Raw genomic sequence first — 288,358 nt, 5'->3', positions numbered from 1 at the left:
AAGAATTTTTCCACACAGTGGCAGTGCTTTTGTCAACCAGTCAACTAATTAGCAAAACAGCCTGGGGAGGGATGGCAAAACTGAATCGTTTTGCTTCACATTTGTATTTATATTGGTGACGGTCTAAAGTTTGCTTATATTATTGTATACTGAATTATGCCATGTAAATCCTGTCAGCGCAGAAGAACTTTATCGCATCAGACTGATTAGGTTTGATGCCGCACAAAGCCACAAACTTGAGGAAGGTGATATTCACCACAAAGTCCTTCTAGTTTGTCGACTTGTGAACATTTCCAGTGTTTATTTCAGGAACTGCAATGTTTTATAGTGTAGGAAATGTTTATCGGTATGCATCAATTTACGAACAAGGCTCTATCTCGGAACGAAAGACGTTTTATAGCGTTTTTTAAAGCTAGAATTCGATTGAACCATTGGCTTTTGTTTATTTGAAATCCGCTGGGGAAGGTGAAAGTCCCTATTATTTCCAGTATATTCTACAATTAAAAACCCCATCATGCACAGACGAAATTAAAACTGTCTGTCTTATTCATCATCGTCATGATTTCAGCGAGTTTTATAAGTTTTAATCCACGATTTTCTTCCTAAAAACTTTGATCCTTCCGAACAATGGAAAGAAAATTTCATTTCCTAAACAACCTGTTAAGTTACAGGTCAACTTGTGAGAAACTCATTGTTCAGTTTATTGCAATTCTTACTTGTACTGCCTGTAAACATTATACGCGATATTATATAGTAGCGGCGATCGAAAGCCGTAAAAAATTACATCGGTTCTTTAAAATACTGCAGCAGTTACGAAAGAACACATTAAAATGGTTTTGTGATTCGTTTGATGTGGGTTTTTTTTACTGGAGCATGCGATGAGCGATGTGGAATAAATCTGTCCTGAGTGAATTTATACGAGTTCTTGCTGGTCCCTGGTTTGACAATTGTAAGTGTTGTGCCTGTACGTTAAATTAATATTAGACACGGATCACACGATGCGGGAAGAGTTGATATTTATACGGTTTGGGGACTTCGAACACACGATGCTGCTGATGAATGTTAAAATGTGGCTGACTGTCAGAGTTGAAAGAGAAGTAAGATTTTGAAACCGTGACGCAATATCCAATCTCTCCCGGCCGACTGTGGGAACAGGCATATCAGCCGTAAAGGCCGATATGCAATCCGAAGGGCGATATTTTCCGCGATTTTATGAGCGACTTTCTTCATTCGATGGATGTGATCCAGCGGATAAGTTACGGATATTCAAATATAGACACTTATACAAAGAGAAATCATATTACGAAGAGAAACTATTCGCTCGTTTGCATCTGCCATTATCAAAATTAACCAGACGAAAATCGCACTGAAAATCATTGAAACCCATAACAATCTGTTCAACTTGATAACAACCAAGTTCATTAGGTGCATGCACAGCAAACATTGTTCAGTCCTGTTTTCATCAAACGTATGAAACTTGAGCATTTTTAACTGGGTCTCTGGGCGTTTAATCAAGGGGAATTACACTAGTGTGCATATTCATCGATTTGTCGTATGCTCGTATTTCTTTTGAAAGCGATTGTTTTTACAACAGTGAATAGATTTATTTACGATGGTATACAGTCGTTGTTTCATTGTTTTCGTCAGGTCATTATATTCACAACTTTGCCGTATACTGTTCAAGGTTGGTAGATTAGCAGAATAATTGTACGTCAAGTTCTCACTGGAAAACAAAAGGAAACAAAAAGCCAAGAAAACAAAAGCAGTTTGACCTAATTATTCAGTAAATCAACCAACCCTGACATGGCTGACAACGAAGACCGGTGTTTGCACGAGCCATTTACGCAGTTTGGTCGCCTTGCCTTTAAGCTTCAATTTCTGGCGAACTGTGTAGTTATTTAGTCGTATTTAACTCGTAAACATAACAGCGACACAGACGATAGCGATCTAGAGATCTTCATTGCTCGACATGTATATTTTTTATACACAGAATGATTCAAAATGGCCGAACGCGTTGAGGTTTCTTGTTAGTCTGTTGTATCAATGCAGAGCTGTTGTGTGGCATTTCCTCTACTATTACTAGTGGCTACAACGTGGGCAGGAGGTAAGCACTTGTCATTTTACTATTGTGCAGAACTTGTTAGATTTTAGCTTAGTTGCCTCTCGAGGCGAATTCCTCACGAAAACTATCCGCACACGAGAGAGACTTACTGAGCTGACAGCCTTGCGAGGTCTTTAGCTCAGCCAATAGCCCTCGTGGCCGTTAACTACCTCGGTCATGATGAGATTATAAAGTGCTTAATTAATAGACCCTTTCGATAATTACGTCACAACATTATCGTTATAAATTTCGAACCACCTTAAAATGAGATGGATTTCAAGTTTTACTCTCACAAGCTATGTTGAAAGATGCAAAGCATCCTTCTTCAACACATGCATGAAAAAATTTTTTAAATTTGACCAATAAATGTGGAAATAAGTCGTAACACTAAAACGAGAAAGAAGGATGTTTTGCATTTTTCCAAATAGCTTGTGAGAGCAAAACTTGAGATCCCTCTCAGTTGGTTCAAGGAAGGTGGTTCTAAATTAAAAACGATAATGTTGTGATGTAATTTTAGAAAGGGTCTATTGACCAGATTGTAAAAAACTTGGTATGTCACATGGTTACTTTGGATGACTGGCCTGCGTTAAAATGAAATAAGCTGACTAAACTACACTGAACTGAACTGAATTGAGATTAATGGAGCTGATATGAACTGCGCTGAGTTGAGTTGAGTTGAGTTGTGTTGAGTTGAGTTGAATTGAACTGAACTGAACTGAACTGAACCGAACCGAACCGAACCGAACCGAACCGAACCGAACCAAACCAAACCAAACGAACCGAAGCGAACTGAACTCAAACTGAACTGAAAACTGAGCTGGATAGGACAGTGCTAGGCGTGGTTCTATAGACGTTCACTCAGGTTCTGTGTTTAACTCAAGCCGAACCTATAATTTAAACCTCTAGAACTACGATGTCTACGACCTGGAGCTCCAGTGATAAGTTTATACAAAGACGGTCGTTATTTTCCTGGTAATTTGGATGGCCTCGGGGAGAGTATCGACGTCACTTTTCAAAATGGCCAACAGCAATCGTACAGTTCCTTTACGAATGATGTCATCGTTGACGATGTGCCGGATCCCAAGGAACTTGAAGGCGGATCGCGCGTTTTAGCAAGACGGCCGAGTTCGATCTCGTTTGAACCAGGTTTTGTCAACGGCAGTATTAAAGGGTTGCCGCTTAATGATACGTATCTGGTTAATTTTGATAATGGCGACAGTATCGCAAGGAATATACAAGATATAAGACTCGCTGTGAAACCACGATCGTGCAGTAAGTGAAATATATACAGCAATTAACTATTTGACCATATGATTTGACCATAGTCGAGTATATCAGCCATGGTTGGAATATGGTATACTCGTCCGTGGTGGAATATATCGAAATATGGTAAACTCGACCATGGTCGAATATACCGGAATATATTAGACTCGACCATGGTCGAGTATACCAAAATATGGTAAACTCAACCATGGTCGAATAGACCGGAATATGGTAAACTCGAGCAGTGAATCTTAGAAATAAAAATGATATTGAAAATCGAGTGTGCCGATTGTATATGGTATACTCGACCTTGGTAATAAGAATTAGTGATGGTGGAATTTACCGGAATATTGTATACTCGACCTTGGTAACACCTATCTTTGTTTTCTTTTGGCATAGTTGTTTTAACCGGCATTAATTCTGTAATTTGTTATCATCTAGTGAACGAAAAAGGCATTTACATCGGTTGCTTTGAAAACGTTGTCAATAATTTTTTGACTAACTACTACCCAGTGAATCCTACGGACGTTGCCACGTGCAACTGGGCATGCTTTACGCGTGGTTTTCGCTTTGCCGGATTACAAAATGGCACGTGGTGCTTTTGTGGCAACCACGTGAACGATACATTGAAGGTCGACGATAACGAGTGCAATATTGCTTGCCGGGATAGTCGCGAAGATGTCTGTGGTGGATACCATAGGATGACTGTGTATTGGACAGGTTGGAAGTGCATCCCTTTTAAGGCGGTTTTCTTCTTTTGGTAGATGTGAACGAGGAGTTAATTACGAATGTTCTGATGTGTGTGTGTGTCAGTGTGTGCTCCTATTTGAACATCCGTAACTAATTCACTAGTTCTTATCTATCAAAAGCAAAGATTGATCGAAGCAAAGATTGCAAGTGTAAACGGGCCTAGTTCATGCGTAGCATTTTGGTCGAGTCGAATGCAATTGAAACAAAGGATAATGAGATGATAATGAGACGATAATGAGATGATAATGAGATGATGATGAGATGATGATGAGATGATGATGAGATGATGAGATGATAATGAGATGATAATGTGACGTAAAAACCCAAAATGCGACGTATGAACTGTGCTGTCTAGGCCTTATAAAGTCAATTGTTCTATCATTCTTTTTTCATGATTTTAGGTGCGGAATATGAAAACAACACAGATGATTTTGGTGATTTTCCAGGTGACAAACTCTCAATAACTAAAAACTGTTAGTTCAACTTTCAGTTTTTACATCTGACTAAATTATAATCAATATCTCCACGATACTCGGTTCTGCAGATAGTAAAAGCCCTCTGACTTCTGAAGATGATCTGTTGAAGGCGGAATCCCCCACTGAGAGCGCATGTGCAGATCTTTACGACAGCACGCAATGCAATACTTGGGCTGTTCAATCAAGATGCATCGAGAATCCTGATTGGATGATTGCAAACTGCAAGAAGAGTTGTTATGCCTGCGGATACAATGATCACAGAGAAGGTACACCACTAAATATTCTTACGAAATTTAAAACTTTGAAGTTATAGAGTTGATTTCCTAAAAACGGGTACGTTTTTAAACCCTAGTATGAACACTCATAATTCTCATTTCATAGAAAAAGCCCCTTGAAGTAGAAACAAAAAACCAAGGAAGAAGTCTACGAAAACTTATATGAACTATTCTAAAATAGGACCGTTACTCATCAATCACACACCAGGGATAAGCCGCGTTTTCATAGCGCTGACATACATTAAACCTTGTTACCTTTTAGATAAATCTGATTCTGCTCCTCCGACATACACTTCAGACGCATCCAGTCATACTCCGACTCAAGACAACGCGTATCAATCCTCGGCACCAAGCAGTTCGGCGAAAGATTCCGATCATCCAGTATTGGACAGTAAGTTGTCCGGCCTGTTTCACTACCTATCAAACATTCCCAACTGTATTGTGACCTGCAAGCTTTTCAAGTAATGAAACAGGAATTCCTCAATTGTTGATAACACCATAACAAAGCTCATTTTCACTCACAAGTATCCATTTCTTGCAAGCATCTTGCTTAAAGATAGAAGGGCTTACGATTGTAGTGCATTTAAGCAACACGAAAGGCATAGGAGAGAAATAGAAAGTATCAGAAAATAGTGCAAACAATACTGTAGAGGCACCAAAGTATGTCGGGGAAATAGTGTAGTCAGTAGTTATTTACTGAATAAGCATCATAATTTCTTTCCAGATAAGAGTAATACACCTGGCTATCTCGGCTGTTTTCGGGACTCTGCAAGTTCTCACGATCTCGAGTACTTGGCCGACATCAGACCACTGTCGATTCGCGCATGCGTGACTAAATGTAAATCGCTGAGATTCCCCTACGCTGGTGCCCAGTCTTCTTCGTCTTGTTACTGTGGCCTGCACTACGGTAAATATGGTCAGTTGGAACACGAGGACTGTAATACGCCATGTGAAGGTGATTCATCAGAGATGTGTGGTGGTATTTATAAGAATTCCTTGTATAACACAGGTAAAACTCTATAGGTAACCTACAGTGAAGAGTCTGCAGACTGATTTTAGTTAATCTAGGGAAAAAATGCAATTAAACCTGCTACAATAGCTAGTATACTAAAGTTGAAAAACTTTCTTTCTTTACCAGGTTTTCCAACGAAATTTAAATTAGAAAAAGATGCCGCAAGTAATCTACCAAGTAAGTTGTTAAAAGTTTGCATCTTATCTACAATATTTCGAAGCGGATCCATCTCACCACTAATGAAAAAAATCTAAACGTTTCATAGCAAAGAATCCCCCTACGTCACCATATTCTGGAAGCAATACGGCCAACACCAGACCTTACCAGGCCAATCCTTCCTCGTACTACGCCCCTCAATACCAGCAACCCGCATACCCGCAACAAAGAGCCGCTTATACGCCACCCGTTTACCGTCCGCCTGCATCGCCTTACACTCAGGCAACAATGCCCGGGCAACCAGGATACCCGCAAACCTCAAACACCCCATCAAACGTTAACGGGTACCAGCCTGCGTACGCTTACAATACTCAGGCAAGCACGGGGTACAGTAATCAGGCGAGTAACTCGGGTTTGCCTGGAGCTACAAATGCCTATACCAGGGATTATTCCCCGGCTGACTCAAGTTCATATAGGTGGAGAGAGACCTATGTCAAACTTCGACAGCAGGAACAAGCTCGCTATTCTAAACCAAATTTAAAAAATCTCAGAAGGCTTCAGAAATCGGAAAACAGTCAGCGAAAAAATCACGGAATTTCTGATCACGAAAAACACAAAAAAGGTTCATCAAATTTTAAAGCTTTCGAGAATAACGAAAGGGCCAGCAGTGTATCTCAAGCACTATACGTACAACTGATGTCCCAAATGAAGAAGAAGTCTCACGGGAGAAACTCTGGTGGAAATTCAAATATTCTTGGAAAGGGTGCTAAACCACAGCACCATAAATTTGAAAAACCAGGTGTTTTCCTGAGAAAGAAGGCTTCCAAGAAGAACAGTTTTCTGGCGTTTCTGCCTCACGAAGTCACCGAAAACGAATCGCTTTTGCAGAATGTTTATAACATGCTTTCGGTGATGCTGAAGAATCTCAGAAAACACAAAAAAAGTTCCTTGAAGAATCTTAAGAAGTACTTGAATTTCTCGAAGAGCAACGCGCAAAATTCCGAATTTTCCAAAAAAGTATCGTTACACACTGGGGAACATAAGAAATCGTTGGATCGTGCAAAAAATCCAGCCGCTGAACAGAAAGTTGAGGACTCGACCCAATCGCAAACATCGAAGACTCGTGAACTGAGTATGCGCGGCAAGGCACAGGAGACTATTTCGTCACATATCAAGAACATGGCAAAAAACAATCCTTTAAAAGGACAAAAGCAACTAAGCAAACTAGAGAAGGGCATTCCGAATTCGGGTGGGCAGATGCCGACCGGTCAAACGATGAGGTCTAGATCACGTGACCCCCAGGTGAAGACGTACGCATCACGTGTTAATACTAGCCAATCAATGAGACCCAGTAAGAATTATGCATCGATCGTAAACACGGCTCAGCCACATCGTAAAGATGGTAACAAATTGAATCAACCGAGCGAGAACGTATCGAGAACACCATCTCAAGTGGAGAGCAAACCGCCGCCGTCGTCATGGCAAACCCAGAATCACGCCATGCCATCGGGTGTCAATCGTAATGTGTCGGAGGTGATTTCAAGAAATGAGAGCCAAGCAAAGTCAGGGGTAAGTAATAGAAAACTAAAAACTGCTGGTGTACAAACCATCTTTCATCACCTCATGCAAAAATGTTGAACTGATTGGTTGATTTCAGGTCGGTGCTGAAGGTAAATTGGAAGATCAAAAAGTGTCAAAGCATGTTTCGGGAGTTCAAGAAATTACAAACTCGTACAACTTTCCGAAAGTTGGAAGTAATTTCCAACATGTTTCTAAACAAGGTGGCAGCTTCGAGAAGGATTCGTCAACGGAGAATGCTGGCCAGGAAAAAAAGTTGGTGAAAGATGTTTCACCGAAATATACAAAAAATGTGAAAGAAACTTCGAAGAAAGAAAAATCAAAGACCTCTAAGGTAGGATTAGGAAATTTAGTTTTGTTGCGCAGTGAAGTTTGCGAACGCGCTGTGAATCCATGCAACTCTCGCCCGGAGAACTTCGAACAGCTGGAGTAACTTTCTCCAAAAAACCTACTCCTTGTAGGTTTTGCACTCCGTGTCCTAAGAGCAACTTGTTCGCGGTTATAGAGCAATGATTCCTGGCTGAAGACAGTTACTTCATATTTGGAAAAATATATGTTTTAGGAAACTTTCCTTCGTGAAACCATGATATCCGCCTCGAATAGAATGAGTATAGAAAAATATGGTAGTTTTTGTAATCTTTCCTTTCTTTGCAGACGAAAAGCAAAACAAAACTTAAAGCGAACTCGACCATAACAAGCAGTCACACGGCTAACGACACCATGGAAGGGAAAAGTGACGAATTTATAATTTCAACAATTGTTAATATGATTGAAAAGGAAAAGGCAGCGAGAAATCACTCCAGTGAAAGAGAGAAGAACGATGGTAAAACAGGACATGGAAACACGGGCGGGAAACGAAAGCACAAAAGGCAGAGCAAGTCGATAAAACATGAGAAGGTCAAGAAGAAAAAGCGTAATAAATTGAAGCATTCCAAGCACAAAAATGTAAGTGACACGAAACGAATTTATAAAAAAGACCATGTAGAACGAGCTATGGATGAACAAAAAGAAAATGATGATGATGATAATTTAATGGTGGAAGATGAAGATTTTCATAAGGAAAATAAAATAGATGAGTAAGTTGAACAAATGAATATACAAGTGAATAAATGAACGCGAACAGACGCAAGGATTTGAAGTCGTATGTTCTTGAATGTTAGCTCTAACGAGATGATCAACGATTGTTGTATCATGGTAAAAGATTTTATAACATAGCGCCTGGTTTGTTGCTTTTAATCTAATGTATTTATATCTGAGAATATATTTATTATAAAGTTTATTATACAAGCGTTTAACTAACAAAGTATGATGAAAATAAAGCAGGAACATCGCTCGGTTCTGAAAGGATGTTTTAAATGTGGGAATCTCATATGAACAATAGTGATTCTAGTTTAATCAAATACATCAGGGTATAACTACCTCTGAGAAAAATAACAACGAAATTGGCATGGAAATGACTTAGTTTCATGGTTGGTTTTATTTCTTCGGGAGAGAACGAGCATGATTCTTTCAGTCTGTCCATATTAACGAAGATAGTTATTGTTCCAAGAAGGGTGAGAAAAGGAAGAAGAATGAGATAATAATGATGGATATTTCATAGTGATTTATTTACAATAGCTTTTTTTCTAGAATTTGAGTCTAGGAGTATAATGGTCGAGTACGCAAATATACGCGCCTCGAAAAATAAACTTATTCCACTCTTTAATAATAGTAACGAGAGGTTATTATGTACGAGCTTCTAAGTCATTTACGCCGGAGCACCGCTGGACTCCGAATCGAAGTCCTCTTCCCAGAATTCTTTGTAACGCTTCGAGTAAGCATTTTTGAAGTTTTGGTCAAACATGTCCAGATCTTGGCTGTCACGTAGCACACCCTAAACACGACAAAAGTTAGCTTAGTTGATGATTTGACGAGGTTCCACTGTTCCAGATACATTCACTAAATACGCTAAGGCTGTTCCTCAACTAGCCCTTTATTAAGGGATTCACTAAATACGCTACGGCTGTTCCTCAACTAGCCGTTTATTAAGAGTGAATGCAGCTAGTTTAAAATTTCTACCAACCTTAGGCAAATACCCAAGCAGCTTTGTGGCATGCTCTTGCAAAAGACGCTGTCTTTCCTCCTCAATAATTTGCCTGCGATATTCTTGCATTCTCTCCTCTTCTCGGCGAGCCTCGAGTTCAGCTTCCTAAACGACAAGATTGATGAGAATGACATTATCTCCTGGTCTTCCAAAACAGATTCTGAAATATTAGTTAGGTTTCTTTGCGATATTCTTACTCTTTCAAGTCGAAACTGTTCCCTCCTTTCTTCGATCAATTTCTCGACCGCTCTCTTGTGCTCAAGTTGACGCATGCGTCGTTTCTGGGCGTTCATCTGTTCTATGCGATCATCTTCAGCAAACTTGGCAAGCATCTAAAAAGAAAAAAAGGAGGTGTTCAGGTTTTGTGATGACTGCTTGAAGAGTGCATTGATTTCCCATGAATGAAACAAACCTGTCGTCTAAATTCTTCCTCTTCTTCGAGCTCAGCTTGTCGTTTGAGTTCTTTATAATGGAGCTGTTGACGTCGCGTCTCTTGTAGATCAACACGTTGACGTATCTTGTTCTCAATGTCCGCCTGCAGAAATAAAAAATAGCAATGTTGCGGAACCATTGTTAAAAGCAGTGATTGTAGGGTGCTGTACAGCAGTCTGGTAAACTTTGCACAAACACGATATTATTTGGAGATCCAATGTTGGAAATATAATAAACCGACCTTTTCTCTCTGTCTGGCTTTCTCTTCCTGTTCTTCCATATGCAACTCGACTCGTATCCTGGTAAGAAATATCAATGTGGTCAGAAGCGATAAAACTGATGGGAGACATTGTGATGAGTGTTTAGTCACCTTTCCATTTCTTCCCTTTCTGCTTTTTCTGAGGCGATCTTTTCTGCCAACTACAAAACAAGAAGATAAGAAGATCACTCTCAGAAACGTAGGGGCAACACAGCACCATTCATAGTTATCATTTACATCAAACGTGCTTTGTTGCATTACAACAACGAGGGCCGCAGAGTTACCATCACCACCACATTCAAGCGTATCCCATGATAACCACCAGGCACCATCATTACCACTAAATAACCATACTTACCCTTTCCTGTACTTTAGTCATGGCTTCCTCGGCTTGCTTTCTCTTTTCCATTCTCTCCTCTTCTCTGTTCTGTTGTTCTTTGGCAAACTCCAAGATTCGCCTATTCTCTTCTTCCATCAATTCCTGTTCATGCCTTTTCCACTAAACAAGTCAAACATTAGTTTCTCGTAAATGTATGCATTAGAGTTTAGAGGTTACCATTTAAAAAAGGTTGTGACACGTTAACCTTATCAATTTTTAACAGAAGTATTCGTTTCTTTCTCAGGCTACAAAAGTCACAGATAGAATCACTAAACTATTTTGAAAATGTTTTTCCTTGGGCCGTTTGAACAGTCGAGCGTAAAGCGTTTTTGCAAAGCACATGAAGACGACCGACGCCCTTGTGAAGATTTATTGTTCAGTTTTCTCATGCAATCAACAGATCAGTGGCACAATTTGATGAAAGACCGTTAAAGCCTGGGGCGACAAGTTTTGGCGGGAAAATTTTGTCAACGGTCGGCACGAAGAGCAAAGAAAGTTTGAATGTTTTATTTGCTTTGAATGGCAAATTTGGAGCTCGAAATTGCACTCCATGTCAAAAAACAAAACAAAAATAGTCGACTGTTGATACGAAACACAGTTCTTGTAGTTGAAACTCCGCATTAACGCAATATTTGACGATTTTAAAGCAGATAAAGGTAAGGAATTGTAATACAACACCTGGTCCTGGATTTTTATGGATTTTACGCTATTATGTATTTAAATTTTGACACTGTGCGTTTTATATGTCGCTTTAACTTGCAAAAATAAAAATTTTGAGGCAAATATCTCCACAGTTCTCTCCAATATGATTCTCTCGGTTCTTGGGTCCCAAATTTGAACAAATCTAAATTGCTAAATTGCAACAAATTCGGTAGTTCTAATTCAATGTCTTTTAATAGTTAGTTACAAATATAAATTATATACCAGAATTTTTTTGGCATATAGAGATTTGACAGACAAATTTTGTGGCGAACATTAATTTGTTTAAAATTTAACAAAAATAATTGGCAAAATTGAATGAACAATGGTCTTACTTCTTCCCTCTTTTTCTTGAACTCTGTAATGTATCTCTGTGTGGCTTGTTGTTTTTGAAACTTTCTCTCAAGCTCTCTGGTTTAAAATAATTAAAAACATAGAAAGTGATGGCCAATCAGCAATAGGGCATTGGGAGGCCATAGAAAGAAAAAAATTCACCAAAGAACAAATACTTCTTCAATGATTATATAGCTCACCTTTGATCTTCCTCGTAAATTTTTCTAACAATTTCATCAATCATCAATTTTTCTTTCAAAAATTCCTCATATGCCTCTTGTTTCTGTTTTTCTTGTTCCAGAAGTTGTTTCTCAAGCTGCTCTTGATGACGGACACTTTCGTCGTATCTCTTCTGCTCCTTTGCAGTCTCTGCTTGCAACGCTCTCTGGTGCTGTTCTCTCATCGTCTTTGCAATGTCTGCTTCACGGTTCTGTGAAAATAAAACAGACATACAATTATGCAATTAAACAAGTGTCGGAATATGAATTTACTTTCAATGCAAAACAGAAGTTATAATTTTTATAATTTCATTCTCACTGACCTGCTCATCAATTTCCAAGACTCGCTTCTCAGCCAGTTGTGCCGCCCTTTCCCGGTTCATGTAGCCAGCTTTCAATTTTGCCTCCAACTCCCGAAGTTCTACACTGTTTCCCATAACAAAAGGAAATAGTTGCAATAATGAATGCAATAATATCAGTCCAAATTTTCATAAGAGAATATTCCCAAAGAAAAATCTATTCTGGTATACAGCTTTGGTACCAACACTGTAATAATAGCCACTGTCAACATATATAATCACCTATTTTCTCTAATCTGTTGTCGAAATTTTTCATCTCTTATCTTTTCCATCTTCATTCTTTGTAATTCCTAAAAGATTTTTACAGAATTTTGTGAACAGGCTGCTTTTAAGCTAAAGGTACAGAGAAAATGAAAAAAGCAAATTGGCTAACTGACCTTGGCAAGTCTCTCTTCTTGTTCAAGTTGCTGTTCTTTCAACAACCTAGCTTCATTTTCCTATATGTTGCATTTGAAAGAGTGGTTCAGAGGTAGAGTAATGGAAACGTTTTTACAAACTAATTATAATGTAGAAAATTGAGAAAGACAAAACCATCTTTTATTTCCTTGTAATTGGTGAAGTAAATTGCTTAATCACCTGAAACAAAGCTTGCTCCATTTCCCTCTCTCTTGCTTCATGTTGAAGTCTGCAAAGAAATCTCTTATTTTCCACTCTTTCTTCGCTTGCCATGTTAGCGTCAAGTAATTTCTCAGCTGCGAGTCTTTTCATATTCTCTTCTCGAAGGATTTCTCTCCTTCTGTCTTCAGCTCTGAGCTTTGATTGTTGAGCATGGCTCAAGTTTGCTCTCCTCGTTGATGCCTGCTGTCGATGCCAATGCAATGTGTAAGTGTGTCATTGTATCAAGATTACTATGTATTCAGTTTTTGTTTTTTGGGCAGTGGGGGTTAATTTGAGTCTCAGATAAAGGTGGACAATTCTCTGACACTATCAATACCATGTTTGTTTTAAAAGGCTAATTATCAAAATATATCAAAGCGAGGTTTCTTCAGTATGGATAGGCTACAATTACAAAATGGATTTTACAGTACAATATTTTAGAGAGTGTATTTATACTGTACAGCATGCGATTTTTCTGAACCTTGTGCTCATGCTTAAAACTGCAGTTCTGCCGTATTTGTTAACTGCACACTGCCAATGACACGAAATTTGCTTGTATATTCTTCAGTCTGTTTGCCCAGTGCAGAGTGAACAAGAACAGATACTGAGATACACCATGACCGATCATCTTGATACAATATTTCATACATAATCGTTTCAAAATGAATCTACAAATAGGTCTTACCATTTTAAAGTACAATAATATTCGAGAAACCTTGAACCAATTTATTTGTCACCAGAAAACACCATGAATCGTTGGAAACAATCGTGAAATTTTCGTTGTTTATATGCTTGTTGCCAACGAATTTACCGCTTGTGACGTCACCGCTATTCAATATTCAACCGCTGACTTGCTCTTCACATGAGCCTGCGATGAGGTAGATGGGGGCGGATATACAGTATATGTCCCCTCATTGATCCCCAGGGGCCGGTTGTTCAAAAGCCGGTTAGCCAGTAAGATTTTTAATCGCTTGTTTACAAAGTTGAATATATTTTCTCATAAATATTTTCTAGACCAATAGAAGTGATATTTTCTAAAGTTTTAAAACGAACAGTGGTTCAGAGGCACTTAAACTAAAACACTGGATTAAAACTTAATTACTTAAACCAGGTTTAGCGCTATAAACCCAGCTTTAAACAACTGTCCCCAGGTCTGATTTGCAGTGAAAACTGTGGCGTGGCTACACGAATGACCAAAAGAGGACCGATCCATTAAATGCATTCACACCAAGCCTGTTGAACTTCGTCTGGATTGTAAGTTTAACGGTTAGCCTAAACAATTGTTGGCCCATTGCTGGCCAGCAACTTGGGCAGCACCGACTTAGAAATACAGACTTCAGAGTAGCATACACACAATCATTTTGAGAAAATATAATTTAATAAACGTCTGTTAAACTAACACAGAGGGCGAACGACTCGGAAAAAAATGAGAAGAAACAAACTCTTTACAGATGCAATATAAGGCTAATCAAGCAAGTACAAATAACTTGAAATAAAATAAAATAACGTAAAATAACTTTTCCCGATTCGAACATAAAAATCTCAATATGTTTGACAGATACCATGTTAATAATGTCTGAACTAAGTTCTGCCGTCTTTAGTTGTGCATATTTAAGTAGGAAAGTCAGTATCTAGGGCCGGCTGTGCATAGCCATAGCCATAGGCTTAGCGAACGAGATCGTTTGAAAACTGGCACCAAGATATTGTAAGACTGATTCGCTATCACCTGGCTGAAGGCTTTGCAACAGCTGGCCCAAAAAAATCAAATCAGATTTTAATTTATATCATTCATTTGAATTTTCTTAATTGCTAGAATATAGAATAACGGAAAATGTTCTACATCTAGAATCTAGTGAACTAATTGTTGCATGGTGAATGTTTACCTCTACTGATGACCTACGTTACCCCAGCCTCTAAAATTTGCGTGTAGTCAGCCTCTGCTTTGCAACCGTTAATATTCAAGGCGGCAAAACGTAGGTCTGTATGTTAGTCTTGCCAATACCAGGCAATACGATTGTCACCATGTAAATTCCCCGCTTGTGTACTCCAAAACAAATGTATAATTTAATCCTAACTAACCCCCAAGCCAATTAGATTTATGTAGAGATTACATGAAGACCATCGTAATTTCAGATTTAAGTAAGTTTTTTTTATAAATTGTGAATAATTTACTAGCTTAAAATATTATATATATATATATATATATATATATATATATATATATATATATATATATATATATATATATATATATATATATATATATCTACTTCGCGCTCTGGTTTAGTGAGTTTAAGATGCACGAAATATACGACGCGGACGTGAGATATTAATTTCATCGTTTCACAACGAATTTTAAGTCAAAGATAAAAATCATGAACATGGAATTCTTTTGGTAAGCAATGTCGATGTCAGAGCCGTACTGTTAAACAGTTAAAATCTGGGTTCCTAACACAAGCGGCTGTTTTTATGTCACGATCGTGTCGTAGATTTGGGGCAACAAGATTCGTCTGCATTTCATAAGAATTTGTCTACTTTCACGAAATAGAACTATTCATTCTCTCTCTATACAGCGATTCGAAGAGCCTTAAAATGGCTATTTTAAAATTTTTATGTTTCACTTTCGGGGGTATTTTCTGTTTGTCGTTGCCTTAAGTGTAAATCTTGAACGTAGCCATTTCTGGTTGTTTGACTGCCTTTCGCCGAGCCGTTTTTGATTGTATGGGTTGTTCCGTTCATTCCTAACAACGAAAAAGATACTGAGATACATTTTGGTACACCTTAACATGACTTGCATCTTTTGTATTTATCATTATAGACTATCTCAAACATGCATTTAATGAGGCATATTCTGATGTAATTCATTGTCGTGCTCTTGTTGTAATGCCGCCAAAGTGACGACACTAAATATATATAAGCGCCCTGCTGGATATTGATTTATCTTGCGCACTTTATTTTTTTTCCGTAGTCTCCCCCAAGGCCCCAAACGCTGCTTTGCAAATTTATTATAAAAAGATAGAGTATTTTTACCATTGCCATTTGTTCTGTGTGAATTGACATCATGGTCAACTTGCTCTTCCTACAAAATAAAGTTATTGTCTAATGACCTGCAACAATAAAGAAAAAGGCCAAAAAAATGCCTTGTACGGAGGAGCATATTGACAATTGTCAATAACATCACAATTTGTCTGTCACCAGAGTTTATGAGGCATTGGAGCAGTTTCGAAACTTTTTCTTCGAATTACCTCGAATTCGAATTACGCTTTCATCTGCTTTTTAGTAAAATTACGAAAGAACAAGTACCTTTTAAGGCGGAATGGTTGGGTAGTTTCAAACAAAGATTTTTTAAAATAAATTAATGAAATCTTGTCATTTTTTATTAAATCCAAATAGATAAATAAACAGAGTTTTACAGGTTCTGAATTTTTTGCACGCGTTGGCGTCGACTTATAGTTATATGTAAAATATCACCAACTTTGCTGACATAAGTTCAAACATCTCTACCTCTGGTGTTCCGACTTCTCTAGTGTCTTCTATTTCAGTACTCCGTCCTGTCGCCACTCGCCAGATAAGTAGGATTATAAAGTGAAACCACCAAACATTCATTGCGAAGAGGAAAAACAGTAAGCCGTTAAAGAAGTAATAGAATGGTGCATGAGGCAACACTTTCACTGCGTAATATCCAGAGGGATATAGAACTTTGTAAGGAAAGACGTACAGCCGAAAATAAAACCTTTAAAACAAAAAAATAAATAAAACTGTTAATTTATATAATTATCGGATCATTAAGAAAAACGTTTACATTTTTTACCATAATAGCAATACTAATGTTATAAAAATACAATGATAAAAAAATAAAAACACAAAAATATTAAAAAGAAAAAAAATACAATCAAAAATTTTCTTAATAAATCTGATATGACAATATAATAAAAAAGGTTTTTTAATGCTATCTCTTAAATTAGATACTAGCAACCTTTTTATGAGGAAAAGTTATTTGTTAAATCAAAACTACAAAGGTGATCTTAACAAACACATATAAAAAACACAACAGTGAAAAGCAGTAATATAATTCCATTTCACATACCATGAAAGTGAAAATGCCAAAAAGCAAATGTTTATTAAAACCTCTGGCCAAAAATGTTTCTTATTGTTTCTGGTTTTCCAACAAACACATAACTTTGTGAACTCCAGTAACACATCGCAAAGATCATGGAGAAATAGTACCAATACACCAACTTTGTAATACCTATTGATGTTGGTATACAGAAACTATTATAAGACTTATGCAGTTTTCCTATTACTATTTATTTTATGTGCTTTCTAGAACTGGCATGGATTTTTTATCAAAACGCTTGAACTCACCTGACAGCAAATGAAAAGCACAGTAAGAACACAGTGAGTACATGATGTATGATCATTGCTATATAATCCTTTCTCCACATGTCCATAAACACAGTACCATAAATAGAGTGTATATAGAAGCTTGTTTGTATACAGTACAAAAAATAGATATCAGCTGGAACTGCCATACCAACTGACCATACTGAAAAAGAATGAAATAAAAAGCTTGTTTTCCACAAATGACAAACCTTATATATATGTGGAATTATCTATTTGATGTCGATGTTTCATACAGATGTTGAATCACGTAAATTACATGCACACTTGTTGAAGTATGTCCTTGCACCATAATACTACGGTATAGTCTCATACAATTTATAATTATACTCTTGTGGCATTACAAATTAAATGCTTTACCTGACCAGCATGTTCTAGGGTCTTTATACAATTCACTATGTCTCCCAAACAACACAAAGCAAGTGTATATATACATGATAAAGTAGTACAGGAATTTCCACATGCTTTCTGGGAATTTCTTTCTATTCTTTGGTGTGAAGTTCATGTGCATAGCAAAAGGCTGCAAGTAATGAAATATAGTTACAATCGCAAAGTTAAGGATGTTAATTATTAGCAGAATCAACTGGGGGCTGATAATGAAGAATTGAAGTACTTGGTAATTCTAACATTTTTACTTTAATTCTATATTTACTGAAACTATCAGCTAGTAAAAGATTGCTGCTAATAAGCTAAACTTGTTATTGGTTTAAAACTTGTTAGTTCATTAATATACAGGCTTCAAGGTAATGTTCATAAATTATGATACACATGTCATGTTGATAGCTAAATTAATTTCTGACTTGGCAACTTAACTACATGGCTGTCAACAACAAATTTCCCTCCTAGGATGAAAGGCAGAACAGCTGGTTGCGAAGGCAATTTTTGAATACGTGCATGCACTATTTGCATGTGCATGACATTTTATTTCAAATATGACAATTTATCAGGATAGACAATTCTTCATGTTATATTTTAAGATTGAATGCCCATGGATGATGCAAACTTCACTGAATAGGGTGATACTTCTTTGTTGATTAGGGCAATGACATGCAAATATATATGAGACCAACATTAAAAAATTTGATATCAGCCACAATGTTGATGATGGGTCACATGCAACTCAGATGTCCAATTAATATATATCTGATGATCATATACGTTTTTCATAATGACTCCCCTCGACGTGCTCCACTTTAAAATAAAATCCACAATTTCACAAATCATTTCCATAGAACTGTGTGAATTACACAGGATAATTACAAAAAAATCGATACATTTTATATTGTTTATATCGTAAAGGCATCATATATCAAATCAATGTTGTGGTTGTACTAAATTGTATAGATTATAACAGGACAAATATTTCATTCTCCACTTAAGCTTTTCTGTTTCTAACTGTGTAATCCATAGAAGATAACGGTTCTTTTATACTTCAAACATACCTTGAACACAAAGGATGTGAGAAACGCGCGAAGCAGTGTAAAAACAACTGCAATTGTACCCACGATAGCGATGTCAGACCATGAAATTCTTCCATAATGACCCATGTCGTTTACAAAATCTGCTAAAAAAGTCCACCTTATCCGTCTTTGAGGCCATACTTCAACGGCAGATTGAAAGATCGAACGAAATATCCCGAAATACGTAGTCATTCCACTTGTTTTGCTCAATTTATGTAAACAAAGATCATAAAACGTGTCGTCCCATTTATACCCGGAGAAATTATATAATCACCTTTGCACCGGAAGTAAGGAGAGAAATAAATGAATGGAATATCAGTGTGATTTCTTTTTTATACTACAATTTGTTGTTGGAAAAAACACTACATAAAAAAGGGATGTTTTTCCATAACAGGCAAATTGAAATGACAACAGGTGCCTTATATGTAAAAAACACATTAAGCAATTGATATTGCTCTGGTAAATCCTTCGTGTGTCAAAATTCGTCTAGAAATGTAGGAATGTGAAACATTTTGGTGAATATTGTAACACCTTTCTGCGACACCGTAAAACTCTATTATCACCGCACTCCTTTCAAATAAAGCCTCTCTCCAATGCACCGGGTAATTGCAGCTTTTTTGAATATCTAATGAAAAAAGAAAGTTGATCAAATTCACCGGGTAATCGCAGCTTTTTTGTGTATCCAATGACAGAAAGTTGATCTCAAAAATTGCATTATGTAAATTGCTTAAAATGAAATATATATTTCACGACGTTTCGGCATGTGATGGCTTTTCATATACTCGTGTGTTTTGCACCCATAAAAACATTGCTCTTGCATATTTTTACACACTATATTTACGCCTTCTCTAATACCATATCGAAGTATGCAAAACACTGCAGTCATTTATTCATGTTATGTACGATTACGAATTCCCGTGTGAAGTCTCATCATATTTTTTGAAGCAATATCTGCCTGATATATAGATATCTTTTAGTACACGTGTACAATGCCTGATTACGTATGTCTCATTGACCATCATAAATTAGGGGGTGTAGCAAAAATGTAACATTGGCAGGGGGGAAATCTCGGAAATTGCATGGTCTGATTTGATCGCACCATTGTATGGTTTCAAAAGTTTTTCTGGTTAGATATTTAAAAAGAGACATGCATGCTTCTCGAAGTGTTTCGGTGTTTCGACGGTGTTTCTCGACTGGCCTTTCTGTCCACAATTCATATAAATTTGTCGTTGCTGGGGGAGGTGCAGGAGGAATAGGGGCAGCCGCTGCTTTGAAACGAATTTACGGCAAAGACGCAACCGTAGGGATTATAGAAACATCGCAGGTACACTGAGCCTTTCTTTCAATTCTTTGTCCATATTACTGATGTGGTTTGTTACGGATGTTTTCGTTTGCCTAATTGTTCGTGCTCTTTGTTTGTTTAATAATTGTAAAATTGGTTTTAATTGCCGATCGGCCCATCCTGGGCGTTTGAGTCAATATATCCTTAATTAATATGGTTAAACATTTGTGACTCAGTGGTTTATAATTGGTACTAATCATATAATACAACCTACAAATAATTTTGTTTGCACAAATATATAGGCGACATTCACACTGTAACGTTTTCAAGTGTTTTTGTTTTCACACATATCACCTCATTTAATACCTTAAATATAACTCAGAATTAATCATTTAACAAGGCTTTGCAAAGTTGATTTGTTGTGCACATAGTTGACCAATTTGAAATATGTTTGCATAGTTGCAGAGAATTTAACCATTTTGGTGCCCAAAAGTTTTGCATGGTGACAAAAATAATAGCTTAAACATGACAGTTAGCATGCACTATGGCTAAAGCATATAGACAAGCTAGTCTTCTTTATCTTCCTAAATATTTTTCTGCATGTTTAAATCATATGATTTTTCCAAATGATAGGCAATGGTAAAACAACATGGTGATAGAATCAGGGCTAAGCAAATTAATTGTCATTTGCCTATATAATTTATATTTAGTCCATAGGATCATAGAATCTTACATACTAGCTGACTGATAATTGATTTGAAAGTATTGTAATGGTGTGAATGGGGAGTTAAGCACCTTGATCATTATGATGCTCAGACTACATTTTGGAACTGTTGGTTTTAATTCTTCATATTTCACTAGACCCAGTATTATCAACCATTATGGACTTTGGTTGGAGCTGGTGCAGTGGATTTTGATACATCATGGCAACCAATGGAAAACGTAATTCCAAAAGGATGTGATTGGTTGCAAACAAAAGTTGAAACTTTTCATCCAGAGAGTAACACTGTGGTGACATCTGATGGTGACAAGGTGTGCTTATACACAATTTTTTTACAGTTTTAGCACTTGAATAACCAAAACTGTTTCAGTTCCGTATTTTGTTGAAATCTCCCCTGGCCTCTGTTTTTCGTAACTCCCTAGATGACAGGCTTTAAATTCTCTTCACTGGACTAAATCAAATTTAGCATTGCAGCACAAATCGCAACTAAAGATTATTGAGGATGAACCAATGATATCAATTTCAATTTAGATCAATTATGAACATCTCATTGTGGCCTTGGGTCTTGAATTGAGATTTGATATGGTATGTGAACTAACATGTTGTTAACTTATTTATCATCTAGCTTAATTGTGTTGTTTGAAAATAGAAAGGCTATTTTAGGATTGTGTGTCTACTAAGCTGTGTTCCTTCGGCCAAACTTTTAGAAATGTCTACCATGTTTGACATTCAAACAGTTATAAATTTTCTCATCCGCTTATTAAATTGTCTTGATTACTATGTCCAGACAGTTTTATTTCTTTTTAAATTCTTATCTACTCTGCTGAAGACTACTTCATTAATATTTTATTAGTGTCTTTTCATTATGTGATTTTGATCTGACCACAGGATATAGATAAAACTCTATTATTCTGTCGTTTTCCAAAACAGGGGTATAAAAAAGACTCGTCTTCGACTTCGTGAAATAAAATTAAGTGACCTATTATACTAACGTGGCAGCCCATTCATTGAAGAAAATTGGCGTCACAGCAGCAGCGACGTGGTGCAATATAAAGATTAAAACTAATTTGAATGACAAAACCTAATCGTCTAAGGCTAACCACTTTTTTATAAACACCATAGAACAGACACTATACTTTTACTGCTGCATAGGTCGAAGGTTTGCCAGAGGCACTGCATAGTGACGGTGTTTGCTCGAACTATTCCGCTCAGACTGTGAAGGACACATGGAAAACTTTGCAAAGTTTTGAAGGTGGAGATGCTCTTTTCACATTACCTATCACGCCTATTAAATGCCTTGGCGCCCCACAAAAGATCATGTACCTGTCTGACGATTATTTTAGAAAGGTAATTATATAAATTTGAATGCCTAAGCCTTTAAACCTAATGCAGGCAATGGTAAAACTCTTTTTTTTATTAATTTCCCCGCCATTCTAATAATAGAAAGCGGCGCTTTTCTCGTTTAAAAATCATTGGTTTTGATAGTTTATGAATGTGTGTGGTTTATGAATGGGTGTTTAAATAATGTTCACTTATTTTCAAAACACAGAGCGGAGTTCGAGACAAGGCTTCAATTCAGTTTTGTTCGGCTTTGGGTGCAATATTTGGTGTACAGAAATACGCCAAGGAACTGATGCAGATTTGCCAGAAACGAGATCTAAACCTCAATTTTCGACATAACCTCGTGAAGTTGAACGCTGGGGAGAAGACGGCAACTTTTGATATTCTCGATGAAAACGGAATCAGTACCGGTGAAACAAGAACTTTGAAGGTATACAATCCCATGGCCTTTTCATACTCATGCAGAGTGAGACTCGCTGCCCAGCTGCCGCACGTGGGCACTGAGCCTGAGCCTGAGGACACCTCTATGTTCACCTCCTTTATTCTGTGTAAAGGTTAGCACCCACAACGTGGTTCCACCCTTGATTAACAATCACATGCATGATCACCGGATCTCTAACAATACAACAAGCACAACTATTACAAATATTACTGTATTCTCCTATATTCTACAGTATGATATGATTCATGTGACTCCTCCAATGAGCGCACCTCTGGCCTTACGCAAATCATCATCTCTGGCAGATTCCAAAGGTTTTCTAGATGTCCATCAGTACACCTTACAACATAAACGTTTTCCGAATGTTTTTGGTTTGGGTGACTGTGTTAATACTCCAAATGGGAAGACTGCGGCTGCAGTTGCTGGCCAGCTGGGTGTGGTCATGAATAATCTGTATGCTTATATTTTTGGAAACAGCATGAATGCCAGTGTAAGTAGATATTGTATATATGGTATGGTAATGCAATTGTTTGAATGTTGTTTGTGGGAAGGAATGGCATAGTTTTGGTTGGTTGCTATAGTTTATTAACATGATTTTCAGGGAGATTACAGATTCAATTGTGGTATTTACATATGATCTCAATGTTCTAAGAGTTTAGCAATTTTTATTAATTAGTATGACGGCTATACCTCCTGTCCTTTGGTCACATCTTATGGAAAGTGTATATTGGCAGAATTTGATTACAATGCTCAACCACTTGAGACCATGCCACTCAACCAAGGAAAGGTAATTTATAAGGCTGTGGTGTGCGTTTGTATTATTTTTAAAGAATAAGTGTAATACATGTAGATAGAGATTACTTTAGAAATTTTCACACAAAACTGCAGAGTTTAAGCATTAGAAATTATATAGTCCGAAAAGATAATGCGCAGTCAGCAATCAGTATGTGTTCAACCAACCATTTCCTTTTCAGGAAAGGTATTTCTCATATCTTGTCAAGAAAGATATATTACCGGAAATTTACTGGACTGGTTTGATGAAGTAAGTTTTGTTGCACAATGACTGTTAAACAACAACTGCCTGAACAATGATCATATTGGCTGTTTTTTTCCTATGCCCATTAGGGGAACCTGGTATGGACCTGGAACAATTCGTAAGATTCTTCACCTTGGTATGTCGAAATAAATCAATTTGTTAGGAGTTTGTATCCTTGGAAATTGGTACACCATCTAGTGTAAGTACAATTTGTAGGCTGTTATGAAAAGTTAACTTTAAGGGCACAGTTTAAGGATATGAACTGGGATAGTGGCCCCTATATATTTTTACACTTAAACTGCGATAAGGGTCTAAACGACACAGCATTCTGTGACCCCTTATCCTAAATTTTAGTGCAATAATGAAATTATACTTGAGCTGAAACATAGTTTGATAACAGTCATTATTTTTTGGTCAAGAATTTTTAGTTTGCTTGTTCATTGAACTAAAAAATTAATGGCCTCTCTTTATATTAATTTTAATTTAATTCTTAACCACCTGGGCTTCTTACAGCTGACCCTATAGGAAACAGGGGCTTGCTCTCCCATTATCATTCTTTAGAACTTAGGACAAATGTCTCAGGCTAATTTAGGCAAGGTAAAATATGAAAATGATTGGTTAGTTGGAAATAAAAATAGTGATCATATTTGTTGTGAATTGAAGAAAAATTAATATTTTAATCAATACCAGGTTAAAAAACCCCTTAGGCTATAGGTTGATAAAATATTTGTTAAAAATGTTTGTTAGTACTATGGCATAGTCATGCATATATAGTATGTGTCTAGATCATGCATCATATACATTAAAAACTCTTGTTGTTTGAATATCTGAATTAACAGTAAAAGGCAACTGTAAAAATTAATTTTCAATTTTATGTATTTTTGTGCACTGAATACCATGAACTTGTGGAATAGAATGGTGTATAGTACTTGCATGAGTTGTTAATTGATTTTTTAAATCACTAATTAAACAAGATTAGAAATAAAAAAGACCTGCTGTCGAGGTTTCCCCTATTTTTCTACAACTACAACATTGATTTTTGAAAGCCTGATGTTTGAGAGGATCCATCTTGTGATGTTTTTAGTTGCTACAATATTTGTTGGTGGAATTTAGTGGTAAGTTGTTTATATTTAAACAATTTACAAATATTTGAATCAAACACAACAAACAATATAGTAAATTCTTAAATAATTTATTTGCATTACCTATTTAAATACATGAATTTCATTTCTACATTGTATTTCTACATTCCATGTGTAATAATTTAGCCCTGAAAACACGAATGCTTTATTATGAAATTTAAAAGCTAAACAAAATAAAAACACACTTCAACTAAGTTTCAATTAACAAACTTACATCCAGTGTTAATCATCTACAGAAAATATACAAATTCATATATGGGATCATTTGTTATACTACTATTTATGTGTGTTTTAGTTGGTCTTTCAGGTTTACATGAATTTTGGAAAGATGCAAATTAGAACATCTATCAATATATACATGAAAAAAGACACTAATTGCGTATCAACAGTAAATATAGCCAATATTAAGATATATTTATGGAGATATCTAGTCAAATGATATTATTTGGATATGCAGTTAGAGTGATGCATATAAATAATTCCAGGCTATTGACATTGGCTAGTGCGAAAAATCTTTATTTGTGGTTTATTATTAACATGGACAACTTGACTCTTCATTTGCCTCATCAACTTCCCTAAGTCTGGTTGAATGACGATTGTTATTTATAAAACTGCTGGGCAATAGATCTGCGTCAACGCAAGTTTCCATACGTCTCATGACCTGGCATAAAAAAAATACAAAGAAACTTGTTAATAAACAAAAAATGACAAAATTAGTAATCATCCACATGGATACATTCCACTATGTGTTTATACATCACCTGGTCAAGTAGTGATTCCACAGCTTCATTTACATTCTGTCCAGTTGCAGCACTTGTTTCAAAGTATTTTAGTCCTAAATTTTCTGCAACATTTCTTGCTTCATTGCTATCTACTACTCTAGACTCCTGAAGATCAGCCTTGTTGCCCAATAATACTATATGAAAACATTTTTGAGAATGCAAACGGATATCTTGCATGAAGCACGGGTTCATACATATTTTTCCTTACTGTTTTTAACATGACATTGTGCAATAATTACCAGGTTATAAAAGATGAACAACCTTACCTATGTCAGGGTTTTCACAATATGCATGTGTTTGTAATTGACTAAGCCAGTTTCTAATGTTTACAAATGACTGCTCGTGGGTGAGATCAAATACTAGCAGGAAGCCCATCGCATCACGAAAAAATGCTGTTGTTAAACTACGAAACCTATAGAGAATAGCACAGAATTTCGTCAAACTTTTGTCAGAAATGGTTGTTGCCATTTTAGTTCTTGGGTTGCTGATGCACACAAATTCATTTTTAGCATCAATTGAGCGTCATTACAATGGAACCTGTAATTATTGGTATACTTTTATTATACACTACCTCTCCTGTCCTGCAGTGTCCCACAGTTGTAGGTGTATTCTTTGTCCTTTTGTTGCTTTTGTTCCATCAGGAGCTCGGGGGTGATGGACCTAAATGAACAAATATATTTAATATGGGTAAATACAACAATGGATTGTGAAAAAGGTTTCCAATGTGATAAAAATTATGTGACAGTGCCTCCTTAATGAAACCCATCAAATTTTGTACAAATATATTGTTGTGTAGAAATTTCAGATTGCCTTAAAAGAGACCAGTTGAGGCCTGCATGATGGGTGTAAGTTATTTCTTATTCCAATTTTTTTGCAGGATTTGGGGCCCAAGCCACGGAATGTGTAAGATTAAATAAAATATCCTTGCCAAAATGTGTAAGCAAAGCAAATGATAAAAATTTCAATAAACACGACTCAAGACATAAGAAATCACAGGAAAGCAGCAGGCGTTCTGCCAATTTGATCACAGGATAAAAACGGAAACTTGTTTAATTTATTAATAATGCTGAATAATATGTTTATATTGTTTTTATACTGTGTATGTATACACAATATGTCGACCAATTTCGAATGCAGCTATAGATTGTGCATGGTTGGTTGACTTGCTTCAGTTTAGATTTCGTCTAGCACAGCATCGCATCAAAAAAAATATTCCAATATTCATGAATGTACAAAAATGGCAGCTTAATAAATTCGGAATCGACTGCATTTGCAACATAAACAAACTCAGAAATGTAGATAATTTAAGTATATCTTAAAACTAAATTTGCACTAAAGGAGGTGAATAAAATGAAACAAATAAACAATACAATTCAAAGCAATGCTATAGTATTTAGACAGCTGAAATTAAATATTCACATATAATAGATTTCCACTCGTATGCTTACCACCCGTTTTTCACGAAAATCAATGCCAACCGTGGATATAAATTTTGGATTAAATTTACCATCCGTATAACGATATAGCAAGCTCGTTTTTCCGACGCCCGAGTCGCCTAAAGCTAGAAATTTTATCAAATAATCGTAGTCTGTACCGCTATGACTGGACTCCGCCATATTGTTCTAAAAAGCACTTTAAACTTCGGCATGAATAATAATGATCATGGAAAATCGACGTTTATTGGATAACACAAATGATCGAGCGAGAAGTTTGATATAAGGCGGACTCTGATTGGTTGGGGGTCAATTAGAATCAGCAAGAGAGGGGACAGAATAATTAATTGCGACAACTTGGAAAACTGATAAAACGCAGTTAACTGTATGTAAGCTAGTAAGTAGGTCAGTTGTTTGTTTTGTAGGATTGTTTTGGTAGTTTACACCTCATACAATTCAGAATAACTTTATGTACAATCTAAGAAGAACAGGTACGTTAAGCGTACATGAGTAGATCTACCATTGAGCTATATATTTTTATTTGTTACGAGGATGTTTCTTGTATGTGGTTTTCAGATGTTTTTGAAAAAAAGTTATTACATTTGTAAACCGTTTTCTTCACGAAGATATCAAGCAAGTAACCGATCCGTAGTCAAATATAATAAATATGATATTGATAATCTACAAGATATTTGACGTTACAATCATAGTAATTATAAGGGGTTTTTTAAATCAAAGCATATGGAATTTTTTTTATTCGGCTAAAATAGGGTCTAAAATTCTGTATCATAAGTTGTTATCATAAACTAGAGCGTTAGGAAAAGCTTAGTGTATAAAAAGCAGGAACCCCGATATGATCAAATTTATGTATATTGCCAATCGTGCACATTTTGTGAGAGTGACTGAAGTTTTTTCCAAGTGTCATAAATGCGAACCGACAGTACTTATAGTTTGACAGTTAGACAGTAATATTACAGTCAACGGATGAGGCAAAATATAGTTTTATATTTAGTACTGGAAGTAAAAACATTGCTGTATATTATAATGACATGTAAATGACTAGAGGCATACAAGAAAAAACTCTAAAAAACCCGCCGCAAACGAGAGCTGAGCTAAAGACCTCGCATGGCTTTTAGCTCAGCAAGTTACTCTCGTATGCGGATAGTTTTCGCGAGGAATTCGCCTCGAGAGGTAAGTTTCTCACGTGTGTGGATGGTTTTCGGGCTGAGCTAACTGCCTTGCGAGGTCATTAGCTCAGCTGTTAGCTCCCGTGTGCGGTGGGTTTCAGACGGACACTATGCCAGGGCACGTTTTGTACAAGCGTTGGAGAGGTCAAACTTCTAGGAAGTATTATAAAGCTCACGATTTAGACTTCTTTTCCAAATCAGATGGGAAATAGATTCTGGTGCAAATTTCTGTCACTATATAGCTGCCACCTGTCAATCACCTGTAACATAAATACATCGTCCTTTTATACTCACCAAATACTTTTCCCTGTAATCCATACCGATAGTCGATACAAATTTTTTCAAGAAATATCCGTGGACGTATTGATGAACGTAGCTGGTTTTTCCAACACCTGAGTCTCCCAGCAAAAGAACCTTGCACACGCATTCTATGCCACAAGTTGCATTATCCAGCCATGACTCGGTTATACCTGACATTTTGATCAACTGAAGGCTTCTACGTGGTATTTATATACCTCTTCAAATGCCACAGTTTGAGTCCATTTCTCCGGGCAGCCTTTGCACGTTGTGGAATTTGTTCCGACAATAGTGACTGTCGATTCGGGCTCCGCTTGAGTTATTGCGTTTTTTCTCTAATTATATTTACCCGCTGACCCAAAACTTTGTTGCTTTTATAATTTTGGCTGGTTGTGGTTGTAACTTATTATCCATCTACTTGTGATAGACGCAACTCATGGATAATGGATTAAGCCTGGTTTTCATTTAGTGGTAAGAAGTCGTTTAAATTGGTGATTGTTTACGGCAAGCACTTAACATCCTGTCACCACTTCTTTGCAAGTGGAGTGTTGCAAACTTGACGCTAATCGCGTGAGCTATATACGGCAAGATTTGGACTTCTGGACAGGAACGCCACAACTTGTGGGGGCAGCAATTAACCCTTTAGGACAAAGAAGTGTCCTTCGCCATAAGCTGCTTTTAAATCATTAAGGCGTCGTCGCAACCAAGGCAACCTCGTTTCCAGGGGTCGAGATTGGCGCCCAGGAAAAATTATAAATAGGCGGTTTGAGAAAAAAAATCAGGTAACAAGTGTTACAAACTGAAGATAATTTTCGTTATATATTTATTCCTGCATATACAAAAGCCCGATTACAATAATGTTTAAATAAATAGATTTTAATATGTTACAATAATAATAGAATCTGTCGTCGGTGAAATCTTTGCTCAACCATATGCGATTATCACTATTTCTGTGATTAAACAGAATAATTCTTTCATCTCGACTGACCAGTGTTCCGTAAAAGATTGTTCATGCGTGTGCCTCGGGTACCAGGGCCATACAACGTCAGGCACCAACCAACTGAAATGGACTTCTTTACCTTACACGCGCTTTCTATAAATGTTCACCGCTCAAAATATATTACAACACACGTCATAAGTCCCTGAACTGATATAAAGATATACACGTGTTCTTACAATAAGTTACAGTGTACAAACTTTAAAACTGACTATATCTTGTCATAATTTATAAAATTAAAAACGTTGAAAACGGCGAGCGGATAGAATATGGGAAGGAAAGAGAGTTCTTAAGAGATAGTTCAGCCTGGAAATCCAGGGCTGTCTGAGGCCGGCGATGATCCATTTGCTGAAAGAAGACAAAAATAAATGGTTCGGTATTAGGAAAGATTCAGACTTGTTTGTCGACTGTCGTAGGTTTTTCTACACACCAACTTGTGGTTTGATAAAGTTATAAATCGTGGTTCAATACCTGAAGAAGAGACGAGGAAATAGGATTTTAACTTGCGATACAGTTGACCTGCCCGTTCCACAACATCTTCACTGCCCGTGTACTTTCTAATCTGAAGGTTTTCATAAGATATTTTAAATTTTGAATCAAAACAAAACAAAAACTTTTAGCCAAGGAGACGCAACATATACATAAGTGTCATCATACTAACTCTTTTTAAGGTTAAAACTAAGTCTGGTGCGTTTTTGATCATCTCTGGAGTGAGATCCAGATTTTGAATTTGTCCGATTATTCTAATACACCTTGCAACATCCTACACAAGAGAACGAGAGGTAATTGCAACACGTTTGTATCAAGTTTGTACAATTTGTAACAATGATGTCAATTTATTAATCATTGAATTGTTGATCACGAGTCTATTCATAGCAGGTTTGTAACTTGTTGGAACTTGTGCAATTTTTGGCCTGTTCTTTGTACTAAAGCCTGTTTTCTACAAAGCGAATTTGATCGCGCGAATTAGAAATTCGGTGACTTGATTGAGAATGCTTTTTGCATCGAGTATTTTGCATTGTTAAATTTTGATTGTGATTAATCACATTTTCTCTCTTGGTGAAGCGACACGAACAGGTTCGTCTAGTTGTAAAAAAACGGGCTTTGCAATGAAAACCAGGGTCCTTCGTTTAAACTTACTGGAGACTCGACTCTAAGCGAGACCTTTAAGTCGTATAAAAATCTTTCAAGGATTTGTTCATTTGTTGGTACTGAAAGAAATTCAAAAACAGTTCGTTTGAAAATTAATTTCATCTTGTGCATTAATTAAATTATAGACGATTCTGGAGGCGCAGGAAACTTAGGAAACTAGAAAACAACATGTTTCCAACATTACATTTATTTAGCAATTCTTTTTCTCGCTCTGCGGTCAACTGCTCCGCTGCGAGCTTCTCTGCCTTCTTCTGCAGTAATTTTTCTTGCCTTTTCTTTTCTTTCAACATTTCTCTACAAAAAGCAATTCCTCTTAGTATAAACACTATTTAAACCAATCTTACTGTTGAGCAACTTTAGCTCATCATTTACAATGTCAACAATGACGCTGTTGTATTCCTTTGAGGTATTTTAATTTTCAATACAAATCTTACTTCTTTCTTTCAATCCGTTCCGTTCGTTTCCTTTGAAATTCTTCTTTTGTCATGATGTCGTCTTCACTCTCTTTTTTATTTGTCTCGGTTTCATTCTCCTCATTTTGCTTTGTCCGACTACGTTTCCTGGGAGACTACATACACACACGCAGACAAGGTAAGTATAATGAAAATTTGTATTTTTATAAAGATCTTAAATCATTGACCAAAATTTGTTTCTGTTGGGCATAGTGGCTCAGCATTTCCAGAATGGAATCAGGTGAAAAAGTGGCTGAATGGAAAGGATTGCACACCAAATTAAGATAGAGTACAGTTAATAGTGTCCTGACTCTATTTTACATACCTCCGCTTCTTTTGCATCTTCTTTCTTTGACACTTTTTGTTTCTTAGTTGGAGGTGTTTCCTAAGATTATAATTCTTTAATAAATACATGTTATTTAGTCTAATTAACAGTACAGAAATAAACCAATGGACATACTGTTCCACTATCTTCATTGCTTTCTTTTATCGTTGTCTTTTCTTTCTGAGGCTTTTTGTTTGGGCTGCTCTCCTTAGGAAAACAAAAAGCATTCATGTCCTGAAATCTATTACACAATCAAACCATAATTTTTGCAGCCTTGGATTCAATTATACCAAGTGTGATGTATCATTACAGCTTTCTTACACATTGACATTTACTGGTCAATTCATAAACATTACCTCTTTTATTTCCTTTTTAACCTCTGCTTTGCTCTCCTAAGAGATCAGAAAAGAATGGGTTAACACATTGTAGGTGTTGAGCTGAGATTTTATCCAAAATTCTACCTTCTTAACATTTTTACTATCATCTTTTTTGTTTGATTTTTCCTTATTTCCTGGGCCAAATTTAATCAATGGCATCTTTTCTATTTCATCCAGTCCTTCTTGAAATCCTTTAATCTTCTTTGGAAGATAATACTTAGGTTTGTTTTCTTCATAAGGGCACAGATCTTTTGCTTGCATAAATGCACTGAAAAATTAGAAAATACCAAGATGCACATGTTCTTTTTTAGGTTCAATATTAACATTTTTCACTCTTAATGACTACAGCTGCTCCTACTTGGTCTAATTGATTTGAGGTACAATGCAAGTAAACATGCTTCATAAAGTATTTTTACTTTAATGCATGCATGATGCGTGAAGTGCAAGAGCACAATATATACTTGTGATTAACATTCATTTTAAAAAAGGACTTCAATATTGATCACCAATGACAGTTGATTGTACAATCACAAAATTTAGCTAAAAGACCAAAATCTCAAAGTTTTACACAAGGTTTCATTGGCTTTGCAAAACTAACAAGTCTATGAAATTTCATGTATCGTCAGCCATGCCATGTTTGACATTACTGGAAAGCATCGTTGGAGCAATTGGAGACACTTAACCCTAAGTAACAGTTACTATCACATGATTAAATTACATACGTTTCATGTGTACCATAAAAGAAGATTGGTAGTTTATTGTTGGGGATCTTAGTTCCATCTTCAACCATGTCAATCTAAAAAGAAGGATTCTTTCTCATTCACAAAATGTCCTCATCTAGCTATCTCCCAGATTGCAAAGTGTATACCAACCACTTGTAGAAAGGTGTCAAGTGGAATATATTTTTGAAATTCTGTTTCTCTTGATCATCAAAATTTCAAACTTGCAAAACTTACAAAAATGCACACCTTTTATCAGTAATTGCACACTAGCACACCTCAAATTTTGCCTGGTGCACTAAATGAAGTCAGATTGGGATACTCTGCAGTCTGGGCATCTCATATGTGCTTTCATGATAAATATTTTAACTTGTCAAGCTTGTTATGATATAGAATACATTTTCTGAAACAGATTTACAACTCTATTTGGGAACTGTATTGTTTGTCCCCTGCGGATCCTATGTATCTACATCTAATGACCTCTACATGTGCTGCGTAAAACGTAGCATTTTCCTACTATCAAAGACGTAAAATGAAAAATTTCCAGTTTGATGGTACATATATGGTACCATTATGAGAATACAAAAAAATTCATCTGCTTAGCTGAGATAACTCATTTTCAAATCCCTCCTGGAACACCGTTAATTCCCAGTAAATATACTTTTACCAATATGTATACATTTTTACAAATGTTTGTCAACAAATGCCCTTACTCTGGCCGGCCAATGTGGGTAACCCTTCATTTTCGCCCAAATTTTATCACCAACATTGTATTTGACGCTTTTCGGCATTTTCAACAGGCTTAGTGCTTGTCTTTCTTAAAAAGCTTCCAGGTTGATCGGGGATTCTTTCAATAGTATCTTACAAATCCTTTTCGGGTCTTTCAAAATTGGCACAAATCCACCATGACAGTTTTGAATAACCAACGTTCTTTGCGCGCGTGAATGGATGTGCATACGTGATATATATGGATAGCAAGTGGATAAAATAACCTGGTATGGTGGTAAATGGGGATATAGTATAACGTGTGATGATTTTTCAAAAGAATGCATAAATGAAGTACTGTAGGTTTTGTCCGGAGCTAATAGCGGGCTCGTGTTGATTTGCTGAAAAACCCGGGATGAAATCCCCGAGAATTGCTGGGTTCCTGTAAAATTTATAGTCGGAGTGTCGAACACAAGTCAAGCAGGCAAAAGCGAAGCCGATTAGTGGCTTGATCAAGTATGAGAACTATTTTTTGCTGTGGAACTATGCTGTCACATTGCTATATGCTTTGAGAATGCTTTGAAAGTATGGCGTGAGGTTATGCTGAATAATCTTCGCGTGTACGGTAAGCGAATTAAAGCCATTTAAAAGGGCAAAATTGTGACATGATTGTTTACATTTTGTCAGAAGTTAGACTACTCGTATACTTTAATACATGACTGGCTACCATCAGTGATTTGTCACTGTTGAAAAGATTTCGTAATTAGCGGAAATCAGAAACAGGATTTTTTAATAGGCGACATTTCGTCAGCCTATCATTCATTGTACAAGTCTTGTACAGTAAAATTTTGTCTTTTTGGAAGTGGTTATTTTATAATGATATACAATAATATTGATCAATTTTGCATGCCCGTGTATTGCTCACAATAAATGATATTTGTGTACTTAATTTACCGTATTGCTCACACGAAATGATAATAGTGTACTGAATATTAATTTCAAAAATCTAGTCGGGAAAATGTAATACTTGGCAGCAAGGATGATTAGTGTTTTAAAATTAGTTTGTACTTATAATTGCCACATATGACTTTTTTCGATTTTTGACTTTTAATATTGGTACATAGTTGGGGATTTTAATTTCAGTTAATATTTGTAAAAAATTGTTTAGAATAGTTATTAGGAGTATATATGAGCACGCACGTGCAGATATGAAGTTGAGAAATTCATTGATTAATGTGAACAAATGCATAATATATCATAATTGATGAGCATCAAAAAGTCCTTTGTATTTCCTGAAAAAGAAAGTAAAAGAAAGAGTTACTTGTTTTGCTTGTATATGTGGCAACATGTTTGGAATGTTGCCAGTTCCACATATCCACGAGGAAAATGCTTAAGGGATCAGGAGTTGAATAAGATTATGGCAGTGCCTTGTTTCATTGTTTGCAAAGGTGTTGTGGACATGCATCTTAACTCAAAACATGGATTAAGGTTGCCAACATAATATATATGACTTCTTTTTAGCGAAGCATTATTTTTGTGTTACTGATATTGAAGGTTTACAATGATCTCTGTAGAAAATCTTTTTTAGTTTTAGTCAAAAAGCCAAATGATCCCTAATCAATATTGCATTAAAAATTCAAAATAAGTATACATCTCTCACATTAGATTATCATAGACATGCACATGGTACTATCATGTAAGTTTCATTTCACACGGTAGCAAACAGAGTTATTGTATTTTTGTGCAGATCTTATAAAAACTTATAAAATAAATCAATCTGCTATAGAGAATATATTTTATGCTATTGCATTAGAACAATTACATCATGTATAATTTTATTGGCTTTAATTGGCTTGGATAAACTCTATTTCAAAGGAGACGATAAACCAAGTAATCATGGTTATAGAAATTGAAGATTTCGATATTGCATTTAAAGTTTGAAACTGGTGAATTTGGGATTATTTTTTCAGAATTTGCAAATGAAAGTTGTTAAAACAATATATAAAATTTAAGATTCACATATTTCCCATCAATATTTGTTAGAATCAACAAATCACACTCGAATATTTTTTGTTGATTTGAATCCATGTTCATTTACTTCATGTAGAAGTATGGGCGACCTTCAGGCAACCATTGAATTCTTGGTAGAATTGTATAAATTTTATAATGTGGACCTTTTTATCAGAGGGTAAGAGTAAATCAAAGTGGATAAATGTGGTTTTGTTGTACAACAGTCGTACAACAATCACTCTGAGATGTATTAAGAAATATAATTGCATTAGAATGGATTAATGTGATAAAATGTGTCTTTTTGCTTTAGTTTTTATCAATTCCGTCTTACCATTAAACCACCAAAATCAAGCCATGCAATGCAAGTAGAAATCTGCGAAGGCCATGGTATTGTTTTTAATTTCTTTTTCTTTCATGTAGAATGTAATAAGATAGTTTTCATCCAACTAAGTATCCCAAATTGAAAAAGTATAACTTTGAATAATTAGACATTTGAGGTTTTAAAGTAATTTGGCCATGATCTAATTAATTTTGTTTTTAGGAGAAAGGGGGACATTCAATCTGTTTCCAGCATTTGTCACAGAAGATGGTCAAACTGCTGTATCAAGGACTTTCAATATTTATTACAAAGATGAAGAAGTGCTTCTGAAAGATGTATTTCTTTTCAGAGTCCACTTGCTGGTTGATAGTACAAAGGTACATCCTGAATATATGCAAGCTGCACATATTTAAATCTAATGTTTTCTTGGCAAAAATTTTCAGTAGGTGTTAGACTGTTTTAATTTGCATTGTATATGTAATTTCTCAAATTATTATTTTCTAAAATTTCTCATAGGCAGCGGACTGTATTGACAAATCAGCTTTGGAAATGACAGTTGATGTCCATTTTACAGACCAGGTAGTTAGGTAAGTTCAGTTGAGATGATTTTTTCACATATATGCCTTTTTTGGGCGGTAAGCTAGAGCATTCCCTCTTTTCTTTCAGGGAGAACAACTATCGTCTACTACCTCAATTTGTTACATCAAGGACACTCAAATTTCACTTCTCTTGTTTTAATGGTTTACACCATCAGGTATTAAAACATTAGTGTTTGTGCTTACAGGAAATTGTAAATACAGAAAATTAAATGGCTACCTGCTTGGAAAAATTAAAAACTATAGATTGTATTTTAAATAAAAAATAAGTTTAGAAGCGCTGTGAATTATATAGATTTATCATCTTCAACATTAACAAAGATGAATCCAAATCTGTCAGATTAAGAGACTGCAGAGAACTATATCAGTATATGTCTTTTCATCAAATGTGGTATTACAACTGCCTAGCTGCTAAAAGTGAATTAATAATGGTAATAGAACGAATAGGAGTGCAATTAATGCCAAAATCATACGAGTGATTACAAAATCAACCGACCGCGCAGCGGGAGGTTGATTTGTTAAGCACGAGTATGATTTGGCATTAATTGCACGACTTAATTCGTTCTATTACTTATTAATTATCCATCTTCTGTAATAAAAAATTCTGGTCATTTTCTTCAGCAAATATATCATTTAAAAGGTCAAAATTTTCAAAATCATTGTCAAATTCCTCCATTTTTAAAAATTTTGCGCCCCAAAAGAAAACAAATTCTTATTTTGTATCCTGAATGCTGATTGGCTACTTGTAAAGCTATGCTGAATTTCATTGGCTGTGAACAAGAGTGCGATTACAGCTCACCAAGAGTGCGATTAATGATTAATCGCACTCCTGTAAACCAATCAAATTGAAGTATTTGACAGTGATTACAGAAGATGGATAATTAAAGGTTTAACTAAGGCTAAGCCTAAGGGCCTTTGTCATAAATTTTAGTTACAACTTACATGTTTTACGTCTGCTCCGTTTTTTCTTTTCTTCAGGTGCCATTGTTGTTTGACTATTATTACTTCTCTGTTCTTGATATGGTTGTTCATGCTAATGTTGTGTCTCTTAGTCTTCCAAACTGGAGGTTGGCAAATTTATTTTATGTAGTCTGTAGATTATATCTACAGTAAGTAGTGTTTTTCCTGGACCTTGCTCGGTACCATTCATCCACCCAACGTTTATCACTTATTCCCTATTATGAAAACCCCCCCTAAAATCGACCGTGTTTATTATCTAGTATTTTGAAACAAATAAAGACTGGATGGTTTGGAAAATCTAATACGGCTCAACGTTCATCCACGCCTCTCTTCTACTCTACTCTTTTTGGCAATCGTTTGCAACTTGGTTCTCAGGTGAGATAGACGTTTGCCGATTAATCAGGGAAGCATTCTTAAATTAAAGAGATATTAGATGTATTTCTAATAATCTTACGAACAAATAGATTTGGTATGTTTTTTGTTGTCATTTTTTGTTTGTTTTAAATAAACCTGGATCTCGCATTGCTGCATGATTGTCCAGCAGTCTAATTTTGGAAACATTGCTGTCATCTTGCTATTCCTCATTAAGGGCTCTGATTGGCTACGTGTGTCACTAAAAACAAAACTAGCCGCCAAAATCTCTATTCGAAAGGTGCACGACCCAGGTTTATTTAAATCTATAGTTCTCAGTTACTGCAGGGTTACGCTAATATGAATTCAATCGCAATAGGCGAGTTTAACTACATGTATCATGCAGCAAATGGTTGGAAGTTTATAATGGTGGAGGACGTTACTTTTATTATACGTAGTAATTTGCGGAAAATATTACACACAAAATTTTGAAACTTCCCTATCAACTAACATTGCGCAGTCATAACAACAGGATGTGAACCGGCATTTTCGCCATTTGCTGCCCCATACCACTTAGTGAGAACTCGCAAATGATATTCCTATTTCATTCTTATATTAAGTTTTCTTGTGTTTAGTTAAACACTGACGTGACACTTAGGTGTATTTGTATTCAGTTTTACAGCGATGTGTCACTAAGGTACGCTGTGACAAATTCCAGTTCCATCTCTAGAGAACATTTCGAAAGAGCATCTGCTATTCACAGGTTTGTTCACTAATATTAACCTGTATAAACCGGTAGATATACCATAACATTGATAATAGGTTGTATTTCACCTAAAATTTGTCACCTTTGTTGTCGACATCTTTATAGTATAGTATATATATATATATATATATATATATATATATATATATATATATATATACGCGTCTGATTACGAAAAAGCGCTCAACAGTCAACACCCCTTATGAACAACAATTCCGCCTAATCTTTGTTTTTTTTCTTAAGGAATCTTTGTGCTATTTTGGCTATGGCTCACTCGAAACTTCTGATGTATTTCGAAGAAATGATGCACTATCTTGACGAAAAGCAAAAAATTAAACTAGGTATACTTGATAAAAACAAGGATCGTACTAAGAATTGAATTTAGATATAGCCGCGAAAGCCTTCAAAGGCCTAAGGGTGTTTAAATTATCCTTTCTTCCATTCCATTTGTGAAATCAATAGATGACCTAAAAAGTCTCTTTCTCAATAGACAGGTAAACATACCAGTTTAAAAAATTTTTGATCTCCCAATTTTCAGGTGAAAAACTTGACCCTGCCGATTTGGTCGAAGGATTATGCAAGAAACTCGAGGTTTGTTTTTGCTATGAATGCGTTTTCGCTATATCTCTAATTGATATCTCGATATTTAACTTCCTTTCAAGACGTTACAATCTTGTGAAGAAGTGTTCGATGAAATGTGCAGTGACATGTCACTTCTTAACAATGAGGTATATAATAAAGTACACATGTAATCAACACTGTAATCGTGAGAAACTCTAATCTTTGCTAATATGCTAAATATCGTATCACGGCATGCAACCAGTTCAATTACTACTGGGGTGTAGGATAAGGCTGAAAATGCTTCATCTCTCCTGCGTTTTTAGTTAGCGTTGTTATGGTTGCAATTCCAAGAGTCATTCATATTAAACGATCAAATACGACCAGTGTTGAGGGAGCAGCATCACAACGAAAGGGTATGTGTAAAACATCATCTGCGAGCACATTCTGGTATGCAAAGGGTGGCGTGCATTTTTTTTCCGCTGGGTGAGGTGAAATAGAATTTCAGAGTATAATTTCAAAGATAGGATACCTTACTTCTCCTATCCAATTAACTTGACCAGGGTACTCCGTGTTCGAAATTCAATTTTTCAAAGATAATCCACTTTAGAAAAGCACTTGTTGTTCACAAACTGCGCTTGAAATTATTCTTTATTAGTACTCCGTGTTTGAAATTCCTTTTTTTTTAAGATGATGCACTTTAGTGAAGCATTTTTTGTTCACAAACTGCCTTGGAAAACATTGCTCAATGTCACTGACAGCAGGTATAATTTTAGTTTTTTTTCAAAGTTTTGTCATTCGTGAAATCTCTCAACAGTGCTCGCATATTCTCTTTCAGTTTTCAAAAGCATGTTAGCATGGGTCAGTGCGTGAAATCTTCTAAATATCTATCTATGATCCCTCCTGTGACAATCGAATGTGCCGAAGTAGATGGGGATCCTGCTAGTACGCCGATTTTCTTCGAAGATTGTTACGTCTACAAGACAGGTAAATTTGTTATTTCAGACTTAAAAAATGTGCAACCTTATAAGGATTTGTGCATAGTGAAGCTGTCTCAGCATCAAAATTTATCTTGCTATATCCGCTTCTTCACGAACTGGGCGCTGAAAGATTGAGTTGATTGATTTAATGATGAATTTAGGCGATGATGAATTGAACCCTGATAAATTGCGAATAATGAAATGACCAGTAACAAATTGATCGCTAATGATTAGATCACTTATTAATTAACCACTAAAGCTTCGAGTACCGCTTATACATAAATTAAGAACTAATGATCACTAAGAAATTAACCGCGAATTTAGCACTAATGAATTTAGCACTAATGAATTTAGCACTAATGAATATAGCACTAATGAATTAAGCACTAATTTTAATATGCTCATTCCATATCTAATCTTGTATAGATTTAGCACTAATGACTTTAGCACTAATTTTAATATGCTCTTTTCATATATATCTGGTATTTTATAATTTTGCCCCAATGTAATGATTTACCTCACTTTTACTCACTATTCTCTTACGGCAATATACCGAATCGTGGTGTAGCATACTGTACTGTACAGTACCGAATGCTGTATTGCACTAAAATGTACTGTACTTCAATGCATTGTTCTGTGCCATATTGTTGTTCCCCACAGTGGTACTCTGTACAACATTGTACTACACTGCACTGTATTACATTGCACTGCATTGTTCCGTGCTATTGTTCTCGACGGTATTACACTGTATAACATTGCACTGCACTGCACTGCGCTGTAATGTTCTGCGCTGTACAGTACGGTCACAGCAAAATTTGGCATGATTATATATTTAGGAAGTGCTGAAAATTTGTATGCTGCTCATGTTAATAGAGGTCAGTGTCTTTACTTGCTAGCTTACAACAATCACTCTTCGCATTCTCATCGTTGCATGCCAGTTTTTTTAACGTAGTGCTTGCCAAATTATGCCATACTGTTTGAAGTTGATTTGGTTTTATCTAAGTGGTATGCTTGCATCCATGGCCATGCAAAACAGTCCCTACCATTCTCGTCCTCCCATTACATTGGTCAAATAGAATCCACGTTTTGTGTATGGATCTCATGGCTCCTTTAGTTTCTGGTGATTATCTGTTTTTTTTGCTGACTTCTGCATTCCCTGAAACATTGTTTATTTTCAGAGGACGATGTACTCGAACATAAACCGTTGTCTTTTGGTATCCTAAACCAAGCTTTCAATGACCATTCACCGCAACTCGCTGAGAGTGTAAGCGATGCTGACCTTGATTCTAAAGATGTATGGGTGGATGTTAAAATGTCCAGTGAAAATAATGCTCCCACTGCAGGCGTAACCCACACGGATCAAGACTCTGCTACGGGTGAATGTAAGGTTGTTGAGAAGAACGATGAAGCCAATGAAGAGAACCAAACTGACGAATGCGTTCTTGAAGCTGACAAAACTATTTCTTCAAGCTCAGGGGAAGCGCTTGACACTAGTACTTTACAAACAAGTACAAGCCAAAATGATAATGGCACCATAAACTTAGAGGAAGGGATGATGCATAGCGAGAATACTGCATACTCCGAGGAAACAAGTAATACTAACAGTCCAAAAACGTTGTTGCAACATAGCATTAAACATTTTGAAGACAATATGGAGGAAACACAACAAGGGACGGCTAATTCACAGGATACATGTACCTCTTGTGATACCACATTGGAGAGCGAGATTAGGGATGTTGGGGATATTGTTGCAGTCATCGATACAACGGCTGAGAATCAAGCTTCGATGTCGAATATTCAAGCCTCTGGCGTTCCCACTGAGGAGGCATTGAAAGAAAGCGATGGTAAATCTTATCTTTTCAGTTTGAATGAGGAAGTTAAAAAGAAAGATATTTCTGTAGTTAACGAGAGAAATAAAATGAATGACAATTTTTGTGATTACGAAGGCTTATCTCTATATCCCGCCACAAATGACTCAACGAACAAGAGTGATATCTCTGAAACAGAGAGGTCTAGTTGTTCATTACCAAATGACAATACTACAGCGAATGGTGGACATTTAAACACGGTTGAAGATAGTCGTTCTCTGAAAAAGGAGGGACTCGTTGCAGGTATTGAAGAACCAACTATAAATTCTAACCTTGCTGATGAGGCAAACCATGTCGTTGATCGACCGTCTACTGTAGAAAAGACTAGCAAAGTCCAGTATATCGGATCAAGCGATTCTTCTATGGAGAAGTGTAATAAGATAGTTTCAGGTATCAGAGACGGATCCAATTCAGGAGCTAGTTTTGAAATGGAAAAACCTGGAAGCTCTAACTTGAAGCAATTAACCCCTGTAACCGAACAGGACGCAGGCGTTAAACTTGCCCAACCACGGTCTGTTACTGGACAAGAAATTAGATCGAAATTAGGACAGCAAGTTCCTGGAGAAGACATTGGTTCTAATTCTGAATTATCCGAGAAAGTACCAGATGCTTCTGCAGAAAATGACAATGAAAGTGTTAATAATAGGCTATGCAATACTCCTGATGAAACGACCTCTCTTATTCAAAGCCAAGAAGGATTTCATTCTGAAGGGGCTGTCGAAAAACCTGAATTTTACGACGCAAACAGATCACCCTTTGAAATATCCTCGGGTTCAAGTGTCACTAAAACCTGTAGCGATAGCACAGATGGCAGTGCTGAGAAGAACGCTTCTGCTCGTAATACTGCGGCAGTGAATTCAAAAAAATTAAGCAATTCTGTATTCTACGATGATTGTAACAAACGAGACAGTTGCAGCAATGAAGCGTTAGGTAACGAGCTAGTCTCGAATTCTCAGTTAAATACAGTCAGGTTATCCTCTAATACATCGGCTAACAGCATCAGTTGTTTTTGTGGCGGAAATATCAAGAAGACGTCATCTCCATACAAACCGGCCAGTGAAAGTGACTCATCAAATCTCTTGTAAGTACTCAACGAATATTTCTGAGTCAGTGAACTCTAAGGAAACTGGAATGAGAACTTGGCTCTCCCCTATCATTGCCTGAAACCACTGCCTGAAACTGACTTACAATGCCAGTGTCTTTTTATTGTTTTCAGCTAGTCTACTGTTTTCCATTTTCTTTTTACGTTTTAATTCGACGTAATTCCATCTTCTTTTTACTTTCTGACTTGAACAATAGCATGATTATTCTTGCCATGATACCTTGCCAGAGCAAATAATGAAAAATAATTAATGCCAGGTTTCATTCCAAGCCAGGACAAAAATTAAGACGTCTAAAACCCACCAATTGCCTCATCGTTTAGGTTGCAGAAGGCCAGACAGGATGTTATGTCGCGAATGAATTATTGCGGAACAGTGTACAGGTAAACATAACAGCAAACTTTCAGACCTACTGGTTAACATCCAATGTCTTCATTGAAGAAAATTTTGTATTGTTTCAGCGATTCTACCACGAATTTCTTTGTGAACCCGTACTTTATAAATCCCAAACCAGACTTATCCATGGAACCTGTGCACTTCGTTGTATGTGTACATGGTTTAGACGGTAAGTTTACTAATCGTTGCTAATGAATGTTTACACCTAGGTCTATCAGCTTCACTTTGTTGTTTGAACAAGCCTTGTACTGAAACTAGGATTTTCCTCTAAGATTTCTTGTGTTTTTATTCCAGGTAACAGCGGCGACCTACGTTTGCTAAGATGCTTTCTTGAGATGGCTTTACCTTCGACAAAGTTCGAGTTCCTCATGTCTGAAGTCAACCAAGTACGTCTGGCAAAATTGTGGTGTTCAATTAGAATTTCGAGAGACAGTGTACATAGTTTACTAAATTTATTTTCACTAACAGGAGAATACATTTGGAACGTTTGAAAAGCTCACTGATAAACTGGTTTCTGAGATCTTGCATCATATGGAGGCCTACCGAATCAGCCCATCACGATTGAGGTTAGTTTCTCAGCAAATCTAATCCCTGTGACGTTTAGCACACACCCAAAAGAATTCAGAGTTTAAACTTAACATGGTAGATATCCAATCCTATTGAAAAATCACCCTCTTTTTATCCTTATTTTTCTTGTAGTTTCATTGGTCATTCTATGGGTAATATAATAATCAGAGCAGCGTTGAATCATCCTCAGATGGAACCTTACATTGAACTCTTTCATACTTTTCTCTCCTTATCTGGTCCTCATCTTGGCATGGTCCACCATACTAGTTCTCTGGTTAGCACTGGTAAGCTAAGCCAAATTTATGCAATTTATAAGACGATTATTTATAAAATGATTTTACCATTACAGGAATGTGGTTGTTGCAAAAGTGGAAAAAATCTGAGTCCTTACTGCAGCTTTCTTTGAACGACTCCACAGATATGAGGGATACGTATATTTATAAGCTGAGCAAAAAGAAAGGTAGTCCGAAGTCCCAAACCAGCAGACAATTTTTAAGTATACAAACAAAAATTTTACAATTCGTACAGTGTCCTGTAGAATTAACATATATTTTCATCAGGTTTAGAATATTTCACCAATGTTCTGCTCGTGAGCTCTGTACAAGATCACTACGTGCCATTTCATTCCTCCAGAATCGAATTGCCCAAATCATTGCGTACCAATTCGCAAGAATGTAGGTGGACGTTCGTTTGACTAGGTTTTGATATAAACGTGGGTTTTCCTTCTTCACTTTTCTATAGGAGAACGTAATTCAGGTAATCTTGTATTTTTCTGCACTTTTTCTTTCCAGACACCGTTTATCGTGAAATGATGGAAAATCTGCTAACACCATTACTAAATCAGCCTAACCGAAGCCTTGTTCGTTACAGTGTGTATCACTGTCTACCTTCATCGACTAACACCTTCATTGGTCGTGCAGCACACATCGCAATGTTGGACTCCGAGTTGTTCATAGAAAAACTCATCTGTACATCTGCGGCCAAGTACTTCCAATGATTTATGCTATAATTTAAAAATGGTTTCCAAAACCTCAACAATAGACGCAATCACAAAATAAATATTTTAACTTTTTCTTTCTGCTTTGACAAAATTCGAACACGCATAAAATTGAGATGCTTTCTATACTACCAGTACGTATTTATGACATTTGTTCAATTGTACAATAGAAATATCGTATGCTATTAATAACTTGCTCTGAAATACATCCCAGTGCATTAAAATGCGAGACAAGGGAAACATTGATTTCTTAGCCTTAAGGCTCATATATCGGGGACGCTTGAATGATGCTGGGGCTAAGGGGGGGATTGATCGTCGACAATGGACTTTTGCATAATAGACAAACTTACAATGTAGGTGACAAGGAGGAAATAAATCACCACAGCTAAAAAGAGCATACCAAAATTAGTATAATTGCCAAGTTTGGCTGCAAAATGAGAAGTAGTACCGAAAATATGGCCATGCGAAGTTGGCAAATTTGTATACTTTTTTACTACGAGCGTAGTAAAAAAGTATACAAAATTGCAAAATACGCATGGCTATATTCTCTGCACTTTACAATATTTTGCACCCAACTGACTTGGCAATTTGACTAATTTTGTTGCCTAAATCAAAAGTTGGACTAACTCCCCTGACGAAGGCTCTCAGGTCGAAACGTCAAGAAGTGTTTTGTCTATTTTAGGCAGTTGTTATGTGTCATTTGATGCTAAGTTATTATGCGAAAGGTCCATTGATGGTAGAATATCGCAACTGTTAGGCTCTAGAATTTCTGAGCATGTACTTTGAACTTTATCTAGATTTTGGGAGTAGCATACTAAGAGTATTACTTTTTTGTCATTTGATGCTAAGTTATTATGCAAAAGTCCATTGATGGTAGAATATCGCAACTGTTTGGCTCTAGAATTTCTGAGCATGTACTTTGAACTTTATCTAGATTTTGGGAGTAGCATACTAAGAGTATTACTTTTTTTGTACTTAGATATATAGTTTATTTATATATTGGCAATAAAATGATTCAGCGATGGTTGATCATAGTTCTATATAGACTACAGTGAAATTTTTGTAGTTCTTGTTGCATGCGGCGGCGGTGAGAACACAATAATTATATAAAATATTAATTCGCGGATATCAGGTGATGATAAATAATTTCAAAAATAAATTTACGTGGTCTATCCTTAAATTGATGTTGATTTTACAAAATACTTTTTCTCGCGTCGTCTTGCATATACTGTCACTGAAGTTGTGCTTGTTGTTGATGTAACATTATAGTTTTGGTTGATGGGCCATGTTCTCTAAAGCCTTGCGTTGTGCCCTCATGCAGAATCGAGTATTAGAAGTCAACAAAAGTACGCCCTCTAACATCCTACGCTCCTATAAAATGATCGCGATCACCTGTCTTATAATAATAAAAAACTCGCATGCCTTTTTTCTCCTATTTTTTTCCCTGCAATCACCAGAAAGGGTATGCGTGTAATGATATTAAGAATCTCTCGTTCTACCACATAAATATTTAAGTTCAACTTGTTGACTATCTCTCGATCTAAACTATTCTTTTTGTCTGGAAACAAATTTAGTTGACGACACAAATATTTAAATCTGTGATTTAAACTTATCCCTCCTCAATTTGCATAGTACGCCTCCAAAGTCGCATTTGAATTATAACAGCATCTAAAACGCATTTTAGATTGTTTAGAAAACGATATTTTCATCGCTTTCGCTTTTCATGATCAAACCTGATCGAAATTTCGCAAAAAGCTGACGCATTTTAGCAAAATCGTTTGAAAAGTTAAAAAAATTTAAATTCATACATTTTATGCAAATTTGGTTGTTCGCAAGAACCCCGGCAGCTGTCATTCGGTCCACTGATTGGCTAAAGCTTTGCTACTTTCTAGTCCCAAAGGAAAGACAACACAAATATTGAAAGCTGGATTCAGCGCTGTTATGGCCATGTTTGGGTGAAAAAATAACGGGGAAATGTCATTAGCAGTTGTCCTTAGAAGTTGTGTTAACCTAAGGGGGAAATGCGACCGCTTGGCACGGATAACGTTTCGGGGTAAGTGGTATTTTAGAGCTATAAATGTTGATCCGACTGATCGGACGAAGAATTTGCGACATCAAATGTCGCAATTTTCAACTCGAAATTTTCGCGCTTCTTTTCTGCGATATTCGCGAATCTCCGGAAGTTTTAGGTTACCCTTAGACTATACTTAACCGATATTAACTGGCTGACAAATATTAAGTATTCGTCTTCGAAATTTTCCTTTGAATTCGAGCTTTCTGCTTCATTTGTTATGTTTTATGGCTGAATATTTTATACTAATATGCTGACAACTTTTGTTGCAATTAGAACATATTATGTCACAATATTTTAAGGCTATTCGAAGGCTCTAGGATTGCCTAAAGCATTTTCCAAACCTTCTACTCTGGGAAACGATAAAGAGGAATTTCATACAGCAAGTCAGCAACTAGATGTCCCGATGGATAATGTAATTAAATTTTGATAAATCTTTTGAGAACTAAATATACAAACCCCTTTTGCGTCATGGCAAGAACGACGATATGAAAAATCGTGCAAATAAAGCAATCAAGGTATAAATAGTGTACTACAGTACCACACTTGCAAACAAGGTTGATTTGACTGACGAAGGTTTCATACAAATGTATTAAATTTAAAGTTTACTAAATTGTTGATTTGACGTTGATAGATGCAAACATGTCTACATGAATCCCTATTCAAATAATAAGAGTATTTCAATTCATACGTCAATGACCTATAAAGCCAGGCCACTTATGATTCTCTCTATCTATTTCTTTATTTGTACTTCATCTTGCCTGAATTTTGGCAATGACAAATCAACAACCTGAACATGTTTCATCCCATTATATTGTGTATATCCGGCTAATTTTACAGTAATAAAAATGCAGTAAAATATTGATCAAGCAAAAATAACATTATCCATTTTACTGCACTATTTCAAATTTTGCTAAGATCCAACTTTATTGTTTATTGTCTTCCTCGGACAATTGTACCTCATTAAATGTTGTAATATTTGTTAAGCAGGAAAAAATGTAACCACCCGTGAGTGCTTTTTAGTAGTATTAGCCTATAATAAATTTAAATGTTTCAATATAACCAAGTGACAATTGTCTTCAAATAATTTTGCATCAAATGTATGCTATATTGACAATTGCCTAAAATATTAAAAAATAACTTCTTGTTGTTTCGACCAAATTAAGGACCTTCAGGTCAAAGCATCAAGAAGCTTTTTCTATTTTAGGCAGTTTTTTACCACAAATTGATTTGGGTATAAAGTAATTTTTCTGCTTTTTAGGAGTAACATATCAATCCAGTATATATGAAAATTGTTCAGAAGCTGAGTGGGATGAGGTAATGCATGAAGTACCTTACCTTGCCAAATGACATCACAAGTTGTTGATGTAGATTTATTGCTTCTTAATTTTGTTTTCCAGGAATATGAATGGCCCCTTGCTAGTCCTTTGGACCCAAGTGAATTTATCGAGGTTGAAGTATTTAACTTCAACAAAATCTTTAATAACAGGTAATGTATAAATTCCTATAAAAATGTTTTTAATTCCATATTATTTTATATTGTGTTCATATTTATGTTTCATACCTTTGTTCCAGATTGGTTGGTGTGTTTCGCATGGTGTTGCAAAAATTGATACAGGATGGCAGTTTGGAAATACAAGAAAGCTTAGTTGACTCCAATAACACTGTTTTGAAGGTAGAGTGAAAGCACTTATGTGCTTAATAAGTACTTGCACTGAACAAGCGATAATACATTAGCAATAAACAATTTGTGTTTACAAAGAACTATATGGTGTTTTCAGGCTCAAGTAATATTAGAACTCCAGTACCACCCACCAGATGGTAATGCAGACACAGGGTGGGACAGTGGAATACTACCAGCACCTGTACCTATATCTGGGGAACCCATTGAACAACCATATCAGCCATTGATCATAGATCATGCTGATGGGACTATGTCTGAAAGAAGCTTTAGCACAACAAGAGGGGGATCCATGACTGATGCAGAGCGTAGACAGTCACACATGTACATGGAGATGTCAAACCGTCCAGCTGGTCGACCCCCAAGCATGCCCAACATACCAATGCATTTCAAAAATGGTGGTATCACCCAGGATGCTGACTCCAGGTGAGCTAAAAATTACTCCAGTTACAGTGCAGTTGCAGCCAGTGGCAGATTCGGGATAAGTCAAAATAAATTACTACAGCTCCAATTTACAATCATATTGGTAGATTTTTATATAAAAAAGAAATTCTAGAAATAAAAAACCCAATAGCGTTGTTATTATAAAGGTATTTTGACGTTGAAATTTAGCCATGTAACTCATTCTGACTTACCCTGAATCCACCAATGCCAATGGTTGCATAGGAATTGTTATTATTCATAACGTAAATGTTGTCCGTTTGCAATTAAAAATTGTTAGAAAGAAGGCAGGAACAATTTACGTTAGCGAGATGTGGCTTATATTAAAGATAAACACGTCCCAGGACTCGATTGGGACTCGAGTCGTACGTCCATGTTTAACATTATTATAAGCTACAATTCACCGATTTCAAATATTCTTGCTTTCTTTATAACGATTTTCATTACAAATTGGCAATGTTTACTTTATAATAACAATTGTTATAATATTAGAAGAAGAGTTCACAACATTTAATCGGCCGCCTATGATTGTTGAAGCAGCAACTGACAAAAGATATTTATGTATGTCTTATTGAAAATAGTGTACAGAGTACTACAGTGAACAAAAATATATTTGAAAAGAAATTTTAAAATAAATACAGTACATAATCCAGTTATAATAAGAATAATGTTTAAAAGAGGAAAAAAAAGCGAAAGCTAACAAAAAAAGCTTTAAATAATAACCAAAATATACTGACCTTTTCATAGATATGAATTTCAAAGGATATGTTTTCGACTTTCTTGCGCTTTTCATCGGTATTTTTTCCTCGATTCTTTCAATGATTATGGTTTGAAGGAGTGAATTTAATCGTTCAAATTCTCGTTACCACTTTATACTGCATTGCCGTATCGTTTGTTTTGTATTAAGTGAACAAAACCAGCACAAAAAGTCAGTTGAAACGGTTAAATACGAACGGCCGAAAAGCCCAAACACAGCCCAAACGTCCATCGCCATGTGACTAAAGAGCGCGAACACTGAGCTCTATATAAGACGAAACACTGAAACTGAAACAAACTTACCAGGTTCCAGGGCATGCTGGGCATGCTCGGAAACCAAACACTGTTTGAAATGAAGCCTAAGTTTACCAAAAGAGGCCAAGCTACAACTTTTTTTCGGAATACTTCAAAGTCAAGCCGAATTAATATTTTTTAGAAAACGTCAAAATGATTGTAGTTTTTGGAACAGAAATTTTCAGTAACATTTGACTATAGCCAATATTGTCTCGAGAAATAATGAAAGTGTAAACATATCTTTAAAAAGCACTTACTACGTTATAACTTGTCGACAAGCGGTGTTGGCAAAGGTGTGCGAATGTTTCTGAGAATCTGAGGCATGACCAGTAGAGTTCGTATCGATTTTTTGACATGACGCGTAAACCTAGCGTTAACGGCCGAGTAATGTAAAGTGTTGTCCGTCTTTATATAGCAATTTAGGGAGCAGAAAGGAGTCGCTACCAAGCATTAATCAAAACTTGAGCGTCGGTAACACGGAAATTTCTGTCGTGGGACCGTTTGATAAAATGTGGAAGCAAGAAGCTGGAAGTCGTCGAGAATCCTTCAATGTTAGCGAAGTCAAAGGGTAAGAAGTGTCCGTATACATGTAGTCATGCGAATATAAAGTTATCAAAGAGAGTTGGTATATAGGGCCCTGCGCGAGGTATACAAACCATTATACAGGTTATTATAACCCTACAATGAAGGATAAATTCGCAGATAAATTTACTGAAGAGAAATGTAAACTGGGTATGTTAATATTTCAAAGTGTGGAAACGAAAATCTTTACTTTTTGATTTGGAAGATACTAGGCTAGGAAACTATAGAGAAGATTTTTCAGGAGCTTGAGGTCTGCGTTGTCATTGCGCCATGCTCCAGTATATATAAATTGTATACCGCATATATCGTACTTAAGCTCAAAGAATACCAGATAACAGTTTAGTAATCTTTCCCTTTAACATTCTCATCTTATATTTAGTCACAGTCATCCTCGAGTGAGGGAGAGAAAGAAGGAGTCTGTGAAAGAACAGGATTATCAGGTTCAAGTGCGCGTGTTGGAGTGCCGTCAGCTTGCTGGAACACAACTGGATCCGGTGTGCACGGTGACCGTGGGAAACCAGAAAAAACACACTCCTGTGAAAGAACAGACAAATTGCCCATATTGGGATGAGGTACGTACCCTGACGAGTAATTCCCGGCACATTCATGTAACACTTAGTTAGCATTACATATATTAAAACCGTTTGTATGCGAGCTAATTCTGAGCTAATTCTTTGTCTTTCTAGTTCTTCGTGTTTGATTTTAAAATGCCATCGTCCGTATTGTTTGACAAGATTATCAACCTACAGGTATAGTACACCGTAGTTAATAATAGCCGCGTTTTTAAAATATTTAAATAGATAAGTGGCAACGAAAAAAAAGGATACCTTTATTCTACATACGCAAGCTTAAATCCCGATTGAGACAACGGATTTTCGTTAGTTTTTGTCACTGTCGGATTGATTTGTATTTGAAGTATGTGGGTTGTGTTATGCAGTGTTAACGCACCATTTAAATTGTATATTTAGGTCTTTACAGGACGAAATCTTGTGTCTCAAGGATCGTTGATCGGATCATTCAAGGTACTACACATTCAAATTTCTTTTTTAACCATTTCTTGGCCATTTTTTATACTCAAAAGGCTAAAAGCATGTAATATTAGCATGCAATGAGAGGTCGTGAAGTGGAAGAAATGCTTTGTTGAACGTCGCATGCCAGATTCATCGGGAAGGTATTTTCTCCGCATGCAAAATTCAATAGTTTTCTGTCCGTTTTTAGTTGGATGTGGGAACAGTCTACGCGCAGGTGGATCATAGATTTTGTCGTCGTTGGGCCGTGTTGACAGACCCCGAGGAAACTCTGGGCGCATCCGGGGCTGGAGTGAAGGTACTGCACCATAACTAATATAATTAACTGATCTATTATAAAACGAGGGATATGCTGGATGTGAATGGATCATTCTCTCTCATTAAATTGAAACAAATTAATAAAATGTATGTAAACAACGTAGGATCATCTCATACGGAAAGACTGTGATGCTAAGAATGTTATGTCATTTTTATAGGGTTATCTTAAAGTTGATATAACAGTACTTGGTAAAGGCGATCCTATCAAGGTAATCCCAGTCCACAGATGCCTCATATACGAAGGTGTAGAAAATCTTTGGATGTATATCTTAGAATTCTCCGCGAGTTTAAACTTCCGTCGTTCCTGTTTTTTAGGAAGCGCCTGCGATTAAGGATAATTGATGAGATATTGAAGGGTTAGTTTTCTTTCTTTCAAAGAAAATACCAACAGAGTAGTTTTATGAAAGAATAATTTTACTCTTTACTGTCTTCACACGCCACAGAGCAACTGTGCTTTTTAAACGTATCACTATATCACCCTCACTATAAACGGAAACTGCCTTTATTTAGAAACTTGTTGCTGCCTGAAGGCGTTCCTGCTGAAAGACCCAAAGCTCAAATTGTTGTCAAGATCTACAGGGCGGAAGGATTACCAAAAAGTATGACTACTCTTTGTATTATGAATCAGTCGCAGATAAACATTCTTAGATCACTGTATATAGTCAGTCAAAGGTTTTTTACAGTTGCACTGTTCGGTTACACTTGCCAACTGTTTCCCTCTAAAGCTTGATCCGCTATATTCCTGTTTTCATTTATAGTGAATTCGGGCTTGATGGCGAACGTTAAGAAAGCTTTCACAGGCGAGGTAGGTTGGACAGGATTATATCGAGTATAGGCGTACGAGGTAAGGTTTGAGAGGGACCCCCAGACTGAGCAGAATTTGTGATAAGTAAGGTAATTAGTACTAAAAATTTCGGTATTTTTTGCTGAGATAATTTTAGGCCTGTACGCATATGAGGGGTGATGTTATTGTATGATTGACTCGCTCACTCGCCTGTTAGTTGAGATTTAAAAAAATTTCCCCTATTTATATCCGTTAAGCTTTAAACGCCTGCCCCACCATCCGTATTGATCAGTATAAATTTGTTTCATTTCTGACAATTCGATAATCGTCTTCTGTGTCAACCACATTAACTTTTCATTTTATATAAACAAACACCTCATCATATGACACAATGATTCAATTTCCCATCGACTATATGTATATAACCGTAACTAAATTTAAACAACTAATATTTCTAAATTTTAAAATTATTATAATCATAACCGCCATCATTTAAGCGCTAATCTAAATATTTTGTTTTATGCTCCGTTGAATTGAAATCGGGATGTCTTTAAACAATAGATGGTAATGTGTAACTAAAATTTAAATTATCGTATTAAAAAGCCAATATCTAAACGTTATCGATTAAATGCAGTTTAAACTTAAAAAAATTAAATAAATATATAAAATAAATTAAAATAAACATAAAAAGTATGCACTAAAAAGATATATTATAACTGTTATATTATAAACTGTTAAAATTATTAACTTTACCTAATTATTCTTTATATTTAACGGTCCAATTTAATTCTCACCATGCACGTGATGTGCTTTCCGTGGTCATTTGTATCTTCACACAGAAACAGATGAGAAAATACAGCACTCTGCACTTGCATCGTTTCTATTATTCTAAATAATCGAAACAACGTAATGTTTTTTATGAATGTAGGTGCGAGATCTGGCCGACCCATACGTTGAAGTTTCTTTTGCTGGTCACAAAGTGAGTTGGATACACGTTTGTGTTGTTTTATTAAAATATGCTTTTTTCCATCCAGGAAACAGGAAACTTAGGCACTACTTCGTAAAATATAACCTGGTGATTTTGTCAAACTTTGCAATTTACCTCGATGATATTTTGATTTAGCAAAGGACGTCGGTGAAGAAGCACACATATGAGCCGGCCTGGAACGAACAAGTTGTGTTTGCAGAATTGGTGAGTTGCCATAAATTTGGCTTCGATTGGATGTCTTAATTGGTTACAATAGTAGAATTTAAAATATTTTGCGTTTTTTTTGTTTAGTTTCCACCTCTTTGTCGACGGATAAGAGTTCAACTAAAAGACAGGTAAAGTGTGTAGAATATAGAAAGTAATCAATACAGTCATGAATTGATCGTGGTTTAAAAGGTCATTCACACTAAATCTACCTTTGTGACTGAACAAGACCATCAGGCATCAGCTTCCTGTTGAAATCTCTCCCAAATGCATCCGCAATTTATGCTAATATCTTATAGTGATTCAGTGTCCGATGAGGTAATCGGAACACACTTCATCGATCTTTCTGCCATATCAAATGATGGTGCAAACGGTAAGCTTTGCTCAACCTGTTATTTATTCAACCTCAACGAATGTCATATTACGTATATCCCTTACGGTACTGCACAGTAAAAGCCCCACGAAATTTGGGACACGAGAGAAGTTGAAACGCCCAAAATACAATATCAAATGCACGAAAGACAATTTCAAACACATTCTGTGCAGTACTGTACTTACCATACAAATGTTCAGTATAAAACAACGCCAGTTGCCATGAAAACTTGTACGGGAGAATTACTCACCATCACAAAAATTTTTTAACCATTCATCACAAAACCCTACAAATAAAGTGTGAAACACGTTAAATTGACGATAACTCGATCGAAATCATTAAAATTACCTTGTTTGAAACGAGACCACTGATACATCTCTTTAAAACAGTAACATTTCAAACATTAACAATATTCAATAACTATTACTAACGTGAATTCGTGAAACTAAACAAACGTAAAGATTTTGATATCAACAAAAACTAACTTGCACCCAATCGTTATTCATAAACTTGCACATGACTATAACTTCAAGATAAACGTTACTTACTGTAACTTACATGATGCGACACTGGTCAAGACAACGTTATTTTGTGTCGTAATTGTCAACCAAGGTTAAACCACGTGAATCATTTCAACTCGAAACTATTAACTATGTTGATGTTGCTATAAAAATCAGACGTTGATGTGTACTCAATTCACAGGGAACCATAGGTTTCCACTTACGACTGCTGTTTGTTTCAACAACGATCTCTGCTAAACCTCTAACGATGCTCAATAGCCTGATCTGTTCTTGTTGCGTGTCAACTTTCTCCGTCTTTCACTCCATTTCTTTATTCTTTATAAATCGTTTTCTTTACTTGGTTTTTTTCATAAAAATCCATCTCCTTTGCAACTCCCCACTTCATTATTCGTTTATATACAGAACTTTGGATCGAAGATATTGATTTTTCTCTCTCTGAATATGGCCATACATTTTGTCATGAGGGTTCTTGATCCGAGACTGAATCGCAGAATCGAATCTAGATCGAAACAACTTTCGAAGATCTTCCATCATGCATACATGCATGGGCTTGCATAGAATCTGGATGCAAATGTTTCAGAGATCACTACTTTCTTCTTTAGTCTTCTCGGTCTCAAAATCCTTAATGAACCCTTGCTTCTTTGCCAGGAAGAATTTTATTCCAGGTTTCGTCTTCTTCCTAACACATAATTGCCTGCACCTTTGCACCATAATATTGTACAGATAGATATATAGGGCTATTGTAATCCGCACTGTTATTTTGCACATTTCAGCACTGTCAATAATTTGCACCATTAACCAAACTAGGACTATCAGGATGTATCAACGGAGGGGTTTATAAGTGTTTTCGTAACTTATAATAGGCCAGATGAAGCTAATTGCTTCTTTCAATACGCCTATCAATCTATCACTGAATGCTTTAATTTATTTTTGCTTCGTAGTTTATATCTGGGAGTTTAGGATGTATATATTTATATATGTATTGCGGATATTTTCTCGAGTAGGATGGAATGGCGACCTTTATCGTACTGGGTCTACAGCAAAATCAAACAAGAAGAGGAAGGGTTTGTAATTTGCACCTTGCACTTATATTGTGAGAGATATTAATTTACGTACATTCTCTTTTAACCATCATTTTCTTAATGCACTTACTCTAAGATATGCGACATTCAGTTTCTCTGTTCTTTCTCCGGATTGGTACATTTAACATCTTTGCTGGAAACTTTTACCTTGATCAAACGATAATACCTAGTTAACGCTCGTTAAAATAGCCTATATCTCTTAACTCATAATCATAAATGCACATAAGACCGCTGGTGGATAGAAAGGCCTGGGTCAACCGCAGCCAGATTATTTACCATAATATAACTTAATATTTTTTTGTAAGAGCATGCATTTTAACCGATGCCAAAGATTCTAAGTCGCATGCGTATACAACAGTCGAGGTTGCACTGTTAAAATATATTAACATAAGTATTTAAATTACTAATCACCTCAACTTTAAAATAGAAGTTTTCTTTGACATTTCTTAAATCACCGTCTTAAAGCAATAACCTTCATCTCATTGGTAACTTTGGCTTAGCAAATTAACCATCAAACACTCTGATGCATTCGCAAACACCTTCGTTGGATTTTGATTGCACACTCCGTTTGTTGTTTTATATTTTTGTTCTGTGTACTGATTGTGATTTTCTATTTTCTCTTATTTCTGCTCACGCAACATTACTGGATACTGTGTTATATACATCACGTGTACATCACATGCATAACTTACAGCTGATCGCTCATCATCAGCTGATGTTGGTAATTATCATGTATACTATATATTTGTATTATGACTAACTATATGTTAACTAACGTACTGTCACTAACGTTGGCAAGAAAAGCAAAACAATTGTTAAAGTAATCATCACCATCATAACAATCGTCATTTAACGATCTCCTATAACCATCATCGATCACAATCGTGATCATCCGCAAATCGTCAGTACCATTATCATCACCATTATCCCGTCCGAAGTCGATTAGAAACTGTGAATTTGTGCTAGCCAGGATTTCAGGTGGTGAAGACTTTAATTTATATTTGATTTTGCCAGATTTATTTAGATACACATTGAATTGTAAATTTCTGAAATTGGGAGATTATTTTAGTGCATGAGAATTAAGGATCAACGTTCGCTTTTTCACAACACTCCGCTAATCGACTTCGGCCATGCAATCGTAGTGTAGATGACAATATTATTCATGTTTATGCTTGATTTAATGCTCTGTTGGTTACTGATGCTCCTTGGCAATGTGTGGGTATGAAATATGAGCAGTTTTCCGTTTTGCCTACGAAACCGGTAAATATTTAATCTTTTAATCATTATAAAGCTAAACGATAAATCTATAGCTAACTATAATAATATAAAAATATATGATTAAATAGTTATATATGAGATAAAGTAACTAAATAGTTAATAATCAACTACATTAGTCTATAGACTATATAGAGTCTATTAGTCTATAGACTATATATAGAAAAAACTTAAAATAAAATAACATAAAATGAAATAACATTAAATTGGGATTAGTATAGTATATATACTAACTTATCAAAAAACAACATCAGTTAAGATTAAATTAGAAGTCTGTTTACAGCTAAATTTGAAAACAATAATATTTTTATAATAACAAAAATTTTACAACAGTGTAGTGATAAAAAACTCAACTATATAGGAATTATAAATTTTATCTTAATCAATCATATATATATTCTAGTACCTAAAACGCCTTTTCGGCGTTGTTAAACGATGCATGATTAGTACAAATTAAAATATACCCTAATTAAAAACTTTAAAGAACATAAATTAAAGTATTCAATGAAATTGAACCAAAGGCAAATTCAATTGGAAAACTACCTCGTGGAAATCTTCATACAGAGATCTCTATTTCATCATCACCATTTCGTTCGGAAGCCAGATATACCCTCCCATATTTGTGACCATGTATTTCTCATACGCGATAATATCGTTGTTTAGGTTTTATGCCCACGTTCGGCCCTTGCTGGGTGAATCTTTACGGCTCGACAAGAGATTACTCTCTCTTCGATGAACATAACGATTTGAACAACGGCTTGGTAAGTGATGCATTTTCTTATGCTACACAGAAGAAAGGTGATGGCATGCCGAAATTATGTATTGAACGTTTCTCATATCGAAAATACGTGCTGTTGTATTTATCCAGGGTGAAGGCGTCTCCTACCGAGGTCGCCTTCTTATGGCCGTCCAAGCGGAAACTGGTGAATCCGCGTCGGACTCGGGAATAAAACAAGTTGAGGTGGAAGCTGCCGCACCCATCTCAGAGGTTAGCATACAAAGAATCACGATTCTATTATCTACATGCATGCAGCCATGATAATTACTGTAAATAACTTATCATCTTGCGTGATAAGTTATTATCTTCTCTTTCGCTGCATATCGTACGAGGCTATAAATCTTCTCTACTTGCATCTATATATATATAGGTTACCGTATTCATTTCGGCTGTTCTGATCTTATGCGAATTGTATGCATTTATAGACTGCCGCAGGAAAAGAGGAACAATTTCAATTGTTCGCTTGCCTCTACGAGGCCTCGATGATTGATCGTAAAGTTGGCGACAAAAACATTCAATTTGAGATGACGATTGGTGAGTCTGAAAACCATGCAGGAATGATGCCTTGCCTTTGTATATAGGAAGAGCTGTGCAAAGACGTGCTTTAAAATCGCTGTATCGTCACCTATGTTTTGACATTTATATTTACCGTTTTCATCTCAGGTAACAACGGTAATCAGTTGGACAGAACGGATGAGAAGGTTGCCAAAGAATTGGAAGAAAATCCATTTCTTAATTCCCTCACGCCTCCCGTGCGTCCTGTCACGAACAATCGCCAATACTATCACATTCCCTGGGACGATTTCAAACCCTGTCTTCATATCAAATTTCCATGGCAGGACCACAGACGTCGCTTGTACAATGCTAACATCATCTACAAAATTTGTGAACGATTTGTAAGTATCGCATGCAACACTCAGAAGCAGGATTTCCTGACTGACGTAGTAATGTGCACGTAATCACATGTGAATTTTATGACTATAGGAAGATGGCTTGGTTGACATCTTGGAAAGAGTTAAAATGGATCTTCCTGATACCTACAAATGGCTGAACAGGGTTCTTGGAGAACTTGTAAATGGCTGCACGTAAGTTGAGACTAATATTTTAAGCGATGCTGGCTAGAGTAATGGCGCAGTCGTATAGATTTCATGTACTTGAGTCAGTCAAGATATGTGTCGTTTTGTTGTATGTAGAAATTACCTCAACTTGATGAAGTCAGTCCCTGCAGCTGCTCACATTGGACGAACGAAGCTCGATCAAGAGAGATTAAAACTCTGCAACTATGAAATTGTAAGTTCGAATGCATAACAAGTCGTAACAGAAAATTTACACGCTTTTACAGAGCTTTATAGCACTGTCTATAATTACGAGGTCTGTCTATGATTATGACTGCGAGGCAACCACAGAAAGTTAGGGGACTATACCACAAGCCTTTCTTTGCCCGCGAAACTTTTTGTTAAGTACTTGCCGAGTGCCTTGTCACCAGAAGAGCTAGAGCGATGGCAATGGTATAGATTATCGTTTCGTCCTCTTAAGATACAAAAGAATATTTATGATGATAACGTCCTTTGCAGGAAGCAGTCATGCAGGCGGCATCTGATCTGAAATTAATTTGCAACGACGACGTGCATGCAAAAGAACATATGAAGACCGCGAACGGATTACTCCAAAGATTGCTTAATATTGCAACGGAGGTAAATAGGGATCGATGCATGCACGTACGGCTTTTATTCTAAGACCGTACACCCACTCCCATGCACGAAGTCATTGACACAGAGATTCCTATTGAATAAGAGCGTTTCTCAATTCCCCAGCCCAGTGGGAATAACCTCGTGGAATAGTTACTAATGTGATGGGAATTAACCGCTCATGAGTTCTAGTGTGAGTTTTTAGAATACAGATGTGGTGCCGATGATTATTGTTGCGAAGTAAACCTTATTAACTGTTAAATAAAAACAGTTGTCGTTTCAAAATTTTGAAGATCGATACGAAATAGATATGAAATAGAATCCATTGTCCATACGAAACGCTAAATCATCACAAAAAATTGATCCTTTACACATTTGACATTACTCTATATTTTCAGCCCCAGGACAGTCTTCCCGATATCTTCGTCTGGATGTTGTGTGGTAACAAACGCGTGGCGTACACGCGGATACCAGCGCAACACGTGTTGTACTCGCTCGTGGAAGAAGAGCGCGGGAAGGACTCGGGACGAATGCAAACACTTTTCCTCAGGGTGAGTTTTTGAAAAGAGACACAGTGATATGTTAGAGAAAGCTTCTTTCCGACATTATTTTTATTCGTGATTAGTGTAGAAGAGGTTGGTGACGTTGAATCATCCCCTAAACGTGTTACTTATTCTTTTTTTTAGTTACCAGGCAAGCGCGGTGAGGGTCCCAAGGGTTGGGCGATCCAATCAAAACTGAACATCATGATTTGGTTAGGACTGCATAAACACAAGAAAGACTATCTAAAAGATGCCCCGAAAGGTTATGACATGGTAAAGTGGCGATTTCCTTTACGTTATAGGTTCAGCCTTTAAATATTTTCAATATATTATCGGCCATCTGTCAGGCAACTGGGGGCGGACTTCCGGGTACGCAGGCTTAATCAGCAATGGAGCACGTAATCCCCTACCCTTGCTCTGTAACTGACCAAAATTTTTTTTTAATTTCCAGCCACGAAATGCTCACAAACTCATGGCTCCACCTCCAAATGACCTGGTTTACAAAGGTTAGTCGGTTGAATTTGTTCATAGATTAATTAACGTTTTATCACCTCGCCTATGCACGAAACCAGTATTTATCTTACTCACACCACTTCTAAAGTTCAAGGGCATTTGAAAAACCCTTCAAATACAAGTGCAAAGTCTTGAAATTCCACTTAAAACATCTATTTTGCTTCTTGAGAACTCCTTAATTAATGCCAAGCATTAAGATGGCTTGAACATGTTTTTCACTTGAATTGTATTTTTTCTTTTCTCAGTGAAACAGAAGTTTGTGCTGAGGTCTCATTTGTATCAGGCTCGAAGTTTAATTGGCAGTGACGCTTCAGGTTTATCAGGTAAAGCAAAGAGATAACTGTCAGTTGTTTGTCTATGAATCTAAAACGTATTCTTTGCCAGCGACGTTTAATATTTACTCTTTAAATGGGTTAAAAGAAGTTAGTGATTTCTTCCAAACTTTGAGATCATTATAAACCCTGGCATGCTCCAACGTTTTTAAGAAATCCTTTTATCTTTCTTACTAGATGCATTTGCCAAAGTCATTTTCACCCATTTCATTGCCGAGACTCGAGTAATCTGGGAGACTAGAAGCCCGACGTGGGACCAGACCATAATCTTTGAGGATATTTTCCTCTGGGGAGATGTCAACGAGATTGCCGTGAACCCACCGACGATCGTGGTCGAGATTTTTGATAAAGACATCGGAGTATGTATCGTTGGATCGTTTTTATTTTTACATTAAACAACATGTACAAATTAACTAAAATTGAACCCTGCAATTTTACTCATTCTAAGATGTTCTTCAAGCAGTTATGTTAGGATCATTTCCCACGAAAGTGAAATTATATCGAACAATTGAAATTGTCGTTTCTCATTTCTACGATCAATTTTTCCTTTAGGGCGATTCAGAGTTCATCGGTCGCGCTCTAGCTCGACCTATTGTGAAAATGGCGTGTGAACCTTACGAGAAACCTTTCTTTCCACCCGCCTTGGAATGGTTCCAGATATTCCGCGGTGAAGAGAAGGCCGGTGAACTCCTGGCGGCCTTTGAACTTCTTCAGGTTTGTTGACTAGACGTTTCTTCGCTGTTCAATTATTATCAATGTTATCGTTTCTCTTTTGTGGATGATAACTTTTGTTCCACTGGATATGACAAACATATTTTCATTTTGTATCACGGTCTGGTTTTCGTAGGTCACCGACGGTGCAACACACATGCCCCCAGAGGTTGAACCGGTCAATACTTCCGATGGTCCGATATGTCCGGTACCTGAAGGAATTCGACCAGTGATGAAGAAACACAAAATTGAGGTGTGACACCCGCATTTATTACTGCATATGTTAATTCCTAGTATGTTCAATTGTTTCAGCGCCTTTTTCTGTAAAAACCATCACCAACTATTTATAAACAGAAATTAAAACTGTGTAATCTTTTCAATCAATCATCTCCACTTCCGTGGCAAGGGTTCCATTCACTTTAATTTAGCTATCTTTCCATCGTCCTGAAATGTGTACAATCCAATTGACCATCATTAATTGTCGTATGTCACTAAACTTTTTTATATTCCCAGGTGCTGTTCTGGGGTGTTCGTGAAATGAAACGTTTGAATCTTCAAACTGTTGATCGTCCTCAAGTGGATATCGAGTGTGCTGGTCGTGTTATCCAATCAACGGTCATCGCGAACGCTCGACGTAATCCGAACTTCCTAAATCCTGTTGACTTCTTTGACGTGGTAAGTAACGCCTTTCAGCTGACACTGAAATGTGTGTTCACATTGCGCGTTTTCATTTATCCAATCTTTGAACAACTCGTTTGAGGCAATTTTGTTGCATCTTCATAAATGACATCTTGATAATTTTCTCACGAATGTTTGTATAATTGCAGGAGCTGCCTGAAAATGAACGGTACTGTCCTCCGCTGACCGTACGCGTTCGCGATTGCCGGACATTTGGCCGGTTCTCATTGGTCGGCACTCATGTGCTGAACTCATTACATCGCTATCGATATCCCAAGGAAGGAGATCTCATTGAAAGAGCATCGATCAAAGACGTCACAGGTAATGTATGCTTTATTCCCAATTTGTCGAACAACTTGGTGCAAGATTCTTCACTCAATAGACTCGTAACAAATTAATGGCCAATCAACGGAGTTATGCATTTGCACTACAGTTAATAAACATCTTAGTAGAACTTTCTTCTACCAAAGAGTAGAATAACTCAATCTTTGCTTGGTATTCAGTGAAGTCTAATGAATGTGTGTACTTTTCTCTTCAATCTAGAAGAGCCTCAAACAGACCCGAACGCTCCAGCGCAGACCGGAGATGTCGTGGTGAATATCGATGATGCAGCTATCGGCGAGGACGCTCCTGAGGAACCCGCAGCTGCTCAGGTACGTCCGAGTTCTTGGTAGATCAAATATTTGATGTTTCATCCTTTTCTTACAGATCATATTCTAGAAAAGCGACATTTGGAGCCGTGTTTGCGCGGTTGTACTGCACGAGCTTTGTCAAAGGACTGCTAAGCATGTTGTATAAACTTTGACACTGATTTATGGTTGTACTCTCTGTGTAGGAACCAGCGGATAAGGGCAAGAAAAAAGGAGAAAAAGAAGAGGAAGATGATGATAGCGAGGATACTCTGGACTGGTGGTCAAGATATTATGAAACTATGAAGTTTATCGATGCTGAAGCGGAAGATAAGAAAAAGGTAATAAAGTATCATTTAATGAAGCTCCGTGTATAGTTTAAAACCAAAACTTGTAAAAATCGAAACTTGTAAAAAGCTCACGATTTTGTGTCCATCCAGGAGGAGAAACGGAAGAAAGAGAAGAAGGAACAAGAGAAAGAAGGGAAGGATGATAAGAAAGATAAGAAAGATAAAAAGAAAGAAAAGAATGTTCAACCTGAAGTCTCAAAGAGACCGGAACGAAAGAAGAATATTCCTTTGATTAAGGTAGTATTTTTCGTATCTTATATCCTCTGCATTTTAGAACTCCATTGTTTAACCGTGGTCTTTCTGATCGCTTTTTATCACACATCGGTACAATTTCAATCTTTTGTCTTCCTCTTTTGTTTGATGTTTCCCCAACTAGGATCTTATGTCTTCACAATTTCTTCAACTCTCTTCTGCATGTTCATGCCATCCTAGTTTTTTCTTAACCGCTCTGTAAAATCCTCATCGAATTTTTCTCAGTATGTATGTATATGTATTCTTGTCTGACATTAGCCTTGTTTTTCAGATTTATCGCACAGAGTTGGAAAATGTTGTGGAATTCAACAACTTTAACGATTGGCTTCATTCCTTCTCGTTATATCGAGGCAAGAAAACCAGCGAGGAGGATGATGATGAACACAGAGTCGTTGGAAAGTTCAAGGTATTTTTGCTTTCAAATAACAACTCCCTCGAGTCCTAACCAAAATTTGGTCCTGAGTTTGCAAGTTGTATGAAGCCTTCTCTGTTCATCTTTGTAGTATAAAAAATCATAATATGTTAATACATTTGCCTTAGGGATCGCTGAAAGTATGGCAGTATCCATTACCTGAGAATATTGAGACTGATCCTGTTATTGGTACTTTCCGCAAGTTACCCAGCAACGAACCAGTCAATGTCTTGGTTCGTGTTTACGTCGTAAAGGTATATCGTGCAAATTTGATGTTTGTACTACTTTCTATTTTTGGTTGGGTTTAGTGATCAAAAGTTTAATCGGACTAGTGGTTTCCGTACCATTCCCAGCTATATTCGGTATGGTTGTGTAGGGTAGAATACTGATGGACTGGTACGCTGATGGTATGTGGTGGTAATATGGTTTGGTGGGGCAATATGGGTTTTGATGGCTGGTATTTGTGTGGCATGGTACTATACAATAATATGGTGTTGGGTGAATGGTATCGTATCATGTGCTTTTGTATGAAATCGGATTTTGATATGGTGCAGTGTATTATTAAATTCTTGAATTTGATTTGAGACTTTGCCGTCATGGATTGGTGGATTAACAATGAGATTAATAAGATTGAGATTAATAACAATGTGATCTAATCCTTAATTCAGACACTCTTTGGAGTAATGGAGAAAAGTTAACGGATTGATATATTTAACAGATTTTAATCAAAATCATATAAATTTTTGTTTACTGATTTTGAAATAAGCCAAGAAATAAAAAATAACTTCTAGACCAAATCCAAACGTTATTTTATCACCCGAAAAATTTTGGGTGTTTCTCTCTGTTTTGGAAATAAAAATTTCAATTTAAAAGTATTAAACTATTTTCCACGATTATAGAACAAACTTTTTTATAGAACAACTCTTTTAATTTTATACGACGAATGTCTTAAAGCACTAAGTACTTCACTCAGTTAGCTTGCTTGGATACTTCGTAAACACAATATGCCATGCATGGGTATTTAATATTCTCAAACATTTCAAAATGTGTTATGTTAATTGTAAAATCACATTACGTCATACCCAAACGTTTTAACACGTGTTCTAAAATGATGGCTTCGTGAATTGTAAAAAATACGTCATATTGGTTACTTAAAACTTCAATATTTAACAAATGATGTTTGTCGCATCGTAAATTTTATACATCGGCATAACGTATAGCGTAATATTAACACTTTGTCTAATAATAAAAATCTAAACGAAGTTTTAAACAATTAAACATTATCTTTCAGGCATTAAACCTCCATCCGTCTGATCCGAACGGCAAGGTAGGTTCCATTCCCCAATAAACTCCTATTTGTTCATGCGCATTCGCTGTTATTCTAGGCGTATGATCTACACCCAAGCGATCCACTCGGGAAGGTATGCAAGCTAACGACGCATGGGAAGTGTTATCGATCTAAAAAACCTATAGTCACGGGCAGAAAATTTGGACAGTTGTACATTTTGCTTAATATCAATCTTTTGATCTGAAGCTATTTTAGATTCTGCCACCGCTGCTATAGTTGGTTTTTTAAGTATTCTTTGCTAGACGAATGGTATACTGTTTCTAACATAAAGGACCATGCAATTACATGTTCTTCCATTTCATTTTAAAACACTAGTACTGTTGTTTTTGCAATGTTTTTTTTCTAATCAGTGATTTTCATTGTTCTAGGCTGATCCATATCCTGTGGTAACTCTGGGAAAACAAAAGGTGAAGGATCGTGATAATTACATCTCAAAACAGTTGAATCCAATTTTTGGAAGGTGAGAGACTAGACATTTACGAAAATAAAATAGGGACAAATTGACAAGGATTAAGAATCTGAAACAATATTATTATGTATTTACATATTCACTGTCCGATAAAAGTAATTTACCTGAAAAAGGAGGCTTTAAGAAGAACCTCTCTTGCCTTGAGGTGCCGTTAACACAATCGTTTAGGGTTAGTGTAGTGACTGTGTAACTGTACTGTTTCATGTCACTTCTCAGAGCAAATCTATATATTGTTTTCCCAGTGTTCTGGCCCGAGAATTCCTATGCTATGTCACGATGTTAAGGGCAAACCAGAACGTATAATGTGTTTTGTTTGACCTTTGACTTTTTCCAACCATTCAATGATTCAATTATATTCTGTATTCTGTTTAGAACATTCGAGTTCGAGGCTCTGATTCCCATGGACTCGATTCTTACCGTTGGTGTGTATGACTGGGATCTAGTCGGCAGCGATGATTTGATTGGAGAAACGAAGATCGATTTGGAAAACCGCTTCTACAGCAAACACAGAGCCACATGTGGATTACAAGAACAGTTTTCAACGTATGTGTCTTTTAGTTACAAAATAATGATTATTACTTTTTGTGATGGTATCAGTATTAGGAATTCGGCTTGATATGAGGCAAAGAAAATATTCTCCGGTCGGGTTAGCGTCACTGTAGCTAGGGAGGGGGGCTTTCGGAAATATCGAAAATTGTCCATTGAGAAAAAACGGTCCGCATTGTTTCAGGCCAGACACGTGCATAGCTTTAGTCGTTAAAATACTATCCATGCACTGAATTGATCGAGATCTGCCATGATTTATTTAAACTATTCCATATCATGGTAGATTCGGCTTCAACAAATGGCGTGATCCGCAGCGACCTACTCATATTTTGGCCAAACTTTGTAAAGACGAAGGCTTAGACGGACCTCATTACAACAATGGCAAATGTCAAGTTGACGGAATCACGTTCCGAGCTCCTGGACAGATCCAAGATGAATCCGGTAGGAAAAGACAAATACAGTATCAAAATAACAATGTAGCATACCTTCCCTTCCACTAAACATAAGCATTAGATTCAAAGCTTCTAACTTGAATATGTGGAAGACGCTTTATTTAAAGCGGTGGAAATTTTCTTCCGCTTTTTGATTGAGCCAAAACTTCAACCCTGCTTCAACCCTTCCCTATCTACCGTCCAAGGCCTGTTGCCAACGTAACAAGGAAAAAGAAAGGTCTTTCGTGTTTTATTGACATGTATTGATGTGTAGAAACATTTTGTAGGTAACTGGAAGCAATCGGACGAACCATCAGCGCTGATGGTTTTACGAAACATGCACAAAGTAATGAAAGAACATCATCTTGTTCCTGAGCATGTTGAAACGAGATCTCTATATTGCCCCGATAAACCTGGAGTGGAACAGGTATAGCAAGATATATATCTATTTGAACACCGAGTACATTACCTACTTGCCAGACGATTTAACATGGTGAATCGTCTATTTGTATGTTTCCATTTGTTTCTATACTATTACTTACGGAGGTGTGACTTACTCTTTTCTTGCAGGGCCAGATTGAGATGTGGGTGGATATGTTTCCTAGAGACATGCAATCCCCTGGCGCTCCAGTTGATATTACACCAAGGAAACCAACCAGGTGCTTGTTACGATCAGAAATTATTGTGTATTTTAAGCGCATGCGTATAGTTGTTAATGCAATCCTTCCAAGAATAACGCCATGATACCGAACCCATTCCTTAGTCCGAATTGTTCAAAGTGAAAACAGGGGGTTTAAACACATATACAGTTGGTATACATGCGTTGCCAGAATTTGTTAACGGACAATCCTTTCCCCTCCTATAGTTACGAACTTCGAATCATAGTTTGGAATACAGATGAAGTTGTTATGGATGATACAAATGTCATCACAGGGGAGAAATGTAGCGATATCTTTGTCAAAGGGTAAGTATGCACCAGTATTCAAATTCACCGGTTCAAATTTAACTTTTACGTTGGAGGATATCTATTTCCCATGCAACAAAAATAACTATTAGGAACTGAGTAAGAGCAATTCTCTCAATTCTCAATAATCTTTTGTAGTTGGATCGAAGGAATGAAAGATGAGAAGCAAGAGACAGATGTTCATTATAAGTACGTTTGTGTTCGTGATATGAATGCATGTAATGAGTTGTAATATTTTATGTATTCTGGCTGAAGACTAGATGTTTGTATTCAGGTCTATGACTGGCGAAGGAAACTTCAACTGGAGATTGATTTTCCCCTTCAATTATCAACGAGCAGAAGAACGAATCATTATTACGAGAAAGGTAAAACACATCAAGTACTACTGTTTCACTGCCAGTTTTGAAATCCTGTCCTTATCTTTTGTTACTGGGGCCGTGAAAAACTCGTACAGCAGAGCTTGAGTCACCATTTTGTATCTTTAGGCTTCCTTCTTCTCCTGGGATGAATCTGAAGAGAAAGTTCCACCTCGTGTTGTTTTACAAGTTTGGGATGCAGACGCTTTTTCAGCAGACGATTTTATTGGTAAGAATTTCCGGCAAAGTGAAAAGCAAAACTTTGCGTTGTCATCACTCCTCGTTCAGCACATATACAATATATTGAACGATATTTCCCTTCCAAGGCGACCTTGCGTTGGATTTGAATCGAATGCCAAGAGGAGCGAAATCGGTGAAGACGTGTAACCTTGACATGGCGAAGAAAGACGGAACCATTCCACATATATCTTTGTTTAAACTGAAACACATGAGAGGATGGTGGCCCTTTACTGTTAACACGGATCTTGAAGAGATTGAACTTGCTGTGAGTGTTGCAAACAATCTTTTTCACAACATATATCAATGAATAATGTATTTATAAGAATGTTTCGTCGGCATGCTTAACAACAACAACGGCTACCGTAGTTCTTCATGTTTGTTTCTACCGAATCTAGGGTAAATTGGAGGCAGAGTTTGAATTATTGACAGAAGAAGAAGCTGAGAAGAAACCCGCTGGTAAAGGACGAGAGGAGCCTGAACCTCTTCCAAAACCAAAGTAAATCATTTTGATTTCATATTATTTTACAATTGTTAAACTTATTTTGCTGCGTGTTGTCATAGTGTTTTAAACATTTTTCAACATCTTATTGTTACAGTCGCCCTGACACTTCGTTTGTTTGGTTCATGAACCCACTTAAATCACTTCGTTACATGTTGTGGAATAATTATAAAATGTGCATCGTTAAATTCCTTGTCATCTTCCTCCTGCTGGCTCTTATGGGATTATTTTTCTATTCTATGCCGGTAAGTTTGCAAGGTTACTGATTACCAGGAATTGACCGTAACAAAAGAGACGGTATCCTGCACATTTTACCTCAATATATTACAGCCAGCATTAATGATTCATAACTGATAGGTGTCACAACAAAGAAAATAACCTCACTTTAATCTCATCAATTTTCGTGCAACTTTCTTTTCTTACCATTCGTATAGGGTTATACGGTCAAGAAGATCTTCAATGCCTAATCTCGACTGTACTGTCATGACAAAACCACCAATTATACTTTTAATTTATTTCAAGAGAACTTGCCATCGATAAATAATGTAATGCGTAAGAATACAATTTCTCATACGAAGCGCGGCACGTAATACAGCTGTAAGTAATTATGACATGCATATGATAAATCCTGCGTGTTTGTAGGTATTTCACGTCTCTTAATTGATATATCGACGAGAAAATTAGCATGCATGACAAGGTTTAAAGTGAGATCTCTATATTTCAGGAGGCAACTGGAATGCAAACATATTCTTAGCCTTAGCTTTCGGGAAGTTACCAACTGTTGCTACTTACTATAACCATAAACAATTTTGCAGATCAAAATTGGACGTTCGGATTAATCATATGCACGCCTATTACGTGTCAATAGCGTATGTATAATAATTAAAAATATATAGTATAATATATATAATATTTTAAGATAAAAAATATAATTATATATGTCAAGTTACTGGACTATTACAAAGTCTAAATTGCATAATAAAGCTTGCTGGAAAAGCTTCAAATTTAGTTTTGATGTCGTGTCTTTTCTGTGGGACCACGAATAGAGTATTGCAAATTTAGCTGCGATCGGTGTAAACATTTATATCATAAACTCCAACTATCATTAAGACAAGAAGAAAGCTTCTGAGCAGTTTGCAGTGTCATTTCCTCAGGCCGGCTTAACTGGTAGTAATTATTCGTTAGAAATGGTATGGTACAAATTAGTGCATTTCATAACACAATGGCAGTACAGGAAGAAATCTATATCATCGTTATTTATCGTAAGTTACGTAGGAAAAAAAACTTGGATTGAACCCGACGAATACGCGGGTAAATAAATTGCGCCGATTATCTCCTTACGGGCAACTCGCGACAGTAGAGAGCTTAGGCAAACAGGACGGCACCTTCGTAATGGCGTGTAAGAGATGACGTTGCTTCCGCTTTTGCTAACCATATAATATATGGTAACATGGATAACACGGAGTTCCGGAGCCGGAGTCTCGGAGTTGGAGTCCCGGAGTCAAAATTACGGAGTCTGACGTAATAATAGTGAGCTTAAGCAAGTGACGTTTTTGACAACACGTACGTTGACCGGAAGTAAAGTTTTTATTTTTCACCAATCACAATTCTTGACCCAGTCTTTTGGCGTTACTCATGCCGTTTGTGATGTCAAAAACGTCACTTGCTTAAGCTCACTAATATTGGAAAACACGGAGTCACAAATTATGGAAAACACGGAGTCTTTTAAAAATATGGAAAACACGGAGTCTGTTAAAAATATGGAAAACGCAGAGTATAGATGTTTGGAAGTCTGTCAAGCTCAGTGGTCAATGACTCCACGTGAATTATGCAAATTTGATAGCGTGTTTTAAACAACATGGCGTCAAATTCGCGTAACGTTTTCGGCTTTTTGCTATTCCGCAAATTCCGCAAAACGAACGAAAAACTTATCCTTAAACATAAAGAATATTCCTCAATTTAAATGGGAGGATATTCGGTAGACAAAGAGGAAATTGGATGTGGCAGTTTTGGTGTGATTTAAGGTGATATAAGGACACGTAATGTAGTTAGCTACAACAATAATTCTAGGACTTTGAGCAAGAGGCATTATAGCTGTAATCTTTTGTTATTGTGTATTCTTTCTTTTATACTATTACTGTGGTATAAAAAATTAGTATAGACTTATGAGCGATCCTTCATTTATGAATATATGTATAATTTACGTTGACTCCGTGTTTTCCAAACATTTATACTCCGTGTTTTCCATGTTTTTGGCAGACTACGTGTTTTCCATAATTTTTGACTCCGTGTTTTCCAATATTATTACGTCAGACTCCGTAATTTTGACTCCGGCTCCGAAACTCCGGCTCCGAAACTCCGGCTCCGGAATTCCGACTCCGTGTTATCCATGTTGTGATGTGGCAACGTTCGGAATCAAAGCTAGATATTTATTTCACCCGCTCCTCGTGTTGCAAAATAAAGTCATCCTATTGGCTGAACACTCCCGGCCTGACAGCTCAACATTGCTTCTGATTGGACGAGCATAGTAATTTGAATAATATGATTAATTCTTTCCTTTCATTTCTGATGTTCAGGCTCAGGAGAAGAGAATTAATCATATTATTTAAATTACTATGAACGTCCAATCAGAAGCGTTGTTGAGCTGTCAGGTCGGGAGTGTTCATCCAATAGGATGACTTTATTTTGCAGACACGAGGAGCGGGTGAAATGAATATGTGCTTTTGATTCCAGTTTGAGACATCACTTCAGCGCTGGTCTTCGAAGAATAAAGATGAGTCTCCTCCATGCCAAGAAAATTTCAACAGAAATTGCTATCAGATTGCTATCGTCTTCAGCAGAAGAGAAGTTTAATAGAAGTTTACTATCTCTGACAGACTGTCGTTGGTGTAATACCAGGTAATATGCCTTTCCCTTTGCGTGTTTTATCAGCTTGTTTCATCGTGAGCTTTTGGGCTGAGGTTCCACGTGTCTTTAGTTCACGTCTTGTAATGCCTCTCTCGTGTTGTGTTCAGCTTCAAATACAAACTTGTATAGCACTAACGTAGCTTTTATTCTTTTCATGCAGAATTTTGACGTATTAAAGCGAAGTTAAACGATGAAATTTGTGAACAAGAGATTGACGACCGATGAATTGTGGCTGAACTGGCTCAAGATAACTCGCCTTTGAAGAGAAAGCAAGTCTAGGCTTTTTCTGGGGAATATTGATGATATGAGAAAGGTAATATACGTCAAATCTTACCGTTGGCCGCTAACCTTCCCTCTAACCACACGCAAATTACGTTTGAATTGAGTTCTAAAGACCTAAGCAGTGAACTAATGGTGCCTTTTATTCTTCCAGGTGGAGTTTGAGAGCTTAAAACCAAACTGAATGAAGTGAAGTGGGCAAAAAGTCCGTTACCGTAGCTGAAATTGCCCGAGACGACTCGCCTTTGAAGAGAAAGCACGTCTACGCATTTTCTTGGGACTTGTTGATGATATGAGAAAGGTAATATACGCTAAATCGTATGTGAGCCGCTAACCTTTGCTCCAATCGCAAGCAATTACCTTTGAATTGAGTTATAAAGACCAAACCAGTAAACTAACATTGCCTTTTGTTCTTCCAGGTGGAGTTTAAAAGCTAAAACCAAACCGAATATAGAAATGAGCTGGGAAAGAAAACCCATAGCTGAAATTCCCCGAGATGACTCGCATTTCAAGAGACGGCAAGTCCAAAGCTGCTCTTCAACACTTGTTGCTGAAATGAACAGGTAATTTTGGGTCTATTTTATTCAAAATAGAATGATAAACTTGAAACACTTGATCAGGCATCATGCGTCCTCTCAACTGAGTAATCACCGCAAGTTTTCTCCCGATATTTAAGCTCCCTTCATCGAAGGTAAATCCATGAAATCGCTGTCTATAACAAGCATTCTTTTGGTTTTATTGCAGGTAGCGATTTAGCGGGTCAAGCCATTTGAAACAACGACAAAACCTGTTCATAATAAAACGTGAGTATTAAGCAATTGAACATTTTTAGATAAACCGAACAATGCTGGGAAGTTTATGCATGATTCAGGTCAAGAACGACAACGGCCGCATGATAATTTGATATGAATAATGGCAAGGAAATTCTTGAAATCCCAGAGGGTTTTATAGATGTTGTTTTTTAATTCAATCCCGATCTTACGCGTGTTTCTTCTCAATAAAAAATGTAGTTTGCTTATTTCTTTAATCTTATTTCAGGTTGATGGGCTCTGTTGAGCTATTACCGACAAGCCAAATCGACGGCAAATCTACGTCTAAAGTAGGCAATCTCGACGGCAAATCTACGCCTAATGTAGGCAACCTCGACGGCAAATCTACGCCTAATGTAGGCAACTCGACGGCAAATCTACGCCTAATGTAGGCAACTTCGACGGCAAATCTACGCCTAATGTAGGCAACCTGGACGGCAAATCTACGCCTAATGTAGGCAACCTCGACGGCAAATCTACGCCTAATGTAGGCAACTTCGACGGCACTCTACGCCTAATGTAGGCAACCTCGACGGCACTCTACGCCTAATGTAGGCAACCTCGACGGCACTCTACGCCTAATGTAGGCAACTCGACGGCACTCTACGCCTAATGTAGGCAACTCGACGGCACTCTACGCCTAATGTAGGCAACCTCGACGGCACTCTACGCCTAATGTAGGCAACCTCGACGGCAAATCTACGCCTAATGTAGGCAACCTCGACGGCAAACTCGACGCCTAATATACGCCAAAACTACGCCAAATCGACGCCAAAACACAACGTTCAGCGATGCCCGGGCATCGTTACAGGTTAGAGTAGCCTGGTGGTCAAAAAATGTGCATGCAGGGTTAGTCTGTGCATGATTAACTTAACGAAGTTAACTAATTTAGTTAACGAACTTAAGTTAAATAAAGTTTTAATTCAGTTAACTAAGTTCTGGCCACCAGGAACATAGCTAATGCATGATGCATGTGAGCAAACGTTTCTTAAATTCGGTTAAATATTTAATCGGTTTTGCGCTTAGGACTGCTCGCTTGTGCTTAGGGCTGCGCTAAGGTTTAGGTTGATAATTTGCTGTTAAAACTGAAAACATATCACAACTGTTATATATACCCATATTTCACTAAGAAATGGCTAAAAAGCCATGCACATGCACTAACACAAACCAGCCACAAATGGCAGACATAATCCCATAGGTTCTTTCCTCTTTCTCTATCTTGTCCTGATTGAAATCATCTTCGGCTCTTGAAATCCGGTCAATTGCGGCTTTCGGAATTAACATTAAAATGATAACTATAGGGTCACTATTCGGTCTGGTTGTAAAATTATTTGTATGTAAATACGTTTTTGATTTCTCAGCAAACATTGTAAATATAGATTATATCTTGCCTTACTATATTTTGTAATTGAACATATAATATTGTGTATGTATTTATGAAAAAACATGATTTATATCAAAATATGTACAGATACAAAACATCATGCACTATACCTCATGATCTTGTAGCTGCACATAAAATAGACACGCACACGAGTAAATACATTCATGCAAACCATGGCCTATATAATGGCTTCTAGTTTATATCTCTCTTATCTCTTGCATTCACTTAAGGCTACAGTTAATATTTAAGCCAGAAACATTGATTTTACGGCATGTCTTATACTGTCTTGCTATTCTGAAATACATTAATTTATGCAATCAAAGTTAACACACACATGCTCTCAATTAATGAATTTGAATTTACTTGAAGAAAATAAGGAATGGGTGGGGGGTGCATGCTGTTATCTTGAAACGATATATGCCTTATTTCTACTATAGTTAGAACTTAGAAACCAATTACGAGACAAACATTGGCAGTGGCATTGTAACTTTATTATTTTTCCAAGGTCTCTGTGAGATTTCCAATCATTTAGCTTCGTCGAGCAGTGCTTATGAAAAGTAAGGCGCCACTTTTTGTCTGTACTGTTTGACTTTGCTATGTGGTTCGAAGTGTTAGCAGGTGTCTTGGGATATCTAATAACGTTGCAGTGTTATATTTTCATTGCTGTTTCTATAAGAGCAGCTTGCTTTGGCTATATGCCTTAGCTCTAAAAGTTTTTAAACGAGATTTTCAAAAAAAAAATGTACTCCTCTGGCTGTTTCTATAAGAGCAGCTTGCTTTGGCTGTATGCCTTGGCTTTGAAAGTATTAGTCCAGTTTCTCTGAAAAAAGTTGTACTCTTGGTGCTGTTTCTATAAGGGCAGCTTGCTTTGGGAATATCTCTTGCATGGTTCAAAAAATGTTGACTAAATTTTTTGAAAAAAAATATTTACACTTGATGCTGCACTTGGTTTCGACAGTTTGTTGCTTTGGCTATATGCCTCAGCCTCAAAAATATGAAGTCAATTTCTTGTATTTTTTTCCAAACCTTGTTTCTACAAGGGCAGCATGCTCTGGCTATATGCCTCAGCTCTGAAATGTGCAATGAAGTTTTAAAGGACAATTGTGTATGCCTTCATGCTGTTTCTTTAAGGGCTCATGAAATATCTTCAAGTTAACTCGATCCTTGAAATATGTGTGCTCAGTTCGACAGCTTAAAACGAAACTATTGGGAACACTGCCTATGATTTGTCAGCAGAATAATTTTAGTTTTTGGCGGACGAGCGTAACTTGAATCTAAGCGCTCGGAACTCAGGCATTTTTATGTGTTACTATATTAGTTCGTCGACCTCATAAGCTTTATTCAGCTCTTTACCAGAGTTAGTGGGTTAATTAAGTCTATAATAGAACAAAAAAAATACACAATAACTTAGAAACACTTACTCACATTAATGCATGTTTTACTGATCAGTCTTAAGCATTACTCAAACGCAATAGCACACTGTAAAAAGACATGAACAATTTATACTAAAGTATGCCAAATTAACATTTACCTGCATTGTTCTATAAATTTAAATGACAAGATCTTAAACACACCTACTTTGTAACGGGTTTTAGATATAATAATTTTATGTCTTCGCGTATATTAATGATGTACTATGTAAAGAAAACACACACGCTTTGTAATACATGTTTAGTGAAGTATTAATAAAAATAGGACCAAAATTGTCCGTCTCCTCTCTCTTGATTTCAATATCTTTAACACACGCACACACGCTTTGTTGTAATACATGACTTTGTTTTAATAAAATCTCAAACTTGTGTACTTTGTGTTTAATTCCGGCTTTCGGTGAGGGTTTTTCTCCAGGTACTCTGGTTTCCCTCGTAAAAAAACAGTGTCCGTGTGTTCGGAACCGTGTTTACGGTTGGTTTTCCATACGAAAATTGAACTTTTCACGAGTAAAATTGCATGAAAGCTAAACATTTCTGTTGACAATTTATATCCGCATAATTAGTATATCTCGTTATACTCGATAAAAAGTTTAGAATATTTTCGCAATCCAGTAGACATTAATGTCTGACGGATAAGCCCTCAGAATAGAAAACATAATGGTCTAATGTAAGCTGACTTGTACACACGGTTACTGGGTTCAATTCCCGGAACACTGTTCTTTGTCGCGATAAACTTCATGTTCTTCAATTAAAGCATGCAAAGCTTCGTCTTTAGACTATAATTTCACTTGACGAGTTGTTGATGAGCACTTAACTGATTTTGAAAGACGTGATACAGCCAAATTGAAATGCAATACTCCCTCATCCTGGTGCTTATAAAGGAACGACCACATTCGCCAGATGTGACTTTAAACGTGAAATATGTGTTCTTCAAGATGTTCTCATTTGGCTAATTCTCAAGATTAAGACGAGATAGTTGAATATCAATGAGAACGAAGAGACAATCCGATTGGCTATAAAGTGATGCTGAAGATTTCTTAGCGACAAAATGATGCGAGCTTGTTAAATCCTTACCTTACCTCTTACACCTAACTGTGAAGGGGCCTCCTTCTAGAACCAGCGCATGATGCACTGAAATTACATTTTAACTTTATTAAATAATTGAATTTTTAGTCCGTTTTGTCAGATCAAATTTTATCTTTATTTATGTTGTCAACTATGACCGCAGGAAAACTGGACGGTAATTGTGATTATTTAAACTGATGATATTTGTACTGGTATATGGCATCTTATTTTCTTATGTTCAGGATCTCTGTTGCTGCCATGCTAGTCTTCCTGGACGAAATCTGTCATGCAGCCCAAGTTAATTCTGAAGAAGATATTATATGAATGTAATGACAAATGTCATTGTTTCAGCAGTGATGTGCTGTAAGGGAACCGTGTGTTTAATGTTTTTGTGCATGAGAAGGTTAACGGGTACTCCGTACTCCGGTTCCTCTTGACTCAAAATTTTCAAATAATCACTCTGCAGTTGACTGTATTGTTTAATAAAAATAGACAAATAAGCCAAATTTTAAAAAAGCTTGAGGCGAATATTTGTTATCAACTACTTGTAAACTATTTCAAAGGCTTTGCTTTGTAGTTTTTTTAAAAAACATTTTAATGCTGTTGTGTTTTCTTTGATTTGGTGCCCTGAGGGAATGTTCTTGCTGCCGGGGTAGATTTAAAAATGCTGTCGATAAAAGGTAAAAGAAAATCGTAATTTGGCAAGGTGAGCATATTACTGTTGAAAAAGAATAGTTTGATAAAGATGTAAGTGTTCATGTACTGACATTACAAATACATGGAAATACCTGCCAGATTTTTTCAGTATCAATGGACACTTTGGTTTCATTTTGTTAGTTATTCTATCTAGTTTAAAGAATATAAAAAGGCAACTGAATTCTTTCTTTCGTCTGGCCTGAGACATAGACTTTTCCCTAGCTTTATTCTCAGTGAATAACGCTTGGTCGTGTATTCTCGTACAAGTTTAAACGGTTTAATCTTTAAGATCAAATCATCAACATTCAAAATCTCGCTGTTTTAATAAATATATACCTTCTGGAAACCTCGTTAGTCGTTACCACGCGTTAGCTTTCTCCCCCGTAGTAACACTGCATGATGATCCATAGTAGATGATCCATAAATGCTTTGACCTGCAGTTCAACAATGCTTCTGAATAAACGATCAGAATTCCAAGAATACGACAATTTCTTTCAAGCCGGGAAAGGTTTTTATCAGAAATGAAACCATTTGAAATTTTAAAGGCTTTCGCATATGAGCATGTTAGTAAAAATTTTTTTGAACAAAATAACCTATAATAATGCAATGGTTATTATATAGCCATTCGACCGAGAATACTTCGCGCAAAGATTAAAAATATGCCTGTTATTTCTGGTTTCAAATGTACTTTCACATAAACACAGTTTACAGAAATACATAAATTCCACACAAGATTTTTAGACTTGTTCATGTCGTAGAGCAACAGAAATTCTTCGTCGTTTTACTATGCCCTGGTCGTTGGCAAGATAAAGGGCCTCTCGTGTTTCACGAAACGTACACATAGCTAAAATCAATCTGAAGTCATTTTTTTTGCGTAATGTTTTGTGTATATAGAACGGCGACGCAATTGCTGACGAATTGCTCGCATCAATTTGCAACAATTGCGTCAGTGATTGCGTGACCATTAGCCGGCGCCGTCCTATTTGCGTAAGCTCTCTATTATTACGTCAGACTTCGTAATTTTGACTCCGGAACTCCGACTCCGGAACTCCGACTCCGTGTTATCCATGTTCTGACTCTTCCACAGTCCCTAACAAAGCGATGAAAATTGATGACGCAAAGAATCATGGGAATACCCCGAGGCTATTTGTTGGGCGCGCCCCATCATCAACCGCGCAATAGGTAAGCGACTGGGGACGAGTCAGATTCATGTTACAATTTTTGAATTCCCATTTTCCAGTAAAATGTAAATTCCGTTATCCGATTTGTCGATGTTTACGATAATTTAGTAATTTGATACTTCAAATATCACGTGTGGTACTCGAAACTCGAGGAGCCGTTAAGTGTAAGCATACTAATTAAGACTTCCTGGTGATTTTAATAAATAAATTTAATTGATGTTTTGTTTGCTTCATAATTACTTGCTTGATTATTTCCATTCTTTTTAATATAGTACCAAGTACTCTGAAATGGTCGCATGGTGTTTTGAGAACAAGAAATGTAAATTAAGGTAAGGGGAGTCGTTAAGACAACATGATTCGAAATAAGACTGAAATCATCAAAAGTACAAAGTGTTAAATAAGAATAAACTCAAACAATGGTCAATGCTGATAAGACTCCAATTAAAATCATTGACGGATTTTAAGAATTCATAAGTGTGCATTATGTCATATTTCAGTGTTTTAGTATGAACTACATTAAAGTAGTTAAAAATTCCCCTTACTTCTGTAGGGGTAATTGTAGATAGAGTTGTAGATACACCTGAGTCCCTTGTGCAACTTACTTTGGAGCAGTATGCACTATATGCTGCTTGCCTCAATTTTTGCCTGATTTTTGGTGCATGCTATTCTAGGGCATGGATGCAGTATTGTAACTGCCGATATATAATGGCAGAAATTATAATGTTTGCTATTTATCAATTACTACCCAAATCTTGCATAATGCAACTTGGGCGTAATTGCTTTGCGATTCCTGGGGCTGGTTGTATAAAGCTCTTGTCCTGACCTTAACTACAGTTAAATGTTAAATAGTCTTTTATACAACCGACCCCTGGTGTTAATATCCGAGCTAAATTAGCACCACTTGGGTCATCATAAATCTCCAGCAAAAGAAATTGATTTATAATCAAAGTTTAATAATAATTTTTCTTAATATTGTACCTACAATTTTGCTTAACATTTTCAATTGGTGTTTAATTGCTGTATTAAAGTTTATATTTTTATCATTATTACTCTTCAAACATAAGTTATTGTTGTAATTGTTAATTATTAATCTACTTTTCAAAGTACCATACTTCAATCATAATTTCATGCATTAATTAGTCCATAATTGTTTTGTAATCATCATGCTGCTAGTTCTGAAAAGGCTTAATTCAATACTCTTGCATTATATATGTTGCACAATTGTTCAAGACATTTTACATTTAATGGCAAACTAAATGACTGACTACCCTAATCGAATATTTTCCACAATCGATTATGCTTAGCAGGTCAGATTAGGAGTGCAAATGTGAAGGGTCATCTTCGAAACACCATTGTCTTTTCATGCACGTCTCTTGGAGTTCAAAGTTTTTTGTTGGCAAGTTTGCTGCCTGTAAATAGTTCCCAAGGTCTTTCCATTTAAGATGGCTAATGAGAGTATGACACTTCGGTGATTATATATATCATCAATATATGATTGGATGTTGGCCGTTGCTTTTGATCGAGGTTCTTAGGAATTAGTTAATATGTCTTTTGGTATTGATCAGATGCTGTTGAATTCATATATTGTTCAGTATTGATCAAATTTTTTATGTGCATTTCCTTTGGTATTTGTCAGATAACAGTATTGTTTATTTAGATGTCTATAATTCTTGATTGATCACATGCTGATTGATCATTTCTTGTTTACGGTATTAACATACCTGACCATGTTATGTATGTAGTTGTACCAGGTCAGTGTTGAAATGTTTTTTTGCTTTATATCTGTAATTTATTGTGCGTAATTTTCATTCACTTTGCTATCAAGAATTGTCCAAGATTATAATGGTATCTTTCCTTATGCTCTTTTTTGTTGCAAAAGTGCAACCCGTTGTTTGTACAATGATCGCATATAGTTTGTACAACTGGATCGTTCCTCCATGTGTGGGCAAATGTACAAGATTTGGAAAATGTTTCTTTGGAAGATGACTTGTGTTTCAAACATTCAACCGATTTTGGAGCTCCTTGAACTTGGGCTCCATGATGTACTCTTCCAGTTTTCGGATCAATGTATTTGGGAGGGAAGTCTTTTTCACCTTCTTTGGTTTTTACAGTTCTTTTTCTGAAATTTGTATTTTTTTTCCACGCTTCTTCCATGCTGCTGGTGTTTTGTTGAGGGTCTCTTGACGACATAGCGGCACCAGTCATTAGGGATTTTTCAAACGTTTTGTGATTTTCACCCTTTTGTTGTAATGCTTGGCTTCCAGTAGCAGCAGTCCTGTGTATTTCCTTCCGACCATTGTTACCTGGATTTGGCGTTGCAATTTGTTTCCGGATGGCTGTTTTAGCTTTCGATGCTAAAACTGATTTCTTGTGCGAGTCTCCGAACTGCCATGCATGGCTTGGGCCCTTCGAGCTTCCGTTTTTTTGAGGTAACCCCCTGGCATCATCATTTTTGAACTTCTCTCGAATTTCATTGTAGGTATCCTTGTCGATAGGGTCGTACGCGTAGGGCCCAGTGATTGTGAATCCAAGACAAAACCACAGTTCATCTCGACTTTCATGCGGATATCTGTCATTATCGAATGGGATTTCAATTCCTCTGTAATCTAACACGCCCCTTTTCTGAAGATTCTTTTTCCCGCTTAAACGTTCGAGTTTTTCGTAGACGATTTTGCTACGCCAAAATTCTGTTTCAAGCTTTACATATCTGCTACGAGAAATCGCTATTTTCGGTTCATCCGCGTCTTGGCTGACGACGTGATGTGGAGGGATGATCGATTTCAAACCGATGCCTTTTCCCAGAAGGTATTCAGCCCCAGATCGACGATATCCAGGATTTGATCCCTGGAATCGTTTTCGACATACCGCAACTGAACTTTTAACGACTGCTACATCTGTCTTGAGCGAACCGTTTGGCACTGGAAAGTGAAGCATGTAGCTAAACATGTGAGCCCATTCTGAATCTGGGTACTTTTTGCACCACTCTTTAACTAGTTGGGATAAACTATCGAAGGTGTTATATTGTTGCAAGGCTGCTTTAGCACATGTTAGCATTGCATTGTGGCTGCTTGTTTCATTCGGAATGGCGTTGCTCAATAATTGATATATATTTTCAATTATGTCCGGAGTAAGTCTCATCCACGAACTGAAAGGCGATTCGTGGTTCTTGTACAAAAGGTCGTTAACAATTTCTTCATTCAATACGACTCCCTGGTCGAAATTTGTTCTATCCAGATTTGTCACTTCATAAAACCTTGTGCGTAGCTTCATTGCCCTAATTTTCGCATTTTCTAATTTCTTTCTTTCATGTGCTTTATAAGAAAGCTTACGACGGATCTGTATTTCTCCGAGGAAGTCGTTTAGAAGCTGAACGGCAGTGTTTAATAGGGAAATAAAGTAATCATTGTTTTCCTCAGTTATTACTGTTCCCAGTTCATCCGGATTTTTTTTAAAGGTGACATATCGTTTGAAGCTTTCATCTTGCCCGTTCGGATGCTGAGCAAAAAATGGCAGCTTTTTGAACATCATTACAAGAACAACAATTGTTTGGATTTTTCCAATAATACCATAAAGATAACTGTCACGGTTCTTATCCTTTAATGCATTTTCATACAGATCAATACCTTTCTTTGTAGTATTTATCGCTTCTTCGATGACCAGTTTTAGCTCATTTATGTCGTGACCATTATTGTGATACAGGTATTTAAGCTTCAGCCTATAGAATGTCGCTTTGGTTACGAGGTGATGGATATAAGATTGTTGCAGTTTGGTTGCTTCATCTATTACTCTGTGGGCAATATCGAATCCAATTTCTGGCGAAACAATGGAGCTATTATCTCGATTGATAATTACATTCACTCTTTCGACGAGAGGAAAAATTTCTTTAGGAATACAGTTCATTCCTATTTCGTATGCAAACATCCTGGCAATTTGTTGTAACGTATGTGCTTTATGATGAATGGTTGTGACTTCTTCACTTAATGTGATTAAAAGGTCGAGTGCATTTTTCACATGTTGGTCTTCTTGGTTTGGTAAGATATCTAAAATTAATTGCGAATATTTTGTTCTTACTTCCGGTATTTCAAGGAATTCGTCTTCAATTCCCTCATTTTCAATATCGGACGGATTTTCAGCTATCATATCACGTTGTAGTAAAACAGAAACAGTGTCGTCGATTAAAAATTTCCACACATATGCTCTTCCTAGGCCTGTATTCATTTCTTCCACCATTTTTTTCGCAGTTTTGAAAAGATCAATTTCTTCTCTTACAACTTCCCCGACAAGAGAGTGGGCTGGTCTCCATCCATGATATCCCACTGACTCATTGCGTTCGTCAAGGAGTATACCCCCAAATTTGTCATGAATTTTGTCAATCTTTCTCTCTTCATTAGTCTTTAGACCTCCCCGGTAGTACAGGATTTCTTCGACGCAAGGTTGTGGGTAGATAGCTCGCCTTTTGCTGTAATAGTATAGCAAACAGCAGAACTGAAGAATCATCTCGTAGGCATCGTTTAACTGGTCATTTAGACTTCGGGATAGTACCTGTAAAATGTGTTTCGAGAGGCGAGGTTTAATTTCAGCATATTTGCGACCAAAAAGTTCCAGTCCAAGCCATACAAATCTTCTCTCACGATCCAGCACTTTAACTGCCTCTTTTGCTCGCTCGCTTTCCAAGGTACTGAGAACTCCTCGAACTCTGTCTATTTCGGTGTTATCTAACTTTCCAAGAGTGAAATCGTTAGCCTGATTTCCCGTCGACTTATCGAGTGGTGTGGTAGTCAACAGTACGCATTTGGTTTTATTCTTTGATAACAGGTCGCTTAGGTGATGCACTTGCTTCTCTGGAAAATTATCGACCAGTATTAAAACTGGAGGTATGTGCGCAGGGTTTGTGTCCAGTGTTTCGTACAAAAATTTTTGCAATTGGCTGATCTGGTATTCTGTTTTCTCGCTGATCTTTTTTACAACTGCGCATCTGTACTCCTCTTTCTTCTTCCATAGTATCTGCCTGCCAAGTGTCGTTGCACCTGAACCAGATTCATAATTCAGGGTGACCGTTTCTGTATATTGCTCCACTGTTTCCATGTCTGACGAAAAATTTTGTAATTCTTGTAGATGCTCGTCAATGCAGCGTATCAGCTTCGTTTCCAACGTTCGTTCAATGGCGTCCTTGTGAAAGAGATTCATTTGACTGATGGCATTCCCCATATAGAAGCTTTCCTTGGCTTTCTTTATGTCCTCTAATTCACTACTTAGATCTGGATGCGGGATATAAACCTCAAGGTCCGTCAACGATTTGATTCTCTTGCTAAGTACAGGACGCAGTCTTCTAGCTAAGTAAGGTAGTTCTGTTGTTGCATCTGGATCGTCCAACCCAATTGGTCCAAGTAGTCCTTTTATGATATCTTTCAACAAATTAAATTGTATACCAAAGATAGAACAAGGAGGTTTCACGTTCTTACTTATATCATGTTTTAAGGATTTGACCATTTGAGTTCCCAGTTCTTTTCTTTCAGTTATTATACTAATATGCTTGTTAGCATCACTTCCAATAATACTAAATGAGGAATCGACGATATCAGCCATTTCTTGCAAATTGTCATTACTCAATACGAGAAATACACAGTGGACTCGGCCAGTAGGGGTTTCACTATAGGCCGACAACGCTTTGTACAGAGAATTTTTAGAGAACATGGTCCAGCTGCTTTCATGCATCTCCTTTGTCCGAACTATCCACGTGGTGTCAACTTTCAAGATTGATTCATTGACCTTCGGATCTTTAAAATCGTCCAGATACTTCATGCTTGGCCTTAAACAATCATTTGTTTCATTAAGAATATAATACAGGCCATCCTTTTCTGTTTGTAAATCGAAAAGGTCAAACACTGCAATCCAAGGGATTTTCTTAAGAAACGAGATTGTATTTGATCCTCTGTATTCTGGAGTAACCCTGTTGGCTATCAGAATATAGCTATTTTCTTTGTAATTAAGTTCTCTCAAACTCTTTCTGACATTAACGCTGAGCGTTTGAATGTTCAAATCTTCTAAAGAAATTCAATATAAAATGAGTTGTTGTGTGAATTATTGTTACTATATTGGCTGTTTTCACTATATCTTATATATTCATTAAGGCGTAAATTTTTTTTACTTTCAATATCTTACCTCTTGTATTGAGTGCTTCCTTCTGTTGTTTGGCTTTCGTATTTTCTATAAAGTTTACATATTTTCAAAATTGAGTGAACATAAACGTGGCGATGGATTTAAAAATACAAACATTTGATTTGCTTTTCGGCCATAAAATGGCAAATTATAGGAATTATTCTTAAAGTTTTTTTAAAGTATTTTCCAAGTTCAAGTTTACTATACCTTGCCATTCTCTGTACTTCTGCGAAAGTGGTTCTTTCACTTGCTTTACCGTATCAATTGCTTTAACAGACTCTGATGATCCACAAGTCCTAATTGCAGGATCTTCCCACTTGTCTTTCTCCACCTTGTACAAATCGTGCAGTCCACTTTTCTCACTATTTCGTCCTTCTGAGAGTTAAGATAAATTAAATTTTGAACGACGTTCTAATGAGCCGCATGCGTTTGAAAAACTACATGCTAAGCTGATGGGCTCTTGATTTTTATAAGTCGCGCGAATTAAAGGCTGCATGATCGAGGACGAGAATGACGCGATTTGATAATAATAAGGTATTATTAATTTTTTTCTCAATGAACATAGTAATGAATACACGAACTAGTAATTGTGATGTTTATGAGTGCATAACAAACTTTATTTCCACAATTTATCTGATCAACTATCGTATATGGCATATATATAGAGGCATGCATGGGGATAGCGAGTTCGGACTGGTGAATGCATGTGAATGTGACTTTTTCCTTAAAAAGATCATCACAAACAACACATGAAATTTAGATATTCTGAACAGCTGAAATCAGCGAAGAAAAATGTATGCACCTCTTTTTTCAGTCCATTTCTGAAAGTAGTATACAAAATCTTTACAGAACATCCATTCTCGCTTCACTTCAATCTCAATAACATAGCGTGCTGTTCGTTTTCCTGATTCCCATACCGGAACAAAATGTATATTAATACAATTCATGTCACCACCTGTCGTCATCTTACCATTATCACTCTTGATGTGATCGCCCAATGTTCTTTGGTATGCTTGGGTTATTTCGTCCCTAAAGCCTTTGACTTCCAAACCAATGATCTCGCCGCGTTTATAATTGGTTGTTTTATCATATGAATCTCCAATTCCAAAGTATATTATTCCCCGCTCACCACCATTTAGAATGCCACAGATGAACTTTTTTGCTCTTTCCATAATTTTCCATGGTAGTTTTAGTGCAGTTTCTCCTGTCAATGCCTTGTATTCGAATGTTTTGTCTTCCGTGTTTGGAAGTACATTTCCCTTGGTGTAGTGATAGTTTTCTCCAGGCTTGCTGAATGGTCTACGGTCATCTGTTGGCATAAACAACTCGTGATACAAAATGCCATTGGCGGATCAAGGGATTACTGCAGGTTTAATTTGCCATCGCATTAGGTCGTGTTTGAGTTAGGTTTATTAGGTCGTGTAGTATATTTTCCCTAGCCCTAAATCTGCTGTTGCAAAAGGTAAACATGATACAAACAAGGAATAATAAAATCAGGAAATCTGTCATATAAACATTGTACTGACATACCAATCTTTCCTTCAAATTGGCTAGGAGAACTTTTTTCATTCTCAGACAATGTTTTTCTATCTTTGGATTCTGAGGTACTGGCTACACCTGCGTTGATAGCTGGTTCTTTGCTTTGATCACTTGAAACATTTCGATCTATTCCATATGGGCAGCAGTGAAATAATTGATTTATTAAACTATATCAAGATTTTAAGAACTGCATGTGGAGTTGTTTGGTAAGCCTATAATAAATACTAAAGCAAAGCTCAAGAAATGACTTTCATCCAAGACATTTATTCGTGGCGTTTCGTTGTTCAAATATATGGCGAGTTTAAAAAAAATCAAAGTTCGACAGAAATACTCGCATCTCTGCAGTGTGCATTCACTGGGTAAAAATTATGGGATAACATCTACAGCAATACAAAATACCACAAATATATATGCATATATAAATATATAATAGCTGTTTTCACGTTAGAATACGGACAAATCGTCTGGACTAATAAATCGTCCTGCAATTTGTTCGTCTAATATGAATTCTAGACAGACAGAAACACGCCTTTGTGTCTGGGACAAGTCTAAATAAAACAATATGGCTGCCGTACGAAAATATCTCTGGGAAATACCCAGTGAACTGTAATAAAACCTGGAACGCTAACTCCTACAGAATAATTGTATTTTGCATAGTTCTAGACATTCCTATAGACAATTATTTTCTACGCCTGTCTCAAACGTTAAAAAACTCAGAAAAACCACCCTCAAATTTGGCGGCCAGGTTTTATTACAGTTCACTGGAAATACCTATTGGTTTGCCTCCTCCGCAGGTATCTCTAATGCATTAAATTGTGTAGTAAGGTAATAATGTATTAATTTAGTTTGTTCGTGTACTTTGTTCATGCAACATGTATGAATTGAAGACATTTTTGATCATGCAGTGACTTGTTTATCAAGACGATTGAATCGTGCCGAAAACTCGTCTTAACAGACGGAAAAGGGGTCGGACAAATTTAGACGTTTTGTTCGTGTGAAATGTTGTCCGACTCGCTTTCACATCATCAAACGATTTGTCCGTCTTCTAATGTGAAAACGGCTAATATACCTGATATTTTTCGGGAAAACCATTTTTTACTGAATTTTATTGCAGCACCACATGAAATTTCCACAGACTGTAATTGAGAGTTAAAATTAGAAACTTATGTATGTCCTATCATTAAAACTTTAAGTCATGCATATGGGGATATCAAAGGAACTAGATTTAATCACGAAATATCATACTGACATTCCATATGTATTTTTGTGCGCCTTATTTGTGCTCCTTATTTGTGCTCCTTCAGGTGAACTAGTCTACGAATACGCATATTTGCCCAATCATTATATTGTTCGGTTAAGAAACTTACCCTTAATTCATTGCGCATATCAGGCTCCGTGAGTAGATAGTCAAGAGCGTGATCCTGTTGATAACAAAAAAGTAACTAAACCGTATTCAATCTGTCCAGTCGTAATAGATGTTGGAAGGCTCTGAAACTAAGAATTTGATTTCTTATCACAGAACAAAGACTTTAACTTCACATCTAATTTGCGTTTACCGTAAGTTCATTTTCTTTGAAAATGTGCAGCAAGTCAGTTCTTCCAATTTCCTTCAATATAGAAATGATTTGTAGAAATTCTTTTTCTTCTTCAGGTAAACTCATCCCTTTTTCGGTGTTAAATTTCACTACGCCCAATAAGCCTTTAGGTAAACGTTAAATTCTGTATCTATACATCACTTTGATACTCTGCATGGAAATAAGAAATATCACAGAAAATTAGGAGATGCGTGAAATTGAACCATGTGAATTTGCATATGTATGCTATTTGTTGCATTTATACATTACAATACGAAATACTTACATTTCAAGAAGGAATCGCTACTAGCCCGGGAAAGGACAAGATCAAGGCTCTATTTGATTTTACAATCGTACCTATTGTCACCTCTAACTTGTAACAAGCATTGTTCACTATATAGTATTCCTGAAGACTGGAGAAACGGCCGGGCATTAAGATATCCTAAACGTCTCGCTGCTTGAAAACTTCACATTTCAAAGAAAAATGTCGTATAAAATTATGTTAATAATGATATTTATCATATGATATGCAGTGTTTTATTGGCAAATCCGCCGTGAGCAGCGATAGTAACACATTTTGCGATTATCGTTTTTGATCCACCAATCAGGAAGCAGGTATATGTGCAGCCTGCGAGTAAAAAATTTTTTAATAAAAAACAGATTTAATATCATTGTAGCACTGGAAATAAATTCCATATTCCCGCGCATCCATGCATTATTCTCTATACTAGGATACCTGCAAGGTAGGGGTAGCTTCGACATTATAAGCCAATAAAACTACATGTATGCTACAATTCACAGCAATACCACATGTAGTGAAGTTAAACGAATTTACGGACGATGCGCACAGAACTGCGCCCAACCACCTAAAAATGCTTTTTTTTCTGCCTACTGCACAAATTAGAATGCTGCTACGCTCGCTCGCTCGCTCCGCAGCAATAGTTTTTAATATCAATATATGATATGAAAATGTGTGCTTTGCGATGCATGTTGGTAACGATTTCTATTTTAGTAGAATGCATTGGACATACTCGACTGTAAATATGGGCGAAAACACCATGCATAAAGCCTGGTTGAATCTGGTTTTCATTTAGTCCTAATTGTCATGAATATTGCATACCTGAGCTAGTTTGATTAAGGATTAATGCACTCCGTGAGTGCATTATCGAGTTTTACATGCATGAGTTCACGAACAAGGAACGAGAAGTTCAATAAATCCAATAACGGTACTGCCGTGGCGTTGTTGCTATATAACATTCACTCACGTGGTACAAATCATTGACCAATCAGAACGTAAGTTTACAAAAAATGAATATTAATACAGAATATAAAAGACAAATATACACTTTAAGTTTGGCCACAGTTAATATTCTGTATATATTCTGCTGATAAACTTTGTCTTTTAACTCCACTATCCTAAAGTTAAGTGTGCGGCAATTTCGCGAAATTACAAACGTTCTACATCAAACTCGTAATATGTTCGGCAGTAATGTAAGAAAGCAAAAGACTATTTCTGAATTATTTGGAAAAGCAGCAAATTCAGCTTTGCCGTATGTGTTTCACGTTCGATCGCCGTATAAAATTTATTTGGGAGCTTTAGCAGTGACTACGAGTACGACCACGAGTACGAGATTCGTCATTCTCGCGCGTTGTTTGCTTACGCCATCAGCCAAAACTCGTAGTCGATAAATTTGATAAATTTCGTACTCGAAAGCCCAACGACTACGAGTTTTGGCTGATGGCGTATAAGCAAACAACGCGCGAGAATGACGAATCTCGTACTCGTAGTCACTTCTAAAGCTCCCTATTAGGAAGCTTTAGATTTGACTACGGCTCCCGCTACCGCTACGAAATTCATCACATTGACGTGATATTCGTGATACTTTGTAATGACGCCATAGACTCGTAGCCGTCGCTTATATGACTACGGCATTTTAAGAAAACTTCGTAGTCCTCACTACGTTATTTAAAAAGCAATATAAGACTAAGTTGACATTTTTTCGTTTTTTCCAGAAAATAATTTGAGAGAACTGTTTTTCATAACCGTGGCCTTTGATTATGTGTATTTTTGAAATAGTAGACGTAAAATTTCCGAAATATTTGACAGGATAAACATGCATTTTTTATTGTGTTTGCCGTGGTTTATCATGCCAGCACGAGGTGGCGTATGCATACAACGTTTGTTTCGCGCCACACTGACGAATTTCGTAGCCGTAGCGGGAGCCGTAGTCAAATCTAAGCTCTCTATTGTTTGAACGGCTGCGGGTGTATGCAGTTCAAAGTTTATTAGGAGTTTGGCGTTTGCTGTAATAGGATTCCTAACGAATTTCTGGCGGTTTAATACAACATATTTATGCCAATTGTTACATACATGAACTCAAAGTGAAAACAAAATATACTTGCCTTTACCTTTGCTAATGTTCCATGATATTGGCTATAGTTTTGTTGAAACAACCCTACCGAACTTTTGAGAATCAATATTAGCCGTACTCCCACGTTTTTCGACGTGTCCGATCAGAGCAGGGAAGATCGTTTGTATGCAAGAATTTAAGTGTGTTTATTTGCAGATGCCTGCACGTTACCATGGCTTAGCTCGAATGTTTAATCACCTTGAGCATCTGCAGGTGCATGTGACCAAGTTACGAATGGCAATAAATCACCACATAATTTACCGGAATTGAAAAATTCTTTGATTCTGCGATTGCCAATTGAGTGTGAAATGGCAAGTTTGTTCGCCACAGTTTAAGTATGTAGAATGAGATGCGGTTCGTAGTTTTCCAGTCTGAAAACAGTGTTAGTGACGTCATCTAATAATGTTACTAGGTGACGCTCATCAAGTTGTCTACATAGATATAATCCAGGCCTCCACGCGGAAATTTCGTAGGTAAAATGGCGGTAATTATGATTTTCCCATTGATTGATTTTCCTTTGAAATGTCCGCGCCAAAGGCCTGGATCATATCTACAAGAAAGGCTTCATGTTCCGCCATCTTGGCTTCACTCATGAATGAGGGAAAGTCAGAGAGCTAGCGCTCTAGTCTTTCAGTCATTGAGTTCACTGAGTTGTCTACTCAAATGTCTAATTCGTGAGTAACGAGTATAAATAGATTACATTAGAAATAGCGGCTATTTTATTTTGTTTTTGTTAAATGATTAAGTCAATCGAGATGGAGAATATATAGCTACGAGAAGAGGGAGAACATTCATGAGTGGTAAATGTTTTATGACAGTTATTTTTTATAACTCATTTCCAATGAGATGAATAAGTACAATTACAACGATTTTTCCAAAGCACAATTAACGATTTTTCCAAAATAAACAAAATGGCGGAAAGTTATTTGCATACAAACTAAACAGCTCAGGAAGAACTAAAAAAGGCCAGAAGTGAACGAAATTACTGTCAAAAGTACAAAATAATGGATAAAAATCTGTCAGGACTGTATTTTACAAGAAAATATGCATGCTTTGTCCTAAAAAATGATGTCCTAAAAGAACTCGACGAAGCGCTTTAAAAATTTTAATTGTGCTTGTATTGCTAGTATTATATGTGAGATTACATAAACGTCAGTGGACAATAGGGTAAGATAAATCGCGAGATGGAATAGACTACCCAATTGAGGTTTCATTTGGCTAGAATAACTGTCTTTTCATTAATGTTTGAAACGTCAATGTTCTCGAAAAATTTATCACGTATTCTTTCCAATAATTAATTTCTATGGTGTGAACTCTAGTGCCTAGTGCCACTATACATCATCAGTTTCGGAAAAAAATTCGTGTCGTGGAAAGGGGCCTTTTATATCGGATGAAATCTCGTAGGAATGACAAGTATTTCAAAACTGCGACCAAAAAGCTTTCGAAATATCCGGGATTAAGTAGCCATTCTTCAAATATATCAAACACTCTTTGAAAATGCAATGTTTATAATATACGTCATAACTTCGTGACAAGCTCCTTGTGTAAACTGGGATTGGAATAGGCATGTTGATGAGCCGTTTCCGAATCGGATTCTGAAATGAGATTATGCATATCTTCTGTCTTGGGCTTCATTTTTCCTTTCGATATCACAGGATTACCCGTCGTTATTTGCACCTCTTCCGTATTCTGTTGAATGTTTGCGTTTGGGTCACGAGGGGTCCGCGAGAGACTCAACCGTTTCTGTTCCACTGCTTCGGGCGAATTGACGATCGAAAATGGCGTAGGGATCCACGAAAGTCGTACACCGCTGGCGTTTATTTGCGACGCATTGTTCATCGCGATTTGCCAACGCGTCTGCTCTTTGACATTTTCGTATGTAAACAAATGAGTTCCTTTCTTCGTTTTGAGTCTAAGTGAGTATTTACTGAGCTTGGAATAATCTCGCCGAAATCGCTCGGCAATTTCCCCTGTAGACTGTCCCTTATCGCATGTGCTTCCAGGCTGGATTTCAATCCGACCTACGACGCTGATTTTCTCGCTGCTCTCGTAGAAGGTCAATTGGCGGCCGTACAACACGCACCAGTAAGGAGTCCATTTGTAATTTCTCTCGCGTTTCAACACTTGTCCCTCGTACTGCCCGGCTGTAAGGTCAGAATAATCCGAGATTTCCTCGCTTTCCATCGGGAGTTCAATATCTTTATCGCATAGAATTTGAAAGAGATTTATTTATAGCCTTTAGCGAGTGCCACAGCGTTGAAGCCGTCAAACACGAGCGTGGACGGCGCTGATTTAGAGCTTATACGATACCAACTTGTGTTGTCAGGAGAAAAACGTCGTTGGTTGTGTAATATGATACTTTTAATCGCACGGTAGGAACTGTAGGAAGTCGGCCAGCACAACCACCCTGATGGACACGCTATCAGATGTGTTTATCGTGTCTAGTCCTTGTGAGATATTGAATTTCACTGTGAGAACCTTTTGCCAGATGTATATTGTTTGGATAAGTTCGCGCGTTTGAAGAGTTGAATCGTAATATCGCAAAACCGATCACTTTCACCGCATCCAGAGTCGTTTGAATTTGTTTTTCGGTACGAGTTTCAATATTCACGGCTTCTCTTGATCTATGATCTATCCACAAAAATTGTGAAGTTGAATGAAGCTTTGTTTAAAAGCCCCAAACAAATTTGAATAGAGGACGCGATGTCTCGCCAAATGATTGACTCTTGAATCCGATATCTCAAGTGCAAATGTCCTGGCAAAGATCAGTCTTTTTCAAAACTGAATAACAGTAGAGTGTTTGAATCGATTTTTCTAAGCAAAAGAACAGCAAGTTTCTCTTAAAATTATAACTTCCCTTTTCATTCAAAGCTCTACGAACGAGTAACAACTCTGTAAGTCTTTGCAAGCTTTTATCTGCATTCCCACGACGCTTGTTAAGGACGATGACAGCATTCGTATGCTCTTTTGCTTCGGTCCTACACGCTTGGCAGATCAGGTTTCCTATCAAAGCTTGTTTATTTGATCACAAGAGCCTGCCTTTCACGGTGTGGACAGATGAATTGACTTCAGAAAAGTGAAACAACGTTTAAGGAAGACAACAATAGTCACTACGCATTCTGCTGTCGTGTCGCCTAAGGTTTTCTGTTTTGAATTATTCATTCTTGTTGACCCACAATGTGCAGTGGAAAAACCACAAGATGCCATCAAGATTTGCCTTGTCGTAGTTGTCGATCGACATGCATTAGAATATTCATAATAAAACACCACATAATATTCAACATTTTTTACATGCTTTATTTTAATTCCTCTTGTACAAATCTGAAAAGTTTTTTTTAATCCTAATCGTTTTTTTATTTACGGCCTGTTGCGAGCATTAGAACAGCTTTAGATGGATTGGATATATATAAAGGTTTCCGTGTATGTGATTCGATAACTTTTAGTTAAATCGCAATCTATAACACGCTCTTGATAAATTATTTAAATATTTTTAAACGATTAGGGGACATTGAAATCTAAACTGATTGGGCATTCTGTACAGAAAACCTTTTAAGCTGATTTCCACTTAGGAAATGTTTTCGCAGGATCAGATGGAAAGGATGAAAAGGTTTCTCTGAAAGTGCGAAAGAACAATTAACTTAGTTCAGCATACACAGACCTGACAGACAGAAAGAAATACAATTTCCTTTCCGCGATGCTGTCATGATCTGTCATGATGAAATTGCATTGATATTGACAGTAAGGACTTTTTTTAGTGGTCTATTTTTGTTTTCTGGCAAAATTCGCTTAATTTAACCTGTATATATGCGTAGTTGAAATATTTCGGGTCATACAAGCCGTGTGATTTTGAAAACGGCTGTTACTTCATCTAAAGGCATCGTTAAAGATTTAATACTACATGCTTGTGGATGGTTTTCCCATTATAACTATGACGTGTTGCCATTGGTTTCTCCTGCGTTTGAACTCTTTATGAGATCCTTATGTGCACTCATATCGTAGTCCAAATATAGCTAATCAGTATTTACTGATATATACCGTTTATTTATTTACCGTTGTAAAAGCAATTATATTCTTTCTTGTTAGTTTTCAATTACTGGCTTAAAACTGGTATATATAAACAACAGCTGGTTAAACAAACAAGCCAGTTTAGTGGATCCTTTGAAAAGTACAGAAAACTGTTGATGTAAAACACTTATATAGCTATATTTATGATCCAATAAATGTAGTAACATAAGCATTTCCTGAAATCAAATTACAGCAAATATAGGATTTTGATGTCGACAAACAGGATAATGTATACGTGTTCCAACATGTGATGGCAATCATGATTGCTTACCTTTGGAAGAATATATCCGTATATGCTCTTATTTCCTAATAGTCTATTTGAAATTCGATTCATATGATATCCAAGTCAAATTTTCATGAAAAACCTCCATGATATTGTACACTGACTATTTTGCATGGCCACATTCTAATTAAGCTTATATTTTCAGTAAGCTAATGACTTTTTTCCAGGAATAATTTTTTTTTACCATTTTATTTTTCCGATTAACGATGCGTCTGTCCTCGTAAGGATTAGAATATTGAGTGATAAAGACATATTTACGATTTCAATTTATCGGTTATTTATTGCTTTGTATCCCTATCATAAGTATTTAATACATTTATTTTATATTCTACCTACATGTATTTATAATATTTAACATGTTAATCCAGTTAATTAATATCCTAGTATATATTATACTTTTATACATTATTTTATATTAATACTTTCTCTGTGAAGGAATCTCTATATAGGCATGTTCAGACTTCAGATATATCAGATATATGAATGCGTGCACCCTTATTATTCTCCTACATACATTGATCTGAATCTACCATCAAATATATAGGCTGGTTCACAATTTCAAAGTTCATGAGGTCGCAAGTGAAAAATTTGCAAAAGCTTTAATAAAAGTTTTAGGTATTTGTTGCGGGAATTCTGGTGAAATATACCCGTGTTGAACACTGTCTTAGTTCCCACGAATAATTCCTGCAAATCTGTCATGAAAACTTTACCATTTGAATTAATATTCTAACTGTAATCACAGAAACTTTGACAGTCATAAACCAGACCTGGGGGCCCCACTTGCAATTTTTCATTTCGAATTTCTTTTCATAAATGCGAAAGAGGGAATGATTAGAAATACTCTGATATTTATCAGTGCCTTTATCTCACCGTTTGTAACTTATTCACTCGTTCACATCTATTCAAAGAAAAAATTGGCGTCTAAAATCGTAGTAAAACAAGCAATAGGCAATATATCAGTGGCAGATTTACACCAATGCCCTAGCCTCTGTTTTGTTACCCTCCCCACCGTTGCTGTTTCGCTTGCCAGATCTCCTCGACAGATCCATATTACCAGTGCGTTGGCTTGAGCCAGTCGGAGACTCGTCGCCGGATCCTCGGCGTAGTCGATACCATGACGAGATTCGCACGAAGACAAACCGAAAGCCAGTTCGGAACTCGAACGACATAAAACTGAAGAGGAATGGGTTCACTGTGGTGCTCAGAATTGTCGCTAACACGGCGTAGTTTTTCACTGTTGGAAGAATCTATAAGAGAACATTTTTATTTCAGCAATGTTGTTGCAAAGTTGTCTTTGCCTGATTAATTGAGTAGCTTTTTCAGAGGTTCAGTGTTGGACATTTGGGCTTCCAGTAGAATTTCGAGTTTCAACTCAAATATTGCTTGTTGGAAAACGATGTGGCGAATAAAGGGACTTTCACGCGCGTATGAAACGCACGCCGGTAAGTGGAAAGTAGCCCTTAATTCGCAGGAAATGATCGCTGTAAAAAACCGTACCTTTGGATTTTTCCAAGGTGTGTCTCGAGCGTGTTCCACGAACTCAATGATATTCCAAGGCGACCAGCACACGAAGAACGCGACCACGATAACGATAACGAGAAGGGACATTCGTTTGCGTGCTTTGAACTGCTTGCGTTGCGTGTCGTTCTTGTCCGCGAGGAATACGAGCGGCTGTTTGCGTAAGGTCATCGAGATGAGAGCGTACATGAAGGCCATCAGAGCCAACGGGATGAAATACAGTATTACGTACACGAACGTGTAGTACGCGCGGGACTCGAGTTTGCCTGGCCATTCTTGAAAGCAGATACTGTATTCCGGACTTAACTCCTTGTACGTCATCACGGAAAGGAATGGTGACGAGAATACGAAACTTAGTACCCAGGTTCCTAAGATCAACGCCAAGGTGCGCTTCGGTTTGCCGCGAAACGATAACGGATAGCGCGTTGCTAGGAAACGCTCGACCGTAATCAGAATCAGGTTCATGATGGAAAACGCGTAGAACGAACGAAAGACGAAATAATATACGCGACAAAATACAGCGCCGTATTTCCAGTTGTAGCGATCTAGTATCATGGACATGTGGAAAGGCGCTAAGATGGCGAACAGCAAGTCGGAAAAGGCGAGGTTGGCGAGCAGGTAGTAGATGGTCGATCGCATGTTCGGGTTTAAAAATATCGTGAATATGACGAGGATATTTCCAATGATTCCAAGGGCGTCGAACAAGGCGAAAAGAACTTTGTACAAGCCAATGGTGCCGGAGAAGTGATCAAAGTCTTTTCCCTGATGCGATCTTGTAAAATTAGTGTGACTGAGTAGGAGCGATACATTTGTAAAGTTAGACATCGTAAATCTCAGTTGAGATCTTTAGGTCAATGGTGCAAGGGTTTTTCTCAAATCAGGTGGATTGTCGGTAGATAAGAGATATCTTATCGTGTCTTCTGCACTGAAACTTTCTTCCGACTTTCAACAGAAAGGATTGCTTCAAATTCTAGGCAGTGTTCAGAGGAACAGAAAAATCTGCCGTGTTGCAACAGAAGCAAGTGCTGTTCCCTTCGAAGAGAAAAAGTTCTTAGTATAGATTCGAGATTGTCGAAAGGTAAAGTTTTCAGAATATGAAGCAATGAAACATACCTCCTTACCTCCTTTAGAAAGCGAAATATTTTACAGGAGCCACTGCGAGTTTTTTTCTTGGCTAGAACACTCCAATAATGCGCGAGGAATGTCGTACTATAAGGACGTCTTAAAATAGTTCGCACAATATACTCTCCAGTGATGTCAATAGCTCAATCTGGTTATCGTCCTAAATCGGTCAAAAAAAAAAACAGTGTCACCGTTCGCTGTTTTCAATGATCCTCTCGTGGAGTACCACGTCTCCTGAGACGTCAGAACTGACTCGGGAATTTCTTTAAATGAAGAAAAGACATAGAGATGCTTTAGTTGAAGACGTGACCCTTTACACTGATTCTACAAGTTTCTTTTCATAGCTATAGCGATCAGTGACATGAGAATAACTGAGGTTAATGCAGAGACGTAATTTAATAAACTCATTGCGGATAATATTGAAATAAGACGGGTATACATTCTGCTCATAGCATTTCTTCACGACGAATCAGAAATGCAAGCATCGATGATCAAACAAAGTGTTGGATAATTTTTGCAACTACCCCTGATTGGCCTTTGCATGGCATACAGCTTACTCTATAGAACGCAGACGTTTTGGAAATCGTAATTGGACTGATATTTACTCCGCTAGCTACATTTTACTCTGCTGACATTTACAACCAAGCAAGCTCCTATAGTGCTACATCGGCTTGGCGGGAACTTAGCAAACATCTGCTCAGTAAAGTCAACATGACGAAGGAAGGCGAAAACGAGATGCACAAATATGTTGCGTGAAATTGTTACAGTTTAATTCATAAGCTATTTTGAATAGTGCATCGTAACTTCCGTATTCTGATAAGAGATATGATTGCCAATAGTTAAACCGAAATTCGAATTCTTGGGTGTGGAAATCCGGATTGCTGCAAAAGGTGCATACGTTTGATAAGCATATTGGTCTATATATATTTGAACTGAACTTTATGAGTAAGTTTATAGTATGGACTTACTGTATTTGGAATGTACAAATGACCTGTACGCGCAATGCAACCAAATCTCTGTCAAGTTTCGTGTCGTCTTCCGAATTTCCAAGCAACTTTGGTGTCCAATGTTCAGCTCTGAACTTCTGACGCAGTAAAACTTAGGAATTTTTCGTTAAAACGTTCGAATCGGAGTCAACTGTGGCGCATATGGAGTTCACCAGGAAAATGCCAAAACGGCGCTACGAAGCGCAGTTATAAAAGATGATACGGTATTAAATAATTCAGAGGAACATTGATTCTGATTGGTTTACAATAAGTAGTTTACAAGGTGAATTTCGTAATAGGAATATGCACAGCTGACATACGAACATTTTATTGCGCTATTCTTCAGCTCGTTTTTCTCACATTGTTCGTAAATCGTATTAGATTTCCTAATCAGCCATCGTGTTTGTTCTAATTTGTCTACCTGTTTTTCCACTGGCCGTAATTTGCCAAGGATAACATTGTTATTAATATTGAATATAACATTGCCAAGTAGTTCTCGAGTATTTGGCCGGAAGCACGCATTTGTGATTTGAGTGGCCAAAATTTGATTGCGGTTCATATCGACATTAGGGAATAATCCATGACGGTATATTATAGCGTTGCACGATAAGAACGTTCCCAAATACTTACACCAATTTCGACGTATCATCGATTCAACGGCAAATAAATCAAATTTGACTGTATTTGAAAGCTCTTTTTTTATTTTGCTCGATGCATATAGTTGAGAACTCTATATAGGCTATAAGACTGTCTGTTCATTTGATCTATACAGCTAAATCCTGATATACATCTACATAATATAAAAGTTACTTACTTCGGTCGCGTTCAAAGCGAACGAGATATAGGTTTAGAAGTGCCATGGATATTCGCATAATCGGATCATTTTTTATAGTTTGTTTTATTCGTTTTCTCAACAAGCTTACGTGCGCTGTTCAGCGTTTTTTTTTTAAATTGCCAGGCGATTAATATGGTTGATAAAGAGCCGAGATTAGCCTCTATTATATACTCGATCGATCTGCCTGGTCGAGCCAAAATGATTTCTCAGCCCGTTATTGAGCGACTCGATCGAATCTGTCCCCAAATTCGTCAACACGATTGATAGGTGAAATTTTCGGCGCGAAGCCACTTTTGCGCTAACCGATTGCGGAAAAAAATTTTCACCTTGCGTGCCTAGCGCAAACAAACTCGGAAAAAAAGTTTTCGCAATCGGCAGTTTAGCATGAAACAGCTGCTACGTCATATCACTCGGTTGCTAAGAAGATAGAAATTGATATTTTAGGCTAGTCTATCGTCTGCGTTTTATTAAATTTCGTGTTTGCGAAAGAGCTCATGTCATGATGTGTGCGCAAATGAATTAATATCTAATGAGCACAGTTTTGAAAATATCTTGTCTTGGCTATCGAGAGACTATCGGTCTCAGGGATTTTGCTCGAAATGTCATATTTTAGATTAGGTTTTCTTCGCGAGTGCAGTCAATTTATTGCTTTGCGAATATAAAGCGATCCTAAATGTATTCGTAAGGCCAGATGATATATAATAGCCTAATGATCGATTTAGATTTGTTGCATGACCATTACAAGCTAATTACTAAATTAGGATTCCTATAAGGCTGTAACTTCCCGCGGCTGGAATTAATTTTTGGGCTTTGACAACAGATGCGGGACCACATAATCTGTAAAACGTCCTTTTTAACGACCTATATTCCCATTAACGGGCCGGTCTTTCCCGTAATATAAATTAGCAGATAAGATCGGTATATATGTTTGCAACGGGATATTGTGCATGACAGGCGCAGTCTTTAATGTTTTTATGAATTTACGAGCAATTTTTTTGCGACTGTTTGCGGCTTGGATCGACGCAGTTTTGGTTAGAATATAATTGTATACGAGAGCTATCATGAGAGCTGTGCGTAACAACTGTTGTTTATTTCAGCACCTATTTGAATATTGTATGTTCCTACTCTTGTTATCTCATCATAATACGAGCACGCTCTTGTTCGATAGCTCTGATATGCTTCAAGCAGATCGTTGATCGAGAATATTCGAGGCATAAGCGCGTACATGCAAACTTTTTGACCTTGCCAGCGCTTAACGCGAGAAACTCCGTGGGTGTTCACAGCATGCAATGTTTCCCAGAATGACCAATTTTGGTCACGGGTTATTTCGAAGAATTCCTTTCGGCGCGAAGCTGAAAGTTTGAAAGTTCACCGAAAGCAACTTCAATTTTCCGGCACAAGGGTTATGTTGACTGTATGTAAGATAAGTAGATCTTCGTGGCAAGATAAACCCATCTATATTGGGCAAGCACGTAATATACGAGTAAGCTTGGCATTTGATTTATCGCTCCTTTTATGGGAAGCGCGAAATAATACATTGTGGCAAACCACTGATGCTTATTAATTTGTAATCGCTGCATGGCCGAAGAAAAAATAGAAAGAGCACTTGGAGGTTTCGAGAGGAGATGCAACTAAAGAGTTCTACAGCTTACAAAAATGATCGATATTCGTCCATGTGTTGACTTATTTGGCGAGATTAAACCCAGAAAGACGTTTCCCACGCATCTCGAAATTGACTTAGATGTCCTTTCGGGGCGTCTCGTATTTGACAGTATAGGCGTCTTTGACTTTGTCATCCGCGAGAGATATATGTTTTAGAACACAGAAGCCTATCGAAATTTTTATTCCATGCATAGAATAATATATCTGAAGAATTAGGCTTGAAACTTTTTGGAGCATAAAATGTTTCAACTTTGCGAACCATGCATGGTCTTGACTTATTAAAATATTACTAAAATATTAACTGTACATATGAGACTACGGGGTTAGTTCAGTTGGAAAACGTGGTCGCAGGATGGTGTATAGGCGTGTAAATGTATCCTAAAACTATTTTATAAACACGCTTTCGCCTGTAATATAACTGAAACCAATTTCACCGGCAGCGATTAATGATAACTATAAGGAGCAGCAGCGTGGCGCAGTGCCTTCAAATAACTTCTCATCAAATGTGGCATAACAACTGCCCAAAGATGGATATTCAAAGTATTAAAACGTCTCGACGTTTCGACCTGAGGGCTTTCGTCAGGACAGCACAGTTTGCCGTTTCAATAGCTAACTGTTTTGACGAAGGCCCTTCGGGCAAAAATTCGAGACGTTTTCACGTCTATTTTAAGCAGTTTTTATACATCCGGCGTGTAGATGATTACTTTTTACACTAATACTTTCACTTTTCGTCATGTAAAGATTTGTGAAAGTTTCCATGGAGAATGGATAAAAAAGCAGCCAAACGCTACATTCATGCGTGGCTTTGTTTTTCTTGTTTTCATCTTTTGTTTCCTTGAGGGCATTCATGGAAGTGCTCGAGTAATTGATTTAGCTAATCTGGCAACCCGGATACAGTGTTAATTAATGACCGATGTTCATATGGGAACTGGGAAGGGCTATTAAATGGCTTGCAAATATATCGCACCCTGCGCCCACACCAAAATTGCGTTCACAGGTGTTAAATGACATCTCTTTTACACTCTCCTAATGTCACAGTTTCAATCAATTTGATCGGTTGATTTTTTGATAAGTGTTTTCCAAGATGTTTCAGAAGCTATCTTTTAACGATGCATGAAATTGATTTGAACACCATTGATTATTACACTTTGAAATTTTTTGCGTTCATAATCGTGATAAAATCGTACTTTGGAAGTTGAGATAAAGCTAGCATTTACATTCATTCATGCATTCATGCATGCATAGAGAACTACTCGCTCCACGGTTACGAAAATGTTGGCGGCTCAAGTGCAGTTCCAAATAACAAATCGTTTTTTACGTCTGACCTTCGAAGTGCTTCAATTCGCTACTTCCGACCACAAGCATTTTATTAAAATGTCGCGTATTTTGCCCCTCATCGACAATTGTATAAAAAAGTGCAGAAAATACGGCCTACAGCGATCACTATATATATGTAAATATATAGCTTTATGAAAAATGCTCACGAAACAAGTGTGCATGTAGTATAGAAAATCTTCTTGTACTTCGTTTAAGGGGCTGTTTGCATGAACCCGGTTACCCGAGATTCAAGGAAGCGTGAGAGGACTTTGAGATAGTGAAATAAGTCTTTATGACACCAAACAAGCACATGCTATTGTTGTGGTGATTATACGACTGCCAGGATCATGTTATCTGCTCATTTCAATACCTCAAAATCATCTAACGCTTCGTTGAATCTCGGGTAACCGGGCTCATGTAAACAGCCCCTAAATAGTTTGCAATAATTAAGGAGGGGTTAAAGTGCGTTCTGCGCATCGGTTCTGCTCATAACATTGGCTAGGCTTTACTTGATCTAAATTTGCTGAACTTTACTATGTTTCTTATTTTTGTGGACTTAAACTCTCTCTAGCTCATATTCATGCATTTGTTTACATCACGAACCGAACTGTACTTCACCTGTGAAAAGTTCATGATTGAAAAGATGTATAGCCGATACGCATGATGAAAGGTAATTTCAAATGCAAGGTCAAAGATGGCGGCTTACGCTTTTTTTTCTATTTCTTCCCAGAGTCTTCTCTTTTCCCCGAAGAATGCTATAAATTTAATATTCGAGATCATATTATACTCTAAAACACACTTTATCTGACAAGCATATCTCAGTCGTACTCTTATAATCGTTTAGTGGTGAAACTAAAGGCCATGTTACACGGTGCAATTTTTCTTGCAACTTGTAATGCAATTCTATTTTTACGAGATGTAAATTAGTGAAGTGTCTTCAAAATGTAAGTGTAAGAAACGTCATGGAGTGTAATAAAGACAAAAGTTTGGTAGTTGCCAAATTTACATTTCTCGAAAGAAGAATTGCATTGCAAGTTGCAGGAAAAATTGCACCGTGTAACAGGGCCTTAAGGCCTGGTTCACATTAGCTCCTAAGAAACGAGGATCCATTGTATTATTTTCTCACAGACAAAGGAATTTGCGAAATCAGACCAGATCCTTAGGACAAGTATGAACCAGACTTAGCATAATATTTCAGTATTGAATATATTTTCCCTAAAACTTTGTTTATATAATGTCATGTTTATCAAGATGAATACTCTCATGTTCCCACAAACTTGCACATGCATCTTCTCTGAAGTATTTTTGTGAAAATCATAGCTGCTGCATGAGTATATATTTCGTGTGCGAATGAAGAAAATTCCTCTCAATCACGAACAATTTCAGCGTATTTTTTTTGCATCCTGTCGGTTTTTGTGTGGCATTAATAAAATCGAGATAAGATCTTTCGCAGGGGGAGATAAAATAAATACGCATACAAAAAGTGTCAACTTTCTTATCAAAATTGGCGATCGAAATTAGCTGCCAATTAAGCATCTCCCTTCTCAACAATCAATTAAGTTTTATCGCATTTAATCATAAAATAAGACAGGCATTACGGTGACATTTATACCAGCTTGGAAAAAATTGCAGCGAGAACATGATTTTTAAGGTATTCCGGCATCTTGAATATGCATTTGTGGAACTTGTACTTATTAATTATCGTACTTTACACCTCCCAAACGACCATGTGACCTTTTTCGAAATTTTGCTACAAAACTCTGAACCTATATCACGCCAGAGAGAAGAATTTTAATGTGTTCGTGCAAAGACTCATGCAAAGACTCTATAAAAGCATTATTTACTATATTTATACCCGACAGTAAAAAAGCTTGCCTGTTAAAACCGTGATGACTAAAACTGCAATCATTTGCCTTGGGTATCAGTTGCATGTACGTTACCAGTAAACCAGGAGTATAATGAATGATTACTGTCTGAACAGGCAGTTATATGCAATATTGAACTTACAGTGTATACTGACAATATATATAAAATATTGAACTGACATGCAGTGAGAGATTGACTGTGAACTTGAAAGTCAATTATAAGCCTATGCATACGGAGTTAAATCAGATTCACTTGGGTCTGCAAGTATTCCTGTTTGTGGAGTGGTTTTTTGATCAACCATTACGCGATGAATAAATTAAATGCAGACACCTTATAAGTGGGCAGTAAACTCTTGCCTCGAGGTCAGACTCCATTTTATATCATGGATGTCACATGATATATGTGGATCAAAACATCCTATATTCAAATCAACAAATGAATTCAGTAACCCGGAAGCCCGGATATTTTAATTGAGGTTGATTTTGAACTAGACTAGTTTTAATTTGTAGGCTATAAAGGAAATTTATTCTCCTATGTACCTTATAGAATACAGTTTCCAATATTTCATAATGTTAATTTTAGTATGTTTTAAACAATGCATATATAATGACTTATGGCGGCCATTTTGAATTAGTTTTCATCTCTAAATTTAGGCTATATAAAAATGAATATTATCAGTGAAATATATCTGGTATTATATTGTATTTCGTAGAATTTGATCACCTTACATACATATAGATAAATTAACATCATTTAGCATTGAACGGAACATTAAAAGACAGAAAAGTCACATCGAATAACACGTGTGAATATAGTATTATATACAATACATGAATCGAACGCAGTGTGCACTATATTGTCCACTACCAATCATAGGAGACACATTGCCAACTATCGGAAGGGGGTGTGAAGTGTTTCAACACCAACTTTACGACGCAGAATAAGAGACGGTGAGAGGGACAGTAACGTGAAACTCTGAAACAAGATATTACGCGAAGTTTGATTGGCTCGGCAATGTTGCAAATTGTTGGCGAACCAATCAAATTCCATGCGGTAATCAAATTTGAATTGTCGGCAAGTTGAAACAATTCAATTTGCTATAGAGCTTTCTCATAATGACGTCAAACGCGTAAAGTCTGATTGGCCCCACAAAACTATCGAGCCAATCAAACTTCGTAAAGCAGAGCCAATCAGATTTTTCTTCCGCGTTTGACGTCATTATGAAAAAGGTCTATTCTATTAAATGGCAACAACTACGTGTACTCCGAGGTTTTATACAAGATACATATAAAATTATTAAATATTTATGTTGATATCTTATTCATATGTTGCATAAGCTTAGCGTTTCAAACTACAGTCATATATTCTTGTAAACAACGCTTTAAAATCATTTTACGGGTAATGTCTATGACGTGATTTGATATGCAGTAATCTCAACTTTAGTGCCGTGCGTTTCTGGGAAAATACTTCTGTTCCCACAGGCTTCTTTTGTGGCTCCAAAATAGACTGGCATAGGGCAGTTTTCAAGTCTTTCTTTACGCAGTCGATATACTTTTCTATGTACTTTCGTAAGAACGACAACGGACCGTTTCCTTGCGACAAAACTTGATAGTGAAAGTCTTTCAGGCTGAATTTCTCGCCCAGTTCCCTCTTGGTTTTCTCGCGAAGTTCCATTATCGTCAGTCGGCCAATCATGTAGGCCGTAGCCTGCCCAGGACAGCTCTGATATCGCGTAAGCTCTTTTACTGCAAAGTCGGTGCTATCCCATGCAAATTGGTCGAAGAGTTGCAACGCTTCGTCCCTAGCGAAAGGGAAATACAAAGATCGTAAAATGCTCTTTATAGAGAATCCCGACGCATGGGTTTATACTACTTATCTATATAAACTAGTTGGACTGAGTGATCGAGGTGAAAGGTGTGCTCATGACAAAATGACGGTATACCATTGAATCCATGTTTTTTCAACCCTTCTAACATGAATTCCTTTGAGAAGTTCCCATTGAGAACACTGGTAATTTTTCCCTCAAAAGTTTTGTCAATTGTGTTGCAATTGTGAAACTTGTTAAAGCTGGTCGTCCAGCAAAGAGTAGCGTACACAATTTAAACTAATCTAAAATATCCACTCACCTCTTCATTCCTCTGTCATGCAACCCAGTATCAATTATCAATCTTAATGCTCGCCAAACCTAGAAAAGGTAAAGTTCATTATTCATCGCACCATGTCTGCGGAAATTAGAAAGCTATAGAGCGATGCCACCTCTAAAGTTTAAATAGCTAATTATAAATTAAAAATGTACACTTGAATGATTTTTAAACCTAGTAAGTACTTGAAAGGGGTACGAGAATACGGTATAGCCTAGCTACCTCCATGGTTGTGGAATCACATTTGTATACACGTGAGTCCTCTGTGGGATGGTAACCCAAAATAGTCGATATGCCCATGCAGACTACTGACCTGCCACTTCAACATGCCATATTTTTGAAATGGATTATCGTTGTACAATTCTGTGTCATCCGACATAATCGGATTTTCGCTGTACAATGCCCAGCCTTCTGTAAACGCTGAAAAGGACTCGCTCGTCCTGTCATCTAACCAAGACATCAGTCCTCTACAACCACTCTGAAAATACTCCCTCATGCCTAGAAAAATATGACACGATAGTTGGACTTCGAATGCTGTATGCATTAGCATTCTGATGACGTTTCTTCACGCCCTGTTGTAGTGAGTTGTACAGTCCCATAGTATATAAGTAGAGCAACCGAGAAAACTTGTCGACTACATAATGACGTTTATCAGATGACACGTTGTTACAAAATTGCAACATAGGGCAAGAAAAATATGATAGAAAGAAGACTGACTGTTTGACCAAAGAGCTGGATAACCTCGGCTTTCATCACCCCATTTTCATTACCTTGTGCTTGTAAATGATGTCCCGGCCTGGTCTCGTGTGCAACCACAGACCATTCTTGGAATTTTGGTCCATAACGTTCCAAGAAAAACGGTAATCTGAACTCGGTCGGCGAGCTGCACGTTTCATCACTTTCTACGAATTGCATGGTGCCTTTTGATGGATTGAAGTGAGGGTAGATTTCAATCGGACAGTTCGGCAATGTCATACGCTTTCCTTTAAAGTAAAATTGTTATGAACTTGCTGTAAATTTGATCGCTATTGTTAGCTTGAATATGACATCATAGTCAGTCATTAAGCGCCATCTTGGTTCACTCATGGGTTCAGTATTTTTGCTTTTTAAGAGATCAAGCTTGATCAAGTTGTTTTTATTTCAGTTTCTTGTTTAAACTGTAACTGCTTACTATCTCTATTTTACTATTAGGTCGCTATCAAAATACAGCAACGAATAAAACATGATTTGTGGACACGTTTTGAAAGGTCAACCAAGATGGCGGCCAATGAATTGCAAACCACCTATTGGCTTTTTTTAGCATAGCAAATGCATGCGCAATCCAGTGGGTATTTTAAGTCAGCAGGGAATGCCAATTATAATGTGAAAGCTCTCTAGTCTAAAAGAGTTTATACTTTGCAAATACCTGTCACGTGAAATGCGTAAATGAACTGTGGATGAATGAGAGCCATGATCTCACGACACGCTGCAATCCATTTCTTCAATGCGGCGTACCTCACTGGGCAGAATTTCTTAGCGGATTCTTTATCAACGCATGTTTTGAAAGCCTTGGCGTTTGACTCGTTCTCTGGAAACTTTCTTTCGTTGTGCCATTGTGTGTCTGCGCTTAGAAACTTCCTCAGTTTGTTCACCGCTTTCGATGTGTTTGTAGAGTTCATGATTGATCTGGTAATCTTGAGGATCTAAAGAGATGACGAGCAAGATATTTGACTGTGACTTTTCATTTACATTTGTTGAATCCCTACTATCACTACTATAATTTTACAAGTTTCTCAAAACATATGTTGCTTCATAATACGGTCACTGAACTTCGAGTGCATCCAGACTATATTTTTAGCTCAGTGGATTTGTCCTGACCACTATGAATTCCATGAATTCCATCCTAATTTCATTTCTTGCAAAAAAACTCTTCACATTACCTCTTTGTAAAACACTTCATTTTGTTTCTTTCCCTTTTCCAAGATCTCGTCAGTAGTGATGTCGGCTGTAGTGAAGTAAGACACGGTACTTTTGTAGCTTTTTCGGCCATCCAACTGCTCCCCCGTCGGTAGTTTCCTTGTCGTTCTTTTTGCCGTTGGCTTACCATCTTTGTATACGTATTTAAGGGGCAGGTTTACCAAGCCGCTGGACACGTGACTGGGGATGCAGTGACGTATGTGTTCGTGTTCGAGGTAATTTATTAGATCCAACATTGGCTTACCGAATCCTTAAGTGTAAGTGGTGAAAAATACATTTGATATTCTAGTAAACATTTTGTCTGTGCCCCAGGGGCTGTTTTCGTGTCAGGACAATACTCCAGATTATGGCCCCAGTTACATGATACCGGACTAGTTTTCGTACCGGATTATCTACGTTGATTCGATACACATATGGTATCGGATTTGTCTTGCTTACACGATGCCGGATTGATTCAGAAATTTTTTTGGCGGACAACGAAGTGCGAGCAAAAGTCCAAAAGAAATATTCTCGTGGAATCAGTTAAATCTAACTTCTTTTGGAAACGGTAACCAGTGCAATTGTTTTATGTCCATTTATTTTCCCGCCAATCATAAATGGTACCGGATCATTTTTCATGCCACCTCCAGAGTGGAGTGATTTTCATTCCGCGGAGCGTACCGGATTACTACATCCTCGTGGAACTGCAACGCCGACGGTACGCTACTGATCCGTTATCGTGTGACTGAGGCGCATATGTGATACTCTATAGTAATTTTTGTTTGTGAAAATGTCCTTACCTTCAGTCAATGCCTCTTTGATGGACGACGAAGCTGTCTTCTTATTATTCTTAATCCACAACTGCAAATCGCTCTCCGGAACATAATCAAGAAAATCTTTAGCTTGAAAAGGTGCCGTGTATTCTTCATCAAGTACACTTTCCGATCTATTCGTCTTTGTTAAATATTTGGATTTCTCTTTTAGAGCATCAACCCCAGATATACAGTCTTCTACCGATCTCACCATGCCTGCTTTCACGCCAAGATCGATATTCGATCTAAAATAGCGAAGTCGAACAACTTAATACAGTATTTATTACTTTGGATTCAAACTATATCCAACAAGAAACAGTTAATAATGTTGATGTTAATATTTAAACAAATTATTTATTGCCTAATAATTTAATTATGCCAATTATGCGATTTACATTCTGTCGTTACCATGACGACTGGGTGATTAGTCAAGGCGGCTATTTTGCAAAAGGATATATCCGCGCAAAGGATCTCGGTTAAATAATCAATGCACTCTCAGTTTTAAGGCAATGCGTTCTACGCATGCGCGATATATCGCTTCGCCCACAATCATTGTTCAACAAATATTGTATAAATACGAAATATTCGCCGTATTTGGTTAACGTCCTTATCGGGGGTAGAGCATCAGTTCCGTGATCGTCAAGTGAGAACTGCTTTGCTGACACCCTGACTACAGCACTTATTCACCAACAATATTCATTTGTTCGGTGAAATTTTTGGAATATTCCGAACTTCCACACAAGGAAGTTTTGCAAAGAAAATTTTCATTTTAAGCTGTTGAATAGTGATCTTTTGACTTACAATTATAGCATACAATTATGGTTCTAGATTACTAGATATGGCAAATTTTCATTTTGAGCTAGTGATCTTTTGACTTACAATTATAGCATACAATTATGGTTCTAGATATGGTAAATTTTCATTTTGAGCTAGTGATCTTTTGACTTACAATTATAGCATACAATTATGGATCTAGATATGGCAGTAAGTTTTTTAATCGTGAAGCAATTTAGAAATCACACAGTCAATAGCTCAATGGTAGCTATTGCTGGTTATTAAAGTCTGTGGCTGGTTGTACGAAAGCTTGATAGAGTTATTCACCGAATCACTGTATAACTTTGGTTAGAGCTTAGAGTATTTTTAAATTGTGTTTTCTTTAATTATCGTCATTTCCAAAGACGTAATTTTATTGATTTTTAGCATTTCTACAGCGGTTGAAAAAATTAAGAATACCTGTATCTCTCGATTGCTGTTTTGTGTTTCATTATCATAGCAATAGTATCTTCCACGTCCTTGTACGAGGTTGGTACTTTAAAATAGCCGTAAGACATCAGTTGAGAATGTATTATGCAGAATGGTTGCCAACAGAAGAAATTTGGTCCCATCATCCAGTCTCCATTGTAATAGTTCTCGTCGTAAGGATTCCCAAAACTGTGCTGGAGATAGTGTTTCAACTGAGAATCGAGATAGATGAAAATATTAGTAACAGTCAACTAAATGTACATTTTACAACAATGTGATAACCATTGTTCTTTTTTTACTTTTCCACAATTCTTGCGAGCTCAATAGGAGAATGGTTTAACGCTTAATGACGGATTCAACGTGAAATTAAATCATTTATAAATGGATGTTGGCTATATTATTATATTATTATTATATTAAAACGCCTTTAAAACAAGTATATTGGTATAGATTTAGGTTCTGAAAGATTTTTTTAAAATTCTTAACCAAACGTCAGGTACGCTGCAGTGATTTACTGATAGCAACAGTAGTCTGTTGTTTTACTTGAATCATAACATCTTTATTCTGTCATATAATCCTGTCTACGTAATTTCGAGTAGAGATTAAGACTGTGAATGATCCCCTTCACCTGTTTTCAACCTTCACGCCTGTGATTTAAAAGCCTACTCACATTCTCACTTATTGAAACTGTGTGACATAGAACTTGCGTTTTTGCTGATCAAAAAACGGAGTGCTTCGTTATTGAATGGCCAAATTTTAAGATTCTAATCGAGTAGGGAAATATCTTCTTAGAGCAGTTACGAAGTGATTAAAGCCATGCTCTCGAAATGCTCTCAAAAAGTGTGAGTGTAGGTATGCTCTTAGAATACAGGCTTAGGCATAACACCGCAGAAATTGGTATCTCTGATCACAGTATGGTTCACAATTGTGCATTTCTGTATCGCTATCAAAGAGAAAACTATTCAATAAATTTGAAGATTTCAAATTTTCTTCTGAATACGCATTGTGCAATCTTTTGACAGCTCATCATACACATCTGACAGCTGTGAAATGGCTATCTTGAGGCTTAAAGTATACACAAGATTATTAATTCAGACGATTTGTTTTTGCCGTGTGCAATCTTTTGTGCAAGACATATTTTGTTGAGTACTTATGAACGGATCTTTTTTCTCGCCAAGTTTGAAGCCTAAGTAGCGAGAATTGCGGGACATGTCGCAGCTCTCGGAAGCTTACGTCCAATTGGATAATGCTTTTCTATGCTTTCTAAAGAAGGAAGCTATGCTATTGGTTGAAACAGAAATGTATTGTAAAGTTCAGCCAATGAAAATCATTCTTGCGAGGAGCTGCGACACTACCCATTGCGGCTAAGTCTTCTTCGATTTTACCAATTCCTCCGGTGACCTTCAGGATAATACATGTAAATATTTGTTGTACCATAAGTTAAAAATGGCAATCAGTCAAGCAAGCTTACCTGTTCAAGTGTCTTCAGTTCCCGGGGAGTTAATTCATCGATGTTGATAACCTTGCTCTTAATTTCAGTGAGAAGTGCCATGGACTGATCTGTTTTCTCCTTCAATTTCAACGGATTTGGATCGTACGGAAGGTACCTGAATAAATTTATATGTATACGCTTTAAAACAGGGCCAAGTTTACCAGATAAGCTAGAAGAGGGAATGAGGGATAGTCCTCAGATGTCCCCAGGGGCCCAATTGGCTGGCAAATTGACTCAGCTTGCCTCCAGCGGGGCCCTTTTGCCCAGAGTAAAAGTAAAAAAGGTATTTTTTACGTCTGAAGGTATTAAGGTAATAAGGTGTATATTCGCCGTGAACTCTAATCGTTTGATTCGGATATTCAGGCGTAATTCTTGTGATCCTGATAGCGAAGAAAGTTTGCGTCGTTGAAAACACCTTGTTGTGTTTTATCCCAAGTGAAGTAATACTCCAAAAATTCTACCCATTCCGGAGTTGAAAGATTTTCATTAATTATGATCATCTAAAAAAATTATCTGCACAGATCTTGGTATATATGCTTGAGGCGCGATTAGAGACGCAATTTTCCCATGGGCGCTTTATTATCGTTCCAGCGCAGGCGTTCACCTCTTCTTGATAAACAACTTATCTGCGATAGAATATCGTCTCTTCTCATAAGCTGTTGTGGTAGCTACATGCAGTGTTTGTGTGGAGTATTTCAACCCTTATCAAATACTTTGAAGTTATACGCGCTTTAATTAACGTGATTGGCAGATGCGCTTATATATGTTGCAAAATGTTTCCCCTGTCAAGTGAAACGTTTCTCACTGGGAGACAAAATGTGGTTCTTCGGCTTACGGTTATATACTTATACTTTATATGTCTATTTAACGGTTACAAAACATCGTTGGCTCAACGTAAAGAGAAAACTGTACGTCTATAATGAGGTCGACGTTGAGATTTTTGACCGTTAAGGTGTGTTCTCACGACCCAATTTTGTTCGACCCAATTCAATTCTGATGGATGTTTTATAGTCTGTTGTCTTGTAATGTATGAGAAGTAAGGCCTGTTTCAGATGTCGAACTTTTCATGTGCCGAACCTAATGTTAATGTGCTAAAGCCTTTGTTTAAGTTCATTTGCATTCGATTCGGCGCATGAAAAGTTCGACGTCTGAAACAGGCCTAAATTGGATCCAAAAAAATTGGATCGTGTGAAAAGACCTTTAGACCGTCGATAGCTGGTAGCTTTGGCGTTCTTGTTAAATTTCAACATCGTATATTTTAAAGCGTTGCGTAATATGTGAGCTAGGTAATGAAATACTATTGCAACAATCCTATTACACACCATTAATTAAGCACTAATTGGTCGTTTGTCAGTAGGGCTCTGACAAAGCCAGCCAGCCGAATGAACTGCCTGTTTACAAATGTGATAATGTTTTCACATACTAGCCAACTTAATTGCCAGTTATCTCAAGTAGGCGAACTAATCGTTCTCATCTGGCGTGAGCTTTCGCGAGCGATTAAGGAATAATGTGGGCAAAATACACGTGTTTCTGACTGTGAGAATAATTTTATGGTGGCTAATCTACGAATACTTCAGTAATCAGCGTAAACAGTTTTTTAAAATGCAGAAAAAAACGAGATACCCATCCTGGTCATCTTATGTACACAAGGTCTTGATCACGCGATCCAAAAAGCAAAACGAATTGCGGTGCATTTTTTCATACATTTCGATTTTCATTTTTTCGTCCATGCTAACTATATTATAGTACCCCTGTGGCCCTGTTGTTCATTTAGATCTTCCTCGAAGGTCAGAAAGCGATTTAACATTCAATAACATTTAGGATCAAACTCCATATCCAACTCAGTTAGATGTAATTGCATCAAATCTGTCTAGCAGATGGAAGGCCGTCTTTTAAAGCTAGCTTCACATACATACACCATCCCAGAACATTTCCCAAAGCGTCCTAATCAATGATGATTGCTACTCGTTGTTTATTCCTGCGTATGCATGTGCATGCGTTTTCCATCGTTTTTGTTTATTTTATATGTCCACACGATCCAAGGGAAAACATGCCCAATATGCATGCATGTTAAATTAGCTTTTATTTTTATTGTAAATTGACGGTGTTTGAAACCGTTTTGGCATGAAAACGAATGTGAAAACGGTCGAATAGCCTTAGTTTAACAGCGGAACAAATATTTTTGCTAATTCATGCATGGGAAAGAGGGTATAGACCGTTTTTTCTGGCTCCCACGATGAAAAAGTTCTACAATAGGGAAATTGTGGGTGGGGAAGTTCTTGAGATTTAATAGATTCTCAAGTGTTCCGGAAGGTCCTTGAACCTTCATAAAAAATCTTCTAGAACCGGCACGTCCTTAAAAGTTAATTGACATTCTTAAAGCTGTAATTCATTATGCATAAAAAAAGGGGGTTGGAAAAATTGAATTTATATGGTTATATAGGTGTGACCATCATATCTTAGCCTCTGTAAATTCGCTTGAAAAAGTCCTATGAAAAATATTTGGTAAATTCTTAGCAGGGAGAGATTCTGTTGTGATCATACTCTATTGTCTACACTCGGGAACCGTTCTGTTGCTCCGCTCTTACTCCTAATTTCTGCATCTAGAAAGCAGAAGTATAGAAATTGAATCAAACTATAGCGTGCATCATCTGCGGTATCACCATATGAATCTTTGAATCTCTCAATTTACCATGGAAACTGAGAAACAAACACGTCCGAATATTCGTCGACATAAACTTTACTTGGAAGATTTCTTTGCCATATATGTCAGCCTTTCGTTACAGTTACGAAAGATATTCGTCAAATTGCATATGGAGGTATGATTGATTGCTTTCTTATATCAAAATACGAGAAATTTCGCGTAAAAAATACTGAAGCATGCGTATAGAAAATCATAACATCGCTAATCCAAAAAACGGTATCCAAGGAAATCACACAAGCATTTGTTTGCAAACGTCTTTACAAAATCTTTTCGAAACTGAACTATATCATCGTAGTGGCATATAGAACAGGCTTTGTGGTATACGTTTGTTAAGTTATTAAGAAGAAAACGTGTTGCACAATCGTTTCATGCGAAACTGAAGGAAATCTTGTCATGCATGATCTTGAAAAAATTGCGATGAGTTATCTCAATCGATACTGGAGACATATACTGATCTATTATGTCACAGTGATAGATAAGACTGGTAATATAGGTAACACTTTGTTGCATATAATTTTTTATATAATTTTCAGTCTGTGTTCATGAATTATTCGCTCGCGTTCTATCAGAAAATATCTCATTCTATTTAAACTAGTTTTGCTCATATATCATGTCGTGCGAGTGTTTTTGAAGATACAAACAATCCTATGGATAAAAATAGTTTGCTTTTTTATTAACTTAATCAAATCACAGCGCGCGTATGGTATTAAAAAAACATACTTTACAAAAGATTCAAACCTTTTCGCACGCGCGCGTAGAAAAATTAACCTAAATATTAGATTTTCATCTGGGTTTTCATATCTCTGTGCATACGTCAATTTATGACGACATGCAAAAACTGTTTACAGTTAGCATGCTACGCTATAATTTTCTGCTCCTCTACAGGGTGCCCCGAAAACCGTACAAATTGTTTAAATTACAATGTGTAAACACCTAGCCAAACACGCAAATGTACGTAAAATAGTCAACAGAATTACCTATATATATAAGCTGGATTCGATCATGTTCACGTAACTGCAGGTCCCCTCACGGTGGTCCCAATTTTAACGATGGCATATTTCGACATGCAGTTTGTTTTTTGAGACACATGCATGTTAACTTGGTTTGTCTTTCTCATTTATGGGCAAAAAAAGCGTGATCGTGCGTAGCCCCACTTGACCACCTGATATAACTGTGACTGCTGATATAGATGCAACTATTTATATAGACTTGCTAATTTGGACCTCGCTGTATGTATTTATCGATAAAAGAGATCGACACGCAAGGCCATCCGGACATTTTTTGCACTCAAATATCGACGATAGCGTAGATTTTGATGTTCTAGAAAGATCCTGGGCGAGGGAGACGTTTATATATAGTATATCTCATTGAAAGAGTTAATAAATGCTGTACACATTGTACTATGGTAACCATGGCTACGTATCACGCGTTGACAGAGAGGTGCTACGAGAAGCATAATTTGATAAACCAAAATTAAAGTTTCTAAGATCACATCTGGAAATTTGCACGCATTGGCAAATGCCTAATTCTAAAATATCTGCTGGTAGGATTTGAGGGAACAAAAGCAGTGCTTAACACAGAATTATTACGACCTGATATTTGTTGCAAACTCTTTAAGACTCAGATCGTACTTATCTGAAATACCAGGTGTGTAATTCACAGAAACAATAAAAGCGTAAAACGGAGTTGGAGGCTTCTATATGGAATTGGAAACAATTGATATGTACCACATTAATCCTGACAAGTTGACTAACTATTTCAAGCAAAAATGCAATCCTGACAAAAAAATATAACTTGTACATGCACTACCGTTTGAGATTTAATCCTGTTTTTGTGATGTAGTTAATTCGACTAGGTTATCAGATGTGTTTATATTCAGCTTCTCCTTGATGGAATAATCCTGATAGAAAATCATAAACTTTGAAAGTTGTTAAAAAATTTTTAACTTAAAGGGCCACTATAGGGGATGACCCATCACCCTTCATGCGCTCAGTGCACAAGATTTGGGTTTTGAAAGGAGGATCCTCGTTGAATAAGCTATATTACGGGTTTGTGCATTATTGCATGTCTCCCATTCTTACAATGAGCACTATAGACATTCCCTAGACAATTTATATATTTATCGATCGAAGTGATCGACTCGAAAGCACAACCGGAAATTTCTAACACTCAATAGATGTCTATAGATTTACCTGTTTAGGCCGAAATGGCATAGTACAAAATATGGACTGGACTGGACTGGACTGGTCTGGACTGGACCGGTCCATATTTTGTTTCTCTGGACTCAAAATTGGACTCAAAATTGGACTCAGCTAAAATTTCAATAAAGCGTGTTTCAAACTTGATGTTGTTGTCATGTAATCGTAAATAAACTTAAACCCGGGCAGAAAAATTCGCCTTGACAATGCTTTTTCGTTTGTTTATTTCATTTTTATGTGCAGTCATAGTCTCTTAAAGGTCAAGTTATTGTCATTCGGGATTTTAAAGCGCTCGAAGAATCGAAATAGGTCTACTACCAGCCTTTACAAACTCAGTCCGGGCTGAAATTTTAGCCTGGTTTTAAAATAATTCTGACGTGTCATAACACAGCCCGGGCTGAAACTTGCCATGTAATTGAAAAATACTTTGGCCCCGGTTTGCCCGGCTAAAAAGACACCATGTAATCCGAATGTAATCAGCCCCTTATTGCATATTCAGCAAGAGCTTGGTCTTAATTGAAAGTTTATTATAATATGATAAAGGTTATAGGAGTAAGAATTTTAAATCCTACACTAATATATAAAAAATTGACACATATACAGTATTCGTATGAAACAAAGAGGTATTATATCGACCTCGTTTTCAGTGTCTATCCTCTTCGTTGAATAATTATGGCAGGCGAACTCATGCTACACAGACGGCTTGTTTTTTGTTGTTTTATTAAATGAACAATTGCAAGAGTGCCAAGATGAATAATTGCTCGGAATATGTCCATTTCTGTCATTCTGAATCTGACAGTCATGATAATAAAGTCTGAAACACGCTTTATTGAAATTTTAGCTGAGTCCAATTTTGAGTCCAATTTTGAGTCCAGAGAAACAAAATATGGACCGGTCCAGTCCAGACCAGTCCAGTCCAGTCCATATTTTGTACTATGCCGGCCGAAATTGACTAATGTTTAGACGTGGATAGGATAACATGTATATAAACAATATATGAATTAAAACCTGACAAACCACTATATGATTGCTCGTTAGAATTACTTGTAAATACGTATAGTGTTGACCTAAGACTTCATGTTGTCAATATTCAAATTATAATACTCACTATCAAACATTTAATGGCCGGCGAGGCTGAGCATAATGCGATCAACTATCAAGAATTATTTAGATTTTAGACCGAGGTCAATGTTATCTGCTCAAGCATTTTGTTATGTATTTAAAGACATTAAAAATGTATTAAAGCGATTGAACGACTTGAGCTAATATTACGACAATTTTCTTACTTTCACAAACAAAGATTTTATACGGCAAATTCACGACCAGCCATTTTGTTTATTTTATTTTCGCGCGCTTTCAAGTTCGAAGTGCTGGCACGAGAAGGCCTGGGTACGATGGAGTCGAGTAGTTGTTTTTCCTGGAACCCAAAACAATTATTGGACGCTGAACACGTCAGCAGTTGAAATCACGTAATAAATTGAAAATATATAGCCAGCGCTTACGGACCAATGAGGAACGAGAAATTATATTATGTAATAATTATTATATTGATTTATATATAGATATTTGTTTATATTATTCACCATTTTACTATATTTTGTGACACAATGCGTCTGGGGTGTACCTTTGGGATGAAAGAAAAAAGCTGTGGATATTTGTATAAATGTAAGTAGTTTCAAATTCAAAACGATAATCGGGCTGAAATTTTACTATTCTGTTATTTTGCTTTGATTTGTGTGTAACTGTGTAACGGAAAGCGCTTTATAAAAATCGTGTGAATAATAGCTAGCTCATATCTTTCGATTTTCTTGCTCGCGGTAATTGGATAATTCATGATCAGCGGATGGATAGTTACTATAGTTATGGTTCTAAAATCGCTTCAGAACTAGGTTCACAATAAACAGTTTTCTCCTGCATCGTACATTCCGATTAAAGTTTCGCTGTATCGTTTTGAGCGTTAATGTAATGTTTAATCGTCTAGACCATTCGGGCCGTTGCTAAAAGCACAGACATAACCACGGACGTCGACCGTTGCCGGAAGAGCTAACAGTGTTGTCAATTCGTGGGAATAAATTCCGAATGATTCCCTTTCGGCGAATTGTGAATGACTTCTTTTTGATTAGCCTAGTGCGCGGTAACCTTGAACGCGCGCGCTTCAGATAAGATAAAGCATAAACTGCGTCATGATGACGTATTCTTTTCAGTCAAGATGAAAATGTTTTTTATTTTTTAAAACCACAAGAAGTCCATAGAATCACGTGGAAACTGAAAAACGAGATTGTGTATAATCCGAATATTTTAGTCATGCAGTGAAATAATCTCTTAAGTCCGTGGAGAAATTAGTGTGATTGCGAGTGGTAGGGATTTAAGGTTAATGAACAAAAGACATTAACAATGAAGTAGAATGACAAGGAGGAATATATGTAATAGATAGAATAGATGGAATGTCTGTTTAGCTAGAGGGGTAAAACAGCAGCGTCATGATTACAAACATACAAGGATGAGTATGTATATGCAATGTTGTGCTACACCTTCGCAAAATAGTTGTCAACAAAATTGTTACAACTTGTTAAGCTCCTCTAAAAGCATTGTTGACAACCATGTTTTTGCATGGGATGTAGCACAACGTAGCTTAATCATGTTTACATCAACCGAAAGAATCTCGTGTCTTCCTTGGTTGCGCGCGATAAATAGCGACATTATCGCAAGTGCAGCCATATAGGAGATGAATACACGTTAGTTTGAGAGGAAGGCTTTTGAAGGGAAGTGCGAAAACAATAGATCAACAACCGTGGGCTTATATTCGGGTCAACTTGATCGCTGCTCCGTTATTAACATAATGATGATGTCTCTTATCTACAATGATTATTACGGGGTTTTGTTTTTCAAGCGTCGGAGGTTAAGTGGCGTACATCATTTATACTATAAATATCAGAGTGATATCTTGCATGATCTTTGCATGTGCAACTGCTTTTGGGCCCACGAGTGTAGGCCTCTCAACTTAAGCCATCTAAAGTATGTAAATGCATTTAATAAGTCTACGTATGTGTATAGAGAGCGCGTGGAACGAATGCTGCATGACAAGCCAAGCCGAAGGCCATTTCAAGGCCAGCGCATTTCAATATGCGCGCATATATTTCAAATTTGCCCTGGAGTTACTTTCATCAAAGGATATAGGTTTGGATAAATATAGCTGGCTGCAATCATTTCGTTCCCTGCAGGCGTGAAAAACGATAATTGTGATTGATTTTCCCTGCTGTTTTTGTCGGGGCAAAAATCTAACGCTTTCAACTGTAGACGCAGAGGTATCATCAGGACGGTGCGAATATGCTGTAATGTAACCAGTATGGGTTTGCTAAAGGTAATGGCGCAAAAAGATATTGATTTATAGCCATTCAAAGACAACATTACCATAGTAAAACTTACGAAGTACCAAATTCAGTTCGTTTATAGTCATATGTTGTTTGGATAAGCACTGGATTTAGCATTTCAAAGCCACAGCAATATTTCAAAACAGCAAAATTTAAGATGTGCGTGGATAGTTAAATCGAAAGCAGACAGCACCTCCCTAAACTTATAAAGCAATGAACTTTATTTACTTATAAATAACGTTCAGTTGGATTCACGTGTGCATGTAAAAGACATAACTGGAAAGAAGCCTCAATCATCTTGAGGCATTCGACTTGCACTTTGTATTATAATTAACCATCGTTTGAAGAGAAGAATTTGTCCAATTAAGTTCGACTCAAGGAAAGTTTTGACATAATCTATAACTATGATCACATCACAGCGTCAGATAGATTTCTTGATTGTTATCGAGTCAAAAAATTCTTACACAGATGACCAAAAGTGCACTAATTGCATTCGCATGGTTGAAAGTTACACCACAACTTTGCACGAGTTTCAGATTAGCTTTTAGAAAAGTCTTTAATGTTCCCACATGCCAGCGCCATGATAAAAATCTAATAGGTTTACGGCTAACAAGAAGTCCAAGTGATGATTTCAATCATATTTTTGAAGCCTCTTAAAAATGTAAGATGAATTTATCAGATCACGCATGCACAAACAACTTTGTCTCTACAATTTTGGGATGGTATTTGCGTGATTTTTAATCATGTACACCCTTAATCTGGATAACATCTTTCACTTCGATCATCTTTAATTACTTTGCCCGTTTCGTTTTAATTTGAAAACGCGAGAAAACATCTATCTGTACGCTTTGGTGTAGGTCAAATATTGAAACAAAAAACAGGTGCGCGCAGAGTTGATAATTGGATGCCACTTTCGTATTTAAGATAACTGCCAAAGGACAAGCTGAATCTCGCTGTGAATGAGCGAGCGACGAGTTTTATAACTAGGATTTTAAACGCTGCATCTTACATGTTTTATCGAATGCAAGCGCTATAAGATTCGCGGATAATTTGTAGTTAGGGAAATCTATTATAGCATTCAGTTTGTGTATCATGTTGGCTGTATAGCTACGTAGAAACAGTAGCGCAATGATAATAATTAGATCGATTCGAAATGCAATCATGCATGGATTTTAAAGATATACCACCGCCTTGCCGTTACAGTTTTGAATCATACCGCAATGTAGAATATATTTCTTCTCACAAAACAGCATTTTTTTTCTCTCGAAAGGGTGAGCTACGCGTCATTAAAGAGATGAAAAAAATTAACATTCCAGAGAGCATCGAAATATGCCATTATTGAAATGCCTGGATTACTCTTGCGTTAATGTAAGACAATGTAATTCATCGCTTTATGAATCGGTGATGTTTGCAAATATTTTAGGGCGTGTCCATGCAGAACGTTTGCTTAAAGTTGAATTTTGTAATGCTATGTTAACGAGTTCGAGTTGTATGGCATTACGATTGCATTTATAAACGGACGATGAAATAGAAATCAAGTTGATTAGCATGGTTGCTTTGTGCTATACAAATCTATACGACTCTTAAATGGCTAATAGTAATGGGGAAAAAAACGTTTCATTTTCAAGAATCAAGAAGGATAGTTTATGCAAAACAACGGTTTTATAGACGCTCTGAGTGCCAGTATTAACACAGCAAGCCTAGAAAATACGATATTTGTGAGTGTTTTCATATTGAACTGTTCGCCTTTTCTAAACTTGATGGTTTTCTCGGTCTGGCTGATTGTTCGAGCCCCTATGGCATCCCCTATACAGTTTTTCGCACACAAGGTGTTAAAGATTTCCCAATTTCACGTTTCAATTTGGAATATGGATCCAATTTGGAATATGGATCACAAGTAAAGTGTTCAAACCTCGCACTGGTCAGTCGGATTGAGAAAAGCGTAGAGGTCGAGGGTGACACACCTAAGGGGATTGGAGCACTCCTGTTTCTAACTTGCTCATGTTCCACTCCTGTTGGTAGGAGGGGGAAGACGGAATAACGGACGTCCAATTAAGTTATGTAAACGCCAAACTTAATGACCACAATACGAGCATGCCGGCGAATTGCCTTTTGGACTAACCTTGGCGTTGGAAGAAGCATTGTGGTTAGATAAACAAAGCTCCTTACTGGACTTAGGAGTCATCATTTTACCATACATCACTCACAGAACATTCCCCGTTAAAGCGTCTGGTTTGAACATTATTTCTCGAAGGAAGGATAGCAAGCAAAATACCTGCTTACGACACGCTACATACTTGTTACATAACCACCTTTTGCCTATTCTTTCTATGTTTACCGCAACAAGGTACACACAATGTAATCCCATGCGCATCTTACCTTTCTTGCACGTTTTTGATCAATTCATCGTCGTCGATGTAATCCTCCCAAGCGTGTGTCTCTGGATACATTTTGTAATAAACCTCTTTGACTTTTTGGAGAAACTCCGGCAGCTTCACCCGCTTCGCTTCGGCCGAGAACGTGCATTGAGAGAGTGGAGATTCAGGGCACCCCTTCTTGTCATTTCCAACTTCGCGATTCAACTTGGACGCGTATACGCCGACGACAATGCAGATTACACCGCCGGCCAGGAGAAGAAACCCACCGAAGAGATATGCTTTGCGATGGCTTGTCGTTCTCGACGCGTTTCCCCGACCAGATCTATCGTTTGACGACCGACCAATTTTCTCTTCAAAATCTTTGCTCATCTTCTGCTATTCGTCAGTTCTTCAAGCTGTCCCGCGTTGTTTTGTCTCGATATGTTCTGCGGTTATGCGCGTTTTTTTAACGCCAGTCAGGTGTCTGGGATTCAAGACGCAGTTACGAGGCCTGCGAGGTTTATGCTTTCGCGTGTTATTCCTTAGTTCTACTCTGTCCGATGCACGGGTGAGCGTATTTATACCTTTCGCGGTTTCTCGCCTAGCGCTCTCATCTTACGAGCTCGGCAACCTCCGGTATTAAATAGTTTCCTTATCGGCAACGCATAATTCAAATGATCCTAAACACATGTGAATCAATGTGAGTCTTATCTGTATACAGGAACCTTAAGACAGTCATCGGGCGTTGCAACGACTTAATCAACTTCCAGCAATCTTCGGAATACGTAGCTGTTACGAAGGATTCTCTGCGCAGTTTTGCACTGACGCATCAAGATTCAGCCCAGAATTCGTAGGTCATGCGAGTACGTCTTGTTTGTGTACGATCAATACCATTACTTTTCTAAAAAATAAGGGAGATAAACGCGATGTCTATATCTGCCCTGACTCACGCGATGAAACATAGGCTGCAAAATTGCCCTTTGTAATGAGGCTAATTGTCTGTTACTTACTCATTGTTCCCGGTAATACGAGGTCATAACATGGTACAAGTTGAGAACGCCCACGATATATCCATAGCTTCACCATATTGTGGCGAGTAATAGTTCAGACGTGAAAAAAACACACATAAATAATCCTCAGCTGTATGGTGAGAAAGCGTGATAGTCAATGGCGCAAATACTTCGATTGACATATTTAGAAAACACAATTCCCCAAACGTGGACAAATTATCCATTATTTGGCTATTTCTCGTTGTTTTGATTTGAGAAAGGTCTAAATGGGAAGGAAAATGCCGTTGCTTTTGAATCAGAAATATATCGTTGAACTCCATAAGTCCTTTTATTTTAAGACTCCCTAGTTTTTATGATTTGAGAAAGGTTTCACTGGGAAGGAAAATGCTCTTGCATTTTGCATCAAAATAAGATCACTGAACTTAACATTTGTTGCACAAGAGCCTTATAAATTCTGTTATGCCTTTTGAAGCTGTATTGAAATTTGTGGCCAAAGTTGCCGTATGATTAGTAAGCAACAGGATTTCATAAGAAGCACTGATATAAAATAAATATTACAGCAGGAAAACCTGTAGATAAGCTACATTTTGAAACGATTTAAAATTTTGTTGGGCCAAATTGTCGACTTGTTTTCTATGCATCCAGTATGTTTACCAAGGAGTTTTGAAAAGCTGTAAAAACCGTATAATATCACGAAGCCACATTGTTGTGGCAACTTTGGTTATTCATCGTACAATTTCAGTGAGATGAAAACCGCTATAAATCATTCCTCGAATTATCCAGGCATGAACGGCGGTTGAACACCATCCAGTTTTTCTTTTGGATCAGTGGCAAAGGCAGGTTGTACTGTACTGCATAGACGACATTTCCGAAATTCAATAACAAGATTCGCGTGGGAGCATGGTTTTTATTTAGTCAAAGAAAATATGCGAGACATTACAATATCTTGGCCATCAGTAATACCCAGTAACGAGATTACAGACATTAAGAATTACTTGTAAAATTCAGCAAAATTTCAAAATCCCCACACTTCCGCAGATGCTTTCCGTGAAAGCCTCCTAAAGCCCTAAAGTATACATCGAAGGACATAACTTTGAGATCGTAAACATTCAGTTGGAGAGCTGTCGCATACCATGAAAGACACAGACATGTCGACAAATATATAGGTATTCAGATTTTTTACTCAATCCTGATTGTCAATGATTTGGAAATTTTAGAGTTTTTAAAATCCTCAGCAAAATGCCCAGAGCCAAGAAAAGATGCCATTAAAATGTCATTAAAATATAAAGAAATTCGAATCTATATCACAGATGTCCCATGCAGCAAGTGCATCTTGTGACCTGATGCTACTTGGGCTAGAAAACACAATTCTACATTCTATAATTCTATAATCGTACAAGTATTCACCAGGATTAACGTAAGTTTTCTCGCTTAACTCGCCCACGCAGCGGGCAAACGTCCAACGGAACTATCTCGTTGTTTAGGGCCTGATAAACAGGTTTAAGGTCAAGAAATATAGAAATATAGTTTTTGCAGCTGCCTGAAATGTACAAGAGTATTTATCGTCGTTTCGACATGCATGCAAACCTCATTGCGACATGCAACCTAGCTCGCTTTATACAGGAAACGTTCAAGACCTGTGATAAACACATTTCAAGATGACCACTTATAGAAACATGGCAGCTTGTTGAAATATCTTTTTGAGAAATATAGGTTTTGCTACCGCTTAAAATATACCAGAAAATATCTCGTCGTTTCGACATCAAGAACTTTGTTTCATGCAGGATTGTTGTTAAGACTTGATAAACAAGTCCCCAAGATAATTTGTTTAAAGCTACCTGGTAGCTTAACGTCAAGTTGTAAAGCAACCAGGTTCTTCAACTGGCATAAATATACGCGAAAACGTCTCATCCTTTCGACATAAAGAACTAATTTGTTTCATGCAGGATTGTTGTTAAGACTTGATAAACACGTTCGCAAGATAATTTCTATAAGGTACCCGTAGTGGCATCTTAGTCTTAAAATGCAAATATCTTTTAAAGAAATAGGTTCTTCAATTGCCATAAAGGAATGCAAGAAAACCTATCGCCGTTTGGACGTACGAACTTTGTTTCATGCAGGACGGTCTATTCGGAATAGATATAGTTTTCCTAGAAATGTTATTATTTTCGGATAAGTGCGTCAAGGTGACACTTGGCATATAAGTTAGAGATCCAGCGATGGCATACAAAATACTATATACGTAGAAAAATATAAACATCCTTAGTTATATTTTTTCTGATAAATAAGTGTTGACTCGGTTTTTTTGCTTTCTATATTCTTTCCCACGATTGAAACGTGTTTTGACCATGCGTGACTCATCCAAACACCTGTTAGTGTTTGCCGTTTGATTCATATCATCGGTACATAATTAAGAAAAAGTCGTAAAAATTGATTACATTAATCTTATTTCGCATCGACACAGAGAAATTAAACGTTAGGCAAGCTAGTTCAGGGACAAATAGCCATGGAAATATTGTTTGGTGCATATACAGTAGCTATTTTCCTAAACAGATACTATAGCTAGTTCTCCGAAAAAAATTTCTTGTTTTTTGATAAGCCCGCCAAGTACAGACAATCTGTATTCATGTTAAATTGGTCTAGATTAACATCACTATATTGTAAGATATAATACAAACATTTTTGCAGGAGACATACATAAAACGTATGATTTAAAAAGGATGTAGATTTTGAAATTCACACTGAGAAGAAGTTGTGTCAATTGCTTGCTCGCTATAGTTTACAAGGTTAAAGAGCGTTAATGTCCTTCGAATGAAACATCATCACAACACAGTCGCTGCATGTGAAACACAAAATTCAATTAAATTAGATAAAAAAAATCAACACAGTTGACGGCCAGCGTGATACTTGCTCTTAATTTTAACGAGATATGCTAAATCAAGCTATATAGTGACGCAAGTCTTTTTCGCGCTCTATTGAACCTCGGGGTATTTAAATCGTAAAAAAGGGTAAGACACTCAACGGATAAGGGTAAATAGCTAGCTGGAATGTCCTATAATTTACAGAAAGATGTCATATTGTTTGCCATTCGGTATAATCGTCTCAGTGAACTGCACGATCGCAGGGTTTAAGCAATCATTGATACTCATTTATTCCTAGCAGTCCTATATCGTCTACAAAAGATGTCCACGTGCATGCACATGCAGAATATTTGATACATGTAGATAAATAAATAAAATGTCAGGTCGGGCATGCACACTGAAAACACGATTCAACTCAGTACGTTACAAGAGTCGCCTCATTTATAGCAATGACACAGCAAAGGTGTCTCCATGAGATAGATGAATCACTGCGTGCATGTGTGTCCCACTGATTGTTGTTGTGTGCATGTGTGTGTTTTTTTTTTCATGCAAAAGTATAATTAATTTTGGTTGACAAACTGTTGCGTTGATATTACGATAAATCATGTGATATCAAGCATGAGTGCTCGTCTGTACTTTAGACATCCATGCATGCCCACACGAAATGTTTCAAAAGAGATTACAGCTGTTTTATCGCCGATACATGTGTCCATTTCCGATATGCGATATACTTGTGATGGCAGAATCTATTGGTAAAAACAGAAATGTTTAGCAATACTGCATGCTTGTGGTAAATGCTGATAATATGCGCCGTGGTCACACTTCTCTGCTCTATAGATCTAATCTGATATGTTCTAATGAACATGTTATTTAATGGGGTCGGAAGGATTACTTTAAGTTTTAAACGAAAATATTTTTTGTCGGCAGTGATCCTATTTTTCTTTTCTGAAAGCATGTGACTCAACAAAAATGTGCAAGTCAATAGGGTTTTAGTTTCTCAGTCCCAAACTGCCTTTTTTCATCGAAGGAAATGCTGTCATGTCCTGCCTAGGGATGACTGGTATCCATTGAACGTTACAATTACGATATTATACGTAGATTTCCCTAGTAGAAAGTCCGTGAGTATATAGGAATGGTAAACAAGTCCGTCCAACTGATTTCAATCATTTACTGATCGATATCTTGATTGATTTGAGATACAATAGGTAGATTTATATTCGTCAAACGACCACAGAATCCAGTACAACTACGAGTTTTTTTTTTCATTTTCAAACTGCAGCTTCGCAATCCAATTCTCCTCAATTTCTTTTTTGATCCTTTCTTCGCATGCACAACTTTTTATCTACATGCAATTCCATCAAACCTGGGAATCTATATATGCTAAGTTTTTGGTAACGGATATTCGAGAGGAACTAGGTTCAAGGGGACTAGATTTTGTAGCCGCAAAGGAATCTAAGGCGGTTTACAATAAGGTCATATTTAAGAGCTCTTTATTTGGAAAGGGTCGGAGTGTTTGTACGCGGAACAATACATTCACGCATTTACTGCGTGCGTAGGTAGATGCATGCAATTTTCCCTTTGTTTTACAAAGACGCGATTGCGCTGAGGTTCCGCCTTCCCTGCACGACATTCCACGCCAAGTTCACGCCTTTTCAGTGAAGTGTTTATTGACAAGTATATAAGCAAATATCGCAGCCAAATGATTGTCACTTTTGGCATATCTTTATCTTCGCAGATCTCAATCATTCGCCAAGTTCTCGTTAGTGCAGGCGTTATGGTCTCGTCACTAGTCTCGTTATGAGACGGGCAAAAATGCAGCAAGAACTCGCATGCTTTTCTAATAAAACTCGGATTAATCGAGATTTAATTACGCCTTCGATTAGCGTACTATCTCTTAGAGCAGCTCGTGCAGATATGCTGTGCCTCCCACCTTCCTTTCTTTCTTGTTTACGAAAACGAAATTCCGGATCACAACTGAGTAAAGTGGAGCTATTCAAAATTATTGAGTTTCATGTGTTTCCACTTATGTCGAGGCGAATTCCTGCATGTGTTCAAGCTCAACTTCCTCGAGTAATTTTTACCCAGGCAAGTCGCATCGTGAATGAGGTAATGTGAAGATTGTTGCCTTCAAACAAGTTGAATTTCAAGTCAGGCAGTCGCTAGAACCTTGATTCGGGCGGTGGGGATGTATATTCATATTTTCATGTTCAAATAACTTTAAAAACAATCTCTATATCAAAGGACAAATCTATGAATATGCATCCTCCAAACAAGCTTCTAGCGACGGGCCGTATTGCGAATTTCCGCTAAACTTTATCAAACATTATCTCACCCCCTCCCAAGATATCATATTCATTCTGTCTTTGTCAATAATGAATGATGTCTCAGAAGTGGAAAATCAAAACTGAATCGTTATACAAGGTGGTTGTAGGAACATCCCAGACCAATTTTGTTCTAGTCCACACCCTATCAAAACATGTATCTGACCGTTGATAAATGCTTTAGAGTTTAAAAAATAACATCCCAAAACACGCAATGAGAATATTCGATGTCGACAACACTTAGAACTCTGAAGTGAGTTCCCTTGTAATTAATTGTCAATAATCCAGATAGCACGTTCAGGATTATACTTTCACACGCCAAAATTTGTCACCTCATTTCGCGATGCTGGATGCACGATAGTTCTGATATTTCAAAACCACGCATCAAGCCAATATTCCCTTTGACGATTTTGCCATTCATTTGAAGACATTGATCGTTGATGCCAGTAACGTTTAGGCCTTAGCGAATCATCTTGCCCCGACAAATTCAAGATTATATACGTACTTATTCTTGAGATGAAGTGTTCCTCTACACTGAATACATGTTCTCTATGGATTAACGTCAAAAAGTGTTGAACTTTTATTGTAATTCCACAGATTTATATATGGATAGCTAAGAATTAGGGATTTCGGATTATACTTCTCATGTGATTAATTCTTGCAAGCATTTGAGGCTTTCGATGCATGGAAAAAAATGGTATAGTTCTATACGTTGGCCTGCCCTTAAATGTACACATGCAGTGCAGTCGAATATAGATTCTCTTTTTGAGGTCTTTTTTTTCCAATCGCTTGCTCGTTCGTTCGCATGGTGAAGTAAACAGTTCCACTATTATTATCTTAATCCGGAAATATTTGATAAGGCAATGGACTGAAGCTAACAGTGATAAAAAAGTAGTCTAGAAAAAACACAATGACGTTGTAAGCTATATGTGGTTTCGGGTGTGGTTCTTTACCGAAAAAGTCAAAGGATGCGATTAAGCGTGGAAAAAGACATTTGGCATTCGCTCAATTTCTGCCAGTTATCGAAATCTCTAGCTTCCATTAGCAATCGATTCTTGTAATCGTTCAACAACGGCTGTCTCCACTATATTTAGTGAAGCACTTAAAACAATTTTGCAGATTCATAGTATATCTTTACGCTATGCATATCAAGACGAATACAGACAAATATACAGTTTTGTCACCATGGCTACTACTTCTGTCACGATTTCCAGGTTGTGGAAATGCTTTTTTTTTCCACACTGGAGGAGACAGATTGATACTGTAGCTAATTCAAATCTAACACGCCTCAACCAGATGCTAGAAGTACTAGATGCAGAGAGCGATGGCTGTCTCGTCACTTGCAGACATTTGATAAGAACTCAAACAGGTTTACATCAATCAGTGCATGCGATCGTTATATTAATGAAATTTACATGTAGATGTTCCAGTCGACATAATTGAGCAAGATGCTTATATGGTAATTTAGATAATGTATTTGCAGACATTGAATCACGCTGCATTTAAAAGCAAATATATATCTTACCCTCAAGAAAATATACCTTTACAATATAAACCACATACGTTTGACATAGCAAGCATATAGCGTCTTTTACTCTCGTGTTTAACTTCAATCTACAATAAATTATGAGACGATAGGAGTTGGAGAGTTTTATTGCGTAATAAATAAATTTGTATCCTTGTACTGTACTTAATAAAAAACTGGTATAAATGGTAAAGTAAGTCACAAAATGAAGTCACAAATAGGACACCAGGCGCACATGTGTTTCTCGCTCAATTATACATATATAAATTTATAGAGAGGTTAAGATACCCTGGTTTCAATATACGGGTACGGGTAGCCATATTTTGTTCATTGGAATTTCTTGTTGTTTGCACGTTTCAAGATACAAATAATGCTTACCTCAAGAGGCTAAAGCCTACTAGAAAAGAATTGTCGAGTTAATCATCGAAAAAATTGAGAAACACTGATGGAAATTCATTGAACAAAATAAGGCTACCCGTACCCCTACACCGGAACCGGGGTATCTTAACTTCTCTATTTTGCGTAATTATTGTTCGTTGATAGGCCAGGATCCTGTATAAAAGATCCTGAATTGCATGTGTCTATAAAAGATGAAACAAATCAGATATCTATAGTAGAATGCCTTGATATTAATCAATCAAAAATATTTCAAAACCATGCAGATAAAACCTGATTGACACTACTGCCTGCCAGTTGCCTGCGGCCCATAAACAGCAGGACCGATTAGGCAGTATATAAAGAAAAGCGTCCATAGATTGTAATGAAAATAAAGTCAAAATAACGATGGTCTTGCAAGCTATGTCTCCATCAACATTTCGATAACAAACGTGTAAATCTCTTCATCCTCTATACATTGGGTGTTTTCAGCGTCGAAAAATGCGAAGTAAATTACGAGGGTCACACTTAACCATGCATATTCCTAATTTGTTTAATTGGAAACACTATTTATCATAGCGATAATGATTATGAATTTGCTCTCGATGTAAATGCCACGTTCTCAGGCATATAAAAGCTATCCATTTTTCATCAATTTAATGTGTTCTGATTTTAGTTTCATATCTCGAAATTAGAAAGATATTATATACTCTACTTTATATCTGAATCCAGATCTAATTGTATTACCATATATGCAGCGATGGCGAGGAAATATTTCAAATCCTTTTAAATCTCGCAGATTACTGCTGCAGATGTTAAAATAATGTGTTGCATGCAGTGCAACTAAAGTTTGGCGATGAAGGTTCATTAGCGCGTATATAGTCATGCTTCGCTTTATTACTGTGCTAGCATCTTCTTCGGGACACGGGAAAAATATTTGCTGTTTCAACAGCATTGGTTCGTAAAAAACACAGTGACAATTTGATTGCCTCTTAGACTTAGGCGAAACAGATAGTTTGTTCACCGCCGATGTTGCTATTTAAATCTATATGTGTGAGTGTGACAATTTAAAAAAAAAGTTTGACGAAGGCAGTTCATAATAAAATCATGCTCCTACAATTAAAACGTTTCCTCTATGCCGCGATTAGAAGGAGCCAAAATTTTCACAGGAAACAGGCGAAATGGTAGATTGGCGTAGATTGAAAGATAATAATACCACAGCGAGGGAATTCTGTCATATTTTGCATGGGTGTGGGATTCCTAACCTTCGTTAGCAACAATCCAAGGTCGCGTATTTTAAATTGCTTCGGAATATTAGCTATAAGCTCAGTCAGTATATGAAGGTTTTTTGAGATCTTAGGCTAAGAACCAGTAGAGAAACTCTTAAAAGAAAAAAAATGAAATAATTTCACTTCCCGAGGAACAACCGCAAGACTGAAAGGTATTCGAACTACTTGTTCATTTCCCCATTGGTTTATGCCATTCGTAAATGCACGTTCGTGCTTCAGAAATGTTTAGAGCTTAGCGTTTCATCCGTTGCAACTCAGTGAAGTTTCCTACAGAGTTTTAGGCTGGGCCGGTTGTATCAAGCCCGTTTAGCTTAAACGGTGGATAAGTGGGTGGTTTTATTGCTGTGGTTACGCCTTTATAAGGAAGCAAGTGCCTCTGAGAAGCGCAGATCTTAAAAAAAAAGGCTCTTCTAATATACTAGTAGGTGGTGATTCGAAATATTCGTGCATCGCTATAAAATAAAAACTTGAATGGCGGCGAGCTTTGCTTGAAAAATACAGGAAGGAAGCCGTAATCGACTTCCCATTCAAATATCGCGAAACGATAACTCAGTGGGGCAAATATATTTCAAACAGCAAAAGTTGGTTAACTGTTAGCCGGCTTAATATCAAGAACTTGCTATGGCCATTCGATGGGATTAATGAAGGTTAAATAGTGGTGATTTCGTGACACGAACGGCCCTTTGCCCCCCCCCCTCCAGGGAATTCACTATTTAACCCTCTGTATATTAACATTGGAAGAAGGGAAATGGCAAAAACCTTATTCTTTCCTAGCTGATATTGAAAGAACGCGTTTGATACAGCTACAAAGTCCATTCAAAGATTTTTATTATTTTCTTTACTTTTTAAGTTATTAAAAACAAAATCTTCAAGTATTCTGATCTAATCACGCAACAACGTAAAATACAGACAATCTAGAAGCTTTTAACTGATATTTTGGCGTCTAAAAGAGATTTTCACGATTGTCCACACTGTCCTGACGTCATATTTGTATCTAATTGTGTAAAGATAACAGTTTGAGGTGTTTTGGTTCCAAATATCTAAGAAAAATATCATTAATGGTTCGGCTTCGCCATGCAAAATTAAAGGATTAATTTTTATTGCTATTTAATCCCTTAGTATATTTTTAAATACATTTTAACGTTTGACTTCGTAAATAATATTTATATCTCAGTATTCGTAATAATTTATACATAGAAATCTCATTAAGACAAATATTCACAGTGTCATTTACTTTTTCTACACTTTGCCAGGCGAATTAGGTTTAGAAACTGAACCTAGGCTAGATTGTGGGACGATATACGTATTGGTATTTACTTGTTAAAGGATTTTAGCATTGAATGAGAGACTGGGATGGGTAGGAAGATATAAATGCTAAATTCTAAAATTTGCCTAACTCTAAACGTGTATACCAAAACGATAAAGCATACTGTTGAGTGTACGAAGTGTACTGAAATGTTTATAGCAGTATATATTATTTATTGTGTGTCTCTTTAAGACCCTGTTTACATGCACTATACCGGATTCGCATGGTGACGATATCAAAACTAGCCGTGTCAAAGGGTGTTTTACTCCTAAAATTATGATAGCATGATTGCTTTAGCAAGATGAAAAGTTCTGAGGACAGAGATATCGTAAAACAACTTAAACTGATGTCGTGACCATATTAATCCGGTGTAGTGTAAACAGGGTCTAAAAGACTAGGCATCATGAACTTAATTTTAACATTATAAATTAGGACTTACATTGGAAAGAGATGATTTGGATCTTAGTACGACATAGAGAAAAGCGATGTTACATTTGTTAAATTGTTGGCTGTAAAGCTTCGGCAAGTATTTCTGTTCCTTTACGACCTTTTGCGATCCAGTTCACAAAACGCAAACGATGGCGGTTAGTTTGAGCCTGTTCCCAACATTGCTTCGCCCAGGTTGAAACTGACGATAATTTGGCGTATTTACACTTGGGGCCGGGGATCCACGTCGACGAACACAGATGAGTTTATACCTAATGTATTCAGGGCCTCATGATTGCCGTTGCTTTAATCGAGCTGAGAATCTGCCGGGAGATTAACACGTTCACGCTTCTGAGGCCGACTTGCGTTGTATCGGTGACATTCGGTACTCCAACAGACCCATCCTTTCGCTGTTCTCGTTGGAACTCTTAAATCGTCCCCTACTATTTGGTACGGTCAGTACAGTACCATTTGTCTTCTTTTGTTGTTGTGCTACCGTTCCAGAATCTTTGGGATTCTCTTGTGCTATGGCGGATTGTGCATACGTCATCAATAAGCTTCTGTTATCCGATTTCGATGGGTTTGAGGTTTGGGGAGGGCACGAACAATGGTCACCAGTGCAGTTCCTAACGCATTCTGGTATCGAACTTTCGCCCTGTTTGTTAACTTCGGCCATAAGACTTTGGCAGGATTTTAAAGCGCCTTGGATCTCGCGGGTTTGGTAAGAGCCAGTCGCCTGTCGCTGCTGATGAAGAAGCGATTCTAACACTGCCAATCTATAGTGAGTGACAAAATGGAAGATTGTAATGATTTAGAGGTGTTGATTCCCTAGGGGGAAAATGTTGTATTTGACTTCAAGTGTAGAATGCCATTACGTTTTGTTAGGCCTGTGTGCTATATCATAGTTTGTTCAAGAACTCTTCTGCATGTTACATTTTTATTCCACTAGGATTCCCATGTTCCGATCTCTTTTAACTATAATAGAATTAGTATAGCGATCCTGAAGGGCTTTAAAACTAAATTGTTGGTCTTTGTGAAGAGTTTACACGTGTGAAAATGCCTATACGTTTGTTGAAAAGTGATTTCAACGTCTTGGGTCTGTCAATGAATAGATCGATCGCGGCAAACTTCTTACAGTTATCGATCGGAATGGGGCAAATTTGTTTTAACGAAAATAACACTTCACAAATGACGTTCGAAACTTGTTTTTATCACTGAAATGTCTTTGAAGTGTTTTTAAAAATGAAATTATAATCTTCGAGAGTCTTCGAGCTTCGCTACTTCGAGACTATGATCTCTGGTACTTCATGATCAACGATAAATGATAGGATGGCAGACAGAAGCCTCTCTGGATGTTTGAATTTGGCACTTTGCTGTTAAAAAAACTAATCTGCGATGAATCATGAATGGCAATGAACGTTCTCTATTATTTCTTATCATTCCATTTACCTTTCTATCAATGCTTTCATCTCCAGCTCCATTTCTTCTTCTCTTTCCAGTTTCCTCGGTGCAGTTGAATGGGAAAATTGATCTGGCGGTAAAGAGTATCGCCATGACCTTCTGTCTGAATCAAATCTTCTGGGATCCGTTGAACTCCTTGGTCTGTAGGTTCCTCTTGGAATCGTACCGTCGTATCGCACACAATCTAAAGCTCTGCTAAAAATGGACGAATGTTATTTTCACTGTTTTTTTTTAGTATTCTGATCTAGTATTTTTGACTGATTTCCAAAATACATAGGCTAGATTGTAAATATCAGTTACTGCTCTTTTTTATTTTTATTTTTTTTGGTAAAAATGGCATTTGAACATTAAAGCCCAATTGCAATTATTCGATTGCTCAAAATTGTATCAAACTCCTAGTTTTTCTTTCTGAATACCATAGAACTACATACATTCCAAACGTTTTTATGGTTTCAATGTTAAATATAAAATGACAGAACGGAAAGAAATGGTAGAACACTTGGTAACATTTTTGTTTAAAACCAGTCGGGAAGAATGGAGACGTTTAGCTCAGTGGCTGATCTAGGGGTAGTCAGAATAAATCACTACAGCTAAATTTTAAATTCAAAACACCTCAATAACAACGTTATTGGTTATGGATTTCAAAAGAATATTTTTGAATAAAAATCCACCAATGCGATTACGATTTTCAGCTGTAGTAATTTATTCTGACTACCCCTAGATCCGCCACTTGTTTAGCTGTAAATATAATGTTAAGTCTTACCTCGAATTATTGGCTTCGTTGGGCAATAGACCTTGAGATCTTCCTGCAGCTTGGTCCCCATTAAGACTTGAAATGCTATGACTTGGCAATGTTGGCCGCTTCCTGTTCTCCGACGGTTTCAATAGGATGATGTACACCTTGGGAACAAAGAGACACACGAGAAGAATGGTAGCAATTAGGGATATGCTGAGGCATCGGATACACGCCTTCAGCATGGCGTCAGTCTGAACTAGATACACCGTGATGAATGCCAGCCATAGTACGCATGTGCAGTACATTGCAAACGCGATGTACTTAGCTTCGTTGAAGTTCATCGGGCTACGGCGTGTCTTGAACGCGTAGTATGTGCATATTATGATCAAGACGAAGTTATAAATTTGGGAAAGAAGAAAATCCTTATCAGAGATTGCGCATATGAGTACTACGTCCGATTCTGATAGATAAAGTAGTTTTTCTCGCGGTAACTGAAGGAGACAAAACGCTGTGAGAAGCATCACTTGAACGGCGACCAATACGAACGAGAAGCATATTTGAGACTGTGGATGTATGAACTGCGGACGTTTAGTCAAATTTCGACGGTTGAAAATTCTCGATATCCGATTGGTCTTCACAATCACTGCTGCATAGCATATTGTGAACGGTAGGCTGTCCAGAAGGAACTCAACCAGGCATACATAGGGCGATGGTTTCAAAAGACAGACGACCAACATGGCGTAACAGAAGAATAAACCGGTTAGTAACAAGTATGATAACTCGCGACCGGATGCTTTGACCAGAGGCGTTTGGTTGAATTTGGCGAAGATTACCGCCACACAAATGACGGAAATAAAACCGAGGATGGATACCACGAGAGGGGGAAGAACCAGGTGTAGACCCACGTAATCTGTATTTAACGTGAAGTATCGTGGTGGTATCTGGACGCACTGCTGCTTGCCGGTGTCCGGCCAAAAACCGCGGGCGCATGTCTTGCAATGCGTTTGATTGAAAGCAAGCTGGTTTCCAGTGCACGCCGCGCACTTCCAACAGCACGATGGCTTTCCCGTGATGCCTTGCTTCACCTCGTGACCTTCACATGGCATGCCACAAAAGGACTCCCTATGTCCCAAATCATCCTTGGTGATACGGTACATCGTGAGGTTGTCTATCCATTGACCAATACGCACATTCTCGTATCGGTTGTTCACAGTGCGGTTAAAGTAATACACATCGTACCTGGAGTGCACGTCGCCATTTTCATCGAAGAAGATCGTGTTTCCATCGATGCTCTCAAATGTGATATTCTTCAGAACATTCAGTAAATTTTCTCCCGAAATCTCTTTCATCGCATCGCAAAATATGCGAGGACTGCCGCACATCGATGTGCGAATTTTCCGAAGGGCGTACGCGTACGCATAAACTGCGTCAATGGTGCGCGTCACACCGTAATCAATAGTGAGATTCGCAGAGCGCAGTGTGTGCTTTGACCCACAGCCAGGGTAGCTGTCTGAGCCACGGTGTGATAGTAGATTGCATTTCAAGGTGTCGACAAAGTATTCTTTAAACCACGGATTGACGTCATTCGAACTTGGTATTTGCTGCAGCAAATGTTCTCGGAATGCTTCAACCGGGTTGGACATCGGTTGGACGGAGATGAGGCCATTGGCAAGCGATTGGAATTCACCTAACCAGCTTACAGTTATCCATGAATCCGAGCCGATCCATTGAAATTGATCTATCGCGTTCCTGGATTTGGCTGCTCTCAGAAGTGATTTGATCGTTTCCTTCTTGCTACAGAATACCACAACTACACGTGCATGTGTTTCTGCAAGCAGTTCATTTATAATCTTTTCCATTTTTTCATCGTCTTCAGGCTGTGAGATCTTTCCTCGTACTGCGATGCAAATATCTGAAATAAAATGAAATGAAAACTGAAAATCATGCTTGGTACACTTGTAGCTCAATAATGAGTCACTCGATAATGAGTCACCTGAATAGGAGGGGCCACTTCCTCCCTTTCCTTTTACCAGCAGGGGAAAGGGTGGCCAAGATGCCCTTTCATTTTAAAGGATTGCATTCTATATCTTAAGTAGAAGTGCTACTACGATCGATTAAGTTCAACATACGAACTTCAACAGGCGATGAATAGCACAGATTATGCGCCGCTACAGAAGTGTCCTATCACTAAAATCTGCCCCTCTCTGCCCTTGTGTCCTTCCGACGTCCCTGACTCAAAGGAAGTCCAGATTACCCTAGCTGCCTTAATATGGATGCATTGGGATGAGTTGCCTAAAGATCTTGTTTCGTGTGATCGAAATCGTTTGAAAAAAGTGAAGCAGTCGTATTGTTTTGAGAGCATAATTACTAACTGTCAAATACCTTTCTTCTCCATCTCTTTACTCAGCCCCTCAATCCCGTTACGTCCATAGCTATCATCGCTGTACACAACTGACACGTAACTCCATCCGAAGTACTTGAGTATGTCGACGATCGCCCGCGCTTGGAGAAGGTCAGACGGAACAGTTCTGAGAAAATACTCGTATTTTGTGTTATCGCTGAGCTCAGAGCTCGTCGAGTCGTAACTGATCTGAGGCATTTTAAAGAGGCGCAGCAAATGTGCTACCTGGACAGATACGGAACTATACAACGGTCCGACGACTCCAACAACTTGTCGGCCGCCGACAGCGCCATTTTCGTCGTCATCACATCTTTGATCTGTGATGAATTCTTCCACTGTTCGATCTAGAGCCGTCGTCTCGCTGGAGCAAGTGTCGAACGCACTCAAACCAAGGTTTATCCCCGGCAATATTTTCCCCTCTGTGTTTATACGTTTTATGGCGTAAATCATAGCCTCGAGTCTCTGTATGCCCAGTACGCCATTGATGCTGCTACACTTGCCGTTCCTGTCGTCTGAATGTATCGGGAACAGACCTCCGAGGGTAATATTCCCCCCGATACGAACTGCCCGGTGTTTTCCGTAGGTTAACAACACAGTTGGAGCGAAATAGATCAAACTGAGGATGATAGCACGGAGGTAATGCAATTCATGTTTTCTCATAATTGCCTGTCAAAAAAAAAGACAATATGTAATTAGTGAAAATAGTAATGAAACAAGAGAACTACGCTTCTGAAAATATGAATAATAAGATGAATGCATAGAAGACAGCTTTTCAATTCAAGTTTTCCTCTTAACCATCATAAAGGGATACCAGATACTATAGTAACTGTTGGTTTAAGTGTTGGTTCCAGAACACCCGTTCTCCATTGACTGAGTTGAGAAGAGTAGAAATTGAAACGTTTCCAAACAAGTTCTGCATGGCGATTGTGCATTTCACCAGAATGCATGCATGCAGTCAGTGATTGTTTCAAGAAGGAACCGACGTTCTTCAAAGGGAAGACCTGATAAGAACTTACAATGAAAACAAAATGGCGGATATTATACCAGCAGCAACCCCTTGGCTTTATTTACTGATTTCGTCTGGCAACTGTATATGATTCTCTTGCTTTAAACCTCGTTCTTAGAATAATACAACTATCGCAATATTATGGTGATTAAAAACAGCTATCGGCAACACGGGTGCTCTTAATCTCGTTTAGATTATCCACGGGATCTGAAATTTTCGATTTCCCAAGCCGAAACGGCAAAATTTTAACCGTCTTACTATAGCAGACTATATAAAAGCGCTTCCACATCGATCGTCTTATAACTATATTTCTCACGTTTCTGTTACAATAACATCGCAAAATCTCAAGTCATTGTTAATAACAATTGCGTTTTGTGTGGATAACATCTATCTGATTCCTTAAGATCTTACCGTCCTCTTAAAACACAGCAGGAAAACAAAAATATCGCAATTTAAATATCGTCAGCGCCATAGGGAACACACAAGTGATCGATTTCCGAATCTGGATTCTTGCGAAAGGTTGTATGGCTGTGGATCATGCTTTATAAGGGCTGCTGTGGAACGCACGTAGCTGAGTTTTTTGCACGTATACGTACACGCACGTAAAGGTCGTTATACATGTCATATTTGAAAAAGTCAGGTGAATAAATCGTAAGAACTTAGCTTTCCGCATATTTTAGTAGGCAGTTGTTGACCCATGGCTACACCGGCGATTTTTGACGTCGATCTTCTTCTGGTGTATGGTATTAAGTCAATTTAACAGAGTAGGTTACTTTACTTCGTCAAGCTGATACAATTATGTACATAATTCACACAATAACATTCGCTAAAAAGAGAAAATCGTGGACAAAGATCGCCCGTGTAGCCGCGGCTTTAAGCATTTAAAATTTTCCGCGCGTAAAAAAACGCGAGAGTGGAAAGCAGCCTTAAGAATGATTTTCAGTGGCAAAAACGAAAGATTTATACCTAATACCTTATCATGCAGCGTCTTTCTTTCACTTCCAAAACTCATACATCGAGTGTTCAAAAACACCGTGTAGCAAGTGGCCGCACAACCGAGAATGATTTGGTGTTTGAAGAGTCAACTCTTTGTAGGGAATCTTATTTTAAACTGAACTGAAAATGCAAGATTGAAGACAGTGGTTTAATCATGTTCCCGGATGATATTAACTAGTGTAGAAAACAAGAAGGAAATTAGTCTTGCTGTTTCGCTTCGGCAATAAAGTCTTGCAGTTTCGGTCCGGAACCGATGTTTTTGAAGGCCCGTTCACGATTTACTTCTTTTGATTGATGCGAACGAACGAACAGTTACGAATACTGCGTTTTATAAGTGCCCTAATTTGACGATCAGTAACTTATCCACTCGTTCACATGTACCAAAAAAGAAAATCGCATTAAAATCCAGCAAAGTTTGTAAGTGTATTTCAGCCTTAAACTAAAATTTCCGTTCTGAAGGCCGGCGTAGCCCATTTTGCTTTAGAAATTAAATTTCCCAAATTTTGCTCTCTCGGATCCGATAGCTTATAGAGTTTTTTACGAAGTTGACGGGCTGCCCTGCACGCGTTGCAGATATGCATTGTAAACATGACTAGATAAATTTCTAAGTGAGCTATATAAATGAATGAACTTTGGTCCGGTTTCACACATTAGCCGAGCTCAACGCGTGAATTTCTGAAAGATTGATTTCAATACTAAGACTTTTAAACAGGAACAATTTTTTTATCAGTCCTCTCCCATTTTTATCACTAATTTTTTCTTTGTTTACAAAGGAAATTTGTCATTTTTAAAATTCGTAAAAAACTATCTGCAATGACGTGATGAAAAACTGCACATCTGCAGCGTACCTGCTGCTGCGTCACTAGAGTGCCGAAAAGACAGCGTTCAAACTATGCTATTATTTGTTTTTATCGTTCGGTTTTTCATAAACATGCAAATCAGTCGAAAATATCATATCGCCATTTTTAGGTGCTAAATTAATTAATTTCCAAGAATACACTGGATTTCGGGCAAATTCGTTACTCTTGCCTAGGTCTTGTTCGTGCGCATGCGTCAAGAATGGAAGGTTGACGTCATATCTAGAAAGACCGTATAGTTCATGTTGTGTATTTGGCGCTAGGGAAACTAGTTACCACGAGATATCCGTAATCACAACGTCACGTCACAAACCTAGATCGTTGACAAAATTTTAGTAACCATGAATCGAAGTGTTTCGTATCGTATGAACCTTTTGGTTCAAACAGTACTGAGCTGAATTTCATCATATATTCGTATCTTAGAATGCCGGAAATTATTCATTATTATTGCGTGATAGCCTTTGTAAACATAGGTGTTCATTATTTGTACAAGTATATTGCTTTTCATGCCTCAAACGTCAAGTCAGTGCGTTTGAAATTTCATGAAATGGATACTAGGCGATTTAACCAAGTTCTACTTTTTATTAGTAATGCTAAGATCTAGATCTGGCAAAACTTTCTACAAACATTGTGATTTACAAGTTATACTTTTGAGATAACTGGTGATCAATTTACAATATCTAAAGTTTCGCAATGCCAATTTTCCCATTCAAAGTACTTCTAGTTCATATATTCACCTAGCTCATTCATTATTTGTTCAATTATATTGCTTTGCATGACTCAAATATCAAGTCAGTGTGTGTGAAATTAGCGATTTAACCAAGTTCTGCTTTTCAGCAGTGCTAAAATCTAGTTCTGGCAAAACTTTAACATGGAAGTTCTGCTTTTTAGCAACGCTAAGAACTAGTTCTGGCAAAACTTCCTACAAACATTTCGACAAGTTATACTTTTGAGATAACTGATGATCAATGCATGTATAATACATAATATATTGTATACAATATCTAAAGTTTCTTCAGTAATGCCTTCTTAGCAATTTTCCCATTCTAAGTACTTCAATAGTATATATTCACCTTATTGATTTCCTTTCATGAAAACTTAGCGATGCATTTATTCAATAACAATGGGCGTGGTGTTACATCCGCCATACGGAAATGTTAAACGCAATATTTCATCATACGTTTTCAGTTTGCCTGCGTTTTCAATTGAGCAGATGTTGTCCATATACAAAACGAGATCTCTATAAGATTAGATTAGATCTAGCCTATTAGAGCCTCGACAAAAGCTTTGCAGCAAACAAGTAAATTTTCTTTCAAATCTTGCATCTTATCGCTGTGTTTGCTTAGTTTGTTCCGTTTTCTTGAATCATGTCTTTCCCAAATCGTCTTGTATGGCCGTCATTATCCCACATCTATTATATAATTAATATCGCAAGGTGTTCGTAGGTGGGATTAGCGAAATATGTTTAAAATCCTTGTGGTTTGTTCTTCCCAATTGTTTGGGTTTCTCGCGCGGACGAGTAAATGTGGCTTCTTCGTTCCGTGTTTGTTGATTAATTGATTAAAATAAAGTTCGCTTTTATCAGTTGTCCTTGACCACAGAATTGACGAATATATTGTTTTCATACATGTATGCTACGTAGGATTGTATATACTCCTAACTCCTACCATTTGTAAACACATTTTTCGGTTGTCATACATCATACGAAAAATGCACGCATATTTTCAATTTGTTTACTCTGCATAATGTGCACGCGAAGTTTTATTTCCATGAAGGCATCAGTTTGCCCCTATATACCCACAGTCATTGAAATGACAAAGTTATAATTTATAAAAATTTGCCCATGCTGCGAGTAAGTTTCATGTTTCTACTTACGTCTACCTCTCATTCAACGGCTCTTTCGTGCTTTCGTTTTACTTGATCAGTTATTTTAAAGACTCGTATAGGTTTCGTGTTTAGCGCAATTTTGTGCACAATTCAGAGCTAACGACAGCTTACGGGCAGGCTACAGTGGAACATGCGTGAGGCGTCCATCGCTCATGTACTACTCTGCGATTCTTTCGTTCTATTAACGCATCAATATAAGATCAACCGTGCTTGCTAGCTTTGCATTCCCGCAGGGCAAGTGAATTCTCATATTATATTTGAGAATATACGTATTAAGAAACGTTTATGTACTATATATTCTGTGTGATTGCAATAAAAACCATGCAGGCTTGCTTGCTGAAGCTCTGGTGAATGTACATCACGTTCGTTGCAAAGGAAATGTCTAAAAAGTGTATCTATATATATATATATAATATATACCTATATAAACAGCTCTGAACTTTTCCCCAATGATTGAGACATCAGACGTGAATATAGGAAGTATGGCACAGAGCATATAGCCATATAATCGATCGCTATCCTTAAAACGTCTTGTTTATCGTGTATACAGAATATACATGTATATTTTTACATTCATGGGAATATATCCACGATATTTATTCTTGGACCTTATAGTAATATCCGTTTTAAAATTATAATTGATTTTTATGTATGCGTGACTACATAAAAAAGATGACATATTGCATGTATATGCATGCGTATAAAGCTTGTAGCACAATGCTGAGACTCCAACTGGGAAAATTTATAATGTTGTCACCATTGACTTAAAAATTTAAGGATAATAGGACCAAAGTAATTTAAACACGTCATATATGGTCGAAAAATATTACCATCGACTTATTGCCGTATCCATATTCAAACAGAGAGAATTCAAAGAGGCATTGAATAAAGCGCTTCATGTACACAGATTATAGTATACACACACTAGGTCCGGAAATTAACCGGCAGAATGTACCTAGCAATGTTAAGTGCTTAATATGGGAGCATAAATCGTGTGAATAGTTTAGAAATGCTTGCTAGAGGGATCAACTGTAAAAGCATTGCTTATAACGAGCTAAATAAGCTGTTTGAGTTTATTCATCTTGAGCGCGTTTCAAAGTTAAACAAGCATATTTCGCTCTGCCTCTGGGTCAAATGTATAACAAATAACCCATAAACACCATTTATGTCAACGTTGAAAAAACTTTCGCACGTATAATGCTGCTTACATCAAACGCGGAAGCTCTTTGCCGCAACGAGATTTTATGTTGAAAGGACAACAACAATTACTTTGAAAGAGGTTATAATTCTCCTTTACAACAACTTCTAGAGGTGCCCGTCAAATATGCTTTGTTCGTCTGGTGTCGAGAAAACTTTGTGTAACGTAACACCAAGTTTTGAGTATATTCATCGAGTACGAAGACAACTATTCACATCATATAGAAACAATTTATAATTGTAGCAGATGATTTCACAGCTAAACAATACAATTTGTATAGAACTTACTTGTGCTTTATGAAAGCCTTTGGAATCTTGTTTTGCGGTAAATACAAATCAAAGATCATACAATTCGTACTCCAGTTGAGCTTTGGCCCAAAACGTGACACGGATTATAATTAGAAGCAATATAGCAAGACTGATGATTTGATAGTTGACAGGCCAGGGAATCAGTCCCGTGGTATAGCATATCGTACACGAATCTCCCCCTTCGCCTCGGCTCCTCGAATCTAAACACACAAAACAGTTTATAGTTTTTTATTAATGCAACGTATTGTGGTTTTATTGTTCGCTCGCAAGCAGGTGTCCCTGCGCTGAACACTGGGATCAGATGTTCGAGAGCTTTGTTATTCAAATAGCCTCAATATACTATAATATAAATACGAGATAATATTGAGTATCGCTCTACAAGGCATTCGGCTTTCGCAATGTAAATGACTGTTTTCAAGGGGTTCTTGATTAGGTGATGAACCATGACTAAAGTTGACCTTAAGATCTTGAGTTTGACACAAACATTTCCTCTCGTTATAGATACATATTCGTGTCCATTTGCAACATGTGGTTAAACGTTTGCCGTGATGAATACATTTTTGTGCTCGTTCGTTGGCAACAATAGTAACGGGATATCTACTGTTACTTGTTATCATTTCAAGTTTCGTCTTTATATCCTACCTGTGCGAAGATTACGCCATAGTGTAAAATCCAATACTGAAGGTGAATTACAATCAAATGTTCGTTTCGCTGTCACAATTAAAGATCAAATTTCATTGAATGAAATATCGGTGGCCTTTCATAACTTGTAATAAGCACCACGCATACATCAACACGTGTTATGCAAACGTTTATTATTTTATGACATACACAGTGATATACTGCATGGGTTATTAAATATCGTGGCGTATATGCTACTAAAGAAAGAATTTTATAAGATTCTGCACCTGTCTTGATTGTCAGAATATTTCCGTCGTGTCGCTTTGAAAGAAGCACGAATGCAACTTTTAAAAAGTTATTTTTAATTTTTTCAAAAGATATTCCAGACTGTTGTTATTTTTGAAATAATCTTATTTTTCAATAATATATGTTCCGTCAAAGTATACACACTACAATCTCGGTAGAGAATATGCCTGTCTGGCGCATGTATATGTGTATTTCTTCCTGATTGTTCGGGATCTTGTTGAGTATACATTGACAATAAGCTCTGTGACTTGTATTCAAATTGTGATTACCGATTGTGACTAAAAGGCTCGTAATTAAAGAGTCTGTTTACCCGAGATCAAACAATGCATGACATGATTTTGAAACTCTTTAATAACTGTCTGGTTTCTGTTGAAAACAGTCTGCATGTAGAACCAGACAGAAATGAAGTGCTAAGCCACTAGTTTTAATATATTGACTGATACAGTGATGTGAAAAATATTCAACAAGTTAAACCAACTATATCTTTAGCTCATTTGTTGAGTTGACTGGATTTGGCAGGTTATATCCCTACGACTTTATAACTTATTTTAAGATATGAGTTTTCATATGCATATAAATATATATTTTGCACTCCTTTTCTTGACCCTTGGCACGAGTTTAGCCATGCAGAGCATGCATTATTCAGCTGGATGGATATATTTTAAAATACCGTAACAGGACAAAATACTTGCTGCAGGTGCAGAGGAAGATGTATAGTGTGATCTTATAGGTTATGTGACGTGGTGACGTGGCTTCCAAGCGTTGAGCCCGACAGAGTTTACTTGTAAGACTATTTATTATTTTCAATATTAAACATCAATATTGTATTGCAGAGATTCTGCATGCATTGCTTTATCTTGATTTTTTTAAGTTTGATATATTTTAGCCGCTCTTTATATGTCGACTAACGTTAATATATGATGCTATTTAGTGTGGTGTTTGTTGGACTTCCCAGTTCCCATGTATAAAGAGAGCTGCCAGTTTCACTTTTTTTGCAAAGGCCTGTTGCTTTTCCTCTAAAACTAAACCTTTACTGAGGATATTTTGCGAGAACTCTGAAGCTCTTTACGACTTTATCCTGCTAATGGCAACACTTGGTTTTAGATATTATCTAAAGTTAACAGTTTTTTTAAGACATACCCGGCGATTCGTCTCTCACACTCTACAAGATCTCTTGATTTCGTGAGTTTATCTCATATACGTGCTTGAAAGATCAAATGACAAGTATCTGAGTACGGCCCCAAATGCACCAGAATCTCCGATTCCCGTTGTGCTAATAAAATTAAACTTTAAACTGTGATCACAAAATTTCATTCTTTTCCTCCTGACGGAAAAGATGAACTCTTTGTCATCTTTGTTCTTGTCCTAAATTAGCCAAAAGATAGACGGTAAAACTGTCCAAACTGTTAAGTGGCACGCAAGTAATTCAGGAAGCATTTGTGAGAAGCTAATTTGCTTTTAGAGTTCATGCATTGTATGTATCCTAAACGGACTTATCATGCAACTGCAAATGCGTGAATGATATTCGGCATGCATGATTATGCCAGAGTTACATTGTAAAAACTAAATGACAAATTTTAGGAGAAATTCCGATGGCATAAGGCATCGTTTACACTTTCCCGGATTCGCTTGTCACGATATCTTCGTTTGCCTTTAAAAGGCAATGGTTAGAACCACTGAGGCACATCATGTTTATTAGTTTGATAGATTTGGTATATTTATTTCGACCTCTGACAGTAAATTTTTTTAAAGCCTTTTAATAGCTACAAAATTTGACCTACTCCGGAAGCAATCCGGTACAGTGTAAACGGGGCCTTACGTTTATCATGCAATGTAGATTATAAACTTTCTCTCACCGTCTAATATTGTTATCGAGCACAGAATCGGATAGCTTTATCAGGAACCATCACGAAGTTCCTTCGGCCTCGTGTGCGTTAAGTTTGCCGCGCTGTAATTACATATATATATATATATATATATATATATATATATATATATATATATATATATATATATATATATATATATATATATATATAGCTAACCTAGCACCCACTCCCCTTTTTACTCCAATTTCCGCCTTAAGAGGTTTTTGAATTAAAAGTGATATATTTAGTCCTGCATGTTCTGGCATATGTTAAAGTAAATCGCCTTAGAAATCGCTTGGACTGCTAAGGTATTTCAAGACTTTTAAGTTATATAACTTAAGGCGATTTAAGCAAAAAAAATGAATAAAATTTGATAAGGAATGTAATGTATATGTCATTTTGAAGTTTCAAAATGTCCAGCTATTTCAAACAAAATGCATGTATCCACGTTCCTCTCAAATACAATAGTAATATTCAGTTATAGTTTCTAATAGTCAAATACATTTTAAACATGCATGATTATTATATACATTTGCAGTAACTATATAGGGTACTCATTTTCTATAGAACTTCACCGAAAGAGCATAAAGCTCGCGGCGAAAAAGATTTTGGGATCTCAATATTTTTTAAACCACGAACTTATCAATCCTATAGCTTACACGATAAAAAAGGAAAAAAATTAGTATATATTTAAATTATGGTATATCTTACTGACTACTTACTGTATTTCCAACGAGTAATCAATTCTTTGTCCTTCAGCCACCACCTTTGCAAGTACAGATTTTAGAAATACACGACCATTATTCGGTGTAATGTCTTGATATCCACACTATACTTGGCTTTGCCTCGTAAACACGTTCGTGTATATGTCTAGCTACATCTTTAGCCAGACAGTCTGCTGTATCCTGCAGGAAATAATATTGTCTAATCGACCTAATCCGCGTAGAAAATAGTTTAAACAGATGATAATGAATATTTAACGGTATTAAATGTTGTACAACCGACAGCAAACCCAGTCTGGTAAAGCTCAAAGGCTTTTTATGAGAATAAACTGCTGCAATACATAAATACCTATTGATTTATTCGTTCCACGTTAGTTCACAACAAACCATAAATACAATCGACAATTTAAAAAAAGCAAAGTATAAGGCAATTTCCGAATAAACAAGGCATGTTATTGTTAAAAAAAATAATATATGATTCACTAATGATCGCAAACAAGACGAACTTTCACGCTTGTCTACACTGTTATAGCCAGATAGTCTAAACGAATTTCTTGTTTTTGCTAATTCGAGATTTGTTTTTTTACTTTCTCAAATCGTACGGTTTATCAAAAAGAACAAAACTCTATATATGTATATTTGACCGTTATTTATATATACAGGCAGCACTAAAGGCTCTTTATGAACTGTTAGACCTTACTTTATTGATGATAAAATCGAGTACTCAATGCATTTGCAAGAGGTGATATATTTTCGCAGTAAAATTTGAAAGTGTATACCTTGTTATATAAGATGAGGTTGAATTCGCGAAGCACTATGAATTGTCGGCGTCGCTTTTGTCTTTGTGTTGACTGATACAGCGACAAAGGGAATTGCTGCTTCGCACCGAAAACTCCGGCTTAGATGTCGCTATCTGCAAGTTCATCAACTTACACCAAGTGCAACCCGCTTATAAAGACTTTGTCCTAAATCTAGCCAAATAAAACGGTTTCAAACGGACTATTGTGATTCAATGGCCCGCTACAAGATCTTGTGCAGTCATACGGCATTTTTCATGTGCAGTGCATGAGGTGATTGATGAGCTAGCATATATAGCTGTTTTGCTATGGGAAAATTCTTTAATTATACCTGCCGGCAAATAATTTGATCCTTACATAAAGTTCAGATTAGTCTCCTACGCATTTGAGTGTGTTGATGCATCGGATTGAGCTGATAACAACAAGAAGTCCGCCGTGAAATATACTGCGGGCTCATAAAAATTGTTGTGATACCGATATTTCTGGACAAAATTAAACATTGAAAGGTGAACTAACCCCGACACATGTGCAAGTCAGTTTATCTTCGAATACACAAGATCTTGGGAAAAAATACAATTCATCTTCTCAGATTATACTTTACCATAGTTGCTTTATTCTGCTTTAAACGTAGCGGAAGTGACGTCAATTGAATCGTCTAATGTGACGTCATTTCCGCTAAGATTTAGGTTATAATACGACTTCATGTGTACTTTGAAGTTTACCAAATAGGCAGCAGCTCAAGCCCTTTCTCAGTTGGTTATTGCAGCAAAAGGAGACAAAGCTTTGCATCAAAGCTCATTCACTGTTGTATGTATGAATACTTAGTATACATGTAATTTGTTTAAATTTTCAATATACGATTTGATATTTACGTTTCACCTTTTCGTGATATTTAACTGACAAGTATATCTGCATATGAATTTCTCCATGTTAACTTTCCGTGAATAAAGATGGCGGCTGATTTTATTCACCCACAGTGCATTGCGGTCGAAAATTGCTTAGAACAGCAGACAAATGTTTTTACAGAAAAACAAAGACATCAGCAACTTACGTCAGTCAATGGTTCTGTTATTGAGTGCCTTTCTCATCCGGTATTTTTTATTAATGTTCAGTAGCCTCAAGGAATTGTGGATAGATCGATACGCCGCCATATTTACAATAGCGATCGACAATGTTAAGTTCAACAAATGAGACGTGTTTTCAGTGATGTAAATCGTTTTTTGGGTATGAGTTAACGTCTCTTGATAACATCTTTATAGGGGTTGTTTACACTGAGTCCGGTTACCAGATATTCAGCGAACCATAAGATGATTTTGGGGTATTGAAATAAGTATATTATATGATTCTGTCAGTGATGTAACCATTCCGACAATAGCATGCGCTGGTTTTGTTTCATATGGACTTTTTTCAATACCTCAAAATCATCTTACGCTTCGCTGAATCTCGGGTAACCGGGCTCATGTAAACAGCCCCTAAGCCAATGTTTGCTTAATAATTTTCTTTTCTGTACTTAATTCTGCGATTTTGAAACCAGATTTTCACTTGGTTTTCAGTCAAGTTCAGAGAGGCGGCCAAATACTGCCGTTCTGGGCCAACGATATATTGTTGTCGTTCAAATTCTTTCTCGAGTACCTCCAACTGTTGTGGCGTGAAAATTGTCCGCGTCCGTTTTCGCTTGCAATCGCCGTTGGCTTCATCGGCTATAAACAAAATCAAGAATTATAATTTATTACGAGTGCGGTAACAGTGGCTCAGTGCGGCAGTGCGAATTTTCTACAATAGATGTATTAAAACTGAATATCTGCAGGTTGTTAATGGCATGCAAAAGTACAGTTGTACATGTTTTGCAACGAGTATATATATCGCGATGAAATAACTCGAAGAATAACCCACTGTTTTAGTTTTCTTGATATTTCTTCCAAATACTTTAAAACTTAGGGTTTGTCGTTTAAAAATTTAAACTGTGATTGAGACTGTTAAGGAAATGTATTCTTGAAGTGTGTAATAAAACCTATATGTTTGCTGCATTATTTGTCAGATATCATTTGTTGGGTTTTTATTTTCGAGCCGCCCCCCCGTCTCAGCACTGATTATCACAATGAACAAAAGTATAATTAGATTAATCTTTAATTAGATTAATTTCATCTAAGTCTGAATTAATCGAAGGCAGTTAAAATGCTAATTTAGCTGCAAGTTATCAGTTTTTATAAAATTTGTGTGTGATCGTTGAGGATCATTTGGTTTAATTTTGCAAACCTGTTTTCCAGACATATTTTTTGTATTGTATAGTGTGTCTTCTTGGAGTACAAAGGGCTCCCTCCTTTGCCTAATTTACCCCCTCGTGCTCGATGAGAAACAATATGCCCTATAGACAAAGAAGTCTTTTGTCGTTTAACAATTTGATTTGAAAGTGCTTGCATGGAAAGTTCTCTGTTGAAGTTGCGTGCTTTTTTGTGCCATTACTTGACTATGATATGCTGCTATGTCCGTATGCGGAAAAAATACTTGGCAGGTAGAACGAGTTTCAATTTTGAAAAAGGAAACGAAACCATGTTCAGGAGTGATTTAGTTTAACAAAGAGGAAAAAAGAATCGGCAAAGTTTTCTTACAGACAAAATCGCTTCTAAGTAGAGCGATATCGCAGCTCAAACGGTTGCTTGATAACCAACTACCATCACGCATTGCGCGCTTGGAACATTTGCTACATTTGTGCTGTGTTAAATTTTGCTCACGTTTATTAAATTCCGGTTGGAAAGCCCAGCGGGAGGGGCAGGTTTTGTTATAAACTAAATAGCCCTTTAGAAATATTTTTTTATCTATAATTAATAAAAAGTAGTTGAAATCTTATCAATTCCATGCAGTACCGACACGCGTTCATCTTATTCTAAGTACTCGGGGCTTTGCATAATTAATTTGACAGTCTTGCAGGCATGGCCTTATTATGCGAATTAAGTTGCTGACTTTGTCTTGTAGAGATGAGCTACACGAGTGAAAATGTTCAAGTTGCTTCGAGTGAAGCATAACAGTGCTGCATAAACCAACAATAAAAGCATGGATTTCATCATAATATGCATGTACCGTGCAGGTACTCTCATTTGTTCAAAATGGGTCTCCTCGAAGAACTTTGAACTAAACTCTTCGTAACTGTCACAGGGAAACATGCTCGTCTGTCAATACAAGTCTTGATTGATACATGAACAAGCAACGCGTGCTGTGTGTATATAATTTATATTATATATACAATAGGCGTGGATTGATCTACTTCAGATATAGCTAAAGTCCGATTCACTTTACAATAAGCTGCACTTTTTTAATGCACAAAACGTATTGTAGTCATAAACGGTACATGCATTGTTCTACATATATATATAACTGCACTTTTGCTATATTTTTAAAGGGAGGGGGAAATCATCGAATTTGCCGTCCTAAGCTGAATAGCACGTGTCAAATTGATTGCTTACGTATTTATGGCTTTATAATAATAATAATTGTAAGTAGATTTAAGTCCATGCAATAGTGACGTCTTGAGTTTTGATAAAGTCCATGCAACACTGACGTCTTCAGATATCTCGTTTCAATTGCATGTCAAGCTCATGCATGACCTACTCTAAGATTTGCATGCATAAATCGCAATCACTGCGATCATTGCGATACATTGTATGCACAGATATATTATTTAATTAACTGCATTTTTTTCCGCATTTAAACATGTGAAAAACATGTGTTTTCTCTAGTGGCATAAGAGTAATGTATTCCACATTGTGAACCGGCTAATTTGTTCGGTAAACTCGGGATTAAAAGGAATGAAATGATGCATATATTCTCGTTCGAGTTTCACTGTATAGTATATCGAATTTAAATTGGAATACAATTGAAACACTTTAGTTCTATAAAACACGATTGATTTATTTTTATGTATATCGAGCGAAAGAGCTGTTTTCTGGCGAATAAAAAGTGCATTTTCATGTAAACGGTTTCTATTATCAAATTAATCTAAAGAGCATTTTCAGTTTATCGTCAAATCTTTTGGAGCATTATGAAAAATTGGAGGGGCTATATAGTGATTCCTGTACTAATAAGAATACTCATTTGGTTCTTGAAACCACATTAACTGAAAAATCCGTAGCACCCTGTTGCTTTTCATAAGGTACATACTGCAGTATCACACAGATGGGTACATATATAATCAATTATATTATGCAAGCCATTTCTGAACTGAAGTTTTATTAAAATCTATCTATATGCGGTCAAAACCGTAAGATTTATATTACTGCATACGGATAAAACCATGCAGGTAAACAGATTATGCCTTTATAAGCTATCTTAATTAAGTTCGAGTGAAAAGCTTCACTCATTCAAACTACGGAAAAGACTGAGTTATCTCTTAAATCAAATTTTGCAAAGTAATAGATGCACAAAAAGCTAAGAATTCATATAGATTGTATTTTAGATCAAGTTGAAATAAAAAAATTGCATGAAAATTTGAGACAGTGAATATAACAGTGAAATAACAGTGAACAGTGAAATAAGTATATTTAACAATGTCTTAGTCAACGAAACTGTAAGGAACGTAACTTGCTTAATGAATTGAAAATTTTTTTAAGGAGTCTTACCGTATTCAGCAGCGTCTCGATCGAATGGATAATGTGGTAGCGGGGTTGCAAGTGTCGAAGCAGGATAGTAATGTCTGGGGTCGATTGCGTGTCCGAAGGAGGATGGCATGGCTCCTGGTGAGGTGAGATTCAGACCGTGAGGGGTGTAAAAATATCGTTCCCGAGCTTCCAGTTCTTGCCTTTGTCGGAGCTGAAGGGCCGGGTAATCGGGATAACTTCCTTGAAAACATTTGCTACATGAGCAGAGCAGGTGTGGCGATGCGGAATGATGGTAGTACATCAACCGACTCTCTGGATGGAAGTCGTGGGTGAATTGCATTGTCGTTTAGCTACGGATAGTAAATCTTCCTTGGGTAGGCGAGAGCTCGTTCACTTGGGTTCTGCAAGCGTTTTTATAATTCAGGTTTGTCTGATGCTTCTTTTAAGAGAAACCTCTCGCTTTTGCTGTTGAAAAGACCTTCGTCCCGTTCCAAAGTAGTGAGTTGTAACACAACTGCGCAATCTGATTTGGTGAATACGTGGAAGGATAAATGATGCTGAATATGACAACAAACAAATGCTACGCAGGTTCTTCGCTGTTCTTTCTTACTTGGTAGCGCGAACAAACTTTTTCTTCGGTCCAGGATTTTCGATTGAGTTTTTGCAACGGCGAATTTAGATTCAGTGAAACGTCGTGAACACCCGGACGCAAAATGCGCAACCGTTGTCCGGCTGACGGCTTTTATCCGTTGACGTTACCTACGAACGGGGCGGCTCAACGAAGAATTCGGCGCTTGGACTAATTTAGGGCATTGTCAACACACCCGCAATTTTCGCTGCGTGTTAAAAGCGCAAGCATTATGACTAAAAGGCAAAACTCAATAATAAAGAATAATTAAAGTCAGCTCCTGTCATAATTGGAGTAAAACTATATATTAAACACGCATTATTGCAGACAAATATTTGCAAAAGTTAATTTGAATTTTTGCACACATCGCTTCCGTCTCTAGAGAACTTTGTGGTAAAAAGTCGACGCTGTCTTTCTGATTTGCATTTGAAGATTCGCTTAGATTTAATTGTCGATGGATTGTCGGATTTTATTTTCTTCCGCTTGTTCTTTTTCATAATGTTGTCAGTATTTTGTCGGAATAATCGTTTAACACTTTTGGGTCGTAAAATTCAATTAAATGAAATAATTATGCAGGCAAATCGATTGATTACTTAACATTGTATCAGTTCTTTTCAATAAACAATCACATTTCAGGAGGTCACAATAGGAAGGCGATTCCTACTCAAAAACATGTCAGAAAACCCTGTCTTCTTGACAGATCTAGTCGATATATCGTCTGGCCAACAAAGCCTTTTGAGGAAGCATTAATTTCAACCCAAAACTTAACTGTAACGAATTCAATAACAAAACTATAAAGTATTCATTAATTTATCTTGTCAAATAGAGTAGACACGCACACGCCTTGGAACAAAGCGGCATTAATTACTAACCTGAGATGCTTCAAAAGCTGGGTTTGTTTCCACGGCAAAGTCATGAGTGGTGTCTGTTTGTGCTTAAACAACATGGGACTTGTCATTGTATTGAATTGTAATAGATCCAATGATGACAAAGTCGATGGCGTGAATGTATTTATATATATATCCATAGCAAAAAAACACACAATATAGCGAATGCTCATTTTGAGAAATCGTGGCGCCGCTGCATGAGGTTTTAATTGTCAATTGTGATATAACTTTGAACTTTTGTTTTCCTTTCGTCAAAATTTAACTGTATGTATTCATTTCATTGACACTATATTTCAATTAAAGTATAGCCAATTTAAATGTGAAATTGTGCGTACATTATTAGCTGTATAGCTATAGCGCTGTCTGTATCAGTCGGTCGAGGATAAATGGGAAAATATACGCATCAGGACTGGAAATGCACGAACATAGCATTTACAATTAAACATTTACAATTAAATTTAATCAAACTAAATTTAAAGGAATCCTTTCGGTCCTGCGTACTATATTGTTGAATAGTTTATATCACGAGGGTAGTTAGCTAACATCAGAAGTTTTATAAAGGGTAGTTTATCGCTTTATATTTAGTTGGTTGCAAGAACTGGCCTATTTCAAATAACACATGTATTTTCATGCACTACGATTTAAATACCGGCTCAAATGCAGTTAATAGTTTTTTACAACTGCGTGGCCATTATGTACGCGGTTATATATATACGCTTTTTGAGGTAACAAAAAGCTAAAAAGCCTTATAACCTATTAACTATGCTCTACCGTTATAGTATATTGTGCATATATATATCAAGTATCATGTAGCTATATATTTTTCATGTAATTATGTCGTAGGCCTAATCAAAGCAACAATCGACAGATAATTTCGCAGATAGGTTGCCTTGCGTACTTCAATGCAATTGTTTCTTTGGTACTCGGCTCAAACTGTTGACTTTGAAACATGCACATGTACAGTTTCAGAAGATTCTCAGACGGATTAGCAGTGATTTATCATTCAGTTCCTCGCCCATGCAAGCCGGTCAGTCCAGACGGATAATCCTTCGCGGTAATGTGAATCAGGCTATTTATAGAGGCCATAACAGATCGATTTCATCACAGCACTGCGAAACTATATTCAGGTATATAGATAACCGGGTGATTTTGAGAACACGCACATTTTAAGAACATGGACATGCAAAAGCAGTCGCTGATGCATTGTAGTTTATAAATGGAGGGAAGCGAAAGATCGAGTCGAGTAAAATGAAAACACTTTAAGATTAAATAATATCAGTCGTCACCTGAAATTATACGCTCCTTATAGCAGGAAGGTTAATCGATCATTCTAGAGATATAATGTGAAATATAATAATAACAGGTTATACACGTGTACGGACAGAAACTGGCACGAAAAAGTCAATGCATACACGCGTAAAAATCATCCGTGTTGATGCAAGTTGTTGTGGAAGTGAACAATGTTGTGCTGCCCCTGTGAACGGTATTGTTAACAATGTTGTTGAAGCTTGTTGAATCATCAATGTTGTTGCAACTTGTTCCAACAACATTGCATCGTGGTTGCAACAATATTGATGATTCAACAAGCTTTAACAACATTGTTAACAATACTGTTCCCAGGGTGCAGCACAGCATTGTTCACCCCTGATGCGACAACCTGATCAACTTTTGGCCGTGTATTAATGCGTTGTTAAATTATATGAAATAATTACTATTTTATTTATATTTATAATTATATATAGGATGCATCAGTCATGAATTGAAAAATCCGCTCAAAGAATAATGAAACTTCTTTCAAACCATAATTTATTTTCGTCGATTTTTCATCCTACACGCGTAAAAACGCTCAGGTTGATGCAAGTTGATATAAACAGGATGGAGCAATGTTGTGCTGCCCACATTGTTCAGAGTTGTTATCAATATTGAACAATATTGTTACACCCGATTCAGTTTCAACAATATTGTTCAATGTTGATAACAACTCTGAACAATGTGGGCAGCACAACATTGCTCCATCCTGTTTGTATCAACTTGCATCAACCTGAGCGTTTTTAGGCGTGTAGCACAATTGGCAAACGCATTGGTTAAATCATGCAGTCAATGCTAAAATGTTGTCTCAATAATTTAAGTCGTTCTTGCATTATGAAAATAAGTGCATGATCTAAATCTGTCTGCATGGTTATAGGTATATAATTCGGTGACGCTGAAGATGTACATGAAGGCTTGTCCGTGAAGGACATTTACGCGAGTCTATGATTAATTTAATTTGACTCGTGATAAATTTTAGGTATATAAAACCGGCCTGAGGCTGGGATTAATAACTTCACCTAGCAGTTTTATATGCTTAAAAGTTTCATAACCGGCATGCTTCTATCGCGAAACGTGAATTTACATGAAAGAAGGAACAATATAATGCATTAATGACAAAAGTTAATTAAAATTGTCTGCTCCTTCTTTTGAAAATAAGGACAAAGACGTGTATCACATTGTACGATTTAAAAACACATGTAGGTCCTATTTTTACCAAATTTTCGCCTTCGTTGGAAAATTTTATGCACTTAATATTTATCACGAGCGCAAATGATAAAATTATTTGAACTATCAATCAATAGTGAAAACAAACTCAACTGTCAATCTTAATAACATAATTTATACAGAATGATTATTTCATTAAATCCGCATAATAGTTTTTTTCAAATTACAATCAATGCTGTATTGTGAATATGTATCAAAGTCTAAACGCTTCGCGACAAAGGATAATCGTGATTTTGAACTCACTTCTGCGAGCAAAGCAAATTAGCGGCAAAGTCGACCGATCTTTCCATCGCTCAGAGCACTTTTCCCATTGTTTGAAGCACTTTTCCATCTTCCAGACCACTTTTATCACTTAGGGCACGTTTCTTATTTTGTAGAGCACTGTGAAGTGCACCTTTTCCATATTAAAATCTGTGGATTGTATCTCGTATGTGAGGCACCCAACAGACGGCCTTTTAAAAATAATATATCTTTGTTTTAACACGTCGGATGCGTGGACACGTTTCTTATGCGTGAGCATGCCAAATGCCAGCTGTCTTTGGCGGAGAGCATGCGCACGAAGAATTACCTTCGAAATATGAAAATGTTTCGTAATTAGTTTGGGCAAACTCAAAACCCTATAAGCAATGTTATTCTTTTCTGTACTTTATTTATACTTTTCGACGCCCACTTGGAAGCGGTTCATTTCCCTCAGCTGTTATAGAGGCTTGCCTGGACTATATATAGCTAGCTACAAGCATAGACCATGGCCGTAGTTATTACAGCAATGGCACCAAACGTGATCGAGCGATTTCCGACTCTCTTCAAAGCCTTGTTGAAATCGCGTTAAAAAACACGTATAAGATTGGGTCGAGGAACGACGTGCTGTAACGGAGCATGGTTAAGATTCTCGCCACGTTTTGTGACACCAATTGTTTCTCATCCTCGGAAATGTTGTAATAAATAGTCACGAAGAACCGCCAAAACCAACACAAGACGAACACCAACAGGATTACGAACTGACAGCAGCGCAGACTTCATAACACCTGGAATGCGAGTGTGCACAGAACGCGCGCTCACTCTACCATGTGCCTTCGCAAGAACGCAATATGACCACTGATCTGTAAATGTTAAACTGGATGACGTAACATTATTTGTAGAATGAACAAAATACTTTCAATGTGGTGACTTACGGTTTTTTGATAAAGGCAGCCCAGAATGATCAATTCTTACCCTTTCTTTATCCTTGTTTTGTCTAAAGCCCACAATAGCGAAATCACATCAATATATTATACACATGCAAAGCTATACGATGTTTACCACAAAATCGCTAGATATTTCAAACGATTATTTTATGTGTACATGCGATCCTATTTCCCCGTGACGAAATCATTCGCTGACCTATCACATCGCTGGATTTCGATTTTCGCTTTGCGCGGCGAAAACTAGTTTGCATTGTAGAAAACAAGATGAATTCTCAGCTGTTTCATCGAATGCAAATGATGGACTCATAAAAGTTGCATAACCAAACGTAGGCGTAGCCAGCTTGACTATTCAGCACCGCTATACAGATTTTTAAAGTTATCATAATCATCGCTTCTTTCATAAACATATTGTTTTCACATGCATACAGTCTGTGAACACCAAAATATTGGCATAGCGCGGTACGACAATGCCAGGCTGACTATATATCCCGCCGTATACAAAGGCATGTGTTGTTTTTGACTTTGAGAATATAAAAGGAAACTTGATATCTTATCTGCGGTCTAATTATAAAGCAAAAGAAGTGAATATAAAAAATGCACGTGGATCCATTTAAATTGATGGAGCGAGTTTCAAAACTTCAAAAGTTTAAAAAATTCAAACTTTTATAAATAGCATTCAAATGTTATATGCATAAAATTTTCCGATATGTTGTTTTAAACTTTTAATAATTTACGAATAAGTTGACTAATGCACGTAAACTATCGGGCTACAATAGTTAAGTCAAACTTAGCAGGATGATTTTATAAAACAACCATAAGTCATAACGCATTTAAAACGAAATCAGAAAAGTGAAACTCAGCACTCGGCAGACTGAAACACAAATCATAATTCTTATTAAGAGTAACATTTATTAAACATTCACTTACAATAATCTTGAGTTCATTAAAATATCTTTTTATAAATGCATGTTTCTCACACATTTGCGGCGTTGGTAACCGTTATTTTTTATTTATATATATAATATCCCGTAGAACCATTGTTAAGGTTGAAATTAGCTACCTAACACGCGCGCAAACGATTTGTATGAAAACGGTTGTCTTTTGGTAATTGAACGTCTAAATCTGATTTTATTTAGCAAAACAGTAATTCTTGTCTTCCATAATTAGAGCTGGTTTTTACATGCAACCTACCAGCTTTTTAAAAGCGCCTGAGACACGAATTGTCACTCAAAATGCTTATTTGTAAATATAACCGAAAAATGCCCTAGATTGACTTCTTTTATAGAGTTTTAATAACTTTTTCCTTCACTACCTTGTTTTTTTTTCTGAAAATATCTCCAGTGCGACACTGGAACCCTAAAAGTGCACTTGTTTTGTGCATTAATTGGTAATAACAAACCAATGAATTTGTTATATCTTATCTAGTAGAAATTGTGTTTCTAAAATGTCATTCACGATGTGCAATATTATTTGCTATTATTGCATAGCAAAGTTCTATGAAAGAAAATTTTAAGTAATTCTCAGCGATCTTCACAATGTAAGTACAAACATTTTGAGTGAAATTTCGGGTCGTATATAGGCATATACCAGAATTAAACGCCCAACATCCTCCCATTGATTGGAAGTCACAACTCAGATGTGCCGGTCAGCGGCTATTTGCGCTAAGACCTACAATGTAATACATATTTTTTTGTACACAATCATGTGCAACATTGTTTTTGTATGTTAATACCCGTAGTTTAAATACAATTTATCCACGTATGTAAATACTTAAAACGTATTCCACGAAACAACTTTAAAAATACTCTTTTTATCTAAGATTATAACTCACTTTACACTCTATGACTATCAATATATTACGGCCTTTCGAGAATTCGCATTTGCGCGAATAAAATTTACACTTTTAAATAAATATTTTAAACATGGAAATTTGACCGCAAAATAAAATTTTTGGACGCATGCAAAAAATTGATGCCCCTGGGAAAATAACGAATCTTTTTAGAAGTATTGTGCTATATATAAATGTGCAACTGTCAGTGTGACAAATATTGAGACGAAAATTGATTGACAAATCTGTTTGCCAATCAGAAAATGTCCTAGAGATTGGCGTTTACGCCAAACGCGAATTCACTAACAAACTTTATGTTTTAACTACGCCATCTTAGAGTTTGCAACAACTTGGTTAAATCATAAACGTTTTACATAAAACTCGCAATATTCAGCAGTGAAGAAAGAAAACAACGGCTGTTCCTTCCTCTTACATCGCTACTGAATATCAAGAGTTTAACTGTAGAACGTTCATGATTGAACGAAATTGTTGCAAACTCTAAGATAGCGCAGTTAAAACATGAAGTTTGTCAGTATTTTGACGTTTGGCGTAAACGTCAATCTTCAAGTCTTTAATTTAAAGCTTGGAGTGCACGATTCTGATACATTTGATTAACATTTTGTGCGTATTTATCCATGCGGACAACATTAAGATTACACTTATTTTGTATATTTTCCATAAAAATTAAACAAATGGACAGTTGAGCTACTCAGAGTGCAGTCAACTGGCCAGAATAATTGCGGGCCAACTTTGTAGCGCGTTTATTAACCAGAATGTTGAATAGGAGTTTTACTCAGAATATTGGTACAAAAAATTAACGGAAGGGGTTGGACCATACCGCGTTAACTAAATCGAGGGCGCAGGCGGCCATTTGCCTTGCAAATATAAGGACAATCCACCCACCGGCCAAAATATATCATCACTTAAAGGTTGTCCTTCAAAAAGGGTTAACCTTGAACTCTTAGCGGAAAACAGATGATGGGTGGTAACTTATATCATGACTTGTTCTAGTCCAAAGGTTGCCGGAGAAGAAAGAAGATTTGCTGTTGCAAGTCATCTCTTTTGTCCTAATACCCATCATCCCTTGCGCGCTCACAGTGTTAGGTTCAATGTTTTCGAAGAACAACCTCTATTGAGTTGGCTGTATACGATCTTACACTAACAAAACGCGGCAACGGTAGCATATTTCAACTCAAAGTGGCGCTAATGTTCATTTCATTTGCTGTCAATATTTCTATCTATTCGTTAAACATCACCATTCTTCAGTGACTGACTCCTCGAGCTCGTCATACCCCCCTGAAATCCATTGTTATTGTTATGAAGAGACTCGTGACATTTTAAAAGTTCGTTGAGATATGTTTGAAAGGAGTTTAGAGCAGCATTAAACGCGGGCGTACCAAAGCCGTGCGTTACCAGCCCAAAGTGTGTAAGTCCTTTCAGAACGGATTCTGGCAATGTACTGTTTGATAGACGTGTTGTCGGGTAAGGATCTTGACTCAGTACATCTTGAAGTTCTTTGGTGATTTGTCTAAATAAGAAAAGACTCGATTCAACGTCCAGCAATAGTGTAAATAACATGACGTAAAACATAAAGTAAAACATATCATGAATTACACAAGGAGAAATAATGAAACAATTTTAGAATATATTTCGCTATTGAGGACATTCTTTAACTTTTCAAAACAGAGTCCTTGTGTTTTCACAACACATTTGGCAAATTTTGTACAACATCGCTTCAGATTCAACTACAGGGTGTCTAAAAAAACGCAACCACTTAAATATGCAAGAATATTAATATTGTTGGGGTTTGCACCATAGTTTTAGCATTTTAAATGAAGGATTAAGAGCCATTTTCAATTCCCAGAGGTGCTTATCTATTGCGCTTTAAGTGGTTGCGAGACATCCTGTATTACATATTTACTGGTATATGCAATTCAAACATACTTATTACTGATTCCACTAAGAATAGCTTGTAGTGGTTCAACAATGGTTTCACAATTACGAGGAATTTGTATACGAGAAAATTCTTAGGGAAACACAATGTTCAAATGCTTTATTGAATATATAAACAAAAGAATACTAAATTAAGTTTTTCTTCACTAAAACATGGATATGCAAATATTCTGAAATACTCGTTTTAACATGTTATTGTAGAAGCAAGATTGAAATCCGACAGTCGAAAGTTTCAAGTAATATTTACCAATTTCGAGTGGTCTGAAAGTCCGTAATGATGGTTCAAATATCGATCTAACATTTTCAAATGAATCCGTCGGTCGGTTGAACAAGTTTTTATGCTTTATTTGGGCTGCTGCTCTGAGCTCTCGCTTTGGTGAAATGCACACGTGTTATGGCAACATTACATGCAGCGTTCCTCAACGTTTACGGTGAGTAAAGTTATCTAAATTGCCAACTTTATAATAGATATAATTGTGCATTGCTGGGTTCTATCTGATATTGGTGTTAATGTGCATACCAGTACACGACAATCTATTACAACCGTTTCAACTCAAGACCTCACGGCCATTCGTATGCCGACAGCCCATCCGCAAGAAAAGTTAGATTCTCAAACTTGATAGATTGCCAAACTTCGCAAGTAGTTTATTTAGATAGGTAATCCGTATACACTGACATGCAGATTATGAGACGAACTATTCCAGGTGTTCTCTCTCAGATGGATAGAGGTCCATTTCTTGTGTATATCAAATCAATTCGTGAAATAATTTCATTCGAAAAAGCCGGCCAAATTTTCATCCATTGTTACCGTCTGAATACCAGAACCAGACGAATTTGAACAGGGTTCCAAATTCGTCCGGATTGCAGGAAAATTTATTTACGGCTATCGTTCTGTAAATATGTTGTTTAATAGTTCTCGCCGCAGCAAATTGCTCGGCAAATATGAAAAATAGGCCTCCAAATTTTGAATTCGCGGGCATAAGGACTGGGAGCAAAAATATGGAATACCTGGCCAACCTAACACTCAACAATAAATGCCATATAGAAACTACCTTGTTTTATGTTACTTGATGCATGATTTGGACTTCCACAGGACAAGAATAAACACTATTTTTAAAGAACGGGGCAGTTCTATGCACTAAAATTGATTGTCCATAACAGATTTTTAACATAATGCACTATTCGCCTGGTATTCTATAATTGTATATAATTGTGATATTCTATAAATTACTGCGAAAGGTAAGGACTTACTTGCAAGCCAGTATGGCGTTCTTTCTTGTATCATAATCCGTAGTTTCTTTTTGTGTCTTCGCTACGTGCTCTGATAATGCTTGTGTAGGGAACTCTGATACACACACGTAGTCGAAATCACCCGCTAAATGAGCAGCTTCACCTACAGGTTAAAAATAAAAATTGACGGGTGCGCTTCGATGGGGAGAACGTGGAAATTTCATACAAGTTGCAAGGCAACTATTTTTTTATACGTGCTACTTTGAAGTGGATTCCTAATTCTTACCTTCCACTAACGATGTTAACAACGTCACTTGCGCCGCTTTCCTTCGCCCGGCCGGTAGCGATAAACCAATTTTTTCTAATTTTTCCCGTAGACATTTACCACCATTTTTCGACTTGGCTCTGAAAACAAGCAACGACATATGTGACCCACCTCACTGACACACATCCTAAGCTAAACACTGCGTGCGCGGGATCATTAAACACCCTCCCACTTGTACATTCTCGTTCCCCAGCGATACTCGCCAATCCCTTCATACCCCATCATTTGCAGTGAAAACCAACCACCCCCCTGAGTATATCTCCAGTAAATATATTGAGACACTGTATCGGCGGAAATCTTTTAAAACATACCCTCGCAACGTACCGTCTTAACACCCCTCCCAGTAGGGATGCATTGAGACATTCCGGATGCGAGAGCCTTCGACGTATTTCACCGACAGTCACTTTGTATTTGGACGTGGAACTTAGCAACGATAAGCGGCCTGGGACCGAACAAAATACATCCGAAGGTTGCACAGGCAAACTTGTATCGATGTCCTCTTTACTGTCTTCGTCTTCCAGGCTGTATTTGACTGAAACAAATCGATAGAATCAGTTCTCAATTAGACATGCAGATTTGTGCTATCTTTGCAAAAGGCACTATACGTCACACTTGCGTATTCGGGTTAAAAAATGGGCCTGGTATCAATTGCTTCAAACATTGTTGAACTATGTTGTTGACACATGTTTCCATTAGGACACAATTCTACAAACGTACTTACTATTGAGGTCGAAAGTGGTGAGGGTTTTGTATTGTATGTTAATTTGCGCAAAAGTTATTTATATTTTATCGTGATTCGTGTTAGTGCTTGCATGAGAGATTTTTTATAAATATCTCATTCGCACCTGCTTAATTTGGGATGAAATTGTAGGATGTCATTATTAATCTAATGGTTGTTGTTATATTTGTACATTGGGCTTCGAGATTCGAATCTCGTTATTTCCTGATATGCGATGACGTGAAGATTTAACGACGGTTGACTGTGTCGACAATCTTGCAGGGATTGGGGCGAAACCTATGGGATATTCCACTAGCATTCATTTACCCGCAACTTTATGCCCTGCGTACGCATCACAGTAGGGATGGATTTACTGGAAGGTTGACAGAGCAGCAAAGAGAAGCGTGCGAGTTAGGGTGCAAATTCGGTTATCAGTTGTAAATCTCGAGGATTATGTAGGGATGTTATCAAGATTATAGCTTCTTGTTTGATGATATTAGATAAAACAGGACACAGCTTGTCACTTGCTTTTTCTTAATATAGGCGTCATCCTCAACCCACCCTTGGGAGATGTGTGATATATCTACAATCATGGCCAAAACCATTGACTGCACTCTAATATATTCGGCACGCCTGATCTCTTCAGCTATTAAACGTTAACGTTCTATTACATAATCCCCCCGCCCCTAAATCAATGTTGAGTTTCCGCTTAATTGATTAAATATGTTTTAGGTCACTATCCAACATTGATTGGTGAGGGAAAGGAGGAGAGGGGGTAGAATTTTTTATTTTATTGGAGAAACCGTTTAAAGATGACGAGTGTGAATGACGAGTTAAAAGTGTCGGGGATTGTGGGTGTAGGAAATAGATGTGATAACGTGATGGGGCAAATCTTTGCCCTCAGTCAAAAATGACACATCGATTAAATTTACTCGATCATTCCACTCAAAATACAAAGTCCTCAAAGATATGTGTGTTGTCAAGAAAACTCTCGAAAATTATGTTTCGGGTTAGTCAAAGGGGCACTTCAAACGTCTCTCGTTTGGTATTTCTTGAAATGTATTATTACAGTAATTTAATTAGGTTTATCGCAAGCGCACATGGCTCTTGCAAATTGCTTATCTAAAAGTTCAAAAATAGACGACTTACTATCACGTGAAATTCTTGATGATGGAGGCTCAAGTGACTAAAATTAGAAGAAAAAGACGGTAGTTAATATGATTGATCTGATTAACATAACATGATTACTATTTGATTAAAGTAATCTAACTGTTCTGTCGATTAATCAAGTCGGACAAAAAATTTTCATTTTTATTCTGTAAATTTAAAAAAAATCAAGCCTCACTCAATGCCGCCCACGCTGTGACGTCATTAGCTTCAAATATTTTAGCGTACTGACGTCATTCTTTGGTGTTATCTTAAGTTGAGGGCGTAACACTTGAATATTGGTGATAAAATATTGTCATTTCTGGTAATGATATGTCTTCACGGAACACGAAGATCAAAGTTTAATTACACGGCATATAATTCGACTGTTTCAAATAAGAGTCCAAAACTCGGTGGAATATTTTGCGAAAAAATTTCCATGAACACTTCCCGACTTTGCTAGATTACCCCTATGGTTTGAAAACGAGGCGGGCAATGAAATAACGACGATTATTGTCAGTTGAGTAGGGTAGTTTTAATTGGTAGACAGCAAATGAAGAAGGTGTCTATATAGACATCGAGTTATCCCACAGACACAAGTCACTATGTTATTGATTTCACTGCTGACGTGCAGACTGTCAACTCACTCAAGAATTTTTTCAATGGGTAGCTCTCTCAGTTAAAATTGTCTTTTCAGAATTGAACAGGGGTAACTGGATCACTTAAAGAATTATGCGGCGGTTTTGACTTCTAACTGGATTAGAATTTCTGTAGCAAAAGTGATACAAAGCTCGATATAAAGCAAGCTTCGTACTGCAGTTTCCAAAAGGGAATTGAACGCAAGTGAAGCGAATTCGCAGTTCTTACTGCACATCAAAGCAGCTGTGGATAGTTATATAATTCTGAAAGTGAGATTTGGAAAACGATAAGAAGTTGAAGTATTTACAATCGTTCCTTTGCGTATCACTGCTTAATCACAGTAGATATGTCTGTGGTAGAAGGAGACTTAAGTCGTAACCCATTCGAGTATGGTCAAGAAGAGTTTTCAAGTAATTCGGTAAATTCGTATATTCCAATTATGGAGTTCTAACGCTTTCATTGAAACCGTTGTCCACTTGGAATTTTTTCACTTTTTTGAGCCTAAAGTTCCTTCCCAAGGAAACAAACCAAAAGCCAGTGAAAACCGTCTTGCATGTTTACAAAAATTTTGTATTTTCGGAATGGTAGATGAGGTCTATGTGGTCAAGGTCAATCAAAGAGTATACTAGTTCCCGACCGATAGCAGTGAAACGAAGCGATAAAAAATCGAGTACATGAACAAAAAACCGCAGAGTTCAATGCAGCGCAATTCATACAGATTATATGATAGGATCCACAAATAGGTGATACACGACTGACTCTGCATGTTATGTGTTTACTGAATGTGGGCTGCCATACGCTCTATCTTCCTTGGAAATTTTGGATTTGAATAGGAGTTTGCTGAGTACAACGACAGCAAGAATGTGCTCGTCAACAACAGCCAAAAATGAAGAAAAACGTAAATGAAATGGTCTTTAGTATGATACAATTACGTAGTTACTGCAATTGCTTCGTGACCTTCATCACGATGAAAGTTGGGTGGCAGTTCACTCGATTGATGTTACATTTAGGGTGTTTAAGAGGCAAATTAAGTGCATTGACGTATATTTCAGCTCGAATGCACCGTAATAGATCAATAAATCATATTCTACCGTTGTCATTGCCGTTGATAGTCTCCAACTGACCCTCTAATATGTGCAAATTTACGAGCAGACAAGCAGTTAAACGACAACTTCGTTGATAGAGGGCTTTAGCAATGATTACGAGTGCGAAATTCGTGCGTTTTCGCGCGAAACTCGGTGCTGTTTGCTCACGCCATCTGGCGAATCACGTAGTCATCGGGCTTTCGACTGTAAAATTGATCTATTTCGTACAAGGGACGAAACGTACTGGAGACAAAACACGTTTCGTCAGATGGCGTAAGCAAACAGCACCAAATTTAGGGCGAAAATGAATGAATTTCGTACTCGAAGTCACTGCTAAAGCTCCCTAAAAATTCGATAGATGATAGCTTAAGTACGAACTTGCAACGATTTAACTCACCTGAGGTGTGCTTTGTCCACTTAGTTGCGTAGGCGGTAATATATCCATGGGTTCGTTACTTAATCGAATCGGATCATGGCGTCGCGAGTGGGGCCCGTAATGTCCATTTACTAATTCAGGACTAAACTGACTCACCGTGGAGTCCAGACGTTGTAATTGATCTCGTTGTCTTATAAGTCTATGATTAGTGTTCGAGCTCGGCTGCTGATGTGTTGGATGCTGCTGTTGTGGATGGAACGCCGACGCAGTTTGCCCAAACGGCGTTGATTGTTGAAAGTGATCTATCGAATGCGTAAAGTCGAAGCGTTGAGGCGGTTGTTGGTAGTGAAGCGGAGGGAACTGTGGCGGATAATACGGACTGGTGTGTGGTGGAAGTTGTCCCGCGAGGATATCTCGCAAGTCGTGGCCTTGCGGATGCTGTAGAGTAAGTCCCGAAGTGGTGACACTGGAGCAGGCGTTGAGTGGAGTGGAGACTGGATTCACGCTTGTTGTCGTGCTTGCGCAAGGCATAGCGGGAAGGCTACGTTCCTGGATAAACAAAAATAATCATTTAAACCAAATTTTTTCAGCAAATTAAACGCAATAATTTATTTTCCGTGTCCAAATAGGTCCACGGTGCTGTATGGAAAAAGGTCATGGGATTCGGAGCAAATACAAGCTGAAACTAGCTGGAACTTGAAGATGCAAATGAAAGGTAGATTGAAAGAGAAAGGTAAATTGAGCATAGCAATGTTCGCTCTCTTCCTTTTGTTGTTTTTACTTTTGTCTTGGTGTTTGTCTAAACACCACGTCGTAACCAAGCTATATAGAGTGAACTAGCCTGCAATGTCAGAGGTGATTAAACTGAAAAGGTTTTTCAATTTGTTAATTCGAAAGCAGCCTTTGAAATCTTCCATGAAATTATCAAAAATTGTTAGGGCAATGTCAAAGCAAACCGGAAACGTTGCAAAATAATGCAATTCAGCTCTTCCTATATAGTTAAACGCCAAGTCAGGCAATTAATGCAATGGAATTTACAATTCCGTGCAGTAATATTTTCACTGTTATTTAAAAGATAGTTATATGTTTTTTCCAATAACCAGACGGCAAGACACTGAGTTTGTTTCTCTACCATCAAAATAATCTAATTTAGATATTTTATATGTATATATAGGTATTTATATATATTTTAGATAAATCTTAACCTATCTGTAATGCGCATGTGAGCATATTTGAATGGAACTTGCGCACTATAAATTAAATTATTATTATTATTATTAAAACAAAGTAGACCCTTGCGAAATATTGACCGCTATATATCTCGATAGTATCGCGGGCTCGCTGTTAGGAATAAGATTGCAGAACCTGATTTAGCGTTACACGCAATCAGCAAAACCGCCTTGACGTGGCATCTTTGCATGGCTTGTGGAAACTCTGGGGTCGAAAATGACCAGTTATGCCCCATGTACTTCGTGTTTTTTGTCTGTCAACAAGATATTTGCTACTTACAAGTGTTTTAACTGTCTCAACATGACGTAGTTGAGCTGACGATGTAAGAATTACCGATGTGTAAATAACTGATGTATATATAGTCTTATATAGAATCAACGGATATATAATTTTTAATTGGGAGAAAAAAAAATAGTTGAATATGCATTTCAAACTTCGCATCGAAGACAAGACAAATAAACTCAGTTTGAAAAATTTATACGATATTCATTAGTTCTTAACTAAAAATTTACCCAAAGGACATAGAACAGAGTGATGCATCAGCTTAGAGTAAAAAAAAAGGGGGATTTAACCGAAATGGCAATGTAGGAAGTAAGATTTGATTCTTAAATTTAAAAAATGCAGCGAGACCAGGTTAATGCACCAGTCACATGCACGCACACAGCCGAGTCGCCGTTGTGTATCCCACAATAGCGTGCCCTTGAAAATTAAAATCACGTTCATATGATTCTATCCTTTTCATGTTTCAAACTATAAAATTTCTAACTGTTGGACGATGCCCATTGCTATTTAACAGGAATATCATTTGTAAAACTATGTGCATTTTGTATAATCTCTAAAAAAAATAGAGTATTATCATTTGGTCTTTGTCTTAAGTAGCCTAAGCAATCATGGGTGACTTCGCACGTAGGAACATTTATAAACTGTCAGAACAAGATTTGCTTTAAATTACCATTTATGCTTTCGCACATATCATTTCATACTTAGTTCAAGCAACTGTGTATATATATATATACTACATTAAGGCCCGTTTACACTTTGAAAGATATGCACGAGTGAATTAATTACGGATGTTCAAATTGTAGCTTGTTCACTTCAAAGCATTCGTAACTAATCAGTCGTTCACATCTATCAAAAGAAGAAAATCGCAGCAAAATAAAATCGCAGCAAATAAAATCGCAGCAAAAATTGCAAACCAGCCTTAAGTTAAGTGTATACCGGCCTTAACCTGTACAAGAACTATCTTTTGTAAAATGTAGCACTCCTAATTATATCCTTCTAGATCCAATTTATTCCTTTTGGGATTAGATCAATCAATAGATTATGCGTGTGTATTGTTCTGCGTATCTTTGCTATAGATCTGTGCATCCATTAACCTACACGACTACACGCTATTATATTTTTAATGTGATAAATAACCGTATGATAAATTCAAAGCGGTTTTACACTCTTATAAACTCGATAAATATGACCTGCGATTATTTTCAAGGTAGCCACGATTAATCCGGAAGATTTTCAACATATATATGTCATGTGACTATATATATATAAATACAGCTATAAATATATAATGTATATATGATTTATGTATACACTATTAACTCCAACATATATAATCTCTATTCAAATGTGTAATGCCATGCATGCATTTCAAAACGGAAATGATACAATTATGGAAACCAATACGTGGCCTTGCAGTTGTATTGAGGAATGCAAATGTTTAAATATAGAAAGTGTTTTACCACGAAAATGATAAATTGCTTTCGAATGAATAAAGCTTTATCACGCATAGACAATGGTTTGTATCAGATTGCTGAAAAATAAAACACTATCGACTGCAACTTTTTACATTTGCCGTAATTTCCCCCCTTGATCTCACCTCGAATAGGGCTTGCGTGTTGTCAAGTTTGTTTATCAACTCTGGACTTGTTGTAGTTGTTGAAAGTGATATCGGAGTTGGTGGCGGACTCAGGTCTTCTGGCGAGATGTGTTGTGCTTTTGCTACGGTGTCTGAATGAAGTCCGTCAAATTGACTTGGAACATTCAATGTGTCCAGTTCGCTGGCCATGGTTCAGTATAGACGCCTGTGGACTGTCTTGAAGTTCTTCAGTTGCGAATACTGGTTCCCTGCTGTACCTTCGAGGTACGACCTAAGGTCGTCTGGGAAAGGCTGCTAGTCGCCTCAGGGTATCTTTGCGAATAGGACATGCACCTAACATCTACAGCCAGCCTTGAGCGTTATGGCGGAATGCAATGTCTGCTTTTACCTTGTTGGGGCTTGTGTCAGAACATAGGTCAAGCGGATCGGATTACACAGGACTCTTGCAAATCAGCATAAACTTCAATGGCGGTCCAAGACATCTATTCATTAATATCTTGTTGTCACCTTTTAAACACCCTGATTATTTGCAAATGGCTTAAAAACACACATCGGTGTAAACGAAATAGCAGGCTGGCACCAATTGGTTGAATGGCTTCCAACTTTTAACCAATCAAATTCGCCGTCTCAGGATCCCCGTCAAATGGTTTGTTTGAATAAATCGTCGCAGACTTTGATACACGAATGCACACAACAATAAAGAGTTTCAGTTGGAACCAATTTGAATTTTGAAAAGCTTTCTAAATCTGTTTTACTTTTCACGGCGCGTGCCTTGTATAGCATGAGAAACGATGTTTTAAATCACATTTAAAGCGTTTCAAGCGCGAATCTTCGTGTAGGTGTTTATTTTGGCAATACTCGGGTGGCATTTCCTGTGCGGATAATTAAAACAACCTGACACAGCAAAGCACAACTCACTCAAACGAATCGTCTATGTACACGAAAACTACACATGTTTACAAACATCGACTATATATTTGTCTCTGTGTATATTTGTTATAGATAAACTTAAAGCCGACAGAAAGCTTCGTTGCATATATGCTTTAAAAATGCGGTTGTGGTTAGGTGAGATTATGCTGCCCATAAAGTTAAGTTTTTTGCGGTCTTTGCATGTATTGAGATATAAAACGGAAATATATATATTTAGTTTAATACCCTAACAGGAATATTCCATTGGAGCTAATCGAATCAAACGCCCCCGAAATCTTGTGTAAACATCCATTTTAAGTAAACGCTGCATGCATGTCGGCAGCTACCTTGTTATTCAATAAAATCCGACCCAATATATACAATCCGTTCATTTCTTGTTTTTCCTGATTGTGAGAGAGGCAAAATGTCTGATTGAATGCGCTGATCACTATACACAGAACTGGACTATCGAATCATTAACATAAAGAGCACAAGCGGCTGGTTGTATAAAAATGTGGTTAACATTTAATCCACCCAAGTTGTTAACAGGATTTGCCAATCAGAACCGTGTATTTTCGAGTTTACCATAGATTTGATTAATTAACCAATGTAGCGAGGATAACTTTAAAATGTAACTTTTTTAAATGTAGCGAAGCTTGCTTATAGCGAGTTTTAATTCAGGCTACCATTTATTCAGATAACGAGATATATTGTTGTGTATATGTTGTTCCAATGATCATCCTGGCACGTTTTGCGGCTATTTATTTATCAAAAAAAACTCTATCAAAACCGTAAGCTAGGTAAATATGATATATTTAAAAAATTTACATGTCCTAAAAGGGAAGGTAGGAACTGTAAGCCCGTTGCTAGACACCTCGACCCAACATAGTAAATTCTCCCTGCATTTTCCTAGAAGTGCAATAAATCGATGCCGCAAAAGCATCGCCCCATATTGCACGCTGGATACAAACAAAACCCCGCATGGTATCCTACAAGGACAATCGATTTAGCATAATATAAAACCTTCCGGTCGGCATAGCTCACATGGAATTATATTTGCAAGTCTTAATCTTTAGCGGTATTGCACATATTGCACGTGTTTGCAAGGTCAGTCGACATTTCCTTTTTCTTAGAAAAAACGTGTATTGTGTAATAGCCTGAAGGCCGGCAGGAAGACTGTTCCTCTTGGTGCAAACCGGTAAATTAAGATCAATATTGTGCCAATTCCAGCAGTGATCGTAATGTATGTTTTCGAATGGCCACCATTTTGTTGACATGTTTATTGGTAATTGCTTGAACGGCTTATGTAACTAATAAAGAAAGGTTTATTCTTTAGCTGCCGCACCCTAGCGAGATTGGTTCTCAGGGAGTCGCAAGGTCATGCATTCGATGTAATATTTGGGCGGTTTTCTTTCACAATTAACCAAATGTGCATAATTTTCTAAATGCAAATACGACGGCATATGCTCGACGGTCATAATTGTGATGGGCTAAAATAGGTTTACAGCGACGAGTGACGTATGCTGTTTATTAACACGCCGCGAGTAACCCCACGTGCTGTAAGGCCATGTGCACGGATCGTTATTATAAGTGTCTACTCTTCCTTTATCGTATACAAGCTAGCATGCGAACACAGGACCGCAAGCTTTCGTATAGTGGCTTGTGTCAATCGCGTTCGCTTGACGTACCAACTTCTCACCCCAGAATACCAACATGGGGAGCATATGTAACAAACAATGATGGCGGAAATGAAAATTAATCAAAACACGTGCATTGCCAAAGTCGTTTTTTTCAAAGATACATTGTGTGATTACATGTGTGGCACTGTGGCTATATATACTTGTCGAATAAAAATAGAACGTTGGCTTTTTAAGATAATAACGCTTTTACACGAATCGAAAGTTATCATCTTTCTCTTAAAAAGTCTCTTCAGCTAATCTAAATATGATCGTCCTTTCTAAACCATAAGCCTTTTAAGCGCGCAAGGGCTCATGGGTTGTAGGCCCTCGCGGGGGTCTTACGTGCTTTTAAAGCTAGTTAGGTTTCGAAGTTCCGCGTGTATATCAACCATTCTCGCGATAATATTCCGACATTTAGGGACCTGTTTACATGGAGCGAGTTATCCCGGCTAGGCGAGGAAGAAACTGCATATAATGAAAGACTAATCAGGTTAAGCCTTTGATGTGCCTTTTACCTCGCCTGGACGGGATAACTCGCTCCATGTAAAAAGGCCCTTAGAATGGGACAATGTGCCTTTTGATGTTGTTTTGCCCTAAGGCGCAAGTGGCCGCGCGCATCGTAGTTACAAATGAGTCTTCGAATTAACAGAAGGAATTATAACTGCTGGTAGAGATTATTATGAGCACGAGTTTACCAGGATGGATTATAGCATCGCATACGTTAATATAGAAGTGGCACACTTAGTTTTCTGATTCAGTCCGGTATATATAACGGAAACTTACGTGCTGCTGCAGTTATCTGTGGAATTCTAAGTGCGTGGTCTCTGAGAAATATTGCTAAGTGCAACCAGGGTGACCGATATTTATGGGCCAATTTCCAGCGCGTTCTAGACACATTTGATATTCGCTTCTCGTCATGAAAACCAACTCGGTGAGATAGAATATAGTGCTTCGTAAAGCGCTTCGACCCGCCTCGGTTGTTTACACTGCATTGCTTTTCAGACGTCCCTTGTGAAACGCCTCAGGCGGTGTAAGACAGACGTTTAATACGAATTTTCTGTCCGTTTATAGTTTACGTAATATATTCATATAGATAAAACCCAATATTGCTATATTCACTGGGGAATTTTTTATCAGTAAGCAGGCTTCCTGAGGATTTTATTCGCTTTTTTACTCGCTCAATCGTGGGCACATAAAAATACCATATTTCACATTGTAACATCATCGACTATTGTGAAGAGTTGTACGATACTCGAAGACCGACAAACTATTAAACATAATCTGCATATAGCTAATGATCGCATGCAATCTAATTTTGTTATTAATTAAGTAAAAGTATGCAGGCCTTGCAAGAGTCTTTTATTTCTCTTTGAGATTTCATTTTCTGCCTTGTTTAAAATTAGAACCAAGTATGTAACTATCCAAATGCCATATATTTGTGTGGGGTAGAACTCTTTGGATCGTAAAAACATTATTCTTTAAAAAGATAGCTATTAAAAACTATTCAAAATTGTAAATTGTAAACCGTAAATATTTCCTGCCTATACGTGTAAAATAGTTCTCTTCCCTTTCTTTTTAAAATGGAAAACCAACCATGAATTGAACATGAACAATGTTCTTCATAGACTATAGCCGGATAAAGATATTCGTGGTGGCGTTATAAATAGTCTGTGCAAGACTTTACACTTTCGTATGCTCTTGATATATATAACAATTGACAGATTATCAAGGTAGGTTTCTCCCTGGAGGCATTTTAAGCAAGTGAGTGCTTTGTTTGGACATTACAAGTAGATTGTGTTCTATAATTGGCCAATTACCTTTTGATTTAATTACTCTTTTTGAATAGACTGACGTGAAAGGAAATATACTTTGATAAAAATTCTTCGTTGTTTAATAAGATATTAGTAAAAGGCCTAACTATCCTCGCTCTCATTTTGTATGTAATACACAGGCGATGTTCGTCAAGATTGTAATAACAAGATCGCAGATCAAGATAGTGTATTATAACCAAGAGCATCGATCCCTTTAGTTCACAGATGTGATTTCATTTTCCTATGCATATATCCAAGAGCATATATATACTGTTTCATGTCAAACTGATAAACAGTATGTGTCCCAGTTCTATTCTACGGTTGATACTGAAGTATTTCACAAGAATTTAATTACAAACTCATGTAGAATATAATTAAGAAAACTGGCCAACGATGAAATGTTAGAATATACTTTAACTTTTGAATGTTACTATGCGAAATTTCATTGCCATATCGTGTTCCAATTTCAAGTTTTACGAGTATGTAAATGATAGATTTCCTGATCCCAGTACAGCTGGGGGTTCACAGGTATAAATAAAATGAAGACAAAGAATACTTTTGCCTATTTATAAAAAATATATTTAAACCTGCATGGCTTCCATAAGTATTGGACACGCTTTCCTCTTCAAAACCTTCAGTGAATACATGGGAAAATTTCCTTCACGGTCGATTATGATTCTGCATGTCTATCGCCTTAAGTCATTCTTGGCCTTACACATTTTTGCATTTACTCAGTCGTAACTATCCGTCGAAGATTCTTTATTCATATAACTGAGTGTAAAATTAGTAGGTGAGGATATATTTTTCCCCGGTCTTCAAAGGTGTTTCTTCCTGTGCCAAAAAACCTAATTATACATTTGACAAAGATTTTCTCAGTTTTCTAATATATATAGTTTCCTATATTTAAAATATCTCTTTTTAAACCCTCAATCTTATCATAGATTGCTGCGTTCAAACACTTTTATCTGGGACAATAAAATCTCGTGTCTTTATCAATAGGATAATTTTCCCCTAAGGGTACGCGGCAAGATACTATGGGCTGCCACCACACATGGAAAATTGTATTGGTTTCCCATAAAAAAATAATGATGATAACTGATTTTTTAGGACTACTGAAAGATCTTTTAATATAAAAACCGATGTAAATTAAAAGAAGCTTGTTACTACCACATTTTTTCTATTATTTTTCCTGAAGGGTGAATTCAATGTGTGTATATGTATTAATATACACCTTCATGATATAGCTAAATGTGTATATCATTCTTTGTCTTCGTGTTTTTGCGTGAGAAAAATTACCATTGCTTCTCCCCCATTGTATAGTCAATCTGGGTTATAGTTTCATGGATAATACGTTAATTTTTTATTCGTTATATATGTGTTATTAATTCTAAACGAACATCACTTTGTCGATTTTTTACCTTTGTTACCCCTTTTACTGCATGCTTGTGCATGTTCGTCAATTATATTAATACATATACGCGTGGGGGTAATTATCTTCACAGCACTGCGAGTTAAGCAATAGAATATATTTCAGATATTTTAACAAGCTTTGTTCATTTCCTTAGCCTGGCACGTTGCAATGAAGGAGAAACTGTACAAAACTGGTTTTATTGCATGTATAGTACGTAATAACAAAATGAGTAATATGATTATAATATCCTGATATAGTCCCGATTCGGAAACGCCGTGTTTTCGTATAATCTTTTTAAGGACAAAAGTATTTCATTATCAAAATGCTTCTTATACATGCAGTAAAGTTTATCATAAGGCCTGTTTTATAAATACCGGAGTTCGGATAGATAGATAGAAAGAAAGAAAGACTTGTATTGTGCAATAATGTCAAAGCCTCGTTCCTTGCTTGACCGAGTTTTACCGTTTCTCTGGCTCTCATTGCGTTTTCCGTATTCCAATCATATTCCGATCTGACAGTAGGTAGACAGCCTTCTTATAATAGTATTTTGTGAAACGTATGTTTGGTTTGAATCAAGTTTTTTTCGATGCTATTTGCTGCTTGTTTAATCCCGCCTGTGGAGCATGTCAAATAGGAAAACCCAGTGGGCGGAGTTATTTCTCAAAAAAGATCAATCTTTTGCAATTTGCATCATAAGTGCATCTTCTTCATTCACAATTATGTTTACGGAAATATAGTTTCACGACAATGCCAAGGTTCGTAAAGTCACGCATATGTGTTCGAGCTTGTTTTAAGGCAGATAAACCCCACACTGAAACGATTGTTGCAAGCAATCTCACAAGAATGACACTGTCGAATTAATATATATCTTCACACGTTGTACTCTTTTAGACAGGGTTTGCAAACTTCGTTCTTCTATTTGAGTTGTCACCTTACACAAAAGACCGGTTGAGACATACATGCATATGTCAGGATAATTCCGTTTTCGTTTACGCTTGTTTACAAAACAGTATTAGATTTCTTTATAGTTTCATTTGCGTGTGTCTGCCCAAGTCGGAACGTTTCCCGAAATTTCTCTAAAGATATACCTCTTTTGACCGCGGCATTGAACACTTTCAACAAGGCATGTTCGTTCTGAATCGTAGGTGTCCGCATGCAATATAAGGTTACCTCCTATTCAGAAGACTAAGTAGGGAAAATACTTCTAATATGAATGCCATTTATGTTTGTTCGTTTTAGTTCATTTTGAATCGAGTATAGATCTACATGTATAGCTAGTTACCGTTCTAATGCTCCTGGCTGTGGCTCTTATTTTAAGATCGATGTCAAGCATTATATATAATTGCATGTCTGCCGTTCTTCTGCGGCTATAAAAGAAGTTCTCTCAACTCTTAGAAAGTCCTTATTCCTTAACAACATAGATATATGACATGCAGAAACAGATCGCGTTGTAGTATAGTTCCGCTATAACGCAGTATAGATTTACGATGTTATCATGAATCGTATACAGATTCAGCAATCAGTGTGGATCAAATCGCAATATATCTTGTCATAACTTTGCTCTTTCCACTTGCTTGATAATTGCATAAAGCCTTCGTTCGATGAAATGCATATGCCAGTTCAAATCCTGCTGTAGTCGACTTTCGTATTGACAAAACAGCGTTGATCTTTTGCATGAATAAATTGCATCGCGTACGGTATATATAGACTCCAAATTTTCCGCGTGTATTTGCTAAATTTAACTATAGCTACAGCCGCAAGCTTGGGTGCTTTCAAACACATAGCACGTATATACATAAAATTAGCACTCTTATAAAGAAGCATAGAAGTAGGCTACAACACATTCAATGGACAGGAAATCATAGTTTCGCTATTGTCACGCGATCTTTCCTAAAGGCAAGCACAAGTTTCGAAAAAGATTCGCCACTATGCCACTAACCTGACAGCAATCTGACCTCATCGGCAACGCAGGATGTAGAATTCTTTTGCAGATCTTTGAGGGTTTGTGTCGAGCTTTTGGGAGGACAATGCGTGTATAGGCGACGCTATCTACCGTCGAATTGACAGAGTACAGTAACTCATGGCTGTATATACGACGACTTTGTGCAACGAGTGACCTAAAAAGCCTTATCCGTGTTGCTTAGAAGTGGTGATGAAGTGCTTGAGCAGTGCAAGGCCACATCAAAGGCACGCCGATGCAACGATACTAAAGCCGACCTGTTACTGATTATAATAGAGGATCACGGAACATTTATGTCGTGATTATTCAAATTAAAAAAAATTATGTCCGAATTAAACATATATTAACCGGTGACTGCGCACAATTATGTGGGCTGGTTGTAGGGCGTCCCCTCCCCCCCCCCCATTTGGAGGGAAACGCCACCTTACTGCTGCGTTTGAGCGCTGTAGATCAAAGTTCAATTGAACTTAAGCCTCCTTGGAATTACATGCGAGTGTAGTCCTTGTTGCTATTAGACAGAATTTCAGTCCATATATATATTCAAAATGAGTTGTGCGATTGAAGAGCCTGCCTTTAAACAATACGAAAGGATTTCGATGTTTCTAGCAATATAGATATAGCCCTTTTAGAAATCAGTGAAAGTCTTGTTATATATACCCTTCGATACTTTATGTTATCGTGTACAGAAGCACGTACCGATTCATTGAGCTATCCACGTTCGCAGTTTGCAAGATTGCTGAGCGTCTCTGACAGTACAACCGCTCACTGTTATGTTTCCCTTTTCCCTTTGGGAAAATGACAAAGGCATTCATATATTTGTACTGTATCAAGCTCTTCTTATCAAAGTGAAACTACAATATGCGCCAGTGGACAAATCTCTTTACATTTCATGGTGTAATACATTGTATGGAAATCAGCTCAATTCTTGATAATTTGTCGACCATTAAAATTATTTTAAATTATGCTATTAAAGAAGGCATGATCAAAGACGGTCATTCTGTGTCGTGTTAAGGGTGTATATAATATTTTGCATGATTCTGCTTTTGTTTTCAAGAGGATTCTGTTTTCTGTTGAAAGTTGCTGCCTATACGTCACGTCTTAAAATGAGCATAAAACCGGCTCATCAGCCTTGTGCTCATCTAACCTTATCATCCTACATTTCTCATCTAAATCTGCCAGAATTTCTGCCACCTGTTAAGGACCCAACCGTTCGGTTCCAAGTTGAATTCGAAATTGAAAATCTTGCCCTCACTACTACCCAACGAGTAAACTTATATCGGAAAGTATTTCCCATCTACCAGCATCTAATACATAAAAATATTCTATATAGTATTGTCTTTGAAGTCACTAGTTATTACGAAATTATTTTGCTAAATTCCAATTATATGGAGTTTTTTCCGGAAGCATGGGAATTTGTTTCACATTTTTATTTGGTTTTAAAACGTCGACACTACCGGTAGATATATTGTCGAGCTCCGCCTACCCTGGAACGAAACACTTCATTTAATATAAGAAAAACACGAGTCGTGCTGGTGAATAACGTCAGTTTGAGGTAAACTGCACCCAGACAGCGTTCAAATGTGATGTTCGACTCGGTGTGATTTTACAACCGTCTACGTAACCTCATGCTTCGTTTCTGCGCAACCTGCTCAGTTTATATTATGAAGTTCAGTTTATATTCACTTTGTTTTGACAAAGCACATGCAATCACTGTGTCTTTCAGGGCTGGATATGTGCGATAACACAGAGAAAATAACACAGAGATATATAATAGCTACTCTGCAGATTTGGCAATCTACGTTTATTTAGTATCATTAAACTCTGTAATATATTCAAGTTGCTAAATCTTCTATATTCATAAATGTGCATGGCAGGCAGATAGCCGCATATATACAATCGCTTATTGATTGGGAATGCTTAATGATATCAGATTCAGTATTATCATTTGTCTAAAGAATGCTCTATAGTATACACACATCTAAGGATTTATACCAAGTGCGTAATGGCTTTTGATAGCTATAAGTATTTTTAAAAAAACGCAACAAAACTTATAATAATTAAGTGTTACAATTTTCTAAGGCGAACAATTGCTGAATGTTTGAGGCTTCGAAGTTCCAACCACCCTGGCTCCGGCTTCTTCATTGTCTATAATGGCTTAATTGAGTCATAATTACCAACTCTTTATTTAAGACTTTTAAAGTTAACATCTTCATCTACCACAAGATCTATAAAAAACTGTCCAATTTTGTATTGCACAATTTCGTTTTTTTGACTGAATAAAATTTATCACATTTACGACTCGAATAATTACAGAGTTTTATAACAATTAAAATATTTAGTAACATTCAATCGTTTATATATGGCGCTATCTTTCTCAAATAAAGCAACAGCACTTCAAATTATATAAAATTGCATTGAAGTACCTGCGATTGCTTTAGGTAGAATGTCGTAAAAGAGAAGCAGCAAAAAAGAATGTATTTTTTTAGATAATAACCCATGCAAACGTAGAGCAAATATGGATTAAAGAGAGTTCAAATGATTCCTGTCTGCATTATGTAATCAAGAGTCAGCTCTTAAGTGCCGACTGGATGCACGAGTCATGGGGTTCAGCACTTTTTTAGCGTCTATATATTGAAGGTCTCGTTGTGATGATCTTTTAAACAATTGTCACTATAGCTTAATCCTTTCAGGACATGCATAGTTTTCTGTTCTCACCGCAATATTTCGCATGGGTCCTTCGTGGTAAAGGCTCTTGAATTGTCCAAATTGAAGTCATGTGCATTGCATATATAGGCTGTGTCTGATTGTATGATTTATGGAATGTATAGACTAGTCTCAAGTACCGTAGCATTTTAATGTCGTATTTCATGGGGCGTCTCAAAGCGGTTTCCGCTTTGTCAAAACCTGGCATATCGTATTTGATATCGAAATACGTCCATGTCGGTCAGCTAAGCACACACAGCCTTTTGCACCCGTAATCTTTGTAGAATATAGATGCACTTGAGTTCTCGAACGCAAATGGTGTGTGAACGCCTCCTATATTGGCCGATCCATGATCTTTGGACATGAACAAAGTTTTTGCGTTTTTCACGCAGGACTTTCCAGTAGAGTTTTTGGTAACCTTGTTCCTTCGAAAGCACACCTATCTTTACTTATTTACCAATTGGATTTCAGAGGATTATCTCATATTCTTCCATCGCCTAAATTTCAGCACCGCACATGACGGAGTTTGAAAAACTAACTTGGTGTCATAAAAATCGTTCATGGTTGCAGCTTTGTTGCATGTATTCTACAAGATTAGTCTATTAGAGAACATCTTCATACTGGGCAGGATCAGTGGCGAACCCCTCGATATTTACGGTCTCACATACACTGGATAGCGAGCGATCTGTTGTGGAAAATAAGAGCCAGTGGTTTCCTCAACATTAATATATATGGCTGCCATGTTGCTTGTTACCTAGTAAACACTCGAGACCACAAACACTCATGATTTGAATAATTCAAAATGTATTTGGAATAGCATTAATAGCATGTTCAAGTTTCCCCATTCAAGAAATAGAACATATAGGAATCTTCACACTTCTACTTGAAACCACAAAACGGCTTCATTCAGCATATCTTTTAACTTATGGTATTTGATCTCTATACGCATTGCGCATAAACTTCTATTGTTGCTATTATAATTAGTATTATAAAGACTTTTGGTGTCAAACAAATGTTACGTGGTAAAATTAATCGAATCAACAAAATCAACCGCATATGAACATGTGAGATTAAGACTATTATACAGTCCAAATTATTTTGATCAACTAAATCGTTATTTCTTTTCATTATTTCTTAAATTGTTGGCTGGTATTACTTTCTTGGCAAATTTCCAGCCTCCTGGTAACATTGGGCTGCATGATGGTCTTCGAATTTCCTGAGCCGCCAACGTTTGGAATGTGGAATCCTTTAGGTAATCGATTGAAAAGCCGGAAGGTCAAATACCTCCATGAGAGATGCTACCTGTATGCATCATTAAAGATACAATGGCTCTTGTTCTCTTAGACACCCCCCTCTCAGACCTTTGTGAATATCTCAAGGTTTGAAATTCTCAAGAGTTCGCATGAGGTTACACCCTTGTTGATATTTCAAAAACTATTTTTCAAATTACATCACACCCACGCTTTTGGGGGTAATTATCGATCATCATTGTACACACGCTTTTGCTTCTCACCAACACAACATACTTTACTATATATGGTAGAAACAGCGCGCAAATTTGTCAGGAAATCGGAAGTTATTGTGACCATCGTGTCAATTGCCGCAAAATATGCGAAACACAACCCACAGACTACCCCGCGTCGAATTGGAATAATTTGCGCACTTGCGTGTTGCCGAGGGTAAAAGTTGAGCACTATTTATATAACGTCCCGAAACCATTAGTGTAGTTCATCCAAGATATTTTGGGGGGTCACAGGTGCATTAATTCTAATTATTTCCTTATTTTCTTTCTTTGACAAGAGGCATGCGTGATATTGCATAGCCTAATTATCAGATCAATTTACCGAGCAATTTGTTCTTGTCACGATTTGACATTTACGCGCATGCCTGAAAGACAGAGATGGAAAGGCGTGCTGAAATAAACGCGTCATGAAAAATTTGAAGGTTCGTAAAGCCATAGTCTTACAGGGCCTTTGATTTTCCAAGGATTTGAAAAGTAAAAGAATCTGAAAGAGTATTCTCAGCCAACAAGAAAACTTTCTCTCGCATCTATTGCAGAGGCGTACTCTACTTCCAACTTGTAACTGTTCATATTATCTCAATTTGCGCGATAAAATTCTAGCCGCAAACATTTCAATGTATTGCATGCAAGCTAGAATATATTACCGCAGAGATATGCTTTATCGGGAGAGACTGCGATTCTGTTGATCATGATTTGAAACGCTAGCATCAAATAAATGCCGCAGCTGAAAATTATTTTTCGTAATTCTGTTTACACATCTTGTGCATTCGCAGTTTTTTTAATCATCTTTTAATTCACTAAAAGCATCGAAGGAAGAAATTATTTCCGGTCAGCGAGATCAAAAGTAAATGCCTTTTGAATTTCTCGTCTCTTTAACGCCAACTGTGACATCACTTGTATGGATCTGTTCAGGTTTCCCCGATTAAAAGCATGCAGAGTAGCTAAGCGAGGATGAGATGCGTTCAGGCAGTTTTAATGCAGGAAACTTCAACTGTTTACCACGCCCTAAATAGGATTAGTTATTCGCGTCTGTGATTTAGTCCTGTTTAAGACGTCGAACTTTTCATGTGCCGAATCGAATGCAAATGAACCTAAACAAAGACCTTAGCTCATCAACATTAGGTTCGGCGCATCAAAAGTTCGGCGTCTGACACGGGCCTTAGGAAGACAATAATTGATCAAATTTGTTTTTATTGTGTAATTGGTTTTGTACCATTCGACAAAATATTTCAAAAGAGCTTCAAACTTATTCGCATAAACGTCTTTGCACGAGTTTTCCAAATGCCCTGAGGTTCTTGACCGACGTTCTGAATTTGGTCAATGCGGTCAGCTCTCTGCTATACCGTCTGCGAGGGAACCTCGAAGGCCTGTATATGTCGTTTTTCCAACCCTTGGAGTGTTTTTTTTTTTACTTTTTTGTCTATGGAATATCTATTACCACAGTTTAAGTGCGATATATATCGGAATGTGCACGGTAAACGCTTTGTGCGTGCATGCAAACCAGGGAAACTGACGTTTCTCGTTGAAACAATAAATACAAAATATCATTTGCGGCACAAATCATAGGTTTGCGGTTGTAAACCGATTTACTACCATGCCAATTATAATGGTTCAATCTTCGTTCCTTTTCTACGCTTTCGTTTCATAAATCATCACTTTATATGACAATAACAATATTAAGGTTACTAGAATTCTAGAAAATACGCCGTTTGTTTGTGATATGAAATGAGTTCATCATAAATATATATTTGTGTGTCATCATCGTGTATTATAAGAAAGCCTTAGACTCCGCAAAAGTTCCTCAAACAATATTTGTGCATGTTTTGTGGTGTCGAAGATTTCCACGGTAACCAGTCGTTTTATCGTATTACCTGTCCTCAGCACGTGCAGTTTCACGCCGGCATCTTGTCTTAGGTATCGGAAATGACTATGTCAATGAACGCCGTAGTTTGTATGGGATTTTCCTGATTATATTACTAATGAAGTCGTTTTTCTCGTGATGTCGTTCCGGTGCGGTTATACGGGTTGCGATTTTTTGAGCTTCATTTTCGCGTTAACAACCTTGAGTGTAAATATTTTCTCCCAAGGTCAGAAAACCTCGGTTTCATATCAAACGAAATCAGTTCCTGATAAAGTGAAGTTTTCAAGTGCACAAACGTTTCTACCAATTCAACAGCAATGGAAAATAAGAGGTTGAATAACAATTGAAATGCGTAACATGTTTTTTAGTTTCTAAAGTTTATTAGATCATGTAATTTACGAAAACATTTAAAAATTATCGATGGCAAATAAATTATTCAAGTTCGAGAACTACTTAAGCTAGCAGTGCACGGTGATGGCAGCTTTTTACCAAATAAATGCGAGTATCTTTAGGACATTGATATAGTTCGACTGGTTTAAAAAAAAGTTATCTAAAGAATTTTTAAGTGAGGGATAGTTCTCAAGCATTTCAATGTATTTATAGTAATTTTGGCATCGCTTCTTATATATGAATATATAGCTAGCTAAGCCTGAGATCGCATCGAGTTTAAATAAAATGCTTGAAGTTTTGTATTTCCATACTAATAACAATTATAATTGAACTGAGTACATTGTGGGCCTGCTGTCACCTTTATTCTAATGCTGGATAGCTCCTTTATGTCCTGTAAACCCTTCATTGCATAAACCCTGTGGCTATAAAGGTTATACATTCGCTTTTCGCATAGTTTCCGATAAAAAAAAACTGACTTGTGATGAAATTTTCTTCATCGCGCTAATCATAATTAGCAAGAAAAAAGTTGGCCCGGAAGAGAGTGTTGCCTGATTTTCAACGACAATTTAGTTGTATTGACTCATTTTCAGCTTATGAAAGCCGCCAAACAAACTATATAAGAAAATATACTATTGCTTGTTTTTGCAAACTTGCCCTCAATAAATTACTGGCATCGATGAGAACTTGTCTGTGAAATGAAAACTTTTTTAAAATATCTTTTTAAAGTAAATAAACTACAGTTGTTTTAAACCCAAACAAAGTACGTGCTTTGTCTGATTACATTTGGCAAGCCATACATGCGGTGTATCCTTTGAAGAAACAAAGCCAGCGAAACATATATTTGTCCTTGGCAAAAACAAAGTAACAAGATATTGTAATCTGTCTATATGATCTAAGTGTGAGAAATATAGGCATATTGGTCGGTTACTTTGCGAGTTAAAAAGGAGATTCGTGCATCACAAAGTAATGTAGGATATTGTTGCCTCTCGATAGCATGCGCGCATGGGGTTCGCGTTTTTGAATATTGGTCACAGGACGTTCGCTAATTTCATGCATTAATGATTTCCTAATTCTACTATACATCTCCTATAGGTTGTTTGAGATTATTCCCATTACTTGTCATGCTAACTAACTAGTGTTGTATAAGAAACGTTCTGAAATCAATTGATACGCAATGCATACATGACAATTGAATTAAAAAAATATATTTAAAGAAAATTCATGCAAAAATTCTTGGACTTCACAAATTTTTGCTTGCCTTTCCAAATCAACTTCCCCTATAGTGCATGTATAAAAAAGACCCTTTGAATTGAGTGCTGAAGTTTTGTGACAATCGGTCTCATTTGCCTTAAGTATATTTGTATCGTGCTGCACATGTCATTGAAAATGGTATTATATTCATCAGATAATGCCATGGGAAATATTTGAAATAGAGTTTACATAATTGAATGTTAAACTAGTATGTTTTTCTCGTCCCAAATAGAAAATGAGCTGTCTCCAGTCGGAAAATGAAAACTAAGATTAAGATTGATATCTAAAGGAGGCTAGATCAATAACTCAAAGCTGTGAGAGCCGGCGTGGTATAGATTATCATCGATGATTTCTGAGATCGAAAAACTGTTGCATGCGATTGGTGATAACATTCTAAAAATTCCCTTCTAAATTACCCACGTCCGGTAAACGAATTATGTGTCGAAGATAATATAGGTATATATCCAACCATGTAGAGTAAAACAGGAAAACAATTTACAAGAATTTTGACTTGAGCAAGAAAATCCAATTTACCGAATTTTTTTTTAAGAGGGGGGCTTTTTTTCTAATAAGGAATGGCATTTTCTTGAATTCGCACTATTAGTGATTTGTGCAAAGTTTTATTCAATTAGGTTAAATCGAAGATCATTTTTGCTGGAGTAATGAATCGATGTATTTTAAAGAATCAATTTTACAATCAATTCGCAAAAGAAGGTTCTTCTTTTGATGGAACGAAAGAGATTTTGTAGTATACAGTAAGCAGACGCCTTGTCTGAAAAGAAAATGCAGTTTTTTACTGCCTAAAATATATGCTAGAGACGTTTGGGGCGAAAAAAGTAAGTTTTCTTGTATATCAAATTAAGGCAGTTGCTGAAGCGTTTTGTTACTTCGAGAAAAAGCTGTCTAAATGCTATAAATTATCTCTTTGACAGCTAGTCGATATCTGTGTAACATATTGTTTATATACCGCGGTCGAACAGTGGCATAGTGCATAGGCTATATATAACATGTGTCTAAAACACATGCATATATTTTTAACATGCATGTTTCTTTAGCTAAATGCTTCAGTGTGTAGTGTGAATGCTAATACAATGATAATAGCAGTATATTGTCCCAGTTTAACTGGAAGACTTTTCACCCAATACGTCAGTATAGCTATGTGCAAAATATGGTATATTTAAATCATATTCTACGATGCTGTATTCTCGAAGTGTTTCTTGGACATCAAGCGTACTTAATCATATGATTCTACCCATCATTCTCAGCGGCGCCAGCCTTACCTTAAATTAAAGAAGCCGACATGCATACTTCGGGAATTTTGTTGTAGATGACACGCAGTGAACTACCCGAATGAGGAATGAGTGAATGGTAAGAAACCAAACTATGTAGCCATGGGAATTTGTCAAATTTCATCCCGAGCTATCGATTAACATACACCGAACTTTCTAACACCCGAATTGCGCGATCGGTCGAGTAAGTGATGTGCCGTCGGACGTACGTGCGTCCTTTCAGCCAAGACCAAACTATAAATTATTAGACTAGTATTGTAAATTATTCTTTGAAGAAGATATGAAAAAAATTGGGCTCTGGCACCTTTCCATCAGGTTTTGTGTTTATATTTGAAATATGTATATGTTTGTGACACTGTATAGACTATATTAGCCAGCTGATGAAACACGTTTATCTTCCTGACGAGCAAATGTAAGAAATTTATCTGTAAATTCGACGAGAAACTATATATAAAGTCTATAATTGTATTTTTTCTATTTAAATTGCTGGGTTCGTAGCGTCGAGGCTCGGAACAAAACAAAACATATACCCATTCAGAGCCAGTATGAATTAAGTTTTGAATAAACAGTCACAAAACCCAGAACATATATGTATAGCCATTTTCCCATGTCTTCTTAAACATATAGTATATTTTTGCGAAAGAAGGTGTTCGTCATTATATTCGTATTGTAAACATTCAAGAATGCGGTGAAAAAGGTCTACTTGAAGTAAGTTATATTAAGTCAAACTGCGAATATACATCACGCCAGCGAATACTCACTAGAATCTCCTCAACATTTGCTGCATCTGAAGATGCTATATAATAATTTCCAAACAATCGTATTAGAACAGGTGTTCCTTTAACAATTAACGGTTTATTCTCTTGCGTGTCAATCTCTAGGATGAAATATACCCATCTGTACAATTCGTAGAAAATACAGGAATGCGAGAGAACAAGTTTCTTGTGGAAAGTCATATTTATACTACACCTATACATTCCCTCAGAAAGACCTTTTCGCTTTATTGGCTGGCTTCTAAAATTTACAAGGCCATTCGAGTATTTCCAAACGTTAACTATCAGAAAATAACAGTGGTCATGCATGTCAGGTAATGAAACCTGTTCAGTGCATTCTCATGCAGTCATGCATATAATTTAAATGTAATGAAACCCAATATTGAGTCAATAAATCAAACGTGGTTTGTTGACTCGGTGTATGTGCTGTTTTGCATGGGAATACGCACATCATCACTCCTTGCCTGTGTTCAGCACATCATAAATATTCCGCTTTAAGTACCACAATCAGGCTTCGTAGATAAAGAGATGGGACGTACTCAGCAACGCCGAAGACAGTTGATTAAATATTTATATTTAACATGGCTCCATGGTGTCAGAAATAGCCATGGATGAACATATTGTTAATCTGGGTTATGGATGATACCTTGTAGAAAAGTAAACAATGAGTGGCGTATAAAACGATTGTTTTCAAACATAACCATCCGCAGGATTAAAATAGCAAACTGTATTAGCATTCAAAAAGACGGAGGTTTTAAAATTGAAACCGACATTCCGTAAATACTACACGACGAGAAGCGTTTCCCATACGCCAGGTTCTGCATGTTTTCGGATTCAAAGCGCGTCGATGCTAATTCTCTCTCAACAAGCCGGGCAAAAGCTGTAGAATAGACAATTGTGCTTCAAGGAGTCGCACATACTTTTGGTTATAGTTCTGAGTGAAAAAAATCGCCTTGAAGTCGCCGCGTCTAATACTTGTTTACATCAGTGAAACTCCGTATTGTCAGATCGTTTGCAGATTAATACACAAAAATGCAAACTCAGTTGATTTTGTTAGCATAAGGTCAAATTCATGTATTTCAAAAATAAATAAAACGAGACTAAATTACAAAAGAAAATATTATGAAAAAATTCTGCGGGTTGATAAACAAGTTCGTCGCAAGCCACAATAAATCAACTCGTGCCACAATGGTCTGTTTAAATCACGACTGGTGAGTTTGTTTACGCTTGTAATTCGGGTGGCAGAAATGACGAAGCAGAAAGTAAAACTTCATTGTTTCAGACGTATCGCACAATTACATGCAAGCGAAGATATCGCTTACGCTGTTGCGTTCACTTCGAAGACGTATGCTGGGAATTCTGTGCGTAGTTTTCAATTCGTTCCTGCTGACGTTTCCGAGCATGGCACAAACAACCACAAACTATTTTAGTGCCATCTTGAAAAACCAAGTTGTATACAAACAAAAGTCCTGTATCGGTGATTTGCGGTTATTGGATTTAATATTAGATGCATATTACTTGAACGTTTCCAAGATTTTAAAGTGTTCTGTTACGCTTATCTCGATCACCGCATTGAAACACACAAGCGGTGAGATACACTGTGGGAACAAGATATACACAGAATATTTTACATTTTTTCCACCGTTCCTTGATAAATATGAAAGTGAAGATTGTGCTTCCAAAATCAACATTATCATTTAAAGAGCGAGCAAAATCGCGACGATAACTAGAAATCGTGACTGCACAAACATTCTCGTGTTCTCTCATTCATTGCATGACCTTGTGCTTTGCTAAATGACTACAGTAACCAATATTTTTACTCGCCGTAATATTCCCGCCGTGACTTTCGTTAAAGACATGAAAAGTGTTCAAAACGCTGCATGCTGAGTCATCGCAGTGCGAAATGGTATAGTGCGTGGTGTATTATAATATGCTCGCACCAGATTTGCATAATTTGCGCAGTAATATTAGCTCACCGCAAATTATGTATATGTTCACATCACGTTTTGGTTTTGCGCAGTTTAATTATAATTAAAATTCGTGATCTGTTGTTAATTCAGAGAATGGTGTTTAGAAATACATCCATTTCACAGGTGGCGCTTTAGCATAAGTACGATCGAGTCTATAAATGGCCGTGTCTTAAAATCTCGCGACTTCCTGTGCTGTAAGGCATTACATTCTTCATATTTCCTACCTCGTCGTGGTTCCATGAACTTTCCTCTTTGGGTATGATTGCTTCTTCGATCATTGGGTTGTAGTTAGAATCTCTAAGCATTCTGCGCCCGTGAGTTCCTCTACAAACAGAAAGCAATTCTTGGTGAATATAGCACGAAAGCCTTCCGCTGACCACTCGCGGTCGGGGCACATTACAGAGAAACTATATTGAGAAATCTTACTAAAACCGTACGTGATAATTTCATTCAAAGCACAATGCTACCTGGAAACTATAATTTAAGTTTACGCTGGTTGTAGCGCTATAAACCTTTTGTAATATAATATAATATAATATAATATAATATAAATATCCACTTTGTTTGCAAGCGTTATGCATTAACCATAATGTCTTTGTCCCGAACACCAGAAATACCAGAACATTTGCGTTGATTCAGTTATGGAAATAAGCAAATAATTTCTCTTTTTTTTAACTGGCACGCGTATGTGTAGACGAATAGAGTTTCAATGCCTCCAGTTAAGATTTATAAATTTGCTTCCTCTGCATAAAGGCAAGCTTTGAAGATCTCACGCCTAACACCTACTCGAAAACTTAGTTCGACATTGAAACCATTTTCCTCATAATTCTGTAGACATCGAAGAAGAACAGCACTGTGCATACACCGCAAACTGTTTTTTAAGACTGACACGATATGGCGTGGACGAATATATCGAGCCCGCATATAAAACACGCAAGCTTTGATCAGTTAAATTGAATTACTGCTGAACATTTAGATCGTAACAGCTACTTATGTCGTATATAGACCTCGCGTTGTGATGGCATTTATTGACTATCACAGTTCCAGTTCTTGTGTATATCGATACTCTTTGAAATCAATGAACGATATTGCCGAAGCTAGCTTTCTCGAGAACATCCGCAATTTATGACAATGATTTTTGCCAATCCATATATATTGGTAGCAATTCACAGCGGGCTGTATTTAACTGTAACTACCATCGATTAAGATTTGTTAAATTTTACAGCACCTCCGTCGAAAAAGCATTGATTCAATGTAGCTTTCATAGCGCTCAAGATTTTACGCACAAGTTTGAAGCGCACAAGATTTTACGGAAAAATTCAGTCGCGAACATCTTTAGCTTGCTATTTGCGAGTGCGTTAAAGATTCTTTTCAAATTGCGCGTCTATTCTGTAGCCATATCCTCAGTACTCTACATAAAATGCGCCGTGGCTTGCATCTACCTTTCCGTAACTACAAAGCAATTGTCTTCAATGCTTGCTATATACGTGCGCTGAAAAACTGACAAACCTTTTAACTGGATCGGAGCGCAGCGTGAAAGTACTTTAGAAACGGAGTTGCAACAAATGTTCCTGCTTGGGTGTCTCATTGAGACGAAGAATTATAGAACTAACATGACATTATTAGGACTTTAAACAAACCTTTGATTAGTCCATTCAATATCATTATAGACACCTTCCATTATTCAAAATCTAAGGCTTACTTTGTCAAATCAACACCACTGATATAATTACTTTTATAAGCGTCGATCGCATACACAGAGATATTTCCCCAGTTCGATGCCAGCTACTACTATTAAAAATAGTCGAGCATAGCGCCGAGATAATTCTAGGACAAGATACCTCGAAAGATAAGACGCCGAAGAGCTTTCACGATATAGTAAAGCTTAGCCCGCAAACAATAAGACAAGATTGATCACGCGTTTGACGAACCAAGGTCAGTCACCTTCCGCTGTCGAATGAAAAACTCTGTGCGAGTTCGTACCTATAGATTACCGCTTTTATATACAGCGAGTTTCTTGTCAACTGACCGGACTTTCTCTAAGTCTTCATTCTTCCTTTGTTTTAACAACAACGAGTATAATTACTATAGGTATCAGTTGGCAATTTGTAAAACACTGTAACATAAGTACATATTTTCCACAAATAGACAGTTTATATATATCAATGGGACGATTAGAGTTAGGCAGTTTACGACTTATTTGAAACATTAACCATAATAATAAAACAACAACGTCAGTCTTTCGAATCGCGATGCCCTGCCGTGTATTTGCTGTCTTTCTATACACAGAAACGTCGAGTATATATAAGCTATAAGACCGCAACCTTGAACGAAAACGCTAAGTCGAGAGGAAAGCACCCTCGTGTACGGACTAAATCGACTTTCACACCATATGTCCGTCGTATCAATTTATTAACATAGTTCGTTTTGTAAAAATTAGGACGTTGATCTGAATAAAGTTCTAATATTGAAGTAGAACGTGGCTATAAACACCTGATACACATATATTTGAAGGTTCCACTTGTTAAAGTGTGTAGTAACAAGTATATATATAGCATATAAGATCACCTGTGGACTGTGATGTTGTAAACAGACCATCTAAAACTCACACTGTGTCTAAAACAATTGCCAAATTTCTATTATTCTCCTCTCCTTTATCTGCCATATTGTGAATTTTATGATATATTTACGTCCTTCATTTTAAGGTTTATGTTAATTCAAACGTATTTCACAACATGGACGCAGTGCCAACATATACGCAGCGGAAGAATCTATCACACAAAATTGTTATCGCAAGTATTTTCTATTCTTTAACCGATAATGATTCTGATTTGTCTAGTTTCTGTCGTCATTCCTCACTCCTTTCCATCGCAACATGCACACAATGCATTGAACTATAGATAAGTAAAGATTATCACACATGCAGGTAACATTTCGTGTTTATTTCATCTACATGATACAGTGTTAAACCATATAGAGATCAAAAATACATACTAATAGTCATGGTAATGCGACTCGAATGTTCTCCTCGTCAACGCAAGTCTTTCCATCCTACGATTTACATGAAACATCCTTGGTGTTGTACTAAAATCCTTACAAAAACAACATAAACAGCGCTGCGTTCGCACTGATTAGATCAACAGATTCCCGCTGTCCCACAAGGAAAACGTTTGCCAAATGAGCAAAGGGGTATCGTAAACCATCTTCCGGATATGAAGCGGCAAAATGCAGGGTTATTATAATCAGTTACAACCTTGGCCGAGCGTTTATTATTTCATCAGTATATTTCTTGGAAGCGATTCAAAGAACGAGCACGCGCGTATGCCTACATGCAGAGCGCGGCGGACGCGCGATTATTGTTTAGTTTAGCCCTGGTTTCGCTAGACGTATGTCTTCGCGAGCGCAGGAAAAATCAGATTAAAACTGCAATAATGTATTTATAACTTAAGAAACAAGGAATTCAAGCTAGCACTTGGTATTTTCCTGTTTCCGTTCAAATGAATCGGTAGGACAAGGTGGCGTTGGCAACGTGTTCGTTTGTGCCGCACGCTTGGTCCGATTAAAATGACCCTAGCGCGTTTTATCCTTCCTGTAACGCGAGAAACAAATAAACCACTCAACGCTCTCAAACTTTTTCCATTCACGCTTGTTTTCGCCAAACACGTTGAAATGAAAGCGGTCTAATCGTCCTTTCAATGAGAAACTATGTCAAGTGTTCATTAAAACCTTGCCAAATATTTTTTACGTTCTAAACTTGGCTATGATCGCATGCTGGCTACGTTTTCCTTCCCTGCTTTGCACCAATTTTTAACCGTTCGTGCTGATACCTCATTGACGTATGAGGAAAGGCGGCTTGATTCTCGGAGTAAACCTATTCAGTTTGATGTGCGCTTATTGGCAAATCCGAGCGGCGTGTCTTGCGTTTTACATACAGCAGGTGTGTAAATCACCTCTGAAACATTTCCCTGATTCTAAGCAGTAAGCAAACATCAAAATGCCATCTTTGCTGTATATCCCTACAGTCAATAAAGAAAGCTATAGCGAAAACTGTGGCTACGATTTTTTTTGCCCTTTCTTTTGCCTGAATATTGGAATCGAATTTGCCTCATGTATGATTTTAAAGGGGAATATGGTTTGGTATTTGGACTGATAATTAAGAAGAGTGTTGGTTAATTGTTTCTTTTGTAAGACTTTTCTTCTCATGGCATCGAGCATAAAAAACGTTTCGCAGAAAATTCCAAGATTGACCTAAACAGTAGCGTAGCCAGCCTGACGATTTTGTCCCGCTATGTAAATTTCGAGCTATTATAATTATTCATGTCTTTAGAAATCTATTGTTTTCACATCAGTGAAACACAAAAATATTAGCATAGCGGGACAAATCGACAGGCTGGCTACGCTACTGGACCTAAACGCGAAATGGGTCTATGTCCCTTTTACAGCTTTTCGCCTTTCTGTGGATGCAAGAAATTCAATTCATGACACAAGCATTCACTTCAAAACTATGACCAAATTCATTATCATGCACCCAAGGGTCATAGGCCGCGGGAGCAATTAGAAAGTGAATATGGGGGAGCGAGGGGAGGTGACACAAGGGTATTTTCTCATATAGTAACCACATGTAATAACTTCATTAGTGAATACAACGAGTTTGCCCTATAATATATGTCATCTTTCTTCCTTATTCCTTGGTTATTAGGGAGCTTTAGCAGCGACTACGACTACGAGTACGAGATTCGTCATTCTCGCGCGTTGTTTGCTTACGCTATCAGTCAAAACTCGTAGTCGCCGAGCTTTTGAGTAAGAGTTTTTTGAACTCGAAATCCCAACGGCTACGAGTTTTGGCTGATGGCGTAAGCAAACAATGCGCGAGAATGACGAATCTCGTATTCGTGCTCATAGTCACGTACTGCCGCTAAAGCTCTCTATTAATTTCGTCTGGAAGTTAATGTGTGTGGTTTAAGATAGGTAGGTAAAAAAAAGATGGGTTTTGTTATGCAGTCACCAATCCGACAGTGATAACTAATTTTCGTCTCCTGTCACGCTGTCCCCAATTTTGAACAACCGACTCGATATTCTCGTAAAAAACTCGCTTAAGATAAAATTAGTAACGGCTGCTGTTTTCTCAGAGGGATGTCATTCTCTAAGTGGTGGTTTTGATAAGAAGAGTTGACTCCCCCCACATTAGCATTCCTGTTATGCACAACACGGACAACACACTCTTACCATCGGCAAATTTGAAATTAAATCTCTATTTTGTAAATGTTTTTCGGGCGGTAAAGTATACGTTGATATCTATAATAGCCAATTGAATGAACGCCGTCATGTAAACAATTCGAAAAAGTTTCCTATAAGTTGTTATGGAACAAACAATTTGAAAGGTTTATTAATATATGTATACTGTACATATATATCTGATACAACTCTAGGGACTGCCTCAGATCGCATCGTAACTTGCACAAGGACGAGAAAAAAAACACTATTTCTCTGCTGTATAATCCGTCCTTAAGATCGATTAATCTTCAAATTGCTTATTTTTGGCAAATGTCCGTAATGACAACATGCATTTTTGGAAATAATTCAACTCTTCTCATGTTTCAAAGACAATGGGCATATAACTGAGTACATAAGACAGGAATGAAAACGCAACGAATATGCAGCAATGCACGGTGGAAGTCATACAAATTCCTTGTAACTTCGATCTCCGTATGTGAGTTGCCCTTAATGATGATAAATTAGTTTCTCTGACAAGCCTTGTAATGCCGCCCATGGTACTATGAAATGGCTGTGAAAGGAAATGCCACGCGAATTTCACATCAACTGATCTGTCAGCAAACATAAAAAGTCCAAACTATTGATAAATTGATACAGATAATCTCTATATATAGTATACGAGAGTGTTTGTGGTTGTGCCTCTTAATGAGAAGTTTACGGGACATTTTTGGAGCTGGCCGGTGAGTCGACTCAGAGTCGAGAGACCTGCCAAACGTAGGAAGTTCTTGTGGAGTGCCAAAGCGGCACACATGCATAGTTGATATTATAGTCCTGGGCGCAACCTTCATTTCCTATATCTGTATAAATATGCCCTTGCAGTAAATGTTGGGAAAATGATGATATGACAGTTGGTAGAATACGGAATGGTGGGAGCTTCCAATTGGTTAATAAATGTTATGACGTAGTACGCGCGCGCAAATTATGCACAAGCAACCGCAGGGCATAGCTATTTTTTTGTTTTGACGCAATTTTCACTTAGCAAACCAGACCAAAGTGTATGTAGAGTGTTATGACTGTCAAAATGGCTAAAAAGAAGAGATTTTAGGCGATAAGGAAAAGGGGAGAATAACGACCGAATTTTAGTACGTTTTTTTCGACTTATATTTCAGTCATTTTCATCGATGAGAAATAGTCCGGAAGAAAATTTGTCTTTATATTTCTACTTTCAAATCGGTCGACATAATATCATTGTTCACTGTGCACACATTAAAATACTCTATCACATCAACCACCTTGACATGCCTGTTCAAGACACTTACGAACAAATGGAAACCAGGCATAAATACGGAAGAAAACATCATTCATGATTTCATTTTAACCGACTTTTGCTATGATTCCAAGTTTTTCAACCAAAAAATGCATTAAAATATTCGATAATTGAAAAAATATGGAGGAAAATACGCGAAATGCTTCATCGATTATATCTTTTTTTTTATATTTTAGGAAACTAGTCGAAATTTTGCAGGTAATCATGTTCAGCAATCAGCACTGTAATCAAATTAAATGCTTATTCAGGAGATTATTATAAGCTGTTTTAACCAAGAAATGGATTTCTATTTTACAACTTGTCCCTTTCCGTGTTTTCAGAACACGCAGGATCATCCGTATTTTTATTCAGTTCATGCAACTTATACTTTAAAATACTGGATCGTCGACCACGTTTTTTACATTGCTCCGGCGAAAATATTTTGAAAAACAATCAAGCGGGTCCAGCGAATTGAGGAAGATCAACGTTCTCAGGCAATTAGAAGTGCTTTTTTTCCAAAAGTCTGCGAGTAGCGAAAACAGTTTTTTTCCGGCCAATTTTAATGGTGTCAGCGACGCGTCTCCTCGGGGTATTGTGCAATATTATAATTACTGGACTCCGCCTAAATAAGTTGATGGAAATTGCTTTCCACTATGTTTATATGCAGTCATCAGGAAGGAGATTTGAACCTTTCTGTAACTCCGTGTCAAAATCAAAACATTAAGAGGATTCTAAGGAAATTTGGTTTGCGACAATCGCTTGTTTGAGCATTAGCCTGGTTGCAAAATTGATATAAACCTTCTATACAGCTTGCATATTTCTCTACAAAATTATCGAAATTTCGTACGGTTTAAATTCTTTTGAGTTCGCCCATTACGAAAATTGGATACTGGCCAAAACGTAAAGTGAGCTACGGTCCGTAATGTAAACAAACGCGTTAATTGTTTGCGTTTTGAACCGCTTCATTTCCAGTAAAAAAATATTGTAAAAAAATTAAAAGGATTAAGTCATTTCCAAAAGAAATCAAGGCATGAAATTTGAGTAATATTACATGTATAATATATGTTCAAACAATGCACAGAAGCTGCTGTAATCCTCCCTCTCTCTGAGCGGCGATTCATTGTCATGCAGACGTTGTTCCCAAACCACCCTCGTACGCTGAACGTGTATAGTACTGGCGCTAAAACCTATTTAATTATCCACGCTTGCTTAGAGCTTAGTGTATGTATGTATGTATGTAAAACTTTATTTAAAAACACTAGCGCCGACAACAATACGTTGATTTCCACGGGGGCGTCTAAAAGATTAAAAATTACAAAAATGTAGGAAAATAAAGGCTATGTACAAGTTGGTGTGACCCCGGATATTATGGTTAGAATGTGTTAGAATATATTCGTTACGTTGGAGTTAAGTTTCAGCTGGCTTTTGAATGCATGAATGGACTCAGCCAGTCTGGTGTCGATAGGGAGACTCTTCCATAACTTCGCTCCACTATATTTAAAGCACTTTTTAAAAAATTCTCTTTTGGGCTTAGGAAGAGCCAGATCTGTATGACTATTTCTAAGTTCATAGTTAGTTTGCATTTGATTGCGTCTAATCAAGGCTTCTTTCAACATGGGACCTACGTAGTTGTTCAAGACTTTGTACATTAGTATTGATTTACTATTAGTATTGTACATTAGTATTGATTTGTCTCTAAGTTGTCCCAATCAAGAGATCGAAGAACATCAGCAGATCTAATGTCATAACTCGCACCGGTTATTATTCGGGCTTTGTCTGTTTACGGACTAAGTTTAGGCTGTCTTCATCAGTATTTTTACGCCAAAACGGACGCAAACACTATTAAATTACTACAAAAGTTGGCGCTGGTTCAAAAGAATGGAACCCGATGAATTGTCCGATTTCAAATGGCTCAGCAAATGGCAAACGCGGACGAATGTCGGGTTTTTTTTTCGAAATTAAAAACGTCGCGGTTGCGCAAAAAGATTACGCAAAGTGCCGTGGTTTTGGAACACAAATCTGTCTCACAATTTCCGTTTTTTTACGATAATTGGAGGCTTTTAGAAACAGGTGCAACTGCTTGTTTAATTGCAAACAAGCACATGTAGAATTTAATACTTTTTCCCTACAGGCAATACGGTTAAAATGCTTTTAATATTGCAATTTGGTTGTTGGTTTTTTATTTAGGTGCGTACGTTCGTGGCTTTTTTTATAACCGACTGAAGACTTTGGAATATTTTAACCGCATTTCTATTCCGAAAAATGCCAAGGTCATATTTCTCTATGAATTTTATCGTTCTTCAGTTGAGGAGCATCAATACAAATTGGAAAGGCTATTTCAGATACAATGGCCATGCACTAAAGTTACATGAATCTTCACATCCGCGAGGCCTGGGTACGACCTACACTCGCAAGGGATTCTGGGTACTGATATATGACTAAGTACGATCATTTGCATAAACTCAAAGTATGTCGTTACGCGTTTTGTGCTAAAGATATAGTGACAGGTTTATCCTGTATCTTCTCATAAAAGAGGATTCAGTTATGTACTGCCTAGCTTAAATACAAAGAAAGTTCTTGAGGTTCTGCCCACAGGGACATCGCATGAGGTTACATGGTAAAGATGCAATACGTGTATCCGGAGATGTCGAATTATCTTGTATTTCGCCTCTCTACAGAGGACATTAAAGCAATTAAAATACGACAAGATACTTGTGTTTGTAAGAATTAAGGAATAGTTTTCGCCTTTGTATCGCTTGAATATGACATTTCCTGCACTTGTGTGTGCATGTAATAAGGTCAAATTACGATTCTCTAGGTGACCAACGCTAAAATCATTAAAATTTAAAATGTTGGCAGTCGTGCATCGTGTCTGCATGCATCACCAAAAAGATTGAAGGACACAAGCAGTACTATTCTGATCAAGCAAGGTGTCATTTCTCTCATTGCGTTTCAGTCAAGAAGTCTAAACGTCTTCAGGTTTGTGTCTCCAGTGTCTGCGGCAATCGTGCCTTTGTGCGTTAAAATATCGTGCGTGTCGACGTATGCACCCTTCATTATAACAATCCTCGTAAAAATTTCTTAATGATGTAAAAATCTGTTCCTAAATCCCCAACCCCTTCCCCCTAACATCCTTAAATTTTCATCTCGATGCTAACCGAAACTCTTTCGACTGATCAATCCACACTTAAGAATAGTTTTCGAAGTTTTCATAAGCGAATAATTTTCCTTGTGAAACAAGCGTCATAGGATTTATTTATCTCTACCTGATTTCATCAGCCAGGATCATGCAGGTGCGAATGAAAAGAAAACAAATCAGTTTGGGCTGCTACCGTTGGTTGATTCATGTACATTTTATTATATTTGATGCACCAGAAATGGTCTAATGTATAGTAAATATATTGTTAATGTTCAGCACGGCACGAGCTATAAAACGCAGAGCCTAAAGGGCTAGTAACCATGATAGATAGAGATAAGCATGAAACGGGTTAACAATAACGTAAAACCTGATAACAATAACAATAAGGTAAAACCTAAGTTTAGCCAAAATTTTAGCCCAAGGAAGTGCATGGAGTTTAATGGAAGACGAAAGAAAATGATTCGTTTGTTCGTTTTATGAGTGAAACTGAATCTATATACTTGCTAGTTGCTTACAGTGTGTTAAGCGGGCGAATTACGCAAAAATTTTATCAGTTGCATGCGGTACTGTAATAGATATGAGTGTTTAAACGTCAGATTGTACATCTCACTACTGTACTTGCAACACAGCATGCCTGCATCTTATCATTCAACACGTTTCTTAGTGCTCGTTTCCGTGAGACAATGCGGAATGCATTTAAGTTGCCTGTAAGAGAATAGTTTTACTGTTTACAATATGTTAAGACCACAGCACTCTCTATACTGCGCGAGACGATTTAAGTGGGTGGTAATTCCTTTTAAAACTCTTCAATTCAATCAGTAAAAATCCACCTTGACAGAGTCTCGGAAAAAGGGAACATTTTTTTCGGATTAGAAAATCACGCGATGTGTTTTTCCCTAATTTTTTTTGTCTTACATAATAATTGGGACTTTTAACGAATTAGAGAATGTTAAAAGCATTGCATTTTATGATCGTTGAGTAAGTTTAATGGAGTTGTATCTCTTGAGATTGTTGGTAGATGATGGTACATAGGACCGTTGACGTATTATCGAAGGTGGGTATTTTAAGACTTTTATATTTCTCTTCTAATCAACAGATTATATTCTGGTACGTTCGAACGAGTTTTATAGCATTACTGTATAAATGCCGACAGCAATTGATATTGATATAGCGTATATTTTCAAACGGAATGATATTAACAATATGGTCTTCATATTAAAGGCGATTAGATTGTGTTTAAAATGTCAAGAACAGAATCAAGTATGAAATTGATACTCCTATTTGCGATTATGAATTGAAAGAACAATATACGCCCTTATTATAGAATTATATATCATAAGTAGGACTGATTTGAGTGGTTCGTGTCTGCGTTTAGTTCGTTAAATAAAAATGTAGACTTCGACAGCTTAGCTAAGAGACCGCTGATCTTTCAACCTACAACGTTCGCGGTGGAGCACAACACTTCGTATATCGTTCAAAATGGACATAATTGCATGTACATTATCTTTCGTATTACTTTACATTAACCCTGTATCATGCACTATTAGCTAATCTGTCAAATCCTCTCAAAACCTTACCATTTGAGGTAAATTCGAGTTTTTTTTTCTAAAATTACTTCGACGTATGGGCATCCATGCAATAAATATACTGCCCAATTCTTAAAATCATCAGCATGCACTAATGAGGGCCCTAGATACTGACACTACTTTTGTGTACAGTTGTTAGGAAATGCTAACCTTGGCCCGACTCCTAGTTCGCTGCTTGTTGAGTGAAGTGATTTATACGATTGCTCTCCGGAATACAATTATTGAGGATTTGTAGTAAAACCATGCATGTATGCATGCTTGCTTGCTTATACGCACGAGCAGTATATAACCGTAAGTTATTGAAAAAATAGTAACAAAGAAAACAATAACGTCCTGTCATTGCCGCGTCTGTCAGTAGATCATAAAGTACAATACAAACGAAACTAAAATCATGGCTTTTTTTGGTCATAGTAAAAGTTCCACTGAATCCTATTTAAAGTTAGACTACTTGCATGCTGCCTAAAATGCAAGTCTTGTAACAACACAAATCGGTTAATCTTATAAGAATATCAATTAGTTTTTGAAGGAAACGAGATTTTCATTGAAATCGTTTCTGCATGGCGATACCAAGAAACCACCTACTACTGTCAGGAATGAGTTAATTAAGATCGATGTGGTTTCATTAACGCGTTTTATTGATAGCCACAGACGTCGCGTTATCGTTCTGAAATATACATGCTTTTAGCACCCTAACATAACAAATTATTTTTTAATTTTGTCGATTTCAGACAGCAACTTCTGGTTATTTTCGTAGGCCGCAATACACACACACTTTAATTTATAAATCATCAGCTGGTGTTTCGCTGTCCAATCTATTATAAGAAAACCTTGTGGTATATATAGTTTGGTGTCATGAGAAATGAGAAATGGAAAAGGGTTAATAGCGACCTTAAGATGCACGAAATCTTCGACGCGGACATGACATGAAATGACTTTGTTTATCAAAAGAAGTCCATAATTTTTTTCCTGTTTTAAAACCGCGGAAATAACGACAATATAATACCTCACGTCCGCGTCGAAGAGATTGGGTGCATCTTAAGGTCCATAATAGGATATGTATCGACCTTTATTGTTATTACTGCAAGCCGAATATTAGGTTAAGAATGATTTTTTTAGGTTAAGAATGAACATATTTGCTGCAGGTTTTCGATGGCAAAGAATGTGTGTACTAACCACATGTGAATATTCACATGTGGTTTCTTCATGCAAAACTGAACAGATGCAGGCGGAAAGATTTCACGAGTTGTTTTCGTGTTCATCTTCGTGTAAAACGACTTAAAAGTTACTTAATGCACAAAACAAAAGTATTTCTCATAGCCATAGCCAATTACGCTAATTTATCGGAATGCGTGCTATTTTAATTACGTGGATTAGATGGAATTTGCCCGTTCGTTGCCAACTAATTGGAAAATAACGAGCAACGTCAGTGTAAAACAAAAACAATTCATGCACTCTGCCTTTTCGCTGTCGTGAAATTATTAATAATTATTATCCAATTAGGATTCTGAGTGAATTTCGAAATTCCGGCCAAACAAAACGACTCCCATCGCCTTAGTTCTATGAGCTCACTTCTAAATTCACACACGCGTACTTCCCTAAGTTTGACACTAAATTTGCTTTCCCACTATCGCGTCGGGCTGTATTTGCTTAATCAATAGCAAGGTTTGGGGAATAACATTTCAAACAATGTCTTAGTCGTGCGCATCTACTTTTTGTTGAATATCATTACGGTGAAAATCCAAAGTCTCCCGCTCCGATCACTTCTTGAATACAGCATTCGAGATATATGCTTACATTGCTTTGCTCAAATGCTCAAATGTTATTTTAAAACTGGTGGACGTTAGCCAGTAAACAGTTTTAATTGAGACTAGAGAAATATTTCGACAGCCAAAAGAGGGATGGCAAGTTGCCAAATTTAGCGCTGGAAATCCTAGTTTTTGGTATAGCATGCAGTGATATAACTTGGACTAGGCTTTGAAGTTACTCGTTATTCGTTAAACCCCGTTGTCCGGCAAATACACGGATATAGTGGCTCGGTTAAAGCATCAGAAATATCGAATATATAAGTTTCGCATCTAAATATCACATAATATAGACCTAATTTTATGCCTCAATTCATTGCGCGGCTCACCGTTCACACAAAGATAAAAACACATCTTGTATACTTTGCTCACGGACAACACCGTGGTCTTTGACAAAACACAACATTTTGAAGCAAAACATATATTTGAATGCAAGGCTGAAACTACATATTGGTCTGTCAATGATGATGAGAACGAGAGTTCACGCTTGCACAAATAACGATGTTTGGAATGGTAGCGTGGGGTGCTTATCCCAGCTCTTTTAAATTGGCTTTGTTAAATACCACTGCAACCGTAAAACGACGTCTATTGTCTTATTTCGAAACACAATAATTAAGAATTAATTGTTACGCTTTTGTGACAAAAAAAAAATGCGTGTCAGAGCTGTAAGAGTTATTATAGACAATTAACGCCTTCTAGAACAACTCATTTACAAAATTTGACACAGAAAACACGGGTTTGCTAAGTATTCATTAAAATCGATCTCAATCAATAGTAAGAAAAATCGACTGATTCTTCAGAGCTAGTGGAGATCTAACATAGTGGATTGCTGGTTATAGCTATGTCTTTTGAGCTGAAGCGATTTCGACTTCTTATTTCACAATCGTGTGGGCGCATTAAAGTTTCGTAATTCTCGTGACATTAATAGTCGCATTTTGATATATAGCGGAATAAATTTTCAAATTTGAAAATAACGACGAGTGAATTGATATGGAACTCTTCCAAAATTACAGGGTATCGTTTCTTCAAACAATATTTCTGATAATTTACATATATCGTTCTTTCAGTTTGAAGTTGCCCTAATCAAACGCGTTTCATAGAAGCAATGTGAATCTCGTGCTTTCCAGTAACATAAGCCATTGTGGGTTTTAAAAGCTTCACAAATTCAATAGACCGTAAGCGAGATAATAATGAACTTTGCTTGGCCACTATTGTCCTGAGTTTCGCACAGTATACTGATCCTATAGATTATAATTATATGGTTGCGCGCGCGCGATACTTAATCGCGAATATAAGCTGTACTCGTATAGTTCTAGCATATTCTAATAAATAAATTTGTTCGGAAAGCAAATCGAAAAATAAAAGTTTGATTGTTCGCTTATAATTTGGTTACACTCACTTAGCTTTGGCATATCTCTCGACCTATTTTTCTTTTACTATTTCTGCAAGTCGCATTTGAAAGCTACATTACATATTATGGTTTTCCGGTCCCCTTTCTTTCTTTGTCTGTTCAAAAGAGGCTATTCATGCGCTTGGGATGAAGATAGATGCGTGCACGTATGTATACGGCTAATTTGATCAAACAATCGTTTTATGGCGTCGAGATACCATAAACGTAGATTAATATTGCCCTACACTTTCATATGTGACAGACAAGCCATTTAGACGTTGTGGGTTTTGTAAAATACGGGCTATATTTGTGATGTTATTTTTGAGGTTTTGTTTGGAGATTGGCGTCGCGAAAATCAAGTGATTTGTAGTTTATCGATTGCATGTGTGTTTTCGTAAGAGAAAACTCGAGGATCTTTATTGTTCTTTCGCCATGCATCGATATATCTTTTCATAACAAAATCGTACGAATCAGTGCACTGTGAAAAATTTCAGAAATAAATAATTCAGACTCTTGGAATATGAGATTAGAGCGATTGTCCATATAGGTGTTTCAAAGTACTGGGTTTACCCAATGTTAAAATAACGAAAACACTTACAAGTATAAATTTTGCGAAATGACAGAAGTGTGAAAGGATCAACAAAACTTCGGTTAACGTATGCATTCATGTAGAGTTGTCTATATACAATGCTTCGTCGTGCGATTAAAATACTCCTATGCTAACCTTGGAAACAGCATTTGATTTTGATGATGTTTTAAACGTATATATTTCCACGAAGAGCAACTATCAAGCGAGACAGCTGCATGCACGAATGCTCGAGATCTATTTCACACCTACATATACTTGTATCGATTAAAAATTTCACAACAGGTAAAAATATATAGAAAATATAATCATTTAGTGAAGTTGAGAGTTTAGCTTGCTTCAGTTTCGTCTTCAAGATTTGTGGAGAACCTCAAACCACTGACTGTATGCCGAGCATAAAAAGAGGTTTTTTTGTAAATTTTTGTCAAGGAGTTTTGAAGTTCGCGGCGACATGAAGAGAGTGGCCAGGTAATAAAGTCACGCATTCGTACGCCTACTAAAATGAACACCTGTACGAGAATTCTTATAATATTTTTTTGTATCATTCGATTTCGTAGAAGTTCTAAGCTGTCTTCTGCTTTGTTTACATGTTCCTAGATGTTGTTTACATGATAGTATATCGGAGCAAATCAGCGCCCTGTCGGTGCTATTGAAAGTCACGCATCTGCACCCACAAGTCTTTTGCATGCAAGCTCGATTTTCCTGTATTACAGCAACTTTAACAAGTGTTAAAGGTATATGCATTTGAATAGCTGCTAAATTATTATCATTGAAATCTATTCGAACGAACTCAGATCGTCTTAACCCACGAGCATGAAGTGTGTACATCCTTGCTTTCAGTTGTGGACCTTGCTTATATAGAGTGTTATTCTTCATATAAGTGCCTTCTTTATCTTATAGCTGCATTTAATCTTGCAATAACAATGGCCTTGGACTCGTTGTTTAGCGTTTAAAAGATACATCGTACACTGGCAAACGGTGAAGTGGGAACGAATCAGATTTAAATCTCGGCTCCATGAGGGCGGAGTAAATTTAAGCTTCGTGCATGCATTTGTGTATAGACATCAGTGGTTTTGACTGGCTTTTGTGTCTATGTTTTTAGTTGTTCTAGAGCTGCTGAACCAAAAAGCTATGTTTAGATGTTCGATTAATATTACTATCGACGAAGAAGGACATAATATCAATAATCTTAGAAATTTTTGCTATGTCATTTTAGAACTGCGTTTGTGGTAAATTTCTCGTTGAAGACATGACATGGCCCAATGCCATTGACCTAATTTCAGTCAGTCATAACAGTGTCTATTTGTTTCAATAGTTTTAGAACTTGAATGAGATTAAATTCCGTCACTCAAACGAATCTTAGTTCTGCAAGAGTACAAACTAGAAATATTGTGTGTCATTTTGAAATATACATATAGCTATATAACAGTGTATATTTGTGACTCCAAAGTGCCTAGAATCGCTTTGTTCCGGCGGGTCCTCCTATAAAACCCCCTCTTCTATTTATAAATATACATGCATCTCTATATATTGTGTGACCAAAAAGCTTTGCTATTGTACAGATTTCATACAAGATTCCAATATATATTTGTGCGTGTAGCACAAGGAAAGTCCAAAATTACACTGTTCAAAGTGCGCACGAGTTGTTGTTTTTTGCAAAAGCGTCCTATTCAGTACTATCATTTTTAGGTTGAAATAAATCATGTGGCTCCTCGATAAACCAATATCTTTTCGTTGACGTTTAAATGGGCCAAATTAAATTCGGCTATTGCTTATTTGTGCGTTAAACTTGGATGATATACAGGAATTGTACACCGCGCTGTAGCTATGTGAGACTGCACCTGTGGTATATGTTTATCTTCAAAGACCAAAATACTCTACTTCGTTCAAATGAACATCGCTTCAAATATACCCGTAGCTTTGTAAATATGTTGTAGCCTTGATTGCATGCGTATATCATAAAAGACTATGTACCGTTGCCTATTTGAAGATAATTTGCCACGAAAGAAGTATATAAATATATAGTAAATTAATTACACAATGTTGTACTTCAATTACAGACAGGTTCATCCACGTATTTGCTTTTGTGGCATAAATGCCCTGTTCTTCGCAAAAGAGCTTTTATCTAGTTGCATACGATGCAAGGCTAGTCAACATTGTTTATAGTTTAGCCGTCAATTCCTCGAAGGATCAGAGATAAAGTAGAAATTTTTACCTAAAGCTGTTGTACTTGAAACTGCATTCGGGCTGATTCATTTTTAAGGACTCTTTAAAAGCGCGGAGCCTGCTTTGTTCAGTCTTTTGTTGTGTATCCAAAGAGCACTTGTACTTGGGTTTTATAGAATTCATGAAAAAGGTATATAGTAAGAATTTTATAATCTGCTCTACAAAAGTGCTTCCGTTCCCTTTTCACTTTATTTGTCTCGAATCTTGATTACTTTATTTGCCCTTTCATCTGCATGAATGCAATGCCTTGTAAGCGTGAATCATTGTTTGACAGGGCCCAACAAAAAGGTTCGAACACAAGGAACCGTTTCTACACGGGGTACGGCCAATTCTGCGCCTGTATTCCGATAGGCTTGAAAGATATTAAAGCAGTGCGCAGAGTTGTTGTGACCGAGCGTAACCCAAACAGACATAGTAACCCGTCAAAGAAATGCCATGCCATGGACACATTTTGGATTTGTGTTGCAAGTTACCGTCATAGCAGTTTGTTTGCCCTAACATGTAACTAACTACCTCCCCTGCTAGTCTTATATCGCACCGCGGCAACTTTGGGTTCAAACTATTTAAGCGTTTGTATCTCATTTAACGAAGTACATATCCGGAATTGTATAGTATCACCCCAAGCAAGAATTACACCCTAACACTTTGCAATTATTGTAAATATTGTTTGCTCGAATGACCTTTACGTTAACTGATTGTCTCAAGACTCGAATTTGCAGCAGAATTCAGTCTGAGTGGTGTGAAAAGTTTGGATGATTATACACAACTATGAAATTGACATCGTGCCAGTGATAGAATACAGGAATTTTCTCGATAATTCTTGTATTATCCATGGTTTATCCGGTAACTTTAAGTGTTTCACGCGCAGAATACAGCCTAGTCAGTGATAGTAAATTAGAAAGAAAGTCTTACCTCTTTCTGTAATCATAGTAGCTCCCCGAAAAGTGATTCAAATTTGACATAGTACAGCATCCAAACCTCGCTGCTGGCTAACACTACTATGAACTCACATCAAAAACGATCGACTGATGTCGCCCCAGTCCCCTTCCAAAATCCGCGCGCTATTTGTTGAGGTAATGAAAGGTATGCCATGATTGCCATTGTATCTTAGTGCTGGACGTGAAAACAAGCATTTATGTACACGGGAGGGAAATCTTTGCAATTTTCGTCACCCCATCCAAAGGTGTTACCTCTTGCTTATTAAATTCTTACTAATATATCCATTAGCCTCTGTCCGTGAGCTTTTAAGTGCGTGATGCGAATTGAAGAACACGAATAGATTAAAGGGATCCGCCATTGTTTTATAATCTCGGTCGAAGGAAAGCCCAATTCTTTATGTGAAGAATGATTAAGTAAAGGCGTTAATATCGAAATGACATGTAACAGTATGTAGAGCAAAACACATTTACCTATCAGAGTGAAACAGATTATATTGCACGTTCGTAAAAAGCTGCTATGGAGGCCATTTTCTTGAATATTCCAAAGTGAACTTTCTCGAACTTACATCGCCTATATTCAAACAATATTGCTTTTCCCTTGTATACATGTGTGCACAATTTTAAGACTAATGTACGTCCCTTATTCGAGATCTGTAATCTGCTTTTATCTCATATTCGTGACTGATTTACTTGCCTATGCTTTATTCTCGAAGTAGGGCAATATAGAATGGTTGTTTATAATCAAATTTTTGTATCGATTTCTGACGTGTTTGCGTGGCCTTTCTAAAGAACCCGGATTTAATTCGTCAGGCTTTCTTATATATACGTGGAAGTTGTTTTTTACACAGAAAGCTCCTTTACTCCTTACACAACTGACCCGAAGACTATGCAGTTAAGTGTATTGGAAGAGATATCAGGATATACTGCTCGATATATTCACCACGAGGTCTATAGCTTTCGTACAAGTTGGTCTTGTTAGCTTTACTAATAGAATATGTTATACTCGATCATAAGCTTATCTGTGGGCTTGGCTGCAAATGACGCAGTCAACTTAATTCTAATAATTTTCCTATTGAAGCAGGAGAAAAACCTTTCAAACGAAGAAGGTTTCTCTGCATATTCGCAGTTGAACAATAAACAATTTATAGTCATATAGATAGTTGCTTTGGGCTGCATTGTCACCTTTTTACTGTTTTGTCCATCTAGTGAAACTTGCCTGTATCAAATTGTGCTTTCAATGCAACCTTCGACTTCATAGTGTCAAAATGTTTATTTTGTGATGCCTTTGAACAGCCATTTCACCTTGTTAACAAACGTACATTTACAATTCCATAATGCGGTGTATGTATTCTAAATATTATAGAGTATAGGTGCTTAAAACAAAGACAATTCTCTGTGCACATGCTGATGGGATGACGCACGTTTTAAGATCCGTTCTCTATAAAACACTTGACCTCGAGTACCGACGCTGTACTGTGTCCAGTCATTACAACGGATCGACCGTATTGTACCAGCCAGCCTTTTCTTTGGCAAGCTGGTACAAAGTAACTTCGCAAAACGCTGATATGAACGTCGAAGCTTGGTACAATGAATGGCACCCGTATTGGTTCTGTACTTTTGAATAAGCTTTGGGCAACCCCTCGAATGCGCCCAAAATTCTGTAAAGCCTTACCTATGTTTTTGTTTGTTTTTGTTGCACAAATCATGCACTTCATAGAGGAAATAAATGATTTCCCAACTGTCTCTGCTAGTGGCAGCTACTTTGAAGCGTCGATTGTTCAGATGTAGATGTAAAGTGCATCTCCTCGAAAGTATTCTAAAGACGCATGCTCGAACTTCTTGAATCGCAGCCGTATATACATCGATCATAACTCTCGAACTCGTGAATATATGGCGTGAAAGATCTCAATTTCTGTTACAACGGAACAAGTTTTTATTTCATCGCTGAGCCGGTCTTACTCAAACTCTCAATAAAAAGAACGAACAGCGCGAGTTTCAGTATCGACAGACACATAAAGCCGCTTGCTTTGTACACATCAGGCTTCAGTATCTGGAATACTGTACGCGTTATACAGTTTTTATGTAATATATATAATATGATACCGTACATTTATATATACCCCTACTTGTTTTTGTCAAAAAGAATAGTTGATATTAATATGAGTGACATAACAATTTCGGTTCAAATCAGTTTATCACATCCGGCGAGAAAAATTTCCTTTGATCAATGTGTGATTCTCAGTGTTTTTGTCTGCATGATTAGTTGACCCAGGAAATGTTACCTCGGCATTGAACTTTGCGGTGTTCATTAGCACAATGTTACGGCACTTTTAAGTCAAGAAAAGTGAGGATATTACTATAGTATATGTAGACATAATATGGCAACACTTTGCTATGCAAAGGTGTACAGAATATTTCATTTATCTAAAATTTAGCTGATGATTACAGTCAACTCATATATTGATAATGGAATTAAGCATGGTCGTTAAAACAAGACGTTCGCGGCGAAATAATCACACTTATTCCTGAGGAAAAAAGTGATAAATAGATTAAATACAAAGAACAATCAGTGCAAACATGGATATAAGCTTATCGCAATAGGAAATTAAAAAAGCATTCGTTGTAGCTGTGTGTACTGTACGGTATTGTACATGCAGAAACAAATATTTGCGCGTGGAATTCCAATTACTGCAAACAAACTTGATTTAGTATGTGATAATGAGACGCAATATGGCGTTAGTGTTGGTATCTGGTGGTTTGGTGCCATTAATTTCACGCGGCATTTAGATTTGATCTCAATAATAATTTTCCAGATCATGATGGACGTCGGTGGCTCAATGATACCAGCCCAATTATTTTTCGTGTCAAAATACATCCGGTCGGATATAATTATACACAAACTGACACGAACGCTGATCATTCTGTTTTCTTTGAGAAAATACATGCAGGTATTAGAAGCAACAATCCCCTCACAGGAAACTAAGAGAGGGTGAAGCCTGGTACCATATTTATCGTACTGTATTGCAAATCTTCTAAACGTGGGGAAGTTTTCCCCCTCCCCATCCAGGCTGGTTCACACCTGTACATATATCAGTGACATGAACCTCGACACGAACCCCACAGCCCATGCAGTCTTGCTTTCCAATTTGTGGACCTTTTAAGATACACATATATTTATAGGGTTTTCGGTAAAGTTCGGTATGGTTTTAAATAAATATATTGTCATTGCATGGTTTTAAAAGGCCAGATTTTTTAGCACTATCGTAGCGTCTCCATCGATTCAAATCATGAAGATAATCCTTGTTACAAAATGTATTTTGCATTTACAAGCGCTGCATGTGCAATTAATACGGTATTCACTTCGAGGCTTTGTTAGTGACCTCCTCGCGAGCTTGTAAAAAAATTCCAGACGAAACCTTGCCTATTACCTAAACCATTTAATAATGGTCTCACTTCGAAAACAAAATGGACAAAAGAGTGCAAAGTAAGATGGGTTATCTCTCACGAGGTACATTTCCTGTGCCTTGTCTATCGTGGACCGACTGCATAGCATAACAATCGTATCAAAGAATTGCTTTTGCACGCTCTTCAGATAATCTCGTTTTGGTTTAGCGAATATCCCACTTTATCAATTATTGACTTTCACAAAGAATTTCTAAAAGATTCAAAGGACGGGCGGATTAACTCTTTTTCTAAAGCCCGGAACCAAAGAATGAAAAGACTTCAGAGGGGAGGGGATTAATGTGATTTCTTAATCATTTGATAAAGAAACGTGAATTAAAATGAATGATACATGATAACAGAGCATCTTCGAACAACAGATAAATGTAGACTAGCCTCCTTCAGAAGGGTTTGACTATAATACCTAAAGTAGTTATATATACGTTGAAATTTTGGGGTTGTTTCCCAAAACAACGTATAGTCCGTAGAACTCGAATCAGTGTTCAAACCACTTTGATTATGCTATTTGTGAATATTTGTGTTCAATTCAAGCTAGAAATTCCTTTGGCTCAGGAAACGATTAAATGACGATCAGTTTGTAATGAAATCGAAACACCACAAACTCATTCAGGGACAGTTTGTTTTGATCCCGTATTTTGGATTTTTAGATGCTAATCTTGGGATTAAGTTCTATTTTAAAAGATTTGAGGTTGTTTATCTTTTGGAATTAATCCAACCATGAAATCGGTTTGGTTGCTTGGCCCTTTCTTATTGATTTATCACTCAGCAAACAACCAATGCGTTTCATAATAATTATATTTGTCGCCACAATTCTGGTCGTTTGAGTACCATTATAGATGTTCAACAAGGTAATTTATTGTGCACACTTAAACGGCACAACAAGATCTTTATCGATAAGCTTTTGCGGTCTCCTTGCTTTGAGCCAGCTGAGCAAAGAAGTGCTTCACTTCTAAATGTGGCGTTTTGGATTGTGAGAAGTGTTGATACGTGTTGAAGGCGGTACTGACTCGGTGATCTAAGGTTTTAGATGTTTTTCACAAGTAAAAACAGGCGTTGCCAAACTAATTTAGTTTGACCTAAGATGGACTATCGTTAAAACTGGAAGTTAATTTGATTAATCAACTAAGGTAAATTGTACTTGATCTCACTTGCATGGAAGGACAATAACTAGAAACTATATATTTACACTGCACTTAATTCGTTGGCACGATACGGATTAAATGTGAACACGGCAGCAGTAGAATTCATGGGCATGCACAGTTAAAATTAGTACTCTAACCCAATTTCATTCGTGATACAGCTACCTTGTACCATTTTTTAAATAAAGGAGAATTCGGTTTTGAAAAAGGAGGTTGATGCAGAATAAAAGTTATTAAAAATAATGATTGCGTATAAAACGCACGTATTAATTAATTGTTCGAAATATACAGTTTGAATTAAAAGTTTGGTAAGTTTAGTATTTGGTAAAATTATCTGGCAGGAAAGGCCGGAATTTTAGAGTTTGATTCGTCGCCATAAATTCAGTCCTGGGCGAATGCTGTGGACGGTCGGTTTGTCGTGTTTCACCAGCCGGGGCTCTATTTCCGCCCGGCGCTGCGAGCTATAGCTCCGGTTGCGAGAAGTATTCCTGCCTGAAGGGATATATGATTCCAACATTTAACCCTCTATCAACAACATCTTTTCATCAGAAACGAATATCCAAATGTATGGTTATCAATTCAATAACACGAGAGAGAGCACTAGTCCGGAAATATATATGTCAATGATCGAACTATGTGGTCATTTTCTCAAGTTTAAGTGCTGACATACTAGCAAACAACTTCAGTTTTTATAATTTAAAAGCACTCAAATTAAATGGTTGTATTTTCAACGCTACGCAGTTGGTGCATTAATCTATTTCGATAGACCGTTCTATTAAAGATGGCTGTAAAAGCCTGGTATTTAACTTTAGAACGCTCAAAAGGGAACAAACGTCTTCGAGGTTTTTCTAGCGAGCCTCGCAAATATAGAAAAACAAACTTCTCCAAAATACGTGTGAGGAAGGCTTTAGTTTTGCTCAAGAAAACAAACCTACAAGTGGGATATTGGACGAGTAAGACGGCTTAGCATGAATATAAGGGTCATGACCCACGAACCTCAATTACGTGTTAAAGCTTATTTTCACGTTTATTTGCGAATGTTTTGCAAAAGGTGGTTTCATAGGACGCCTCCACCTGTGGTCTGTGGAAAAAGCTGGAAAATCATCCAATTAAAGGTAGTCCAGCTGAGCAGTAAACAGTTTTGTAGCCGCCATCTTTAATTGAAAAGTCTTAACGCTATCAGTCATACTGAGACTGAGACTATAAAGACTATAATATATGTATATTTAGAGAGGGCTAACGCAACATGTGATTTATTACAGGATATGAACTGAAGAACTACAGTCACTATATTTTGTCTACTTTGACATCTGCTCTTCAGTGACTATGGCCGTGCAAAAGTTTCCCAATATTAAAATCCACTCGTATACCGCAAGCCAAATCCTCGGCCCACTGTATAATTGTATATGTTTGGGCCTGTTTTCCATACTTCGCAATTGTCGTATTGTGTCGTAAATGATTTCTCGTAATTCATTGTGATTCGGTTTGCATATTCGTACGAAATGCGACGAATTACGACATATGAATTACGATGAATTACGATGAATTACGAGATATGAAAAACACCAGCCTTTATAAAAAAAAAACTCATATCAGCAGATTAACGGCGTGCAAATACTGCTGACGATTTTATGTGATAATTTATTGGTGGACATACCCTACCTGTCAATTTGAAGGTGATAAACTGTAAGGGGCTGTTCAAATGATCGTGCTTAGCAGAAGATTAAGGGAAACGGTAGTGTGCAGCGATTTTCAGGCATTAAAAATTAAGTAAATATTATATTCCTGTTAGTTCTGTTGTATAATTTTCCCGACAATATATACAAGGATTTGTTTGGTCTCCCAAGGACATATTTTAACGCCACAAAAATCATTGTTCATACGCTTCGTTTAATCTCGAGTAAGTAGGAACATGTAAACAAGCCTCGATATCATACCAAATATTTCTTAACCCTTCGTGGAAACATTGTGTAGTGTTACGAGCGGCATTTCATTTTTTATGGTTATTTATGGACTTATTTCGCGCATCGAATCGTTTCTCGTTCATGAAACGAAGCTAATGATTTAATCAGCTCAGTTGTGGGCCTGCAGTTAAAAAAAAATAAAGGATATATTGTTTGAGATAGCGTAAACATTGTGCTTTTGCATATTTTAAAGAGGGGATAAAGGGAGCCGCCACAGCAGGGGCTGGTCTATGCGTCATAAACTTGTTACTGGACTGTCACTGACGTCATTGTACACCAATTCCAATCAATTTTCATACTGACTTTGTACATCAACACGCCAAGTGTTTCTAGTAAAACGAATTGTTTACTCTTGCCTCCATAGTTTTGATCATATCACTAATTCCATGCATATTTTATTGTATTTTTCACAATATCTCAATCCAAAACCTGGTTTACTTTATCGCAATTCATCGAGCGATGTTTATCTACGGTCGGTATAAGAAATGCCTTGTCTGAAATGAGAATGAGACACTCTTTGTTGCATGATCGAGCGCAAATATTGGTTTGCCGTGCAGACTGATATAGAGGGGAATAGACTCTTGGGGGACATTTTTCGTCTTCAATTCGTTGCTTGCTCGTTAGTAACTTTGTAAACATCCAATAATTTACTCCATTCAGACGAATATGATGGTATCTGAAATTAAATCTAAATTACAAAATCCTCCTTACAACAGTTAATATTACACACAGACATATATTTTTCGAGAGAGAAATGAAAGTTTATGTAGATGTTTGTTATTTTTGTTAACGGAATGCTTGGACGAAATGAACGGGTTTTTCCGTCTTCTTTATTAGTGAATACTGAAGTATTATATTTGCTAGTCTTTTGGATGTAACTTTCTCCAGGAACTGTTGGGTAGAGCGACTCTCCACATCGTACAGTAATTTCATTTAATTGGTGTATATCCAGCGTGTATCCGAACAAACTAGAAGATTTTAAAATGTTCAAAAACCTATCGTTTTATCAGTCAAATATATCAAAAATATTTACGTCAAAGTATTTTAGCATCTTCTGGCTCAGTCTAAAAGTAAATTAACTAGCAGAAAACTGATTAACCTCGAAAATTTCCCCTGTGTCTGTGACAATTTTCAAGCAAAGATCGACGTTTATACCTTTAATAGTTTGACGGAGATTTCGCTGGAGTCAATGTGCTCATTAATCTTCATTATGTTCAGGGCTGAAACTGGAAAGATAATTGGAGTGGGTGAGTGCAATAGTTTACAAAAGAAATCCGTTGGGAAGATGTTGCGTTTGGCGTTTTACAAAACGTTTGCTGTTTGCTTTGGAAAATTTGTTTACTTTTTTCCGTAATGGACCGGCGGTCCATCGCTACATCGCTAAAAATATTCCTAAGCCAATCAAAGCGCGCTATTTCATCGGAAGTGACGCTTGCCATATAATAAATAAATAAACACAGCCAATCCCAACTACCACCCCCCCCCCTTTTTTTAGTTTAAGTTCTGTGTGATTGAGCGTTTTGAAACGATTTTAATGGCCTCCTTATTAGGTTATAAGCCCTGAGAAAATGTGAAAAAATTGATAGCGTGCAAGTTGTTTACAAAGTATATATTGAAACACCAGATTATACATTTTATCAACTTTGTACAAACAGTGAAAAAATGGCTGTTTGTCATATGATGTTTTTTAGAATCCTGCTTGTAAGTTGTTTATGAAGTCGTCAGGTAATGCTTTGAAATTCCTTATGAAATTGTTCACATTACATGACAAGCCAAGGTCAGAATATAAAGTTGTTATAAACCCTTTCGCCGAGTCTTCCAAATAATTACTAAATAAAATTCATCCTTCTTAATGAAGATTATCTGTCTTACTGTCAACACGAGAATACATGAAGCTATAAGCTGAAATTTTTACTCCCTGATGCGAGCTCAGCGCTGTCACAATGATATCCAGTGTACGAGTAATGTTTACAGGTCCCGCAGTCACCCGAGGCCGAGCTTTAAACGAAGCGTAAAATAGTTTTGAGGCATTGAAATAAGTTTTCGTGATATCAGATAAGCACATGCTGTGTTTGTTGGATTGACTAAATCACTTTCAGGATTACGTTTTTGCTTATTTCAATACAGTTAGAGTCGTGTCGCGATTCGTTTAATTCCCCTGTGTATAAAGTGCGATATTTGGACAGGCAGCGACGTAATACTTCAAACATGCACTCGTTAAATAACATTTTAGGCGATATAACATTTAGCAAAATTAGTAATGACAGTTCTGTAAAGGATGTTTAGCAAGGTTTTAATAAAACCATATTCTGTATACAAGAATTAATGATTATTTTTATTTTATAGAATGAAAACAACAATGAAATTATATAACATGAAATTTACCTTAACCGCAGAGTATTATGGAGAGTTGAAGCCCCCGATAAATCTCAGACGGAAGGGCAGGGGCCGGTTGTATCAAGCCCGTTTAGCTTAAACGGTGGATAAGTTCAAAATAGAAATCAAGTCTATCGTTTTATTCAACAAGCGAACAAAATGTTTTTAACCTTAATACAACGATACTGTTTACAACTACATATTCAGTGCATAATATTCAAGTTGACTCATTCAAGAGAGTTGTAAGAGTGTTATTTAATTTTGACTTATCCGCCGTTTAAGTTAAACGGGAATCATACAACCAGTCCCAGAACAAGACCTAGAGACTTTAGTAAGCTAATTATTGATATAGAATTAACTCTACCCTTGGTCAGGGTTGAATTAACCTTAGCTATCAAATTGAGCCCAACTGTGCTATCCCGGTAAAAAACAAGCAAATCGCGGCTCCTTTCCTTGTTCCGTTCTCGTTCTCATTAGATTGTTTCAACCACATTTTTTTGTTCAATTCGTTGCTACGGTCACGCACATGTGGTTAGGTTCGGGCGACGGTACTTAATAGAAATGAATTCTGCATCTACCAATCAAAATCAATTCTGCATCTTGCGGTATTCTAAGCAGGTATTTGCTATTGCTATTGCGACTCTAGCAGAGAGACTGCTATATATGCGCCTGCTACCTTTTATGTGTATATAGGAACGTTTGCAGTGGTTCAATACGATAAGAGTTGTCATGTACGTGTTTTCGGTAAGTGAAAGCTTATGTTATAAGGATGTAATATAATATGTTGTGGGCGCATGTGCCTTTAATAAAAGAAGAAACTGGTTAATGTAACCCGTTTAATGTGAAGAATTTCCCTTGAAATAAAAAAAGGACATAGCTACGACATACATTCGTATGTTTTTATTCAATGCAAAAAAATTATCATTAATTTCAAGTTGTGTTGTATCAGCCGGATACGTGTAGGCACATAACTGACATAAGTCAGTATGAAGGCCAAAGATTTAAGCGGTTGTTTTCGCGGTGCTTGTGAAGGAATTTCAGCGGGAAGATATATTTAGCCTCAATTAGCAATTTAGCCTCTCCAGATCGATAGCAGAGTTTATTGGGTTTGTTTGTTTGCTACAGAGCATTTCCAGTTATTGAGCGATGCTTGGCTTAATTAAATTCAATGCTGGTGACGACAATAGAATTGAAAACGGTGAAACAGCGTTTTGCACCGGCACCTTTGTCTGTTTTTGTTTATAATTTGAGTTTCAAATCTTAAATAATTAATCGCTAATAATATATTGCCATGAGATGATATACGTAATGGAATATGGCAACTCATGCAATGGGAATGAGATTACCCAATGGTAGAGCAATTAATTAACTTATGATTTAGCTAACAAGAAGGAAATAAATCACCACAAAAAAGAGTATATACTGAAATTAGTATCATTGCCAGGCTTGGATACAAACTTTGCAAATGTTATGAACTCCAAAAGCCTTTCACGAAGCAGCATAATTATAACTATTAACATAATATTATCATGCTAAATAGATCTGAACTTTCAAACTAAGCATTTGCATGGTGTGACATTACAACATGGTACCAACTAAAAGCCGTTGAGGCAAACATGATAAAATCAAGTCTTGTATATGAAACAACGAGCAATTGAAAGTGATTGAAAAAAGTTATAATGGAAAGCGTTACCCACCTATCGTGAAACTGGGCCCTGAACACGTCGAATTTTTGATTACGTTTTTCGCTTAGGTAGATTTTTACGCGAGAATATTAACACAGTTATTTTACAATTTAATCTTTTAGATTCTGCTTTTCTTCTCCGTATTGGAAATTTTAAAAGGTACGCAATGTTGATTTTACAATCTGTTTTCCCAATAAGCGGAAAGTGCTGCCTACCAACTTTTCAAGATCCCCCTAATTGCAATTCAATTTTTTATTAGCTTGCAAATCAGTCCCTGCTGGAATGGAAAGCACGGCGATTCGTGATTCTGAGATCAGTGCTTCTTCCAACTACGATGTCTACCATCGTGACATTTACGCCCGATTGAATCACATGACAGGCTATTGGACTCCAGCCATCGCTGATTCCAATCCATGGCTGCAAATCGACTTTAAATCGACGACAACTGTGGACTCTATCAGTACACAAGGAGCGAAAACCTTCACTGTTAGCTATGGAGACGATGGCGTAGCATTTACAGTCTTTACAGATTTTACCGATCTTGACAAGGTGTGTGTAGTCAATACCTAGAAAGGGAAGGGGAGGGGGTACAGCCCGAAGTAAAAATGGTGGGTAACTGAAAAGAACAGCAAGATATGGGGTAGGGTGGAAAAAACGAGAAAGTGAAAGGTGAGGTAAAAAAATTACCAATAAAACTTTTTCATCGTACAAATCTAAAATCAAAATAAACATCTAGTTTAGGTATAGTCAATGGTATGACTTTGTTTAACCCCCGTAAGCAGAGTAATTTACGACCTGTCCTGAGATGCATTTTACTGGGGGAATTTTTATCAATGTCTTACTCACGCACTTTTCGTACACTGCGTGTGTTTAGATCTTTCCTGGAGACTATGATTTGCAAACTACGAAGAAATATTCGTTTTTTCCGCTTATCGAGGCACGATACGTTCGCGTCAATCCGCAAAAAACCGTATATCACATTGGTCTACGAGTGGAATTCCATATATGCGCTCAAGGTAAGACAGTTAAAACATTAGAATTGATTTAATTGATTACGGGCGTGACGAACGAGGCTTCGAGGGGAGGGGGTTAGGAGGGGAGGTTAGGAGGGGGGTTAGGAGGGGGGGTTGGGGGTATGTGATGTTGACCAACTTTTCAAGCCCCGTTTTTTACTATTGAACGGTTTTCGGTCGCAGCACGGTAGCTTTGAAGGCCAAAGCAATACCCAGGTTGGATTTCATTCGCATGCAGAATGGCGTTTCAACGTTCCTGTGCATGTAACGATGACTGCGACAATAAAAGACGAGTACTCCCGAATCTGTCTAAAAAGTATTTCTCTTACAGATTGTTTTCCTACCAACCCATGTCAGAACACCGGAAACTGCGTCAGTTCAGAGCTGGGTCTTTATAATTGTGTTTGTCCTGCACTAACTAAAGGCACTCGTTGTGAAAGTGAGTTCTTCATTTATCAATAAGTTTTCCTGGTCGCGAACAACTGGCTTTCGTGTGATTACCACTTAAAGGAAATTGGACTATTTTCGTGAAGATATATAAATGTATTTGCAATAAACAGGAGACTCTTGCCTTTTTATAGCTTGCTCTAGTTCAATTCCTCTTGGAATGGAAAGCGGCGATATTCTGGACGCCCAAATCACAAGCTCGCCGACGGGTTCGCGTTACGGTCTCTACAACGCAAAATTCGCGAGGTTGAACCAAACAGCTATACCTCATGTTACACTGGGTGGTTGGAGTCCAACACCCTTCTCAAATTCCTATCTGGAGATTGATTTCACGGCAAGTTCCCTAAATTTTTCGTTACGATTTCGATTTGGGTGCGGTGGGTCGGAAGCAGTTTTCTCGACCTGGGGGTAATTAATATCCTCCTCATGCAGACCCCCCCCCCTGTACGCTAATGGTCAAAATGCGAAAGCTCACTTAATTTCTGTTTGTTAACAGATGAAAACAACGTTGACATACTTGTTGACGCAAGGCAAGGAAGCCACGATCGGCGTAACGGTGACCAAATTCAAAATGACCTACACAGCATCGTCTAGCCGCACTTACTTTTCGTACATATCAACTTCGTCTGGTCAGGTATAAAGCATTTTATGCACTGTCTATACAAACATAAGCGAGCTCAGATAATCACATGCTAGAGCAAAAAAAAAAGGTCCAGCTTGAAATGAAAAGACTTATTTCAATCAAATACGATTGAAGCAACGTTTTTGGTCTCATTTGCACTGAAATTCAAACTCGTATAAAATTATATGAGAAGAAAATGAAACGGACGATTCCGCTTAATTCAAAAGTGGGTACGCAAGGCGGTCTTTTTCACACTCTATAAGACTAAACAATTACTTGATGGTTTCCGTGTTTGGATGGCCTGATCCGAGAGTTAAGAAAAGCGCGCGAAACACGAGCCGAAGTCGAGTGATTTTGCTCCAGCAACATTTCCGCGTGTTTGGATCAGGCCATCAAAACACGGGAAACCATTAAAACGTCTATGTTTGCATGGCCTGATCCAAACACCGGCTTCGACCAATCAAAACACACGTTATTATACATCTTATTTTATAATTTGTAATATTTGCTAACTTTGAAGGTTTACTGGTTTGCTAACTTTGAAGCTGTAATAATGAAATTTCCTAGTTTTAGATTAGTTTAAAGGGAGAATGGTCCATTTACTTTTAGATTTTCATTTGATTAACCGTGTTTTGTTAGTTGCAAATTCCTTTTTTTTTTCATTCGTTTCATATATCGGTTAATATATTTTCAGCAGTTAAGAACTTCCGTTCACGAAACGGAAAATTACCTCGACCGCTGCGTATATTCGCGAGCAGGATACTTTTCTTTACAACTGAAATCCATACGTTTGATTCCCCATGCTCTGTCGCCATTTTGACAATCAGTGACATTCACGTTAAGTCACTCAACGATTTTTTGAATAGTTTTTTTATATGGATGCGAACAACAAGAACATTACTCGCAACGATTTTCAGCCCATGGTCATAGCACGTTATGTGAGATTCTATCCACTCGAGTACAACATTCAACCAGTTGTGAGGATGGAGTTCTACGGATGTATGGGGGGTATGTGTAGATTATTCTGCTATGGTTTCTCTTTATAGATGTATTCCTAAATGACTGTTTCGCTGAAGCTTGCCCGTCGACGAAATTGCAGCTACCCACATGAACTCTAAGCGTACCTATTTGTTCTCTTTGTAGTTCATCACTGTTTGAGTTATCCATGTCTGAATAACGGAACATGTAGTCAATTATCCAACGGCTACAATTGTATTTGTGTTGATGGTTTTATTGGGTCGCGATGTCAAAGTAAGCTTTGACTTCCTTTATTGTAATGGACCCTTCTACTCGTAATGACGTCAAGTCTGAAAAACACGCAGTTTGGTTGTCAGCCATGAAGTTGTTACAATGAAGTTACTCCAACAAATATGCTGAAGTGCCGCGGACGATAAAATCACAACAATACTGAATAAATAGAAAACGCGTATCATCAGTTTGAGCCTTCTGCCGCTAGACTTGATGTGGTCTGTAGAATATTTATCATCCCTTCAACTGACCACGTTTAATTTATATGACAAAAATACTTCTCGCCCAGTAACCTATCAGTTTAATTTTAAGCAATACTAATAATTATGATGTGTTTTTTATAGCTCCAGCCCCAACCACGTCTCCTCCTAGTAAGTAGTTCTAAAATTTTTAAAGGTTCTGGAATTTCTGACCGTTCTGGAAATTCTGAAGGTTCTCCGATTTCTGACGGTTCTGGAATAGTTAATAGTCCCAGAAATTTTTTCATTTTTTTAAAAAACATCCGTAGTTCTTCCTACTTCCTCACAGACCATCTCATCCCCATAACCCCATTGAATACAACAACTTCTTTATCAATTCCTCGTTTACTTAAACCAACTCATGGAAATTTGTTCATACCCATTTGTTCTCTTTATAGTCAATTACTGCCTGAGTGATCCATGTCTAAATAACGGAACATGTAAACAATTATCCAACGGCTACGATTGTAATTGTGTTAATGGTTTTACTGGGTCGCGATGCCAAAGTAAGTTTTATTGTAGTGGACCCTTCTCTTAATAACGTCAAGTCTGATAATAAACGCAGTTTGATTGTCAGCCATGAAGTTGTTACAATGAAGTTACTCCAACAAATATGCTGAAGTGCCGCGGACGATAAAATCATAACAATACTGAATAAATAGGAAACGCGTATTATCAGTTTGAGCCTTCTGCCTCTAGACTGCATGTGGTCTGTAGAATATTTATCATCCCTTCAACTGACTACGTTTCATTCATATGACAACAATACTTCTCGCCCAGGAGCCTATCAGTTCAATTTTGAGCAATACTTACCTAATAATGCTTTTTCACAGTTCCAGTTCCAGTCCCAACCGCTTCTCCTTCTATTAACTCGGACTCTGGTAGTTCCGAAATTGCCGAAGGTTCTGGAATGCTTGACGAAATAGTTCCTGCCCCCCCTGAGATCATCCCAGTTCTTCCAACTGCCGTATCAACGCCTCGTCTGCTTAAAACAACTCATGGATATTTAGGAATTACTACAAGTCCTTCGCCTACTCATCAAGCAACTCGAGCAGTTTTGCAATCAAGTTCAATTCCGACTAACTTGGTATCGATCACGCCAGGCTATGTTTCAATCGCAGGTTTCGCACTAAATCCTTTATCACCTCAGGAATTTGGGAAGAGTTTCACTGTCGTGTGGAACATGACCGCTGGCACAAATGTCACAATCGCTGTATCATACAACGGTATCCCATGCTGCAATGCAGGCCCACTTACCAACGTTAGTGGACAATGTGATTGCCTAATGTCTGATCCAGGCCACTTTGACTCTGATGGGGTTGTTAATATTAGCGCCGTGGCCTCAAATTTACTGTCTAGTTCACCCTCATCAATCGAAGTGGAGGTGTTGAAAATCATTACCCAAGCGGGCTTTACAGCGTTAGCAAGTTACTCGGACTTCGGGGTCAACATCGAGGGTCGTGGGAGCCAGGGAAATATCTTCCCAGCTGAACATCCCGTGAAATTCAATTGCTCGTATGCAGGTAATATGTTGCTGTAAACATTGTGTACCCCTGTTTAACATGCTGCCCTGTATCACTCGCTAGGAGTGAAATCGATTAACAGACCGTCTCTTCTTATAATGCGTTGAAACTGAATTTCAGATGTTTAAGGCGGCGTTACACTGTGCAACTTTCCTTGCAACTTGCAATGCAATTCTACTCCTGAGGCATCTAAAGTTGTCAAATACAAACATTTCTTACGATCTGCTAACGTTTTCTTAGCATTTTGAACACTCTTACAAATTAGCATCCCTCAAAATTATAATTGCATTAAAGTTGCAAGGAAAATTGCATAGTGTAACATGGGCAAATGCACTTTATAGCTTCGTATCAGGTTTTCTTGGTATCAGTTTTAACTTTTGCAAATTTCATCGTTTCATTTAACAATAGGAGGTCCAGCTACAGCTGTGACTTGGACGATTAATTGTGATACAGATGGCATGATCATGGAGTCCCAGTGTGTTTTCGACAAGATCTTTCCAAACAAGACCAGTCAGACCTGTCAGATTACCCTGCGGCTGGAAAATAACGTCAATTCAACGTTTGCACATGGTTGAATTGAACTTATGGAAAGCGTCGTTTTGTCAAGTCTAACAAGCGACGGTCCTGTGAAAGAAAACCAAACAATCACATTCACAATTTCACTGGAAAAACTCGGCACCCGGACCTGTATTTGGGTTGATTTAGGAGACAATAGTTCCCTTGTGGTGTTTGGTAACACCTCGTGTACCACAAAGTTTGATATAACTGCGATTAACCCAAATATCTTGACTCAACCTCGCTTCAAGTTTCTCCCGAATTACACTTCGAATACCCAGGAGATTGTCTTCCAGCATGTCTATCCTGATATTGGCTCTTATGACGTCAGAATGAACGCGTCAAACGAGGTTTCCATGGTAACAAAAGACATAGTTGCCGTTGTCTTGCCTATCGTTTGCCATAATCCAAACGTGACAATAAAAGGTAATTCATATTCTTCCGTAATTCACCCGAGTTGTGTGGTATATTATCTCAAAAGTACAGATTCATGGTTTTCACATTTTAGGAATTACAAGCTTATACATGTTCCACGAATGTTCCTGGACGCAGGGAGGAAAAAGCGCTCCACCCCCTCCTTAACCGCTCCCTCCTTGTAAAAGATTCCCCCTGTGAATGCCCCCTTGGAGTGTAAATATTAGCAAAATAGCCAAGTTTAGAAACTTTTTTGGCTTAATAAGAGCATAGCGAAAGTCTATGCTATCATCTCATGTTTCTTTTCATTTTCTTTACCATTTGTTCCTTTGCATTTTTCATCCACATTTCTAATGTTTAGGTTTACCTCCAAATACATCCAACGCCTTGAATGCGGCTCAAGTATACCGCTCAGTCGTCATTGCTTTGTCAACCCAGAACGACATTGATTGCGAGACCACGGAACAGACAAAGACAATGTGGACTGTGCTTAAATTTGACGATGATCCTCGCGAACTAACAACACTACCTATTTACAGTTTCTCCAAGTCACCTTATCACTCCAGTATCTTAGGCCCCGATCTTTTACTGCCCGGGAATGATTTACCCTACGGTTTCTATGAGATCAGTGCCCGGGTCGAGATGCGTGGCTTGCCTGATGTTTTCGGAAGCGACACATTTTACATCCAAGTAGTTCAAACTCCCTGGCTTGAAGCTGCTGTGGTTGGTGGGTCCTTCTATACCGCACCTTTTGGCTTAACTGTAAGTTGATATGCGATAACCTTTCGACTCCTAAAAGTTAAAGCGTTTCTGATACTTGATTCTCATCCCAATTTCCAGGGCATCTTGAACTCTTCCGCATCTTCGGATCCAGATTTTACTGGTACAGACGGCATGAATTTCGCATGGTATTGCAGGGATGTCGAAGATAAAGAGTTTGTTCAAAGCAATCTGACAAGTGAACCGCTTGTCTCTAACGACGATAATATCGTTCTTCCCATTACTTCGGTAGGGACGACAAGAATACCGTTATTGAACTATCGATTGTGATTAACATAACTGATCTAAACTTGCCAGTTAACCATGGCCAGTCACTTTATATCACAGATGCGCGTTTATTTTCAGCCACTGTTCGACGTTCAGCGATACTGTGTTGAAGATGAACTCTTCACATCATATACAATGTTGTTCTTTTCTAGTTTCGTGGCTGTTTTGGGTCAGGTCGGGGTCGTATAGATACCTCAAATTCTACACTTGTACTGGACACGAGTAACATGATGGAAATGAAAACGTAAGTCGAGTGTTACTGTAGCCTGCTCGAAAAATTAATTTTGAAGTGAAGTCAAAGAACTGATTGTTCACATTTTGAACTTCTGTTATTTTTGAAATACGTCGTCCTGTCTGAATATCATAAAACATTTAGGTTTGCTATGTCTTTAAATGAGTACGAACTTGTGTTTTTGATGAGAAAAATCTGAAACATACGAAATTTAGGGAAAATTTTTATCTCACGACCTCGCATTGTTATGATCAGAACTGATGCGCAGACTTAACATCCGCTTCAATCTTCGGTTAGTGCAACCTTTTTATTTCAGTTACGAAATTCTGCTCGTTGTATCAAAGACTCATCCAGAGTTTGGTCTCCGTCAGGCGAAGACAACGATCTTCTTTTACGTCACAACTGGTCTTCCCCCAACGCTAACGCTGGGGTAATGTCGCATCGAGTAGTACATTTAGGCTAGATTTACTTCATAACCACTTCATTCCCTTCATACCAACTTCAATCACTTCATACCCACTTCATTCACTTCACTTCACTCACTTCATTCACTTCACTCACCTGATTCACTTTATTCACTTCATTCACTTCACTCACTTCATTCACTTCATTCACTTCATTCACTTCATTCACTTCATTCACTTCACTCACTTCATTCATTCACTTCATTCTCTTCATTCACTTCATTCACTTCATTCACTTCATTCACTTCATTCACTTCATTCACTCATTCACTTCATTCACTTCATTCACTTCATTCACTTCATTCACTTCATTCACTTCATTCACTTCATTCACTTCATTCACTTCACTCACTTCATTCACTTCATTCACTTCATTCACTTCATTCACTTCATTCACTTCATTCACTTCACTCACTTCATTCATTCACTTCATTCACTTCATTCACTTCATTCACTTCATTCACTTCATTCACTTCATTCACTTCATTCACTTCATTCACTTCATTCACTTCATTCACTTCATTCACTTCATTCACTTCATTCACTTCATTCACTTCATTCACTTCATTCACTTCATTCACTTCATTCACTTCACTCACTTCATTCACTTCATTCACTTCATTCACTTCATTCACTTCACTCACTTCATTCACTTCATTCACTTCATTCACTTCTTTCACTTCATTCACTTCTTTCACTTCTTTCACTTCATTAACTTGATTCACTTCATTATTAACAAGTGATTTTACAATTTTGCAGGTGCTCCAAGAACTGTCAATCAAAAATCACTGCTGAGGGTAAGACCATCATGCGAGCCGACTGTTCGTCGTTTTGTCAAGGGGAGTTAATGTTCAATTGGACTTTGCATTTATACGATGACATTCACGACCCTGAACCGCTCAATCTGTCAGCGTTGCATGAGATTTCATCGAAGGAATTTCAGAATATGGTAAGGAACCCAATCAACGAGCTGGATCTGTCGATTAAACCTGACGCGCTGCAACCTGGCAAAAAATATACGCTGGCATTTCGAGCGACGCGTCCGAGTGGAATATTTGGGGAAGTGAGGACTACCCTTCTTGTGAATGGACCACCGCTTGGTGGTAAGTAACTCGTATTATTTTTTTTCTTGCGGTCCGAATTCATATTTTAGCATTTCCTGTAATCTGATTAGCGTACGGACCGCTCGTACGGACCGCGCAGATTTAGAAGCACGCACGCATGGGGGACGGGTAATAAAAAAAAATAAATCTATTATTTACCAGTTTAGTCGGTCCGTATAGGGAAAAATTTCCCTATACGGACCTCCAATCTGGTAAATAACATATATTTATGATGACATTTTGAGCACAGACGATCAATTTTAATGTCTGTTCAAATGATCCAGTTTTGTCTAATAGATGTTTTAATTATGGTTTGTTGACTTGCAATGTATGTGGGCAGCAAATCAACTGCAGCAATGCAATACTGTGAATGCAATAGCAAGTCAATGCAATACTATGACAAACTACATTCCATATGTCAAAAGTTGATCAGCTCTGTCAAAATTGGTTTATGTGAATACACCCCCTTTAGGGACCAATTGCTCAAACATATCATTCACACTACTTGACTTTATTCAATCCAGGCACGTGTTCTGTTACTCCTTCCTTCGGAATATCACTCTCGACAAATTTCACTTTCGCTTGTGAGGGATGGTCCGACCACGAATCACCGCTGACCTACAAGTTCTTCTACGGAAGCAACCAGAGCAAGACACTGTTCTATTATCGTACAATTGCATCTGGTGTGAGCATCAGCCACGCTGATAGGCTACCAGCTGGGGAGGAAAGTAACAATTACACCTTAAGTGTCTCCGTGGAAATTACGGATGCGATAGGGTCAAGTTCATTTGAGGAGTTTCTTTTACGGGTAAGCTGGTACTTTGACGTTTTTGAATGACTTTGAAATTTGTGTTTTCCCAAGTGGATAAAAGTTGCTTTTGCTACTGAGGATTTTGTTCCCGCATGATTCAGGAATATTCCCGCAAGATTCAGCTATTTTTATATAGTTATTTTCAGTATTTTTACCAACATAAAGTTATATTTTGAAATAATTTTTTTGCTGTTCAGCTCATTAGCGTGCTCTGGAAATTAAACTGATTATATACTGTACTGCACATTATTTAGACCAATTCTATCCGTCTCTTCAAATTTCGTTTGAGGTCGGCATCATGAGTTACATACAGTAGGAAGCTTTAGATGTGGTTTCATTATTCTAAGATCTTTTGAAATTAGAATTTTAAAACGTTTGCAAAGACCATCGCGCTTGTTATACACTTGCTCAGAGGTTTTCAAAAACGCTTAAAAGAAGACAAGGTGGTATTGTTTGTTTATTTTAGAATAACTTTAAGGTCTAAATGGTCAACGCTTTTTTTCTGTACGATTTGCATTGTAGGTCGTTCCAAGCGATAAACTTAGTCTTACCGAAATGGTACTTCTGGTTGCTGAATATGCAAAACTTGGAGAAAATAAAACAGCCATGAGTCTAGCTTGTAGTGTGGGGACTACTTTGAATTCCCTGGGATCGAAAGTTAGCGAAGCCTTAGAAGCAGGACAAACGTCTGACCAGGTACAGTTATTTGTTATTGCCTGACTCCGATCTATAAAGCCTGGTTTCTAGTTATATAGTCGGAATAGTTTACAATAGCAATCCATCGGGCAGAACTGGATATATCAATATTCAGCAACCAACACTCCCCCCCCCCAATTATCGTTTTATAGTTACGCAATTGTGCCGTCAACAATGGCCGATTTAAATGAGAAAATTAAGACACATTAATTTGCATCGTGAAAATGACTTTTTCACGACAATTATGACTATATAACGAAACCAGGTTTGAAAGGTAATCCAGGGCGCTACAAGTCTAGAATATTTTACTGGGGATTTAGTGACGTTTCAGAAACAAACACGCCAGCACAGCTCTTTCAGATTATCTCATTGGTTTTAAATTATAGATACGAGAAGATATGCTGACGATTATTTCTGGAATGAATCCAAAGACTTGTCCGAAACCCAACAAATCAGCGATTCAGTTGTTGCTCTTGTTGGAAATGCAGAACAGTTAACTGAAAAAGCACAGGTATAGGGATAAATGAGGAAGAATGAGGACGCGCACGTATACCACTTGATAACTAATTGAAATGTATTTTCAGGATGCGGCGCTGACCACTATTAAGACTACAGCGGATGAACTGGAGAAGTTAACGCAGAACGATATGATATTCAAAAACGCCAAGCCTGCAATTTCTGACATACTTTGGATCCTGGTGCGTTAAAATTCCCGCTCTGAAAACAAAACTGAGGTATGTGCTGGTACATAAGCGTACGGGGCCTCGGGGCGAACCGGGGACCTGCTCTCTGGTTGTTCAAAAGCCAACTATTTGAAGCGTAGCCGAGCTTTTTTTCAATGGGTGTGTTTTGTTCAGTTGGTTGCTCAATTACATGTCAAGTTTTGACATTTAAAAATTCTTTGTATACTTCGACGAACGTTTCAAAAAAGTCTCCTTTATTCTTTCTGCTTTCACTGGTGGAGGATGCAAGCGTATCTCACCTTCTTTGTAAACGTCTTTTTTCTAGGGTTACGTCAAGCGCATTTTTAATTTAGTCGAGAAACTTCAAGTTATTCTACTGGATTATTTGGTATCAAACGAAGGGCCGAGTATGATCGAAACGGAAATGCTTTCAATGAGTTTGGAGAAGGTATCTGCCTACGCTTTAGGAAAGAAAGAAAGCGAGCTAAAAGGTGCTCGCTTTAAACCTCCGTCAGGCTCTGCCTTTGGCTTAGGCGATGGTAAGTAGTTTATTAGGTTCAGATTTAACTCCTACTATCATGAACCAATCATGAGGCATAATCAAATCCGATTACTCTCTCAGATTAACCAATCACAAGCGCAATAGATTAGCGAGAGGAAGAAGGATGAGCTAATCAAATCCGATTACTCTGTCAGATTAATTAACAAGTGCAATAGATTAGCGAGATGAGGAGGTATGAACTAATTAAATCCGATAACTGTATCAGATTAACTAATCACAAGCGCTATTATCTTGAGGAGGAAGTATGATTAATGAACTAATCAAATCCGATGACCCTATTTATCCCAGGTGATTTCGCGCTTTTATTTCAGCCAATAAGCGCTCAGAAAGGGTGGTCCAAATAGAAATCCAATTTTCAGTAATTTAACCGCTTATGTCTTTCGTTATTCTTTATAAAACTTGTCAAATATTTGTCATTGCGTTTACGTACAAGAACTATAGCACTGACATAAATTTCGAACCGAAAAAAAAGGTTAACCATATCTGATATATGTTTCCTCACCTCAAGTTCTGTCAAATCCCAACAAAAGCTATCTTCACGTGCAACCGATCGCTATCGAGGTGAGCAGAGATAAAATGATGCAAACTTAGCGTCAGCTAGTGCATTCTAGAAAACGTATTCATCCTTGAGGACTTTCTTGGATTATACGCCTTGAAAAAACGATAAGTAAAAATAACTATACTTCCACTTGTTTTTTAACAGCTCACTTTGTTTGACAAAAATCCTTTCACTTGGGACAACTCGAGTGAAAATGTCACGTCCAACGTGATTGATATTGTAGTTGAATCAAAGAGCCTGAACATGTCATCTTCCAACCTTACAGAAGATATTACTCTTACAATAACCCGAGATCCATCATTGATTAAGGATGCAAACAATTCGTTCTACCTAAAACCTCTTGAGTTGAATGAAACGAGCAAAACAAGAGACTATTTGAAGTTTCATTGCTTTACTCGACGGAGTAACTACACTGCCATGAATTTCGAAATGAAACCTGAAGACGTTGGAATTTCTTATAATGTAAGTAACAATGGTTATGTGCAGTAAAGTAGAGCTGTGAAGGCAGTTCATAACCGTGAAGAAAAGGACAAACTTTCGAATTTAATTAATCTCATTAATTCTGTTCCTTAGCTAAAACGAATTGAATGATATTATCCATTAGCAGAAAATTACTACTACTACATTAGCAGAAAATTACTACTACTACATTAGCAGAAAATTACTATAACTAAATTACAGCAAGCGAATCCTGAAATATTGCTTTTTTAATCTACATAAAAATAGTAAATTGTCCTCTTTTTTTTGACTTCCTAATTTCATTTCCTGGGTTTGTTCAGGACTTGGACATGTATCGGGCTTCTGAGTATCTTCTTTCTCTGTCTACTTCATGTTAGGTATTCATGAAGAAAGGTGGAAAACCCGACGTCAAAGCAGGAGATTACGAGTTCGTTTACAAATTGCCAGACTTCAGTACTTGTAAAGTTGGTAACGACAGCGTGTATGCATCACAATCACAGTCGGGAAACGCTAAACCTGTTCATATTGACCCAACAAAGTGTGCAAAAGATCTTTACACAGTGTTTGTATCGAATTTGGATTTCAACGGTACTGGGGAGTACTGTTTCGGTAAGAAATTATTGAAAGTAATAATACATACATATGATACATATCTTTTTCCAAGAGTACGTCAAACCGTTGAAATTCTCTTTGGAAATTTTGTGCATGCACATGAGCTTTGCCGCCTTTGCGGTTTCAAACACTTTGCGGAAGGACAGAGCTGGTTCTCGAGTACCGTCCTTGAGTACCAGCTCTGGATGAAGTCTTACCGTGACCAAGTGCCTCTTGTTATCACTTCCTCAAGATTCAAGGCATTGCTATTCTGTTTTACTCTAGCTGTACAACACACTGAACAATTTCATAATGAAACTTACCCTGATCCAGAGTCGTCCTTCAGCTCTCGAAATCGGCGTTCAGTTTCCTGTGAAGTTGGCGCCAGACGTGTTCGTCGTTCGTGTGTCATTATCCCCCCTGCCCCACCGAAGCCAACTGACCCTCCTGGAAAGCTTAAGATCCTCGTGGCCGACAATCTAGGCTTTGATGGCAAGTTCTTTCATCCCAACCAAACACCGAACTACAACCTGACCATGTTCGAATCCAGCTGTATATTCTGGGATGTTGTCAATGAGACATGGAAAGGTGAAGGCTGCAAGGTAAACCTGAAAATTGTTATTCGAAATTCAACGTGTGAGATTTGTGAACTCGGCTATTCACACAACAGTGCGTTTGAAAAGTTCATATAAACTTTTTGTAAACAGGTTGTAATAGGAACGAACAGAGAACAAATCCTCTGTTCCTGTAATCACTTGACGTCGTTTGGAAGTGATCTTCTTGTTGCTCCAAACCCAATTGACTTCGACTCGGTCTTCAGTAATTTTGGCAGTCTTTCCAACAATGTTGCTGTGCTGGCTTTGATATCGACCATTCTTGGTTTATACATCATTGGAGTGATCTGGGCAAGACGAGCGGATAAAAAGGATTTGTTATTGGTGAGTTTGTTTCTCCTGCCTTCCGTTTCTTGCTAAACTGCCATGTCATGTTATCTTACCTTGTCAGCTTACCTTGCTCCCATTTATTCATTTGTATATATTCAATAATCTTACCGCATCATAAGTCTTCTTATATTACGTCTTAATACCCCTTGTCCCTCACCTTACCTATCTCATCTATATCACCCAACCCCACCTTACCTTCGGTACATCACCTGTCACTCATACATCAATCATCCAAATGCCCCTTTATACCCAACCTACTTCTCATTTCATATCACCTTACCCCACCTTACCCCCCTTACCCCAGCTTACCTCTGCAATTCGCAATAGCTAACCTTACGTGCTTTGCGTCAACTTCTTTTCCGACAAATCAGGTTGGTCCAACGATCCTTCAAAAACCTCGTGCAGACTATCACTACCTCATCACCACCGCCACAGGTAGCAGACAGGGAGCCGGCACTACAGCAAGAGTTGTGTTTACGATGACAGGCGACGAAAACGAAACACTACCAGTTTGGTTACACGATCGAGAAAGGCCATGTTTCCAACGAGGTCAAACCAACTCTTTTGTAGTTTCATATCCTCACGGTGTTGGTGATCTGAGCTATATTCAAATATGGCACGATAACTCAGGTAAAGTTAGTGTAAGGAGCAGGTATATGCGGTAAAAAGTCTTTCATAGATTTAAAAACACCTAACATTTGAAGTTTAATTTCGTCCACTCGCCCACCATGATTTTTACATAACGAATTAAGCCTTCTAGGTTTTCAAATGTAACCTTTCATGCTATAGGTTCCTCGCCATCTTGGTATCTCAGTCGGTTGACCATAAAAGATCTTCAAACAGGTGTAACATGGACTATGGTTTGTGAAAATTGGTTGGCTGTTGAATCAGAGGACGGGAAAGTTTGTCGAATACTGTCTGTGGCCAACGAAGAGGAATTGACAAGCTTCAATCATGTCTTCTCGAAAAAAGCAATCAAAGGTCTTGCAGATGGCCATATATGGATTCTCCATTGTATCCAGACCTCCCACAAGCAATTTCACGCGCGTCCAACGTCTCTCATGCGCTCTTTGCTTGCTGTGTTGCACGATGATTACGAGCGCAATGTTCTATAACATGGGAGGTCAGGGTCCAAGTCCTTTCGCTGTTCAAATAGGTTCGATGGTTATCGACCTAAAGCCGTTCGTGATTGGTCTGCAGAGCAGCATCATCATTGTCCCAGTGAATGTGTTAATCGTGCAGATTTTTCGCAATCTCCGGCCGAAAAAAGAAAAACCTGAAAAAACAACCGTTTCCGAGGAAGAGGGAAACGACGAAGAGGAAGGCGCAATAAAAAGGAATGATACAGTCGAAGGAGTTCAAATTGAAAACCAAACTTCACCAAAAGGCAAACTTCCATATTGTTTTATCTACATGGCCTACGCGATTTGTTACCTCGCGTCTGCCGCTTCGATATTTTTCACATTGCTCTACAGCATTCAGTGGGGAGAGGAAACTTCAACAGAATGGGTGATTGCCATGGTTACATCATTTTTCCAATCAGTGTTGCTTCTTCAACCAATCAAAGTGGTTGTTGCTGCTGTCGTGTTTGCGTTGTTTATCAAGAAAGCAGATGACAGCGAGGAGACTGGTGACGAGGGACTTGTGGTCAATAAACCTGACGTGGAGGAAAAACAGTTGGCTGAACGAAACTTGGCAGAACTGAAACGGAAGATGGGAGCAATTGGCAATCCAATAGGGAAAGTAAAAAAATATTACAGGTAACTTATACTGGAAGTGTATGGGCTCTTGTTAAACGCAATGCTTCAACTAACTTCCCACATTATGTACTGTTGATTTAAAAATTTATGGGTAACTGAATGTTAGCATGGTATGAAAAAATCTGAGGGATTAAATATAATTGTGTATGTCAATATTCCAGTAAATAATTGTCGTCATCTTTGAACCCAGGCGTACCTTTTCCCGGAAGTAGCCAATATTTATGCATTCTGATTGGGTTTCTGAAAATGTAAACAAATTTGCTGATTGGTTCATAAGGAAATTCTTCTCTCCGAAACTTCTCCTTGTTCTCGTTTCATGAATCCTGAAATTTTCTGCTTCTTGCAAATTGAATTATATTCAAAATACTCCTGTACGATTGCGTTGTACAGGACTTGATATTCTGTTCATTTCATTGCAGTCCTCCAAGTCCGGCCAAGCTGCGGAAAGCGAGAGAAAAACGTCTGAAAGAGATCAAGATGAACGCTGCCTTGAAAGAGATGTTTGCTTTCTTTGTATTTCTGATATTGCTGATGGCCGTAGCCCAATACCACAGACATCCAGACACGTTTTTATTAACGAAAACTTTGTACGAGACTTTCGAAGAAGTTGACGCCTATGGACTTGATCTATCGACAGTAAGTATGATAAAATAAAATATAAATTCTACAGATCAGTCGTGAACGTTATTACTAAACATATCACCACTTTTCTGTTCTCCGTGCTGTATGTCTGACATGCGTATTTCCGCAGATCTCTGACACAGATTCCTTATGGATGTGGGCACGTGAAACGCTCGTTCCTGGACTTTACGCAAAAGAGTGGTATAACGGTGAGGAAATACCGAAAGGATGGCTGGGGAATATTCACGATTATCTCGTGGGTGTCCCGCGTGTAAGATTACTTCGCGTGGAGAAGGGTAAGTTCATAATCCTGGACAGCAAACCAGAAGCATTTTTCTAGTAACTTATCGGCTAATACGGGTTCATCCAATTAAATTTTAGATTCGTGCCCAGTGTCCAGCTACTTCAAAGACATAATCCCCCATTGCTACAGTGGATATGCCCTGAGCGATGAGGAAGATGAGTCTTATGAGGTAAGCTGGAAACCACTAGGAAAGGGAACCTCCCGAAAACGTCGCGATATTGCAGGGCCTAAGACTGAGTCGGAATGGTCGAAACTTTTGCTCAATGGGAACGAAGTGGAATATGGACACGTGCAGAATATTCGGCATAAAAGAGCACTGGATCCAATCATGGGGAGTCTGAGCGGCAAAAAACGAAGAAAGAAGAAGCGTTTGCTGGCCAGCGCTCAACCAAAGGAGTATGTTGTGAACGACAATGCATTGTTACCAGATGGTAGAGTTTTGTCGTGTCTTGAAAGATGGAAACATCAATCAATGATAGATCTTCGAGGTTTTCCATACTGGGGTACAATCACTATGTACAGCGGTAGCGGCTACGCAGCAAACCTTGGTTATGACACTGTCACTGCTTACACTGTGGTTGCTGACTTGCATTCGAACGGCTGGATTGATATCCAAACACGTGCTGTGTTTGTAGAGTTCACCGTATACAACGCGAATGCAAACCTATTTGGCATCGTTTCGCTCTTTGTAGAATTTCCACAATCTTCGGCTGCCATCACCAGTGCCCAGTATCAAGCTGCGCGGTTTTATCTTCACCTCAGTGGCGCCCAGACTCTGGCTCATGTCCTGGTCATCTTCTTCATGATGTATTTTCTCTTCAGGGAAGGGAAACTCGTTTACAAACAGCGCTGGTCTTACTTCAAAGGCTTCTGGAATTGGGTTGAAGTCATCCTCATTGTCAGTGAATTCCTATTGATCGTCTTATTCCTGGCACGTCTCTACGAAGTTGACAGAAATCTTCTTCAGCTACGAGAATCCAAATGATTACGTTGGTTTCCAATATGCTGCGAATGCAGACGCCATGATGACCTACATCCTTGGTGTCCTTGTGTTCTTCTACATCTTACGTTTCTTGCGATTGAGGTTCAACAAAAACTTCCTGTCATCGGGAAAACATTGGAGAGAATAAGCTCGCCTATTTTGAATTTCTGTTTGCCGTTTATCGCAGGATTCCTCGCGTTTGCCCTTCTCGCCTTCGCTATGTTCGGTTCTGAACTTGAAGATTACAGCTCGTTCATGAGGTCAATGGTGGCTCAATTTAGCATGCTCTTGGGAGATTTTGACTTCGAAGCCATCTTCATGGTCAACCCCACCGTAGCAACACTGTATTTCTTTTCTTCATTGGTTTAAACGTGATGGTGCTCATGAACATGTTCATCGCCATCATCAACGACTCCTTCGCTGAGATTCAAGAGAAACTGCTGAATTCAAAACGAACTGGAAATTATCGATTACGGTACGGCGAATATTTCGCAGGTCGTCAAAAAAAGATTTAGGCGTGGTAAAGTGGTACTTGTTAAAAAGAAACAAAAATCATTAAAGCCGAAGAAAAGTGAAAAGGCTTCTTACAAGAAGGCGTGTTCCATGCTGGATTCTCGTGCAAAGAAGTTGGATCTTTTTCTGGAAATTATTGACCAAAGTTTGGGCGAGGATAAGCTGGAAGAGAAACGATTTTTTTCCGTGCCAAAGGACAAGCAACAGGATTTATTCTTCCGCGTTTTGTGTTTGATGGAAAATATACTGGATGATGATGATGATGATGATGATGTGGATGTGGAAGAAAGCGAAGAATATGAAGACAGTGAATACGAGCGCAGATCACATTCCAGTGACGACGACTAGTGTCAAATTGTAAGGAACTTGTGTTCGAATCTGCTCAAAGCTGGACGGCTCCTGTGCAGCTTCTCGCCTGAGATGATCAGATGAATATAAGTACCTTTCCTTTGGCCTGTACAAAACATTAGTTAGCAGTCTAATATTCGTTTATATACACATAGGAAAGAAATTTCTTGCCCTTAACCTTTTATATGAGGTATTTTAATGTTTGTATCTGCGTATTGGCGTAGCTATATCCAGTAATCATATTATAGTATTTAGTATTTTTATGAGTACAGAACTCAGTTTGGTTCATAAAGAATCGCTCTATAAATAGCGTTTTTAACGCTAACGACTGATTTACTATTTAAAGTGACAAAGTCTGGCAGTATCTAGATTGTTATATTAAAACAATGGTTTTCCCCGCCGTCTTACGGGGAGGTAAAATACCCCTTATATGGGACAAGTTTGACTTATACACCTAGATATAGGTATATCAGTATATCTAAATGTATTATAATTTATTTATATCTGTATTTTATATATTTATTAACTAAATTTATGCACAGTTGAATCGTGGATAGTTAAAAGACGTGATTATAGACGTGATAGTTAAAAGATAGTGATTTCATTATCCATGGTAGAATATTGAAATAAAAATCGTTCTTCACTCAGTAAATTGACGTTGTGCAATTCGATTTTAAGAAATTGCCCTTTGGCATTTTGGCGGTAATTTGTTTGCAATTTTTTGGCGGCAATTCTTTTTCAAATTAGTCTCAAATATAAGAGGATACAAAGATATAATGTTGAAATTTCAAGGCATTTTACTCTCAACATATAAAATCTTTTTCCGAACACCTAGTCAATGTCAAATTGATCTCTACACACATAAAATAAATTCGTTTTGCAGCCTTTTGAAACTCGCACTCGATGACTATGAAGTCATCTTTGTGACTAAATATTTATTATGACTAAATACCTTTATAATATAAAACATTTTCCGTTATATAAATATTTTTCTCACAAATTTAAGTGTTAAGGGCCGGCGGAATGTTTTCAATGCAGTTTTTTTCATAAAAGAAACACTCCATTATTTATCATCATTCTTTCTCATTACCAGGCCTCGTGCACGTGCGCGAAGCAAATACATTTTAATGTTTATAATTCGTTGCTAAGGTTATGCACAGGTGTTTTGATTGGTTTATCTTGTTCCGCGGTTGGTTTGTCCAATAGAATTCGCTGTTTTATATTGTGGTTATGGCAGGTACTGGTCTCCGTCTGAACTGCGTCGTTGTGACAAACGGTCCAATGTCTTCGGATGGCGGGACGTCTCCTATGCGCATGATGTTTTGCGTATAGATTTATGGTAAAGTTGAAATTCGTTTTCCGAAGCAACGAATCGTACGATGTATATCTTTATGGTAAGTATGAACGTTGGTTTGGGAACTGTTTCGTGAGTTTGGTAATGGTGTGTTTACAAAAAGGCGAAAATTGTTATTGTAGCGACAAAATTTAAAGACGGAGAGAATTGCGTGAAAGTTTTATTGCAAAGGCAATAAAATGAGAAGTGCGAAAGATATTTTGGTTATATCCATTTCGAACACGCTGGGCTTGGAAAATATTCAATTGTAAATTTCATTAACACCTTAGCATGGGCTCGCCTAACTGAATTAGTTTCCTGGATAAAAAATAGGAAATCGATTCGAAAGATATTTTTTTAGTTCTACAGAAAGTGAAAAATAACAGGTTTCCAGAATCCGTCAGCTTTGCAAAAATAATCTAGTTATCGTAAAGTATGATATGAAATTATTTTTTTGTTCAACATCATATTCAAGCTTTAATAATTCATCGCTAATTATAATGAATAATAAATATATCAGAAACATGTATACATATGTATCTTAGTTACCCTTAAAGCGCATAAACCAAATAGAATGAATTGAATCTATCAATGTATAGCGTTGCTATGTTCCTCAATACTTACGCTTCCAGCCATAAAACGAGGTTGTCACTTCACTGACAAGATATATGCTTGTTGCATAGTTGTAGAATTTTTCACCAAAGCCGTTGTGAAAATTAATTTAGAATTTTTGGGGCAGAGCTAGAAAATGCTAGGGGTGTTCAGTTCCTCGTAAGCTATATGCTTGATTAAAGTTCACTTGTATATTATTTCATTAACATCTTAGCAGGAGTTAAGCGCGTGATTAAATTAGTTTCAAGATGAAAAGATGTGCCGGACTTTGTCGTTTGTATTCATTTAGACTGTATTTACAAAATATATAGTTATCGCATAATATTCAAAGTTTTCACAAACCTGGTGAAATAAATGGAGGTGGGGGGTTCTCGTGTTTAACCCTTGAGTCATTGATCGATAAACTATGATGTGATAAAATGACTTAATTGGGTGGCGAAACGTCCCGGGGGCATCTACAGGCCTGGGGATCGGGGCAGATTGTTTTTTTACCCCCCCCCCCCTCCCGCGTTAGAGATTAACAATACAAATTATACCAATTCTATTTACAATCTGATTTTCTAGATTATACTTTTTTCCTCCCTCTTGGGATTATCGGAAGGTATGTAATGTTTCATGAATTAGTCCGTAAGCATTAATCCGTCGTTAGAAAAGCAGAGTAACTTCAATGTAGATACGAGTCATACGACGAATAAACCACCGAATATAGACCATTAATTTTAAAATTTTTCCAATGCGAATATCGCGGGGCAGTATAATAATTCAACCTTCTCTCTTTTTTCAAATCAGTCTGGTGCCTCTTCTTTCGGTGTATACACGAAAGTTTCTGCTGCATCTTAGTTCGAGAGGACTACGGACCAATACTTACCTTTGTAAAAACATTGACGGTATAATTGCCTGTCCGTGATTGTTGGAGTTCATGCCCAGGAATAGCTTTAACTTCAGCCATCTTTGGCTTTTTTCCAGGAATCAGTGAAAACCAACCTTCGATATAATTCAATATTTACAGTCCATATAACCTTGAGTTTCTGTTTTATATATAGGCTCATGTACGCAAACCATACGGATGGGTATTGAAGATGGTCGTGTTCAAGACTCTCAACTTTCGGTTTCGTCCTATATTAGCCAAAATCTTGATGCAAAATCATCTCGTCTTAATACGCCGCGAGCTTGGCGAGCTGATTTGGGAGACAGCAAGCCATGGATACAGGTTGATTTCTTGCGGCCTGTGACTGTGACAAAGGTCATCACACAAGGTCGCGAGGATTCTGGACAATGGGTGAAAGAATATAGGGTGAGGTCCAGGATTGGTGAAGGTACATGGACTTCTGTCTCGGATTCATCGGGTGCCCCAAAGGTAAGTCTCGATTGCATATTTATGAAGTTTTTTTTCCTATCGCAAACCATTAGAAAACCTGCTTGAAATTTAGTGTGTCTCCATTTTTGAAATTCAGTGTGTCGCTTTTTGAAATTTTGTGTGTTTCCATTTTTGAAACTTAGTGTGTCTCATTTTTGAAATTTAATGTACCGTATTTACTCGTTTAATGCGGCGCTTATTCGAGGGCGGCGCTTAATCGGGGATGGTGCTTCTTAAAAATGTTATTTGTGAATTGTAATAAGAACTTTAAAAAAAAAGAATTGAAAGTTAGATGTAGCCCAATGTTCCCATTTTGACAGCGAGCATTTGGACATTTTACAGGAAATAAACCTCCTCGCACAAACCACTGGAATCTCCGCCTTCACGACTGACCTGTGCCTTACGATAATTCTAAAACCGGTTTAACAATGGCGCCTCTAACAATTCTGACGGTGCGTCGATTAAGCGCCGAATTTGAAAACAATTAGTGCGGCGCTCATTGGGGGGCGGGGGGCGCTGAATCGAGTAAATACGGTATTTCCAATTCAGTCTGTTTCTTTCGTAATTTCTCTCATTTCTCTTCCCGATTGCAAATGACGAATTTCGATCACATATAAATAAGGACATTTTTTTAGGACTTCACTGGTAACAAAAATGATAAATCACCTGTCACTCGTGATCTTCCAAGCCCAGTAACAAATCAGATTTTTCGTATTACTGCAAGAACGTGGAGTAAATACTGTACTATGAGATTTGAACTTGTTGGCTGCTATCCAGGTAATCTTTATTTATTTCTGCTTCACACAATTTGCCTTGAACCACTTAAGGAAAGGAATCGAAACGTTCGCCGTAATCATCAATCAGTAGCGAGAACTGGACCAACTGGCTAGTTCCTTCCAGTCAGAGCCAGCCACACGGCCCCCATAACAAACTGGAAATAAATTTTTGTTCAAATTCTTCGTCTAATTGGAATATTGTACCTAACAAAGCAACCATGCACTGACATATTATATGTTTATTATCGCGGCAATCCTAACCCCTCTCAATGGAGACGTTCAACGCATCCAATAAAGCGAATGTGACTTAGCAGACGTATTCTTTTTATGGTTTCAGGCTGTCGAGATAGGGCAGCCCTTGGTTTCGAGAACGGCCTCATCCAAGATTCTCAAATAACTGCATCCTCCTTTTCGTCGTCCCGTACAACTCCGCAATTAGCAAGATTGAATCAACAAATCTCTGGTCGTGATCTGGATGGCTGGCGTGCTGCCCCAGCCGATTCGGCGCCCTGGCTCCAAGTCGATTTTATAGCCAAGGTCATTGTGGAAGGTGTACAAACGCAAGGACTCGTGGACACTGTTATGTTTGTGAAAACGTACGAACTACATTATAGCGATGATGGCTACAGTTTTATCGGATATAATGAAACTCAAGGAGCACCCAAGGTATACTAAAAATTACGATGCGGAAATCAAAATTATTTTGGGGAGGAGAGGGTGGTTGTGGGGGGGGGAAGTTTGGGATAATGAACCGAACCGACATTATAGGAAGGGGTAATTTAGAGAAGATGGAAATTGGAGAGGTATCTAGGGATGTTTTCCCCAAAAATATTTGTGGACAAAGCAGTTCTTTGGGGAACAAAGGGGACATAGCATTTGCCTCTCTTCCCAGCTTATCCGTCAAGGCCTCAAGTTTACATGAAAGAGAATTTGAATTTAAAAAACTGTATGCCATCATTATTATTTGAGACAAGAAAGAGAGTTTAGCAAACTGAATGTTTCAGCAAAATTTTGCAAAAGAAGTCAACTTTGCTGTCGCTCTCAAGGCATGACATATTATCGTCCATTTGTCGCCATGATGTATTTACCATGCGGCATCACTCTCGTGTTAAATTATCTCCTTGATTTATCTCCTCTTCTGCCAGGTGTTCAGTGGTAATACTGATAGTTCAACAGTTGTCCAAAATGAAATATCACCAACCATTGCACGGTATTTTCGCATAAAACCGTTAACATGGGAACATCTCTGCGGACTTCGAGTGGAATTTATTGGATGTTACAAGGGTAAGAAGGATCTAATCACTACCCTAATCGTTTATGACCATCTTCAACCATTACTATCTATCAACACCATGCACCCATCATCGATCATCATCATCATCATACGAGGGCCGTGTAATAAGGCTGTATCTTCACAGTTGAAAATTTGTATTGTTAAATCCCAAGCGAGTATAACGAGTAACCTGTTTCAGTTTTCTTGAATATTTCAACCAAATACTTTGAAACTTAGGATTCGACGTTTGAAGATTCCAACTGTGATCACAGAGAATTTGACAGTGTAAACCGGGTGCAAAAATGCCTAAAATGCAAAATTAATACAAATAATGTATCTTAAGGCACAACCAGAGCGCATCCATGCACCCCAGAAATATAATAAATTCTTAGTAAAGAGCGATTCAGCTCTACAATTCCAGAAACGGCAGTTTGAAATACTGCGCTGAAACTGATAGCGCGACATAACTTCGTTTGCATGCCCTGATAGAATATCTATAACATTGATGCACTGTATTTAAAACTTGGATATGATATAATGTCATTATCCGCCATCATTCAAAATCATAATTTATTAGAATCAAGGTAATTAATCCTATATAGATTGCCAAATTTTCACAATGTTGTTTTCGTTTTTAGACTGCGTGTCGTCAAAGGCTCTTGGCTTAGAGGACGAGACTATAGAGAAAACGCAGCTGATGTCGTCGAGCAGTAAGGGTGATCGCTATTCCAAAAAGTACGCTAGGCTCAACTCTAACGACTGTTGTGGATGGCAACCAAATGAATCAGACTTAGACCCGTGGTTTGGAGTTGATCTTCTAAAAGACGCATTGATCAGTGGTGTGGCTACGCAAGGAGACGTAAGCCATAAATTGTGGACGAAAAAATTTAAGTTCTCGTACAGTACAGATGGAGAGAACTTCGCGTTTTATAAATTCAACGGTGCCGTCAAGGTGAGAATACTACTTTTTGTTGTATTCTTCATCAAAGTCGAAGTTTCGACTGTATAAGAAAGAAGGAATAAAATGAAGAGATAGCGAAGTCTTAGGGCTCCGTGTACATATTGCAAGTTACATGCTATTCATTTCTCAATATGTACAATTAAACGTGGAATTTCTTTTCATTTCCATAACGGTTTGTACGTATTGAGAAATTCTAGGTCCCTGTGATCACAGTAAGAACGTTTGAGGGACCATAGACTGACACTATACGGTTATTTTAGAATAGTAAAACTTCAACTGCGATGACAGGCTCTCTTAATTATACCATAAACCACGCCTTTTTCTTACCGTAACTTTTCTTTGATTTTTGTAGACTTTCCAGGCTAATAATGATGCAAGTTCCGTCGTCAAACATAATCTCCCTTCACACATTTATGCTCAATTCGTCCGTTTTCACCCGGTATCGTGTAATCAAGCGTGTGTCTTGAGGGCTGAGATATACGGCTGTTTTGACGGTAGGTTTTAAGCTGGTTGTTCAAGTTTAAGGAAGTAATATTACTATAACAGTAGTGATGATAATCCTATGATAATCGATGATAATTGACATGATAATCGTTAATGATTTATATGATAATCAAGAATAATTAATATGGTAATCAATGATAATAATCGATGATAATTGATATGACAATCGATGATGATTGATATGATAATCGATGATAATTGATATAATAATCGATGGTAATCGATATGATTATCATCGATTATCATTGATATGATAGTTGATTAACACTTTAATTTCAGGGATTGACAATTGTGCATCAGTCACGTGTCGGAATAACCAAAGTTGCACCGACCAGTGGGATAATTTCAAATGCGAATGTTCGTCATATTATCGTGGAGATCTATGCGACATAGGTACGACTTTTTAAATATTGTTCGTTTAAGAATACTAATGTCGCATGAATATTAATGCTTTCCCTAATTACTATAAATGGTTAATTTAAAATTGTGGGATGTTTATGAATGATTTCATTGCAGTATGTCAAGTTGAAGAAGATCTTGGTTTAGCGGATGGAAACATTAGCGATTCTCAGATAACAGCCTCTTCTGTATTCTCTGCCTCGTATCCTGCGAGTGCTGTAAGATTGGGCACCGCAGAAGACGGCTGGCGTCCTGGGGAGAATGATTACAACGCCTGGTTGCAGGTGGATTTTGAAGAAAGCGTAAAAATTTCAATGGTTAAAACCAAAACGCCGAATGAAATGGGGTACTTTCTTAGAACCTTTTCCGTTAGCTACGGAGACGATGGCATAAACTTTGCAGATTACCAAGAAGATGGAAGAAAGAAGGTGTTTATTCTGTCATGTGCTAATTGAGTCCTTCCTCGTTGATTTTCAATCCGAATGGTGCATTTTCAACCTCACAATAATCCCTCTTCACCCTCACTTTTAACTCCCCTAATTATCAATTAACCTTCCTAAACGTCAGGCAAATCCAATCAGATTAATACTTCATGTAAAATTGTAAATAATGTGCCTTTCTACCGGAAGTAGTGAAATTTATGCATTCTGATTAGTTTACTGAAAATGTAAAGAAACTCGCTAATTGGTCTAAAACAAATTTTCCCCCTTGTTTATCATCCTCCAAAGTGTCTCACGCCATAATGTTCTTTCAGGTTTTTAAAGCAAATGTCGACAATAATACCATGGCTGTGAGTTTCTTCTCGTCGAGTATCAATGCTCGATATATTCGGATTCACCCACTATCATTTAACTCGCGACCCATTTTGAAAATGGAGCTTACAACTTGTAAAACACGTAAGTATTGTTCGTAAATATAACCTAAACTAGCATTTTTTAAATCCGCATCTTTCTGCATCTTCTTTTGAGGAATTATTCCTGATACAATTGATGCGATATAGGCCTGTCAGTTGTTCCAAATCCTCCTAAAATGCGGTTCAATTTTAAACTAAGAGTATTAAATTTTATTACATTAGCTTGTTGGCTAGTTCCTGTTGGAATGGAAAGCACGACGATTCGTGATTTCCAGATAAATGCCTCTTCCAACTACGATGTCCATTATCGTGACATTTACGCTCGACTAAATCACCCAACAAACTATTGGTCTCCGGACACTTCTGATGACAGCAATCCATGGCTACAGATTGACTTTTTGTCTGTGAGAACTGTTGGTGCGATCGAAACGCAGGGAGGTGGCGCGTCTTCTCGTGTGGAAACCTACACTGTTAGCTATGGAAATGATGGCGTAACGTTTCAAGTTTATATAAAAAAAGGCGTGGCAAAGGTGAAGAAACTATCGATGTTAACTTGTTTCATATCATTTTGATCATTCCACTTTTCCACTATTTACATTGAATTTGAAATCCATGAGGTATATATATAAAAAACGAAACAGATGGGGCGAGCAAAACACGTACACAAGACGAAATAATTCTGGTTATATTTCGTAACTTCATTCCCAAGTCAGTCATTGTCAAACAATCAGTTTTTGTAGTTGGCTTAACAAGAACTTTAGACTAAAGTCGAAATATCACCCAAATTTTGCGTCATTAATAACTCAACTTTTGGGTTCGCAAGATGATGTTTTTCGGAGTGCATGTGTGTCGTTTATTATGTATTTCATCAAATTGTGTGCTTGTAAAAGATTATGAATCAAATCAAAACCAGAGTATCGATAATTACGATGGGTTATATACCTGGTTGCCGTGAACTCATTAACTTCAAATCCAAAGTGCCGCTTTATGTTCCGCATTTTAATTTTACACTTAGATGTTTGATTTGGCATTTCAATGTTTGATTCTGCTAATTACTTGTTAATTACATGTAGGTCTTCACTGGTAACAGTATTCTTCAAATTTCGACGATCATACGACAAACTTTCTCTCCGGAAATAGAAGCGAGATACGTCCGCATTAATCCAAAAACATGGGGAATGTACATAGCGCTACGAGTGGAGTTCTTCGTCTGCTCTGAAGGTAGGATTACAGCAGAACCATCTCCCGAGATCTGATAATGTTCTCGTCCTTTCTGACGATTACCCTTGTTGTAATCTCTTAAATATTATTCTACATAAGGAATATTATTTCTTTTACAGTCTGTCTTCCGACTAACCCATGCCAGAATACTGGAAAATGCGTCAGTTCAACGTCTTGCACCTGTCCTGCGTCAACTCAGGGCCCTACGTGTGAATGTAAGTACTTCATTTTGCATCCTACTGTTGATTCTACATACCCGTTTGCTTAAAGTAAAGTCGGTTTGAACCATAAACAACGACATCTACCGAACAGCATACGGAGCATGCATGTTTGATATAAATTGGCGTATCGTAAAAAAGTGTTGATTCGGAAATAAGAACATTGACTAGTGACAGAAAATGTTGTCCTGTGAAATTGTGAATGATGTGATACCGTAGATATCTGTTTGTTTGTTTATTTGTTCGTTCGTTTGTTTGTTTGTTTGTTTGTTTGTTCTCTTGCTCGCTTGCTTGTTCGTTCGTTTGTTTGTTTGTTTGTTTGCTTGCTTTCTTGTTCGTTCGTTTGTTTGTTTGTTCGTTCGTTCGTTCGTTCGTTTGTTTGTTTGCTTGCTTTCTTGTTCGTTCGTTCGTTTGTTTGTTTGTTTGTTTGCTTGCTTGCTTGTTTGCATGTTTGTTCGTTCGTTCGTTCGTTCGTTCGTTCTTCGTTTGTTTGTTTGTTTGCTTGCTTGCTTGTTTGTTTGCTTGTTCGTTCGTTTGTTCGTTTGTTTGTTTGTTTGTTTGCTTGTTCGTTCGTTCGTTCGTTCGTTCGTTCGTTTGTTTGTTTGTATCAATTTATCGTACAATTTATTAACCATACTAAATTATTTTCATCTCGCGACGGAAGACATAATGTTCCTGAAAGCACCATTTTATTAACAATATGGAGGCAATTAAAACAAATTTATGCGGTTGCCTCACAGCTTGCAAGAATTCAATACCTCTTGGTATGGAGAGCGGCGATATACTGGACGCTCAAATCACAAGCTCCTCGGAGACTTCGGACGGCCTCTATAAGGCAAAGTTTGCAAGACTTAACCAGAAACCAATTGCTGACGTGACAAATGGCGGTTGGAGTCCAAATACTTTCGAAAATTCCTGGCTACAAATTGATTTCACGGCAAGTACTTGGCTGGATTTCTCTTAAAGGCTGCTGTCTCTTAAAGTTTTGATTAGTGAAAATGCAAAAAAAACTTGCCGATTGGTCTAAAACGAAATTCCTCCTACATTTAACTTGCTTTTACTTCAACAGATGAACACAACGCTGATATATTTTCTAATGCAAGGCAAGGAAGGAGCAGTCAACGCGAAAGTTACAAAATCTAAACTTGCTTATAGCCAAGATGGAGTAACGTTTCAGGATTATCTTCATCCTGATGGAGTTAAGGTAAAAATGCACTACGCTATCATGTTTAATCCTTTGAGGACCTGCACGATCCATTATAATAATAATCCTGAGCGTAAAGCTGGTATTCTAAAAGCTCACTCAATTCTTAAACTCATTGAGTGAAAGGGTCTTAATTTCGAGTGGAACTATGCACATGCACACTTCATTTGAGTGAAACGGTGAAAGGCGCCTCAATCTTCTCATAGCTTTTCCTTCACTGTGCGAAGAAGATCACCTTGAAATAGTTGAGGAAATCGAATATGAAAACGAAATGCCAGCACTCTATAACAACCGATGGCATTCATATGAAACACTTACTTTCATGACTTTCTTTAAATAGACTTTCACTATTGGAGAAATGGAGCTTTTCGATAATGTTTCTCGCAGGAATATTGATCCTATGATCATGGCACGCTATGTGAGATTTTTACCACTGGAATTTAACATCGAGGCAGTGGTGAGGTTGGAGTTCTATGGTTGCAACGGAGGTATGTAAAGGCTAGTTTCCATTCAGGAAAAATCTCCTTTGGATCGGAACGGACAGGGAAATTTCCTTTGTCGGTGAGTTCTCAGGCGGCGTTTATACAAAGGAAACTTCCCTGTCCTGTCCGATCCAAAGGAGAATGTTCCTGAGTGGAAAGTGGCTTTAAGTTGGATATATTTATTCAATAGGTTTTTTCAGGAAATATTTCGCGACGGGTTTTCCTGCCTTGATTCTCTCTTTATCTCGTCCCTTCTGCAAAAAATTGAGAACCATAGGCATGACACCTTGACGACCGGCAAAGGGTGATAGTGGAAAGTGACTGGATTTTCATGTGGATGATCTTTGTTATTAACTCGGTTCTAGTAAGGATCTCACAAACTATCTTTCTTTGTAGTTCATTACTGTCTACGAAACCCTTGTCTAAATGGTGGAAGATGCAATGAAATATTACCCGCTAGTTACGAGTGCACCTGTGCTGCCGGTTATACTGGACCGCACTGCGAAGGTAAGTGTTTACAAATACTCAATCTAACAGTTGTATAGTTGTTGATTCAGTTTGATACATCCTTCATTTCAAGACGTTATTCTAACGTGCATATTGTCTAACACATGCATGCAATACACCGTGACAGTTCAAAACGGCTACAAGCGCAGCATATCACACAGGGACCGCGGAGCAGGGTGGTTTGCTGGGCTTTAGCCCCACCAATAATTTTCCGTAATTAGTCTTTAATTTCGAATATTTTTCAGTTCGCTCAAATTTACAAGCAATACAAGCGGCAAAATGCTGGAAACTTTACATAGGACAAGCATTTGACCATTAAAACAGCGTGGTTATCCATTTCAAAAAATTTGACATCATAACCAAAGCATGGTTATATTGTTTAATGTTTGTATATGAGCGCCAAACATGCTGGATACTTTACATTGGACAAGCATTTGACCATTAAAAAAGCGTGGTTATCCATATCAAAATATTTGGCATCATAACCAAAGCATGGCTATATTGTTTAATGTTTGTATATGAGCACCAAACATGCTGGAAACTTTACATAGGACAAGCATTTGGCCATTAAAACAGCGTGGTTATCCATTTTAAAAAATTTGACATCATAACCAAAGCATGGTTATATTGTTTAATTTTTGTTATGAGCGCCAAACATGCTGGAAACTTTACATACTATCTATTATTTTCCATTAATCCTTAAATTGAGAGGCATTTGCGGCGATTTCAGAGACCATATTTCAAAATTTTCCCGGACTCTCCTAGCAGGCGCGCGGCTCCGAGCCCCAGCAATACGAAAAACGCTCCGCGGTCCCTGCCACAGTATGTCCATGTTTCATACTTACACAGCACCACGCACAACTTCATTTTCCTCATCAGTGCAAACATTTTTCATCCCGTCACTTTATCTCACAATTAAAACATCGCACACAATATCCTGAAATACAATACTATACTCCGCTTCATACCCTCCTATACTGATCTTACAAAGACACTATATATACCCTACCACCCCTCCTTTTGTACACAAACATTCCACAGTATCATGTCGTATCATAACATACCACATGTTATGTTACTTGATTGCACTATATTTATCATAAAGGCCCGTTTACACTTGCGATTTTTGCTGCAGTTTTATGTGCGATTTTTCTTCTTTTGATAGATGTAAACGAGTGAATAAGTCACGGATGTTCAAAAGCATTCGTAACTACTCAATCGTTCACATCTACCAAAAGAATAATCGCACTGAAAGTTAAAAGTGTAAGCTGACTTTAAGAACAAACTTTGGTATTCAATATTTAATCATCCTTTCTCAATGTTGTTTTATTCATTTGTGCAATTATAGTCGAACAGTTATGTGCAACATCACCTTGTAACTATGGAGGAACTTGTTTCGAAACAGACGATAGCTATATCTGTCGATGTACGGAATATTATAGTGGTCCAAACTGTGATAAACGTAAGTATACGAACAAACCTATGGTCATAAGGGAAACGTTCCTAACATCATAACATTTATATTCACCAACTTTAGATTGTAGTGTATTCGACGCGGTTGGTATCGCAGACGAGTCTAAAATACTAGATGCCAAAATCACTGCATCCAGTTCACAACGTGACACATTTGGCCCGAGGTATGCTCGCTTGGACGGCAAAAAATGTTGGTGGCCTGATATTAACGATTTAGAACCATGGATAATGGTGGATTTAGGCAGCGAGGTTACTCTTACTAGTATTGCTACTCAAGGCAAGCCGAATTCGGAAGACACCTTCGTCAAAACATACTCAATCTCGTATTCATTGGATGGAAACAACTTCGTTAATTACACAGAAAACGGGACAGCAAAGGTGAGTAACTAGAAATACCTTGTTTTAGTTGTTTATTCAGAGTAAACAACATATTTCCGGGATTCACGCATTGCCATTCCTAGAACATCTATTTATAGAACACCCAACTTGAATGTAATTCATTCTAAAAGCGTCCATATAAACGTTTACCATAAAACTGGTGATATTCAAGAATGATGTCAGTAAGCAATGTATAGGCCAATGCTGATTTAGCTATTTAGCAGAACAGTATTTTTGGCTTTGCAGTACGTTTTGCACGTTCGCCGTAGGAACTTTAATGCTTAAACGACTGCGTGCGTAAACTCACATGCAGCTGTCGAAGCATTGCATTTTATTCGCGAAACGTGGAACACAAACAACTGCATGTCGTGTTTGCTTTCTTGCATCACCGCTTAATTAATATTACGAGTTTTATGGTATAACACAAATTTGGAGAGGGATTTGGCGTTTGCCTTAAAGGCGCCAACCTTAAAGTCTCTGTATTTTTGCACTATTTTTTTCTCCATCAGCATGTTAGAAATAGGTTTTTAGGGCTAGTTCACACTTGTCCTATAAGAATCTGGGATTCCCTTTGTCTGAGGTCGCTGGTGCGCAAGATCCTTTGTCTATCGGGAAATAATGCAATGGGTCCCCGATTCTTAGGAGCTATAGTGTGAATCAGGCCGAAGAATTTGCTCAGATCCCGTGTAGTGGGCTTTGGAATTTTTCGACATAAAGTCTGTCCATAAGTGATTAGTTTAAGCCCAGATTTCATCCAATTAAGCAACGGTGGGGTAGCTAATAATTGTCTTGAAATGCATCTTTTTTTAGATATTTACAGGGAATACGGATGGAAATACTGTTGTAGAAAACGATTTTTCTTTTCGTTTCAACGCAATATTCGTAAAAGTTCACCCAAAGACATCAGGAAATGGAGGAGCTGGACTGAGAATGGAACTTTATTCCTGTAAAAGCCGTAAGTATAGTCTTTTTATAAGGTGCCGGTTGTACGAACTACGAATGCTGGTTAACGCTATCCACCAGATCGTGGTTTTTTCAACCATTGTAAAAGTGCTTGAAAAGCAATAAAACTGCTATCAAAGCCCCGTTTACACTACACTAAATCTATTGGCACGACTTTCGTACACCCTTTAGCGTTTTCATATTAAACCATGCAGCTCAAAATGTGGTGGTTTTAAAGGTTCCCACTCGCTCATCGCAAAAAACAATCTGCAAGCTCGCTGCGAGTAATTTTGTCCAATCACATTGCTTGCAGTTTATTTTATTTTGTGGAAAAGAGCGCCGTTATAGGAAAGGTCCTTTTTCATAATGACGTCAAACGCGGAAAGACTGATGTTACACGAAGTTTGATTGGCTCGATAGTTTTGTGGAGCCAATCAAATTTCGTGTAACATTAGACTTTCCGCGTTTGACGTCATTATAAGAAAGGTCTATTATAGAGCATAGCTTTGGAGAAGGAAGTCGGGATGTTGGCATGAACATGCATTTATTTCTAGTTATTTTAATTTTTTAGCATGCGTTGACCACCCTGAATGTCAAAACGGCGGTGCCTGCGGAATGTATTCAAGTACTGGCGATGCTGCCTGCTTCTGTCCATCTAACTATGTTGGGGATTTATGTGAAAGTAAGTTCCACTTTTGTTGTACTGAAAAAAAAATCTCGTACACAAACGTACCTGATGTGCAAGACTTGCACTTAAACGTATGTTTCAAACCTCAGAGGTTTGAGACAGAATAAAACATTTGTAATGACCTCTGCTCTGCACTATTTACTAGAAATCAAAATTGTAAACTACATGAAATAATAAGAATTACAGAAATAAGGGTATTTTCCCAAAATCATTCCGCTAAATTGTTTCCTAAGCTTCACAGCATGATGCAACAAAGTTCAAGCGATTTGCTACTAAGAACAGTGGCGTTATTTTATATAAATTGTTAAATTATTTGGTTGGGTAAAAACACTGCCAACTTCGGGTGAGCATTAATAACTTGTCTTTTTACAGCTTATAGCCCACCTCCTACAGTCCCTTTAGCCACTGATGCAAATCCTCCACTTGGAACGACTGCAAATCTTCCACTTGGAACGACTGCAAATCTTCCACTTGGAACGACTGCAAATCCTCCACTTGGAACGACTGCAAATCTTCCACTTGGAACGACTGCAAATCTTCCACTTGGAACGACTGCAAATCCTCCACTTGGAACGACTGCAAATCTTCCACTTGGAACGACTGCAAATCCTCCACTTACAACGACTGCAAATCCTCCACTTGGAACGACTGCAAATCCTCCACTTGGAACGACTGCAAATCCTCCACTTGGAACGACTGCAAATCCAGTATCGACCACGCCAGGCTATGCTTCAATTGCAGGCTTCGCACTTAAATCTATATCAGCTCAGAAATTTGGGCAAAGTTTCACTGTCGTGTGGGACATGACCGCTGGTACGAGTGTCACAATTGCTGTATCATACAACGGTATCCCATGCTGCAATGCAGGTCCACTCACCAACACTGGCGGCCAATGCGATTGTATGATATCCGATCCAGGCCTCTTTGACCCAGATGGCGTGGTGAATATTAGTGCCATAGCTTCAAATTTAGCGTCCAGTTCTCCCACATATATCGAAGTCGAAGTTTTAAAAGTTATCACCCAAGTGTCTTTCACCATGTTAACAAGCTACTCAGACTTCGGGGTAAACATCGAGGGTCGTGGGAGTCAGCGAAATGTATTTCCAGCTGAACATCCCGTGAAGTTCAATTGCTCGTATGCAGGTAAGATATCAAAAGATATGAAAACCTTGTGTGATGTGAAAATCTTGTGTAGTGTAAACATTGTTTCTCTATTCAACCTGTCTTGTCTTCTTCCATGAGTGAAACCGTCCCGACCTAATCAAATGATTTGAATTTGTCACGTATTGATTGTCCAACGTATTGTTATCTTTTGAAAATTCGATCATTTCATTTACCAATAGGAGGTCCAGTTACGACTGTGTCTTGGGTGTTCAATTGCGATGCTGATGGTACGATCTCTGAGTCTCAGTCCTTTTTCGACAAGATCTTTCCAAGCAAGACGAGTCAGAACTGCCAAATTACCCTGAGACTAGAGAACAACATCAATTCAACATTAGCACACGGTAGCATTGAACTTAAAGAAAGTTTTATTCTGAAAAGTCTAACGAGCGACGGTCCTGTGAAAGAAAACCAAACTATCACGTTTACAATTTCGCTGGAAAAGTTTGGCACCCAGACTTGTATGTGGGTTGATTTAGGAGACAATAGTTCTCTCCTGGTGTTTGGTGATGCCTCGTGTACCACAAAGTTTGATGTTACTGCGATTAACCCAAATATCTTGACTGTACCTCGTTTCAAGTTTTTCCCAAAGGCTTCAGGTACACAGGAGATCGTCGTCCAGCATGTCTATCTTAACATTGGCTCTTATGACGTCAGGATGAACGCGTCAAATGAGGTTTCCATGGTAACAAAAGACATGGTCGTCGTTGTCATGGCCTACGTTTGCCATAACCCAAACGTCACAATAACAGGTATTTTATGTTTAGTGCCATTTAAACCGAGATTTAGAATGCATTACCTCAACTTAATACATTTCTGATATTTTCCTACATCCATCTGATGTTTAGGTTTAGCTCCAAATACATCCAACGTCTTAAATGCGGCTCAAGTATACCGCTCAGTCGTCATTTCTTTGTCCACCCAGAACGACATTGATTGTGAGAACACAGAACGAACAAGGGCAACATGGAGTGTGTTTAAATTTGACGACGACCCTCGCGAAATGAGAACAGTTCCTGTATCCAGTTTAGCGAAGTCCCTTTATCACTCCGGTATTTCCACCCGGGATCTTTTACTGCCCGGAAATGATTTACCCTACGGTTTCTATGAGATCAGTGTCCGGGTCGAGATGAATGGTTTGCCTGATGTTTTTGGAATTGACAAATTTTACATCCAAGTGGTTCAAACTCCCTGGCTTAAAGCTGCTGTGGTGGAAGGATCCTTCTATACCGCACCTTTTGGCTTCCAGGGATCCCTAGATTCCTCCGCATCTTCAGATCCGGATTTTGCTGGTACAGACGGCATGAGCTTCGTTTGGTATTGCAGGGATGTCGACGATAAAGAGTTCGTTCCAAGCAATCTGACTCGAGAACCACTTGTTTCCGAGGCTGACGATGTACTTCTGCCTATCAATGCGGTAGGGTAATGACAATACTGTTACCATTACAGTAAAATATTCTCGCTTAAAGATGGCCGCCTTTCTTCCATGTTTATGTTCTAGAGGTTACTTTAGGTTACTCTAGGTAACTTAGGTTACTCTACATTTCTAAACCATGATTAGCTTAGCTGAATAGAGTTTATCCGTTAACTTTATTTGGAAAAAATGGAAAATCCTTCCACACAATGGTTCCTACGAAATTCTTCAGAAACAATCCTTCAACTGATATACTGTTGTTTTCTAGTCTCGTGGCTGTTTTGGATCAGGTCGGGGTCGTATAGATACTTCAAATTCTACACTTTTACTGGACACGAATAACATGATGGAAATGAAAACGTAAGCAACTATCTGAATAGAATTTCCATGCAATTTCCACCTGAATGCTAGTTTTGCGAAAGCAAGATTAGTAATACACTGCACAGCCGAGACCACGCACACGCAGTATTGTCCAAACATCCTTGCCACTTCGTCAAACAATAGAGTAAACAGCATTTTTATTATAGATACGAAATTCTGCTCGTTGTATCGAAGACTCATCCAGAGTTTGGTCTCCGTCAGGCGATGACAACAATCTTCTTTCACGTCTCAAGTGGTTTCCCCCCAAAGCTGCAGACGAGGTAACATCAAGTATTAAGTCGCTCAACGAGCTGAGTTGACAAAAGTGTCCATGTTTTGATGTTTAATGGCCATTTTCCCATTCCTACGTTTTCCATTCTAGCTGCTCCAAAAACTGTAAATCAAAAATCATTCCTGACGAGAAGACCATCTTGCACTCAGACTGTTCAGCGTTTTGTACAGGGGAGTTGGTGTTTAGTTGGGCTTTATACCTGTACGATGACATTGACGAGCCTGAACCGCTGAATTTGTCAGCTTTGCATGAAATCCCATCCAAGGACTTTCAAAATTTGGTGTATAATCCAATCAATGAGCTGGCTCTGGCGATTAAACCTAACGCGCTGCAAAGCGGCAAAAAATATACGCTGGCATTTCGGGCGTCGCGTCCAACTGGAGTGATTGGGGAACAGAGAACTACTCTTCGTGTGAATTCACCGCCCTCTGGTGGTAAGTGACTGTGATGTGACATTTTTTCACATCGTTGGACCAGTCAACATACACAGTTTGCCCTAATTCCGAGGCTTTTTAGGCTGCATTTTTCATGTCTGAAGCATTAATCATACTTTAAAGATCAATTTTATCAGCACGTAACACCAGGACCTAAACAATTTTCTAATATCATTTTTTATTATTATTACCAAGCAAAGCTCAAACATACTTTATTTTTGTCCATTTCAGGCACGTGCTCCGTTACTCCTTCGTCCGGTATCTCCCTTTCGACAAATTTCACTTTCTCTTGTGAGGGATGGTCCGACTCTGAATCACCGCTGACCTACAAGTTCTTCTACGGACGCAACCAAAGCAAGACACTGTTCTATTATCGTACAATTGCTTCTGGTGTGAGCATCAGCCACACTGATTGGCTGCCAAGTGGAGAGGAAAGTCACAATTACACCTTAGCTGTCTCCATGGAAATTGCAGATGCGTTCGGATCAAGTTCAATCGAGCACTTTCCAATACAGGTACGTCAAGTTCAATCGAGCACTTTCCAATACAGGTACGTTGACATATTTTAACGAGTTTAGCTTAATCTGTATATCCATATCTGAATAAACCTGGATTCATTATCTATATATCCATAACTGAGTAGACCTGGAAGAAATATTTTCCAAAAGTAACTCATTATATTCCTAAATCCTAATCATCACGCATTAATTCAGCGGGGCTAATCCTTTTCTTCTTTGCCATTTGCATTACAGGTCAGTCCTGCTCCAACAGGAGAACTGAATTTGACTGAAATAACCGATATATTTCACCAACATGTAAAAAATGGAGACACTACAGCAGCCATAGGTCTGGCTTCGGAGTTAAGCTCCACTTTGAATGCTCTCGGATCAAGCGCTGGCAAATCGTCAGAAGAACAGAAAACACCTGGACAGGTATTAGCCCTTATCCGAAAACATTGCGAGCTACGTGCACGGTATGCTATCAAAATCCGGGACAAAACGTGCCTACATGTCTAGCTAACTGCGAAAGGAGATTTCATGAGCCTTTCTTGGTGAATGCAAGTAGTCTCCAGTGCAATGACCCAACTTTAGAATAAAGCAGAAACTCCCAAAACAAGAAATCTTATATATAGCAGGAGGTCTTGCGCTTCACCTCAGAGCAGTGAAACAATTCTCTAGCAGCAAGTAGTTCGCATACATTAATTTTTTGTCGTAAACGTGTATATTTGATCTTTAAACAGGTACGAGAAGAAATGCTGACGTTGATAACTAAAATGAAGCCAAAAGATATGTCCGCAACCTTACAAATCAGCGGTTCTGTTCTCTCACTTGTTGGAGAAGCTGACCAGTTAACGGAAAAGGCACAGGTAACCTTTGAATCATGCAAAATTCGTGTTGACTGGGATTTAGAATTTTCTACCCAAGATTTCATCTGGCTCTTTTCTCAGTCAATTTTAAAGATTGCTGTTCCATTCATTCAGGCATCGTTAATGTTTACAATTCAGTTGTGTTCAAATAAAAATAAGCTCTTTATCTAATAAACTATTCAAATTATATTTATAGGATGCGGCGTTGTCGGCAGCTGAAGTTTTGACAAATAAACTGAAGAATTTAACGCAGAACGATTCGGGATTTAAAAACGTTAAATCTGGAGTGACGAACGTTCTTGGAACACTCGGTTCTTTGAATAGTGGTGGATCAAAGGATTCCGGATCGCTTTCCAAAAACGATACAGTCACCGCGGTAAGAAACTCGTGGAAAATGTAGGAAATCGATTCTCACTTTGAAATGAATGTTATTGCCTGGGGGTTGTGTACTCACCAATTGCTGTCTGTTCAAAAACCGATTAGCTTAACCAAATATTTTTTGCAAATCTGGAAACAAATTTTTTGACAGCATATATCTTTGTTAGGTGTTTCACTTTTTTGTTGAAAATGTTAGCGTTACTCCCCAAAACGTTTTCAAACGAATGAATAGGCAGAAAAAAAACAATACGCGAGTGCAAATCCTTGCCAGCAGCAGGCAGGTTTGGTATTGATCTGGAGTTGAATGCCTAATTCTTGGCGTCACAGTGCTTGCTCTGAAAGCTATATTTCTGGTTTATTTCATCTCTGCTTTTTTTACCGCGATTCATTACATGCAGTCTGCATGTTGTGATGGTTTTCATTACATATATGGTCGAGGCTGCATTCATGTGTTTCAATTCTAGTTCATCTTCCTGTAGGGAAATGTTCAGCGTACTTTCGATTCGGTCGAGAAACTTCAAAGTGTCTTGCTGGATTATTTGGTATCAAACGAAGGTCCGAGCAACATCGAAACAAAAACGCTTTCAATAAACGTGGAGAAAGTAGCAGCTTACACTTTCGGAGAGAAAGAAAGCGAACTAAAAGGAGCTCGCTTCAAACCTCCGTCAGGCTCTGCCTTTGGCTTAGGCGATGGTAAGTAGCTTTCTTTTTTATAGTTCTTTATATTTGCGAGAGGTGCATAGTTCTAATTAATTTTATTGTGCGGAGCAATTACTCTAATTGGTTCAGTTTGTACAGAACAAGGACGAATTCAGTTTTAGATCAATCAGCAAACTTGTTTACATTTTCATTATCCCAATCAAAATGCATATTGACTACTAAAAGGGTACATTGTTTACCATTTTACATAAAGTATGAAAAATTAAGCCATTCTGCAAAATGTAAACAAATTTGGTGAACAGTTCAGAAATTCTCCCTTTGTTTATATACATTCGTTTCTTTCATCCTCTCTGATTCATATTTCTTTCACTTCAAGTTCTTTCAAATCCCAACAACTCTTTTCTTCAAATGCAGCCCATTGACACCAAGGTAAGAAAAATAATCACGCAGTATTTTTAGTGAAGTCTCGACAGCAGTAGCCCTCCTAGAAGTTCACCGCCGAGTTAATTCGGAGATTTGGCTGATCTTAGCGTTCATAAATAGAAAAGTTACTTTTCACTATGACTTGATCGCAGTCTTTGTGAGATTTAGCACGTTGTTGACCAAAAACATATATATATATATACATATCCACAGCAAAAAGTGTAGTTACATCTACACTTACAACCTTCTCATCATGTTTATACTAGTCTTTCTAGTAGCTCTTCCTCAGATAGTTGCCTTTTGTAAACAATGAAAGTTTGCTCCATTGAAGCAAAGACTTATTCAAAAGTACTGAACAGTCGATCAGTCTTACTAAAGGATATTGTTTAAATCACATTTAACTGCAGCCTTTTTCTATAATTCTCTGAGGTTTGGCCCATATTACTTGAAGGACAGTTTGTGATCAAAGCATATTCTGTTTTTTAACAGGTTGCTTTATTCGACAAGAATCCTTTCACTTGGGACAGCTCGAGTCAAAACGTCACGTCCAACGTGATTGATATTGTAGTTGAAGCAAAGAGCCTCAACATCTCATCTTCCAACCTTACGGAAGATATTACCGTCACAATAACCCGAGATCCATCATTGATTATGGATGCAAACAATTCGTTCTACCTAAAACCTCTTGAAATGAATGAAACGAGCAAAACAAGAGACTATTTGAAGTTCCATTGCTTTACACGACGGAGTAACTACACCGCCATGAATTTCGAAATGAAACCTGAAGACGTTGGAATAACTTATAATGTAAGTATGATTCAGTGGTTACCGTGTTTACTAGGATTAAAACAGGTTGATATTAGTTGATCCTCTCTATTCAGCATTCAATAAATCATTTTTGGATTCTGTGAACCAACTTCCTCAGTATCGTCTTTTTCTGTCTACTTCATGTTAGGTATTCCTGAAGAAAGGAGGAAAACCCGATGTCAAAGCAGGAGATTACGAGTTCGTTTACAAACTGCCAGACTTCAGTACTTGTAAAGTTGGTAACGACAGCGTGTTTACATCACAATCACAGTCGGGCAACGCTGAAGCCGTTCATATTGACCCAAGCAAATGTGCAAAAGATCCTTACACAGTGTTCGTATCGAATTTTGATTTCAACGGTACTGGGGAATACTGTTTTGGTAAGTAAATGCAAGCACTAACATCTCTGAACACCTTCAGAAAGTTCATGATGGGTTTTCTCGTGTTATCCCCCTCTTCACAATCTAAATCATCGATTTTTTGTTTTACTCTAGCTGTACAACACACTGAACAATTCCAGAACGAAACTCACCCTGATCCAGAGTCGTCCTTTAGCTCTCGAAATCGGCGTTCAGTTTCCTGTGAAGTTGGAGCCAGACGTGTTCGTCGTTCGTGTGTCATTATCCCCCCTGCCCCACCGAAGCCAACTGACCCTCCTGGAAAGCTTAAGATCCTCGTGGCCGACAATCTAGGCTTTGATGGCAAGTTCTTTCATCCCAACCAAACTCCGAACTACAACCTGACCATGTTCGAATCAAGCTGTATATTCTGGGATGTTGTCAATGAGACATGGAAAGGTGAAGGCTGCAAGGTAAGCCTGAAAATTGTTATTCAAATTCCAGCAACCATTGAATATTACAAATAAAACGAATTGCTAAAGTTAACAGGTAAATTGGTAGTTTGATAGATGATTGAGTGATGTTTTTTTAAACAGGTTGCAATAGGAACGAACAGAGGACAAATCCTCTGTTCCTGTAATCACTTGACGTCGTTTGGAAGTGATCTTCTTGTTGCTCCAAACCCAATTGACTTCGATTCGGTCTTCAGTAATTTTGGCAGTCTTGCTGAAAATGTTGCTGTGCTGGCTTTGATATCGACCATTCTTGGTTTATACATCATTGGAGTGATCTGGGCAAGACGAGCGGATAAAAAAGACTTGCTAATGGTGAGTTTATTTTGGCTATTAATCTTGCATTCCCCTTCTTGTCATGTCATTTCTAGTTAACTTTAAATTTCCTTGCTCTACCTATTTCACATAATACCTGACACACCGACTAACTTTACACTATGTTACCACAATTGTCTTACCATACCTTACCTCACAGCTAAACTCACCTTATCCCAGTTATCTCACCTTGCCTCGACTTTTATCTCGCCCCACCTCACCCCAATGCTACCTTACCTGTTCATCTCCCCCTTGACTTACCTCCCACTTACCTTTTTTTCTTTTCCCAACATCTCATATCTTTCCTTACCTCCTCTTATCTTATCTTACCATTCTTCGCCTCATCCCAAAGCTACCTTACCTCTCCTCTCCCACCTTAACTCACCTCCCACTTCCCTTATTCTCTTTTCCCTACCTCTCATCTACCGCTTTCTCCTTGTATCTTATTATTCTCTACCTAACCTCATTTCATTTAACCTCATTACTGGACTTTGTCTTATATCTCTTTTCTCTCTCCTCCGTTCATTTGCATGTTGATTACCTAATAATACATGTCTTGCGTCAACCTTCTATATAAAACAGGTTGGTCCGACGATCCTTCGAAAACACCGTGGAAACTATCACTACCTCATCACTACCGCCACAGGTAGCAGACAGGGGGCTGGTACTACAGCAAGGGTTGTGTTTACGATGACAGGCGACGAAAACGAAACACTACCAGTTTGGTTACACGATCGAGAAAGGCCATGTTTCGAACGAGGTCAAACCAACTCTTTTGTAGTTTCGTATCCTCACGGTGTTGGCGATTTGAGCTATATTCAAATGTGGCACGATAACTCAGGTAAACAACACTAAAACACTTAGAGCTGGCGCGGAAAGTGCCCACTCGAAAATGATTCTGTACTCAGGTCAAATCAATTTACCGTACAAAGCTTTCCTGATAAGCTTAATCCTGAAGACTTGACCTGATAAGCTTAATCCTGAAGACTTAACCTGATAAGCTTAATCCTGAAGACTTAAAGTTATAGTTCATCTATTCACCAACGACAATCTCGATTTTGAATTAAGAAAAGACCTCAGGGTTATGAAATCTAACCTTTCACGCTATAGGTTCTTCGCCATCTTGGTATCTCAGTCGGTTGACCATCAAAGATCTTCAAACAGGTGTAACATGGAGAATGGTTTGTGAAAATTGGTTGGCTGTTGAATCAGAGGACGGGAAAGTTTGTCGAATACTGTCTGTGGCCAACGAAGAGGAATTGACAAGCTTCAATCATGTCTTCTCGAAAAAAGCTATCAAGGGTCTTGCAGACGGCCATATATGGTTCTCCATTGTATCCAGACCTCCCACAAGCAATTTCACGCGCGTCCAACGTCTCTCATGCGCTCTTTGCTTGCTGTGTTGCACGATGATTACAAGCGCCATGTTCTATAACATGGGAGGCCAGGGTCCAAGTCCTTTCGCTGTTCAAATTGGTTCGTTGGTTATCGACCTAAAGCCGTTTGTGATTGGTCTGCAGAGCAGCATCATCATTGTCCCAGTGAATGTTCTAATCGTGCAGATTTTTCGCAATCTCCGACCGAAAAAAGAAAAACCGAAGAAAACAGCCGTTTACGAGATAGAGAAACACGCCGAAGAGGAAGGCGCAATAAAAGGGAATGATACAGTCGAAGGAGTTCATATTGAAAACCAAACTCCACCAAAAGGCAAACTTCCATATTGTTTTATCTACATGGCCTACGCTATTTGTTACCTCGCGTCTGCCGCTTCGATTTTTTTCACATTGCTCTACAGCATTCAGTGGGGAAAGGAGACTTCAACAGAATGGGTGATTGCCATGGTTACATCATTTTTCCAATCAGTGTTGCTTCTTCAGCCAATCAAAGTCGTTGTTGCCGCTGTCGTGTTTGCGTTGTTTATCAAGAAAGCAGATGACAGCGAGGAGGAGACTGGTAACGAGGGACTGGTGATCAATAAATCTGACGTGGCGGAAGAAGAATTGGCTGCACGAAACTTGGCGGAGTTGGAACGGAAGATGGGAGCCATTGGCAAACCCGTAGGAAAAATAAAAAAATATTACAGGTAACTCAACGTGTAGTGGATTTTGTTTGACATATTAGAATGATTTTTCATATTTTAGATAGGGTAGAAAAGCACGAAAGATTTCGATATAATTGAGTTTACTATCGCTTGGATTCAGTTTATAAACATACATGTCAAGTACTTGGCGTAGCATGATACAAAATACAGCGGATTGTTGCTAACATTTTAACTAAGTACAATGGATTACATCGTCACATGGTGTGTGACGTAACACCGACTGATTAAACAGTGCGCAAAGTGATTTAAGGAAGTTCAAAACAGTTCACATTTATCATTTATCATATATTTATCATTCTATGTAGGTCAATATGTTTAAAACAAAACTAGTTAGAAAATTCTTGCAAAGTGGTTGAACTTTCTTCATCTCATTGCAGTCCTCCAAGTGCGGCCAAGCTGCGGAAAGCGAGAGAAAAACGCCTGAAAGAGATCAAGATGAACGCTGCTTTGAAAGAGATGTTTGCATTCTTTGTATTTCTCATATTGCTGATGGCCGTAGCCCAATACCACAGACATCCAGACACGTTTTTATTAACGAAAACTTTGTACGAGACTTTCGAAGAAGTTGATGCCTATGGACTTGACCTTGCTGCAGTAAGTATAAGCAAAATATGAGAAAAACATTCGGATCACTAACTACTAGCAATCATTTAAATATCTAGCAAAGTCTTCAACGGCCCAGGACCTCCGCAGTCTATGTGTGCATGCTATTATATAGAGTGAACATGTTACCTTTTGATATTGAATTTGGAAGTCAAATTTATCAAGTCTTTGGAGTCTTTTTTTTTCAAGTCTTGCTTCTTGTTTCCAAGGCCGTCAGCGCATATTTCGCCCGAATGATATTTACTCGTTTATTTTGCAGATCTCCGATACAGATTCTTTATGGATGTGGGCACGTGAAACGCTCATCCCAGGACTTTACGCGAATGAGTGGTACAATGGTAAGAAAATAGAGAAAGGATGGCTCGCGAATATTGAAGATTACCTCGTGGGTGTCCCGCGTGTAAGACTACTTCGCGTAAAAGAGAGTAAGTTTTAAGGTCTGCATAGACAAACCAAGAACAATAATGTATAAAGTAACGATAACCTTGGTTGAATTTCCAGAATTGTTGATCGATGGGAATTAACGGTTAGTCGGTTTGAATTTTAGATTCGTGTCCAGTTTCCAGCTACTTCAAAGACGTCATCCCCCATTGCTACAGTGGGTACTCTGTGGGGGATGAGGAAGATGAAACTTTTGAAGTAGGCTGGAAACCACTGCACGAGGGAAAGTCTCGAAGACGTCGAGCTATTGCAGAGCCCAAGACCGAGTCTGAATGGACGAAACGTTTGTTCAACGTGGACGAAGTCGAACACGATGGCGTGAAGATTCGGCGTAAAAGAGGACTGGATCCGATTATGGGTGGACTGAGCGGAAAAAAACGACGAAAGAAGAAGCGTTTGCTGGCCAGCGCTAAACCAAAGGAGTATGTCGTGAACGACAATGCATTGTTACCAGATGGTAAAGTGTTGTCGTGTCTTGAAAGATGGGAACATCAATCAATGATCGATCTTCGAGGATTTCCATACTGGGGTACAATCACTATGTACAGCGGTAGCGGCTATGCAGCAAACCTTGGTTATGACACTGTCACTGCTTACACTGTGGTTGCTGACTTGCATTCGAACGGCTGGATTGATGTCCAGACACGTGCTGTGTTTGTAGAGTTTACTGTATACAACGCGAATGCAAACCTATTTGGCATCGTTTCGTATTTTGTGGAATTTCCACAATCTTCAGCTGCCGTCACCAGGGCCCAATACCAAGTTGCGCGGTTCTATCTTCACCTCAGCGGCAGTCAAACTCTGGCTCATGTCCTGGTCATCTTCTTCATGATGTATTTTCTCTTCAGGGAAGGAAAACTTGTTTACAAACAACGCTGGTCTTACTTTAAAGGTTTCTGGAATTGGGTTGAAGTCATCCTGATTGTCAGCGAATTCCTATTGATCGTCTTATTCCTGGCACGTCTCTACGAAGTTGATCGAAATCTTCTTCAGCTACGAGAGAATCCAAATGATTACGTTGGTTTCCAATATGCTGCGAATGCAGACGCCATGATGACTTACATCCTTGGTGTCCTTGTGTTCTTCTACATCTTACGTTTCTTGCGATTGTTGAGGTTTAACAAAAACTTCCTTGTCATCGGGAAAACATTGGAGAGAATAAGCTCGCCGATTATGAGTTTTTGTTTACCCTTTATCGCTGGATTCTTCGCATTTGCCCTTCTCGCCTTCGCTATGTTCGGTTCTGAACTTGAAGAGTACAGCTCGTTTATAAGGACATTGTCGACTCAGTTGAGCATGCTTTTAGGAGATTTTGACTTCGAAGCCATCTTCATGGTCAACCCCACCGTAGCAACACTGTATTTCTTTTCATTTATTGGTTTGAACGTGATGGTGCTCATGAACATGTTCATTGCCATCATCAACGACTCCTTCGCTGAGATTCAAGAGGAAACTGCTGAGATTCAAAACGAACTGGAAATTATCGATTATGTGACGACAAGCATTTCAAAGGGTTTCGATAAGGCATTCAAGCGCGGTAAAGTCGCACCTGCGAAGAAGAAGAGACGAAAACAAAAACGAAAGTCGAAGAAACAAACTCCTGAGGAGAAGATCTACTCCAAGTTGGATGGACGTGTGAAGAAATTAGAGCTGTTCATGGATATTATAGATCGAAGTCTAGGAGAAGATGAAATCGAGGAAAAACGATTTTATTCTGTACCAAGAGACAAACAACAGGATTTATGTTTTCGCGTATTGTGTTTGATGGAAAGTGCACTTGATGTCGATGAAGAAGAACTCAACAAAGAAGATGAAGGGAACGAAGACGTGTCTGAAACACAGTCAGATGCCGATGACCGGAGTCAAATTGTATGAATTAAACTAGAGAGGGGTCAAAGCTGGACGACGTCAATTTATTCCTTATTTGGAATGAGTAGAAGCACTTTTTTCAAGGAAAAGAAATTTGATTTTTTTACCAAACTGTCGCACCACTTGGGACTGAAATTGTTCTTTTATGTATTTTTGAAATTTCACTTCCATAATTTTTTAATGCTTTAGAAAAGAATTACCAGCAGCAACTATTAGATCAGAAGTAGTAGGTGTCACGTGATGATATCATGTGATCGTTATTGGAAATAGATGTAGTTAGCGCCAACTGAAATAGATGCCAAGTCACGCTGGAATATGTCACTTTTGTTTGATCTAATATTTAGTGCATGTACCAATCATGCACTAAATGACAAGCATTATAGATGTGCTTAACGAATCAGCCAATTCATGGGAATAAAGTAACAGTTTTATTTAAATTTATTTCATGGAAACTTTATACTCCTTCTAGTTTTATATCACTACAATTAATTGTAATTTTCACAATTTTCAACCGGATGTTTGAACTAATAACACCAAACAAATAAAAATATAATTAATTTTGTTTTATTTATATGTATTTATAACCTTATATTTTGTTTAATTGTGTCTATTCGCCTTGACACAGTGCATGGTATTTACATGCTATAGCTATCTCTGTTTGCCTGGGTAAGTACGATTATCTATATTAAGACTATTGAAGAAATATCATGGTTATTTCATTAACAACATATTCGTTAGTGCATGGTTATAAATTAACATAGCACACTTGAATGATTTAACTTGTGGTCTCCTCTGTGTGGCAGTGCATGTATATCAGTAAAATTTCCAGCTCCCCGAAAAGGCGGAAAAATCGACAAAACCGAGCAAAACGACATACTGTACCAAGGTCATAAAATGTATTCGTACAGCAAACACGAAATAAACCTCGAAATAAACAAAATAGACTCCTACCATTTCAAGGATTATTATCGAGTTGTTCCTTTTCACCGCTAATTCCTCCAGTTCCGATAATATTTTAAACTCTTCCCAGTGTTTTATCTGTTATTTGATTCCACATTTCATATTTTGTTTTCGAAACATTTTTTTAAAAATTAGTTTGCAAAATGACAGTTAAATTGCTGACGTTTTTCACTGAAACACAAACGTTTCGTCACAGATTACCTATATACAGATATGAAACTTCTGTGTTTTTGCTGATTGTTTCGTGTCCCACGCGCAGCCAGCGCTTCCGGCGAGCTTGGCAAGTGTCATGAGGGAATTTAATGAGTAAAACGCCGTTTTTAACACGAAAATTTGCTTTTTTAAAAAACCCGCGCTACCTATGGCTAATTCTGGAATAAATTCTTAAAGAGTATCGGTATATGTATCCTTCGTTCATTGTTGAAAGGCAATTGAGCATATCTATAGCTCAAAATTGACTTTTGAAAATCAAAAAAGCTGGTCCAATTGATTTCGAAAGATATTTGCATTGGCACTATGGAATATATGTACTCTGGCTGAATTCTTTTCAATGAAGTCCCATATTTACACGTAAATATAATATATCTCAATTTCTCAAGTTGCTAACCGTCTTTTAAATCTGTTTTTTTATATAATATCAAAGCATAGAGTGTCTAATTATTGCTAATTTTAAACCCGAAACTCAAAACATAATATGGCCATGTCTTATTTTTTTGTCTTCAGAATTCCGCTAAAAAGACTCGTGTATGGTCATAATAATCATAATAATCAGCATAAGCAGCAATTTGTAAACTTTGTGTGAAAAATAGTCCAAGACAAGGGTGATGAAGTTGTTTTTTATAGCCAAACGCCTAAAATCGCTAAATACGCCGAATTGCTCGTCGTATTTACATGCCATGTTCGGCATGTTGTTGTTGTTCATTTCAAGTACACAAAGTCCTTTTTAAGCTCCTATCATTTCGTTTTCACATTTATTAATCCTAGATATTATTTAATTCATTTCATCTTATCTCCTGGAGATATATTGTATCTAAAGCATCTATTACATGTTTTCTAAACTCAAAAATAGCTCAGCCAGTGCTAAACTATTGCACAGCTTTCCATACGGCAAGCCCTGCACTCCTCAGCTATATTTTTTACTGTTTTTGCCAGCATCAAATAATTTCAGAAACCAGTTCTTAGCTCAGAAGATCCATTTCATCCATCTTTTTAAAAATTTTAAGTCAAATGGGACATGGCCCTAAAGGTTTTGTTTAAATTAGCATTTGTTTGTCAAAAATTCGATTTTTCTATCGATTTACTCACTAAATTTCGACATGACACTTGCCAAGCAAGTTAAGCATGCGCACATTAGGCAAAAAACGTGTGACTCGATTTGGCTTCAGTTTCATATCTGTATATAGGTAATCTGTGGTTTCGTCTTAGCCAATCAGGAAGTTGCTGATTACCAGTCTACACTCGTTCGCATTTCGCGCATGCGCACAAGTACCATGACCATTGAACGTCCATGACATTTGGGCAACTTGGGATTCCGCTATGTTCTCCCGGGTCCCGGGTGTAATTCCTAATCTCCGGGCGGAATTAGTACCCTCGCACGGTGCTCCGCACCGGCTCGGGGATTAGCGAGCTTTAGCAGTGACTACGAGTACGACTACGAGTACGAGATTCGTCATTCTCGTGCGTTGTTTGCTTACGCCATCAGTCAAAACTCGTAGTCGTTGGGCTTTTGAGTACGAAGTTTATCAAAAAACTCGTACTCAAATGCTCGGCGACTACGAGTTTTGACTGATGGCGTAAGCAAACAACGCACGAGAATGACGAATCTCGTACTCGTAGTCGTACTCGTAGTCACTGCTAAAGCTCCCTATTATGGTTGCCAACCACAGTTGGTAAATATGCAAATATTTGAGGCCAATTTGTCATTCGTCCTACCAAGAAAACAAAGAAAAGAAAGAAAAGGTCAGGGCAAAGAAAACAAAGAAGTAGTGTGATGTTGTTTGGCCTTAAATTTGCAGCTATCTACCGACCCTCGACAATTACACCAGGAAGTGAATCAAGGACTAATTAGTACGCCGGAGCTAAATTTCATCAGTTCTCAAGCAAGAAGACCACGCAGTATGTTATTATATTGTGTTTCGTATCTAGACTATTGCATGACATTAAAGGAATATTTGTACCATATAAACCTAAATTGTTTGGCCACAAAGTCTCTCTTAGTCTTGAGATATTTAATATGCATCAGGCATGTAATTCTGTTTCTTCGGTTTCGATCTGCAAAATCTGAAGAAAATTAAACCTAAAGATATTTAGTAATTTACTAATTACTATTACAGTATTTTCTTCATGGAGGTTCGAACGGTGCATGAAACAGACGTCTATAATTCGGAGAAGTGCTAGTGTTGGCATTTTTGTATATTCGTCTTGTGCAGCTGTGCCTGGCTGTTTTTCCTAAACGTTTATTTTAAATTATGAATATTGTTGAATGATCAGAAAACGATGGAAATCTCTATTGCAAGAGGCTTCTGATATGCTGACTTATTTAAAATTATCAATCGCGTCATTCTTTTGTCGTGCAAATTCAGTATTTGACTGCTTGTAACGGCGATGTTTTTGGCAAAAAAAGAACTCGTCTTATAGACCCAGACATTCCAACGATTCCCAAAATTCGCGAGATCTCCTTGTCTTCCCCATCTTAATCAATTTCTCCGGATTTTCAAAAATATTTATAGAAAATATGAAGTTTAGCAATCAACTTGTCATGCAAAGTAGATTTTTTCCTGCATGTCTAGACACCTGGCACTTAATGCCTGATCATTCTTATTTATAGCTAGGACAGTTTCCTGTTTCCAAATTCATGCCGGTTTCGATTTTGATTTAAATCTAAATAATATAACACGCAATATAACAAACTTGTTCACAAGTAGTTGCACTGAAGAAGGCCCGGGTTAACGGACCGAAAGCTTTGCCGTATTAAATTCTTAGACGTGGTGTGCCTAGATATATATCTTCGGTGATATTACCTCCTGGTACCGCTCTGGTAGAATGTTGATTAGGCAATAGGGAGCATAAGATAACAGTCATGATTAGTTTAGTCCGCTGTATTGCTGGACAAAATTCAAAAGCCTATGATTTGTGATATCTTGTGGACAAGGGAAAGTTATATAAATCATCAACATATTTATGCTATCATGAGTATAAAAAATGCGAATTCTGACTATAATTTAGGTTATGTATTTATTTGAGAAATTTGTATATATTGTTATTGATAAAAATCCTTATTTGACACCGCAAATCCTCGATAATGTATATCTGTGAGGGGCCGATAATATATCATTCTGTGAACGGTGATATCCTTCGTGAATATTATATTAACACCCCCAAATTGTGAAATTTGTTTTAGGAAATGATAAATTTTGTAATGAAAAACCAGAAATATTGAATCGTTAGTTTAAGGCCCCGTTTACACTTTCTAGCTATTAAAAAGCAGTAAAAAATTTACTTTCAGAGATCGAAACGAATATACCAAAACTACCAAAATAATAAGTATTTTCTAAAATTATTTTCTAACCATTGCTTTTTAAAGGCAAACGAAGATATCGTAACAAGCGAATCCGGTATAGCGTAAACGGGGTCTGAATCAGTGTCTACGGAGAAATTATTTGCATTTTAAATCTACCATAATATGAATTAATTGGCATTGTGTTTGATCAATCTAGTTGAACTGTTTACTTTTGTAACTTCAAAACCGAATCTGAAGATATAATGTAGTACTGATTCCTGGTTCACCGCCTTCATATGTGAACCAGGCTTGACTTTCAGGAACCGATCGCATGCTACGTAGTCAACATAGTTGGGGTTTTTTTTAGCAATACTGCATGACCAAGAGCTGGGATTTTGAAGAGTTCATAACAACATCGAGACTTATTATCGGCAGTATCCGGATTCCGCCGGACTTTGATAACAAATCGTTTAAACTTTAGTGCAATATTTCATTTTTGTGCAGGTTTATTTCCTTAAGTTCATGGCTGGTTTTGGTTTATTTACGACTTTTGGCCTCATGGTGTTATGTCTCAGTCATGGTAAGGATATATATATATATATATATATATATATATATATATATATATATATATATAAATGGACATAAATTTACTATAGGCTTCGTCTCAGCGAACATTGACGATCAGTTATTCACGGCTCTAAGCATACGGCAGTTTACCTCGCCCCCAGTATATTTGTTGTATCTATTAAGGTCTGGTTCGCATATTTCAACAGTCGGCGATGGCTATTGTCAGTGGTCACTGATGAATAAAGTACTTTATTTTGAATACATTTTCGCTCAGCCGCTGTGACCTAATACACGAGAACTGGGCTTCTAACCGCTTCTTTTATACTTATAACAATAGTCTTGCAATCGAAATATAGTTCGAGAATAGTCAGAATACATATGGGGATATGCAGTCGTCACTAAATATGACGTCATAGATTCCAACTTCGTAACATTTTATTACTCGTGGATAAGTAAAATCCCTTATAAAGACTTATTATTTGCATCACCATGCATGCGTCTAAAATAATTTAAAATATTGGGTTGTTTAGGCCAAATAATCTCGCCGTCTGATGGGAAATCTTTCATCTTCTTTAATGGGGAAACAGCAAATATAACCTGGTCGTTCAAAGATGATATAAGTAAAGTAGCTTATCGGGCTTGGTATTTCACAAGTAGTAATGGCGTATTCAGTGGACATGAACTTGGAAGAATAATTAACGATGAGCTGCCATCGAAAACAACCAATTTATTTGATGTTGAAATTAAAAAGCCAGCGACATTGCTTTTAAAGAATGTTAATCAAACTTATGATGGAACATACAGATTTGACCTTACAGGGGTTGCCGGTGGTAGATCCATGGTTGTCGTTTTCATTGCAAGTGAGTAGTTTTATCCGTGTTTTGATTAGAGCACATATGCCCCTGCTAATTGTCCCCTGCAGACGAGATATCCATATTTGTATTGACTATTGGGCATGAGTTTGCACGGGCTTGAAGGAATCATGATTTTGTTCGCATGACACAATCGCGCGCGTTACACTTGGCGTGCTCACTACATCATAGCACATATAAATACTTATCAATACGAATCAACTACGCAGCCATACTGTTCTATACTTTCCTTGCATCATAATTCCAGGTTTCACGGTTTATTAAGTCACTATGCATAAGGTCTATTGTCTGTGGTTATTGGTGCATAAAATTCTTTGTTTATTCTTTGTTTGTGAAACCAAAAGTGGAATTAAATTGTTCCAGTCCTGCCACACTAAATGAAGGTGATAACTTCACATGTCTGTGTAAAGGTGAAGGTAGAACCCCCCCTGCTAATGTTACCTGGTTTAAGGAAGTCAAATTTAGTCAAATTTAGCGATGTTGAAACAGAAAATCAAACATTAACTCTCTTTAATGTTGGTAAAGCTAACTTTTGAACATACAATTGTGTATAGCAACAAGCTATATAAAAGTTTTACGGATGGAAAAAACATCCAAGTAATAGTTTTTTGTAAGTATGATATCGCACGTCGCGCATTCAACCAAGCGCGATTGCTGCTTTTATTTCAATGCATGATAATCCTGTACGTAGGGGCGCCGGAACCACGGTGGCAGCGGGGGCAGATGCCCTTTGCTTACCGGGCGAGTGGGGGCAACCCTGTGCCCTTTCCTACCATGTAATGGTATCAAACATGATACATATCATACATTAATGATGCCTTCTCTTCGCATTAAAACAAACCGGTAATATTATTCTAAATATGCGTTCTCTTGTAGATTTGCAAGTTCGCATGTACTTGTAACTTTAAGTTTCCTTTTTGTTTGGTTGCCAAGGTAAAATGAATGTGCCCTTTTCTAAAACTCCCAGGCCCCAGCCGCCCTAAACTGCTTTCGGCGCCTCTGCTTGTACAATTCTTTAAAATACTTATGGTATTCTACTTTATTAAATTCCAGTGAAACCATTCGTGACATTGAATTGTTCCAGTATCGTCACACTAAATGAAGGTGATAACTTCACGTGTCTATGCAAAGGTGAAGGTGGAAACCCTCCAGCTGATGTTACCTGGTATAAAGATGGAGTCAAAATTAGTGATGTTGGAACGGAGAAGCAAAAAATAAATCTTTTAAATGTTAGTAGAGCAGACCGCGGAACATACAAGTGTTTAGCCTCAAGCTACCCTGATGAAAAATATACTGATGAAAAGTTCATCCAAGTGATAATCTTTTGTAAGCATGATTGTATACCAATAACTCGTAATATAACAATCACTGCATGTTTTTCACAAACAGTGCATGCCAAATATCTTTGCCTGGCTATAATTTTTATTGCAACAAGAGTTAAGGTTTTGTTTTTTAACAGTTAAACCAACGAATGCAGTCATTAGATTCTCAGCAAACCCAGCAGCGATCATTGGATCAATAACTGTTACGTGTACATCTGATGGGTTTCCTGAGCCAATAACCACTATATACCATAATGGTACTAAGATTGTTAGTGATAGCAAACGGTACTCAATATCTCAAGTGAAGCGGAAGGATGCTGGAGTGTACAAGTGCATTGCAATTAACGCAATTGGAAAATACTCCGATTATGAATATTTAAACGTGATGGAAAGTAAGTCAGTTTTTTTATATGAGTTGTCTAGTTAACATCGCATTCTCCTGTTAATATGTCGCTCTCGAGCTGACGAACTCATATCGTTGTCTTGTCCATGCATAGCTGTATGTGATAAAAGGATTTGTTTTGGGGGTGCATGAATAGGAACACTTTTACATTGAGTGACTTCAGAAGGAATTGATATAACTCATCCTATATCAGAGCTGTTTTTTAGTCACGCATCTCATAATCAATCATATATCCATTTATTCATTCTAAGAAGCGAAACCAACAACAGCAACTTCACGCTCGCTATCCAGTACAAGCGTAACAAATCACGAAGGTAATGAAACAGGTACAGTGATATTATGTATTGTATATAACAAATATGAAGTGTTGTCTGAGAGTAAAATTGATGATATCCCAATAGAAATGAATTTAAGATACACAAAATAAAACGAGAATAACCGTTGTAATTATCATTCTTTGGCCGAATGATTTGTCTGATGAGTTAAATATCAAAGGAAAAGTTCCCATGTTGCTAAAACTAGAAGAATATCTTTATCATTGTTTTTTTCTTAGAAAAGGCAGATCCAGGAGCATCTACTGACGGTGAAGTGAAATGGTATATCGTCGTGGTAATATTGTTGTCTGGAATGATCATTGGAATTCTTATTTCCTATATTTTCATATGTTCTCGTCGCAAATTTAGGAAAGCTCAGAAATCTAACTCTGAACCTCCAACTTCTCCAGTTGATTCAACTTATCAAGAACTGGATCTTACAAAAATGAACAAAAGAGACAATTATCAATCATTAACAGTGAATGCTGCCAGAAATGACGGTGTAAATAACGACGAATCAAATTATACTGACCTAACCAAAACAAGAGATGCGGAAAACAGTTATCAATCTTTGACATGAATAACGACTGATATTGGTCCTTCACCTGGTTTAAAAAATATTGCCTTTTATATGGAAACCTGACAACAATTTTACGGAGAGATTTCGACTGTATTTTTAAGACTATAGTCACGCAGGTTTGTCATTGCCTTTGAAATAAGGTGAGATTTCGATAAGATTAGCATAAGATTTGTAGAAGAAAAATTTGTAGAAGCGAGAGAAAAATAGTAACCCATTTTTTTTTGGCAAAATTTACCTGAATGCTGAACGAAAACGGTATTTCATCTATAGCGATGACCGATTTCAAGCGACCGAGAATGATTATCAACCTATTAAATGAATGATATTTTAAGTATACAAAAAAGATCATTCAGTAAACGTTACCACATGCACATGCGCAAGCCTGACAGAAACGATTTTATTTGCAAAGTATACCGTTTAAAAGAAGTGGCGAAAATAAAGCGAAAGTCAAAGATACAACCATGCACCTGACAAAAATGCCTTTTATAATTTTAAGTTGGATGGACGGTGCGAAGAAATTGAACTATTTGCAGATGCTATCAACCGAAGTTTGGGAAGAATGAAATAGAAGCAAAACGATATTTTTTCAGGGCTGAACAAGTTGCAAGAATCATACCTTTTGTATTTTGGTTTTGACAAGAAGCAGTTTTTGAAGGGGCTGATGAAAACCAAATTTGGCGAACAATAAGAGAATACGAAAGTATCGATATTGCATTATTTGCATGCGATTGAAAGGAGTCTCAGATCTAATCAGCATAGAATATTTCATTTTTCTCCTCATAATTAACCTAACAACTAGTATTTAATTTTGTAATCATACCTTTTGTAATTATAAGTATATAAAAAGCACTTTGTATTAAAGCGAATAAAGATTCTTAGTAGTGTTGTGAACAATATAGATAATCGGCGTTCAGTTTCTTGCGAAGTTGGCGCTAGACGTGTTCGTCGTTCATGTGTCATTATCTCCCCTGCTCTACTGAAGCCAACTGATCCCCCCTGGAAAACTGAAGATCCTCGTAGCCGACAATCTAGGCTTTGATGGCAAGTTCTTTCATCCCAACCAAACTCCGAAATACAACCTGACGATGTTCGAATCCAGCTGTATATTCTGGGATGTTGTCAATGAGACATGGAAGGCTGCAAGGTTTATATAAGCCTGAAAAATTAATTAATAAAGTAATAGGTAAGTTGGTAAGTTGATACGTAATTGTATAATCTTTTTGTATATTTTATATTTTGACATAAGTAATTGGAACCATATTGTAGTTCTTATATAGTTATAAGTTAATTTATAACAATTGTCTGAATTAAACAAACTAGAGAAAAAAAATAGGACGTTATGTATATGTGGGCAAAAGGGGAACATAATGAGTAATTTGTTGAATAGTTAATTGCGAATTGAGGGGCGTAGAAATAGAAGTAAAAATAACCAGATGGGGTAGTTGGAATTTGTTGGACAACATTTCCTTCTTAATGGTTTTAAAACATTGAAAATTCACGTTGTTTTCAAAATCATTGTCCTCCAGATAGCTACAAAGACGTCATACACAATATAAGTTTTATGAGGAATATCAAAATATTACTAAGAAATCCATTTCTTGTATTGTAGCTGTCTATATGAATGAAAATACCGTCATTCCTCACTGCAATGAAAAAGCTTTTGCGAACGAGGAAGTGGACTGATGTCATGCAGTGAAGGTTTTTATCGGTAACAGTCCAGAAAAAGATCGCTGCAGCAATATTTGGTACTTAAATTGCATGTGAAAACCTCGTACACATTGAAACATGCATGCACGTAGTCGAAAGTTCTAAAGCTTCTAGGCATGTTTGAGAGCGATTGCATGTCGGCTATCTAGGACGTAAATTGACTTGAGCAAATAACAAATCAAGTTAACGACTCTAATCATATATCGGTAATCGGTATACTTTAAACATTGCATTGCATTACCACTCTTAATGCATTAATTTTGAAGCCAAAAATTTTTTTATTTGATTTGTGATACTTAGTAAATCGCAAAGGGTTATATATATTGTATATTATATACATTTACCATTTTCCGGCGAATATGACCATGGTCGTATTTGCCATTTTCCGCCGAATATGACCATGCATGGTCGTATTTGCAATTTTCCGGCGAATAAAACTATGGTCGTATTTGCCATTTTCCGGCGAATATGACCATGGTCGTATTTGCCATTTTCCGGCGAATATGACCATGGTCGTATTTGCCATTTTCCGGCGAATATGACCATGGTCGTATTTGCCATTTTCTTTGCAGAGCTGTCATCACAATCCAATAGAAAAGTGAGAGTTAATAAATATCGGACACTGACAGTCCGAGTCAACGTTCTTGCCTAGCAGTATCGGACTATTTCATGCAGCAGATTTTTCGTTTTTACCTAAATGCATATTCCAAATCATACATGCAACGCCCAACATGCGAAGTCGAGCATGTTTGATTCCTGCCATTTTCATTTCTAAGCTGACAGTGGGTTAGGCGTTTTTAACTAGTACTTATATAATATGTTAAAGCACATGCTGCATAGCAAAACAAAAAAGGTGTATAATTGATGTTTATATAGCTCCATATTATGAGTTGAAATTTCAGCCAGCACCCTATATACTGTGTAATTTTCTTTTTGTGCAGGTCTATTTCCTCTAATACCATGGCTGGTTTTGGTTCAATTACGGTTTTTTGTCTCATTCTGGTCTTACGGTCATGCCAAGGTAAGAAACATAGATATACGTGTTTCTCAATTTACCGAAAATCCGGCGTGCTTTGATATACTATTACATACCCCCGTTCCATCCATTCCGTGGCATGTTTTTGATATATGTATCATGATATATATATTAGGTCGAATATCGTTGTCATTTCTTGCCCCTTGACCATACCAGTCCTGTATACCCAGCTTTGTTGTCTCGGGCAGGGATAATAGTGTGCATGCTTACTTCTTCGCCAAGCTCTCGTTTTCTGCTATTTTTTTTCCCTATCAGCCAATTATATAGTCTCCAGCTCATAGCTATACTACACTTCTGTTGGGAACAACAAAAACCTCATCGGCGCATGCAGAACATCGGCAGTCCATACATACACATAAGCATGCATTAAATTTACGAAAATTGGCTGAAATATATGCATGCACGTAATAATAATCCATAATAAATTCTACGCAAATTTACTATTATTAGCAAAATTAAATGGCCGCAAAGAGTGCTTTTTGATCGCGTCGCGTAGCGACAGCGATCTATAGTTTCGGCTTGGTTTTTTTTTTTTTTTATTATTATTTTTTTCCTCTCGGGTCGACCCCCAGCGTCGCTAGCTGCGGGCCATATCACCCTAATCGGGAACCTGCGCACAGGTAAGTTGCTAGTTATATCACGTGTTGTATTCACTTTGGGCATATTTCGTTTCACCCTCGAACTTCGAAGCAGTAAAGTAGAATCAATAAAGCGATCAAAATGCTAGCAAGTGCTATCTTTATCTTTACACTCATTACACATACAACTAACTACACACGCCGAGCAGAGTAAGCCTGCACTAAAGGATTTCAAGCAGTTTCGAAATGGGCTGTTGTGTGTTTCTCCTGCTTTCAACATGCGACTATAGTTCGGTATATTGTTCATTTTTATTATTAAGAACATTTACGACACAAAATTTGCAAAGCTGGGCTGGCTACGCCGCTGTGAACGACGCGATCATATAACGCCTAGTAGGCGTCTTGTTAAGTATATAATATTTTAGCGGAAGTAAAGAGCATGAATAATAATTTCGGGAATTATAACTGTTATAAGGAATTTTCAAATTTTTTCAAGGAATTTTTCAATGTTTTAATGATAAAAAGCGAAATGCTGAAAACACATCATATCAAATTTATCAATATCATTGTATAGAAATTAAATTACTGTTGGGAACCAGGAAGTTGATTCGTTTTAAAGACGTTTATCAATACATTGCAGAGAACAACATTTTGTATTGGACACGTATGTAAGCATTTCATATGTATCTATATAATAACAGCGCTTGCATGTGATATAGGAATTATAAAGCTTTCTTATGTTCATTATGGTTCAATGTAGGCAAACGACTGTTTACCAATGCTGCAATTTAGTGAACCAGTTGGTCAAGTTACCAAGCATGCACTTGAAAATATAAAACGACGAAAACATACTTAAGCGAATAGACGTTTGATTAAATTGTACTATTGGAAGCGATACATCAGGCAGTTGAGTGCTTTTTATGTCCTACACTATATGATGATACAACCCTCTGATAGAATGCTGTTTATAGACAATATAATGGTGATCTATGTTACATTTTCTTATTAGCTTATTCCTATGACGGAAGTATATATTGCATATAAATCAGGATGTATGTTAAGAGTATGTTTACGCCGTCATGCTTGTTACCACACGATTATCCTCCGAACGTGACAGTTGATAATAGGTATCGGTGAAAGGTTATATCTAAGAGATATTTGCTGCAAGGCAATATTTTTCCGTGGCTTCTGATCGATTAGGCCGAGATTCAGGTTTAGCGGTTACATTCGTGGGAATTTATTTTTAAGGCTTTAATTTTTAATACAAGAACTACTAGACTAGTTGACTCCTCGCGTTAGTTCCCATGTTTACTTTTGACGTTACAATGTTCAGAGCATTGGATTAGTCATTATAAAAGACGACTGTTGAACAGAGACATTCCCTAAATGCACCTATTTTGTTGCGTATGTATACCTATACATGCTCGTTTGCATGCATTTCTCGTGTCATATAATTAGGGTGGATTTCCACTTACAGAGAAATAGTTCGCTAGCGAAATATTTGCATATTTTTTTGTGAATTGAGTGAGAGCAGTCATGTTGAAATAATTTATTCATGCTGCTAAAATTCTAAAGAAAATATGCAAATATTTCGCTAGCGAAGTATTTCTCTGTAAGTGGAAATCCAGCCTTATTAAAGACAATAAACGTGGTCGTCAACAGCTGCATGCAAATTTATCATGCTGAGGGACGTCGAAAACTCTTAGAAAACTCTTTGTTGAATTCATTTTAAATGTACTTCGAAAATATAAGAGATATATTTCATAGATTTTGCAAATAGGTGGGCACATGCTCATCCAATACAGGGTACGCAACTACTAAATGTTCATGAATGTTCGCTCACTATTCGATCACAAAATATCGAATTGTCATTAGTGTTCCTTTTTATACACCCTGTGTACAAAACCGCATGCATTCACATCCTTAAAATGGTCAGCTATCACATTCTTGAACCATATTGAAAAAAGGAACTAATTTAGGCGCTTTGTCCCCCCCTAGGCTGTGTTCCCTACGTCCCACTTATATGGCGATATAAAAATAAATCTTTTCCCGCGTTATGAAAATGACTAAATGAGCCCACATGCACCATTGGAATTTATTTTTTATGCAGGTATATTTCCTCATGTTTATGGCTGGTTTTGGTTTAATTCTTGATATATTTGGTCTTATTTCAGTTTTTTGCTTATGTCAAGGTAGGAAACTACATTTGCGTTTCGCAATTTACTCAAAATAGATTTTCCGTCTTAGACTCGTTTCAAACGTCGAATTTTTCATGTGCCGAATCAAATGCATGCAAATGAAATTAAACAAAGACTTTAGCTTGTTAACATCAGGTTCGACACATGTAAAGTTCGACGTCTGAAAGAGGCCTTACCTGATATAATTAATTATGCATCTGGGGCGAGTCGTGTGAAAAGGAGTAAAATTCAAGTACGCTTGCATGGTGACCGAATTGGCAAATCAAAATCGTATTTTTGTGTGTTAACTATGATTTCACTAGCTAAAATGTAGTCAGTATAAATTATAAGAGTTTTGTACGACTTGCCCCAGTCGCTTCCATGCATGCATCTCGTGCTATTTGTTTATAAGTTATTATTTGTTTATAAGTAATTAAGCTAAATTACTTATTGATGTTACCATGCAAACCTAAAAGAGCATTGTTTGTTTATATGTCCGCAAAAGCCAAATTTCGTAAACTAAGTAAGCCGCGTCTACAATTCCAAAATCAAAATGTGTCAATGATAACATACAAGAATACAGGAACTATATATACTCCATATCTTACCGTAATACTATATATAAATTGCATGCAGTCCATACAAATCTTGATGACGGATTGTTTTATGATTTGGCTTTGTGCTTACATATAGTAGCGAATAACATTTTTATATATTTTTTTGCGTAACATGCAGCTGGGAAACATTTGAGGCTAACACCACTTAACTTATTGATATTGAATCGCACACTATTTGCATGATACGTCTAAATTCAAACTGAGAGTTGTGTTGTTTAGGTCGAATAACTTCGCCACCTGATGGAAAAATTCTTACCCTTTTTAATGGATCAGCAGCAAATATAACGTGGTCGTTTGATAATGATGTATCAACAGTAAGTTCACGGGTTTGGTATTTCAGAAGTAGTGATGGTGTATTCAATGATCATCGACTTGGAAGAATAATTGACAATGACCCTCCTTCAAAAATAACGAGTTTACTTGATGTTGCAATTGAAAGACCTGGGACATTGCTTTTAAAGAATGTTAATCAAACTTATGATGGAACATACCAGTTTTCAATTGACGGTGAGCGATCTACAGTTGCCGTTTATATTGCAAGTAAGTATAGCTTCTCCTAAAACCGATTAAATCATGTTCACATGCCATGATGTCAATCCAAGAATCAAGAGGTTATTTCCTTAAAGCCCAGAGATATTATTTTGTGCTGGGATTTTTACTTGAAAAATGCACCGTGAAACTTGTGGTTAACTTGCGGCTAACTCGAAATGTCCGAAAATGCACAATATAAAATAGATGAATTTCTAACGGTCTATCCTTTGACTGAGTCAGTCAAATTGTATATATACACCATGTCATATTACATTTGACAATACTCTGAAATGCTCATTTGCGGGGAACTAGGGTAAACAAATTTTAAATAAAAATCTGAACCCTCAGAGCCTTTCGACCGAAATCGAAATTGTACCAGTGGGAGCTTCGCATTAAACCAAACGCTGTTCTTTAATCACTTCGTCGAATCGAGCAATTTTGTCGTAATAGAAAGTTCAATTAGGTTTCCGAAGGATAAAACCTGAAAACTTTGTGCGGCTTTGACTACGGGACATGTCGCAGCTCTTGGAAGCTTTCGTCCAATTGGGTAATGCTTTTCTATGCATAGAAAGAAGCTATGCTATTGGTTGAAACAGAAATGTATTGTAAAGTTCAGCCAATGAAAATCATTCTTGCGAGGAGCTGCGACACTACCCTTCACTACTCGATCAGGTGGATATTTCGTACCTAGGCTTTTTCTATCAAATTAAATGCAAACCCTACAAAATTCGGCCCACGGAGCTTAGGACACCCCCAGATTTTTTTCTTTATCGCCATGCAGCTGTTTGTGACATCTGCATGAGATCCAGACAGAAAAACTATCACATTTCAGAGAAACCAAAGGTGACATTGAATTGCCCTGGAGTCGTCACACTAAAAAAAGGTGAAAACTTCACGTGTCTATGCAGAGGTGAAGGTGGAAATCCTCCTGCTAATGTTACCTGGTATAAAGATGGAGTCAAAATTACTGATGTTGGAACGGAGAGGCAAAAATTAATTCTTTCACTTGTCGGTAGAACAGTCCGCGGAACATATAAGTGTGTAGCCACAAGCCACCCCTTTGGAAAATACAGTGATGAAAAATTCATTCAAGTTATTATCTATTGTAAGTATGATAACCCTAACATAAGTGTTTAAGAGTAAAACATAATTATTTAGAAATGTTGAAGATATTAGCAAATTGCAAATTTTGTACACATTCGTATTATTTATACGCAATGAAAAATGTGTTTGAACCACCCGTTCTTGAAATAGTCATATAGCTTTGAAAAATATATCCTTAATCATAACTAAACAGAATTTTTGACACTGTCCTTTGCTGCATGTGTACCTTCGCCCGCATTGTAACGTAACTTCCTGCATGCATGTATGTATAAATTAACATGCCATGCATGTGCGGATGCTGAGTACAAAATTTTACACACTTTCGGCAGTTCAACGGGCAATTCTCGTATCGAAATCGAAGTTTGATGCCAATCTTGTTTATCATTTCCTTTAGTGCTATAAGGTTTTGTTGTTTTAATATAGTTAAACCAACGAATACAATGATTACGTTCACGAAGAACCCCGCTGTGATTAATGGACCACTAACCATAACATGTGCCTCTGATGGGTTTCCTGAACCATTTTATACTATATACCATAATGGAAAGGTTCTTAGTACTGAAAAGTGGTACATCGTACCGCAAGTTAAATGGAAAGATAATGGAACATACAAGTGCATCGCGGCTAATACATTTGGAAAGGACTCCGTTTCTGACTATCTAAAAGTTACTGAAGGTGCAAATCAGTATATATTTTTTATAGACATGTTTTCAAATGAAAAACTTAAAGAAGAACCATACACTTCAACCATAAATGTATAATTTATGAGGTGAAGCAACTTTAGATTAAACGAAATTTAGTATGAGCCTGACATGGTTGTTGATACCTGGGACCGGTTGTTCGTTCAAAGTAACGTTAAAAATTAAAAATTTTCATGTGCTTCTATCTATAGCTTAAATTTGGCGACTTCAAAATAAGTTGACATAGTGTTTTATATAGGTATAACTTGAGTCTATATTCTCATTTAAAGAACCGAAACCTACAGTGGTATCTATAACAAGATCAACTTCACGATCAGTATCCAGCACAAGCATAAAGAATCGTGAAGGTAATGAATCAGGAATTATGAATCATATAATAAAATTAATTAATCATATATAACAATACACATATATATATATATATATATATTAATATATATATATATATATATATATATATAAATGTTATACGCAGTTATAAGGACAAGATTGACACAGCTGAGGGTGAACACTTTCTCAGTCGACGCGGTAGATTCAACTGACAAGTTTCTTCGGTCTGGTTGCGTTGAAATCAGCGGGCTCTCCTCGATTAACTTTTTACTTTTTAGAAAAGGCACACCCAGCAGCATCGAATGACAATGAAACAAAATGGTATATTGTCCTGGTGTCATTATTGTCTGGAATAATCATTGGGATTCTTCTTTCCTACATTGTCTTTCGTTATCATAGTAAATTTAGAAATAAAAAACTTCAACAAAAACCTGACTCACCAACTTCTCAAGTTGATCCAACTTATCAAGAACTGGATCTTGAAAAAATGAACAAAGAAGACAATTATCAGTCATTGAGAGTAAATGCTGCAAGAAATGACGGTGTTAATGATGGCGACTCTACTTATACTGAGTTGAACAAAACAAGAGATGTCGATAGCAATTATCAATCTTTAACTTGAACTTGTTTGTCATCGCGTGATGAGAAACACAGAATAAAAATGTGACTGAAACCTTCATACCAAACATCTGGGCGAATATGTTAATGACATCATATTTGTTAAAGAATTTAGATCTGCATTTGTTAGATATACGCAAAGCATTTGTTTTATTGCCAATAGACTACTGGAAAAACAGCGTTTGTTTACGTTTGTTATATAATCTTTACATGACGAATATGTCGTTTTAATTTTCTTCTCGTCCTCGCTCGACCGGCTGTGATGAATCTGAATGTGCTTATTCTATATTATATTTTGAAGAAGATATATAAAGCGAAGCTTGTAAATAAACCGTTATTTAAATCTTTATATATTTGTAATTGTAGGACAAGCGAGAAAGTAGCGTCTGTAGCGACGACAAATAGCGTCGCCATCTCGGGTCCTCATTCATTAAATAAATTCTTGAAGCATTCCTTCCAGCATAATATTGCTTTTTTCTAGCAGCCTTATCTTCGTCACTCGCAATTCGAGCCTCTTCGCCTTGCGACATAAAATAAAATAATTGTGCCCCTGAACTGTCCGCCATTTGTAATACAACGCGCTAATATCGCATATCATCAACATTCCAAAAGTTGCTCCCCCACTGATGGAATGTGTTGCTGCGCAGAATATATGCGCAGAACGGACTTTACATCATCTTTAATCCCCTTTCTAGACGAAAGTAATTTCTTCCTTGTATTTTTGCTGGTGAATAATTACCAGGCCGATGTGCTCTTCACGACAAATGTGTCAGGTCAGCTAGAGAAATTTCGTCTTAAACCAACACAAACAGTTGTGAGGGTTAAAAGATGGAAGACAAAGAAGACTTTGGTAGTAAGGGCTGTCGTTGCTGGTACAAACCAAAAGGTTTTCATTAATGGACATTCGGTTATTAACTTGTATCCAACGATTAACGAAATTATTTCATTAAACGTTCTAAAGGTAAATCAATGTTGCCTTGAGACACAATAAGTAGGATAAAATTGTCGTCAAAAACCTGTCTTTCTAGAAAATGTCAATTACTTACAGCATTACAGTAACAATAAAAGCGCCGTTTTTTTGTTTACTTGTATATGTATAATTTACAGTGCTTAAATTTCTTACTGATTATCATTTATCACGTTCATGGCAATGAATTTATTTCTGCATGATATCGAAAATCTTTGCACTGCACTTTGCACTCTAACTTTAAGTATACGGTATCTAAACTTAAAATCTTGCATTCTCGTCTCTTTTTAATACCACGAAAAGCCATATAGATCGAACAACACCATAAAGTGTATAAAAAGGAACTTTAAAAATACTGTGAGGTGCCTATACACTTACTCTACTTTACACTGCACTCAACTTTTAGCACGACACGGCTAAAAGTGGTACCCTTACCCAATTTTTCCGTGACACGAAATTGGTTCTGGTACCCAGTGTAAACGGAGCTTAGCATTCAAAATCAAAGAGAATTCATATCTTTATAAATCGTTGTGATGACAAAACATAAGCATTCGAAACGTTACCGTTTGCAACACAGACTTCACAGGGGTGTCGATCCATAATTTTACGGAATGTTAAGGAAATTTTAAATGTTATCAAGGAATTCTGAATACGAATTTAGTGTTGTATTACCAATTCGTAAATCTCATATACTGTTGCGAACCAGGAAGTGGTTAAACTAGGTAAAGATTTCATCGATAATAGTCAAGGAAAAGCCGCTGAAAACAACATTTGTAACCTAATTGTTGGACTCTAAAGTAAGCATTTGATATGTAGTCGAATAATAACTTGCATTTAGTGCCTAATAATGGGAATTATTTGAGCTTTCGCATGTTTGTAGGCGATTGTTTACCAATGCAGCTTTCTATATAACTATAAGCTGTTTGCAACCACCTTAAAATATAAAGCGTATTTCCACTAAGGCAAATATAGTTGTATGAAAAATCATACTTCGCACATGCATTTCCATAGCCTATAACTTCCAAACTATGCAATGCGAAATGTTTCCGTTTGTGTGTTACGTTTCTTAAAGTAGTTCCAATAGAATGGCTTTTTTATCTTGCACATTTGCGGTTATATACAAAAAATTGATCAATCTGTTTGAAGAAAGCTGCATATAGAAATAACAAATTTTCTTCGATTGGATCTACTCAGTTATAGATGTTGACTTCGTGTGCAATGCAATTATACAGCTTTCAACTGCGGGGAGTGTCGTGGCTAACGTATTTCAGTAAAAGTGTTTGACTTCTCCGTATGGCCGTTTATACATAGATATTAAATGAAAGACGTGACTGAAAAGAAAGCCGTTGATGGCTTGAATGCAACTTTCCTCGTAGTCACGTAGTGTATGTCCAGTTCTGCATTTCTACCGACGGGAAATTGTCCGGGTGTTACGCAAAGCTTTATTGTATTTAGAGATATGCATATAAAAATAGCTGCAAAAATAGGAATATCAATAGCATGACAGGGATTAGTGAATTATTTTTGCCACAAGACGCCTGAATAAGTATATTTTTCGGCCATTAGCAAACATTAATCGCCTTTCTCTTTCATGTATGACATATCGTGGGATTAAATAAGTAATAAGGTGAAAATATTTATAATCCTCTCAGAACTAATACCTGGATAAACAGTCTTAAGTCTTCACTTATCTTAATGGTCGCATTCTTTAAAAAAGTGTGCGTGCTGTAGGCCATTCAAGTTCTTATGTCAATCAATTGTGTTAAAAATGTTGCTCGGTCAAGCATGTAATAGATTACGTCATCAAAAGTTCAATTCGATAAAATAAGAGTGAAAATAGTTTAAGTTGAAAGATATTGTTCACAGACGTATTGTTTGTAAATTTTACTAGTTGTTGATGATGAATATTTTAAGTTGTGAACATTTTTAAGTATTGATCGATTGAGCAGAAGACCAACTCGACTAGTGCGACAACGCCTTAAACAAACAAGATATGAGAGCTGGAACGAGCTTCTAAGACCAACCCACATTTCTAACTTACAACGCTGATTGGTTGGATAAGAATCAGCCCACTCTGGTTGATGACGTCTGCAAGTTTCCCTCAACCGTTACTATAAAAGGGCGTGCACAACACCCCAACCTTCAGTGGACTAGCGGAGTAAAAAGCATGTGAAACGTTAAGAAGCTCAACCTGACGGAACAGACGACCAAAGACAAGAACTCAAAAAACGACGAAGATCAGAAGATCAAGTGAAGAGTAGAGAATCCAGAAAAGAAACTGAACATTAATGAACATTAGTTAACCTACTGTAAAAGATCTCCTACCTTGCGTAAATAGAAAATAAAAGTTACTTAACACGGGTGTAAATTTGTCTTTATTCTGCATTTAGATCGGTGATTGTGGAACATAGGAATATTCTACCACATCAGTCACATTGACATGTTCACAGCACTCGCGGTTAAATGGAAATCAGGCATTAAGCCGGTTTTCCACTAGCGATATTTTTCGCGCGAAGCGACTTTATTCCTTTGTATTTGAGCAATTTGTTCCAGATGGTTGCAGTTAAGAGCTCTGAAACAAAAGTGAAATGTCGCTTCGCGCGAAAATAAACGCTAGTGGAAAACCGGCTTTAGTTCACACTCAGGTCGTCAACAGCTGCATGCAAAATTTTCCTACGCAAAATAAACTCTTTAATTATCTGCTCCCACCGCATGGTACTCGTGGTACAAACGCCGACGAGGAACTAATTCTAAATGACAAGTGGCATAAATGAAGTGGAGTTACAATTAATTTCATAATTATCATGCTACTAAATGATTTTAAACCTTTGTGCGTGCACGTATGTACAAAAAACCCGACAGTGCAAAGCAGCCCTAAGCCAATAAGATGACTGATTTATCGGCAGTATTGAAATGAGATTCTATAGCTTGAATTCTGAAACGGCTCGCATTTGCGCTATAGTGATATTTAATTAATAAGTTCCTTTTTATGTAGGTTTATATGTTTTATGGCTGGTTTTGGTTTAATTCTTGACATATTTGGTCTGATTTTGATATTATG

At 37.4% G+C, this 288,358-nt stretch overlaps 18 protein-coding genes, 1 long non-coding RNA gene and 1 other non-coding gene across 34 annotated transcripts; 11 read left to right on the top strand and 9 right to left on the bottom strand.

Annotated features, from left to right (window-relative positions):
• Positions 1-610: 610 nt before the first annotated feature.
• On the top strand, positions 611-8,890 carry LOC114522826. The gene is made up of 12 exons (XM_028543579.1): positions 611-949; positions 1,991-2,104; positions 3,008-3,373; positions 3,806-4,084; positions 4,516-4,560; positions 4,659-4,856; positions 5,128-5,256; positions 5,590-5,874; positions 6,004-6,054; positions 6,143-7,602; positions 7,691-7,945; positions 8,266-8,890. Exons 2-12 carry the CDS (start codon positions 2,044-2,046, stop codon positions 8,689-8,691), a joined length of 3,555 nt encoding a protein of 1,184 aa, XP_028399380.1. The 5' UTR covers positions 611-949; positions 1,991-2,043; the 3' UTR covers positions 8,692-8,890.
• Positions 8,891-8,902: 12 nt separating this feature from the next.
• Positions 8,903-13,768, bottom strand: LOC114522827 (meiosis-specific nuclear structural protein 1-like). 2 transcript variants are annotated; one of them, XM_028543580.1, is made up of 14 exons: positions 13,656-13,768; positions 12,950-13,174; positions 12,751-12,810; positions 12,596-12,663; positions 12,338-12,440; positions 11,997-12,226; positions 11,799-11,874; positions 10,744-10,884; positions 10,497-10,546; positions 10,368-10,425; positions 10,107-10,229; positions 9,892-10,026; positions 9,674-9,799; positions 8,903-9,484 (listed from the first exon to the last, which is right to left on the bottom strand). In XM_028543580.1, the coding sequence occupies exons 1-14, from the start codon at positions 13,656-13,658 to the stop codon at positions 9,359-9,361; spliced, it is 1,524 nt and encodes a 507-aa protein (XP_028399381.1). In that variant the 5' UTR covers positions 13,659-13,768; the 3' UTR covers positions 8,903-9,358. The 2 variants fall into 2 exon arrangements, with proteins under 2 accessions (XP_028399381.1, XP_028399383.1); XM_028543582.1 differs by having other exon boundaries at positions 12,950-13,171.
• A 1,461-nt stretch (positions 13,769-15,229) lies between these two features.
• Positions 15,230-19,105, bottom strand: LOC114522828 (ceramide synthase 1-like). Its single transcript, XM_028543583.1, has 7 exons — positions 18,814-19,105; positions 17,732-17,891; positions 17,336-17,516; positions 17,058-17,219; positions 16,475-16,703; positions 16,001-16,049; positions 15,230-15,711 (listed from the first exon to the last, which is right to left on the bottom strand). The coding sequence occupies exons 1-7, from the start codon at positions 19,021-19,023 to the stop codon at positions 15,581-15,583; spliced, it is 1,122 nt and encodes a 373-aa protein (XP_028399384.1). The 5' UTR covers positions 19,024-19,105; the 3' UTR covers positions 15,230-15,580.
• A 792-nt stretch (positions 19,106-19,897) lies between these two features.
• Positions 19,898-24,649, top strand: LOC114522863 (sulfide:quinone oxidoreductase, mitochondrial-like). The gene is made up of 9 exons (XM_028543632.1): positions 19,898-20,155; positions 20,975-21,145; positions 21,366-21,419; positions 21,987-22,181; positions 22,384-22,605; positions 22,850-23,104; positions 23,291-23,401; positions 23,589-23,656; positions 23,740-24,649. The coding sequence occupies exons 1-9, from the start codon at positions 19,937-19,939 to the stop codon at positions 23,798-23,800; spliced, it is 1,356 nt and encodes a 451-aa protein (XP_028399433.1). The 5' UTR covers positions 19,898-19,936; the 3' UTR covers positions 23,801-24,649.
• A 229-nt stretch (positions 24,650-24,878) lies between these two features.
• LOC114522864 (ras-related protein Rab-27A-like) lies at positions 24,879-28,968 on the bottom strand. Of its 2 annotated transcripts, none has more exons than XM_028543634.1 (5): positions 27,023-27,226; positions 26,146-26,234; positions 25,841-25,986; positions 25,554-25,708; positions 24,879-25,453 (listed from the first exon to the last, which is right to left on the bottom strand). In XM_028543634.1, exons 1-5 carry the CDS (start codon positions 27,188-27,190, stop codon positions 25,325-25,327), a joined length of 687 nt encoding a protein of 228 aa, XP_028399435.1. In that variant the 5' UTR covers positions 27,191-27,226; the 3' UTR covers positions 24,879-25,324. The 2 variants fall into 2 exon arrangements, with proteins under 2 accessions (XP_028399435.1, XP_028399434.1); XM_028543633.1 differs by lacking the exon at positions 27,023-27,226 and adding an exon at positions 28,489-28,968 and having other exon boundaries at positions 24,884-25,453.
• Positions 28,969-29,307: 339 nt separating this feature from the next.
• LOC114522822 (PC4 and SFRS1-interacting protein-like) lies at positions 29,308-33,596 on the bottom strand. The gene is made up of 12 exons (XM_028543577.1): positions 33,227-33,596; positions 32,517-32,590; positions 31,879-32,062; positions 31,774-31,809; positions 31,553-31,624; positions 31,418-31,477; positions 31,075-31,208; positions 30,825-30,934; positions 30,629-30,699; positions 30,150-30,251; positions 29,960-30,050; positions 29,308-29,836 (listed from the first exon to the last, which is right to left on the bottom strand). Exons 1-12 carry the CDS (start codon positions 33,302-33,304, stop codon positions 29,790-29,792), a joined length of 1,059 nt encoding a protein of 352 aa, XP_028399378.1. The 5' UTR covers positions 33,305-33,596; the 3' UTR covers positions 29,308-29,789.
• A 55-nt stretch (positions 33,597-33,651) lies between these two features.
• On the top strand, positions 33,652-45,736 carry LOC114522821 (protein FAM135B-like). Of its 4 annotated transcripts, none has more exons than XM_028543573.1 (25): positions 33,652-33,843; positions 35,326-35,406; positions 35,539-35,615; positions 35,770-35,924; positions 36,064-36,134; positions 36,214-36,301; positions 37,122-37,210; positions 37,364-37,478; positions 38,090-38,217; positions 38,464-38,561; positions 38,759-38,811; positions 38,883-38,948; positions 39,105-39,194; positions 39,469-39,542; positions 39,617-39,765; positions 40,595-40,633; positions 40,937-42,707; positions 43,050-43,109; positions 43,188-43,291; positions 43,417-43,508; positions 43,591-43,688; positions 43,822-43,973; positions 44,039-44,149; positions 44,250-44,363; positions 44,481-45,736. In XM_028543573.1, exons 2-25 carry the CDS (start codon positions 35,330-35,332, stop codon positions 44,684-44,686), a joined length of 4,077 nt encoding a protein of 1,358 aa, XP_028399374.1. In that variant the 5' UTR covers positions 33,652-33,843; positions 35,326-35,329; the 3' UTR covers positions 44,687-45,736. The 4 variants fall into 4 exon arrangements, with proteins under 4 accessions (XP_028399374.1, XP_028399373.1, XP_028399376.1 ...); XM_028543572.1 differs by having other exon boundaries at positions 35,317-35,406; XM_028543575.1 differs by having other exon boundaries at positions 35,317-35,406; positions 38,129-38,217; positions 44,481-45,735.
• Positions 45,737-46,563: 827 nt separating this feature from the next.
• LOC114522746 (otoferlin-like) lies at positions 46,564-69,756 on the top strand. The gene is given in 55 exon segments (XM_028543486.1): positions 46,564-46,739; positions 48,019-48,074; positions 48,158-48,246; positions 48,333-48,432; positions 48,539-48,864; positions 50,345-50,497; positions 50,891-51,083; positions 51,198-51,260; positions 51,480-51,533; positions 51,730-51,837; positions 52,016-52,066; positions 52,173-52,213; positions 52,368-52,456; positions 52,616-52,662; positions 53,570-53,620; positions 53,765-53,833; positions 53,921-53,964; positions 54,133-54,206; positions 55,732-55,791; positions 56,504-56,530; positions 57,748-57,845; positions 57,953-58,072; positions 58,288-58,396; positions 58,526-58,758; positions 58,847-58,947; positions 59,056-59,152; positions 59,437-59,556; positions 59,949-60,101; positions 60,237-60,365; positions 60,544-60,598; positions 60,851-60,928; positions 61,115-61,296; positions 61,490-61,651; positions 61,785-61,901; positions 62,162-62,323; positions 62,476-62,647; positions 62,870-62,979; positions 63,162-63,296; positions 63,396-63,542; positions 63,829-63,963; positions 64,098-64,223; positions 65,261-65,296; positions 65,686-65,777; positions 66,159-66,329; positions 66,616-66,773; positions 67,051-67,190; positions 67,334-67,422; positions 67,629-67,727; positions 67,866-67,916; positions 68,002-68,092; positions 68,213-68,312; positions 68,410-68,588; positions 68,719-68,819; positions 68,920-69,067; positions 69,257-69,756. Coding segments are annotated over 55 exon segments (6,003 nt in total). The 5' UTR covers positions 46,564-46,660; the 3' UTR covers positions 69,290-69,756.
• Positions 69,757-71,549: 1,793 nt separating this feature from the next.
• On the top strand, positions 71,550-73,141 carry LOC114522931. Its single transcript, XR_003686960.1, has 6 exons — positions 71,550-71,720; positions 71,890-72,042; positions 72,163-72,309; positions 72,428-72,571; positions 72,753-72,811; positions 73,047-73,141. It is a non-coding gene; the product is annotated as an uncharacterized LOC114522931 (long non-coding RNA).
• A 6,443-nt stretch (positions 73,142-79,584) lies between these two features.
• LOC114522781 (sterile alpha motif domain-containing protein 9-like) lies at positions 79,585-92,440 on the bottom strand. Its single transcript, XM_028543530.1, has 7 exons — positions 91,918-92,440; positions 87,341-87,433; positions 86,263-86,397; positions 85,535-86,041; positions 84,940-85,107; positions 84,736-84,780; positions 79,585-84,617 (listed from the first exon to the last, which is right to left on the bottom strand). Exons 1-7 carry the CDS (start codon positions 92,438-92,440, stop codon positions 80,383-80,385), a joined length of 5,706 nt encoding a protein of 1,901 aa, XP_028399331.1. The 3' UTR covers positions 79,585-80,382.
• Positions 92,441-94,880: 2,440 nt separating this feature from the next.
• On the bottom strand, positions 94,881-98,442 carry LOC114522839 (neuromedin-K receptor-like). Of its 3 annotated transcripts, none has more exons than XM_028543597.1 (4): positions 98,213-98,442; positions 97,244-97,507; positions 96,102-97,154; positions 94,881-95,851 (listed from the first exon to the last, which is right to left on the bottom strand). In XM_028543597.1, exons 3-4 carry the CDS (start codon positions 96,945-96,947, stop codon positions 95,573-95,575), a joined length of 1,125 nt encoding a protein of 374 aa, XP_028399398.1. In that variant the 5' UTR covers positions 96,948-97,154; positions 97,244-97,507; positions 98,213-98,442; the 3' UTR covers positions 94,881-95,572. The 3 variants fall into 3 exon arrangements, with proteins under 3 accessions (XP_028399398.1, XP_028399397.1, XP_028399396.1); XM_028543596.1 differs by having other exon boundaries at positions 97,236-97,404; XM_028543595.1 differs by having other exon boundaries at positions 97,244-97,404.
• Positions 98,443-104,537: 6,095 nt separating this feature from the next.
• Positions 104,538-122,695, bottom strand: LOC114522845. The gene is made up of 10 exons (XM_028543607.1): positions 122,185-122,695; positions 111,512-111,647; positions 110,032-110,252; positions 108,787-109,043; positions 107,971-108,257; positions 107,457-107,733; positions 106,822-107,034; positions 106,365-106,549; positions 106,037-106,095; positions 104,538-105,711 (listed from the first exon to the last, which is right to left on the bottom strand). Exons 1-10 carry the CDS (start codon positions 122,550-122,552, stop codon positions 105,303-105,305), a joined length of 2,412 nt encoding a protein of 803 aa, XP_028399408.1. The 5' UTR covers positions 122,553-122,695; the 3' UTR covers positions 104,538-105,302.
• LOC114522974 lies at positions 109,399-109,522 on the top strand. Its single transcript, XR_003686972.1, has one exon. It is a non-coding gene; the product is annotated as a U4atac minor spliceosomal RNA (small nuclear RNA).
• A 9,729-nt stretch (positions 122,696-132,424) lies between the features above and the next one.
• Positions 132,425-146,639, bottom strand: LOC114522869 (metabotropic glutamate receptor 3-like). 5 transcript variants are annotated; one of them, XR_003686953.1, is made up of 7 exons: positions 144,768-144,851; positions 144,105-144,325; positions 137,855-138,539; positions 135,500-137,384; positions 134,725-134,931; positions 133,289-134,051; positions 132,425-132,537 (listed from the first exon to the last, which is right to left on the bottom strand). XR_003686953.1 is itself a non-coding variant. In XM_028543637.1 (7 exons), the coding sequence occupies exons 4-7, from the start codon at positions 138,531-138,533 to the stop codon at positions 133,619-133,621; spliced, it is 3,204 nt and encodes a 1,067-aa protein (XP_028399438.1). In that variant the 5' UTR covers positions 138,534-138,539; positions 144,105-144,325; positions 144,768-144,836; positions 146,193-146,639; the 3' UTR covers positions 132,425-133,618. The 5 variants fall into 5 exon arrangements, 4 of the variants coding, with proteins under 4 accessions (XP_028399438.1, XP_028399440.1, XP_028399442.1 ...); XM_028543637.1 differs by adding an exon at positions 146,193-146,639 and having other exon boundaries at positions 132,425-134,051; positions 144,768-144,836; XM_028543639.1 differs by adding an exon at positions 145,034-145,052 and having other exon boundaries at positions 132,425-134,051; positions 144,768-144,836.
• A 13,086-nt stretch (positions 146,640-159,725) lies between these two features.
• LOC114522754 (transcription factor AP-2-epsilon-like) lies at positions 159,726-208,451 on the bottom strand. Of its 4 annotated transcripts, none has more exons than XM_028543497.1 (8): positions 208,365-208,451; positions 190,428-190,527; positions 167,587-168,114; positions 165,469-165,505; positions 163,926-164,133; positions 163,563-163,681; positions 163,298-163,439; positions 159,726-161,621 (listed from the first exon to the last, which is right to left on the bottom strand). In XM_028543497.1, the coding sequence occupies exons 1-8, from the start codon at positions 208,412-208,414 to the stop codon at positions 161,339-161,341; spliced, it is 1,467 nt and encodes a 488-aa protein (XP_028399298.1). In that variant the 5' UTR covers positions 208,415-208,451; the 3' UTR covers positions 159,726-161,338. The 4 variants fall into 4 exon arrangements, with proteins under 4 accessions (XP_028399298.1, XP_028399299.1, XP_028399300.1 ...); XM_028543498.1 differs by lacking the exon at positions 208,365-208,451 and adding an exon at positions 193,198-193,427; XM_028543499.1 differs by lacking the exons at positions 190,428-190,527; positions 208,365-208,451 and adding an exon at positions 178,424-178,844.
• A 10,600-nt stretch (positions 208,452-219,051) lies between these two features.
• LOC114522780 lies at positions 219,052-224,356 on the top strand. The gene is made up of 12 exons (XM_028543529.1): positions 219,052-219,175; positions 219,276-219,565; positions 219,891-220,032; positions 220,361-220,468; positions 220,611-220,810; positions 220,973-221,110; positions 221,965-222,106; positions 222,242-222,349; positions 222,691-222,717; positions 222,984-223,091; positions 223,419-224,108; positions 224,349-224,356. The coding sequence occupies exons 2-12, from the start codon at positions 219,299-219,301 to the stop codon at positions 224,354-224,356; spliced, it is 1,938 nt and encodes a 645-aa protein (XP_028399330.1). The 5' UTR covers positions 219,052-219,175; positions 219,276-219,298.
• Positions 224,357-230,145: 5,789 nt separating this feature from the next.
• LOC114522779 (polycystic kidney disease protein 1-like 2) lies at positions 230,146-237,756 on the top strand. Its single transcript, XM_028543528.1, is given in 15 exon segments — positions 230,146-230,164; positions 230,439-230,652; positions 231,184-231,236; positions 231,379-231,696; positions 232,071-232,302; positions 232,570-232,886; positions 232,992-233,222; positions 233,600-233,858; positions 234,018-234,235; positions 234,237-234,988; positions 235,408-235,624; positions 235,740-235,905; positions 235,991-236,892; positions 236,998-237,258; positions 237,391-237,756. Coding segments are annotated over 14 exon segments (4,422 nt in total). The 5' UTR covers positions 230,146-230,164; positions 230,439-230,522.
• A 3,011-nt stretch (positions 237,757-240,767) lies between these two features.
• On the top strand, positions 240,768-245,426 carry LOC114522778 (lactadherin-like). The gene is made up of 8 exons (XM_028543527.1): positions 240,768-241,058; positions 241,694-241,835; positions 242,172-242,500; positions 242,980-243,118; positions 243,746-244,059; positions 244,421-244,562; positions 244,852-244,965; positions 245,089-245,426. Exons 1-8 carry the CDS (start codon positions 240,768-240,770, stop codon positions 245,424-245,426), a joined length of 1,809 nt encoding a protein of 602 aa, XP_028399328.1.
• Positions 245,427-245,842: 416 nt separating this feature from the next.
• Positions 245,843-266,417, top strand: LOC114522777. The gene is made up of 25 exons (XM_028543526.1): positions 245,843-245,867; positions 246,047-246,354; positions 246,898-247,045; positions 247,165-247,260; positions 249,346-249,456; positions 252,821-252,931; positions 253,310-254,080; positions 254,281-254,850; positions 254,947-255,390; positions 256,314-256,598; positions 256,830-257,113; positions 257,351-257,530; positions 257,839-257,964; positions 258,161-258,340; positions 258,822-259,035; positions 259,379-259,431; positions 259,915-260,232; positions 260,381-260,612; positions 260,727-261,043; positions 261,167-261,397; positions 261,980-262,238; positions 262,508-263,480; positions 263,876-264,092; positions 264,361-264,526; positions 264,649-266,417. Exons 1-25 carry the CDS (start codon positions 245,843-245,845, stop codon positions 266,415-266,417), a joined length of 8,388 nt encoding a protein of 2,795 aa, XP_028399327.1.
• Positions 266,418-277,598: 11,181 nt separating this feature from the next.
• On the top strand, positions 277,599-284,334 carry LOC114522776 (cell adhesion molecule 2-like). The gene is made up of 6 exons (XM_028543525.1): positions 277,599-277,659; positions 281,266-281,586; positions 282,410-282,682; positions 283,105-283,356; positions 283,652-283,729; positions 283,991-284,334. The coding sequence occupies exons 1-6, from the start codon at positions 277,599-277,601 to the stop codon at positions 284,332-284,334; spliced, it is 1,329 nt and encodes a 442-aa protein (XP_028399326.1).
• Positions 284,335-288,358: the final 4,024 nt, after the last annotated feature.

The sequence above is a fragment of the Dendronephthya gigantea genome, unplaced genomic scaffold (genome assembly GCF_004324835.1).
Source record: "Dendronephthya gigantea isolate DGI-Jeju-01 unplaced genomic scaffold, DenGig_1.0 000024F, whole genome shotgun sequence".
In the NCBI taxonomy this organism is placed as follows: Eukaryota; Metazoa; Cnidaria; class Anthozoa; order Malacalcyonacea; family Nephtheidae; genus Dendronephthya; species Dendronephthya gigantea.
Note: the sequence above shows the minus strand (reverse complement) of the source record. Positions and strands in the feature narration are given on the sequence as shown.

Bases quoted from the DNA above. Each gene is read 5' to 3' on its own strand.
- LOC114522826 (XM_028543579.1), top strand. From the start codon at position 2,044: ATGCAGAGCTGTTGTGTGGCATTTCCTCTACTATTACTAGTGGCTACA. The intron at 2,105-3,007 runs GTAAGCACTTGT...TTAAACCTCTAG, and splicing joins GGCTACAACGTGGGCAGGAG to AACTACGATGTCTACGACCT. The intron at 5,875-6,003 runs GTAAAACTCTAT...TTTCTTTACCAG, and splicing joins GAATTCCTTGTATAACACAG to GTTTTCCAACGAAATTTAAA.
- LOC114522827 (XM_028543580.1), bottom strand. The intron at 11,875-11,996 runs GTGAGCTATATA...ATTTTAAACCAG, and splicing joins ATTTACGAGGAAGATCAAAG to AGAGCTTGAGAGAAAGTTTC. The intron at 10,230-10,367 runs GTCGGTTTATTA...TTATTTCTGCAG, and splicing joins AAGCCAGACAGAGAGAAAAG to GCGGACATTGAGAACAAGAT.
- LOC114522828 (XM_028543583.1), bottom strand. From the start codon at position 19,023: ATGACTACGTATTTCGGGATATTTCGTTCGATCTTTCAATCTGCCGTT. The intron at 17,220-17,335 runs GTGAGTTCAAGC...CAACATCAATAG, and splicing joins TGCTTTTCATTTGCTGTCAG to GTATTACAAAGTTGGTGTAT. The intron at 16,704-17,057 runs GTATGTGAAATG...TTTGTTTTAAAG, and splicing joins TTGGCATTTTCACTTTCATG to GTTTTATTTTCGGCTGTACG.
- LOC114522863 (XM_028543632.1), top strand. From the start codon at position 19,937: ATGGTTTCAAAAGTTTTTCTGGTTAGATATTTAAAAAGAGACATGCAT. The intron at 20,156-20,974 runs GTACACTGAGCC...ATATTTCACTAG, and splicing joins GGATTATAGAAACATCGCAG to ACCCAGTATTATCAACCATT. The intron at 22,606-22,849 runs GTATACAATCCC...TATATTCTACAG, and splicing joins GTGAAACAAGAACTTTGAAG to TATGATATGATTCATGTGAC.
- LOC114522864 (XM_028543633.1), bottom strand. From the start codon at position 28,671: ATGTCAGGTATAACCGAGTCATGGCTGGATAATGCAACTTGTGGCATA. The intron at 25,987-26,145 runs GTAGTGTATAAT...TATTCTCTATAG, and splicing joins GACACTGCAGGACAGGAGAG to GTTTCGTAGTTTAACAACAG. The intron at 25,709-25,840 runs GTAAGGTTGTTC...GTTTTCATATAG, and splicing joins TTGTGAAAACCCTGACATAG to TATTATTGGGCAACAAGGCT.
- LOC114522822 (XM_028543577.1), bottom strand. From the start codon at position 33,304: ATGCCGAAAAGCGTCAAATACAATGTTGGTGATAAAATTTGGGCGAAA. The intron at 32,591-33,226 runs GTAAGGGCATTT...CCTTCTTTTTAG, and splicing joins ACCCACATTGGCCGGCCAGA to ATTGACATGGTTGAAGATGG. The intron at 31,478-31,552 runs GTATGTCCATTG...TTATAATCTTAG, and splicing joins GCAATGAAGATAGTGGAACA to GAAACACCTCCAACTAAGAA.
- LOC114522821 (XM_028543573.1), top strand. From the start codon at position 35,330: ATGGGCGACCTTCAGGCAACCATTGAATTCTTGGTAGAATTGTATAAA. The intron at 35,925-36,063 runs GTACATCCTGAA...AATTTCTCATAG, and splicing joins TGCTGGTTGATAGTACAAAG to GCAGCGGACTGTATTGACAA. The intron at 40,634-40,936 runs GTCAGTGTCTTT...GTTTATTTTCAG, and splicing joins TGCTGCTCATGTTAATAGAG to AGGACGATGTACTCGAACAT.
- LOC114522781 (XM_028543530.1), bottom strand. From the start codon at position 92,440: ATGGAAAGCGAGGAAATCTCGGATTATTCTGACCTTACAGCCGGGCAG. The intron at 85,108-85,534 runs GTGCATACATTT...CTTAACTCTCAG, and splicing joins GAAATGGACTGAAAAAAGAG to AAGGACGAAATAGTGAGAAA. The intron at 84,618-84,735 runs GTAAGATATTGA...GAATTTCTTTAG, and splicing joins GGAAGCACTCAATACAAGAG to AAGATTTGAACATTCAAACG.
- LOC114522839 (XM_028543597.1), bottom strand. From the start codon at position 96,947: ATGTCTAACTTTACAAATGTATCGCTCCTACTCAGTCACACTAATTTT. The intron at 95,852-96,101 runs GTACGGTTTTTT...GTTCTCTTATAG, and splicing joins CACCTTGGAAAAATCCAAAG to ATTCTTCCAACAGTGAAAAA.
- LOC114522845 (XM_028543607.1), bottom strand. From the start codon at position 122,552: ATGAGCAAAGATTTTGAAGAGAAAATTGGTCGGTCGTCAAACGATAGA. The intron at 107,035-107,456 runs GTATTTGCAAAG...TTTACTTTAAAG, and splicing joins TTACGCATTTCACGTGACAG to GAAAGCGTATGACATTGCCG. The intron at 105,712-106,036 runs GTGAGTGGATAT...CCCTTTCGCTAG, and splicing joins CATGACAGAGGAATGAAGAG to GGACGAAGCGTTGCAACTCT.
- LOC114522869 (XM_028543637.1), bottom strand. From the start codon at position 138,533: ATGAGAAAACATGAATTGCATTACCTCCGTGCTATCATCCTCAGTTTG. The intron at 137,385-137,854 runs GTATTTGACAGT...ATTTTATTTCAG, and splicing joins TAAAGAGATGGAGAAGAAAG to ATATTTGCATCGCAGTACGA. The intron at 134,052-134,724 runs GTAAATGGAATG...CACTCACTATAG, and splicing joins ATGAAAGCATTGATAGAAAG to ATTGGCAGTGTTAGAATCGC.
- LOC114522754 (XM_028543496.1), bottom strand. From the start codon at position 170,863: ATGGCCAGCGAACTGGACACATTGAATGTTCCAAGTCAATTTGACGGA. The intron at 163,682-163,925 runs GTACGTTGCGAG...GCTTGTTTTCAG, and splicing joins CTGGGAGGGGTGTTAAGACG to AGCCAAGTCGAAAAATGGTG. The intron at 161,622-163,297 runs GTAAGTCCTTAC...TTTCTTATTTAG, and splicing joins AACGCCATACTGGCTTGCAA to ACAAATCACCAAAGAACTTC.
- LOC114522780 (XM_028543529.1), top strand. From the start codon at position 219,299: ATGGAAAGCACGGCGATTCGTGATTCTGAGATCAGTGCTTCTTCCAAC. The intron at 220,469-220,610 runs GTGAGTTCTTCA...GCCTTTTTATAG, and splicing joins TAAAGGCACTCGTTGTGAAA to CTTGCTCTAGTTCAATTCCT. The intron at 221,111-221,964 runs GTATAAAGCATT...TTTTTTGAATAG, and splicing joins TATCAACTTCGTCTGGTCAG to TTTTTTTATATGGATGCGAA.
- LOC114522778 (XM_028543527.1), top strand. From the start codon at position 240,768: ATGGGTATTGAAGATGGTCGTGTTCAAGACTCTCAACTTTCGGTTTCG. The intron at 242,501-242,979 runs GTATACTAAAAA...CTCTTCTGCCAG, and splicing joins AAACTCAAGGAGCACCCAAG to GTGTTCAGTGGTAATACTGA. The intron at 243,119-243,745 runs GTAAGAAGGATC...TTTCGTTTTTAG, and splicing joins ATTTATTGGATGTTACAAGG to ACTGCGTGTCGTCAAAGGCT.
- LOC114522777 (XM_028543526.1), top strand. From the start codon at position 245,843: ATGGAGCTTACAACTTGTAAAACAC. The intron at 245,868-246,046 runs GTAAGTATTGTT...TTATTACATTAG, and splicing joins GCTTACAACTTGTAAAACAC to CTTGTTGGCTAGTTCCTGTT. The intron at 261,044-261,166 runs GTAAGCCTGAAA...TTTTTTAAACAG, and splicing joins GGAAAGGTGAAGGCTGCAAG to GTTGCAATAGGAACGAACAG.
- LOC114522776 (XM_028543525.1), top strand. From the start codon at position 277,599: ATGGCTGGTTTTGGTTCAATTACGGTTTTTTGTCTCATTCTGGTCTTA. The intron at 277,660-281,265 runs GTAAGAAACATA...TGTGTTGTTTAG, and splicing joins GGTCTTACGGTCATGCCAAG to GTCGAATAACTTCGCCACCT. The intron at 282,683-283,104 runs GTAAGTATGATA...GTTTTAATATAG, and splicing joins CATTCAAGTTATTATCTATT to TTAAACCAACGAATACAATG.